General features: G+C 35.3%; 5 protein-coding genes and 1 long non-coding RNA gene across 8 annotated transcripts; 1 reads left to right on the top strand and 5 right to left on the bottom strand.

The window, feature by feature from the left end:
• Positions 1–19,998: 19,998 nt before the first annotated feature.
• Positions 19,999–153,087, bottom strand: LOC145678416 (uncharacterized). 3 transcript variants are annotated; one of them, XM_081748540.1, is made up of 3 exons: positions 152,907–153,087; positions 94,690–94,803; positions 19,999–23,091 (listed from the first exon to the last, which is right to left on the bottom strand). In XM_081748540.1, the coding sequence occupies exon 3, from the start codon at positions 22,976–22,978 to the stop codon at positions 21,038–21,040; it is 1,941 nt and encodes a 646-aa protein (XP_081604666.1). In that variant the 5' UTR covers positions 22,979–23,091; positions 94,690–94,803; positions 152,907–153,087; the 3' UTR covers positions 19,999–21,037. The 3 variants fall into 3 exon arrangements, with proteins under 3 accessions (XP_081604666.1, XP_081604665.1, XP_081604667.1); XM_081748539.1 differs by lacking the exon at positions 94,690–94,803; XM_081748541.1 differs by lacking the exons at positions 94,690–94,803; positions 152,907–153,087 and adding an exon at positions 38,213–38,468.
• LOC145678419 (uncharacterized) lies at positions 34,498–38,156 on the bottom strand. The gene is made up of 2 exons (XR_014130385.1): positions 35,446–38,156; positions 34,498–34,693 (listed from the first exon to the last, which is right to left on the bottom strand). It is a non-coding gene; the product is annotated as an uncharacterized LOC145678419 (long non-coding RNA).
• Positions 44,631–46,124, top strand: LOC145679381 (uncharacterized). Its single transcript, XM_081749964.1, has 4 exons — positions 44,631–44,704; positions 44,874–45,250; positions 45,482–45,632; positions 46,034–46,124. Exons 1-4 carry the CDS (start codon positions 44,631–44,633, stop codon positions 46,122–46,124), a joined length of 693 nt encoding a protein of 230 aa, XP_081606090.1.
• Positions 87,004–87,612, bottom strand: LOC145679380 (uncharacterized). Its single transcript, XM_081749963.1, has one exon. The coding sequence runs from the start codon at positions 87,610–87,612 to the stop codon at positions 87,004–87,006; it is 609 nt and encodes a 202-aa protein (XP_081606089.1).
• On the bottom strand, positions 87,674–96,209 carry LOC145679379 (zinc finger MYM-type protein 1-like). The gene is made up of 3 exons (XM_081749962.1): positions 96,003–96,209; positions 94,690–94,803; positions 87,674–88,714 (listed from the first exon to the last, which is right to left on the bottom strand). The coding sequence occupies exons 1-3, from the start codon at positions 96,207–96,209 to the stop codon at positions 87,674–87,676; spliced, it is 1,362 nt and encodes a 453-aa protein (XP_081606088.1).
• Positions 153,088–157,411: 4,324 nt separating the features above from the next.
• Positions 157,412–158,332, bottom strand: LOC145679378 (uncharacterized). Its single transcript, XM_081749961.1, has one exon. The coding sequence runs from the start codon at positions 158,330–158,332 to the stop codon at positions 157,412–157,414; it is 921 nt and encodes a 306-aa protein (XP_081606087.1).
• Between the last annotated feature and the right edge of the window lie 65,685 nt (positions 158,333–224,017).

Genomic DNA, 224,017 nt, shown 5'->3' with positions numbered 1-224,017 from the left:
CTGTTGAGTATTATGTAGTATGTTAACAATAAGCTACCTTTGATGTACCGACAACTAGTATTTAATGAAATATGGGAGGGAGGTATAAATTGCCTAGGCAATAATTACCCCCCTGTTGAGTATTATGTAGTATGTTAACAACAAACTACTTTTGATGTACCCACAACTAGTATTTTATGAAATATGGTAGGGGGTATAAATTGCCTAGGCAATAGTTACCCCCCTGTAGAGTATTATGTAGTATGTTAACAATAAGCTACCTTTGATGTACCGACTAATAGTATTTAATGAAATAGGGGGTATAAATTGCCAGGCAATAATTACCCCCCTGTTGAGTATTATGCAGTATATAACAATAAGCTACCTTTGATGTACCGACAACTAGTATTTAATGAAATATGGGAGGGGGTATAAATTGCCTAGGCAATAATTACCCCCCTGTTGAGTATTATGTCCTATGTTAACAATAAGCTACATTTGATGTACCGACAACTAGTATTTAATGAAATATGGGATGGAGCTATAAATTGCCTAGGCAATAATAACCCCCTGTTGAGTATTATGTAGTATGTTAACAATAAGCTACCTTTGATGTGCCGACTATGTATATTTAATGAAATATGGGAGGGGGGTATAAATTGCTTAGGCAATAATTATCCCCCTGTTGAGTATTATGTAGTATGTTAACATAAGCTACCTTTGATGTACCGACAATGTGTATTTAATGAAATATGGGAGGGGGTATAAATTGCCTAGGCAATAATTACCCCCCTGTTCAGTATTATGTAGTATGTTCACAATAAGCTACCTTTGATGTACCGACAACTAGTATTTAATGAAATATGGGAGGGGGGTGTAAATTGCCTAGGCAATAATTACCCCCCGGTTGAGTATTATGTAGTATGTTAACAATAAGCTACCTTTGATGTACCGACATCTAGTATTTAATGAAATATGGGAGGAGGGTATAAATCGCGTAGGCAATAATTATCCCCCTGTTGAGTATTATGTAGTATGTTAACATAAGCTACCTTTGATATACCAACAATGTGTATTTAATGAAATATGGGAGGGGGTATAAATTGCTTAGGCAATAATTACCCCCCTGTTGAGTATTATGTAGTATGTTAACAGTAAGATACCTTTGATGTACCGACAACTAATATTTAATGAAATATGGTAGGGAGGTATAAATTGCCTAGGCAATAATTACCCCCCAGTTGAGTATTATGTAGTATGTTAACAATAAGCTACCTTTGATGTACCGACAACTAGTATTGATTAAATATGGGAGAGGGGTATAAATTGCCTAGGCAATAAATTACCCCCTGTGAGTATTATGTCGTATGTTAACAATAAATACTTTGATCTGTACGCAAATAGTATTTACATGCTACATAATACTCAGGAGGGGGTAATTATTGCCTAGGCAATTTATACCCCCTCCTTGATATTATAATATGTTACACATAAGCTACCTTTGATGTACCGACTAGTATTTAATGAAATAAGGAGGTGGTATAAATTGCCTAGGCAATAATTACCCCCCAGTTGAGTATTATGTAGTATGTTAACAATAAGCTACCTTTGATGTACCGACAACTAGTATTTAATGAAATATGGGAGGGGGGTATAAATTGCCTAGGCAATAATTACCCCCTGTTGAGTATTATGTAGTACGTTAACAATAAGGTACCTGTGATGTGCCGACAATGTGTATTTAATGAAATATGGGAGGGGAGTATAAATTGCCTAGGCAATAATTACCCCTCTGTTGAGTATTATGTAGCATGTTAACAATAAGCTACCTTTGATGTACCGACAACTAGTATTTATTGAAATATGGTAGGGAAGTATAAATTGCCTAGGCAATAATTACCCTCTGTTGAGTATTATGTAGTATGCTAACAATAAGCTACCTTTGAAGTACCGACAATGTGTATTTAATGAAATATAAAAGGGGGGTATAAATTGCCTAGGCAATAATTACCCACCTGTTGAGTATTATGTAGTATGTTAACAATAAGCTACCTTTGATGTACCGACAACTAGCATTTAATGAAATATGGGAGGGGGGTATAAATTGCCTAGGCAATATTAACCCCCCTCTTAAGTATTATGTAGTTTGTTAAGAATAAGCTACCTTTGATGTACCGACAACTAGTATTTAATGAAATATGGGAGGGGGGTATAAATTGCCTAGGCAATAATTACCCCCCTGTTGAGTATTATGTAGTATGTTAAAAATAAGCTACCTTTGATGTGCCGACAATGTGTATTTAATGAAATATGGGTGGGGGGTATAATTTGCCTAGGCAATAATTACCCCCCTGTAGATTATTATGTAGTATGTTAACAATAAGCTACCTTTGATGTACCGATAACTAGTATTTAATGAAATATAGGAGGGGGTATAAATTGCCAGGCAATAGTTACCCCCCTGTTGAGTATTATGCAGTATATAACAATAAGCTACCTTTGATGTACCGACAACTAGTATTTAATGAAATATGGGAGGGGGTATAAATTGCTTAGGCAATAATTACCCCCCTGTTGAGTATTATGTAGTATGTTAACAATAAGCTACATTTGATGTACCGACAACTAGTATTTAATGAAATATGAGAGGGAGGTATAAATTGCCTAGGTAATAATTACCCCCCTGTTGAGTATTATGTCCTATGTTAACAATAAGCTACATTTGATGTACCGACAACTAGTATTTAATGAAATATGGGAGGGAGGTATAAATTGCCTAGGCAATAATTACACCCTGTTAAGAATTATGTTGTATGTTAAAAATAAGCTACCTTTGATGTGCCGAATATGTATATTTAATGAAATATGGGAGGGGGGTATAAATTGCCTAGGCAATAATTATCCCCCTGTTGAGTATTATGTAGTATCTTAACATAAACTACCTTTGATGTACCGACAACTAGTATTTAATGAAATATGGGAGGGGGTATAAATTGCTTAGGCAATAATTACCCCCCTGTTGAGTATTATGTAGTATGTTAACAATAAGCTACCTTTGATGTACCGACAACTAGTATTTAATGAAATATGGGACGGGGGTATAAATTGCCTAGGCAATAATTACCCCCCTGTTGAGTATTATGTAGTATGTTAACAATAAGCTACCTTTGATGTACCGACAACTAGTATTTGATGAAATATGGGACGGGGGTATAAATTGCTTAGGCAATAATTACCCCCCTGTTGAGTATTATGTCGTATGTTAACAATAAGCTACATTTGATGTACCGACAACTAGTATTTAATGAAATACGGGAGGGGGGTATAAATTGCCTAGGCAATAATTACCCCCCTGTTGAGTATTATGTAGTATGTTAACAATAAGCTACCTTTGATGTACCGACAACTAGTATTTAACGAAATAAGGAGGTGGTATAAATTGCCTAGGCAATAATTACCCCCCAGTTGACTATTATGTAGTATGTTAACAATTAGCTACCTTTGATGTGCCGACAATGTGTATTTAATGAAATATGGGAGGGGGGTATAAATTGCTTTGGCAATAATTACCCCCTCTTGAGTTTTATGTAGTATTTTAACAATAAGCTACCTGTGATGTACCGACAACTAGTATTTAAAGAAATATGAGAGTGGGGTGTAAATTGCCTAGGCAATAATTACCCCCTTGTGGAGTATTATGTAGTATGTTAACAATAAGCTACCTTTGATGTGCCGACAACTAGTATTTAATGAAATATGGGACGGGGGTATAAATTGCCTAGGCAATAATTACCCCCCTGTTGAGTATTATGTAGTCTGTTAACAATAAGCTACCTTTGATGTACCGACAATGTGTATTTAATGAAATATGGGACGGGGGTAAAAATTGCCTAGGCAATAATTACCCCCCTGTTGAGTATTATATAGTATGTTAACAATAAGCTATTTTTGATGTGCCGACAATGTGTATTTAATGAAATATGGAGGGGGTATAAATTGCCTAGGCAATAATTACCCTCCTGTTGAGTATTATGTAGTTCGTTTACAATACACTACCTTTGATGTGCCGACAATGTGTATTTAAAGAAATTTGGGAGGGGGGTATAAATTGCCTAGGCAATAATTACCCCCCTGTTGAGTATTATGTAGTATGTTAACAATAAGCTACCTTTGATGTACCGACAACTAGTATTTAATGAAATATGGTAGGGAGGTAGAAATTGCCTAGGCAATAATTACCCCCTGTTGAGTATTATGTAGTATGTTAACAATAAGGTACCTTTGATGTGCCGACAATGAGTATTTAATGAAATATGGGAGGGGGATATAAATTGCCTAGGCAATAATTAGCCCCCTGTTGACTATTATGTAATATGTTAACAATAAGCTACGTTTGATGTGCCGACAATGTGTATGTAATGAAATATGGGAGGGGGGTATAATTTGCCTAGGCAATAATTACCCCCCTGTTGAGTATTATGTAGTATGTTAACAATAAGCTACCTTTGATGTACCGACAACTAGTATTTAATGAAATATGTGAGGAGGTATAAATTGCCTAGGCAATTATTACCCCCCTGTTGAGTATTATGTAGTATGTTAACAATAAGGTACCTTTGATGTGCCGAATATGTGTATTTAATGAAATATGGGAGGGGGTATAAATTGCCTAGGCAATAATTACCCCCTGTTGAGTATTATGTAGTATGTTAACAATAAGCTACCTTTGATGTGCCGACAATGTGTATTTAATGAAATATGGGAGGGGGTATAAATTGCCTAGGCAATAATTCCCCGCCTGTTGAGTATTTTGTAGTGTGTTTACAATAAGCTACTCTGATGTGCCGACAACCAGTACTTAATGAAATATGGGAGAGGGGTATAAATTGCCTAGGCAATAATTATCCCCCTGTTGAGTATTATGTAGTATGTTAACAATAAGCTACCTTTGATGTGCCGACAATCTGTATTTAATGAAACATGGGAGGGGTATAAATAGCCTAGGCAATAATTACCCCCCTGTTGAGTGTTATGTGGTATGTTAACAATAAACTACCTTTGATGTACCGAGAACTAGTATTTAATGACATATGGGAGGGGGTATAAATTGCGTAGGCAATAATTACCCAACTGTTGAGTATTATGTAGTATGTTAACAATAACCTACCTTTGATGTACCGACAACTAGTATTTAATGAAATATGGTAGGGAGGTATAAATTGCCTAGGCAATAATTACCCCCTGTTGAGTATTATGTAGTATGTTAACAATATGCTATCATTGATGTGCCCACAATGTGTATTTAATGAAATATGGGAGGGGGATATAAATTGCATAGGCAATAATTACCCCCTGTTGAGTATTATGTAATATGTTAACAATAAGCTACCTTTGATGTGCCGACAACTAGTATTTAATGAAATATGGGAGGGAGGTATAAATTGCCTAGGCAATAATTACCCACCTGTTGAGTATTATGTAGTATGTTAACAATAAGCTACCTTTGATGTACCGACAACTAGTATTTATTGAAATATGGTAGGGAAGTATAAATTGCCTAGGCAATAATTACCCTCTGTTGAGTATTTAGTAGTATGTTAACAATAAGCTACCTCTGAAGTACCGACAATGTGTATTTAATGAAATATAAGAGGGGGGTATAAATTGCCTAGGCAATAATTACCGACCTGTTGAGTATTATGTAGTATGTTAACAATCAGCTACTTTGATGTACCGACAACTAGTATTTAATGAAATATGGGAGGGAGGTATAAATTGCCTAGGCAATAATTACCCCCCTGTTGAGTATTATGTAGTATGTTAACAATAAGCTACCTTTGATGTACCCACAACTAGTATTTTATGAAATATGGTAGGGGGGTATAAATTGCCTAGGCAATAGTTACCCCCGTGTTGATTATTATGTATTATGTTAACAATAAGCTACCTTTGATGTACCGACAACTAGTATTTAATGAAATATGGGTGGGGGGTATAATTTGCCTAGGCAATAATTACCCCCCTGTAGAGTATTATGTAGTATGTTAACAATAAGCTACCTTTGATGTACCGACAAATAGTATTTAATGAAATAGGGGGTATAAATTGCCAGGCAATAATTACCCCCCTGTTGAGTATTATGCAGTATATTAACAATAAGCTACGTTTGATGTACCGACAACTAGTATTTAATGAAATATGGGAGGGGGTATAAATTGCCTAGGCAATAATTACCCCCCTGTTGAGTATTATGTCCTATGTTAACAATAAGCTACATTTGATGTACCGACAACTAGTATTTAATGAAATATGGGAGGGAGCTATAAATTGCCTAGGCAATAATTACCCTCTGTTGAGTATTATGTAGTATGTTAACAATAAGCTACCTTTGATGTGCCGACTATGTATATTTAATGAAATATGGGAGGGGGGTATAAATTGCTTAGGCAATAATTATCCCCCTGTTGAGTATTATGTAGTATCTTAACATAAGCTACCTTTGATGTACCGACAATGTGTATTTAATGAAATATGAGAGGGGGTATAAATTGCCTAGGCAATAATTATCCCCCTGTTGTGTATTATGTAGTATGTTAACAATAAGCTACCTTTGATGTACCGACAACTAGTATTTAATGAAATATGGGAGGGGGGTGTAAATTGCCTAGGCAATAATTACCCCCCTGTTGAGTACTATATAGTATGTTAACAATAAGCTACGTTTGATGTACCGACATCTAGTATTTAATGAAATATGGGAGGAGGGTATAAATCGCCTAGGCAATAATTATCCCCCTGTTGAGTATTATGTAGTATGTTAACATAAGCTACCTTTGATATACCAACAATGTGTATTTAATGAAATATGGGAGGGGGTATAAATTGCTTAGGCAATAATTACCCCCCTGTTGAGTATTATGTAGTATGTTAACAATAAGATACCTTTGATGTACCGACAACTAATATTTAATGAAATATGGTAGGGAGGTATAAATTGCCTAGGCAATAATTACCCCCCAGTTGAGTATTATGTAGTATGTTAACAATAAGCTACCTTTGATGTACCGACAACTAGTATTTGATGAAATATGGGAGAGGGGTATAAATTGCCTAGGCAATAATTACCCCCCTCTTGAGTATTATGTCGTATGTTAACAATAAGCTACCTTTGATGTACCGACAACTAGTATTTAATGAAATACGGGAGGGGGTATAAATTGCCTAGGCAATAATTACCCCCCTGTTGAGTATTATGTAGTATGTTAACAATAAGCTACCTTTGATGTACCGACAACTAGTATTTAATGAAATAAGGAGGTGGTATAAATTGCCTAGGCAATAATTACCCCCCAGTTGAGTATTATGTAGTATGTTAACAATTAGCTACCTTTGATGTGCCGACAATGTGTATTTAATGAAGTATGGTAGGGGGTATAAATTGCCTAGGCAATAATTACCCCCCTGTTGAGTATTATGTAGTATGTTAACAGTAAGCTACCTTTGATGTACCGACAACTAGTATTTAATGAAATATGTGAGGGGGGTATAAATTGCCTAGCCAATAATTACCCCCTGTTGAGTATTATGTAGTACGTTAACAATAAGGTACCTGTGATGTGCCGACAATGTGTATTTAATGAAATATGGGAGGAGGGTATAAATTGCCTAGGCAATAATTACCCCCCTGTTGAGTATTGTGTAGTATGTTAACATAAGCTACCTTTGATGTACCGACAACTAGTATTTAATGAAATATGGGAGGGGGTATAAATTGCTTAGGCAATAATTACCCCCCTGTTGAGTATTATGTAGTATGTTAACAATAAGCTACCTTTGATGTACCGACAACTAGTATTTGATGAAATATGGGAGGGGGGTATAAATTGCTTAGGCAATAATTACCCCCCTGTTGAGTATTATGTCGTATGTTAACAATAAGCTACATTTGATGTACCGACAACTAGTATTTAATGAAATACGGGAGGGGGGTATAAATTGCCTAGGCAATAATTACCCCCCTGTTGAGTATTATGTAGTATGTTAACAATAAGCTACCTTTGAAGTACCGACAACTAGTATTTAATGAAATAAGGAGGTGGTATAAATTGCCTAGGCAATAATTACCCCCCAGTTGAGTATTATGTAGTATGTTAACAATTAGCTACCTTTGATGTGCCGACAATGTGTATTTAATGAAATATGGGAGGGGGGTATAAATTGCTTACGCAATAATTACCCCCTCTTGAGTTTTATGTAGTATTTTAACAATAAGCTACCTTTGATGTACCGACAACTAGTATTTAAAGAAATATGAGAGTGGGGTGTAAATTGCCTAGGAAATAATTACCCCCCTGTGGAGTATTATGTAGTATGTTAACAATAAGCTACCTTTTATGTGCCGACAATGTGTATTTAATGAAGAATGGGAGAGGGGTATAAATTGCCTAGGCAATAATTACCTCCCTGTTGAGTATTTTGTATTGTGTTAACAATAAGCTACTCTGATGTGTGGACAACTAGTATTTAATGAAATATGGCAGGGGGTATAAATTGCCTAGGCAATAATTACGCCCCTGTTGAGTATTATGTGGTCCGTTAATAATAAGCTACCTTTGATGTGCCGACAATGTGTATTTAATGAAATATGGGTGGGGGGTATAATTTGCCTAGGCAATAATTACCCCCCTGTAGAGTATTATGTAGTATGTTAACAATAAGCTACCTTTGATGTACCGATAACTAGTATTTAATGAAATATAAAAGGGGGTATAAATTGCCAGGCAATAATTACCCCCTGTTGAGTATTATGCAGTATATAACAATAAGCTACCTTTGATGTACCGACAACTAGTATTTAATGAAATATTGGAGGGGGTGTAAATTGCCTAGGCAATAATTACCCCCCTGTTGAGTATTATGTAGTATGTTAACAATAAGCTACATTTGATGTACCGACAACTAGTATTTAATGAAATATGGGAGGGAGGTATAAATTGCCTAGGCAATAATTACCCCCTGTTGAGTATTATGTAGTATGTTAACAATAAGCTACCTTTGATGTGCCGAATATGTATATTTAATGAAATATGGGAGGGGGGTATAAATTGCCTAGGCAATAATTATCCCCCTGTTGAGTATTATGTAGTATGTTAACATAAGCTACCTTTGATGTACCGACAACTAGTATTTAATAAAATATGGGAGGGGGTATAATTTGCTTAGGCAATAATTACCCCCCTGTTGAGTATTATGTAGTATGTTAACAATAAGCTACCTTTGATGTACCGACAACTAGTATTTAATGAAATAGGGGACGGGGGTATAAATTGCCTAGGCAATAATTACCCCCCTGTTGAGTATTATGTAGTATGTTAACAATAAGCTACCTTTGATGTACCGACAACTAGTATTTGATGAAATATGGGAGGGGGGTATAAATTGCCTAGGCAATAATTATCCCCCTGTTGAGTATTATGTAGTATGTTAACATAAGCTACCTTTGATGTACCGACAACTATTATTTAATGAAATATGGGAGGGGGTATAAATTGCTTATCAATAATTACCCCCCTGTTGAGTATTATGTAGTATGTTAACAATAAGCTACCTTTGATGTACCGACAACTAGTATTTAATGAAATATGGGAGGGAGGTATAAATTGCCTAGGCAATAATTACCCCCTGTTGAGTATTATGTAGTATGTTAACAATAAGCTACCTTTGATGTGCCGAATATGTATATTTAATGAAATATGGGAGGGGGGTATAAATTGCCTAGGCAATAATTATCCCCCTGTTGAGTATTATGTAGTATGTTAACATATGCTACCTTTGATGTACCGACAACTAGTATTTAATGAAATATGGGAGGGGGTATAAATTGCTTAGGCAATAATTACCCCCCTGTTGAGTATTATGTAGTATGTTAACAATAAGCTACCTTTGATGTACCGACAACTAGTATTTAATGAAATAGGGGACGGGGGTATAAATTGCCTAGGCAATAATTACCCCCCTGTTGAGTATTATGTAGTATGTTAACAATAAGCTACCTTTGATGTACCGACAACTAGTATTTGATGAAATATGGGAGGGGGGTATAAATTGCTTAGGCAATAATTACCCCCCTGTTGAGTATTATGTCGTATGTTAACAATAAGCTACATTTGATGTACCGACAACTAGTATTTAATGAAATACGGGAGGGGGGTATAAATTGCTTAGGCAATAATTACCCCCCTGTTGAGTGTTATGTAGTATGTTAACAATAAGCTACCTTTGATGTACCGACAACTAGTATTTAATGAAATATTGGAGGGGGTATAAATTGCCTAGGCAATAATTACCCCCCTGTTGTGTATCATGTAGTATGTTAACAATAAGCTACCTTTGATGTACCGACAACTAGTATGTAATGAAATATGGGAGGGGGTATAAATTGCCTAGGCAATAATTACCCCCCTGTTGAGTATTATGTAGTCCGTTAACAATAAGCTACCTTTGATATACCGACAACTAGTATTTAATGAAATATGGGACGGGGGTATAAATTGCCTAGGCAATAATTACCCCCCTGTTGAGTATTATATAGTATGTTAACAATAAGCTATTTTTGATGTGCCGACAATGTGTATTTAATGAAATATGGAGGGGGGTATAAATTGCCTAGGCAATAATTACCCTCCTGTTGAGTATTATGTAGTTCGTTTACAATACGCTACCTTTGATGTGCCGACAATGTGTATTTAATGAAATTTGGGAGGGGGTATAAATTTCCTAGGCAATAATTACCCCCCTGTTGAGTATTATGTAGTATGTTAACAATAAGCTACCTTTGATGTACCGACAACTAGTATTTAATGAAATATGGTAGGGAGGTAGAAATTGCCTAGGCAATAATTACCCCCTGTTGAGTATTATGTAGTATGTTAACAATAAGGTACCTTTGATGTGCCGACAATGTGTATATAATGAAATATGGGAGGGGGATATAAATTGCCTAGGCAATAATTAGCCCCCTGTTGAGTATTATGTAATATGTTAACAATAAGCTACGTTTGATGTGCCGACAATGTGTATGTAATGAAATATGGGAGGGGGGTATAAATTGCCTAGGCAATAATTACCCCCCTGTTGAGTATTATGTAGTATGTTAACAATAAGCTACCTTTGATGTACCGACAACTAGTATTTAATGAAATATTGGAGGGGGTATCATTTGCCTAGGCAATAATTACCCCCCTGTTGAGTATTATGTAGTATGTTAACAATAAGCTACCTTTGATGTGCCGACAATGTGTATTTAATGAAATATGGGAGGGGGGTATAAATTGCCTAGGCAATAATTACCCCCCTGTTGAGTATTATGTAATATGTTAACAATAAGCTACGTTTGATGTGCCGACAATGTGTATGTAATGAAATATGGGAGGGGGTATAAATTGCCTAGGCAATAATTACCCCCCTGTTGAGTATTATGTAGTATGTTAACAATAAGCTACCTTTGATGTACCGACAACTAATATTTAATGAAATATTGGAGGGGGTATAATTTGCCTAGGCAATAATTACCCCCCTGTTGAGTATTATGTAGTATGTTAACAATAAGCTACCTTTGATGTGCCGACAACTAGTATTTCATAAAATATGGGAGGGGGGTATAAATTGCCTAGGCAATAATTACGCCCCTGTGGAGTATTATATAGTGTGTTAAAATTAGCCACCTTTGATGTACCGACAATGTATATTTGTTTTGATATGGATTGGAGATATGAATTCCTTGGATGAGTATTATATTGTTTATCAAAAGAGAGCGTCTTTTATTGGTAGGTACTTTTTGCCTAGGCATATTATACCGGGGGGTATTTATTTGCGGAGGTACTTTTTGCCGTTTACACCGGCGAGAGTAGTGTAGCTCGAGTTCCACGTAAGTTGTAGAACCGTGTCTTATATAGACTCGCAGCTGAAAGGGATGCTACACTCTACAGTACTGGCACAATTATTATGGATTTTTGATAAAAACAAAACTTTTGTGCAAAAATGTCTTGCAAACAATTTTCTTAACTAATACTTTATTTACTTTACCACACCAGTACCAAACAAATATTTATTAGTTATTTTAAGTGGGTTTTATAGTCTTATATGGGAGTGTCTGGCAATACAGAGAGAAAACGTCAGATAACCCTGACACAATCATTGCATTGTCTGGACAGAGCTCAGTAATAGTCTGGTATTTGCGTGGAGAAATGTGTTTATTGCATTGTCTGCCTGTCATTTGCATGTGATCACTTTAGTTCTGTGTATTTGTGCATTTAAGTTTAATGCCAACTTTTTTTGTTCAGATTTTCTAATGTGAGGAGACATGGGCAAAGTTCGTGATTTGAGTCCTCGCAAGGTTAGACAGATTAGTGTTTTATTGTAAGAAACCACCTTAAAACACACAGAAATAGCGAAGAAATTTAAAGTTTCAACTCAAACCGTCAGTAATACAAGAAGAAATTGGAATACGGCCACAGTTTGGCATCAAATAGGGTTGGAAAATGTGGTAGACCTAAGAAAACAACACCGAGAATGGACAGAAAAATAATTAAAATGGCAATTAACAACAGAAAAGCATCTTGCAGAATGATTTCCAACCAACTTGAAGCAGAGGGCATTACCATTGCTCGCAGAACAGTAAATAAGAGACTATTGGAAGGTGGACTAAAAGCATATCGTCCCAGAAGAAAGCCTCGCCTTACTGACAAGATGAAACAGGCTCGTAAGGCCTGGGAAGAGGCTCACGTTGACTGGACATCTGAGCAATGGGAGAAGGTAAGAGTTTAAAATATTCATGTAAAAACGTTAATAACACAAATGATTAAAATTATGCAAAATATTAAGCTTTGCTTTCAATTTTAAGCCTTGCAGACTTTCATGTCATTAAGTCTATTCGTTATTCAATTGCTTCCATCACTTTCTTCAGCTGTTCGACGCCTTATTTTGTGTTCTCTGACAAGTCTACCATTGCAGTGCTTGACGACCGTGTGCAGACTGTAAGAAGGCGATCAGGTGAGCAATTTACATCGGAATGTTTAAAGACTGTAAAATTCCCTCAGAAGGTCATGGTCTGGAGAGCCATTTCTGTGCATGGAACAAGTCGTTTGGAGATTGTTAATGGCACCATGGACCAGTATAAGTACAAAGACGTTTGCTATCTCAAATAAGGGACTGGTTTGCGGATAGACCTTGGATTTTTCAACAGGACTATGTCCCGTGTCACACGGCAAGGTCAGTTAAAACCTGGTTTAAAGAAAATGGTGTAGAAGTGCTCTCATGGCCTGAAAATTCCCCGGAGATGAATCCGATTGAGAGTTTATGGTCTATTGAAAGATGAAATACATAAAGTTCCCATAACGACCAAAACAGAACTCATACAACGTCTTATCAAAGTATGGGTTCATTCAGGTAGAATCAGGGAATTGTGCAGAAAGTTGATCACTGGAATGGCCAGACGTGTTAAAGCATTTGTTAATGCAAAGGGTGGACAAACTAAATATGAAAATAGTTGTTTACTATTGACGTACTCATTATTTGTGAATAAAATTGATTTGCATTATTTTTGTTTGCTTAAGTGCCGTTTTTGTAGAAAAAATGTTTTTTTTTTTAAACAAAAATCCATAATAATTGTGCCAGTACTGTATATCACCTCACCTCGTGAGATATTCTACTTTTCTATAGTTTCTAAACCACTTTTCTCTCTTTGAACCCCTCCACCCCCTTAGGATACGCACAGGTTCAAACCGAAACTTACTTCAGGGTTATAGGATGCAAGGCTACTGCACCATACGCGTAAACGCCTACGGAACTATGGTAGTTAATTGCGGAATTTCAGCAGCACGCACTGATAAGCTACGCTTATATTTATTAAATCTCGTATTAGGACTTACTGCGCAAGACAAACTTTTAACAAATATGACTTTTAAAATTTTCTTCTTCTTCTTCTTATTATTATTATTATAGCAATAGCTATATGAAGCAATTATGTCGGCCAATTTCGTTAATACACCCCATTGATCAACCGGTAGTTGTAGAAATAAGTCTTTTGCAACAGCAGTTGTTAGCTCAATACTAGAATATAAGTATACTAGAATATAAGAAAGATAAATAACGTGATACCTTCTGCAATTTTTATCTACATTTTCACCTATTTAGGACGTTTCTGGAAGTTCAGACTTCTATATCTCCTTTACGCTCTCTTACGTGTACTTGAACTACGTAATTCCTACACTTCATAAATCACATATACATATATTACAAATGTACTATTTCTCTTCTCTCTACATGATGTCTGGAGATAAATGTATTGACAACACGTTACAGACACGATTTTCTAAAAAAATAATACGATCTACGATATCAAGGATACATGTTGTGGCGTTTACTTAACATATAAAACAATAAATAAAAAAGCTGAGAATCCGAATCTTTTCAGAGATGACAGTGTACTGACGCTTCAAATCTGTGTCTTTACTACCTATACGTATGTAATTCCCTAGTAAAAAAAAAAACTCTTCATAATTTCGTTGGAATTCTTCATGCCCTTTACACACATCTGACACACTGTTACTAGCACTTTTGACTTTTCGTGATCAGAGATTTGGAGGGTTCGATTTCTCACTCACCCGTTTTCTGAAGGAAAATGACAACGTATCCTTAGTTTACGTCTTCATTATCTGTGCACAATTTCATTCACTTCGGTTAACTTCTTCCTGTCTTTCGGGCGTCAACGTTCAAAATTTTGGGTTGGGATTTTGCCCCTAAAACCGTTTTCCCGTCCAACATTAAAAATACGGACGTATTCCTGTATTATTTGCGTCTTGTCCATACAAAAAGTTATGTTGCAATTCTTCATGTCCTGTACACACATCTGACATCCTGTTACTAGCACTTTTAATATTTCGTGATGAAAGATTTGGAGGGGTCAGTACCCCAAACAACCCTTTATTTCATGAAAATACGAAACCGGTAATCGCGCATTTTATGTCCACAATATCTGTGAACAATTTTACTCACTTCGATTCAATTCTTCTTGCCTGGCGTCAACGTCAAAATTTTGAGTGGGGTTTTTGAAACCTAAATCCGTTTTTACGCAAACAGAAAAAAAAAACCGTATTCGTTTATTTCTTGGGTAATGTTCATACACAAATTTATGTTGCAATTCTTCATCTCCTTTAGACACATCTGACATACTGTTACTAGCGCTTTTGATATTTCGTGATCAAATGTTTGGAGGGGTGCGTGCCAATCCCAAACTTTTTCTTTCAGGAAAATACGAAAGCTGTATACCCTAAGTTTTTGTCTGCAATATCTGTGCACAAATTCATTCACTTCGCTTCACTTCTTCCTCTTGCCTGGAGTCAACTTCAAAATTTTGGATGGGGGCTTTTTCCCTTAAAACCGCTTTTCCTCAGAACATAAAATACCCGTATTGGTTTATTTTTGGCGTATTGTCCATACACAGTTTTGTTGCAATTCTTTATGTCCATTACACACATCTGACACCGTTACAAGCACTTTCGATGTATCTTAATCAGTTTGGAGGGGACGGTGCCCCACCCAACCCTTTTTTCCAGGAATATACGAATCCGTATTCCCTCATTTGATGTCTACAATATCTGTGCACAATTTCATTCACTTCGGTTCACTTCTTTTTCCCTTTCGCGTGTCAAATTTCAAAATTTTAAATGGGGGGGTTTTGCCCCTTAAAACCCTTTTTCCGCAGTAAATAAAAGGAACGGTATTCGTTTATTCTTTGCGCCCCACCCAACGGTTTTCTGAAGGAAAACTCGAAACGATGTATCCTCAGTTTACGTCTGCAATATCTGTGCACAATTTAATTCACTTCGGTTCACTTCTTCCTGCCTTTCTTGCGTCAACTTTCAAAATTCTCGGTAGGGACTTTTGCCCCTAAAACCGTTTTTCTGCAGAAAATCAAAATCTAGTATTTATTTTTTTTTTGCGTATTGTCCATACAGAAAGTTATCTTGCAATTTTTCATGTCCTTACACACAAAGAAAAATACTGATACTGGCACTTTTGTATTTCGTGATCAAATGTTTCGAGTGGCCTGTGCCCTACCTAACCGTTTTTTTCTTTTCAGGAAAATACGAAACCCGTATAATTATTTCACGTCTACGATATCTGTGCAGTATTATATTCAGTTTGGTTCACTTCTTAGCATTCAGCGTCAACTTTCAAAATTTTGGAGTGAGTTCTTTTGCATCCCAAAAAATCTTTCCGCAGAAAATAAAAAAAAAACTTATTCGTTTATTTTTGGCGTTTTGTCCGTACAAAAATTTTCTCTGCAGTTCTTCATGTCCTTTACACACACCTGACTTACTGGTACTAGCACTTTTGATTTTTCGTCATTAAAGGTTTAGAGGGGTCGGAGCCCCGCCCAACCGTTTTCTCCTGGAAAATTAGAAAAACCGTATCCTCATTTTACGTCTGCAATATCTGTTCAAAATTTCATTCACTTCTTCTTGCCATTGGGACGTCAATTTTCAAAATTTTGGGTGGAGGATTTAGCCCTTAAAAATGTTTTTCCTCAAAACATAAAAAAACCCGTGTTCGTTTGTTTTTCCGTGTTGTCCATACACAAAGTTATGTTGCAATTCTTCATGTCCTTTCCACACATCTGACATACTGCTATTAGCTTTTTTGATATTCCGTGATCAAATGTTTGATGAGTCTGTGCCCCACCTAACGATTTTTTACAAGAAAATACGAAACCCGTATTCCTTCATTGCATGTCTACAATATCTGCCCAAAATTTCATTCAATGCAGTTCACTTTTTGCCTTTCGGGCGTCAGCTGTCAAAATTTTCGGGTGGGTTCTTTTGAATCTAAAACCATTTTTCCGCAGAAAATAAAAACTCGTATTCCTTTATTTTTTGCGTATTGTAAATACAAAATGTTTCGTTGCAATTCTTTACGTCCTTTACACATATCTGACATACCTTTGATATTTCGTGATCAAATGTTTGGAGGGGGCCGTGCCCTACCAAGCGGTTTATTCCAGGAAAATACGAAACCCGTATCCTCATCTTACGTCTGCAATATCTGTGCATAATTTCATTCACTTCGGTTCACTTCTTCTTCACTTCCGGGAGTCACTTTCAAATTTTTGGATTGGGACTTTTGTACCTTAAAACCTTTTATCTGGAGAACATAAAAACCAGTATTCTTTCTTCTTTCTGCGTATTGTCCATACACAAAGTTATGTTGCAATTCTTCATGTCCTTTAAACACATCTGACCTACTGTTACTAGCACTTTTGATTATTCGTGATCAAAGGTTTGGAGGGATCTGCGCCCCACCCACCCTTTTTTCCACGAATATACTAAACTCGTATTCGCTCATTTGATGTCTACAATATCTGTGCACAACTTCATTCAATTTGGTTCACTACTTTTTGCCTTTCGGGTGTCAAGTTTCAAAATTTTGGCTGGGAATTTGGGCCCGTAAAACCGTTTTTCCGCAGAAAATAAAAGGAACAGTATTCGTTTATTTTTTGCGTATTGTTCATACACAAAGCTATGTTGCAATTCTTCATGTCCTTAACACACATTTGACATACTGTTATTAGCACTTTTGATTTTTCGTGATCAAATGTTTGGAGGGTTCGGTGCCCCACCCAACCGTTTTCTGATGGAAAATACGAAAAACCGTATCCTCAGTTTGTCTGCAATATCTATGCACAATTTTGTTTACTTTGGTTCACTTCTTTTTGCTTTTCAGGTTTCAACTTTCAAAATTTTGGGTGGGAGTTTTGGCCCCCTAAAACCGTTTTTTCCGCGAAAATAAACAGTATTCGTTTATATTTTGCGTATTGCACATTCACAAAGTTATGTTGCTATTCTCTATTCCTTTACACATATCTGACATACTATTTCTAGCACTTTTGATATTTTGTGATCAAAGGTTTGCACGGGTTCCTGCCCCACCCAACCGTTTTTTCCAGGAAAATACGAAACCCGTTTTTTTTTTATTTTACGTCTACAATATCTGTGCACAATATCATTTACTTCGGTTCATTTCTTTTTGCCTTTTCGGAGTCAACTTTCAAACTTTTGGGTTGTGGCTTTTGCCCCCTAAAATCGAGTTTCCGCAGAAAATAAAAAAAAGTATTCGTTTGTTTTTCGCGTATTCTCTATACGTAAAATTTCGCTGCAATTCTTCATTTTCTTTACACACATCTGATATACTGTTCGCAGCACTTTTGATGTGTCGTAATCAAATGTTTGGAGGGGCACGTGCCCCACCCAACAGTTTTTTCCATTAAAATACGAAACCCGTATTCACTCATTTTACGTCTGCAATATCTGTGCACAATTTCACTCACTTCGGTTTAGTTGTTCTTGCCTTTCGGGTGTCAACTTTTAAAATTTTGGGTGGGGCTTTTATATTAAACCTTTACATCATATTACTTTTTATTTTTTATGAGATTATTTTTTGGGGGTGAAGGAGAGAAATTGTTTCATCTGATATCTCTTTTTTGCCATTCATTTTGTTTGAACTGCTTAAGTAAGATCATTTTGTAACTTCAACGATAATAAAATTGTCATTATTAGCAATTTGTTCTATTCTCTTATTTGCAGTTTGCCACACTGATATATTTGTTACAAAAATGGGGTTTGGTCCAAAGCCTTTCGAATTCCCAACCAACCCAACCGCCGAGCTTTTTGGGTTGCCTGCTATTGCAGGAAAGGGAGAACTGCAGGTGGTAATGCACTTTTGGAGTCGTGTATAGATTGGATTTCTCTTCCAGTGTACGATGAGTATCTTGATTAAAACAACTGAACATTACTGAATAGCCCATTGTGAGTATAAGTATTCACGACATATTGTTCTGCTACTTTTGTCCCTCTAGAATTGCGAAATTGGCCACTGTGCGCCTCTGAAAATTACAAATTCTGACCATACAGTGACATGAATGTTAGAACGAAGCACGTATTTAGGTAAGTGCTATTCTGTGCTCCAGCACTGGGCGGCAGAATTTAGGGGGTGGCATTTTTTTTTCGTAAGATTCACAACAAAGTTGTATTTAAAACTAGCAACCCACAGTCCCGCGCAAGCGCGAGAAAATATGTTAATGTGCTTAATTCGCTCTAATTACAGTAGTTACTAATTAGCTCCCTTATCTAGTTATTTTTAAAAGGTCATCCTGTCCCACCCCAAGGGGTGAGGAGGAACTTGAACATCATGAAAACTGATATCGTTAAACTCTGCGACCTCGAAAACAATGAATTCAACACTAATGTATGTCGTTGTCGATTACTTTTAAAATTTCGCCCCCTCCCTGGGGAGTGGACTACGACCGTGAAGTTGAATTGGATTAAAACTGTTACCATTCATCTCAGCGACCCAAACAACGGTGAAATACTCTTAATATTGATCGTTTTCGGAGGGAGAGGACGGCAAATTATTTCGAGCACAGAGGCGCACAATATATAAATACGGGTCTGGTTAGAACCAACAAAAAATACTACAAAAATAAAATATGAAGTACTAGCTGAAATACCCTTCTTCGCACAGCAAATAGGTTTGTAGATAGTATTTGAACTCCGCCATCCCCCTAGGATACGCAGGTTAATGAAAGTGTAATGACAAAATCCACAATGTCACCCCTCCTCATCTACTATGTCGATGGGGCTGAACTTGCACTTAGAGGGCATCGTAAGTGGCATTATTCATCCGACGCAAAAACTATGGAATGGACACTAATATTGGTAATTTATGATTATTTTTTTTACGTGTCACTCTCTTCTCACCCCCATGCAGATGGGGAATGAATTTAGATTCAAAAGCATCAGGAGGGTACTATTCATCTCAGCGACCCCGGATTGGCCCGTCATCCTTTCCCCCTCCTCTCTCGGAAGGCGAAGATTGTAAATGTAATATTACAAGATCCTTCGGAGTTTTAAGGTTGATGCATGCCAAGTATAATTTTAATTGGTACCTAGTTATTGCATGGTAAGGTAGTACACAAACTCACATTCGCTTTTCTATATACAGATTTTATAGTTGTCTTAACATATACAATAATTTAATTATATATATATATATGTACATATGTTCTAACGTGTCATACTTATTAACTGTAATGTATTTTAAAAGTATCCTACATTTGTACACATATGTACTTCTCATTCCTTACAAAGAATTTTTCGTAGTGAAGACCCCATTGTAAAAAGAACATGTACAGAAAGCTACGGAATCTTATTGACTAAATCATAAGAACAACGATTTGAAATCTTTGTTACCTTCTCTGTTCCTATATTGATTTCGAGCTTCTATACACTTGGATCATCTACACTCATCTTCATTTTTCTGTCACTTCATATGACTGTTCTCTACAAATTATACGAATATTTGTTCTGCAGCAACACCAAGATGGTCTATTCCCTTAAATCCTACACATTTTATATTACGTGACAAAACAATGGGGAGAAAAGAATTTCGCGTGTGTAGATCTGTGGCAATTGAAAAGGATAGACTTCATTTTTTTTTTAGAGAAACCTTTAAATCGTCTGTATTTCTATGGCCAGGAGAGTGCAAAAATTACGAGAAGTACGCTACACTCAATTCAGTACTAAATGAATATGAATTATTGATATTTACATTCTATATCATGGTTGCAGAATGGAAACAGCACATGTACAAGTTCTTCTATGAGTACTGACTGGTAACAAACACATTTAATACGTTTTTTTCATTTATTATAATAAAAATAACAGGACAATAAATTCCAATATATAATTATAGTCCAGTAATATGCGTAACAGACAAAAACGACTAGATATATTCAGAGTTTCTATATGGAAGTTACACAAGAAATAAACTATAACAAGTTAAAAAGAAAATATTTGCAAAATAACAATATAATTCATGAGATGATTTACAGTTCAGAGTTCGTTCTGAGTACTTTGAAATTCAAAATCCGTAAGTACATAAAGACAAAATTCAAATGGAATTGGCATCTAATAGGTAAAGAGTGAACGTAAAGTTACGTATACTATTCGGTTATGAAAAGATCACTACAGTAACAATATAGCTTTAATATTCTATCCTCTATACAGTGTGATTGATTACCATATTTATTAATACGACTGATATCACCAATTACTTGATACTGTGAACTCCAAGCATTCTTTTCTAAAAAGCTTTCTATGAGTCCTCCCCCAGGTGTAACTTCCACTATAACACGAAGTCTTACCTTAAAATCTTCTGGCGTTGTTACTTGGCTATTCGGTAACATCAGCTGAGCGTCTACAACTCGAACTAATGTTAACGGCACACAGTAAGCCCTTACTGTAGTTAGGAGATCATTCACATGAGAAACCAGATCGTGTGATGCTGCTTGCGCATGTTCGTTTTCTGGTGGTATAGGAATTTCTTCTGTACACACACAATATTCATCAGAAATCCCAATTTCGTGGCATGTTCGATTCTTAGTAATAGGTCTAAATGGGGACATGCCAATCCAACCCCACCTAACCACCTCCGACTCTTCACCGAAGTTAAACATTGCAATATCCATTAACAATTCGTATAAATCATACCAACTAAGAAGAACTTTTTCATTACTTCTAAGACCAGCTATTAAATGCGGGTATTCTTTTCTCATCCACTGAGGTAGAGAAATACTGAAAAAAGGCATTCTTTCCTCCACACGACCTATGACAGTCCTTCTAATGTCATCAAAACGATTTCCATGATCTCCCATTACTATAACAATAGTGTTTTCTAGGCTACCACTATCATACATACGCTTAAACAAACGTTCTATATCACTATCAATTACCTTGATAGAATTGATTCTATCATGACTAGGGTCTGAAAGAAAAGCATAAGCAAAGTATTTGTGTTTTTTCATCTTCAATATAAATTCTTGTACATAATTTAGAAAATATATGTGTTTCGGTACATTACCATAGCATCGCCAATCAGTGGACTTGAAATGTTTGATTTTTTCCATAGCGAGCCAGAAAGGTCGCATATAGTAGTCTGTGGGCTGAACTCGAAAACCTTTCGCTAAGTAATTGAAAGTTGCAAATTGTGGATCATCTTCACAGAGCATAGTGATGTAGCCTTCATTACTAAAATTTTTCCAAGCAGTTGGAAGTGAATCAAAATAGCCTCTTGCTGACTGTTTATTTCCCCAAGCAGCTCCCGGAAGATTGTTCTTTTTATACGCATGCATACCCGTTAAAAACGCAACCATATTAGGGTATGTATTATCTCCCACTTTTGTTAGACCTTTAAATATCGTAGCATTTAATACGTTTGTAAGAAAATAATAACTCTTTGGAAGTTGGCGTGCGAAGTTTAACCTTGACATAGAATCAAATCCAAGAATTAAAACACTAGGCCGACCCGCTTTAACTTTTTCGTTTTTCCGTAACAGTTGCTTAGAAAGTGAGTGAATATGAGCGTGTCCTGATTCATAAATAAGTTTATTTGATTTAGAAAAACATTTAACTATCACAAAATCTGAAGACAGTTTCTCTGGAACTGAAAATATTTGAGGAACAGAGTAATTTACAAAATTATCATCTTCATTAGGTCTGATAATCTCTTCGTACACACAATCAATTGCTGACAAATCATATCCACGCTGCTTAGCACCAGTTTCATTTATATGAATGTAACCTTCATTATCTACGTATGTCAGGTACGGTTGCGGAGTGCCGCATTTTACTACACCCCAATCCTTAATATACTTCAAAATACTGCTATCAAAGGGATCGTAGTCAGGTATTTTGCAGTAACTTACATGTGGTTTATTTTTAAGAAAGTTCTCCAAATGAAGGTTATAGAATTGTAATTCAACCGACGTAACATATGTTTCGTGGATGAAAAACAATAGAGCAGCTACACAAACAACACCAAGTATGAGTAATGTTCTTCTGGAAGCAAGAATAATCCTTAGTACACCTCGAACACTCTCCCACATAATCGTCTTTAAATGTTAATTCTACTATTAGGAAATATGCAAAAATTCTTGATTTACTTCTACTTTAGAGACACTTCCCCTGTAACGTCATTCTTCTCGAACATATAATGAATCTGAAAAACAGAGAACGAAACAATTACATAATTCAAAATTTTGTTGGATTTGCAAGTAGTTTTATACATTAACTATGTGTTTAAAATACTTTAAGAAATCTGTTACATTTCAAGAACTTGTTTGAAACCGAATGGAAAACAGAGGCATTTATTTTGAAAATTGACACAAACTCAAATTATTTTATTAAAATGACTTTTCCTTTACCTCTTTGACCTCATTTGTACTATATATAAGCTATAAAACAACTCTATATAAAGTATTTCTTTAAGTATTATCGCAACAAAATTGGTTACATAAAATCATTGAAATGCAATGTCAAATACCGAATAGTAAAATAAGATTCATTTATGATCATAATTTTTGTTTGAATTGAAAGATCACAATAATTCATTACTTCTACCTCTATTGTGAGTAAATAAATTAATAGCCACGATTTAATATTTAAAAAATGATCTGTAATTTACAGTTTAATCCGACCGAATAAGAACATGTGATATACATATACACAGGGTACAACTCACTTTCCTAACTTCATAGCATTTTACTTTCAAAAAGCACCTACCTATCATCTCATGGTGTCCCGGGAGAAAGGGGCAATACTTCGGAAAATGCAGTATGGGTGATTCTACGCAAAAAGTTCCTATGAACATAGGTCGTAATCTCAACGGTTTGAGAGCTATAGCTTGTGAATCATTTTTGACTTCATGTTGCTTATTACTCATCCTGTACTTATTCTAAAGAGGTGAGACATAGCGGATTTGAAAAGTGATGGAATTGCCTTTCCAGCGGTATGTAATATGTGACAGTGCTGTCTTTGGAAGCAAAATCATTGAGGAAACTTTGGGAATCAGTGTTGCCATGCAATTCCCTTACATCCCAAGTCTCAGTGATGCAATTTTACCCACTTGATACTGCTACCGTGTATTTTGTGCAAATTTCAGATTTCACTCGCGACCTTCCTGAGATATTTGATAGTGAAAATACATGATTTTAGAAAATTTGCAATGTTCAAAAAATTCCAAACAATCAAGTATATGGTTCTCAGATCTGAAACTTGCTTGGGACGTTGTCTATTATATAGTTTCTATGTAGACAAAAAAAATTAAGTTGAGTCTCATTTATTTCGTTTCAAAATATATATTCCAAAACGGACATTTTTAGGTTTCTAACATCAATATTCAGAGCCTTTTTCTCCAACGTTCTAAAGTACGTCTCAATGTCCACAGAATACAGAATGTTGTCCATTCCATTACCTTAAAGTTACAGCGTTTAACGGAATCCTCTGAAAAGTTTAAAATACGCTCAGGCGCCTATACAAAATGGTCGCTACGACAACCTGTGCGGCTAGAAAATAAATGAATACCCGTTTTCAACTCTCAGAATATCGTACAAACTTAGGTAAAAAATTAATCGAAAACTAAATTTTGTCAGCAACCATCATTGGTCGATTTCATTTGGATTGACCCGCTGGTTCAAACCAAGGTGGTTTAAACCAGTTGTTTTTTAACTGCTTTAAACAAAAAGAAATGTCCGTAAAAGCGTGAAGTATTCGTAAAATTTTGATGACACACATTTGTGGGCTATCACGTTTCACTCCCGTATATTATTCGTATTGTATTCAGACCTAAATTCCCCAACCATTATTCAAAGAGATTATATTAAAAAGCAGCTTTTTTTATGTTTATGGATGTTTGTTTTGTGAATTTTTTATAGTTTGTTATTATTGTTATGCAATTGCAATCAAAGAAAAAATCTAAATTTTGTTTCGTTTTAATAATGTTTAGTATTGATAAAATACATCGAAATGCAGTACTTTTTAGGGGGGGGGTCATACAAACCCCACAAGAGGCATTTATTGAAATCGGAAGTATCTTTGGTATCTATTTTAGTATGAATGGATCAGAGCCAAAGTGGACTCAAATAATTCGTATCTTTAATCACTTTTTTTTAACTGATATGAAAATTACGTCTTGTATTCCTTTAACTTGGACTAATAAAAGTCGTAGTGGACTAAATTAGTTCTGTACTCTGCAGTGCTTTGAAATTGTTCATATGTAATTCAGTACAATGGTTTCTCTTGTGCAATTGTTTATCTTTTTGTCCTTCTGAAATGACTCTTGATAATTATATTAACAAGTATGTAAAGATCAGTACAACGTATTTTTAACAGGAGTCCTTCATGAGTGAATCGGCAGACATATCGAATTTGTGGCCAATTAGTCCCGGTTTCGAGTTCAAATGGAGGACAATTTCTCTCGGATGTAAGCCGAGAAGCGTTTTGGATTCCGTTTTAAGCTTATGTGACCCCTTCCAGCATAACCGGGTTGTTGTATAATAACACCAAGGCTAAACAAACTTATTTCTGTCCATGTGTGATATAAATTCATAGAGCAAATATTTAAACCAGAAAACCTCGTGTAAACAAACAAACAAAAAAAAAACTTTTTTTCAATAAAAACCATGGTTTCTGCCAACCCTGTTAACAGACCTCAGTAATTAATGTTTCGAAACTGCATCATCTAGTACGCAAACTTCACACCTTTATGGAGTCGCTCTTTATTTTCCGATATTTCGGTAACGATAAGGTATACCGGGTTGCAGTTTACAGTAAACACTTATCAGTAATGTTCTTTACGACATTTTACACATATATCTCAAAATATGTAAAAATGCATAAATTAGGTGCCCCATGTCCCAATCCCAATGGGGTGCCCACCTACTATTTCGTAGTAATACATTTTGAGTCGTCGTTAAGCCTCAAAAAATATTTTTTTTCGAAATTCATCGTTCGGCAAGTTTTTACTTTGACTCGAACAGAGACTGGAATCGATTCATCTGACCAGGTACCCGGAGCACTTTATGAATCATTTCCCAAGAACGATTCAACTCATCAGAGCAGTCTAAGAACCAGTTGCTCGAAACAGACAACTTATTATAAGGAAGTCACTCCCAGACTATTTCGAAGAATAAAATCATCTTTGGCAAATGTTTACTAAACTGGTCCGGGAATCGGTTCGAACGAATCAGTTCTTAACAACCGTAATTCATTACTTCCGCAAAATGTGCATTAGAAACCAACCACAGATAAAACTAACACTTTAAATGAAGTGAAAAACAGCTTCTAATCGAACCAAACCTAATCCAGTATAAATATTCTAAACTATCCATAATTTTCAAATATGATACCTAATTTTCAACTAAAAATTTAAAAGAAATGGATCACTAGTAAAATATGGAAAGCTTATTTTCAAAACTACATAGAAGTACCATCCCCCAAACTCCCCGTAAAAATGAAAACTGCTAGACAAAATAAACGGTATTACAACACACTTTTAATTTTAAAGATAATGAAAAAGAAAGGCAAGCACAATTCCTGTTATAACAAATAAGAATAATACTAATAAACGTTTACTCTTAACACTCATAGGAAATAGCTTCAGCCTTCAACCACAACCATCACCAGTTTTCTCTAACTTAATTAAATCACACAATACCGTAAAGTGATAATAATGCCCGAATATAATACAAACTTATTTATGAAAGACGAATTCAAACTTATAGCATCAAATCCATTAAATGCTTTGTCAATCTCATTTAGGAATTCTACAGTTCCAATTAAACACAAATTGAAGTACACGCTTCCACGAATATGACAACCAGCCACAAAAAAAAAAAAAAAAAAAAAAAAAACTACAGCCAACTTATCTCACAAAAGACACAGCACCAAAGGCACAAACAGTTCCAGCAAGTCACTGAACCCACATGATAAAGAACGGTTCCGGTCACTGTAAAGTCCTACCAATCGTTTTTCTACCCGAAACTTAAAGTCCATACCCGACCAAATGAAGCAACAAAGTGAATAGTTTTTGAGTGTGTTCGATTGTCACTAAGAAAGAGTGAAGTGCTCTACATGAGAGTGACCATGTAAGTGTTGCAAAGCTGTGCCACACGCAAGGCATATGTGTTTGTATGCCATCGGAACTTCTTCTGCACTATCCTTATGCGTATACCCTCCGTCGCTGACACGACTATGGTTTGGACAACAAGAGTTGAGTAGAGCGCGTTGTGAAACAGACACAGCAGCTCTGGCGACAAACTAGGATCTTTAACAATTCATAATTTTATAATCGTAAAAATATAACAGGAACGTATGATTTCCAAAAAAAAAAAAAAAAAAAAAATTAAATGAAATTTTGAGTTTTACGTCCCACGTTATGCCGGTTAGGCTAAAGGAGACGGTGATAATGAGTAATGAATGAAATGGTGGAATGAAGAAAGTGGGAGGGAACGGGAGAACCCCGAGAAAAGCCACGCACACGGTGTTTGTCCACCACAAAGTTCACTTGGCGGGAGCAGGGTTTGAACCCGAGACCCCTAGCACCAGAGGTGAACGCTCTACCACTGAGCCACCGCGGCCCCGTATGATTTTCAAATAACAATAATAATAGTAATTGGAAATTGACATTCTACAAGAAAAGTAAAGAATATGTTAATAGACTGTTTTTATCTATAGTTTACATCAACTTCGAAACTTAAGCAGCTTCAATATTTTTATTCACCTAATGAAGAGACTTTGCGATCTTTTAATACTGAATCGAATACCAAATAGTATTTTTCATCTAAATTCTACAAATTTTTGCTAATTACTCAATGGCTTTACCAAACGTAGTAAGTTACTGTTTTCATATACCTCGAATACAAATTCTTGTGCTAACAGGCAACTAAAAGACATTCTTTTTCTATAGAGTAATTGGAAGACAGGCATCAGAACAGAAAATTATCAACAGCAAATGATTTACTGGGTTTGGTTTCTTGTTATACTTTCAAAAATTTAATTAGCTGTTTTATTTAATCATTTTCGTTAGAGTTTACCTTTCGTGCACAGGCCTATAGCTAACCAAAATCTTGAATTTTTAAGGAGAATAGTGTTGCCGACGAGACGAGAAATAAACCGTCATTCCAAATGAAATCAACCAAATCCAAATCTCATGGTGTCAGATTTCGATGAAACTTGGGGTACATGTAGGCCCCTATGAGAGATGATCATGCACCAGATTGTAGCTCTGTACCCCCTATAGTTTCAGAGAACAGGGTGGTAAAAAAAAAGGCCAAATTTGATGCTTTTTGTAGAACCTTCTTAGCTTTAATTGGTCATATCTCCCGTAAATATTGAGCTAGAGAGAAAAACAATTTAGCATTTTGAAGAGGAAACAATAGGCTGCGAGATATGTGAGGAACATTTATTTGAAAACTAAATACTTTCCGGGATATCCAGGGAAAATTTTGGATTAGTGATATTTCAGAAAGCGCCCATTTGATTTCCTTGAAATTGGGTACCAAGGTAGGCACATATGTCCGGCATGTGTGTGCCAAATGTCAACTTGGGCCAAGAATGAGCCTGGAGTCTACAATGATTTTCTTGTCATAATGTTGGGAGAGAGACCTGGGTTGCCAATGTGACAACTTGCCAATTTGTCAATACTGGTAAAGTAATGTGTTAGAAATATTTACCTATTACTGACATGCTGGAAGTGATCAATTGTCAATGGTGTCTGTGCTGAAGCAGTCGACTGGCTTCTTCCATATCTTTCTTGTTGAGTGTGTAAGTACGGCCAGTTGCAGTTATGGAGTCAACAAGAGAGATGGATATACGAAGGAATGTACTGGTCCATGAGGTCTCAGAAAACACAACTTTGCTGTTTCACGTGTCTCGTCGACTTGCAATACACAAGCAAGCCACCAGAAGCCACCATAGATGCAAGTAACAAAGTCCCTAAACTCTTCATTAAAGTCTAGTTTACAAGAATATGGCCTCAAGAATATTGTCTTTCAGGACTTGCACCATTTTTTTCTGGAACAGTTGAACTGGCGCAAATCCCGGGGAGACGATGGGGACATGTTCTTTCAACTTTGGAACTGAGGGGACTGTCCTCCCAATAATCCGATTTGAAATGTTTTTTTCTGGGCAGAAATGTGATTATTTGTGTCTGATTGCTACAAAGGAAAGTGAGCTGAAATTGATGACCCCCTTCCCCCACAATAAGCCTCAAATCTACCCGCCTCCCATGTTGAAGACAATTCTTCTCCCCTGATCCTCCACAGCATTGTTTTTTAACTTCATAAATAGTCTGAAAATCACTTAAAAAATTATGGACCCGTCCCCCCAAAGTTGAAGACAGATTTGCGCCGCTGACTGCAACAGTGTTATGGCTGAGGCATTCAGATATGGTCAACACGCTTATGTGCTGCAATACACCCTCCTCACGATAGTAGGCTACAAATGGGTGCACAGTTGCTTGGGCATTATTCCAGTGGTATCCCTGTGCCTCATCCTGTAGCACAAAGAAGTAGTTCTCAGAGAAGACATACACCACAACAAACTCTCCTGGTTTAAAGTTCTCTTTCTGTCGAGTAAGGTATGCCAATTACTGCTTTGCAATAAATGAATGCTTCTGAAGTACCTCCAGTTTGTTGCAGAATTCACCTACCAACTTATCAGCATATTTACTCATTGCCTCCAGCATGGTTCGATTAACTAAAACCCATTGTTTGTAGGTTACTTCTTCGATCATGTGTCTGTTCATCAGGTCGATAAGTGTCTACTTGATGTGCGCTTTCCCTGGGCATTCAGAGAACTCATTTAGCTTACTTATCTGTTGCATTGTCACACACCATGTAGTCCTTGTATTTATGGAGAGGCCTCTTTCATTCCCTAATCAGCTTGTCTATCTTTGCTCTAGTAAGCATGAAGACAAAACTTTGATGAATGGTGCAGTAACACACTTTTACTTTCTCTCTCTCTTTCTCTGTGTGTGTGTGTATTCCATTTGCATATGCCAAGATGGTTTTGCGGCCTAAGTTTACAAAATTTGGAAAATCCAATTTTGCCATCAGAATCCTTGAAAACCAAGTATGCTTCCTTTAGGTTCGTCAGGATCAGTTGTTTTTGCATGTGGACTCTCCCTCCTTGTTGATACAATGTCTTTTTTCCCCAGGCATCTAACGACTATCATCATCACTGTTGTAGAAAGCATGAATTTCTTTGATCATTTTTTCAGACAATGAGCGTCCTGGCCTAGAGTTTGGAGTTGATAGGATGCCTCTTTCTTAACAAATTTCTTTGCAGTACGAGCCATGTAATTTGTCACACCAAATTCGTTCTCAATTTTCTTAACTGGCCAGCTCTTGGGCAGAAGTGTAAGAATGAATATCTGATCTGATCTTTCGTACATGTGCTGAACTTCTGTTTCAGTTGGGTAATAATTTCTGACTCCGCACTTTTCTTTTCCTCGTCATTTTCCACTTTCAGAGTGTGTAATATGAGCGACACTGTGGAAGTGTTAACTGAAGGATTTGCTTATAGATTTCAGCTTCTTTTTCTGAATTGGTGACGCACCAAGTACCAGAAGGTTCTGGATCAATACGTCAATTGTTGCGTCAGGTGATGTAAAAGGCAGATGAGGATTTGCACTAAGAGACTGCCCATCAAACGATTCTTGGTCGTCACTTGCCTGTACGTCAGCTGCTCTGGAACAGCACCTACTTAGTTCTTTCCTGCACTTATTACACACCTTGCTCATACTCGGAGCTTTGAATTGTGTAGCGAATTCTGCCATCCACGTTTGCACCGGGCGAAGTCCAACCCTCACTTTACTGCAATGACTGCCAAATGGATTGGCACGGTAGAGGCGTGGCAATGCTGCTTTTGAATGCACTCAGTTGCGGGTAATGTTGGAGCTGGATCACGGACTATCCACTACTGATACTCCGAAATCTGCTGTATAGTCACTGTGATCTCACTAGTTAGCTATGCTTGAACACTATATAGACACTTGCAGCTAGACTTCTTGTCCAGTTTAGAGTTAAGAGCTTACTGGCATGCAGTGTCTATGCCCTCTGATCTCATACAGGTAACGAACCTTAAAGAAAGTTCCAGACGGTTCTAGAACTTTCTAAAATGTTCGAGAACCTTGCAGAATGTTCCAGACAATTCTAGAATGTTCGAGAACCTTCCAAACGGTTCTAAAACTTTCTAGTGTTCGAGATGATTCTAGAACTTTCTAGAATGTTCCCGATAATTCGAGAACCTTAAAGGATGTACACATATTTAGATAAATGCAATGTACTAGAATTGATAATGGAAAGTTTCAAAGATCCCTACAGGATTACTGAATTACAGATTGCACCAGAAAAACATCACTACTAGGTCAGTTACTTTACTGTACTGACAAACTGGCAAGTTGCCACATTGGCATCCCAGGTGTCTCTCTCCTGACATGGCTACACGAAAATCATTGTAGACTCCAGGCCCATTCTTGGCCCAAGTTGAGTTCCTCACATATATTGAAGCTCATTCTTTCCTCTTCAAAATGGTATACTATTTTTCTCTCTAGCTCAATATTTACGGGAGATATGACAAATTGGAGCTAAGATGATTCTACAAAAAGGATAAAATTTGTCCATTTTTTCTTACCACCCTCTACTCTGAAACTACAGGAGGTACAGGGCTACAATTTGGTGCATGATCATCTCTCATACGGGCCTACATGTACAACTATGAGCAAAATAAATGACGCGTCTCTTTATTCTAAATTTTTTTTAAATATCTCCGTTTTCTTTGTATGTTCGAATTTTGGGAAGGTTTCCCCAGCAGGAAAAGTTAATAATAAACCCGTTTTTAATATTTGTGTTAGATATTAGCTTAAAATAAATAAATTAAAAGCAAAAAACATTAAATCGACCGAAATTACGAGAATTACCAACTCTGCTTAAGTGGGGAATTTTTAAGAACGGGAGGGAATTCTGCAGTTCAGCATAAAGCAGCGACATCTATGTCATTGACAGAAATATGGATTAAATCTACAAATGGAAATTTCAATGAAACATTTCTAATACGCCTTATAACGTGCATTATCTACAAACTCCAAATATATGAATCTATGCCAAGTATTAACGTATAGATAGAGCAAATAGTGGACATTACCTATGGAAAAAGACGAATTGCTGGCACGATCGTAATGAAAAATTATCTTTACCGTATAACAGGTTTAGTGCAAGTAAGAAAACAAATAGCTCAGAGTACTGAATAATTCACTTTATCAGCGCAGGAAAATTTCCAAAAATTTTCCCACGGGAACGTTCCCTGGGCGTTGGTTGCTTAGTTGCTAAGCTGGTATACGTATGCTCATACCCTTGGACAGCTACCAGCTATAGAAACAAGATGAAACATGCTTTTTCCTCTTCTTCGTCTTGTATTGGCTAATTATTTGAACCCCGCCCCTCCTGCAAAGAGCATAAGCGGAACGTATGTCTTTGAGTAGATCAATCCGTTAGCAGCTGTTGCAAAAGAAGAAACGTCAATTAAAGATGGCATCGTCAATGAATTTATTAGATAAGCTTAATATACCATCAATGGTAACCTTTACAAAAATGCAAGATTTGGAGATTGGCGTACCATTTTGTATTATAAACTGTGAGAATTACAACGATATATGGTAGGAAGGCATGTGTAACATTTGAAGAAGGCGAAAATGTGATTTTACCAGGACGCTGTACTGGAAAATTGGAAGCAGATAATGGTGCATTATTAACGTATTTACAAAGTGGAAATGTATGCTTAACATATAAAGGAATGAAGATTAATGTATCTGAACGTAACATGCACGATCTTGAAATTACTGACTTGATATATTCATCGTACGTGTATGGTGGCATGTAGAAAAAAGATGAAACATGAATTTTCCTCTTCGCCCCTCCTCTTCATGCATGCGCAGTCATCTGTATGCATAGTACCGTTAATCTGTGTTGATCAGTTACTGGAGTAACATGTCTTTGCTTGTGCATCAACTATGAATACCAAGAAAGACTACCTGTTAAATGTGAAATATGGACTTAATTCAATGAAAACCAAATTAATTTGTATTGGACTGGATAGTGATACATTTGAGCCAGTGATTCGTGTTGGAAAAGGACTTGTGTTTGGAGTTAAATTTGGCAGTGGGAGAAACTTGTACATTTGACCCCATTTGTTACGGACTATTTAAATTCTCAAGTGGAAATTACATTTATAAAATCTCTTGGTCGAAAAAACGAACTGGTGGTGCGGAAACTAATGGGTGAAAATTTAGTGATGTTAGAGAAGAAAGGAACACTTCATGCTCCTCGAAACACTGTGTACTTAACTTCAAGTGATTGGCTTTATTTCTTGGAAATATTACCGTGTATTGAACATGCTGTGAAAAACAGTAAAGTTTGCAGTGTTGTGCTACGTGAATATTTTGACTTGTGTACAGATACTATTCGCAATCATGTACAATCGCAGTGTCTTACATGCAGAGGACTTGCCGGAATCCATACATGTGTAGATGAACAGAGCATTATTAACGGTATGAACATCAGTTTTCCAAGTGTATCTCTTAATAAGAACAGTGATGTGATCATTGGTGGGCAACGATTAAAATTGGAAATGAAAGTATTTTGCAAACAAAAACTCATAGATTCAATTATGGTTGATTTATTTGATAGTGTACAGACACAGCCATAGTGGGGGGGAAACCGACACTCAACAAAAACTCATAGATTCAATTATGTTTGATATATTTGATAGTGTACAGACAGAGCCATGGTGGGGGAAAACCGATACTCAACCTTCGGAGGGTATCAAGGAAGCGGACGTCTGTTCATAAAAAAGAAAATTGATTTATAGTGAACAGTGTAGTTATAAATTCAGAAATAAAAAACAAATATAGTGAAATGTTTTATTTGTGTTTTTTGCTCGTTTAATAAACTTCAATATGATAGATTTTTACTCGCGTACTAATTGTTTTATGATAAAATCCTAACATATTTTTCCCTCTATACTATAAGTGTTATGTATAATAATAATTCAAATATTTGAAATGTTTGGTAAATAAAAGCTAGTATTTGAAATCATTATTATTATTATTAAACAACTTTGATAGGCCTTGTTTATTTTAAAAAAAGAAACTTGACAATAATTATTATTAAATTTGAAAACAAAGTCCTATCATCATAATAATAATATTGAATTCACATACTTGTTTTAATTAACGAAAGAATATCTGATCAAGTATTTGAATGCATAATTATTATTATTTAGTTATATGATCACATCAATGAATTTTAAAAATCAGTTCTAGATTCTTTTCAAAACAGTATGAAATTCTTTAATTCAATGAGTTTTAAAATGTTTTATATTTATTTAATTACATAATTGATTATAAAACATTTATTTATTAGGAAATAGAAAATAAGAAATAAAACATTTGTTTTCAAAGAGAAAAAAGAATACAAAGTATTTATTTATGATAATATTTACACAAGGAAAACAGGTAAGTATAGTACATTTTTTTAAAAAAAAAGAGATTTCATCAGTTCTTTGTTCATATTCACTGTGAAAATGATTTTAAGTCACTTTTTTACACAACACACACACACAGTTCTTTAATTGTCTTCTTATATGGCCTTGATGAGGACTCTACATATGACATGACAATGATGCAGCTGGTGATGATGGAACGTAGATAGAAGTGATACTGTACAATGATGCTGCCCATACACACGCTGACGATCTTTCATTCTCTGAAATGAAAAAAATTGAAAAAACTTAAAATTTATTTCATCTATCATGAACAAATAAAAAAATATGTATACAAAAACACGTTATAATAAAGGAGAAATGACTACCTGCAGTAATAGAATTTAAGAATTATTTTATCTATAACAAAAAGTATCTAAAACACGAAGAAGAAAAAATATCAATAATAATAATGAAGGCATGATAATATGTATACAGGAGAAATGATTACCTGTATTAATAAATACATCAATCGACGATCATTTTTTCCGAAGTTGAGAATGTTTAATGAAAATCATTTAAGGACTTTCCTTCAGCTTTAAAGCAAAGGAATATATATGAATAATGTCCACATAGGGACGATTTCACACTTTGAATTTGTTTATTATTAAATGTATAAGAAAGTGAATTTCTAAGTAGAAATTGAATGTTGTATTACATATGGAGGAAATTCAAATGTATCGAAGCAGTGGACACGTCCATTAGTATTAATATATATGGAAATCCAATGGGTGTCGAGTTTATTAGCGGGATCTGTATTTATGATAGCTGCAGGTAGTGGAACATGCATTGGTAACTCATATTAGTCCCTGCATATACGCCAATGAAGTGATTGTGAAATAAAGAATTTGTTTGAAAGCATTCAATAAATCTAGTGTAGAAGACATCATGTATAAAACTAGACATGTACATATGTTACGGTATTTAAATAATAATAATAATAATAATAATAATAATAATAATAATAATAACGTACCTTTAAAAATCCATGATGATGCTCCTCTGATGATCCACTTCTAAAGATTGGAACTCGTGATATGTGATGCATGAGACAGGTGCTGGTAGAGGATTCTTAAAATGAACTACCAGACGAACACAGCCGTGATGTTTAAGATTACAATGCTGGCTTCTCCATCTTGGGTAATGTCGAAAACAAAGATAGTGTATCCTTGAGGAAAGTCAAGGCAAGGAATATTGTTACCCTGATTGGAAAAGTGAATACCTGATCCACAGAATAAGGTATATGAAGAAACAGATATTATTTTCGAAATTTGGTTGTAAAAGTTTTGAAGGTACAGGTTTTCCATCAATGTATGAGAAGAAATTGATGTCAAAATGTTTGAAATGAAATGGATTTGAAGTTATCGCTTCCGTATAGGCATCATTTTGAGTAAACGTTACAATCGCTCGAGTTGGTAATACTCCCATAAATAAATCATCGATTGTTTTTGATTGAAGATCCTTTGGAATGACGAGTGACTTCATCTGCACTCTTGTGAGAGGATATTTGGCTGTTGTTGATCGTAGAAGCTTGTTATGTGCTAGTTTTATTGTAGGACTAACATCAATCTTTTTAATATGTAAAGCAGCGTCTAAAATATTCACTTTAGCCTCAACAGACGGATCACTAGCGATGAGACAAAAGTCTGGCTTTGCAAATTGATAAGCAATTGTACTCCTTGGATTAAAAATTTATCCTGATTAAAAATATCACAATGAAGATGTCCAGGCATGTCGAATTATGCAGTTTTTTGTCAATTCATAACATTGAAATCCTCCATTACTATTAGATGTTGCATCTATATGTCCAGCACTATCTTGAAACCAGAATGCACATTGAAGATATTTTCAGCAGAATCATAATAATTTAAGTTTTTCGATGTATGATCGATATGGATGATTATGAGATGGAAATGAAATCAGTTTGTTATTTAAATACACTTCCACTTCACTGAACATAGAATTTAAAGTCATTAATAGGAGCAACAGCTTTATCACTTTCACCAAATGCTGACCCATCGGGTTTAACGATTTGAGTTTCAATCTAAAGAAGCGTAGATCTATGTATTCTTCACTTGTTCCTGGGATAACAAATTCTATATGTGCATTATCAGCTAGTGAGCTGATCGGTTTATATGTAACATGATTATTTAATATACTGGCTTGCGTTGGTTTTGTGGAAAAAATATCTAGTTTACTTTCTATACACTCGCGGGATTGATGATGTAAGAAATCCATGATGATTTAGTCAAAGATATCGTGTGATAATTTCCTCTTATAAGACTGAGTTTTCTTTGTTTTCTGTGTACGTTTCCTTTGCTCTTCTTCCTGCGCTTGATGATGTGTAATGATGCAGGGTTAAAGATGGAATGACGTGTAATTCTTTTCCTTCGTTCATATCCAAATCCTAGCATAGATTTCAGTTTATTTTTAGCTTTTTCTTGCAAGATGGACTTCGTTTCACCCATTCGTTGATGAAAGGAATCGTTAATAGATTGTTTATCAACGATGACGTCAATTATAACGTTTGCTCCGGATTTTAATAATTCCTTTCCTATTGTTTTAGCTCCTTCTGTTACTAATGGCATGACAAAATGAAATGATTCTCCAAGGAAACTTTCAATACCATGTCCAACTTGATAAGGTGATCCAACATAAACGTTTCCAGTTCCAGAAAGCTTGTTTTTGGTAATATTGTAAATATGGATTGCTCATATTTGTTGATGTTGGCGACTGGTCGAAAATGTAGTTTAATGCATACAGTTCCAAAAGTAAATGCCAGTGGAGAGCCTGTACCATCTCATATCTATTTTGATATGTTTAAAATACATCTTCTCTATAGGCACATAATGTGGAGGATTAAAAATTTCTATAACACTACTTCCAAATGTATGATTCACAGGATCCATATTTATGATACGTAATAATGGTGCTACTGTATCTCCAACAAATACGGATTGAATTATATCACAGTATACATACATTGTAGATGGAAGTTCTAAACGCAAATTTGGAATTCTTTGGACTTTTTGCATATCCTTTAAATCAGTTTCGCTCAAATCCCAACATTGCACTAACACTTGGTGATAATGCAATGTCTACATCTGTCTTTATGAAGACGTTGTATAAGACAGGTATTACTCTCAAGAGTGTACGAAATATGTAAATTTGTGAATCTGTTGTGCGTATTAATTATCTTTATCAATTCTGAAGTATTAGTGTAATAACGCACAGGAATAGTCACAAATTTCCATTCATCACTTTTTGCAGGTTTGTAAGAAATTTTATTATTTTCTTCATTAATATTTAATATTGAATGAGGATAATGAATCTCAACAATAGCCACTTCCCACTTTTCACGAAATTCCATTCTTTGATGAAGTTTACTAGTGTATGATGTTAAGGTGTTTTCAGGAAAATATTCCATATAACTATTACTGGGAAGCATAATGTAAAAATCTCCATCAGGTTTCATTGTACTTCTGGATTTTCTCTACGGATGATGCAGGAATCCAGGAATCAGGGTGGCCACTCATTTGGAATTTTAAAATTCCCTGACTTTTCCAGAAATTTTCCCGGTTTTCCAGAAAATTTCTAGAGAAATCTAAAATTAGTATATCATTGTTTTTCAAAGCTTAAACGGAAGCTACAAGTGAAATGCAATGTGGACTAGAGGATCATTATTAAAAAAAGAATCACAAAAAACACTAGCGAAGATAAATAGTCTAATTTTAATCACTTACTTGCCTAATTTTCAATTCTCCTGTGTGTTTCCACTCCACTGTAACCAACTGCTGCACAGAACGAGAAGAGGAATGTCTATCCCTATCGCTTTCTAACCTTAAGCTTAATACTAGTCACAAAAGTACACAAACAGTCCACTACTAAAACACAAATTACTGGAACGAACGCTACTTTACTGAAATGTTTTAAAACCTCAAAATCACAGACTTGCAGTTCACTAAAATCAAACTGAAGTTAAGACCACATCCACTTAAATGTTTTAAGACCTCAAACCAATAATCTCGTCATCAATTGCAGACAGTTTCTCCCTGACATCATTCAACTTCATTTCTTCGCCTCGAGTTCAATAACTTTATCCTTAATGGCATTTCTCTTCTTCTATTTCTTCTCTTCCTCGTCTTGATTCCTCAGAGACTCAACATATACTCCATGAGCATTGCGGGCAGCATGGACAACCCTCTTTGTAATTCGAAACGTATCAATACCACCCATAGCTGAAATTTTATCATGTACCTGCCTGAGTGCAATTAGACTCAACTCCCTTTGATTTTCGATTAAACATTCTTTTTTGATTGGAAATCCCCTCTCCACAATAGCATTTCCATGAGATAGAATGAGGAGAAATTTCACAAAATCAGTCATATGTACTGAGCATGCGCCTAAATGCATCATCTCCATCCAATGGTCATCTAATCTCTTACTTTTCCTGCCATAAGTCTTCATTGCTTCCAATACAAGAGGATTTTTAGCAAAAAGTTTGAATTCACCTTGGATTTCATCAGGTAATGTTCCTTAAATCCAATTCTTGGATACTACAATTTCTAGGCAATTGGACAATCTCTTTGCAACTACAGTGTCATCCATAACAAACATATTTGGATCCAGGAAAGAAATTGCTCTTGTCAGGTTGAATTTTAGAGGTGACCTGTCCATTATTTTCAGTATGAATTTCTGACATCCTGCGCGACAGTCTTGTCGAAATTCAAGAGTCTGTCTATCCGATACGGTATTGGCTTTTCGTATAGCATCTTTTGATGTGTACCCAATGTTTACAATCTTGGCTGGCTTTGTCTTCGCTATTATTGAAATCAATTTTAACCAATGGCCGGCCTTCCAAAACACAATCTTTCACAAAACGACCTGCAACAGATAATACTATGGCCTGGAGCGAGTTGTAAAGGAAAGGAGCTAATGGAGATTTTCCCTGAAATTCACGCAGGAAAGGTTCAACAGTTTTTGCTAATGTGAAAAAGCCAAATTTCGCACCAAGCAGGTTATCATTTGTGAAATGTCTTACAGTATCAAAGCTTTTGCACTGTGGTAAAGCCCACTGTACGTATTTCTTTACGTTCGGTAATATTTCCATCGCCCGAGAAGCAACGTCTGAATTTTCTGTCCATCTAATGCTGCAAAATTTTTTCGGAAACACAGAAGACCCTGTGCATCTTATGTAATCTGCACGACGAGCTGGAACGTCTTTGAATAAATTATAAGACGCCCTTAGGAATTCTTCTAATTTCCAACCTGTTGCTTGCATGGCAGCTTTAAAAGCACAATTCATAGTATGCAGCCCATAACTTCGAATATCAAGAAGAATTGGATATGAAGGTGAACTTGCAAGATCTTTCTGGAGATCACTTAAAAATTTGAAGTTAACATGTGGGCCATCCTTCGAAACTTGAACAATTTTCTTGAGATCCAAACCTAAGATAACTAACTTAAATGTCTGCTGACGTTGAATGTCCGAGGAACACTGAATTTAAATATCTTGATGACACTTGGTTTCTTTCATTGTCCCAAAACCGAATCGTAAGGTCCATTTGCTGCTTTTGCGAGACTTTGTTAAGGCTTTCATCAAACCCAATAACATAATGCTTGCAAGCTTCTATTTCTTTCATAGATCACTTTCAAAAAGTCGTCCAAGACCATGAACGATAGTATAAGCTAACTTGGTACGTTGTAATTGCATCTTACTACAAATTTTGCTATCAGGGAACATGAGCTTGAAATTTGTTGCCAGTCGGGAAGTAGATCGGAATGACAAGTGTTCCATTACTGCCTGCAAACACCACAGAACTTCAGCTTTAGTTACTGACTCAGACACTAGAAACGACTTCATAACATTAGCATGTTTATTTTTAATAGATTCTTCGGAAGCCACCAGCATCTCTTTACTTACAACCAGTTCTTCAGCGGAACAAGAAGGACCTGGATTCTGACCACTACATTCCACTGCATTCTTTTGCTGACAAAAAGTTGTTATCGGCCGAGTTACTAGACAGTTCTTCACAGCTGCAATGTGTTTTTTGCCTTACATGTGGCTAATAATAGCCCGTTTTCCCATGTTGCTGAGGCTAAAAGTATTTCTGCAAATCTTACAGAATGCAGCATTCCTGTTGTCCTTCACAGCAGAAAGCCACAATGAGAAATTTGGGTTGGACAGCCAGTCGTTCCAAAAAGTAGCTTTTTTAGACATGATTGAGACGCAAACTGAAATGAAAAATAATAATAATATGAATATGAGTGTACACATCAGAAATTAATATATATAACAACATCAATAAAATAAGTACACTGTCTATTGTTTCTCATTGCTCAACGTTGTTACTGAATTTAGTATACCGAAAAAGTTAATTAGATTAATAAGATGTGTTTAAGCGAATCCCAAAGCAAAGTCCGCGTGGGAAAATACTTGTCCGCAAGCTTTCACGTTGAGAATTGCCTGAAGCAAGGAGACTCCCGCTAATCGACGTCCATGAATCAGCCATCCGTTATTCTCTTTACATATTTAGAAGCGAATAATTTATATAGGACGAATCAACATTTACGCAATGTTACAATCAATATGCAAGCTTATTTCTTCAGACCAAAACAAATCTGCACTAGAATTTAGGATCGGAAAATCAAATGTACCGGAAACTCAAATACGAATACGAACAATGTGCGAAAAGGGCGATAAACGGCTCAAAATTACAGAAAATAAATCCAACCCATCGCAGAAATGTCGTTTTACATAATATTTACAAATCATTGACATTGGAAAAATTCATAAAAATTGCCTGTGTATATTTTATCACTCCTACGGGTGGTTACGCACATTAACGAAAACTGGCACGTTAATCATACATAAGTAGACTTCGGATCGATATGCACTAAAAAACGGCAAAATATGCCTGCAAATATGCTATAAAAATCACGAAAATATATGCACTGAAAATATGCAGATATGCACTAAAGATTGTAAATATGCACCAATCAAAAGCTAAAATTAAATGAGGAATTTTATTATCTTTAGAGAAAAAAGTTGTATTACTTGAACCACATATACTTGGTGTATAACTATAATGCATTCATGCTACAATACACAACTGTGTAGTTTCCGGTGTTTTCTTGCAAAAACCTGCATTTGTCGGTTAAAACATCACTGTACATCGAAAAGTTCCTTCCGTGTCACGGGTCGTTAAGGGACAGTATTTCAAGAAAGCAATGTTACTTGCCAATAAATCTGAAATTCGTGCGTCGTTGTTCCCAGGAACACTTTATTTACATTAAACAAGAATTTCATGCCTGGATTTTTCGCGTCCATTGAATGTGAGTTTCGAAGGAATGCTTGTCCGATTGGTCTTGGTGGCGTCTGTTTCGTTATTGAATCAAATATCTCAAATGTACTGCAAAGTCCTAATTATCGCTCTTCTAATCTTATGATCTTTGAAATTGAACTGAAATGAGTATTGATAAACGTAAGGTTACTTTTAATGTTTTCAGTTCCCTAAGCGTCCAAGGCTTCTTGAATACATTTCGTTTCTTCGAGTTCAAACAGCTCACAGTCAGTATGTGAAATTAAAATGCATCTTTTATATATATATATATATATATATATATATATATATATATATATATATATATATATATATATATATATATATATATATATATACAAATAAAAGAATGCGCCAAGTATCTGTGAATCTAATCTAATTTAAATAAAATAGAGTTTGTTTGTGTGTTTGTCTGTCTGTCTGTCTATGTGCGGCCTGGAGACCAGACGTGTGGTCCGAAAGTTACCAAATTTTGGTTAGGGGTACCTTGTCCCAGGCCCCAGATCAAGACGAAGCCCTTTTTTCAAATTTCAAACCGGGGGGCCTCAGGGGGCGTTTACCGGAACCGGCTTGGAAACCAGACAAATTGACCGAGAGTTACCAAATTTAGTCACGTATACCTTGGTCCCAGGCTCCAGACCAGAGTTAAACGTTTTTGCCAAAATTCGAACCAGGGGGGTCTCATGGGGGTGTTTACCGGGACATGTAAAAGTAGTAGAAAATGACCGATATTAGTCTCGAATTCATAGTTTTCGCGGTTGCGGAAATCAATGGTGAAACTCCGATCGCATTAACTTCCAAATTCACGCTATTCGGCTCCGTGCCGAAGTCAGCGGGGGGTGGGGTGGGTGAGATACTGAGACATATAAAAGTAATCCAAAATTTCCGATATTGGTGTCAAATCCATAGTTTTCGCGGTCGCTGAAATCAATGGTGACACTTCCATTAGGCAAATTTAGTTACAATTGCATGCGGGCCGGGAGTCAGCGGGGGGGCAGGGCATACCGAGACATGTAAAAAATAGCCCAAAATGACCGATATTAGTATCAAATTCATAGTTTTCGCGGTCGCTGAGATCAATGGTGATACTCCCACAGGCGCTGACTACCAAATACAGCCCCCGTGCGAAGCATGGGTATATTCAACTAGTAAAGCATAAATATACTCAGAGAAAGAAATAAACATTTCTGGCTTAAAAGCATATAATAAAACCTGCCTAGCAAAACTGAACGGGACTCGCAAAAATTTTCGTTAAATGTTCTTGAGTTAGCGAAGATAGATCTATGCTTAAAAAATAAGAAAGGCACATACATACAATGAACATCTGAGATAAAATGTTGTACCTAGTCCTACCGTATTCAATTACAGCATTTATTTGCTACGAATTAATACACATAAAACTTACAGTGAAAGAATGCCTACATACGGTTTCGGGTGCAATGCTTTTGCGCACACTTTCTTCCAGCTTATCATTCCATGCAGATAAGAAGCAAAACAAATAATCATTTTAATGCTTTTGCGCACAAAAGGGTATGCAACGTTGCCAATTCATTCTTTGATCTTAATATACAATATATTTTGTAGGTTTTTTTTTTTTTTTTTTTGCAAAACAAGACAGGACTCATTTGATTAAATAAAATAAACTAATTTATTAAATTACCTAAGTAACTCCAACTACCTTACTTTCTTGGCTTCTTCAAACACACTAATTCACTTATCTAACAGAATACATAGCGAGACAGCAAGTGGTTCCTGATTGGTTACCGCCAGCTGGCGGCAGCCAATCCCGTGACAGCTTCCAAAAGAGAACTACAAAAATGAACTTTTAATTAACGACTTTCACTGGCAGTAGCTCGTTAATTAAAAGTTTGTTTTTGTAGTTCTCTTTGGGTAGCTGTCACGGGATTGGCTGGCGGTAACCAATCAGGAACCACTTGCTGTGTCTCTGGAACTTGTTAACTACCAGATATGAATATATATACTGGAGGATACTGAGAATAATTGTAATCTGTTTGAAAGTGAGACGACAGTATGGATTTCGAGATATCAACTACGAAGAAAGGCGCACCATGCGTAATAATGGGAGGTTATAAATATCGTCGTTTCCGTGAAGGAAGAGAAGGATCAATATGGAGGTAAGTTAAAATAGACTTACTAAATTGGTGAGAGCAGAAACTTTTGTTCATCTCAGGTTGCTTTGTGAACAATTTTAATTTCTACAGACTATGTTGACGTTTATAATCCTTGAGTTTAAACGTAGCTTACTGTGCCTCTCGACTGGCTAAAGTAAGGTAATGAAGCAGTGGATGTAAACTAACTTGATACTCTAAGATTTTCGAACATTTTCGGTTTTGAATACATTTTCATACAAAAGTAGCAGAATTAATCTATAGACCTTTTAGTGAGGCACCTACTCACTATTGCTCCATCTACTAATGATTGATTACTTACACCAAACCATTAATTTTGCAGGTGTACCTTGAAAACATGCTCGGCTACAATTGAAGTTGATTGTACTGAAAGCAGGGTATTACAGAAGGGAGTGGAGCATAATCATCAGGGGAGTATTGAAAATGTTAACAGGCATTTGTTGAGGGAAAACTGTAAACGTCGTGCTGTAGAATGCCTTGACGAACGGCAAAATAAAGTTATAAGAAAGGAGATTTCAAAAATGACAAGCTTGAACAAGCTTGATCATAAGGTTATGAAAACATGCAGAGAAGCAATGTATCGATCTCCGAAGAAGAAAATGCCCAGTTAACCAAAAGATATCACCGAAGCTATTCAACAATTAAAAGAAAGAACGAACGATATAACTATGGCTGGAGAAAGGTTTCTGTACGTCAATGAAGCAGCGCAGATAGTCCTTCTTACATGCAATGAAAACATCAGGTATGTGTTCCTTTTTAGCTGTTGTTGATTTTGATGTTGTTGTTTGATGATTTTGATGTTGTTTTTATATAGTTGTTTCTATATAGGCCTAGTGAAGAAAATGTTTCGCTTCTATGTGTTCTTTATTCTTATTCGGTATTATTATTCCTTTATTCTTTTTTCATTTCAGGTTCTGGTATGATTTCCAGGACATGGAATTGTTTGCTGACGGGACATTTGCATATTCTTCACGACATTTTGCCCAGCTATATACCATTCAGGGTTATAAGAATGGATATTATGTTCCCCTATGCTTCGCGTTATTGCCAAAAAAAGATAAACAGACTTACAAAGATATGTGGAAGACGGTTATCAGTTTAGACGCAAGAGTGACACTCAGATATATTTACACAGACTTTGAAAATTCTCCCATAGAAGCTATCAGAGTGATGTTCCCAGACTGTGATATTCGTTGTTGCGGGTTCCACCTAGGTCAAGCATGGTGTCGAAAGATACAAAGTGATAGCGATCTCCGTAGTGCCTATTTAGATTCAAAGTCACAGTTAGGTATGTACCATTATGATTTGTGCCTTAGTTACTTTTCTTTTCGGTTTTATAGTTACTTCTTTAAGCTGTGGACTTTTGAAATAACTCTACTATCATGACATTAGATTATGTCTTCTAAATATGAATTTGTGGCTACTACTCTAGGCAAGACTACTATAGGAAATTTAAGTTGTCAACTATCCATAAAAAAGTCAACAATGTTGAACTCAATTTAATTTCTATGCTTTTTAGGTTCTTGGCTAAAGACACTTTTTGGACTCCCGTATTTATCTCCAAAGCAAGTACCAGATGCCTTTGCTGATCTGATTTCGGTGGCACCTGACACCAAAGGATTTAGATTTTCATATTATGTGCTGAACAACTACATCGAAGATAATTACAGGTAATATTGCAAATCAGAAATAACATTCTGGTTTGATAAATGTAAAAGATATAATGAAGTTTGGGGGCAATAACAACCCTGTGGCTTACACCCGTCCCGATCTGGGAAAAAACACTTAGTTTTAACTATTAAAGAATGATAAATATCAAAATTAAAGAGGTAGAGGGTCTCCAGCCAAAGTAATTAAAAACTGTATAGTATATAGGCTAGAAGCATTCTCGTTTGAGAAATTAAAGGCATGAATATAGAAATAGCGCACAGAAATAGTAAAGTATTATATGAAATGAGATCCGAAAATTAGTTTCTACTTTATAGCAGTTCTGGAAATCAAAATATTATTTCAAAATAAAAAAATTAAACGGTGATAGGATATGATATTCATGATTACCTTTTCTTTTCAGGTATCCTCCAGTGATGTGGGCTTGTGAACCATCTCCAGCACCTAGGACAACAAATGGACCAGAATCTTTCCATCGTCACTACAACAGCTAGTTCTATTCTAGTGAAATCATGAAATCATACAGGTACTTTCAAAACTCCACACACAGCGAAGTTTCGAGAATGAAATATCTTAAAGTTGTAGGACACAAATTTCAAACACTAAAGTTGTAAAAAATGTACCATACAGCAGAATTGAATATAATAAATATTGGGCAGCAGAATTGAATATAATAAACATTGGGCAGCAGAATTGAATATTTCTTTCGTATCTTTCATATTTACCCTTATTCTCTACAGTATTGAAACTGTGCGCAACTGCATGATTTGCTTAAGCATGATTATATTGAGATTTGGCAACGTCGCATTTAAAAACTGTGCGCCAAACCACGATTTTATACTTTTCGATCAGCTGTCAATCAACTACAGATTATCGTAGATCTTTGGGAGAAAACTGTGCGCAAACGAGGTGCACCCTACGGTTTCAAACGCCAAGACAAAAAGTAGATGTTATGCCCTTTTCAGCGCTCCTCCCTCTACTTTTGGCTTTCTTTTGATCTATTGTGTATATCATGTTAATTGTTCCATGTCTCTAGACCAGCTAGAGAACGAGTTATTGGTATTTGAAAATAAGTATGTAAATTGCACTTTGTTCAAAAACTCGCACGATATTTAGCGCCTTATATGGCGGTAGACTAAAAGTAACAAGTAAACGAAGACTTTTACAGACACACGTTCCGCCTAATCAAGAGAATTTAACACGTTTTTTAACCTTTAAATTCATGGGACTGTGAAATATTTCGTTTAAAATAAATTTCCGTTTAATAAGGAGCCTATTGAAGGCAGTTGTTATTGTATTAAAAGCATGTATTTAAAAAATCTTATATTCTTGTTTAAAAGAAAATATATTCACTTGAAATTACTTCTTGTATCCAATTATATGTAAATCCTAGAATATTTTATTCTAGCGTAACATTGTCCGTTTCAAACGGCAATAATTTAGAGTGTATAATATTGATACTTTAAATGGAATAAAGTGATTTGAGCGAGACACGGAGCATGAATGGGAAGAAGGTAAAGTTATCAAAAACATAACAAAGACTTAGAAGGAAAGTTACCTTTCAAGAAATCGAGGTACGTATCAAAGCAGCACAAGCTTATACTTAAAACTCTCATAAACTCCTTAAAGAAAAACTTAAGAACTTATCTCCTTATCTCAGAAAGTAACTGCTGTGACAAGTTTTAAATTCTGTAAAGCAAACATTTTAATCAATTTAGAGCTAATTTTAAAAAAAGGTTGTTCATTTCTCCCGAAATACATTTTTCAACGGTTTCTTTGGAATGAACTCTGTCGAATATGAAAAAAAAAAAAAAAAACAATCTGGGTATTTCGTAGTTGTATAAACTTCTTACCAGACTTGAAACAGCTATGAAAATATAAGAAGAACAAAACATAGAGTGCTGCTGAAGTCTGAGCATTTGCTGTCGAACAAAATAGAAATGTCCTCTTCTGAAAACGAGCTTCCTTTCTTTGAAAATATTTGTTTAGCATACACTTTGCAAACTATATTTTCTTCTTGAATTGTTAACATCTCTCAACTTCAATCCATTGTTTCAAAAGATAACTTCTAGATTTTTCTGACCCATTTAGTTGCAGTGCGATATCTTTTTCCAATTTTTGTCCACCCAAGAAAAAAATTTGTACTATTAAAATCACCAAAACAGGGTCATTTCAAAATTTCGGCCACTTCGATCACCTAGTGTGACACCTTCAAATTTGAATTTTAACTAGCTCTGAATTTTGACCAATTTACGTCCATTTTTGTCCACCCAAGAAAAAAATTTCTTCCATTCTAATGAACGAAGGAGGGTCATTTCAAAATTTGTCCACTTCGATCACATGTAATGCGACATCTTCAAATTCGAATTTTAACAAGCTTAAAATTTTGTTAGATTTTTGCGCATTCATGTACCACAAACAAAACGTTTTGTAGCATTAAAATAAATGAGGGAGGGTCATTTCAAAAATTAGCCACTTTGATTACCTATTGAGTGACATCTTCAAATTCGAATTTTAATTAGCTCAGAATTTTGTCCAATTTCCGTACATTTTTGTACCATCATAAAAAATTGTACTCTCTGAGACTCAAATTAAGAAAGGAGGGCCATTTAAAAATTTTGGCCACTTCGATCACCAGCAGTGTGACATCTTTAAATTTAAATTCTAACTAACTTAGAATTTTCCCTATCTTTTGTAGATTTTTGTACCACCAACATAGTTGAAACTCAAATTTGAAAATGTGTCACTACAGATGATCCAAGTGGCCAAATTTTTAAATGACCGTCCCTGGTTTATTTCAATGGTACATAATTTATTCTTGGTGGTACAAAAATGTTCAAAAATTCGACACAATTCTGAGCTAATTAAAATTTGAATTTAAAGATCTCGCACTACAGGTGATCAAAGTAGCCGAAATTTGAAATTGCCCTCCTCAGTTTATTAGAATGGTGCAAAACTTTTTTCTTGGGGTGGACAAAAATGGACAAAATTCTGAGCTAGTTAACATTCGAGGATGTCGCACTACAAGTGATCGATGTCACCGAAATTTTGAATTGGTCCTCCTCGTTTATTTTAATGGTACATTTGTTTTCTTGGGTGAACTAAAATGGGACAAAATTCTGAAGTAGTTAAAATTCAAATTTGAAGATGTCACGCTACAACTAAATCGAAATATTTTTCTTTTGGTATTCTTATACTGTCACAGGACCACACAATTTACGAAGAGTGGGTGACGTGGAAATTTTATTGTAGGCAATTTGACACCGTTATTTATATCTTCTTCCAAAAAGATGACAGTCATGCATCATACCGAAAGGATAAATCACTCACCCCTTTCTTATTCTAATTTCACATGACCTTGGAAGATATTCCAAACAAACAACAATGAACCATTTCAAGATCTTGAGTCTATATTAGAAACTTGAAATTCCATTTATGAGGATTGTTGTTGGACGTTAAAAATTTTCAATTTGGTTGTTTCTTTAAATATGCATTTATATGCATTAACGACATAAACATGCACTAACCTCCAAAATATGCACATATATGCACTATAAAACTCTGCTATTTTACTCCAAAACACCTGAAACGAATTTCTGTTTCAAGAGCATATCAATATCGCATCAGGAAAAAAACATGCAAATATGCAAAAATCCGAAGTCTATACATAAGGTATACACAATAAATTCACACACCACGACAGGAATCTTGGGCAACTCAGGAACACGAACTCCTAAATCCCAGTAAAATTATTGTTTTTAATTATTCTTTTGTGACTCGAGGCCCCCGGGCATTTGTCCCCTATTCCCCCTCCCTGTCGCCGGCCCTGCAAACTCGTAAACCATTATTAAACATAAATCATGTGAGTTATACGGCAAAGAAATCCATGTGTTAAGAAAAAGAATTACTCGAAAACATGGTATTTTGATCCAAGCCCATAGCTAGGAAATGGCCAACGCAGTGGAGCCCGCACCCTGCGACAATCCTCAGCTCCTTTGACTGAAATTCTGATTTCTTTTTTAAACAAATATATGTTTCAAAAAATTAGTAGTCAATAATTCTTAAAGTTATTTTCTTGGAAAAACACCATTACAGAATTTACATAAAATCGGTTTAAAATTGCAAAATTCATATCAAGAAACTGTTCTACTCATTATCTGTTTATTATTGGTTAATTTGCAATCAAATATTTCTCCGGATTTAACAACAAATATACAATACCTTCACCAGCTGTGCTTATTAGCAACCTCTGTCATATTGCACTACAAGGTTATGCTATCGTTCTTTGACGTAACAAATGAATGTCACGAAAATACAGCAAAGAACTCGTTTCTGATTGGTTATTAATTTCGGCATTTCTTTGATCTAACAACATATATTGTTGGCAAGCAATAATTCCATTGTTGAAAACAGTAAATTGAAACTTTTAGTTAAATATTATTTTATAATGTAAAATGAATTAAAATATAACCATATTGAATTAGAAATGAGTAGTTATGTGCAGATATACTGAATTTAGACCGAAATCGTTTAAAATAAAGATATTTTATATCTGAAATTAGGCCTATTATACTAACGTACAGGCCTTTACAAATTGTTAGTACTTTTATTTCATAGTGTTGTTTTAAAACTCTTATATAGCTCACACACGAGCGATAAGCTGGTTTTTCTTATTGTTCATTTACAGAATGAGCAAAGATCATCCCACATGCAGTGTTGAATTCAGGGGTGCCCCGGGGGACATTTCCCCCGGAGATAAAAAATCCCTCCCCCCGAAGACACATAAGAAAATTCACAAGATATTAATACCGGTATGATTTTCTCCAACATATCCATCCAGCATTACCCCCCCCCCCCTCCGGAGAAAAGTTTCTAAATTCAACACTGCTCACACGGATTTTTCGCAGACCGTCAACTTGGCGGCGCAAAACTGGGGGAGGGGGGCGCGGAAGCGTAAAATCACATTTTTTTCTTTAGGAAATTTTCACGAATTTTTTGCGACCTTAGTTTTCAAGGTATCATATTGAAATTTTGCATACGTATTCTGTGGACCTTTGACTATTTTTCATGGAAATATGAAATTTCCATGCTACGAACCCGTCATCACTAACTCAGCATATATTTCACTATATTGTAATTGAACAGTACTATACATCAGTCACGAACAAAGGCGTCCACAGAAAATTTCGCAGGGAAGGTGAAGAATACAAGCTTCCTTAATAAGTATAAACTTTTAATTTGAAAGCATAACTTCCTATTATAGAAATTATTATTAACCTATGCAATTTTCCAGAGTAGTCGACTGACCCTTCGAACCCGTCTGTGGACGCCCATGGTCATAAATATCGTGAGGAATTATGTATTTTATTAATACCCAACCCCCTTGCACGTAACTAAAAGATACAGTCTTTAATGGTCACACAGGCCTACATGAAAGAATAGTTAGGCCTATCTACATACTTATTGCAAACAGTGTATCACAAAAATTCAGTAGGCACACCTTTATGGCTCTACAAAGTTACGTGTTTTCATTACTAACAATTCAAAGTACTCACAAAGCTGAACACAAACAGAAAAATAAATAAAAAATAAATACATAAATAAAAGATAAATAAAAATAGACAAATTTATAATTTCGCTGTTGTCACAAGCTAAAATTACAAGCCACACGACGTGTGATCCCCCTCTCACACGCAAACCTAAAACAGCACAATCCTGATTCGTATGTATTCTAAAATAACTCTTAATGCTTCATATATTTTTTAATAACTGCATATGCATAATCTATCTTTACTTACCTCCTTAATCCTCAACCTCTTAAATGCAGCTGCCGGATCACAAGGTCCAAAATACACGCGTAGCACGTTTAAATACCACACAATTTCACACAAGCACACATCAATGCGGCGTAGCTAACGTACATATTATAGCACATGTGCTCCATAGAACGTATATGGTTAGCGCGTGTGCGTACGATGCACGTAGTCCAGGGTTCGATTTCCTGTGGACACTCAAAAGTTTTGGTGTTGGCCCAGATAGTATGGAGAGGACAATTATGGAGCTAAATGTATTAAGAAGTAGCGGACTTCGGTCTAGAAAGCCGGCATTAACAACTTTAGGTAGGCCCGGGTCCCAAAGGTTTTGTCGTGCCAGCAGTGGCGTGCGGTGGTTATGCAACCAGGGAACAGGTCGACGAAGATAGGAAATATTGTGTAACAAAACAACGGAACTGAAGTAAATGAGCACTAATAAAATTTTGCTTTTAAGAAATCAGAAAATTTTGTTTGTAGCTGATTTTTTTTTAAAGAACAGTAGTACATGCAGTAGCGGAATTTGGTGTGAAAACTAGGGAGAGGGGAATGCCATTACTTCAAATTGGTAGTCAAAAGATCAAATATCTATAAAAAGCATAGGCAATTAATCGTGTGTCGAAAAAGGACTGCCTCCACTGAGTACAAATGCATGTGGAATCCACACAGTTTTTTGATTCCACATAGAAATACACGCATTAACTAAAATTCCACACATTTTGTGGAATTCAACACACATTCGGAACTCTTCTAGCAAAAATACTCAACTACCGTTCAGCCTTTATATTAATCACGTGACTATCAAAACGGGATGCAGGGGCGCAGCCCCGAGCGAATTCTCGAAATCGAGCAGCCGTCGAACAAAACAAGTGTGTTAATTAGAAAATGGTCCCGATTTCGCTCCAGCTCAATTCATGGGCAGCACTAAATGACAAAAGAATATGAAGAAAGTATGCGCAGCCCAAACCAGAAAGCTAGATAAACGAAACCTGGAAGAAAGGAGAGATCTGGGGGCGAAGTCTCCAGCGGCCAAAGCTATTTTGTATATAAATAAACCGGCTAAATGGCTAGGAATACAGCAGAACGTAAATTTTCCCCCGAGTACAAATTCCCGGTTTTTCATCAAAATTCCGACTTTTACAGAATTAAAGATTTCCCTGAATTTTCCCGGTTTTCCAGGTGAGTGGCCACCCTGGGAATCGAAAGGATATCCTTTTCAATGGACAAGATATTCTTTTCTTCTACCTTTTCTTCTTGTACGTATGATTTTATCTATGTAAAACGTCTTTGATAGCGAAACAGGTTGTAATTCCTCTCTATAAAATCCCACAGAGCACATCACAGCCAGTGGACGTACATATTAGATCCAGAACGTCCAGTTTTAGTACATTGACTTATGCGTAACATCCATTGGTGGTCCATATTACGTTCGGCAATGGATATCCACATTCTGAACTTGAGTGGACGGTCCATTGGATGTCCATATTACGTTCAGAAGTGAATATCCATTTTCTGGACTTCAGTGGATGGTCCATTGGATGTCAATATTTAATCCACGAATGAAACGTCCATGGACCTACATGATCTGGATAAAAAAGGGACGTACGGAAAACAACATTCAATTGTTAATGACGGCACATGCGCAGATCCTTGCACAGTGCAGTCTCAGCCGGTTTGAATTGAGTGGTTGATTAGAAGCGTAGAAATTTCAGTAATATTAATACTTTTAGTTCTATGTTGGAGTGAAGAAGCAATCTTTTCTTTTTGCAGATAGGAATTGAGTTTTTGTACTAAAAACGGGAATTAGGTTGCAGAGAACGTCATTCGCATCGCGTTGACAAATTTTCTTTCGTCCGTTTACCACATGAAACTCTTCTTTTTTTTTTTTCGATTATTACCAGAATATGAGATTAAAAAAACCTAAATGGTTCTTTTTATACAGAAAACTAACAATACTAATATTTCTTACATATCAGTATTATATGATTTTTTTTAAATGAAAAACGGACAGAATGAATTTTGACTTTTCTATTTGTCCCTATCCTTCTGAGTAGAGAGAATGCTGTGGCGCAACTAAAGGGCCTGCAGGGCCCGCAACATTGAGAGGCCCACAACAGACAGAGGCCCATTTCAGTTTCAAAGTTAAACTTTATAATGTTAAGATGTTAAAAATTATGTGATGTTCCAACTATATATCATTTTTACCTATAAAGACGGTAACACCTGAGCGATTATTTAGTAAATTAAATGCCAACAAAACTTTTGCTGACCAGCGAAAACATTATGACCACTCACTACTTTTTGAACGAAATCATCGGGCTGAGATAAGAGCTACAAGGCATAACACAACCGCGCGCCAAACACAAGAATCTCACTCGATTAGTCAGTGTGGTGCTTGTACCTTGAATGGGGAAGACGACGATATATCAGGGTGACTAAATGGCTGGGAGCTTCATTTCGCAAACAGCGCGACTTGTCGAGTTTTCGCGATCTGCCGTGCTTATGTATTTCAAAGATGGGAAAGGACAGTGAAACCAGCATCGAACCAAACAACAAAAAGTGGGACGACCACACCTCATTAAAAATGTCGGATGTCGTAGACTCTCGAAGTTGGTACAGCAGAATAGACGAAAACTATAGCACAATAATAATAATAATAATAATAATAATAATAATAATAATGAGCATTTTTTTGCATATGAGCAAGTTGTGACTCACTAGATAGAACAGAAAGTCAAAAATGTTCTCTGTAAATTTTACGTGACTCATGAATGTTGAAAGAGGGGTCCGTTTAACATTTTTGCGGGGAGGCCCATTCGTCCTTACTTATGCTACTGAGAGAATGTAAAGTAAAATAAATATATACGCAGATGTAAATATGTTTATATAAACTCCTGGCGCAACAGTCCCTTGTGATCTGAGTCTGCAGCGGGCTTATGTTAGTGATAAGCACAACTACACCCAACGTCGCTGGCTGTCTAGATTTAAGTCCGCTATCTTTTAGTTTCCCAACTTTTCTCTCGATATTTGGTCAATACAGAAATGTTTGAGTGCTACACCGGGAATTAAACCCTGGACGATGCACACCGTATCACTTTCGCTAATCATTTGGTAAAATTCACGTTAGGGTGGTACTGAATTATTTTTGGAATATGCCATTTCTCATAAGGTAAAGTTCAAAAGTATTGTGACAATTAAAAAGCTCACTATCAACCACGTATTCTTATCTAAAAGTTTTCGAGATATGTGTCAAAAATGGTTGAAACACTTGAAGTTAGTTTAGTAACTTGAAGAAGATAGTGGACTTATACATACATGATTAGAATTGCTCCAATTTTTATTTTTATTCTTCTTTCTCGTAATGAAATACAAAATCATAATTTCAACCATTTTAGTACATTTTTCATAATTTGAAGCGCGAACAGCCGGTTTCTTTCCTTACGTTTTGAACTTGGGATTTATATTCTCCTTGTCACTTATCGTGAAAGTCATATAATGACATGGGTCCCAAAGCTAGAATATATTATGCGACAGAGGTAAATTTTTTTACTTCATCTCTCAAGATCTGTTAAATTTGACATTTATTGAATGATATCGGTTTTATAATACGAATAAATTTTTCGCAATAAGGTGCGTATAGTGGTCGTGAGAAATGACAAAAGCTACCACTGACCTTTATAGTTTGACTCATGCTTTTTCGATCATGGTATTCCTCTTAAATTTTGTAAAGGACAGTATCATTTTAATTATCTTAACCTAATTTCCTAAAGCATCTCATTCGTTCGCTAAAAGAAAGATTTCTATTTTTTATGTATAAGAATTCAGGGAATGCAAATTTATTCAAAATTCCTTTACAATTAAAGTCGCCTAAACAGATATTCCTTCGAGATTTCTGTATTTTGAAAACAAATTCACGACTTCAGTTCTTTGTATTTACTTGTTTGCATGTTTTTTATATCAATTCTGTATGATCAGTTCCCAGAATTATTTTAGTTCCCCGGTAAATCCATTTATAACAAGCTCCAAATACTGCTACAATTTTAATGTGGTTTCAGGAGAATCTGCATATCTCATCCTTTTGTTACTCTTTATATATTCATCTACTACGTAAACAAACATCAATGAAAGAAAGAGGTTGAGAGCTAACGTGTGCTCCGTGAGGAACGTTGTCATTCCTTTCACTGATATATCTAGAGAGTCTAGTGTTGCCACGAGACGAAACGAGACAAGACGAGACTTCTGGCTGTGTCGTCTCGTTTAGAAAAGATGTGCCCGTCTCGCCTCGTATCGAATGGTTCTATCTCGTCTCGTGGGAACACCAGAAAGACTGAGACCCACAAAAAGAGCTGTTATACCAAGTGGTTAAAATTACAACTTTTAACCAAGTTTGGTTAACAGAGCACAACACGCAACACGACTGCAATCTTCCAGCAACGACTGCTTAGTTTCGACTAAACCCGTAATTACTTCGATAGGAACATTTGTCAATACCGTTAGTACAGTCGAAAGGCAAGATTTCCCCATTTATTCTGATATCCTTTTTTCAGAACCCCTGGCGCCACTTTAACAAATAAGGAGGCCTATGTAATTTTCCCATTTAAAAAATTGTTTATCTTCGAATAACGTCGTAAAAGGATAAAAAAGATAAATTTTATTGTCAAATCAGAATCTTTTCAAAACTCAGTATCAAGAAAGGCTGACACGTCTTGGTTCGAAACGAGAAAGACCATGAAACAATAGTTAGTTACTGATAAAATTGCCACTTCTACGCGTACTTGTACTTCTATAACAGGATTTTTATATGTAGATATCTCCACCAGCCCCCGGAATAAAATCTTCTGAAACACTGATCTCAATGAACGCTTTACATTGTGTTTGAATCTGAAGCACTATCCCAAAATAATTAAACTTGAATCGATTGAAAAATGGAAGTGAAAGCTGTTTGTAAGAATCATTTTAAAAAATGCTTTAGGTATTCCCTGGTCTTTGTAGGATTTGAAACATTGGATCATTTGGATCATTTGAAATAATAAAAGATGGTATACACTTCGAAGGCAAATAATTTATTTCGAGTTAATAAATTTTTAAACAAATTCAGAAACTGTGTTTGTATTTTTCGAGACAGGAGACGAGACATTTCACGAAACGCGTATTGTATCGTGTCTCGCTTCAAAGAGTCCTGTCTCGTCTCGTTGCAACACTAAGAGAGTCTTACGCATTCTCTTTCCAAGAAAATGAGCTAGAAACTTGAAAAGCACATTCAGTCAATTATCATAGAATATACTATGGGCATAGCCACTGATGTGTAGAAGGTGACACAGGCGGAATTTGTTTTTGGCGAGTTGGAGCCGTGGGGCTCCATTATTTGGATTGGAAACAGCGGTTCAAAAATATTTTACATTTAGCATACATACATATACACATATATATATATACGTACACACACACACGTACATGTGTGTTACATATACTTTAATTAATGTGTGGACCTAAGGACAAGGTCCGGTTCGCTCGCCCAAAAACCGCCTCTGGGAGGTGGATTGGAAGCGCACCACTGAAACATATAATAATCTAATCGTAATCTATTTCGTTTGTTTAAAATGGAATAGACCTAAATACAACTTTTTTTAAATGTTCTTCTGGATATTCGATAGCGTGATCGCTCATATCAAAAAATGAGAGAATTAGTGCTCTGACAATCTGGTAGAAATACAACATGCCATATATACATTACTGTGATTACATTGCTATTTATTCAATGATTATTTTGCTTAGAGCTTTCTTACTCTCCAGGGTACTCTTCAAGGGTATACAATTACTCTTCACTTATGTCGCGAAAAAATATTCAGCTTGCAAATTTATTTCGAGAACTTCTCATTCCCTAATACATGTTTATTCTCTCAATTTGTACGTACAACCGACAAACTTACACAGAATCTCAACAGAGTTCAAATGTGAGGTGTCTGTTGTGAAACACAGGTCAGTTATATGGGAGGGGCTTTTAGAGTGCAATTCTAGGAACACTGTGGGCTTTTAGAGTGTAATTCTAGGAACGCTGTAGGGGCCCATCCCGCTCCACCTGACAAAAAAAAAAAGAAAAGAAAAAAGAAATCTGGCGGCACACAACTAATTCACACTGGTTACAAAGCAGGAACAACAAAGTTCTGAATGAAATATGTTTATTTTTTGCACTATTCCATTTTCCGAACAATAACATTTACCCATGACTTGTTAGCCCTTCCACCACAGCCACCATGAAAACAAATTCAATCGGAATTTGGACAGCTCGTTTTATCTCCAATAATTATCGTTTGACCCCAACGCATAATGACGTATTACACACAATTTGGCTAGGGCTTGTTAGCCCTTGATAATCGACATGTACCATTCCATAGATATCTCAATCGTAAATGAGTGTGCCAAGTTTGATTAGTTCGTGGTAGAAAATATGGCAGATAAAGTTGACTGTATATTTAATAATGGAGAAATCCAACGATTGTTTATTTAACAATAGTGGCCTTCAACAATGAAACTAACAACAATATGTGGAATCCACACGTACCATTCCCTAGATATTTCAATCTTAAATGTGTGTGCAAGGTTTGGCCAGTTTCTGGTAGGAAGTATGGCAGATAAAGTTGATTGTTCATTTAACAATGGCAGCCTCTAACAAGGAAAGTAACAACAATAGGTGAAATCGACACGTACCATTCCATAGATATCTCAATCGTAAATGAGTGTGCCAAGCTTGGTTAGTTTGTGGTAGAAAGTGTGGAAGATAAAGTTGATTGTTTATTTAACAACTAGCAGCGTTCACCCCGCTTCGCTGGGGTCACCCCGGAACGCAATAAACTTTGTTACTTAGATAATTTTTACTTTTTCGCTTTCAAGTGATATGATAAAAACCATAGAAGATTGCAGTAAATGTTAACATTATATCGCCTGTCATTTATGTTAACCGCCGAGTGACACGGTCATGTGGGTTGCATATAAATACGGTTAGATTTAGCTATGATGAGCTAACAAAGGATTTCTACGTTATGGACACTTGAATGGTCAATTATCTCAAGACACTGGTAATTGAAAATTAAAGTGATATGATAAAAACCATCTAGGGTCCAAATCTTAATAACCCCCCAAAAATGAAAGAAATTGGTTCAGCCGTATTAGCGTGATGAGCTAACAAAGGATTTGTACGTTCTCTTTTATATATATAGATGGTGGCCTTTAACAATGAATCTAACAACAATATGTGAAATCCACACGTCCCATTCCCTAGATATTTCAATCTTAAATGAGTGTGCAAAGTTTGGTCTGTTTCTGGTAGAAAGTACGGCAGATAAAGTTGATTGTTTATTTAACAATGGTAGCCTCTAACAATGAAACTTATAACAATATGTGAAATCGACACGTACCATTCCCTAGATTTTGTAACGTCCATTAACCAGATTATATGCTTTTTTGCTTAATTTTTGAATTGTTTATTTTATTTTTGATTGTTTTAATTTTATTAGTTGTGTATGTTAACATTGGTGACGGTAGCGCCATCTATCGTTTTAGACACAAACTATTTGGACGTTATGAATAACCTTAAACAGAAAAATCATGAAAATGAAAAAAGCCAAAATTTCCAAAATTCTCGTTTTTTTCCCAAAAAAAAGCCGGCTTTTTATGTGCAAAAATCCATCGATTCAAAAAAGCCGGCTTTTTTTCATCTCTACTAGAAATTGATGCTGTTACCCATTTCGAACATTTTTTTTAAAATCACATAGTTTCTAACGTATTAAAATTTAATTTCTTATATGTAGTACGAAACGTAAAGAGTTGTAAATTTTTATAACTGTTCTCAAAGTGGATTTGTGTACAGCAAAGGCAGTTTTGTAAGTTTAACAAAAAGTCCAAAATAAGCCTCTTAAAAACAGCTTTTATTTGTAAAAGAATAGAGAATGATCACTTTCGGTTGTTGCAATAGTCTGCAAGCAGCATGATAAAATTTCAACGTACCAAGCATCAACAATTGTTTCTCTTATTTGTAAATAAATAAATAAATAAAGGAAGCTTGATAAGGTGAGTGTAGGAGCGCCGAATTATACTTCGCCCCTGGCGCCGAAATTTCTTGCTACAGCTCTGTTTTTCATCCACCTTCTAAATATTTGTATTGTTTACTAAGACTGATATTCCTCATTATTGTAATATATATATGTAGTGTAAAACATATTTCACTTTTAATATTCCCCTTTACCGGACGCAAATTCTTATTAACTAATACACTGAGAAAAGTCCGTTATCCGGACAGCGGTATATTGTACAATTATACGGAATCATTATGTTTACTACAGAAATCTGCACGCAACATACGTTATCCATATGCTTCAGACTTTCCCCGCTTAGATGTTACATCATGCCGTTGCAGGATGTATGACATCTAACAGTCTTCCATATATCACATACGTATACGTATGTTACATACGCCAGTTGTATGTTACATGCGTATATCTATATGTGAGATCCTGACCACCTATATACAGTTCTTTCGTTCGTAAAGTACGTTTATTCGAAACATGTATGCGGAAAGTATGTATAAAATGTACTTTTTTCAATTATACATTTGCTGTACGTTAAGTCCTAAAACTACATGAGTTACACATGTAACCTTCGTTTTTACGTACGCCACATATATTTTTTCTTAGTATATGATTTCAAATACACCCTATGTCCGCCTCTTATGTTAGTGTATAAAATATAAGAAATTTACAGCATTCAATGTAAAGCCTACTGGAAAGCTTTTGACAGTAAGCAGACACTTTTGATCGATGTAAACCAACTTTTAAATTAACAAATGATTGATTCAAATGACTGGACCAAACCACATGTTCAAATTAAATATAACAATTTTTTTTGAAAAAAATAATTTAGTTAATTGTAAACAAATTAATTTAAGTTTTTGGCCAATGTAATGACTGTTAGTGGATATTCTACGTTTGAACGCATCGTTGGATGATTAACAGTTAATGAAAATATAATGAAACTAATTGTAAATCTGAAGTGAAATGATTCAAATAAAAGCGTATAGATCTAATTAAATATTACTAAAATTATTCCTCAACAATTTCTTAAAATTTCCTTAAATTGGGAATATTATTAACAAGTGTGCTGTCCATCGGCGATTAAGGGCGTGGAGGTAATTGCTGCCCCCACTTTTTTGGCTCTACACTATAACCTAATTACATGCCCCCTTACTATTAGTAGTGTTTTGTCCCCCTTTTTAGTGTTCATACCCAATTGCCGTCACTGGTACTTTCCATTGCAAGCGAATAGATCTGTTTTTTTTTTTTTTTTTTTTTGCGCAACTACAATTGATTACGGAAAGTAAGATAAATTTAACGCTTTATTAAAATTATTATAGTTATTTAGTATACTAAATATTAAATTTGTCTAAAAAAAAAGGTTTGCACGTGTATGTTACATGGGAACATAAGAAACTGCAAATAATAAAATGTGGGGTTGTTACAAATGATTGTAGCTGTTTCATGAATTTGACGTAGCTATGATATTTGGTATATTATCACGAAGCTTTACCATAATATAGACCTTAATTTATTTAATTTCGAACTTATAGTAGTCAAATTCGGTCCAAACATTAGATATTCACAACTCTCTGTTCTCCAATTCAACTCAGATTAGGTTATTTTCAAAGTTAAACTATTCTGAACGACTGGTTTGTTTAAATTTCACTACATGTGGGTACAAACATCCAACTGCTTATTAAAATTAACTGAGTTCAGATTTCTACTCAGCTACCCAATCTTAATTCAGATTTCTTTTTCAAATGAAGTTTAAACTGTTAACTCATTAAAGACACTTTGAACCAAATCCATTCGTTCGTTTAAAATTATTATTGTTATTATTATTATTATTATATTATTATTATTATTATTATTATTATTACATTTGTTTCACAAATTATGAACCAATGATTTGAAGCAATCTATGTCGGAAGAGATTCCATTTACTGGTTCAGAAAATAATCAGATTTGTTTGATTTTAAATTTTCATTTTTCTCAGTGTAAAGATCCGTCGAATTGTATGTTTTTAATATTCATAGTTCTTGTATTCATTGAATAAGACATATTTCACTGTAAAAAATCGTAGTTATAAGGAATAAAGCAGAAAGTAAAAAGAAAAATGTAAACAAACTTGTACGTTATAAGAAACTGAAAACAGTTAAATATCAATTAATTTCGAAGCTCTAGTAGTAAAAATGACACTAAAATAACACTATTAAGTAAGAAGTTGTGTCAATTATTATATAAATTCTTCTGACAGTGATGGACATGCTACTTATAAACATAATAAAACGATTAAGTTGAATTGATTTTGAATTTAACGTCCCTTTCAGTAGCGGGGCTATATGAGACGAGACCTACTGATTAACGTGGCATCCAAACCACATGAGCTCCCACCGGGAAGCGAACCCGGATCTCCCACGCCAAAGACACGTATGCTAACCGTTTAGCCACAGAGGAGCTCAGTAAAATGAGTGCGTTGTTCGTGAAAGAAATTACTTAAGTGTCAGATATTCATTATTATGTAATATTTTGTGGTAATAGACCTTAAGTTAACTAGGGATGCGCACGAGTCGAGACAAGTCTCGAATCTCGACTCGAATTCGAGTCGAGACACACTCTGTAAAATTCGAGACGAGTCGAGACAGACGTATTTCTCGACTCGAATTTTCGAGTCGAGACACGAGTCGAGTCGAGACTGCTCGTAAAAGTCTCGACTCGACTCGAATGTCTCGAAAATCTTTGTATAATTTTTAATATTTTTTTGAAGAAACTACTTACTCAGAAACAGTCTTGAAACTAATTCAAGTGAGCAGCCATTCATAGACGTAACTTAGAGGGGACAAGGGAGGCAACTGCCCCCACATTTCTGAAGTTTATTAGGATAGTCATCCAGTGTTATCTATGAACTGAGCTGAAGCGAACACAACACAATTTTGCTTAATTTTATGTTTTTGTTTCACAGTATTAAGGTCTTTAGGCGACTAACGAGGCCAAGAGAAAGGTGGGGCAAGGAAGTGAAAAAAACAGCGACCCTGCTCTGACAAAAGATACTAGGTTAAACCTTAGTCACTCAGTCAGGATGGGCGATCGGAACAGAGTTCGTGGCCATGCTCCACCTTTAAAATGCTGCTTGTTAGGCATACACACTGCCCAGGGCTTAAAGTGGCTTCAGTGAATAGCCACCTCACCAGAATGCTTATCCACAGTGATTTGCGAGAATACAGTCAACAATGGAAGTAAATAATCCCTGATCCATGTTCCAGATCTGGTTTGATAGATCATACTAATAGCCGTTTCATAGACGGAACCAAAATATTAATTAAAAATTAATGCACAATGTTTGTAAAGTAACAATTGTTGTACACGAACTAAATTCTAACAACAGGCTGATTTGCCAGGACTTTGTGCCGAGAGTTCCGGCTCACTTTAAGCCTTGACACTGCCTCTCTACTACTAGCTGGGTAATTGTCACTCATTTTCGATGCATGTGTTCTGAATTGATTCACACCTCACTTTATTGCTTTTTTCGTTTTTAGACATTACATGTTCCTTTACGATGGTAATAATAATTTATAAACTGTATTGTCATGATTTCTTTTATTATTCTGTTACATCAGAAATGCTTGTAATTTGAATAAATATAGGACTTATTCAGAACATTTTTTGGGGGATGGGGGTGGTGGATCACAGAGGCAGTGTAAAATTCTGATTGAATATATTTCTTTTAAAAAAATGCTCATATTCAGAGATGTTCATATACCTTCTCCCTCACTGATTCTGGCTGTTTCTTAGGCAATGGACAGTTATCAGTGGCGTATTTACGATTTTGTTTCGGGAGGCGCTTTGCTAACTTTCCGGGGTACTTTGCCTGGAAATGTGAAAATTCTGAAAGATATTTCATTTACTTTACTATACTAAGTAAGATTTCGGGGGGGCTTAAGCCCGGAAACCACTCCCCTAAGTACGCCACTGACAGTTATTAAAAATTTTGTCTTACGGTATCTATGCTGATATTATCATAAAATGTTCGACTGTAAACTGTCTTTAAGTCTGAAAAAAGTTCTAGAATAACAACGGGAATGGAACTCTGATTTTTAACCATATCTGGTAATGTCTTGCAATAAATGTTTTGCCACATCCATCTTAATAAAGGTCAGTGAACTTTGAGCGTGCTGGAGAAAGAGGATGTGGTGTTCGTTGATGGTCAAAGGAAGAACAGGTCGGTCTGTTGTCTGGGATACAGGAAGTGTTTTATAAGGATAAGCAGAGACATTCAGAACTCGACTCTTTGTCGGAAATCTTGTGGTCCTAAATACAAAAGATATTTTATTGCTTTCCCTGTAAGTCACAAAAATAGCAACATCTGGTATTGTTATAAAGTGGAAAGGGAGAATTGTAAGGTTAAAACAACGAGTATTTTTTACTAATAGCAACCCTGGCACCCAAACCAAATATAATACACTTGATTTATTCTGAAGTTTGTGTTTGCAGTGAGCAAGGGCGCCGATTTTTGGGGGCCAGGGGACCGGGCCCCCAAAGCTCATATGGGCCCCCATGTATTTTTCTAAATATGTATTTTGTATTGTTATATGTATTTTTTATGAATATACAAACCCACGTCTGAATGCCCCCCCAAAGTTACAAAGAAATCGGCGCCCTTGGCAGTGAGCAGTTCGTTTGAAGGTTTTTTCTGTATATATAGTCTTCACGTGTATCGGTGTATAGTGGTTTCATTTTTTATATTTTATCTGGGGTATTTGAACATTTCTCAAGTTTCACAGGAAGTTGTTGTGACTAATAGGCAGTGCTCAAAAAAAAAAAAAAAAAAACTTTGTTCGAATATTTTAGTAAGAAGTCGAAACTTAGCAATATTGACAGTGCCAGAGGAGATAATGAAATAGTGACTACACAATATACTTCTTGCGTTTCAGAAGATAAGAATTCAAGTGCTAGTGTGAAAACAGTGTCAGAAGATGAAGTCTCAGAAAATAAGAATTCAAATGCCCGTATTACTTTGGAAACAGTGTCACAAGATGAAGTTTCAGAAGATAGTGATCCAGTCAACGGTTGTGAAAAGGCAAAGACATTTCTGCCAGTAGGTCTAGGTCCCTTCCAACCGCAATTGAAAACGTACCCCAATAAAAATGGCCGCCAGTTCCGATCTGAGTGGTATAGGCCAGTGTTCGAAGTGGAAAAAAAGCAGAGGCGGTATGTTTTATTATGATTTTGACACAACATACCGGCTATTTAAACATTGTCTTGATCACTGAAAAACCACAGACGGTATTTCCTCATTACTGAAAAACCAGAGGCAGTATGGCATACCACCACATACCGTCTCACTTCGACCACTGGTATAGGCAATTTAGTTGGTTAGAATATAACATTTCTCGAGATAGTGCTTTTTGCTTTTATTGTCGCGCATTCTCCGAAAATATTCCGAAATCTGAAGACACTTTTACTCAGGAGGGTTTCCGTAACTGGAAGAAGGTCGTGGATAAATTCGGTACTCATGAGGCAAGTAACGCTTATAAGACTTGTAGTTCTAAGGCTGCGGAATTCCGAAACGCACACTATTGCACGGATCACTTGCGCGTAAATTATATTTGCAGACGAACCAAATAGTTAACGGCAATAGAATATATTTGGAAGCACTTCTAAATAGTATTTTGTATTGTGCTGGCCAATGTGTTCCTCTTAGAGACCATAAGGAAATTAACGAAAGTGAAAATAAAGGAAATTTACTAGAAATCTTATCGCTAAGATCCAAAGACAATGACGTGATTTTCCGGTATTATGTTAACAAAGAGAAAACATTTAGATACGTTAGTCCCGAATACCAAAATCAATTTCTAGATTTAATATGCGAGTATGTGCTGAGAAAAATAATCGATCGTGTGAAGACTGCAGGTATATATGGTGTCATCATGGATGAAACCCAAAGTTTGAAGCGAGTGTTTTGCGATACTATGATGAAACATTAAACGTTCACGAAAGTTTTATCGGGTTTTACAATACAGAAAAATCACGGCGGAAGTTTGTCCAAACTGTGTGTTAATATCACGGCGAAAGTGTGTTAATATCACTGGGTCTGAGCGTAGATAACATCCGAGGACAATATTACGATGGTGCAGCAGCTATGCGTGGTCAGAATCAAGAGAATCACGGGTGTGCAGAAAACTGTCTACGATTCAAAACATGTTTGGTGTTCTGAGCAGTTGCATTCCTTCATAGAAGCGCCGTCAAAAAAGCACGCTATTTTTGAAAATGTTCAACGTCAAGGAGAAAACTTAAAGCATTTGGTAACATTACAATCTTTGAGCGAAACTAGATGGAACTGTAAATCGGAAGCTATTCGTGCAGTTTTAGAAAATTTTGGACCTGTAGTTGAAACTTTAGAGGAAATAGCACTATCAAATTTACGGTCCAGATGCGCATTCCCTGTTAAGAAATGTTCATTATTTTTTATTTTTGTTTCGTCTTAAACTGATGAGACGTGTTCTTGAATACACGAATCAACTGTCCATGCACTTACAGAATACACGTACCAATTTTTCTACTGTGAAAAATTTGTCGCAAGCCAATATCTGCAGCCTTCAGTCCTTACGGAGAAAAGTTTCAAAACGCTGTGGACAGAAACAGAAGAAATTACAGAAACCATGGGATGCAGTGCACCGAACGTTCCGCGAAGACGAATCCCACGAGCATTGGATGGTGGTGATACTTCTTCGAGTGTGAGACAGCAGCTGAATATTACAGACGCGAAGTGTATTATTCCGTTATTGACATCCTTGTGGCAGATATTAGCAATAAAAGTTCAAAGAAAATGATATGCAGGTTCTTCATTCCATCCACGACGTGTTGAATTAACACAAGCCATCAACAGTAAGTATCACAATTGTCAGCAAAACCTACAAAATCCCCAAAGTTGAGCTGACATCAGAGTTAACAGTCTTCTCCAATTTGTGTGCAGAGAGAGAGACTGAAAATGATTTTTCATCGCTTCTAAATTTGTTTTAAAAATTGAACCTTTACGCATGCTTCCCAAACTTGAACAAAGTTTATAAGACTTTTCTAACCGTGCCTGTCAGTTCCGCAACCAGTGAACGTTCCTTTTCGTGCCTGAGACGGCTAAAAACATACGTTCGTAGCACTATGGGTCAAGAAAAATTTCGTAGTTTAGCTGTGTTGTGCATAGAAAGGTCTTACGACATGAACGTTTCTCAGATTATCGACAAATTTGATTCAGAAGCAACACTTCGAGGAAGGCGGCTGCAGCTCCATTAACAGTTCAAGTCCAGTTTCCGTATCATTACATTTAGTAGAAAGTGAAATATTAACTTATTAAATCAAAATTATAAATGTGATATTTACTGGCTAATATTTGGGTTTCCTAATATTGTGATTTCCTTGTATTATTGATCAGCAGTATTTCTTTCAGAGTGTGAGCCGGGACTTTCCCCTGTATACACACACAGTCAAGTGCAAAATACGCTTCAGGCAAATTTTAAGGGAAAATCAGGATATCAAGAAATATTTGTTTAACTATAATTCCCCTCTTTACTTTTAAAATACCCTCTTTGGAGATTTTTTCTGAAAGAAACACTATTAATGAGCTGGAGTAAATGAATATGTGGATGTTGTGCTGATAGGTTGTTCCAGGTAATTCCTTAACAACATTTAAGGCTCAGGTCAATATGAGGGATTGGGCAAAGATCAGGGAAAGATTGGCTAAGCGTGTTTAAAATGGGCCGAAACGCACCAGTTCTGCATTTCAGTAAGTCAGTGTGTTGTCTGAATTCAGTTCCTGTGCTGTACGTGTCTCGCTCCAAATTTGTATATTTTAAGTTTACTATTGTCATATTTTAATCAGATTAATACCCTATTAAAGCACGATACAGAACTAATCTAGAACTTGTCGATCTGCGTCATTTTGTTCCACGAAATTATTCTAGGGAAAAGCGTTCCGGCTATTGACTAAAACAATTTTTAGCATAGAGGCAAAGGCTTAATTTTAGGTCTCATCCTCAAAAACTGACGTAAAGTTAGGCTGGATATCTACCTGAGTAGTATTTATATCGTTCACACACTCCAACTACACAATGGTGATCCAAAATCAGAGAGGGTTTCTCGAAACTACGGTACTAAATATTTGGTTAAAACATTAGAAGCAAATGTATGGTTGGTTTCAAAAAGTGACAATTTAAGGTCGAAGACTGCCTGCCCAAGTGAAAATTTGTGAATATATTTTTGTCGAAACAAAGAAAAGTTTAACGTGCACAAGTGAGTAATGTATATTATATACTTCTAATTACAGCTTGTGAATCTTAAAGTCAATAAATAAAACTTGTTGCTTCTTAATAATGAAAGGAAAGAAGAATCGTAGTTCACACTCATACCATGTAGCTGCCACCGCAAATTCAAACTTTATAATCGATTTTTATACCAAAGGCAATAATGTGAAATATGTTGCTGCTTCCAATCTAAAGTAGGAATTAAAATCTGCGCTTGGTTGAATTCACAACTTTCAGTGATCAGTTGTTAATGTATAATGCTTTTTATTCCAAAGGGAGAGAGCATATACAACTCAAAGAAGCATAGAGAGATGTATGCTTGGAATAATCCGGAGAGATAGAAAAATAAATACATGGATAAAGAAGATGACAGGAGTGACCGATATCATCGCGAAAATAAAAGGACTCATGTGTCAGTGAGCTGGTCAAATTGCAAGAAGAACTTACGATAGGTGGACAAAAGCAATCCTTGACTGGATCCTAAGAGAACGAAAACGATCCAGAAAACGCTGTAATACAATGTGGTGTGACGAAATTAGGAAGCAGTGTGGAGTAACGTGGAAACGAACTGACAAAAACAGATACGTGTGAAAAAGAATTGGAGAAATCTTCATCCAGAAGTGGATCGGCAAAGGTTGAGAATTATATATACGTGTGTGTGTGTGTGTGTGCACGAATGTTCCCCCCACCCCAACCATATGGGCCAAGGTTATGCTTATGCATCCATGTGTCTAGTGGAGCTCGAGTAAAGCACCATGACGGCCGAGGCGTATCGCACACTGCTTGCAGACTAAGTACACGCCTTCATGACGACCATGTTTCCCAACGGTAGTGGCATTTTTCGACAAGATAATGCACCATGTCACAAGGCCAGGAGTGTGATAGAGTGGTTCGAGGAACACAGGGAGGCGTTCCAAATGATGTGTTGGCCCCCCAACTCGCCGGATCTGAACCCAATCGAACACATCTGGGATGTGATTGAACGTGACTTCAGAGCGCATCGCCCCCCTGCCCGGAATTTACGGGAATTAGTTGACCTGTGTGTGCACATGTGGTGCCAACTCCCTCCAGCGACCTACAAAGGATCATTACGTCCATGCCAAGAACATTCGCCCTTGTTATCCGTTCCAAAGATCGACATACTGATAATTAGGTAGGTAGTCATAATGTTCTGCCTGATGTGTGCGTATATTTTAACTCGTATATTTTGTCTCGACTCGAATTTCGAGACGTCTCGACTCGAATTCGAGTCGAGTCGAGACAGAAACTGTCTAGTCGAGACACGAGTCGAGACATATTTTCGAGTCGAGACAACATTTTCTCGAGTCGAGTCGAGACAGGCTTAAATCTCGACTCGACTCGACTCGTGCGCATCCCTAAAGTTAACGTTTATCTGGGAAGAATTGATAGTAATCACACCACAAAAAGTTGAGAAATTCTTTAAGTTGGCATACTACAAGTTAACATGAACTATTATGAGTGTAATCGTGTTTCCTGCAAATGGGTGTCATTTCAATTCTGGTGTTAGGTATGTTCTGTTTTGAGTCTACTTAAGCTTTTCAAATAATTGTTGGTACAGTCCCCATCATGACGAGATATAATAAAATGTTGAAAAACATTCAACATAGCTGGTACCCTGGATTGAACTAGAACTTTTAGGCTGAAAAGCAAGCACACTAAAGCGATCAGTACAATGATTGTGCTATTTAGACTTAGTATGTGAGCATTAATGGTGAAATAGGATTATTAGGTCTATTAAATTTAAATATATGTACAATCTGAGGTTTGAAATAATTCACAAAGAAAGAAACATTAGGCCATGTATTGCGGGTTCTCACAATTTCTTTTTCACGAGTAATGTTAAGATCACGTGAAAAAATAGTGACTTTCTGAACCTATTTTGTTACAAGTTCTTGTAAAATTGGGAAGGTACTTAAAATAACAAGCAGCAGGTGTTCGAAATAGCAAAAAATTTTCACCGAATTTCAATAGTCAAACGCAATTTTTTGCTGTTATATCGGCAAATATCGAGATAATATCTTGTTGAAGGTCAGGATTATTACTTTTTATTCTTAAATATATATCTAGTAGGTACCTGTAGCCTCTATGCTGGTAATGATTTCTTCTAAAAATATTGTACGGGTAGCGTGGGACAAAACAAAATATCAGAAAGCCGAATTTGAACATTATTTGGTGAAGGAGTGTTCTTCATAAGAGTGAAATGTAATTTATCTTTGCTACGGAGAGAACCAAGTGAACGAAAGTATGTCTGGAAGTAATATTTTATGTTGGTTGCCAGAGATGTACGCAGGGGGTGGGTCCTGGGGGTTCAGATTCCCCCCCCCCCGAAATTTTGACTTTTGTGTAAATTTAGCCTAATTTTAGGAATTCTAATATATAATACCCTCATATTGAGTTTGGACCCCTCCCGAAATAAATTCCTGCGTACGCTACTGTTGGTTGCCCTAACCTTCTTTCCCTTCTCTTGCTTTCTCTCTCTTTTCGAAATAGCGTGACATTTTTAGTTTGGCGGGAATTGGTCACATGCTATTAAAAGTCATGTTATACTTCTTTTTTTAATATAGAACATGAGCAACTATAAAGGTGTGACTTCAATTTTATAACCATCTTGACCTCTCTGTGTGGGGGGGAGGGGACTAATTGTCAAATATTAAATTTAATGTTAAATTCGTAGTCGAAAGACATCATGTTCCATTGGATTGGTTTGAATTTGGCGACCTCTTAGGCAGCGAGGTTATATGAGAAGTGAGATCCAAACTGCGTGACCTTCTGCCGAGAATCGAACAGGATGTCCTGCGCCGGAGAAGATTACGCTGACCATATAGCCACGGAGAAGCTCTCATCATCTGCGAATTCTAATTAGAAAGTATTGGATTTAAATACCTTTTCCTCTATGTACTGAAAATTAATTATGTATTTTTATTAGGAAATAATATCTCGTTTTGTGCAATAGAAAATATTAATTTAGCCGAAATCGTGTATTGTATAGAAAGACTGAAACTATAGTACTCGCGCCGAGTCGTGAAGCTTGACATAGATCTACCGATTTCACCACCCAATAGAACGCGAGGGTGTGTTCCGGTCGTCAACCCCCACCCATCAAATTTTGTCAGTGTCTTCTCTCGCGCTAGACGGAAAACATCTCCCGAGAGTACAGCGATATCGGATTGGCGTCAATTTCCGTTTTGTTAGTTCTTTTTGTTGCGTTATATTTTCGTTGTTACTATTTGTGCTATTGTTAACATTTTAGAATAGCTGTTACAGTAGTTATTGTTGTGCAGTGTTATTATTCGCAATTTTTAAATGTCTTTTTTATATACTCGTTTACTATGTCTTCAAAGTTTGGCAACATTGTTGGTGAATTGCAGCTGTTCGACGTTTCCCCAAGTGTGCGCTCGGGAAGCAGCTCCACGAATTGAACCGAAGTTTTCCGATGTGTTGGAGCTCAAGCAAAATGTTTCTATGATTGGTTTAGAGCCCAAGCTTCACGACTCGGCACGAGTACTATAGACTGGAATGAAGATTTCTGGTGAGTCTACCAGCAAACCTCAGCAACGATTCGCGAGGACAACTCAAGAACAGGTTCTCTCTTCTGAAAACAATAGACAACACCAGGGAGAAGGGTGTGGAAAGGGCAAGAAACCACCTGCTGCTCGAAAACCCTTTCATTTGAGCCGTTTTTATGCGCCGTATTTACGCTCGAAGTTAAAAGCAGCCAGACTTTTCCAGCGTATAAAAATTCGGTGCGTAAACTTACGCCAGGTCCCATACACTAACGTATTGACAGCTGCTAACAAGACTAGCGCATGAAATTTTATGGCTACGTCGGAAAAATACGCCAGTGTATGGCCCACTTTAAATACATGCAAAATAGAAAAAGACGAGTACTGTTATTTGCAGTAATGAACGTTCAGCTGTAACACTTCGCTGTAAAAAAAACGCAGAAAGTTTTTTTCTCTTTGGGGGAGGGGCGGGACTTACTTCGGATTGTACTTTATGCGCAGAAACATTATTCTCTGAGTGTCTTTCAAAGTAGCAGAAGTGAAAACGTGTTGTGTGGTGATATACTGTTTGATTTATATATATTTGCTAGTATTTATTATTTCTTTTCCATAATTTTCATCAGCTATGTTCTGCTGGAATTTTTGGTAGGTATACACTCGACTGTTTTCAAAACTATAGCTTATATCCATTCTTATACCTCCATTACATCTCTCAAAGTAAATATATGCTGAACTATATATACATAAAAAGGTGGATATATTCCGTATATTCTCGTATAGCCTTCTCGATACGTTTGGAGTGTTAGGTTTTCCTAGAATACTTTCTGAATACTAGTGAACCTGTTTGATACGGAGGCATTTTTCAGAAGATTTGTTGTACGAAAAATTTTACCATTACCCTATTTTGCAGAGGATTCTGTTGAGTGATTGCAAACTACTGTATATCTTTTAGTGCGCTGACGAATTGTGAAAATTTAGAAAGAAGTTACAACATAATCGAACAAAGTTAACCATTATCTAGAGGTGAAAACTATACTGTGTCGAAATTTCAAAGTTAATTTAAATTAATAAATGGCTGATAGATTATGGACTGAAAATATGATTGTTTTGCTTTTCTCGCGTCTTATATGAAGGGAATTAGCAGTGGACCTGAATTGTATAATATAATATGTTGGCGACATCTCATTGAAAAAGTCAAGAGAGTTTCTTCGTGGCTAAGCCATTAGCGTAAGCGCCTTTGCCGTGGGAGGCCCGGGTTCGAATCCCGGCGGGAGCTCAGGTGGTTCAGATCCCACGTTAATCAGTAGATCCCGTCTCATTTAAGCCTCGCTGCTGAAAATGACGTTAAACTCAAAAAGTGAAGAAGTATGAGAAGTAATAAAAACATTATAATTATGCTGAATTTCACTAGTGTGAGTACCAGGGGCGCACCCAGACCGAGAATCTACAGGATTCGGATCCCCCGTCAATACTTCTTAACTCGATATACGTTTGTATATACATTATCATAATTGATTAGCAGAGAAATGACTGATGTAGCCTAAAGATCTGATGTTACACCTCATCTGCACTGTTTCTTTTCTTTAAAAAAAAAATCTATTTTTTTTTCTTCTTTTTTGGAATATAGATGACGGAAATTAACAATTAGATATCGTTTTTCAGCTGTATAATTACATCAGATCAATCGTACATAGATGTAGGTCTTATAGTATTGGACCCTCTCCTAAACTTTGGATTCATCCAACAAATTTTTCTGGATGCGTGCCTGGTGAATACGTCAAATATTCTAACAAGATTCTTTCGCATGGTCATTTCTATTAAGACATAATTATATTGTAGAAAAAGAAGTCACATTTGCTCACTTTTGATTGATTGTATCAGATTTTGAAGTGTTTGAATATACTGTATGTCTCCATTCTAAGCTCTGGTGTTTCCCGTGGTTGAGTTGATTTCATGAAGTGTCCTATTCTCCTCATTTCTATACTGATTAGTATATAACTTTGGTGGACAGGCACCGGGGTCAGTTCCAGGTGGGAGAGCATCAAATACATTACAGTAATCTTTTTAAACTGTACATCTCGTCTTATGTAGCTTAACCCCTCGAACAGAGAAAATAAATACAAAATAAACAGTCATGAAGTGTCTGGAAACAACAATGCAAAGGTACTTGAATAAAACTTTCGTAATTAAAGTTGTCTCTATAATTTGATACATTGTATGTTTCGTGTATACGTATTGTTAACAGTTCACAAAACAGCATACCTGGCAATTCAAATATACAAAACAGCAGACGGCAGTCTACTGAAGATTCCATTTAGTATATTGTCATAAAATTGGTGGTTAGTCCGTAGAAAGAGAATGGCATACAACAAAATTACTGAAAATCATAGTAAATAATCCGATATTGAGTTCAGAAAGAAAGTTGTTTTTAACATATTAAAGAATATAAAAGCACTTAAAGAAGTGCCAAAGTTCAAAACAGTTTCAGTGAATTAGCTGTACTATCAACAGAGAAAAAATGTAAAAACTAAACTTCGGAAGAGTTATTGACAAGTTGATTGCCCAGAAGAACATCAGAAGTAATTTCATATACGAATGAAATGAACCATTTGTTTATGAATGGGTACTTCTTATTACATGTGAATATATATATGTATTGGTTATTTTCATTGATTTTTTTTTTTTTTTTTTAGTTTTTCTTATTTAGAATGCTGAAAGAATTCTAGAATTAGAATTTTCTAACGGCTGTGAACTCTCAAATCTTGTGTCACGAGACGCTACTGGTCACAACTCGAATGCCAAAAAGTAGGAAAAAAATAATACAACTGTTCAATAAAATTTCCATTATAATAACACATGTGTTGCTTACCTCACTAATATAGGTACAGTAGAGCGTCGATTATCCGAAGTAATTGGGGGACATGGGTGTTCGGAAAACTGGTTTGTTCGGATAATCGAACTGTACATGTTTATTTGCCATGCGCGGAGCGGCACGCCTCAACTCTAAGCTGGCGCAGCTGTTGCTGTGAACAGCTTTGATACTGCCGCTACTTCTACACCCAGTGCCAAACCGACAGAAGTGTGCTGATTGTTGAAACACAGCGACTGGCGGCTTGGCCGGTCAGCAGCGCCTTATGAAGGCCCTTATTAGTAGCAATGTTCCGCCAGCGGAGGCTCAGTGCGGCGACTACTGTGGGAAACTTGGTTTGGGAGTGAGCGGGATGATGGACGGTAGGGTGGGAGAGTAACAGGTGCGAGCGAGTACACAGTTCGGTTAAGCGGTCGTTCGGTTGACCGACGTTCGGATAATCGACGCTCTACTGTAAATGTAATTAAGTATTTTAAAATACGTAATGTTATTATGAAAGTTGTAATTTATTATTTAGACATATTTAGAAACACTCTATATCTCCGTGTGCGAGGACTGATGGGGAAGACGAAACACCAACATTCATCTCTACTTGAGCGTGGTGGGGGCAAACTTTTTCTTTTTTCTATCAGGTTATGTGAAACAGATTTAAATCTTGTGCGTGCGGTTATTATTATATATTATTTTTTTCCTGACGATTTATTTGTAAAGTGAGCTCCGGGGGTCAAGAGTAACTCCTGCGTGTACATCATGAAGTGGAAAATCTTGAGATGATCGCGTATAATTGTCTGAATTTGGATGGCAACTGTTCCGGAATATGGAAGAACTATGAAATAAAGTAAATAGATGCGCGTAATTTTATTATAAAATTAGGAAATTAAACCAGAGATAAGACTGATCGTTAGCAAGAAAACTCGTAACGTGAGTGATGCACCAACCTATATCTACTTGCACATCCTCAAGCTATTTAGATCGTAAACCATACAAAAAAGGAATGGGAAAAGCCGTGTAAAAAGCATATTTTACTGTCTTTAATTAAACTAGTTTAAAAAGCTGGGTGTAAATTTAATTTGTTAGATGTATGTATTTTGATGGATAAGTTTTGGTTAGTGAGGCATGGTAATTTTTAGCATGCATTTCGGGCACCTTCTTCATCCCCTTGAAGCCCGGTTTGTGGTTGTCTAGGTCGGTTTCTTCTTCCCCCTCCTTCTTGGTTTCTGTCCAATATGTTCCGGGTTTGGAACGTATGTATGTCCATTTGAACTTGTGATTGGTCGCAGGTGTGCCTGTTGTGAGGTTTCTTTGATGGTTAACTTTAGTAATTTTCTATATTCTTGGTGTGTTGTGCAGGTGAGGATACTTGACACCCACATCATGATGTTGTCTTTTGCTTCCTTGATAGTTGGATGTATGTATTGCTTGTTGTGGAATTGTACTTCTTGTGCTGGTTTCTTCTGTAGTTTCTGCTGTTGGTTCCTGTTGTTTTTGTAGTATTGGCTTGTAACGTAATAGTTCCAATAAATGTTTTCTGTATTTATTTTGTATAAGAAATATATTGTAAGAGCGCAGTGATTAAAACTCAGCACAGATAATCTAATACAGGGTGCGGCACGTAAAACCGGCCCGTCGTAATATTCTGGTATATTGTGTTTTTGGCAACACTTAAATAATCTACCTTCCTACCAAGAGATGGCGTGTCGAGGTCGGGTCGACTTACGTGACCTGCAGCAGTCACGTGCAGCCGCAGCCAGTGAAACTTGTCGAAACCAGTTGAGAAAAAGGCCTCGTTGTGTTAAGCCGGGTGAGTGTCAGTGTGTGATAATGCCGTATTCGATACCCGAGCGTGTTGCCATTGTTGAAGGGTTCATTCTCACTGGATCTTTTGTGAAAACAAAGAATTTGTTTCGGGAGAAATTTCCAGGACGTTCTGTGCCAGCAAAAAGCACCATTCAGGAATTGATTGAAAAATGGCGGCGTACAGGATCAGTTCAAAATGCTCCCAGGAACAGACGACCATCTGTCTGCACACCTGAATTAAAGATGCAGGTGGAGGAGATAATGACAAGAAGTCCTCGAAAGTCAACCAGGAGATTGAGTCAACAGGTTCATGCGAGTGAGAGAAGTTGCAGACGTGTCTTAAGGGGACTGAAGTTAAAACCGTACCAGATAAGTGTTGTGCAAGAACTGAAGGAGCCTGACCTGCAGAAGAGGGTGCATTTCTGTTCATGGCTGTTAAGCAATGTTGGCAGTGGTTTCTTGGATCCACTAATGCTCATCATGAGTGACGAGGCGTGGTTCCACCTGTCTGGGTACGTAAATTCCCAAAACAACCGGTATTGGTCGACAGAAAATCCACACGCAATCCACCAGGTACCCTTGCATGATGAGAAGATTGGTGTGCCATTTCCGCCACACGCGTTATTGGGCCCATATTCTTTGAGACGACAGTGAACAGTGACGTGTATATGGGAATCCTGGAGGAGTTTTATACACACTTGACCGAAGAGGAGCGTCAATTATGTTACTTTCAGCAGGACGGTGCAACCTGCCACACATCAGCTGCATCATTGTCCCTTGTGCATGAGATGTTTACACCAGAGAGGACAATCAGCAAAGGCTTGTGGCCTCCTCGGTCACCAGACTTATCCACGTGTGACTTTTACTTATGGGGACTGTTAAAGGGAAGAGTATACGAAACAAATCCACACACAATTGAAGAACTCAAGACCAGGATGTCACCAATAGCATTACAACACAAGAACTGACAAGGGTATATATGAATCTCCTCAATCGTGCTCACATGTGTGTTGAAGTGGGCGGAGGACACTTTCAGCACCTGCTGTGAAGATGAGTAATCATATTCAATACATTACACTTCATTTATGTGTTGTAGTTAATCATATTCAATACATTACATTTCATTTTATGTATTCACTTTACGGGCCGGTTTTACGTGCCGCACCCTGTATATGCTGCCTTGTGTCTGAAGTGTGCTGCCATTTGGTGGGCAATTACAGTACTAGAGCCGGAGCTAAGCCGTGCCGTACCGATTAGCACTCACTTTGGATTTAGCAGGTAAGACGTAGGGTTATGAAATTACTTACGTCCAATATAAGGTCGTAATCTATTATGTAATAACACTTCTTTTTATAATATGTAAATGGGAAAGGAAGTTCCATGGTACCATTCCGGCATAGAAAGGCCTCATTTAAATATATATATTTAGTATTATTAACCTTCCAAACAGGGGCGTCATTTAGGGGGGCAGGGAGGGGCAATTGCCCCCCCCCCTGAGTTTGATATTTATATAGATTTTATCAATAAAATAGTAGTAAATCAGTGAAATGCGCGAAATTTTACTTATATCAAGGGGTTTTGCCCCCCAAGCAAAATCTGAAATGACGCTCCTGCTTCCAAATTGTTAACCTGTCACTCGGCCATTTGCATATGAATCATTTGTGCGCACCTTCTTATTTCATTTCAAATATTATTTCTAGTATTAAGTATAAAGGAAATTTATGGTTAAGAATTATTTGAAGGATACGTTATCTAAACTACTATTTCGGAACTTCATTAATATATTACTTGTTGTTGATAGGCACGAACTGACCATTTGTTATTCAACGTGTAAGAAAAAAATCATTCTTTTACTTGTTAATAAATTTGTTGATTTTTCAATCTCGTATTATACTTCACACGATATATACTATATGACCTGTGCTGGCTTCCGTCAAATTTACTAGAAGCCATGCATGTTACAGGCTCTATCCTCTTAGGTTGTTCTTAATGGCTAGTCTTCCCGTTGCGCTTGTGTTGGTAAATAATTCTTATATGCTGTAGCATTTCTGTGTGATGGGGTTTTTTTAGGGAAATCCTCAGTGGCAGTCCTATGTCCTTCTATGGTACAGGTTGCACAGATGGTCTTGTTAACAGGTTTATTGCATGACTTTTCATGCGTTTGTGCACATCTGAAACATACTCTTTGCTGGCGCAGATGACCATACCGGTAACAGTTCCAGTGCTTCCGGCCTCACCTGTACTTTTGACTCTTCCACTATGTAATGTGCACCTTTGATGCTTACTCCATGACTTATTAAGAAGTGAGCTCTAAGCAGAGCCAATTTCTTCTTTCTCTTCTTCTTCGGAGCTCTCGATTTCTTCTTCGTTGTCAAATGCCGTGTGTGAAGCAAATTCGTCCTCCTCGAAGATATGTAGAAATATTTCTCAAGCTTTTTGAGTCGGGGGGTTATCATGTAATTTCTTTTTCTGAGATGTATTACTTCCATCTGTGAAGCGCCCTTCTTCTTCTTTATGTGCCTCATGATATCCTCGTCCGACCTAAATCTAGAGCCGACGTAGTACATCCCTACATTTAACGGCTACAGTTCTCTCTGTTCGGTTTCTGGGTCAGCTGCAAGGCATTCATCTGGTTCTGGATATATGGAATGTATTCTTGGGACATTTAATTGATTACAGAAAACTGAATCTCGCTATCTGTGACCGCTTTTAATCTGTAGCGATCAATACTAAAACCTGAAGTGGTTGATTTTTGTCACCTTCGGTTTAATTAGAGGTTTAAGAGAGAATGTGGCACTTACTCCTACAACGCCAAATCAATTCCCACAAACAGCTCCTCGCAATCTCTTACAGTTTATGCTCTATTAGATTAAATTGAAACAGGAAGTTGTAGTAAGTCTTCCACTTCTGGCTTTGGTAGAGCGTTATGGATGAAGATAAAAGTTATTCCTGAAATGCTTAATCAATTGCCGAAAATCGCTTTAAGTTATCGTTTTTACCGTATATCTATTACCGTTTTTGATTTATAGTTTTCGTTAAAACCGAAAATGACTCATTTCTACCAATTCCGGTGGACGGATCACCTTCATTAAAGAACTGCTACGAGATAATCACTGTATGTATCGATTTGCAAAACAGAATTACGAATTTATATCCATTCAAAAGTTATCGTGCGGACTAAGGGACGGAGAGACGGAACTAACATTACAATAGAGGAAGTTCGGGTATTATGGAATAGTCGGATAATATAGAACACCTCATTATCTCACCTGTGATGTGTTGCTTCCAAGCGGAGAGGAAAGAAAATACTACCTCACATTCCCACGATACTCTACAGTCAGTCTCCTTGTAATTGTGACATTCCCCTAACAGCACTATCACAAAGCAGGCATATGCCTATCATGTTCCCTCAGGTACATGGGAATGTGTCCAGTACGTGCCTTACGCATCTTTGAGAGAGAAATCACATGGATGGCAAATGATAGTCACAGTCTATGTCCTCCCCTAGGCACATGTCTGACATACCGGGGAACGTGCCTAGTATGTTCCCCATGCCGTAAGCGTCAATGAACCACAAAATTACTCCCCCAAAATATGTTAAATCGCCTATATGCGTAATGCGTTTACATTAAGGTGAGTCTAAACACGACTTTAAACAAGTAAAAAAAATGTACTCCAGGGTGGGCGAGAACCACCAATCTTTGGATTACTAGCCGCGTGCTCTACCGACTTGGTCACGGAGGCGATGGAGACAATGTCGCTTGTAGAGGGATAAATTGTTGAAGTCTTTTGAATTTTGCTAATCATAGTGCTCCTTTAACCGCGTATATTCGACGATAACCGTTTGGAATCAGATAAAATCTACTCGCCATGTAATTTTATAACAAAGTGACGAGTGTCTGTTTACTTTATTTCATGGTTCTTCCATATTCACTTTCAAATGATCGACAACAGTTGCCATCTAATAAAATTGATGCGTTTGTTTGCTTCTAGTACACAATTTCTTAGAAAAAGAAGCAACAAATGCTGCTAGAGTATCTGAAACAGTATGTACCTAAAGAACGTACCTAGAACATGACAGATATATGTCCCAAGTGACGACATAAAAACAAAGAGTGCGAAACTGAGCCAGGTACATAAATGCTATATTTATGGTACAGTTCGCAGCAAGAAACCTGCAACATGAGCATGTAAGTTTATAGTGAAACTACGCCTAACAGCGGAATGAATCAACATAACGTCTAAGTGGCACAATCACGCCAGGGGAGACCTAGGCGTCCTCCCCTGCACATTTATTTTCGAACAAAAGACTTCGTCGTTTTTGCAATAAACTTACATGCTCATGTTGCAGTTTTTTTTTTTTTTTTTTGCTGCGGACTGTAAATATTTGCAAATATCAATTAAGTGTAACAAGTACCTAAAACTATAGGTAAGCTGAATTATATACTTAGCACATGAATATCATATGTGCCAAGTGTCGGGTACCCAAAAAGTAGCTGGGACACCTAAATGTCAAATGCCTAGCACACCCTGTACTGTTAAGGTCGTTGTGTTGGTAGACGTGAAAATCTAATTTCCTATTCCTGAAAACTTTTACAAGTAAGTGTTTTACAACCTGTATTTTCCTATTGAAATGTAATAGAACAACAATTCTTTGTTTACTATGACGTTGGATATACAGAGTGGTAGTTTGATAAGCGCCATTATCCTATACGCCTTTGAATGGGTTTAACAGCTCTTTCGTTTCCAAGTTGGCGTGGAGAGCAATATAGAATACCCGCAAGAAAAGCTTGGTATTCCGTATGGTATTCCGATTACAAAAATATCTATCGGTATCAGTAGCGTAGCTAGAGTTTTCTTCAGGGCGGGCCAATGAAGGGCCCAAGAGGATTTTGAGGGGGCCATCTCCAATATATATATATATATATATATATATATATATATATATATATATATATATATATATATATATGTGTGTGTGTGTGTGTGTCTGTGTATTCAAGGTGAATGTTTCCATCTTTGTTGTTCATGATTTTACTCTTTGGAAAACAGTGAAAATATAAGAATTTAGTACCTCAAACAACTAGGATTCATTAATGCAATTGATTTCTAATATAAGTAAATAGTTATTTAATCATGGCGTTTAAAATATGTGTGGCTGGTTGACTTAAGTGGAAGCAAACACACTTTTACAGGTAAAGAAAATAACTTATAGGTTCATGCCTCTAATTGAAGAGGATCTTTCTATTCGTGTGGGCAGCAGCAAACATATCCACAACTTGTTAAAGATCTAACGATTTAGCAATTTTCTTTTCAATATAAAGTAACACTAAGTTTTTTAACCTACCATGAGTCATTGAATTGCGCATACAAGTCGTTAATCCATTCAAAGAAGAGAATGACCTTTCACGTGTAGCACTAGAAACTGATAGATGATACCTAGCATGTAGGTTTCTAGGAATGCGTTTTTGTAGACACAAAGAAGATCAACGAAATGCTTTGAATCAGATTTGGTTTTCTTCTCGTCTTCATACAACTTAATTGTTAGGCAACCCACATTATGCTTTATTTTTTGTTTAATTATGCTTTTTTTTTTCAAATTATGCTTTATTGTTAATTTCAATGATTATTTTACATTAATCGTGTATAATGTATAATATTTATTATACATTAAATATTCTAAATATCTTGATCTATTTATTGATATTTTTTGCAACTAGTTTCTTTCATATTTAATGAACTTTCTACTTAATTCATTGTAAAGAGATGTGCTTTGCTCGAATAATTTTTTTCTATCATTTGTTTGCGCCTTACCGGTACATATATACAGAAAGAGAAAGTAAAAGATGCCACCAAAAAGTACAGAAAGTGCTTAAGTTCAAAAAGTCAACATAATATAGTATGGAGTTCTTGCATACTATTCATTGTTGGCGGAAAAACTTCTTCTTTTACGTTTTTCTTTTCTCCACATCAGAGGATTACACCAAAAAGTTTACAGAAATAAAAATAAGCTTTTCATTGTTGCATTGTTATGTTCGCAATGATTTTGCATTGTAAATATTGGTTTTAAAAAATATTAACACAGTATGTTAAACTTTCAGTTAAAGAGAATTTTCCAAGAATTGTGCTATATATTTTAAATTATGCTTTATTGTCTGAAATTATGCTTTTAAAACTAGTTTCTTCTTGACCCCTAGACAATCACAATCATGTTTAAAGTACCAATCATATGTGTAAATTGCTGTTATGCTTTATATGCTTTTTATGCTTTTGGGTTGCTCTATTAATTGTGTTTGGGAGGATTTTGAGTTCTCACTTTAATGTTTGCAGATCACTCCATAATGCTGGGTTATAGGCTCGACAATGTTGTAATTTTAAAAAGTTTTTACTTTTTGGTTGTAGAGTGGTGATTGATCTGATGATTTTGCAACATGATACAAAGCTGTTTTCCATATCAGTGATTGTCTATCAATAGTAGGGAGAAAGATGTCTCTTGATAGATATATTATCTTTAGAAGATTCGTTTTCTGCATCCAATAAAAGAAAAGATTCATCCCAAATGAATTTGTGATATTCTGATGGCGGATGTCTAGTTCGTTTCCACGAGGAACCCCTTTATTCTATTTGTTTCCGGCTCTAGAATTCGAGACCACTTTCTTTGCAGATCTCCAAACATTCTTGATAAATTTGTTCGAATATTGTTCGTTGAGAGACATATTAACCAGACCTCATCTTGGACAGCGTTTGAACTAGTGTATCTAAAACAATCAAACCTTCTGACATATCTGCATCTACTTGAGATAAGGCGAAACTCAAAGTTATAGCATGGCACCAGTAATCTTAATTTTAGCAGCCCGAAAACATTCCCTCGTGTACAGATCACACTAATTTTCCGGATGGAATGATGGAGGTAAATATCAGAAGTTCCAGATTTGTTTTAATACCGCGTGATAATATAATGTGTTGAAAACAGATTTTATGAAAAAAAAAAAGGATTAAATGGATATGATAATTTGTAAAACAAACAGTGATACTGCTTAAGTGAATTATAAGAAAAAGCCTTGAAAAGTAATCAAGAGGAACCATTAATATGTTTTTCCTTTGTTATAATAACTTGTCCTAAGGGACAACGGTGGTAGAAACTAATGAGACTTTATAATTGAAAAAAAATCATTATATTACCAAAAGATGGATAACATTTGGTAATATAATGGGGATTCAGGCTGGCAGAGGGGGAGAGTGAAAACGGAGGCAACAGAGACATTCTTTTTTTTTTTTTTTTAGCCATGTGCAAAGTGATTAACCTTGGACTTCGGGTGAGAGGTTACCATATACTCATGTGAGTTTCAATTGCTACCACTTGTAAAAGTTAGCTAAGAAAGACAGTCTGAGCATAGTTTTAGTTTCCTAGCGTAATTAGTTTTTGTGACAAGTAACTCGTATATGCAAATAGCATCGTTAATATGATCTTGTATGTTAGAATTGTCTTTGTGCAAATAAAATTGTAATTAAGCATTTCAAGGTAAAACAGGTTCTTTTACTTAACTTCTACAATGAAAAAATTAGAACTTACCTCTTACGCACAGATACGACAGCGTGGGATACTGTCGGTCAGTAAGTAATATAATCTGAAGTCATCTACCATACGTAACTAAATATAATTGATTATTCATTTTTATTAATCAATAAATAGTTGTTTGGTAGATAAACTCATTATAATAATAATAATAATAATAATAATAATACCAAATTGTTTAATGGGTGCTATGCATTTGTTCTATGTCGCCATAATCAATGGAAATCAATTACTTAGTGTACGAAGACTTTTTTCTTCCAACACAAATGTAATGTTTTACTGCAGTGCATATTATTTGCAAGTATGCATATCATATTTTAGTATGACTTTGAACATTGAAGCGACTGTGAATGCCGACTGATTTTCTATTTTTCTGGTTGTTTGTCAAAAACAAAGGAGATAACTAGATAATAGACAGAGGTTAAAATGAATGTCCAGGTGGCGAGGTCAATGCAAGCATCCCACAGATTTCCGTGAATTAGATCTTCCCGTACTACAAACTAAAACGAGTGAAGCTATTTTATTCGGAACGCAACGGTATTCTGCAGTTCGTAACTTTGTTTCGAGAGATGTTTCGGAAGTAGTTTCACTTGTAGCCACTGGCAACTCACCGTTTGTCGACCTATAATAGCATCATTTGTGTGGGGGGGCACTAGGGGGGCCAAGAATTTGAGCAAGGGAGCCTGGCCCCCCTTGGCTCCGCCACTGATCGGTATTGGACAATTAAACATATACATTTATGGTGACAACAATACTAAGCGTATTTTTTATTACAGCAAATTTTCTGATGATACAAGGGATGAGTTTGGGTCCAGCGTTCATCATGTTTAATGTGAGCACACAATGGCTGTGCCGATCCAGAAGTAGAGATTATATTTGTGATTTTTGCTAGTAATCACATTCAGTTATGGCTTGGTATTAGTGATGAGCGAAAGGGTCTTGGTCTTACAGTTTTTGCAAGAGTATTGCATGCAAGACCAAGACAAAGACCAGGAATACAGATGCAAGACCAAGACCAAGACCAAGGGGTGCAAGACCAAGACCAAGACTACACCTGCAAGACCAAGACTCTTGCGCAAGAGTCTTGCACAAGTACTGGTACTACTTGAACTTTTTTATAGAATGTGAAAAAAGAAGAAAAATCATTACATCTTTTACTTGAATTTTTTGGCTTCAGTAAAAATGCCACTGGAGTGAATGTTTTCCCAATAGTTTTATGCAATCCGTGTGAGTCGATCTGCCCCTGTAGCATATAGCTACAGTATATCGTTTCCTGAATTGGTTGTTCGCGTTTTCTGTAGATATTGCTCGTTTTCAAGACACACGTGTGTCATGTTGCGCAATGTAAGCTATTTTGGTGGACAAACATTGTGTGCGTGGGTTTTCTCAGGTTTTTTCCGTTTCCTCAAACTTTCTTCATTCCACCTTTTCAGTAATTTTTCATCATCACCGTCTCCCTTAGCCTTGGTGCATAACTGTGGGACGTTAAACTAGATACTTCGTTTCATTTCAAAGCATATTAGTGGTGGTGTTCTTCCAAAACTGAAGAGAAATGTAGTATTGAACATCGGTAATTCTGTACACCATAGGTGCCGACTACATGGGATGACCTTGGCTCCGAGACTCAAACATCACTTGGAAATTTTTAATATGTGCTAATAAAATTAATATCGAAATAACATTTTCATGACATTAACATTAACTTAGTGCATCTGACTGCAAGTTTGATTTCATGGGCGGTTGCTTATACGTTGAATAATTGTTTATCAATATAACTTTTAGCCTTCTTAGGTATATGGCACATCGAGGATTGAGCGATATAACATTATACTACAACAGTAAATCTATATTATAAAATTGAAAGTGACTATATTTTTTACTCTTAATCTCTTGAACCACCCGCTTGAAATGGATCAAATTTTCAATAGTGATCAGGTTTGGGCCTGGAATGTTATTTGTTAGTTCACTTTGAAGGAGCAACATATGGGAGGAGGAGGAGGGGAAGGTATACAAAAATCCAAATCAATAAAAATAAAAGTGACTAAGTTTGCAACTTAATAATTCTTGAACCACCAGACCGATCTTAATCAAATTTTTAACATGTATGAGGTTCGGAACTGAAAAGTTTTTATAGTTTCACTTTGATGGTAGAACCTCCGGGAGGAGGAGCAGAGGGGGAGGCATATATATATATATATATATATATATATATATATAAAACTTAACTCTTGAAACACCCGAACAATCTTTTTATCAAATTTTCAACATAGGTGGAGCTCAGACCTGGCACTATTTTTATCATTATACTTTGACGGTGCAACATCGGGGATGGAGAGGAGGGAGATATATGTAAAAAATAAAAGTATAAGCAGGGCCGGCGGAAGGGGAAAATATCACCCGGGCAAAGAATCCATATGGCGCCCCCTACAACCCATTTGTATTACTGAGTTTAAATTTGCTATGCTACCTTACAGATAGCTAAAGGATAACTCCTTGAACTCTATAACTATAAGAATCAATTATCAAACTGAGTAAGATCTTAAATTTTGTCAGTTAAATACACAGAGTAAGTTTTGGTTAACGATATACGAAACAATTATTTACACATGAGCATGCAAAATATTCTACGTCACTGATTAGAAATTTACAGAACGATTCAAGAAACAACGATTTATATAAAATTAAGATTGATGATGCGATACAGCATTTATTTACACATATATACATAAACAACCTTGTTAACTGCGAAAGAGAACACATATATGAACAAAAGAACATACAAATATATTTTGTAACAGCATTGTACAAAGATTTCGTAATACAAATAATACAACCAGTAATATAATTTTATATCTTTATACAGTTTTAATGCAAATTGTCCTTTGACTTGTTTACAATGCTAAGTAAAATTAACTTTTCGTGCCTTTTTCACTGCAAAGTCTTTAATTAAAGTATCAGTGTCAAGCTCACACAGAACATCACATTCAATAGACATCATAGAAAGGCTTACAAGACGCTCTTGCGTCATCGTTGATCGTAGGTAGTTCTTTACAAGTTTCAACTTGGAGAAACTTCTTTCTGCTGAAGCTACACACAGGAATAATTAGTAAGATTCTTAGAGCAATAGTTGCATTTGGAAATAACCCAATAAGGGAGTTCTTGTAAATATATGTAAGTACTTGCAACAGTTTGCTCCCATTTTCAGAACTAAGAAATGAAGGTAAAAGTAAGAGCTCTTGATATAACTGAAATCCGTCAATATCACAGTGATCTTTGTCTGTTAAAGATAGTTGTAAGTCCTTGCAACACTTTAGTAAATACTCTTTGTCCGTTATTGAATGGATGTCATACAAAAACCCTAATATTTCGCTGTGCTGCTTCAGTTGTTGAAATCTTTCATTCAGGGAACAGATAATTGTTTCTAATGTGCAAAATTAGAAGTTACATTTAAACGCACTGTATGGATCACTAATCGGTTCGTCTTCAGATTCATACAATTGTCGTTTGACTTTCCTAGGTCGGAGTTTTGGTTCATTCTCAAAGTGTGGTTGAATGTCGAGCTCTTCAGCAATTACTTTGGCATCAGCCAAAATATTCTGGAAACCTTCATCACTTCGCATGTTCTCAAGGCGACACTTGGTTTTCTTAAGCAGATCAACTGTTTGCTGAATGTCCACTGATTCTTGTTGGAAAACATGGCTAACCACATTAACACAAGAAAGAACTTCATACCAAAACACCACAACACAAACGAACTTAAAATTCTGGAGCTTCCTAGCCAGGGAACAAGCCTTATTTTTGCCCATAACGTCTATCTTTGAGTCCTTTGATGCTTCGAAAAGAGCATCGTAAATTTCTCCTAACTGGTAACGAAACGATTTGACAGCATCAATACAACTCTCCCATCTAGTATCACTAAGAGGTTTCAAAGTGAAATTGGATATATGTTTTTGCAGAACAGACCAACAATATGTGGAACTAAAAAAATAATTGTATACTTCTTGCAATAAAGCAAAAAAATTTACAGCCTCACTACAGCACATTGCAGAATCATTTACAACCAAATTCAATGAATGGGAGCTACAAGGGACAAAAAATGCTCGACTATTTAGATCTAATATTCTTTTTTGAACGCCTGAGTGCTTTCTTTTCTTTCATATTGGCACCGTTATCATACCCTTGGCCACGCATGTTTGAGAGAGAAATTTTCAGTTTTTCTAATTCTTCCAAAATAGTGGTAGTTAGTCCTTCTCCTGAAGAATCATTTATGCACAAAAATCTCAAAAAATGTTCTTCAATGGATGGTTCCTTACCCAGTTCTACCTTCACGAAACGAACAATTAGTGTCATTTGCTCTGTATGACTTACGTATGGTGTACAATCTAATATTACGGAATAATATGTCGCTTTCATTAGATCAGTCAAAATTTTATCCTTTATTTTTGAACCAAGGAGTTCAATTATTTCATTTTGAATGTCCTTGCTCAAATAATGTACATGGGTCTCTTTACATGTTATTCGTCGCAAATGCTCAGCCATAGTAACATCAAACTGTGCAATACACTCAACTAGTTTGAGAAAATTGCCGTTGTTTCTTGAGTAAATAGTGTCATTTTGACCACGAAATGCCAAGTTCTGGGAAGCAAGAAACTGAATTATACACAGCAGTCGTTTGAGAACCTCTTTCCAACGCTCAGTTTCATTGCGAATAATTGCTTGGTTTTCAGCGTCAACTGTTTTACCTGACTGTAATCGGTTTGCAAGTTCAAACCACGATTGGAAAGCCTTCATGTGAGTCAAAGATCTATCATGGTCTGATAACAGTCCGGACATATGCTTCCAATCCGAAAAACCTTCACGAGAAGAGAGTGACATTGTAGTACCACCGAAAAGACGGCAACAGAAACAAAATATTGCATCCTTAGTCACTGAATAAATAAGCCAACTACGAGCAACTTCTTCTCCATTGTGCAGACGTCTTTTGTAGTTACTTGTAGTAAATCGCCGACCCTCGCTGTTTACTGGGAACTCTCGTTTGGAGACTTGAACTGGACCTCGTCTAACAAGTATCTGACGCATTCTGTCCGTAATATGTTCTGGCCAATTTCCTGGATTATCAAGATCGATTGATTGAAATTCCAACACCTGCAAAAAAAAAAAAAAAAAAAAAAAAAAAAGTCAGTAGAAAATAATGTTAAATTTATTTTAAACATTGTTTTTAACAAAGAATAAGTGACTAAAACTTTAATGTAATTTTTCAAATTGTGTTCATAATTTTTAAAGATGGTAGGCTTGCACCGAAGATGGGTGGGGTGGCGGTGGGGGATATTCAAGCAGCTAGATCATCCGGGGATAAACACAAAACTTAGAATGGCGCATGACCAATAAGCCTCCGATAGATGAGAGATATAAATAAATAAAGAGGGGGAGAGGAAAAGTTTAATAATAACTGAAGTAAATAAATAAATAAATAAATAAATAAATAAATAAATAAATACAGGTTTCGTGCGAATATAAGACGTCCACGTCATATTCTTTTGTATACATAGAAGAATCTGCCCAGGATTTCTGAAGCCCTACACAGAATTCTCGGTTTTAGCATTGAAGTGCTGTAATGTGGTTAAATGCCTTACCCTGATTGGCTCCACAAATGCCTCTTACGAAGTTGAATCAGTAATGAACGACCAGATCAACCGGGATACAAACATGTTCGTGGCTGACTCAACCTAAGAAATATGCAACTTTGAAAACAACATTTCTTTGAACATTATTTTTAGCAAGTTTGTATTTCTTACTATCTGTATTTTCTTTAAAATATGCACATTATTATACACTAATTAAAACTAAACTCTGTTTTTTAAGCTGCGAAACACCACTGACTGTCCTTTTTTTCTTTCTCTTTAAATGTGGTGGGTTGGTATGTGATAAGTTAGTTGACTTGCATCGTAATGTTTTGGCGCTTTCTGGATTAGAGTTTGGTACTTTATATTACTTGAAAAGTTTTCCGATTTCCTTGCGATGCTCAATATAAAAAGCCTTGGGAGATAGAATCCGCTAACTCTTGCATCAAATGTGAGTCTGCTAGTCATTCAACCACTAAGGCAATAAATATTACATATTATTATTTTTTAAAAAAATGTTATCCCATATGTCTTCCGTCAAAGCAACTTGAACGGAATACAGTGATATTATGCACCTAGACACAAGAAAGGAATTCCAAAAATTGAGTAAGTGTGACCCTAAAGATGTTTTTGATTGATTGTTTATATATTTGGCATGTTATAATTTAATTGGTGTCTCCGCAGAACGACTGGTTAAGCTCATCGCCTTATAACTAAGGGAGCTCGGGTTCGATTCTCGGTGAGGACACAAGTGGTTCGGATCCCGCCCTTAGAACGTCATCATCATCCCATGGAAAGCAATGCAAAGCCACCATGGTTTCACCTTGCTGAGAGACCTTCGGGGTCAAACACATGCCTCCGGGAAGAACACCAATCATCATCATAAATTAATTACTTATAGCAGGCAAATTATTAGCTTTCTTATATTACAGTACAAAAGCATATACAGTTTGAACCTCAGTATTTTAATTTTTCCAACAGATTAAAAACAATAATTACAGTAAAATGTATGTGGCCAAACTATAGTCTGTTAAAAGATTTTTTTTTTTTAATGTCAGTTAGTGAAAATCTCTAATCAGTTCTACTGCTTGCTTATTTGTTACAAAAATAATAATTCGATTTATATCCCGAGTTCAGGTCGAAATTCATCTACAACACCCGCCAAATTAAACCAAAGAAAATCAATAATATTGTATATGCTTCATGGAAAGTAAGTGAAACATAGTTAATTTAATCCCACTAGCTAACTAAATATATATATATATATATATATATATATATATATATGGTGCCTTCCATTTCAACTCAGGCAAAAAAATATAAAATTGTACCATCACCATTTCAGATATTGTTGAAACTTTTTTTATAGCAACTAGACATGTTTTTAAGAGACCCATATTTTTTTGTTTTGTCGAAAAAAAATTTCCCGCCAAGTAATGGGCCATCAAAGACGGAGAGTACAATTTATGAATTGTAGAAGACATGGAAAATGGTCAACTTCGGAGCCTCACCATTCGGCTATGGAGACAGGTAGAGTTATAATTCTTGTTGTGGTATGTACATAGGGATATAAATAAACTATATTTTATTATAGTTTGGTTTGCGCGTGCGTATCTTTTTGTACATAAATTAACAAATGAACGTCAATTTATCTGAAAAGTCGAAGTTTGCGAATTTTTTTCGAGCACTTCTAGTTCGAATTTTAAAATTCTGTTTTCACGGTTGGTAAGACCTGGTTACCCGCTTTCCGAAAAAAAAAATTTGTATTGCTTCTGTGTGCAACCGTTTTGTCGCAAAAAATTCGAGAAATTGTAAAATTTTCAAAAATCGCCATGTTTGGGCGCCATTTTCTCGAAAACACCATCTTTTAAAATTCTGAAATTTTGTCAGATGGTTCAACTTTACATGAATAATAAACACACCAAACACCATTCTCGACCAATCCTTCATGAATTAACTGCAGCCTTTTAAAATTAGCGAAGTTTCCTTAACTTTGATGTCACAGTTAGCAACACTGGGAACAATAAAAGTGCAATGATTAGATGATGTTTGTGGTTCACATTCATTAAATGAAGAATAAAAGGTTTTCTTGACTGTTTTTTATTATTATTTTGATCAAGAAGGCTTTCTGAAATAGTAAAATGACCCTCCCCCTACTCCTCCGTTTTCTTAAACCGAAATAATCTGAGGTGGAAATTACGATTACGAAACGCAGAAATTTCAAGTTGACTTACTTAAAATGGTCTTCGGAAACTAAATTTCACATTATTATTATTATTATTATTATTATTATTTACATGGACCAATCATTTGCTTGGTTGGTGTCTTCTTCGCTAATAGCATGTAACCATCCAGGTGCTCCAATAGGTGTTGGCTCACTCACAACTCGTCCAGGAGTGGATCTAGGGGGAAGAAATTTTATTTTATATATAAATAAAACCGATCTCAGAGTTTGGAGCTCTTAAAAGTAGCTCTAAGTAGCAGTATTACCCCCTCCCCCTTCCAGAAGTCCGTCCTGGATCCGCCCCTGCGTAGCACATTGGCGATAGTCACAAATGCTGAAGGTCCATGTGGAAGCATAAACAGCACTTCAACTTCACGTAATTCATGATTTATTCATAATATTTCTGCTACTCACCACTGGTTATCATACATATAGGCCTATGTATGTAACAAAAGTTCCTTTTTGCAGATTTCTTAAATCTTCACTTTGAATTGCAGAAGTTCGATTTTGGGGGAAGCATGAAGTTAGTTCATGGTGACCCGTTACTGCCATAAAAACTTCGCCATTTTCCGAAAGCCAAAGATGATTTCGTTGAATACCAGTTACCGGTCGCATACTTTCCCTTTTTTTCTTCCGGAAGTCGTCGAATTGAGTTCCAGGCAACAAAACGAGAGTAATACCCGGAGTTTGTACTTGCACTATACTCACGAATTCTTCTGCGGTTTTAGTGGGGGCGCGGTGGCTGAGTGGTAGAGCGTTCACCTCCGGTGCTTGGGGTCCCTGGTTCGATCCCAGCTCGCGCCGTGTAGGTTTTGTGGTGGACAAACACCGTGCTCGTGGGTTTTCTCGAGGTTATCCCGTTTCCCCCCACTTTCTACATTCCACCATTTCATTCATTTCTCATAATCACCGTCTTCTTTAGCCTAACCGGCATAAGCGTGGGACGTAAAACTTAAAGATTTCATTTCATTTTTTTCTTCTGCGTTCTAATACTGTGTATCTGTTTTTGCTTAAGGTTATGCCGCGTTGCCACATTCTTTACACCCCCCCCCCCTCAATACCGTCGCAGAGACCCTTACATGGCCGATTTCACTGCAAAACCACTGCTTTATCGGACCTGTCTGCATCTCGAACATCTGACAGCGATTTTTAAAGTGGGATGCAGCACCACCAGAAATCACTGACACGGTTTGGGAAATTGTAGACACTTTTTTTCTCGTATTCAAACCTTTTTCTATAAAATATATTTTTGCTTTTCTTCGAGTATTTTTAGAATCTTGTCTATGGCTATGAGTAAATGAGCCGAATCGTGTGTTTTATCGTCGTTTATTACAACAAAACTGTCAGTTGTTTCATATCCCGGTGATAACTCTGAATTTCACTTTGCAGAATAACAGTCCAGTTTTCAGCAAAGTCCACATGAAGTAAAATATAATTTGTATCTTGAAATTTCTCTTTGGATTATCTTGATGTAGTCATGAATTAGAATTCTTACAGTTAATTCAGCAATGTACGATACGAAAACAGGAAGTGTCAGTTTTTTTAACGAGATTATTGTTTTCCCATATGGCATACATAACACTCATTTTCATCAGGATCAATGATTAAAGACTCCACACTTATTCGTTCCACTCCAGGACATTCACCACATTCTTGAAGAAGACAGTTGTCATTTTCTACGGATCATACTACTAAAGGAAATAGGTCACTCACGACAGCTTCAATAGAGGCTGAACCTTTGATTTGTAGCAACGCAGTAGCAGCTAACCTAGAATTTGCAGAATACACATACACACATACACACTTCCCTCGCAGGTTGCGAACTGACCCACTTTAGTCGAATACTGTAAAATTCCGAGTGACCCATTCTTATGTTGGGATTGTTTTGTTTAAAAAGTCAGTAAATTTCTTTGGTACGCGTAAGAAAACGTTTCGATTTTTTTTAACTTTTTGCCCTTTTTCGATCACTGTAATGACATCGCACTTAATTGAGACTTTGACTGGAGCATTCCAAATCATCACTGAGGCAATAATTCAGACTTTTTGTAGATCATCAGAATTAATTGGATAGCCATTTCAAGTAAACTTAAAATTTGTGTGTTTCGTAATCGTAATTTCCACCTCAGATTATTTCGGTTTAAGAAAACGGAGGAGTAGGGGGAGGGTCATTTTACTATTTCAGAAAGCCTTCTTGATCAAAATAATAATAAAAAACAGTCAAGAAAACCTTTTATTCTTCATTTAATGAATGTGAACCACAAACATCATCTAATCATTGCACTTTTATTGTTCCCAGTGTTGCTAACTGTGACATCAAAGTTAAGGAAACTTCGCTAATTTTAAAAGGCTGCAGTTAATTCATGAAGGATTGGTCGAGAATGGTGTTTGGTGTGTTTATTATTCATGTAAAGTTGAACCATCTGACAAAATTTCAGAATTTTAAAAGATGGTGTTTTCGAGAAAATGGCGCCCAAACATGGCGATTTTTGAAAATTTTACAATTTCTCGAATTTTTTGCGACAAAACGGTTGCACACAGAAGCAATACAAATTTTTTTTTTCGGAAAGCGGGTAACCAGGTCTTACCAACCGTGAAAACAGAATTTTAAAATTCGAACTAGAAGTGCTCGAAAAAAATTCGCAAACTTCGACTTTTCAGATAAATTGACGTTCATTTGTTAATTTATGTACAAAAAGATACGCACGCGCAAACCAAACTATAATAAAATATAGTTTATTTATATCCCTATGTACATACCACAACAAGAATTATAACTCTGTCTCCATAGCCGAATGGTGAAGCTCCGAAGTTGACCATTTTCCATGTCTTCTACAATTCATAAATTGTACTCTCCGTCTTTGATGGCCCATTACTTGGCGGGAAATTTTTTTTCGACAAAACAAAAAAATATGGGTCTCTTAAAAACATGTCTAGTTGCTATAAAAAAAGTTTCAACAATATCTGAGATGGTGATGGTACATGCTCTGCCTGAATTGAAATGGAAGGCACCATATATATATATATATATATATATATATATATATATATATATAGAAGCTAGGCCGTCATGAACATATTGGTAGAAGATATTTAGAAACAATTGTTGGTCTGTCGAATTTATAATTTATGCCTGTCGAATTGCAATGTACTCTAATAATAAAAGTAATTATGTTTCACTGCATTTCCTCTTATATTTTACACAATGCTGTAATTGCGTGATATTCAACCAACATGCAATTCAGAATTTTATTCAAATAGCAAAATGTTTAACTTACGTCTATTACAATTTCCTGTGGAAATGCTGATCCATCTTCGTTTCGTATATCAATTGCTCCAGATTTCAATTGTTCTTCTTCCTCCTGCGAAATGCTCGTAATCGATCGATCCACCTGTGGAAAGGAAAAGAACCAATACGTTACAAATAAAGTTTCTTTTCTTAAAAGAAAAAAATATATTTAATTTGTATTCTAAAGGTGAAGAAAATGCATAAATGATAAAATAACTGCGTATATTGAATCTACATGTTCCATGTTCATTGTGAAAATGTACAGTTAGGAAAACAAAAAAATGGGTCGATTCTTACAGAATCTAGGTAAGAATGGCCTCATTTTTTCTTTTGCTAACTGTACATAAAAATTAAATTCTCTCCGTATTCATTAACAACTTTGTGTTGTGAAAATCATCAAGAATCAGCGCATTCATAAAAGAGATGCGAATACATTGAAATTAGCTGCCGAAGCCTGAACACTTTTTTTTAAGTCACGTTAATCGTATTGCTTAGAAACATAATCTATATAGTCTTACACTGGTACATGTTACTTATTTACGATCCGTTTATGAAATAATGGGTCTATTGTACAATTTTTGATAGCGAAACTCCACGGGGATCTGTTAACGGTAACAATCATACATTTTAACTCTTCAGAATTCTAGTTAGTAGACGATACTACTACTACTACTACTACAATACTACTATTACTAATAATAACAATAATAATAATAGTAATAATAATAACCACTGGCACGGCAGACCAATAGATCCTGGGCCTGCTCCAACGCCATCTGATAGCGAGTGGTAAAAATTCATCCACCTGGGTAACAGAACGCGGGTCAGCCGGTCGTGTCACTACCCGCCAACAGGCGTATTAGGAGCTTTGCAGGCCAAGTGACCGTCATATCTTTATTTATGTGACTCCCCAGTTTTCCTGCCGTTGAAATGCGGAAAGTCCGGGGATTGAACCCAGGAGCACGTAGACATGAGCCCAACGCTTTAACCTCTAGACTAGACTATGGAGGCCCTCTACTTAATTAATAGATGAATGCTTGAAATACAGCTAAAGTTGGTTAATACACATCTAACGAGTAAAAGTCTTATCGCTTTGGTACACGTATCAAGCATCAGTGTTTGTATAGAATGTAATTATTGGTACTTATATCAATGGAGAAAGAGCTTTCTTTGAGCCTGAAGTTCGCCGCAAATCTGAGAGGCCGCCACCCTACCCACCCCAGCCTGCTAAGACGTGTAAACACCTTTTCTCTATTAAACGTAATAAAACGAAAATACGTTACGTAATGTAGGCCTACTTACCTGTACTGTGATGTTATCTTCTGGAATATTTGTTGATTTCTTGCTGGTTTCCTCATTCTCTGGTTCTACGTTTTCATTTCCATTATTGTCTGTTTCAGGAGTACGAAAGAATTTCTTTAATGCTGCTGCCTGTTTCTCATTTTCAGCCGCTAACTGTGCTCTTCTTTTTCTGTATACATTTCTAGAAGGCTTCTTTTTTTCCGACATGTTGATAAAGAACACATTAACGCAACGATTCTTCTACTAAGAGTCGAAATTCAGGAGACAAAAGAAGAACACGCACACCATGAAGCCTGCACTACATGTACATGACTTCTGATTTATAATTTTCTTTCACGAGACATTTGACAGTACAAACAGGACTAATTTCTTTTTGGTTGCCGATAACTAAATATTGTTTGTGTGTATTGTTAGAGCGGCCGACATAGCTTTGTCGCAAGGAGTGCAAATGTCGGCACCGCGGCGGTTGTAAGTGTCAGAGCGTTATTGTTGCTCAAAACTCCCAACTCTCAACAATAGCCTTTAGCTTTGTCAGCGGAGATTTTTTATAGACAAATAAGGTGAAGGGATGAAGGGATTTCCTTTATAGGAGATTCAAGAATAAACCGGGGTTGTTATAAAGAGTGAGGCCTATGGCATGAGGTAGTAACCAATGTTGCTACACAATTTATGAAAAAGTTAATTTTTAGTTCACCGTTTACAATAATATAAATTTAGCAAGGATTTTGGCGCTCCCCAAACTCCCCTAAAATTTGGCGCCCCGGGCGGTCGCCCGGTCCTTCCGCCGGTACTGAGTATAAGTGACTGTCTTTGTGACTTCATTACTCCTGAACCAGCCAATCAATCTTAATGAAATTTTCAACATAGATGAGGTTCGTACCTGAGATGGTTTCTGTCATATCATTTTCACGGTGGAGCTTAGGGAATGGGGAGAGATATTTAAAAATGATCGAAAATGACCGATATTAGAGTGGAGTCTATTGTTTTTGAGGTCGCTGAGATAAACAGCGACATTTCCGATGCTGTTTAAATCCAAATTCGGCTCCGTAACTTGGCGGTGGGAGGGGAGATATCTAAAAATGATCGAAAATTAATATTAGTGTCGAATTCGAAGTATTTGGGATCGCTAAATTGAACAGTGATACTTCCGATCTCGTTTAAATGCAAATTCAGCAACGTAACTTGGGAAGGGGGAAGAAGGAGATATATAAAAATTTATCGAAAATGACCATTATTATCAATGTGAAATTCATGGTTTTCGAGGTCATTGAGACGAACAACGACACTTACGATGCTGTGTCTTGCAACATGGGGGAGGACACATATAAATTTATTGAAAATGACCGATATTAGTACCGAATCCATAGTTTTCGGTGTCTCTAAGATGAACAGTGACGCTTCTGATGCCGTTTAAACCCAAATTCAGTCCCGCAACTTGGGGAGAATGAGGGGAGAGAAATATAAAAATAATCGAAAATGACCGATATCAGAAAGCACTTTAGTAACAATAAAAAGTGATTGATTAACGAAACATATTTTTTTTAAATTTAAACCAATGAAGTGGGTAATTGATGCTAGTAATCCATATTCACTGGTTTTGTACAGTTATTTTAAATAATTTGTAGTTTGATGTCGTTATTTTGTATTTCTAATATAGGTCAAAAGTATTTATACAAATTGAGTTTATAGAAAAGACATAGACAGTTGAGTCGTTTTTAATTTTCACTCAAATTATTCTAAAATATTAAGTTTCGATTATAATCATTATTTTAATTTCTTTCCCTATTTTTTGGTCGATATGCTAAACATATCATCATAATCATCATCAAAGCCTTCTGCCATTTTTGACAGGTTGCTTGCTGCAACCGAGAAACCTCGATGTACGGTGGTCCTCAGCTGGTCTCTTCGTCTTAATGTAGCAATTTTTTTTTTTAATACCTTCCTTCAACTACAATCTTCTTTGCTCTCTCTCTCTCTATCCTTTCACCGTACCCTCTAGCACGTCCTCCACAGCCAATATCCCAACCAGTTCCTCTTTCTCCTCTTATCAGTATCTAAAATTATTCTTTATTCTCCTACTGCTAATATTTCTAACACCTTCTCATTCGTTTTCCGTTCAACACAGCTAAATCTCTCCTTTTTTCTCCATGTCTAGGTTTCAAAAGTCTGCATTTTTTCCATTGCTTTTGCGTAATGTCCATGTTTATGCCCCATTGGAATCAGTAAAACAAAATCTCAATATATAATTATAAGTTTGTTTAATACAAAGATTAGCTAATCGTGGTTGAAAATAAAAAATTGACGCCTTTAGAGTGAAAATAATTTTGCAGTTCCTGGTATTTCAATAATCTGTACTGTTTTGATTTTCTTTCATTCGTCTCAAGGGTAGTCTCCCCAGTTTGGGAACCAGTGGTCTTGGATCTGTTAAAAAATATAAAAAGATTACGAAACGTAGTGATTTATGTTATAAGTAGCGAAGCGTGGGCACCCAATAAAAAAATAAAGGACATCACTCATTTTGTACACTATTATTATACTTACACGAAGATAAACTATGTTACATTTAGAAATATACAATGTATTTCTTTTACTATTGGGACATTGTAGAATTTATTATTCCTTATATCTAGGGTAAAATTTACCTATGAAAAGCAAGACTTCTTAAATGCAAGACTTGCAAGACTCTTGCAAGCAAGACCAAGACCAAGACCAAGACTGGTGTGCAAGACCAAGATCAAGACCACCCCGGTCTTGGTCTTGGTCTTGCATTTGCTCATCACTACTTGGTATTAAGAATTTTCATATACTGTCACTGTATTCATTGTATGTTCAACAGAAAACTCATTTCTTTTCTATTTAGCATTTGTATTCCATATTACCCTCCAAAGTAGTTTCTTTACAAATTATGTTTTGCCCACCCCTGTATCGAAACTTTTTTTTTTATCAAGATACGCATAAATAAAACCAAATATTTAAGGCGTATATTTGTTTCCCTTTTGTTTTAATATGCAATTCTTAACTGAGTTACAAGCGAAACAAAAATGGTATTCCATAATACCCCGAACTTCCTCTATTGTAAGTCCACTTCGTGATAATAATAATAATAATAATAATAATAATAATAATAATAATAATAATAATAATAATAGTAATTCTGTAGTATTACTTTGGAGAACTTAATATATATAGCTATATCTTTTCCTTCTCAGGGTGTGAGGCCAGCGACACTAAAGATGTTTCAGCAGTCCAAATGCGCAAATATCTATTGGACTGGCATCTGGGCTTTTCACAGGAATGCCTTCGAAAATAATAACATGAATTTTTCAGTTCCTCCGCCACGTCCTGATAAAACCGTAGTGATGTTCTGGCGATATTTCTCGAAGTCTTGTCCATATGAATCATCACCTAGTTCGTGTCCATTCCATACAACTGTGGACTAGCATTCACCTTCACGCCTTGTTCACCTTGCGTATCATCAACTTATCCTCATATCTGAATTACGTAACAACCATAATGCCAAGAGCAAAACTTTACCTGCACTAACGAATAAAGTTGCTGTGCCTCTTACCGTCAATGTCACGGTATGTGATCGCCGCAATGTGACCATCAGCAGTGAGATAGACTTATGGTTGTAGTGACAACTTTCTTTCATTTGGAATCCGCCAGGTACTTGAAACTTGAATACATACGAAAACTTAGCATGGAAAAAGGCCATTATGTAACCTCCCCATACTCGTTGATTTTCGGCACCATTTGATAACACTCACGCACCTATAAGGTCACACAGAACACCACTCCCGCCAGCAGACCCATAGTTCCAGCATGATACGATAGTGCAGCACCGAATCGAATATGGTCGGATATAAGTGAACGACCTACTGTATACTTTTTTTTTTTATTTCATGGGCGATGAGCTACTTTTTCACCAAATTTAGTTGAGATCCGACCAGTAGTTACTGAGAAATAAAAAAACCACATACAGACACACATACACCTGGTAGGAACCTATAAGCTCCGGTATACTTACACCTGCATCTAATAATACCCATACATGCAATCATTATTGTATGCATTTTTATGCCGTTGTATATACATGAAAAGCTACTTTTTACTATATTTTATCGTTCTAGCTCTCAATATTTTACTATGTGCAATAATAACGATATTACAAAATACAGTGAAACCTGTCATCAGCAGAATCGAGCGGGACTCGCAAAAATTTCCGTTAAAGTCAGGTTTCCGCTTAACAGAGATAGATTTTTACTTAAAAAAATACGATTCAATTTCATGTCCTTCGATTATGGAAGGTAGTTTAGAAACCCATTCATTAAATATTTCACCATTTGCATCATATGATCATCACAAAATTCGTAAAAAAACAGCTACCTCATGTCTTTTGCGTAAACTTTTTAACTATACATTGTATGTAGGGATGCGCACGAGACAAGATTTGTGGCTGTCTCGTCTCGAAAATGTGCAGTAAAAGTGATGTCTCGATTCGAAAAATGTATATTTTTCTATTGGAAGAGCCGTGTCTCGACTCGAATTCTGTCAGGAAAATCCTGTCTCGACTCGTCTCGTGCGCATCCCTAATTGTATGCTTTGAATTCAGTTTTACCCAGGTTTTCAGCTCCCGTTTTAGCGTATTCCTGTAATATAGGGCCCGATATGCGGTGATTTTACGGTTTGACACTAACAAACCACACCCATACTATTCACTTCATATCTTAGTTTTCAGTTTTCTTAACTTCTACTTTTATTTTCCCCTTACTGCAGTTTTATTTTTCCATTACTGCAGTTTTCTCACCCCTTCAAAATTTCCATTTTTTCTTTAGAATCTCGTACACCTGAGTTTTACCGACGTTGAACATCTTCATGATTTGCTTTACTTTCAATTATCTCGTTCTCTAGCATGAATACTTTTATCCTGGTGTTAAGATCAAACACAACCCTTGTTTTACAAGCCATAATGACTGCTGTCGAACCGATGTAAAAATGTAAATTTGGAGCTGTATTGGTAAAAGTTTTATTGCAAGGTGATTGATCAGGCGTAAAACCGAGAGTTGAGAAGGTCAAGGACAACAATAAACAGGAAATTACTGAATATTTCTGAGTATTGATGGGTCAAGGAACATTTTGTTTCTTAAATCTGGTATGTCAATGTTTATGAGATTTCAGAACCATACCTGTGAGAGCAAGGAAGAGAGGGTATCAGAAAGCGCAAATGAGAAAGAATGACATAATTCTCTTAAATATTCTGCATATGAATTTTTGCTTCAAGCTGTGATGCATTTCGTCTAAACCTTGCGCGATATACTTTAGGAAAGAGTTTTCTTTGGAATTCCGAAAGTCCTCTGAATCCTTCACTGCTTATCTTCACGACATGTGATAGAGATTATGACTTGCTTTGTTGCTTCAATTCCTTTTCGCCAGAATCTTGTTTTGTCAGTTTTCTCCTCATATTTGCCGGCTGTCAGTAGTTGCTATACATCGGAACAGTAGTACACCTACAAAGAAGGCTGACAGCTAACATGCCAGAAAGATGGGAAGAAGAAGAACATGCCGTCTAGCCGAAAATTGTGGGAGTGAATATGAATAGTGGCTGGGGAAGGTCAACACTGTCCAGAATGATTTAACAGAAGAACTAATTTATCGCAGACATTGTAATGTATATGTTTGCCCTCTCACAGGATCCCTAAAAAATTTTCTAAACGCTGTAGTCCGGAACTCAGAATTTTCCGTTAAACGTTTGTTTTGCTTTCCGTTGTCCGCATAACATAGGCCTAGTTTCTGCTTAATGAAGGGACTCTTACATGCTTTTACTCCAAACTTCATGGGAACGTGAAATATTTCACTTTTTAGTAGTAACAGAAACCATTTTGTTCCGGTAATTAATTAATATATAGTTATGATAGCGTTAAGTTAGAAAGTCCTGGGAATAACCTGTACAATAATAAAGTTAACGTTATTGATACATACTATATTTCAGTCAATCTTTTCTTAACGTTATTTAGTGGAAACAGAACATATTTCGTTCTTCTAATTCGTCACTATATAGTTATCCAAAAAATATAGTAACATTATTGTTTCATAACAAATGTAAAAGTAATGAATGGTACATAACGAAAAAATTAACAAATATATTGCTATACTTGGCTGAATTTCCATCTTTTTCGTTATTTTAACATTAAGTTAAATTAGTAAGCCTTCGGAATAATCTATAAAATAATAACGTTATTATAATTACTATATACCTATCAATCTTTTCATAAGGTTATTTAGTGATAACAGAAAGTAGATTGATCCTGCAATTCGTTACTCTATAGTTATCTGATAAGTATAGTAACATAATTGTTTTGTAGCAAATGTATGAAGTTACAATTGGTACATAACTAATAAATTAACAAATATATTGCTATACTTGGCTGTACTTCCATCTTTTTCGTTATTTTAACGTTAAGTTAAATCAGCAAGCCTTGGGAATAACCTATAAAGTAATAACGTTATTGCAATATACTATATACCTATCAATCTCTTCAAAAGGTTATTTAGTGATAACAAAAATAGTTTGCTCCTTTAAGACGTTACCATTATAGTTATCTGATAAGTATAGTAACATTAGTGTTTCGTAACAAATATATGAAGTTACAATTGGTACATAACGTATTGTGTTAACAAATATATTACGTTACTTCCGTCTATTTCGTTATGTTACAGTTATGTTAAGTTAGCAAGCCCTGATAGTGGTACACCAAGTTACATCAAATTCTGAGACGCGTTTTTTTTTCTTTCTTTTTTTTCTGATTTGGCTGATTTTACATAGAATGGCTCTAAAGTTTACTCGTTTCGTTTCGCAAATATCTGTTCTCTGTTGCCTTACGTGATCTAAACAGAAGAAGACGGTTCGGAATGAAGCCCCCACATGTGCCTGCATGCAACAGAGTCAATCTCCCTCCTTTACCAACTGGGACAGGCATTATACTTTTAGGTGTCTCGGCAGTCCAACTTTTGCTATTTGAGTGGCTAGTTAAAAAAAAAAGTTCAGCGACTTGATCACATCCCCCTTCACACAACCCTCTTGCTGTGTGGTACAGTTTACAGACCAACAATCTCCGTAGCCCCACAGGCTCTCTTCCTCTTACGAGAGTTGTGGTCCGAAAAATATGTTACAACTATATATGATGCATCCCGGCGATACAGCCCTCTTGCTGCACCGTGTCACTCTCCAGCCGCCTCTTCGGCCAAGAAATTAATAAGAATTCCAGAAAAAACATTCCATCCCCTCTTGGACAGATCCCTAACCATCTACCTCTTTAGACGGTCGAGCTCAGTGATGCCAATTCCTTCAGAGCCGTTTTCCCTTCACAAGCTTCAGAATTTCCCTTTTCCGGACAAAATTTCCCTTTTAATTGTTTTCGCTTCCACCCCCTCACCCAATCTTATAACCACATACAAGCAGATACCTGACAACCTTCCTTTGAGCTTACGCAGAATTTGAACTTGATTTGTTGTTTAGGTATCTAAGGCGTCGCGATAGAGGAGGGGAAAGGTGTAGGCCAGGACCTATGTTAAAGGTGCAATCTGTGCATTTGCCCGGTGTGACTGAGGAAAAACCGTATAAATACCTCTGTCATGACGGACAACCTAAAGAAATCATAAAAAATGTAAAATAAATATTATGTAAATTTAATTTTTATCCTAGACTTCATGATAGATTTTAATATTAATGTAACCTAAGGTACAAAGAAAATATTAAGTATATATTTGGTATGTACTTACTTAAGAACAGCACTCCCATATTTACTGAAACGAATACGAACAGTTACAAAGAAAACTCTAGTTGTTACTGTCTTTGGCTGTACACGAGGAATGTTCGTAAGCACAATACAAAGTTTAGAGATGCGGAATTCTTAAGAATTAATAATTCTGTGCGCACAGTCACCAGAAAATTTATAAAGTTACACAAACGCACATTCATCAATGACCCAGTATTCGCCCATATATACATATTTACATTCACGACACGCAGATTTTCTTCTCTTACATCGATTAATCCCCTTCACAATCAATTTTCTGGTTGGGAAAAACATCTTCTGATTGGGAAAACCAAACTTACAATAGTTGGAGTGGTAATTTAATTGAGAAATATTTCATCTTATTGCATTGCATTTAATTCAACAATGGGAGGATTAGTTTTGATAAAAGATTTTAAATAAGCATTGTTGTAATGTTTCGAATTTAACTGAATATGTTGATCAATGTGTAATGTTGATAAATATTAACGAATGCAAAGCAAGATAACTTGTGAGAATTTATGTGAAATATGTGCAACAGATTATGTTTGGAACAAATAAGATGTTGAATTTATACTGAATTTTAATGAGATTAATCAGATACGTAAATATGTTCAATCCATAAATGATTGAAGAGAGGTTCAAATTTCCCTGCAATATTGAGAGATTACAAGCAATTTCCCTTTTTCCCTTTTCTCCAAAATTTACTCAAAATTTCCCTGCGCCAAGGGAAATTTCCCTTCAATTGGCATCACTGGTCGAGCTGAAATCCTCCCCCACCTTTGATTCTCCTGCTCTTATATAGGAGTTACAGCCAACGGTCACCAGCCAGACGCTTGGTTTAAAATATTTTAAAATTAACGAAAAAATAATTTTTAAAAAGCAAGATTAGCGTTCGTTTCTAGCTCTCCCCTAAGTGAGCTGTTAAAGAAAAAAGTCCTGTTTCGAAAAGAAGGAAACTGCTGTTAGTTAAAAAGCTACAGAAAACAAAATTATATAAAGACAAGAATAAAAATATAGATTATATGAACTGTACTAATAATTTACCCGGCCGGGATTTCTTTCTAAATCTATATTAACTAAGAATACAATATACAAGAATAATAAACAAGATAATAATTACAAATACTAATAGCAGCTCCCTAAGAGGGGACTGCAAGCCCTTCATAAATAGTGTAATTCTTTACCTGACGAAGTGCTCTTTTGTCAACATGAATCTAAATATTGGTCACACTACTGATGATTGTGAGTTTCTATTGTTTAAAAAAAAACTGCGTTTAGTACGGGTTGGGTTTAGTTTCGTGCATGGTATACTTTGAAATGACAAAAATCGGTGAAATTTAGTGTTATATCAAGCATAGTTTGGGGGAGGAAGCGAGCATACCCGGTGGGAATACTTGAGTTGATTTCTTTTGGGGGGAACAAAATGTGATTCAGGAGGAGAATCCAGCTCATCCCCCCGGTAATTCGCACCCTGAATGTAAGCACAATTATGTAATCCACCATAAAAAGCAATTATACGCAACATAAACTCCCTGACGTGTAGATTGACAAACTGTCGGCACAGAGAAAGCTGTAAAAATATATGATTTTTAGAAAAGAAAAAAGTCTTTTAGAATAATGTTAATTCTATTGAGGCATTTACACTTCTAATGTCTACTGTTTGTAATGAGAGTGCACAATATTATTTCTAAGTATACATTACAAAAGAAAGAAAAGGCTAGCCTTTAGAAATATTCAATCCAGACCAACAGTGAATATAGGTAACATCTTTTGTTATATTCTCTATCAACTTCTTAAAAAAAAAAAAAAAAAAAAAAGACGAAGAAGAAGAAGAAGCATTTAGATAACGTACAATAATTATACATCCAATTATGAATGGTTCAGTATATATTTTGAACAACTGTTACTCAATAATCCTGTTCAAATTTGCAATAGTGTATCACACTCATATTATTGAATCAAAAATTTTCCGGAATTATTTAAAGTTAATATCTGATTATGAACAGGGTGAGTACACTTTAAGGTTTAATTTAACCTGAAAAATTAGAAATTCTCAAAATATACGATATCAGAGGGAAAATTTCACAAGACATGTGAACTCACTGATTTCAGTTTCAATGCTTGTCATGCACGTAACATTATATAGCATATTTCTCTTCTAATTACCTTTTCTGCCCCTTTTTTTCAGTTTCAATCATTAGAAATTTTTTTTTTTTAAAAATATGTATTTGTTCCACTCTAATGTTTGCAGTTCCGAAATATTTCATCACTGTTTTCGTTTTGCACATAGGTTCTTTAGGTATTTAGGCTACTTGTTTAGAAAACAAAATGGCGATCACCATGGCAACGAGAAGGATATGACGTCACACTATTTCAGTCTATATGACCATTTCTTTAAACGTGTAGAAGATCCATGGACTGAAATGTTTGTTATTTCGACATTATTTCACCAAAAATATAGAGTTTTAGATACAAAAAGGAAATATTCCTTATATTTGCACCTAAATTATATAACATACTAGCAGCGTTCACCCCGCTTCGCTGCGGTCACCCCGGAACGCAATAAACTTTGTTACTTAGATAATTTTTACTTTTTCGCTTTCAAATTGCATTAAATGTTAACATTATAGCGCCTGTCATTTATGTTAACCCGCCGAGTGATAGCAGCGTTCACCCCGCTTCGCTGCGGTCACCCCGGAACGCAATAAACTTTGTTACTTAGATAATTTTTACTTTTTCGCTTTCAAATTGCAGTAAATGTTAACATTATAGCGCCTGTCATTTATGTTAACCCGCCGAGTGACACGGTCATGCGGGTTGCATATAAATACGTTTATTTTTACCTATGATGAACTAATAACAAAGGATTTGTACGTATGGACACTTGAATGGTCAATTATCTCAAGACACTGGTAATTAAAAATTAAAGTGATATGATAAAAACCATCTAGGGTCCAAATCCTAATAACCCCCCAAAAATAAAAGAAATTGATTCAGCCGTATTAGCGTGATGAGCTAACAAAGGATTTGTGCGTTCTCTTTTATAATATAGATTATACGATTGACATAAACACACTCGTGGGCAATATGCTTTGATTTGGCAATTTACTATTTGCTCACATTCTTGCGCGTGAAGAGCAAAGTGTAATTATACAATTCACAACTTAAGAATAATAAAAATTAAAGAAAATTTATTGCTTCTCAAAATTATTTCAAAGTTATGGAGGATTCGTTATTACAACATTGATGACGCAAGGACGCTTTAATACATAAAATTATCTCATCACAAGTTCTCGATATGAATACATTATCGGAGATATTAAACATATTATTACGACTTACGTGCATCGGTAACCTGTTCAGGTCGTTTCATATCATCTTGCATGATGCAATACGTGGGCTCATTTCAGGGTTTTGATGGGAATACTCTGTGCTGGAGCAAGCGGAGGCTCATTACAGTTGATTCCAATTCCACTTCTGTGCATGCATCACAAAAACCAAGACACTGGGTGATATCAATAAAACGGAGAAGTTACTCATTACACCCATTTTGAAGTAGTTACTCGCATTGGTAGCAATAAAAAGAGAACTGAGCACTAGTCGTCTCGGCTGACCTCGGAGAAGCCCCGCCCTTTTGAAGTAACCACACCTTTATTCTCGAGCCGAGTAACTACTCAGCGTTTGATATCAATAAAAATCAAAGGCTCTTCTGTGATGCTAGTAACTTCTCCAAATCTGTGGAGCAAGCTAAATAGGTGACTCCGTGCGAAATTTGGCAGAGTATATGATTGTTTTGCTATGTAGCAAAACATAAATTGCATAGAAATGTTGCAAATGGAGATTACAAAAAACATAGGTTCATGAAAGAAAATGTAGAGTAGTTAGCACAACATTTTTTAGGAGAATCAACGGAAATTTGGGATGGTGCACTACGTAATGACGAAAAGATGCGAGTTTTCTTGCTTTACGTGAGTAATCCGGGATTCCAGGTCTGAATGTCAGAGGATTCTGTTGCGGTTCAAAGTACCGTGTCTATGACTACTACAAGTATAATGGATGCGATTATTATGAAATCTGAAAATTGACTGTTTCCGGAGGTGTGTGTAATATTCAAACAGCAAAGGCAGAGTGGCAAGAACAATATACATTTCCGGGTGCTATCGGAGCACTTGACTATAAACACGTGGCAATAAAGAAACCTAGTATTTTGGAGACGAATACGCTAATAGGAAGAGCTCCTTCGTGGCTAAGCGGATAGCGTACATGCCTTTGGCATGAGAGATCCGCGTTCGACTCCCGGAGGAAACTCATATGGTTCGGATTCCAAGTTAATCAGTGGGTCCCGTCTTATACAGCCTCGCTACTGAAAAGGACATTAAAGTCAAAATCAACTCAACTCAACACTGATAAGAAGGGTGTATACATGAGAATGTATATTTTTTTATGCCAAGTGAAAGGGGACACGTATAGTGTGCAAAACGCAATCAGATTGACGTGACTGGCTGGACTATTTAAAAAAGGAAACAAGTGTCTGATTTCGTTCTTAAAGCCAAACAATCTTGGACAAGACCTTGGACAACACGTGATATGCACTTGTCGTACTAACCTTGATATTGCTGGATTCCAATCAACATCCATCAGTTCCAAGAGGTTCGTTCCCGTGGTTTCAGTATTACTTTCTTGTTTCTTTTTTTTTTTTTTTTTTTTTTAATGCTCGCTCGGATATTAAAGATTTTCTTTTAGATTTGTGTCTAATTTGTAGAGGTATTTGATATTTCGTTGCATTTCACTGTAATTGAATTCAAAGCTTCGGCTTTCCTTCATTTACTTTCTGGTAACTGTGACTGTGAAAAGGGAAAAAGAAAAGGGAAAGAAAAGAAAGAGAAGAATAAATAAATAAAGGAACAAACAATACTCGCTCTGTAGCAAATGAGATGCATGGAATAAGTCGTGAGTGGGAACCCTTCACCCCTGATGGGGATATTCATGAAGCTATCGGCTTATGTCTAATTACCGTAAATACGCGCGTAATTTTCGCCCTCGCATAATTTTCGCATCCCAATTTTGAAGGGCATTTTCTGTATATTTTATTTTCCTCGCGTAATTTGCGCACGCGGAAACTTTTTGTGAAACAGCATTTTTCCAGGAGTCAATTACGGTAGCTAATGTACAAGTGGCAACGCAGCAAAGCCATTGTTGTAAGGTAAGAAACCACACGACTTCTTAATCAATTTTTTAATCTTATTTTTCTGAAATTTAGAATTAGTTGTTTGTTTTCAATTCTTGCTACAAAGAAAATGTGTACCGGTATTTTCGTGTTATTTTGGCTGGGGAAAGAATTAGATGTTCACTGATGTGGCTAATTTTTTCCCCCGCATAATTTACGCACCCTTGTTTCAAAACAACTTTTTTCGTCTAAAAAAGTGCGAAAATTACGCGAGTAAATACGGTATATAGAAATATATTATCCATTTCTTAATTTCGAACATACTAGGATCGATCGAAATGAGAAAACTTTTATATCGGACTTCTGAAGAAAATAAAATAAATACATGACCGTGTTCATTATATATAGAATTCCCAGTCGCGACCCCCTTTTCAGTTTTATTCACAATAGGAAAAGAAGAAGATGAAAGGAAAAGGAAAATAGGATAGGAGAGAGAAAGAGGGAGAGTAAAAAGGTGAGAAAAGAGGGAAACTGTTACTGGGCATTTTGAGAAATATGGTAAAGGAAAGTGAATAATTATTAAATTGGGATCATTTCCAATAGCTATTGGGTGAGTATTTGGTATTAAGGTGATCAAAGGTAGACACATGTTAACCCATACCTCCCCGACCTAGATCCATTTAACTCCAACTACCGAATTATCCCAATCTAGCTCTGAGATAGATGAGAAAGTTTAATTTAAGAGTTTATTCAATATTTCCGAAAGTTCTTGACTAGTATCCAGCACTTGAAGTACAAATGATGAAGTTGATGGCATGTTATAATTGACCACAGAGAAGAACAAAAAAAATCAAAGCAACACACATATTTGTCGAAGATTTTGACTTTCAAAGCTCTCCCATGATGATCCTTCGTTCAGGCTATTTCTGTCCCTTCTGCTTCCTTTATAGAGCCAACTTAAATTGAGTTCGTATTGACTTTTCAAGACTTTAATTGTCAACTACCATTAATTACAGTAAGTCACACATATATGTCAAAAGAATTGGTGCACTTAATACTAAACCTACATTTCACTCACACTCACATTCATACAGGACAATGTATACTTCAGGTTGCATTTAGTTGAATTAAACTAACCTAACTACATTTCTATAGACATTTATTACATTCCAAGAAAACTTAATTTGGCAGAACAGGGAAAAATTTCGATACATAAAAAGAAAATAATAATAGTAATAATATGGTTTATAGACGTGCATAGAAATATGTTACTTTTCAACAATATCGAATAACACATTTATTTTTACAGATACATTAAGAGTTGGACTACGTTACAAAACAAAAAAATCGACAGAACGAAAGACGAAGAAAAAAAATCAAAGGTCAACATTGAACATATTTAAGATTCAGTACGAACTAATACATATCAATGTGAAAGAGGAAAGAAAAAATATAATTGGTTAATCATTTTTTAAAAAAACTTTGGTAGCATTTTTATTGAGTCTCTATCCCACGAGGGGAAATTTCGACGATTTTATGAGTCCTTTTCTCACGTCGATAATAACTCCTTTATCAACTCTCTTTATGCACTATGATTGGCGTCCATGAGAGTAGTTAGTCGTTTGTCTTAACTACACACAAAGATAGTTGCTTCACATTATATACCTATTTTCCATTTAGTAACTTAACGCACTTGGTATGGAATTTCCAAATTCCTTGAGATTTAAAATAGTGAATCCAGTCCCAAACATTGGGACATATTACCATTATACGATATTTTAATGAAGCTAGGTCTCTGGACCTATCCTAGGTCCTGTATTTACATGACGAAATTATTAACCACATTCAGTTCAATTTAAGATCACTGAATTTTATTTCTGGTTTATATCGTGGAGTCAAGAGATTCTAGTCACTGAACTGACGAATGACAAATAGTTATGTTTCCGGTCGTAGGGGAAAAATTTGGGGCACACTGTTTCATAATTCACTAATTTCGTTGTAGTTTCACAAAATAACTTTAGATTCGGATTAGGGTTATTTTTACGACCTGTTACTTGTTCTATTTACATGCAACATTTAACATAGTATTAAAATTTTAATAGTTACGAACATTAATAACAAATCCGTAAGGTGTTATTTATTACAAGTTACGCGGTAATACTCTACAAGCACAAATAGTTGGTCAGTATCGGGTGTCAAAAATCTATGGCAACCTAAAACAACCAGGGTAAATACCGAGCCCTTTAAGTAGATATCGAACCTCACTTCTGGGCCAAAACTCCAAGCTAACACATTTCGTATATATTTTTAGTCAACACAGAAGGACCCAAGAAACTATACTAAGTTGCATAGCCCAAAGTGAGATTGCATAGGCTTTTATGACATTTAAAATCATAAAAACTTACATCTAAAATATTACAATGGAATCCTACACAAAATATATTTATTGCATCTTAATCTCCAGTTTATAAGCTTTCATTTGACACTTGAATCATGAAAATCCATTAGTAATTAGCTTTAAAAACTCAATGAGAAGGAATACATACAACTCCGGAACAGGTGATCTGTCACTGATTCATTTTGAACGATTCCAGTACCACAACACGAGATCATAAGAAATAGGTTAAATAAATATGTTTAAAAAATCAGAGTTTATTTTAGCAAAACTGCCGTCGCAGAAATCCTAGGATCCATCTGAGAGGTCAGCGCTGATGTTGTTGTTTCCCCCCCCCCAGATAGATCCTAGGATTTTTTGTTCAATTTCTATGTGCCTTTTTTCTTTCCTTCCTTCCTTCCTTTGAGGTCTGTAAGCGAACTTATGGCTTTCCACCCAGCCTCGGTATAGCTACCTATCTGAATACGAGTCACAACATTCACCCACACAGCTCACAATCTTATTGTATCCATCCCGTCCCATTCCTGGCGCTAGGTTCCCCTCCCTTCCCTTTTTTTTTTTTTTTTTTTTTTGCTGTCCCAAGTAACAGAGACGCCCAGCCATATCCCACACATGAGTCAGAGGTGAGGACACTGTAGCCATCTGTGATGAAAGACAGCCGTATAGCTCAGTTCACTTTACAGTTCCTTGAAAAATTACAAATTTATACCCCGGCCGTAGATATAAATTCGCAATTCCTAGGCAAGGATTTGAACCTACATTCTCAGTATAAAATCACAAGCTTTATGGAACCGCGCGCTAACCAACTGAGCTACTGGCTAACGCTAAATATACAAGAGAAAATCGGTCCTTATATATGAACAAATACTTCTACAAGTAACGCCATCTATTAGCAAAGTGATAAACTACACGATATGCAGCACTATCTACTGAGTAAGTGAGTAACTTAAAATGCTTACCTAGCTAGCAAATTTAGCTGAAACATCAATGTTCAAAAAAGAAAAGAATGTCAGTGTTGCCAACCCACTTACCAAATATTATGTTTACCCAAAATATTTTAAGAGGATAGTTTTACCCCTCCATAGTTATAATGTGCTAACTCATCAAATAAAAAAGTTGGCAAATTTCAGAAAAAAATTATGAGTTGGCATACACTGCAAAAAATAAAAATTCAGATATTTGAAAAATAAGAAATACTACCATAATCTACATAAAATTCTAAAACTTTTTTAAAGAATAACATTTTTCCGAAAACTCAAAAATAAACCCGTAAAAAATCCCGAAATTTTGAATTTGTTATAACTTCGTCAAATATTAACCGATTTTCAAAATTCAAACGGCATTCAATAGAGAAATAAATTTACTATCTATTGAATGTCTTATAAATTGCATAACTCTAAGGATATAATTATAAAAACTCAAATAAATCCCTTATTTATACATGTATCTTTAAAATTCAATTGACATTAAGTTCTGTATATCCAAAGGTCTTAGTTTTTATAATCTTGAAACTATAAAAACACATACACTTAAAACATACTTAAAATTACAAGTTCGGATATTGATAATGAAATCATAAAAACACTTATACACTTAAAACATACTTAAAATTAAAAGTTCGGATATTGATAACGTAATCTTCTGCTAACTTCGTTCTCTATAGGAAACAATGACTTCTTAAACTCTGTCCACTGATCGTAATTCAAGCTGAATAGACAGCCGTTAATATCAACATGTTCTATATAGATAGACCCCTTGTTCTATATAGATAATTTTATCTTCTTCATCAACATGTGTTCTAATTTTTTTCTGTAATTTTGTATTCGTTCTTCCTTGTTTCTAATAGTCTCGAATTTCATTAAGTATATCATTGATTCTATTAACAATAACCTTTACATTTTCATCTGTTAATTCGCCATTCATTAACTTAATTACATTAAGCTCATCTTTAAACAATTCAATTTGACTCACCATATTTTTATAATATTCTTTCTTTGAAGCTATATTAAATCGTTTTGAGAGACCAGTGATAACAGCTGAAGTAGAGGCAAATGCAGTTGTAATAATTGAATACAATGTAACAGGAATAAATATATTAATAAACCCTGTAGAAGCTGATAGTAGAACTGATAACGTAATAAGAGTAACACAAATACATTTTAATCTTTTAAATTTTCTCTTATTTTTTGTTAATTTCTCAAGGTTTAATATAGTATCCTCAATTAACGCGATTAGATTCTCTCGTGGAATGTTATCTGGAATGTTCATTTTATTAAATAAGTTTTTATGATATAAAAACAAACTAAACAAATAAACTAATCGTTTTAAATTTTCTCAATCATTTTTTCTTTCTGTACATCGTATTCAAAGTTCTTACCAATCACAACATAACAAATTGTTTTATCTGGAACATCGTTTTCAAAATTAAGTCAATTTCAAATTAGTTCTATCACTTAGTTACTGATTTATGTTTGGTTGTAATAATTACAAACATCGGTCTATTTTTTAAAAACTCTTTAGGATAGTAATACATCTCAGTGTTTCCAATTGTAGCTCTCTTATATATCGTATACATTTCGTAAGCTTTGAGATATTTGTTTTTCAAAATCTAAGTTCAAAGACTCTAAAGGAAAAGATTCATTTCTAGAATTACGAAAATGTATATTCTGAACTTTACAATGATCAAAATAACTTGAATCTCTTTCTTGATTATCATTCCTATCAGTTTGAAAAAAGGCAATCACAAAATTTGGCACATCAAATTCACGAGTTAAATTCTGTGGTTAAATCAAACTCTAAATATTTGCCACTAACTGATTTCTGTAAACATTGATATGTGTTGAAGGAAATAGGAATCTTACCTTCTTTTAACATATTAGATTTTAGCAAGGTAGCATAGTTAGGTTCATAATTACCAACAGGCATTCTTAACTCCATATTTGTAATCTTAACTTTACCTGGATGTGGTTAATCATTCTCATATGTTCCATCTTCCTTTTTTGTTTTCCAAATAGCAAATGCATTATCATCAGAACCACTTCTTTTAAATATATATTTTAATCCACCTTTCCACATAATATCTATATAATCAGAACAAAAGCCTGGTAAAAGTCTTAATAAAAATACTATTTCTTCATCTGTTCTTCGCCATGTAATTCCTTCCCATCCACATTCATCATAATGATTTGCTTCTGGTTTTGAAATCGTGCATGTGTTTATAGCTGTCGAAGTTAAACCGGGATAATCTATTATATCCAATATTTGTGCATGTTTACTAACTTGTATTTGAGAAAACAAATGTGGGAAGAAGTTATTAATAAGTCTAATATTTTGACCAGTAGTATATTCACCATTAGCATCTCTACCTCTAATTTCAAAAGTTAAATAAATATCAGCATAATAAGGATGAACAAACCCATCTCCAACATCTATATCAAACTCAATAGATCTATTCGGTTTATTTATTTTTTCGGTTGTTTTTTGATTAGGTTTAAAGGATTGTAATTTATATGACTATTTTATCCATTTATTATAAAGAAAAAATATATTTATCGTTTTATGAAGTAGACTCATAAAACTATTTAAATGTAATTTTTCCAAATATCTGTATTTCTATTTAGCTCGTTAATGATTTCTAAAAAACTATATCCAACTGAAAACATTTTTAATACTGTAATACATACGTGTCCACAAATTACTTCGCTAAAATGTTGTATACGATTGCTACTGTATTTTATATTATTATAACCAAAATATCTTATGAGAGCTTTTGGTGGATTACCTCCGAACGAATCAAACACATATTTTCTATTTCCTTCTTTCCAATAACATCCAATGTGTACCTATATTTTTAGATGTATCAAAATTGATAATACCGCACTCATTCATCCTTGGCTGTTTAGGCAATTCATCACTCATAAATACGCCTCTAAAGTTTCTTATCTTAAGCTGTTTAAGAAGAAGCATTAGATCCAAATCACTTAAAGGTTTAATTTCTTTTTTACTGTTTTGTGCTTTGTTTTTTGAAAGCTTACCACCTTGTTTTTCTTCCATTGCTAAGTTATGTCTCTTTTGTTCTTCTAATTCTTCTTTATTCTTTTTCACATCTACCGTTTTGACTACAGTAGCTGATCCAAGAGCGCCTATTAAAGCTAAAATTGTTGGAATTGTAAATATAAAACCTCCATAGTGAACTTTTTTATCATTCGTCTTCATTTCTTTGTTAATTTTTTTAACTTGTGGTATAGAAAGAGATAAAGACAAACACTTTTCTTTATTTAGTTTCTCTTCTTTTTGTTTGAGTTGTTTCTTAGAATGTGATCAATATTTAACTCTTTACGTTCCTCGTGAAGAATACTGAATGTAAAACTTTTCAACTTCATATTTATTATATAATTAATTTTTTTTATGAAAAAATTTCCATAAAAAGCACATATAAACCTAAATCTAAAAATACTTATAAACCTAAATCTAAAAATACTTATAAACCTAAACCAAATCTTACTTTTGTGTTCATAGCTAAAGCAGTTCCTAAAGCTGGTAAACGTTCTGTTATCAAGTTTGCATCTTTCGAGAAAACTCTTTCCCATGCTTTATTTTCTAATTCTTTGCAATATGTCTAGAAGATGTATCTTTATTATCTCTGTAGTAAATATCATGTTCTTCATCTAGTGGGTTAATTCCATTGTCTCCTCTTTCTAATCTTTCTTGTAGCTTCGTAAAAGGTCCGCAAAATTCATAGCCTTGAATTCATAGCCAGGTATCCCCTTCATGTTTAAAATTTTATTCATTAATTCTTTTCCATACTTTTCATTATTCCAAAATTTTGGTGGTAACGTATTCAATATCTTTGTCAAGTAACCTATACCCTTTGGATCATTAGGAATAAATTGTGAGAGCTTAGAATTAATCATATCCATAATACCTACTTTCTCATTGTAAAAATTATTATTCCCAGATTTTTCTTCTCCATCAATCACAATTAATCGATCAATTAGTTTCCTCACATCATCCATCCATATATATTCTTTAGGTAATTCATTATATATTTTTATTCCTTCTCCTGTTTTCTTTCTTGTTGGTGTTGGAGCTAAAGTTGGTTTTATATATCTATCCCAAATAGGTTTAATAATTTCTTTATATTTTTCGCTTCTACTAGATCGTTGTTTTCTTGTATTCGGATCATTGTTATGAAATCCTACATTAGAATCAATAATTATTTGTTTATATTTTTGTAGGTCATCATCATTATAGTTTTTTGGATTATGTTTTGTTAGTAATTCCCATAAATCTTCTGTTCCCGTGTAATGTCGATTATTAATAATTAAATCATCACCATAAATTTTAACTTCTGTATCGCCTATCATATGAATGATTTTTCCATCTTCATCATATGGCTGTATTCCAAAACTTTTATCATCTCTAGTTGCATAATATCTTGAGACAATCTTACCAAAATGAGTACTTTCTAAAGACTCTATTCCTTCTACTTTATCTTTAATTTGTTTTTTCATGTTTTATTTCTTCCGTTATAGGCGTATCACTTTCACTTATTGAACTCTCATACATAGGAGGCGTTACTAATAAGCTTGAATCTATTTTCGCACTTTTATGAACAACTGGAACCAACTCGAATTAGATTTTTATTTTCTTCTGTTACTTTTGATATATCTTGTCCTAAATCTTTAATTGCATCGAGAACAGGTTGATCTTGTTCTTTATATTTCTCATATTTACTTCGATTCGTCTGTTTAATTTCTTTAAATCTTTTAGCAAGCTCTTCTTTTAATTTTATATATTTCTTAGCTTTATTAACATCCATTTATTATATAAAGAAAAATAAAAACACAAGACAACGTAAACAAACACAACCCAACGTAATAAAACATACACGTTCAAGTACGTTCATCTACGTTTAAGTACGTTCAATCATGTTCAGGTATGTTTGCGTTTAAGGTTGACTTCATCTAGGTTAGTTTTTAATTCACTATACATTTAAAAAGTCTTTAATTTTATTTCTATATTTACCATTATTCATTTTCCTAGTCATATCTATTGTTAAGAAACCATGGTCTTCTTCCCAACACTTATTGCATAAAGATTGTAATTTTTCAAACGACATATCAGATCCAACAAACTCATCATATATGTGCTTTAGATTCACATTGTCCTGTCTAAAGATACAAAGAAAGTTTAAGTTATCTCTAATTAATTGTTTTGGCACTTTAGAATAGGTTTGTCCGAGATAGAAACAGTTTAAACCTTTATGACGACCTCGAGTAAAATATTCTCTTACATGGTTTTGTTCTTCTAAAATGAAATCATCAAACACTACCACAGAATCGTTCTCACATTGATCTAATGGAATTATATCCTCACTATTTCCTTTTACTATTGCTATTGTATCTTTAATATTAGATTCTATATCTCGAAAAAGTTGTGTAAGTTGTTGGTATTTAGGTTGTTTAACACTTTTAGAATAGATATACACATTTGCATATTTTAACCATTCAGGTGCTAACAAGAAATTATCAATCATTAGTGTTGTTTTACCACAACCACTAGGTCCTACAATTAAACATCTTATATAATCAGGTAACAACTTCCCATTCTTCTTTTTTATAATTTGATGTGGTAACCTTACTTGAATATCCCAATTATCCATTTTAATTATTTATTATATAATAAATGAATGTATTTAATTTAAATGATTACACTAGTTAACAAATTTAAACTTTTTGTTTGTTACATGAGAAAAATCACCTGATCTTAAAGGAAATTTTTGCGCTGAATTCGAATATGCACTCGGTTTCTCTCCATCACGTACAGTTTTCCCGTAACAGAGGAATTTTCGGGAAATTCCCTCAAAAATTTCCCTTTTTCAGATATTTTATTCCCCTAGCTCCTGTCCCCTTACATATAGTAACATAGAAATTATACCTAAGTATACCTTGATTTATATTTAATAAACCCTAAAAGTTTCGTAAAAATCGCTTTGTTCTTTCTAGAGAAATAAATATATTTGTATGTATACTGTGTGCACTGTTTATTGCACCTGATAGTAATGCTTTCAGATCTCCTGAGTTGGGGTAAAAACGATTTGCTTTATTACTACAAACACAGACATAAAAATGAATATTTACAATAGTCAACAACACACTTGTATTGCTCTCTGTAAATTAGAAACGTGTATAAAAATAGAATGTACTTCCAACGTATATATTTTTTAAACGTACAGTATATCTTAATACATATATATTTAATTCTCCAAGTTTTTTCGTTTTGTTCATGAAATTCTTATCAATATTTGTTATCAAATGTAACAGAATGCAAAAGAAAGAAAGAATGGAATACAGACTCATTGTTGACAACAATGAACTAATGCAGTCTGAATTTTCCACTACGGTATCGTTTCCCCCCTCCCCCGCGGATTTCTTTCTTTCTTGTGTTCTTGACACCTGGTGAGGGAGTTTTGTACATTTTTATATTGACGTGTGGTTTAACACTACTTCACTTTCAAAGTTGTCTTTGCTGCTAAGAGTGCTTTCATGTTTGATCTTAACGGCATTATACCCAACTAAGACCAGAAGTTTAGTTTGTGATCAGTACAATGGCGTCAAGAGGACGGCGTTCGTGTGTTAACTCACCAAATAGTTTTTGTTATGTGTGTGGCCAGTTTGTAGTTAAAGGACAGTGTAGATCCATTACGCCATCGGTGAAACTAGCATATTATATATATTTCGGATGTCGTGTGGGAGATCAGGACAAAACTTGGGCACCCAACATAATTTGTGCGTCGTGCTACGTCACTTTACTTGCATGGGCCAAAGGGAAACGGAGGTTCATGAAATTTGCTGTACCAATGGTGTGGAGAGAACCCACCAACCATCTGGATGATTGTTATTTTTGTCTCACAGTAGTTAAGGGACATTCTAAAAAAAGCAAATACACAATAAGTTATCCCAACGTTAAATCCGCAATTAGACCTATTCCGCACGGGGATGAACTTCCATTTCCCGAGCCCCCTACCAACTGGGAAGAGATATGGCCAAAAGATTCTGATGATAATCATGACCTTGATGAACCATCGACATCAACATGTACATCCAAGGATCCAACGTTCATCCCTGACTGTGTTCGCGAGCCACATTTCATCCGGCAATGTGAACTTAATGACCTAGTCCGTGATTTGCACCTGACAAAACAAGAGGCGGAACTTCTGGGATCAAGGCTCCAGCAGTGGAACTTATTGGATGCAGAAACGAACATATCAGTGTACAGGAAAAGGCATGTTCAATTTTCAAGCTATTTCTCAATGCAAGATAATGAGTGCGTATGTACGGATATAAATGGGTTGATGGCGGAGCTAGGAATTCCTTACGTTCCAGAAGAATGGAGGTTATTTATCGACGCGTCAAAGGTCAGCCTTAAAGCTGTCCTTTTACATAATGGAAATAAAAAACCTTCTATACCACTTGCGCACTCAGTGAAGATTAAGGAATCCTATGACACCATGTCAACTTTGCTAAATCTTATAAATTACAAGGACCATTGTTGGCAAATATGTTGTGATCTCAAGGTAGTTGGTATTTTATTAGGACTGCAGTGCGGTTACACGAAGTACCAATGTTTTTTATGTTTATGGGATAGCCGAGCTGATGAAAAACATTATGAAGTGAAGGAATGGGAACCTAGAGTGAATTACGTACCTGGAGAATGCAACGTCAAATACGCTCCTTTGGTAGATCCTAATAAGATATTACTACCGCCACTTCATATCAAGTTAGGACTTATGAAAAACTTTGTCAAAGCCATGGACACATCTGGTGAAGGTTTCAAGTATTTGCGAGATAAGTTCCCTAACCTGAGTGATACTAAGATTTCAGCGGGAGTGTTTATTGGTCCCCAAATTAGGAAATTAATGCTTGATGATAGCTTTGACAGCAAGTTAAACAGTGCTGAGCTAGCTGCCTGGACAGCATTTAAGTGTCTTGTGCGCAACTTTCTGGGCAATAACAAAGCTGAGAGTTACACAGAAATCGTACAGGACATGATACAGAAATACAAAGAGTTGGGTTGTAGGATGTCTTTAAAAATCCACTTTTTGATCTCCCACCTCAGCTTCTTTCCTGCTAACCTAGGTGCTCTCAGCGACGAACAGGGGGAAAGATTCCACCAAGATATAATGGCAATGGAGAAAAGGTACCAGGGACGATGGGATCCTTCAATGATGGGGGACTATTGTTGGGGTCTTGTTAGAGAATGCAATATTTCTTACAAAAGAAGGAAGTAGTGTATGTTTTTGTAACCCAATGGAAGTTTCATATATTGTGATAGTTTTGATTGTCTTTTCATGACCTTTTGGTACATTTGTATTATTGTTTATTGTAAATTGTCACACTTGTAAACTATATTGTATTATATTTTATTTATGTGTTTGTGGTAATAAAGCAAAACGTTTTACCTCAACTTAAGAGATCTGAAAGCAATACTATAAGGTGCAATGAACAGTACACACAGTATACATACAAACATATTTATTTCTCCAGAAAGAATAAAGCGATTATTACGAAACTTGGAGGGTTTTGTTAAATATGAATCAAAGTATACTTAGGTATAATTTCTATGTTAGTATATGCAAGGGGACAAGATCTTGGGGTGTAAAATAAATGAAAAGGGAAAATTTTGAGGGATTTTCGGGAAAATCGTACGTGATGGAGAAAAACCGAGTGCATATTCGAATTCAGCGCAAAAAGTTCCTTTAAGAACAGGTATTTCCTTTTATGTAACAAAACCTTTGTTAACTAGTGTTATTCGTCTGTATTAAACTTCTTTGCATTATCCATTTGATAACGATTTAGATGTAGCTCTTGCAGGGTTTTATACAACATACTTAACTCCAAACATTACAGAAAAAAATAATAAGCAAACATTTTGTAACTTTCCTGGCTATTCTAATGTTGCAAAACAACTTATAGTTCAACCTGGTCAATATAATTTAAAAGAGTTAGAAGAATATATTAAATCAAATCTTCCATACTCTACCGATGTTTTAAAAGATATTAAATTTACTGAGGATAGAAAGAAAAACAGAGTTAAAATATTTAGCAGATTGTTTGATATAACCTTAGATACCATTAACACTGTATTAGGTTTTAGCGAAAGAAACTATCAGAAGCATAGAACATGTAGGAGATAAGGTGCCAAGGTTTCATCCGTTTGATACTATAAATATTCACTGTGATTTAGCAGAAGGTATGATTTTAAAACATAATGATATGTTAACACACAACGAAACAGATTTAATAGCAACATTTAGAACAAATGCAGAGTTTAGAGAACCAATTATATATGAGACTAAAGAGAAGATATTTTTTCCAATACATCAAAACAAATTTAATAATATAAAAGTTTCAATTCGAGATGAGAATGGTGATTTGATTGATTTTGGTGGAGCTAGAATAACTGTTCTTTTCGCTGTTAAATAGATATAAATTTTGTATATAACAAATATGGATATTTTTGGTAATGTTAAAAGTAGAAAAAACGATATTAGTGAGGATAAATTAAATAACGTTGTTAATGTAAGTCAGCTTAGATCATTAGAAGCTAGTATTAGCAGTCAATTAGAGAACGATAGCAAACGATTTGAAGATGTGTTAGAAACGTTACAAGACACATACATAAAGAAAGAAGATTTTCAAAAGATTAGGATGGATACTACTAAATTGATTATGCAGAAAGAAACTATTCACCTATTATATCGATTGAGAGCTAAAAACGTTAAGAATCCTATCTTTAGAATGTTTAATCTTTCTAATGGTTATAAATTTCTTTATAATGGTAAAATAATGCATATGAATTTAAGTTTGGATAAATACTTTCCAGACATATATTTAGGTGATACTGTGATTGAAAATTTACCTTTTAACTTTAATAAGAACGATATAATTACGATTAAACCAAATAAAAATTCAGCTATGGAGGAAGGACAATTATTGTTTGTTGTAATGTATATAGAAAGAGATCTTTCATAAAAACATTTGCTATACAATTAATATGGATATCTTTGGTAATGTTAAAAGTATAGTATTAGGTAGAGATAAATTTTAATTATTTTCTTGATTTTCTATACAATAAATAATGATAATGTATTGTGTTAAATGTAAGAAATCAACAGATACAAAGAAAGATGCCATTAGGATAGAACAAACAAAAAATGGAAGATATATTAAGAAAGGTATTTGTTCTGTATGTGGTGTTACTAAGTCTCAATTCGTTAAAAAGCCCGATTGACTTGAAGGTAAAGGTATTAGAGAAGACATTATAGAAGAAATTCATAAACCAGCAAGGAAAAACTATCCTAGACTAAGTGTTGTGATTAAATGTATTGATGATCTTTGGCAAGCTGATCTTGTAGAAATGGATAGTGGAGTACTTAAAGGTATTTCCAAAATCAATAAAGGGTATAAGTATCTACTAACAATAATAGACGTGTTCTCGAAATATGCATTTGCTGTTCTTGTTAAAGATAAGAGTGGGAAGAATGTTACTGAAGCATTTGAATCAGTGTTAAAAGTAAGAAAACCTAATAACTTACAAACAGATCAAGGTAAAGAGTTTTACAATAAAGTATTTAAGAAGTTGATGGAGGTAAATAAGATTAATCATTACTCAACCTATAGTGGTAAGAAAGCTTCTGTTGAAAGATTTAATAGAACACTTAAACAGAACATCTGGAAGAAGTTTACAACACAAGGAAATTATAAATGGATAGAGATATTACCAACACTAGTTAAAGAGTATAATAATCAAATTCATAGAACAATTGGTTTAAAGCCTATAGAAGTTAATAACAAGAATGAGCGAACAATAATGGAGAAAGTGTATAAGAAAGAATATAAGCGTGTTAAACCCAAATACAAGTTAGGTGATCATGTTCGTATAAGTAAATCGAAAGGGTTATTTGAGAAAGGATATACACCTAATTGGTCAACAGAAGTATTTGTTATTAGTGAAGTTATTCCATCTAATCCACCTACATATAGAATTAAAGATTTAAAAGAAGAGGATGTACAAGGTAGATTTTACGAACCAGAACTATTAAAGACGAAACACAAAGATGAATACTCGGTGGAGAAAGTGTTGAGAAAGAAAGGTAACAAAGTATCCGTTAAATGGTTAGGATTTGATGATTCACATAATAGTTGGATAGATAAAAGTAATGTTGTACTGTAAATATATAATGTCTTTTATGGTTATTATTACATAAAAGGTTAGTATGAATAGCGAATCATTCTACTTGTGTTTAAACTAAGATGAATGTTGATTGTTTTAGTTGTAAGGGAGTACCCAAACTCAATCACCCTTCTAAATAAAGTAAAAGAAAAGTATGATTGTCATGTGGATGGAGAAGATGATGAGTTTTTAAATATGAGATAACTAGATATTTATAAAGGTAAGGGTTATGTAAATATAACTTTTATGATTATTGATCATAAAAGCTTAATATTAATCTACACTAACCTAATTCTTCATAAAAAACGTGCTATCAATATCTAGAATAAACCGGGTTATCAAAATCATTATTGTCAATTGTTATTATTATTATGTATAACCGTTCTACACAAAGGACAAGTGTTATTATTTCCTAACCAGCTAACCATACACTCAACACAGAACACATGTTCGCATGCTGTTTTACACAATTCAGTTTTTGTTTCTTTGCATATTGGACATTCTTCTGAGTTTTCTATTAAGCGTAAACCTGATGAAAGTAACATTAGTTTGTTTCTAAAGCGATCGCTAACATGTCTATTCATTCTTAAGAATTGAACTATATTGATCTTGTCTTTGATTCTCATTATAAAGCTTTCAGAAAAACTCCTATTCCAACAAGCATATACTATCTGACTTAAATTTAAACCTTTGCTTTCAAACTCGAGAATGAATTTTTCGCTTTTATCATCTAAGCTAACATTTGGCCAACCAACTCTATTTTGGTATTTTCTTACATGTGCCTCGTCTAGTTGTGGTGTATAGCTCGCCAATTGATAAGAGAATTAAATTTGCTCAAGAAGATTGTTAGTTCTTTTATTTCAATATGACACTTTTTAGAAACTGCATCCCAACAGTTTATCTTTAAAGGTTCTTAGGAACTCAAGTGTGAGCAAATTTGTAAGATAAGAGATTATTTCTCATTGTAAGTATTCTCTGAATTGTGTACAAAAATTAATAGCTTGTTTCTCTGTATACTTTCTCCAGTTATTTTTTCAGTGAATGCAGGCCAATCAATCTCTTCTTTAAACTCATTAAGAAAATCTTCTGTCATTTGTCGAGCATATTCATCAGTGTAGTAATGCCATTTTATATGTTGTCTTACATGTTCTTTATGTTTTAATACGAATTCTAGTTTTAAATGAGGATAAGACCTTAATCCATACTTTCGCTCACACAATTTATCCCAGAAAAGCATATCGCCATACTTATTAATAATGCTTTCGTGTTGAGTCAGATCTTTTCTTCTTGACAATCTGACCCAATCAATGTTCTTTGTGATTTTCAATAAAAGAAAGTGATAGATTATGCGTTGATGTAACTGAATACCAATTTATCTTGTTTTTGAAAGTATGTAGAAAGTTACCGGATAAATCCTTTATTTCTGAAATTTGTCTCCATTCTGCGACATTTCTATTATTAAGTACATCTATAACTATATTTTTACAAAGTGGATTTTCAAAGTAGTTTACGATATGTTCAGGATTTAATTTTTGAGCCATGTCTTTTATAAGTTCAGTTAGTTGTTGTGAACTTGTGGTAGGTGTTCTGTGTTCGTTGATTAAGGTTCTGCTTTTGTAAGCTTTGAATAACCTCGTATTCCCTTTTCTTTACATAAGTTTTTTAATTCAGCAACAGTATGTTTAATTAAACTCATAATTACTCTATCGTTTTATATATAAATTTTAAAAAATAATAATCATTTTTGCTAATTTTCTATATAATAAATATGAAGACACATTTTGATTTATTACATGATAGACTTAAACTAATTCATCATTATCTTAAACTCATAACAGCACTACTAGAGAAGCAAATACTGTTAAAGGAAAAAGAATTATTAATAATACAACAAAAAACATCTGATTTGGATAGTGATGATGAATATAAATATGGTAGTGATGATTATGACGATGATGAATAAGTTTACAAAAATGATTTAATTTTAATATGTGTATATGTAACTTTGATGGGTTATTCCTATAAAAGTCGTGTTCTAATACAACGCTTAATATGTAGACAATGGCAGGAGTGTACAATGTTAAGTGTTGTATTAGGATATATGGAAGTAAAAATAGTACAAAAATGACTAGAAATAATCCGGTGAAGATAAAAAATTGAGTAATAGTAAGATTTTCTATATAAAACGATAGAGTAATTATGAGTTTAATTAAACATACTGTTGTTGAATTAAAAAAACTTATGTAAAGAAAAGGGAATCAAAAGACATTCCCGATTAAGAAAAGCAGAACTAATAAACCTTCTTAAACAATATGATGATGAACAAAGTAGAAGACAGATTAGAAATATGTTCCCATTTAAACAAGAAGTAATTGAAGAACCAAGAATCAAAGTTGAATCAATACCAATCGATGTAAAACGTCAGAACATTGCATTAAAATCAAGATTAGAAACATGGAGATTTACAACAGATTATAAGTCACAAGATCCACTTGAACAATATATTACTACAACATCTAAAGCCATATTAAACAGATTACAAATTAGCTTAAGTAAACATAGTTCATTGAAAGCTAATCTTTATATAAGTTGTACATATAAAAAAGGTGAAGAAACTCAAAACTTCTATTTTAACACTGAAAACCAAGAAATATATCAATCAAGTAATTTAAAAGAAGAAATAACTAAGATGAAACAAAGATTAAGAACAAGAATGGATGAGTTCCAAGCTAGAGGTTCTGGCTGGGCTCTTATAAACATTAACTTTTTACAACTAGTAATCGTCAAATATACACCATATAGAGGATCAACATACATAGAATTACCTAAACAAATTCAAAACGAAAAGGCAGTAATTAATGTAAAGAATGAAGATGAAAAATGTTTCTTATATTCATTATACAGAGCCTTATATCCTACAAATTCACATCCTGAGCGAGTACCAAAAAATAATGAACTTTTGTTAAACTTAGAATCGAAATTAAAAAATATTCATTTTCCTGTAAAACTAAGCGATATTCCAAAAACTGAAAAATTACTTGATATTTCTATAAATGTTTATGCATATGATAAAGACTATTCAATCTATATACTACATCACACACAAAAGAAGCAAGAAAATCATGTCAATTTATTATATATAAAAGAACAAAATGAAGATCAAGTTAAAATACACTATTGTTGGATTAAGGATTTAAGCAGACTAGTATGTGCACAGTTAACTAAATGGTGAGCTCGAAAATATTTATGACAGATGTTTGTTATACTTTTAATCTCAAAACGCTTTAAATAAACATGACCAAGATTGTTCGTTAAATGAGCCAGTAAAAATAATAATGCCCGAAGAAGGTAAATGCGTTGAATATAAAAACTACCAATACACAATGAAAATGTCATTTGTGATTTATGCTGATTTTGAATGTTTGTTACATAAAGTTATGGGTTGTGAAGAATGTTATCCAGATAATGAATCATATACAAAAAAATAACAACAACATAAGCCATCTGGATTTTGTTATTATGTAGTAAAGAGCGATGGAAGTAACACTAATCCTGTTTTGTATAGAGGTAAAAACGCTGCTAAGATATTTATAAGACTGTTAACAAAACAAGCTAAACACATATCAAACATATACAAACAAAATAACGAATTACCATTAACAAAAAGTCAGAGAAAAGAATTCAATGAATCTGAATGTTGTTATTACTGTAAGCAGGAGTATACTAAAGAAAATTATAAAGTTAAGCATCATGATCATATAACAGGAAAATTTGTGGCACCTCTATCTAATAACTGCAATTTAAAAGTTAAAGTACCAAAGTTTGTACCAGTGATTATACATAACTTGACAGGATATGACTCACACTTGTTTATAAAAGAGCTTGGATGTAATAAAGAAGAAATAGATCTAATACCCAATAATGAAGAAAGATACATATCATTCAGTAAAATGGTTGGAACTATTAAATTGAAATTTGTAGATTCATTTAGATTTATGGCTTCTAGTTTAGATAAATTGTCATCGAACTTGAAACCTGAGCAAATGATACATACCCAACACTTTTATCCTAATCAAGAACAGTTTCAACTTGTAATAAGAAAAGGTGTTTACCCATATGATTATGTTAACAATTGGGATAGGTTTAGAGAAAAAAAAAATACCGCTAAAGGAAGCATTCTTCAACAAGCTTATGAACACACATATAAGTGATGAAGATTATGAACATGCAAAGAAAGTATGGGAAACATTTCACATTAAGAATCTCGGACAATACCATGATTTATATTTGAAAACAGATGTATTATTGTTAGCAGATGTGTTTGAGAACTTTAGAGAAACATGTCTTAAAGCTTATGATCTTGATCCTGCTTGGTATATGACGGCACCAGGTTTAGCTTGGGATGCAATGTTAAAGATAACAAATATAAAATTAGAATTGTTGTGGGATTATGATATGGTATTAATGGTAGAGAAAGGTATGAGGTGGGATTAGTCAATGTTCAAAAAGATATGTAAAAGCAAACAATAAGTATATGGAAGATTACGATAAGAATAAAGAAGATTCTTACTTAATGTATCTAGATGCCAATAACTTGTATGGGTGGGCAATGAGTCAATATTTACCGTATAAGGGATTTAGATGGTTAAGCGAAGATGAGATAAGAGGAATAGGTTTTACAAGTATAACTGATAATTCTGATACTGGTTACATATTAAAAGTTGATCTTGAATATCCTAAAGAATTACATGACTATCACAAAGACTACCCACTAGCTCCTCAAAACATATGTCCGCCTGGTTCAAAACAACCAAAGCTATTAACAACTTTATACGATAACGAAAAATATGTAATTCACTATCGAAACCTAAAACAATGTCTTTCACTTAGATTAAAACTTAACAAGATACATCGAGTAATAGAGTTCGAACAATCAGATTGGTTAAATAAATATATTGATTTAAACACACAGATGAGAACGAAAGCAACAAATGATTTTGAAAAAGTCTTTTATAAGCTCATGAATAATTCAGTATTTGGGAAAACTATGGAAAATATTAGAAAGAGAGATAATATTAAACTTGTAAGTGATCAGAAAAAATACGAGAAGCTTGTAGCAAAACCAAATTATAAGAGTACTACAGTTTTTACGGAAAATTTAGTAGCAGTTCACATGAACAAGGTTAAAGTGCAATTTAACAAACCGATTTATGTTGGTATGTCAATTCTAGATTTGTCAAAATATTTAATGTACGATTTCCATTATAATGTGATGAAACCAAAATATCAAGACAAAATAGAAGTATGTTATACAGATACTGATAGTTATATATACCATATCCAAACAGAAGATGTGTACGAGGACATGAAAAATTATATTGATTACTTCGATACGAGCGATTACTCTAAAGATAACAGATATAAGATACCACAGGTTAATAAGAAAATACTTGGTAAGATGAAGGATGAGATTAAAGGTACAATCATAGAAGAGTTTGTGGGTTTAAGAAGTAAGATGTACAGTATAAAAGCACCTCAAATAGATTTAAGAGATAAAGACTTTAAAGGTAAGATCGATAAAGAAAAGTGTTGTAAAAAAGCTAAAGGTGTTAAGAAGAGTGTTGTGTATAAAGAACTTACATTTAACGAATATAAGGACTGTTTGATTAGCCAAAGAGAATATTATAAAAAGATGAATTTAATTAGAAGTTATAAACATGATTTGTACAGTATAGAAGTGAATAAGTTAGCTTTAAGTTGTGTAGATGATAAAAGATGTGTTTTAAAGAATGGGATAGATACTCTACCATGGGGGCATTATAAGATAAAAGAAAAATAAAATATATACAATCCATTTATATAATAAATGCCTAAACAAAACATAATAAAATTAGACTACTTTCGATATTATTGCACAACATGTAAATCAATTGCAACGCAAACTAAAAAAGAATGCACAAGTGACTTCTGTAGCTTTGGAAGATGTAGTAGATGTGAAGATTATGGATATGATTATATTTGTAAATGCGTAGAATAATTTAGTTGTAGTTTTAGATGTAAGTTTTTATGATTTTAAATGTCATAAAAGCCTATCCAATCTCACTTTGGGCTATGTAACTTAGTATAGTTTCTTGTGTCCTTCTGTGTTGACTAAAAATATATACGAAATGTGTTAGCTTGGAGTTTTGGCCCAGAAGTGAGGTTCGATATCTACTCCTTTACATACAAATTTACTCATATATATATTCATATTACTCAATATAATAAATTTTATTCTAATATGAATCTTAGTATTTCGTCGACACAATTTTCTACATAACCTTTTCATATTTAATAAGTATTCACATTTTCTTGGCTCAAAAAAAACAAAAAACCCTGACCAACAAAATTCTTTTTCTTTTAATAAGGTTGCAAAATTGAAATATATATATATATATATATATATATATATATATATATATATATATATATATATATATATATATATATATATAAACCCGATAATCGACAAAGATTCAATTTACTAAGATCCGCGTATAGAGAAAAGGTTGATATTATTTACTAAGTTGACACCAGAAGTGGAAATACAACAAATAGAACAGGCACGTAACTTTTCAAACGATGTAAGCATACATATATAAATGTATATACAGAGAAAGAAAAAAATCAAGATTATTTGAAATTAGTGAGCCCAAACTACTAATACATACACACCATATAACCAATCAATAGAAAGAAAACCAGAAGTCAGTAATCAATGGGTATAGTTTGTACGATCGATGAACAATAATCAAGCTTCTGGGTATCTGAAATCGTAGTGTACCCTCTCGTCAGTCCCTCCCATGGTGGGTTGAGTATCGTGGAAAACGGTCCTGAGTTGTTCTGAAATACCGGGAAATACCTCCACGAATTGTATCCCTCGATGTCTCAGTTAGTACATACGATCGAAAAAGATACGAACATTGTATGTTTTCATGAGTTTCAGAGCCGGGGGGGAAGGTTCAAAAAAACTTGAAGTAAGAAGGAAGAAATAGACAAGATAGAGAAAGCGGCAAAAACGAAAGAAGGAAGATTGAGGTAGTACTCACTACACGGACGAGTGATCGAATTTAAATATATAACAACTCACAGCCAAAAATATTCACATATGCCGAAAGAAGGCGATTTACTTAAATACGTAAACTCGGGGGCGTCCTGCTGCCAAGGATGCAAGTCTGTGTCCATCAGATCCCAATCCCACAAGAGTTTGCTTGTAAGATTGAAATCTGAGCCCCGTATCCGGCCCAGACCAGCAGGATAAAAGGAGAGGGGAAAGGGACCAGGTAACTGTGTCCCCAATTTTGAAATCTCTAAGTAAAAAAAATATTCGACCCCTCAGAAAAACTAAGAAGGTCCTGAATAGTAATGAAACTAGAGTAATAGCAAAGATATCCCTAACGAGTAATTTGCCAAAATAAAAAAAAATTAAATAAACTGAATTTTGGATCGGTGATTTCAGTGTCCAAACATCACCGATGGCTACCCTGCGCAGACATGCCAAAGTCTGGGACGTTGTTAATTTCCATCATCTAATTAAACTAAGAAAAGAAACGAAAATACTTAAGAGGGTCAGGGGTCGACGTCCGGGTACGCAATGGACCTAGATATTAATTTAGTAGGGGTTGATTTAATTGAATAGCCCTATCCGATACATTAGCTATATGAACACTGTACAGTAAATAAGGTAAGCAACGAAGAAAAAAATCTCGGAGAGTCAATGAATGTTAAAGGTATAAATGACCAAACCCGTACTTTTTGATGACCACAGGATATAGCAGTTATTTTTTCTTAATTATCATTTTTGTAAACCTTCAAAGGTAATTCCTACATGATGCTACCCTATCTGATGAAATTGTTAAGAACCGGAGCTGTTAATATGAGGTACTTAAATGTGAAGTAACGTATAATTCCCAATTACACATTATTACCCAATAGCAAACTCGGTTAAATGAATGCATCAGTGTAGAAGTCAAAACGCGAGAGATTTTCTGTAAACATATTGAGATTCTCAATATATAATATACACTGGGCCTATTCATTTAGGTACAGGTGTCCTATCATCTCATTGAATTTATATCATAATCGTATTATTATTATATCATTACATTTATTCATTATTTACTCATTTTCACGCGAAGTAATATTTTACGGACACCCTACTACATACATTTACACGCAGGTCATACACATATTACATTATGCACTAATAAATCTATAATTATCACAACCCGTCACGCTTAAACTACCACACAATAACATTCATCGAACCACGGACTCTTTGTTCCGAAACACCAAATTATATTCGCAGTTTTGTAAAAAAAAAAAATCATAAGTGCATTCACTGAAAGTTAAAGTGTCAACGACGATTTTATTTCTGATTTGCTGATAAAACTAAAGCAACAATGAAATCTCTCTACAGCAACGGGAAAAGAGAATTTAATATTGCATTTCGAAACAAACCGTAACATCATGTAGGCTTACTTCTATTAAGAAAATATGCATTCTTGATTTCCGCGGATATTTAGGTTTTTAATTGAGGTAGCAAGCTGTAATTTTCAAAACTACGAGATCTAATGTCATTTCATTGAAATGTACACTCATATGAACCGAAAACCATGTCCACGGGATGTAATTTAAGAATAAGGGGCCAAAATCAAACAATCTAGATCGCTAACTCATGCAATGACGTAATGTCAACAAACAATTGATTACCGAAAACGAACACGATGGCGCTGCAGTAGAGAAATAATTTTACTGTGTACTAAATTATACCCTTACACTTATTAATCAGAACTATAATATTTACTCTGGTTTGGTGTACTTCGAGTTAAACAAATGGTGTTAAATTAACGCATGGTACACACTGTCCTCGCAGTAAAAATCACGCATTCACACAGAACTACTTACTACATACACCACTATAAATACTACACATAAATACTACTAACTAAACAAGCACCATTCATTATAGGCATGTTAAAGACAAGTACCTTCGAACACATTACTCCTTGTCGGTATATAAAGTTGGCTCTATTGAACTTTAGGGGGACAAAATGAGAAGAGTAACCCTAAGTCCAATTGACCTGGCCAATTATTTAAAACATGTTTACTGGAGTTTGAAGCCGTGGGGGCACCTTAACAAAGTTTATTGAGGGACCTTTCCTCTGAGAGGGGAAAAGGCCCTAAAACAAATAATAACTAACCCATCCCCCCGGTAGAACTGATTCAATTCGGAAAATGAATACGAGCCCTTTTAGTTAGCTTAAGCTGCCATTATGATAATTAATGTTACAGTTATGAAACCTACCATGTACATGAACTTACTAAATAATAATAATAAAAAAAAAACACATCTAACAGATACACTAACAAAATGCACAAAACAGGTCGTATTTTCCCTAACCCCTAATTGAACTCGTTGGTTTGAAAGAAAAGGAAAGTAAAATCACGCTTTCATTCCGTCTATTCTAACTCGGCAGCAACATGACGTCCTGTAAACAGGAATCTGATATTTCTCCTTGGTTTTACAGTTCTTTCAACAAAAGTATAGGTTTTCTGGCTCCTAAATGATCATATGGCGTTTATCAATGAAATTAAACTGGATATTACCTTGAGATCGTTAGAATTTCCGTCCTTTTCCAGCAGATAGATGGTAATCAATTTTACATGTTGTACTCACATGCGCTTCCACGGTAGGAATGATAACATTGCGCTGAAAACGACAGAGATAGGAGGATTCCTCCAATCAAGGCGATATCTTTCAGCCGCGGAAATTACAAAGCAAATAGAAATTGGTGAAATCCAGATATAACCGGATCTGAAAGTGACTATGGACTAGTGAGAGGGGGTGAGGGAAGGTTTAGTTACCTGGCCAAATTCTACATTGGTCTGAAATTAAGAAATTTTATATCCAATGGCGGAACTATATTTCGGTATGACGTCAGAATGGTAAACCTTGTAACTATTCAACTTGTATATGCGAAAATGGGATTTACAATTGAATGGGTGAGTTGAAAAAGGGACATATTCCAAAAACCTCAACTTTCAAACATGGGTGGAAATATGAACACATTCCAGAAATATCTTCGATTTTTCACACATACGTTCCCGCAGACTTCAGTAAAGAGGACGTAAAATTAATGAATGCCTTCCTTGTTCTTCTCAAGCGGTGTAGGTACATATAAAATGAATATAACCATCCCGGTTTAGCTTGCCTATTTTCTGGAATATGTACCTTTTTCAACTCACTCGTTCAATTAATCAAAATATAAATAAATGTGTTATTCAGTGAAAATATGATTCCTAATGAGACCTTTCGATTCATTACATTAATTTGAAGTAAAGAGAATAAATACATCGTGTAATTAAACCGAAATCGAATTTTAAAAAATTTCACTAGGTACAGGGTAAGAAAAAAAGTTGCCATTGCTCTCAACTGTAATGGTACATTACAACTGGAACTTTTATAATATCCACAAATGCACTTTAATTGAAACTGTCGTTACTACTTGTCCCTTCCATGGCGTTTAGGATACTGCGCCACAAGTTACCCACGACGAAATGACAGTCCAACAGATGGGAGAAATGAGTAACTACTTCTTTTATTGATACGACTCAGTGCTACGTGCAGAGGAAACGCGAGTAAACGTTCATAAATCTGGAGCAGACTAGACCTGAGTAGTGGCTTGTTTTACTGATACGAAATTGAGGGAGGAGATTACTCCAGGTGTAGTTACTCCGATTCTCGAGCAGGACTTCTCAGGAGTAGTTACTTATTTTTATTGATATCACCCACTGAATCGATCAACACAAATTTTAATATGGTGCAAGCTTATGGCCGTAGATTGTTGTAGCTTATGACGTTTCAAATGTCGCCATTAATCCGATATGGGTGACTAGCGTTTAGTTCCGTTGGTGAATGCCAGAAAAGTATGGCTACATGTTGGGTACAAGATGGGGCCAGGGGGTGAAAGTCCCAACGAGGTCTGGGGGCAAAATTCCCAGAATCGAGTTATATTCAACTTTGTCAGTGAGTGCATGAGGATCACATGTCTCATAACCTAACATTTGCTCTCACATTCATCCAAGCTGAACTCAAAAGCAGCACTACATCCAGAATGCGTTTTTTCCTAATATATTTTCATGCGCTATAATTCCCAAAAGCGCAAATATATGCTGGTTTTAAAAAATCACCAAGGTTGAGAAAAACCATGTTTTTTTTTAAAAAAAAAACGTTTTTTCGTTTAAATCAGTTTTTTTCTTTTTCGTTTAAATAATTTGATCTGTGTATTTATATTACATATGAACAGAAGTAAGTTTATTTCGCCTTGGAGTTATTATGCAACAACGGGGTTATGCTAGAACGGATTATATAGTCACATCTTTAAAATAACTAAGCATCAACGAAAAAGTGCGTTTTTTTTTCTTTACACGAATTACGTTTCTTTATCACATATGGCATATTCTATTAAAAAGAAATATTCTTTTAAAACAAAACTGCACAGTACGGAGACCGGACACTCGCGATCCGAATAGTAGAGAGTGCTGCAATGCCTTCCCATTTCTTTTCAACTGGTAGAGGCAAGTCGTGCATGGTGTGCAGAAACTTTGCTGATGTTACTTTTAGTTTTTAAAACATTTCTGGAAGCTTTCCGAAATTTCCAGTGCCTATTTTCATATTTTAGTGCCTAAACAACTGGACACTAGTTATGAAATACACTATAATATATGCAGGTAGGTAAACTTATTTGGATAAAAGGTCTTGCACCCAAACGGCCACGGCCAAACGTCTGCGCCGAAATGTCATGGACGTTGCTAGATGAGATCACATAAGCTTCAAGCAGAATCCAAACTGCTTCTCGGTTTCCATCCGAGAGAAACTGTCCTCCTTTCGGACTTGGAACACCAGAATGGAAGTTCCATCCACTTCACTCCAATACCAATAGTATATTTACTTATTCGGAAATCAAGACTGTTTCATTTCATGATAAATTTGGGTGGTCCGTTCAGTAAATTTCTTAAATCGGAAAACTCTCGCCTTAGCCACCGGGAAAATCCTGTTATTACTTTAAATGCAAAGCCACAAGGGGAAAATCCCGTTATTGCTTTGCATGTAAAATTTTATAGTCAACGTATCATAATCAGTACGCTAAAACTGAGCTATTAAATTACAAATTTAGTATGTACATATCATTTAATAAAATTAAAACAAAGTTCAATCCAAGCTAACGTTGGAAGCTACGTAGGCAGTAGCTAAATTCTGCCAATTCCTATCAATATATTTAAGCAATCTAGGTTTCTTTATAAAACAACAGGCATTCATTTAAGCAGAAATATATAATTTGGTTCCATTTTGTATGTTTAGGCTTAATATCCTTATGTAATACCAAGGTTATCAAGAAGACGACTTTCGCTTAAAGTGATATCCAAACCGCTACTTGGTTTACACTTGAAAGAAGAGTTGTTGTTCGACAGAGAATTGAACATTGGACGCCTTGATTAAAAGGTGAAAAAAGATAAAACTAATGCAGATGGTTTTGCTATGTGGAAACGTAACTATGATGTTCACACGATTTAAGACATTCTTTTTCTTTATGGTTTGCTTTAAACCAGTAGGTATATATATATATATAAAAAAAAAAAACATTGGTTTAAACCACCCAACTCTGAAAATCACAGATATGATACGCCATATCTTCTACTAAAATGCCATTCTATCGTTTGACCGTAGTTTATATGCTTTCAGTACACCACAGTATTTATCAAATATGATATTAAGTAGTACTACTACACATCACACCAACATTCTAAATATACAAAAAGAGACATACATGGAATCGTGTCAGTATATTTGCCAGCCCCTGAATATATATACGCAAATCTAGGGATAGTCGCATTCAAAGTCAACTTCCTATCTTCTGTCACTAAGCAGCGTCTCTCCTGCTTCGGCAGATAACCAAGTTTACACGTGTCATGAGCTCGTTGTAAGCTGCTATCACTTCCTCTCCTGCACACTAGTAAGGTTTCATTATAACATATTATATTAAGTCAATCTTTTACTTCATTTTTCGAGTTTCAGCCAAGAATTGCCTGGTTTGGACCCGCTGTACGGCGGTGTACTTCTGCACAGTGTACAGAAGCCGTCTTGTATGTGAAGCGCTACCAGTATGAAACCATGACAAGTACTACTGAAACTCTCATTGCCAAAACCCACTAGTTTTTAGCACCCTCGTTTACGCGTATGCCCACCTTTGCTGACGCACCTGCTCCCTTTGGACGCACTCCCTCGTTAACTCTCGGGCCCCTCAGCTTTGCCCTGCTCTGACTTGATTAATGCTATTTAGTGGCCACCTAGCACAGGTTGTTTCGTGTTTTTGCACGATAGGTTTTATGCATACATCTAGATGCCGTATTTATTCACAAATCGTAAAAGAAATTGTAATTTTTCAACAACTGCCTCTGATGCCCCCCTTTATGTATGCCATGTAAGATATTTTCATGTTGCCCACAGCAAATCATTTAGGAAACAATAAGAAGAAAATTAGTGAAAGAATTTTAATATTTCAACAATTATTTCGAGTGGTGCGCCAAAAGTAAACCTGCACGATTTCTTATATCAAAAATCTATCTAAAGTACTTTCCGAGGAGTTGACACTCGTAACGATTCCCTGTTCCAAAAACGTATCCTATCTTTCCATAACGAATCAAGGAGAAAATTTAAAGTAGGATAACAGGGGTGCTTTATTCTTTTTCTCGTCGTGGAAATAGCACCAAGTGTTATAGCTATATCATTTAACGTGACTGATTTTTGTATGTTGAACCACTTTTGTTTTTCATTGTTACTCTAGAATTTCATCCGTCATATTTATCTTGTAAATACAGCACACACTAAAACCACTCACAACCATCGCTTAACGTATTATTAACTCGGAAAGAACACTTAGTAATACAGCACACACTACTACACACTAAAACAACTATTTCACAAAAGATTCAACCCTCAACTACCGGCAACAGCGTGAAAGAATACTGCAGTGATTGGCTAACAATCCTTCGTCTCGTGTTATTTACTAGATTACTACATATGCTGCTATAAGATGGCGCCTAATAGAGAAGTCGCGTCCTTAAAAGATCTCCTAAGAAGAATCAAGTGATCTGTGATTATAAGTGTACAAAGTGTGGTAAAACAGTGAGAAATGGAATTCTGTGTGATTTATGTGATAAGTGGAATCATTTTAAATGTGTTAGAATAAAGGAAGATAACCTTCCAGATGAAAATACGGAATGGTGGTGTCCCAGTTGTGTCAGTAATGATGTCAATAGGGTGAAGGATCAAGACTATGAAGATGAAACAAATGACTGTAAACATTGCGATAGAAAATCCCTGCTGGAGATTATAACACTTTTACAACAGGACCTGCAAAAATTACAAGTTGAAAATGACAAACTTAAAGAACATAGTAGTGCAAGGCCTATTGATAATTATACACAGAATGGATATACGGACGCAAATAATGGGCATAGAAGGTGGGAGACTGCCTCTAAAAAGAACACATGCAAAACCCAGCAATATAATTGCATTTCTCCTTTCCCGATTCAAAATAGGTTTAAGTTACTACAAGAAGGAGTAGACGTGGATAATATAGTTACAGTTCCGAAACAAAACGAGGTTAGTAGGGAGCAGGGCGGACTTAGTAGAAACAATTATGAAATGTGTGGAGGTGTAGTAAGTAATAACTGTCAAAAGAAACCTAAAATACAACTGTTCGCTGATAGCCAAGGTAGAAATATTGCTACGGAATTGACAAGAGGATTCAATGCTACCGATGTTGTAAAATCGGGGGCAAAATTTATGGCGGTAACTGCAAATTGCAAGAGAATGTGTTCAAACATGGGTGCAAATGATGTCGTGGTCTTGATGGCGGGAACAAATGGTGTGGCGAAAAACGAAACGAATAAATTGAGGTTGTATCTTAAGCGCAGATTGATAGAACTTCGGAATACAAATGTGGTGGTTCTTTCTGTTCCGCATCGTTATGATTTACCAAGTTGGTCATGTGTTAATAGTGAGGTTGACAGTGAGAATCAAGAACTCTCCATCCTTTGCAAACACTATACTAATGTGAAGTTTGTAGATATAAGTAAAATTGGTAGTCATTTTCATACAACTCATGGTCTGCATTTAAATAGCTTGGGCAAATCCTATGTATATGATAAAATAGTAGAAATAATCCTAAACCAAGATTTTTGTAAAAGTACATTAGGTAGGGTTATACCGGTACTTCCAAAAAACGGGTAGTAGTAACTGAGGTAGATCGAGCAAGAATGGTACACCCTATTGTGAATAGTAAATCTAATGTGTCCAAGAGTATACTAGGTTTAAGAGATAACTACAATTATAGTATAGGATATATTAATATACAAGGTCTTGATATGAAAACTTTGGCCCTAAATGAAGTGGCCAATGAGAATGATATCGATGTTATCTGTTTCTCTGAACATTGGTGTCACGAAGATAATATTAAATTTAACAAACTGGATAATTATCACTTAGTAAATAGTTACTGTAGAAAGCGTTACATACGAGGAGGGGTAGCTATATATCTAAGTACCGAAATTAGAAGATATTGTAATTCGTTAAATCTTGAGCACCTTTCTGACGAACTAAACTTTGAATTTTCAGGAATCGTCATTGGTGATATAAAACTAATTATAGTATCTCTGTATAGATCCCCTAATGGAGACCCCCTTAAATTCTTAGACAAACTTGAAAATTTATTGAATTATCTTAGCAAGCCTAATTTTAATAACTATAAGATTATTATTGGGGGAGACCTTAATGTAGAGTTTGATGTAACAACTAATAAATAGACAGTCACTGAATTCAAAAATATTTTAAGACAATTTAACTTTTACTACGTAAATAGTAAGTCCACAAGAGGTACTGCATGCTTAGATAACATAATAACAAATATTAATAGAGCTTATGCTACTAGTACAGTTATAGACTTTGCCTTTTCCGATCATAATTTGGTTTTACTTAAGATAGATAAGAAGAATTTCGAAACTCTCATATTACAGATGTAAGATATGTTACCACTAGCCATTAACTGAAGATAAACTGTTAAATTTTAAAACTGCCTTATCTTATGTAAATTGGGTCGATTACCTAGGCGGCTCCAGCAATGTTTATGGAAACACACTATCAGCCAATGAGGTTTTCAAACGTTTTCTTGATGTATTCCTTCAAATTTTCAACTCACAAATTCCAAAAAGGAAATGTAAAGTTATTACTAAAAACAATAGAAAGGGAAACAGAAACAACAAAATGAAATGGTATACTCCAAAATTAGCTAATATGAAATGTAAACTAATGATACTGTATAATCGATATAATAATGTAAAGTCTAAAACAAATAAAAATGCATATATCAAGGAATACAAGCTTGCTATAATTACAGCTAAGAAAACACACATCATAAACAACATTGAAGCATCAAGTAATAAATGTAAAGCCGCATGGAAGGTAATAAATTCTGTTGCAAACGAGAATAAGAAAGAAACAATTCCTATAACATCCGATGAATTAAATATTTTTTTTATTAAATCTGTTGACAGAATACGTAGCAATGTAGCATGCTCAACTACACCAGGGTCAAACACCACTATACCAAACCGTGTACAGCATACCAACTATAGATTTAGTTTTGTAAGTGTTACTCCTAATGAAATATATGATATAGTCAACAAAATGAAGTATTCTGAAAGTACTGACATATATGATTTGTCAAATAATATAATTAAAAAAGTAATAGATCATATATTATTTCCACTCACTTTTTGTATCAATAAATGCTTAATTGAGGGATATTTTCCAAGTGTGCTCAAAGTAAGTAAAGTAGTTTCAATCCATAAGAAAGGTGATAAGAGTGATCCAAGTAGTTACCGACCAATTTCTCTAGTCCCTATTTTCTCAAAAATAATAGAGACAGCTATGTATTCTCAGCTGAGTAAGTTTTTTAATGAGTATAACTTAATAAGTAAGTCTCAATTTGGTTTTAGGGCAGGCCTATCAACAGTTAACGCCATTGACGTGCTGGTGAGAGAGGTTACACAAGCTTTTGAAAATAGGTTCTTTGCTCATGCTACATTTTGTGACCTGAGCAAAGCTTTTGACTGCGTAGACCACAGTCTACTCTTGAATAAATTAACTAGTTACGGTATAAATGGCACTGGACTGACCTTAATTCAAACATATTTGGAAGAACGAAAGCAAGTTGTCTTTACAAACGGTATACAGTCTCAAATGAAAAGTCTAAAGTGTGGCGTTTCTCAAGAGTCGGTGCTTGGTCCATTGTTATTTACCATAATGATCAATGATCTACCAAGTTTTGTACAAGCTCAATCAATATTGTATGCTGATGACTCCACTTTTGTGAACATAAACCACGGTGTAGATAACCTTGTACACTTGGCAAATAGCGTTTTAACTGAAGCAAGTAAGTGGTTTTAAGCTAATTGTTTTCATCTCAATAGAAGTAAAACACAACACATGTTATTCGACTTGAGAGAAGTTCCAAATATTGACATCACAAATAGTGTAAAATTTCTGGGTATTTATGTCGATAGTAGGTTATCATGGGAACCACATATTCAGTATATAGCTAGTAAATTATCTAGAGTTGTCTACCTTCTGAAAAGACTGAAACATTATGTGTCGGATGGTTACGTAAGAACTGCATATTTTGCATTCTTTCAAAGTATTGTCTCATACGGTATACTCTTTTGGGGAAATGCTTCACGTATCAATGATATCCTATTAATACAGAAAAAAGTAATTAGAATTATGACAAATTCACATCAAACAGCGCATTGTAAACCTTTATTTAGAAATTTGAGAATATTAACTGTGATAAATTTGTATATATATATATATATACAGCTATTTTGTTTGTGAAAAACAGACTACCTGAATTACAGTGCAGATACAACTTGCATTCGTACAATACAAGGTACAAAGTCGAAGAACAACTATGATGTACTAGGAATAAAATTGTATAATGGGTTGCCAAGTGAATTATCTTCAAGTCCCATGAATGTGTTTAAACATAAATTATACAACTGGCTAATAGAAAGACCGTTTTATTCATTAGATGAATACTTTACGCAAATTAAATGTGAAAGTTAACATATTGTAATTTTGATGTATATTTTGACGTTGTCTATTGCCATAATTGATTCAAGGACAATAAAATTATTATTATTATTATTATTATTATTATTATTATTATTATCTATCAGACGCCAGCTTTCGTTGCACAGACAATACGTCCTATGGAATCCCCGGTTTTAATGAAAGACTTAATTGTCCCGAAAAAGGCTTTCGGGACGCCTGCTTGTCCCGGTTTTCGTTCTTCAGATTGAAAAAAAAATTCAAAATGCAAGAACTAGTATTTCACCTAAAACCGAAGGTTTTGGGAAGATTTGTGTAGCCAATTATCACCGACCCGAAGCTCATTTTTTCGAATTAAAAAGACATTGGGAAAGACAGACTTAATTTCGAACTTTATTAACCTACCCTCGTATATAGAAGGAACAATCTTGAAGCTTTCTTCATCAGTTTGGTATTTTGTACATTTGTGTTGGTAGGCCTCACTTCGACTTTTACGGCCATATATGGTCGAGGAACAAGGGCTGTTCACGTGATAATAACATGCTCAGTGAATGTTCCTTTGAGCCTGATTTTCGGGACAATCACTTTCCACCTACGTACTTTTATAACCAAAAGCTCATTGGACGATAATCCTGGTCCCGACGTTAGGAGTGAAAATCGAGATTTTCCCGGTTGACCATATACAGGGTGCGACACGTAAAACCGGCCCGTCGTAATATTCTGGTATATTGTGTTTTTGGCAACACTTCAGTAATCTACCTTCCTACCAAGAGATGGCGTGTCGAGGTCGGGTCGACTTACGTGACCTGCAGCAGTCACGTGCAGCCGCAGCCAGTGTAACTTGTCGAAACCAGTTGAGAAAAGGCCTCGTTGTGTTAAGCCGGGTGTGTCAGTGTGTGATAATGCCGTATTCGATACCCGAGCGTGTTGCCATTGTTGAAGGGTTCATTCTCACTGGATCTTTTGTGAAAACAAAGAATTTGTTTCGGGAGAAATTTCCAGGACATTCTGTGCCAGCAAAAAGCACCATTCAGGAATTGATTGAAAAATGGCGGCGTACAGGATCGGTTCAAAATGCTCCCAGGAACAGACGACCATCTGTCTGCACACCTGAATTAAAGATGCAGGTGGAGGAAATAATGACAAGAAGTCCTCGAAAGTCAACCAGGAGATTCAATACATTACATTTCAATTTATGTGTTCACTTTACGGGCCGGTTTTACGTGCCGCACCCTGTACAAGCCTTGGTTTGCTAAATATAACGCTCAGTGTGTGTTTGGTACGCGTGCCTATTTGTCACTTCGAAAAGCACCCACCAAGGCGAGTGGGGTGCATTGTTTTAAAGGCAGCAGGTAAGCGCTCCCCTTGTATGGGTTGAGCTTCACACGCTGAATCGCCGTTGGCATATGTGAAAGTTAATTATCAGAGTTTATCGACAGTGATATTTACGCAGCCGTGCAAACATAATGATTCTAACAGTGTGTAAAAGTCTCATGTAAAGTGACTCGTAATACGTGTTAGCACTTTAACATTCGTTTGTGGCCTCAGCTTGGATGGTCGTTTTATTCCTGCCACTAGGGAATTACATTGAACCTTCAAGACTAGTTGACGCAGCTCCAAGCTTATTTCGGCTCTAGTACAGGAACTTTTGTGGATCTTGTTTACATCCAGCGGATTCGACGCCAGGACCCGAGTGGTATCAACAGTGGAACAACTGACCGGTCGAAGATTTATCGTGAGTAAGTGAAACATGAATTATTCGAACCACCTAGCCACTTTTTTTTTTATTGAAAGAAAGCAAATAGAAATGAAATGGAAGGTTGAAAAATTAAAGAATATCGAACAAAAGTAACTTAACCGCTTAATATTTGTGCTAAAATTAATCATTTACACATACCGTAAATACGCGCGTAATTTTCGCCCTCGCATAATTTTCGCATCACAATTTTGACGGGCATTTTCTGTGTATTTTATTTTCCTCGCGTAATTTGCGCACCCGAGGATTTGACAGTGATTTCTAAGGTAAGAAACTTCTTAATCAATTTTTTAATGTTTTTCTACAAATTTAGAATTAGTTGTTTGTTGTCAATTCTTGCTACAAAGAAAATGTGTACCGGTATTTTCGTGCTATTTTGACTGGGAAAAAAAATTAGATGATCTTCACTGATGTGGCTAATTTTTTTTCCGCATAATTTACGCAACCTTGTTTCAAAACAATTTTTTTCGTTTAAAAAAGTGCGAAAATTACGCGAGTAAATACGGTATTTCTATTTTACGGTACTTATGTTTTATCAACCGTATGTGGCCAGCTTCGGTTTTTCGATAAGATATAAGTGCGGATGTAATTGTGATTTGCCGTAGTAAAGCTGGGATGAATGCAAATGAATACTTGGGTTTATAGAATTTTAACAACGGCAAAACACACGATTACACAATTAATTTTACTAAATACACAACATGGAGTTGGAAAATCACATCCCCTCTTCCTATGGGTTGTTTAGTTTCCAGAGGGTAAAAAGTAAAGAATTTTAAAAAAATACATTCAAGAGAGACGTATGTTATGGCAATAATTTCTTGAATATGACTTTCAATTGAAAAAAACGTGTTTTACCCGGTGACGGGCTTAATCACTAGTTATTTTATACTTCAATCGCAGCGCAAATTGCATTATTGTTGGAACTCAAAAATGGCGATACTGCTCTCAGTCAATGCATGTTAACTGCATTCAAACTGTCTATTTCGTTCTGTCTGCCGTCTTCTAAGGCACAATTTTATAATCAAGCGTTTTATCCAGTCTACTGGGTATACTTTACATATTTTTGCAAGTGAAGTAAAGTGAATTGAATTCCCTGGTCGGTGTAGAGTGAAGTCAACATTCTTGTTCCACATTGTTGGTCTCTGATGTATAAAATGTTTCCATCATGCCCAAGCGCAAGTGTTCTTTTCAGGAGAAATATGCAATGGAATGGCAATTTATAAAACGACAAAGAAATGACCATGAAGTGGGGTGTAAAATGTGTAAGTGTTACATTAATATAGCGCATGGGGGAAGAGCGATTATCAAAAACCACATAGCATGCGAAAAGCATAATGTAGTCAGCTAGTATTTCAAATCTTCCAAACAGGAAAAATTTGTACAAGCGGCTGAATTAACGATGTGCTTCCAAGCATATATAATTCAAATATATGGACTGCACTAGTAGGTTAAACTCTTAAAATTTTTAGTAATTCCAAAACAGCAATGAACATAGCTTTAGGGAGAACTAATGGAACAGCGATAATAAAATCCATTTTGACTAATGACACTACGAAATAAATATGTGATGATATAGAAAATGTCTACTATTTTGCGGTATTGCTACAAACGTCAGCAGAGAGTCTTCCCATTGATTGTTCAATACTTTACACCAAAAATGGCATCACCGTAACCAGATTCGTTAAAAAATGAAACAGCCTGTAAAACCAGCATTTACTGCGTTAATATATTAGAAGAAAATAACATTGATACGAGTAAATGCATTGCGTTTTGTGGTGATAATGCAAATGCAAACTTTGGTGGTATTCGACATACAGGTACAAACAATGTGTTCGCAAAATTGAAGAGTGAATTGAATCCAAATTTTTGGATGTCGGATGCCCAGCTCATATACTTCATAATATGGTGAGGACAGAAGCTGATCTTTTAACTGTTGATGTGAAGACAGTTATAATTCAACTTTTCAATTACTTTTCTATATGTACTTATTGCACGCATGGAGCGTCTTTACAAGTTTTGCGAGTTTATGGATGTAGAATACCGCATATTGTTGTCACATGCAAAATCTAGATGGTTATCTTTGTTTATTGCAGCAGAGAGAATATTGACATTTTCCTCTTAGAAGAAAAGGCAACAAAAATTTTAAGAACCCACTTTGAAATTCCGATAAGTGAACCATATCTTTGGATTGTACAAAGCCAGATGAGTGTGTTCAACAGACAAACACTTAAAACAGAAAAAGAATATATTAGTTTAATAGCAGTGTTGGATAAGTTACTTGTAAAAGTGTAACGCGTTACAAGTTACTTTACTTTTCCTTAAAATGTAACGCGTTACTTGCCCCCAAAAAGTAACTGTTACCCTACTCCGAAAGTAACGCGTTACCAACGCTTTACTTTTAGCTCCGAAAATTTGAATACGTAAAAAAATCTTATTGCTTCAATTTTCCGTACTACTACTACTACTCAGGGTTTGCCCAAGCGGGCCCAGCCCGAAAAAACCCGGTGGGTTTTTTCGGGTTGGACCCACCTGAAAAAAAAAACATTTTAACACCCACCTGGGTTTTTGACCTATTTGTTAGTATATTATTGGTACAACTAAGGTGATCACATTGTAAGTGATTTTTATCAGATTTTAGACTTTCCTTGGGCGAATTATACGTTAAGGTATAAAACAACATTCAACATTAAGACCTTTATAAAGTTCTGAATGCACTAAATGAATTAAAAAAAAAACTTACCTTAGCTTGAGATAGTTATAGAACAATTTAATGTATGGATTATGTTTATAGCCTTTTGAAGTAAAATAAGCAATTTTGTACTTTAGAAAATATTTTCCGTGAATCGTGTGCTCATCGACACCGAGGGACGTTATAACTCATACGTTTGACGGCTTTAAGGTCATAGGTGCCGGTATTAATAGTACATATGTAAATACATTAATAAAACTATTAATATTATTTCTTACATTTGCTGTAAAACACAAGTTTTTTCAACTAAAATCTGGTTGAACAGTAACAGTTTAGTTCAGTCATTTGTTGCTACTATTCAAATAAGCAGTCTGTAGAATCAACACCAGCAATAGCGTAAAAATTCTTGTCAAATTTAAGAAGCTTAAAGCTCGGGGTTCCGAAGACTATGAAACGCTTACTATTTCAAGTGCTGTGTTCAAATTTCCGTACTAGTGGAAGTTTTTATGTACACGCCGTGAAAGAAGTGCTCGGGAAATTCCCAAATTAAACGCAGAAGGATCGGAAATGAATACTTCAACAATAAAACTATTTATTACGCTTAAGCCTACCATACGTCCCGTAAAAAACGGAAAAGTCCCGTTTTTGGGCCCCGAGTGTCCCGCGTCCCCGTAAATTTAGTCGGGACAGGGAAATGTCCGTATTTTAACTCCGCTACATTTCTACTATCAATATCAGCTTATTCGAAAAGTGAAAAACAAAAAATTCTGACATTGGCTGGGAATCCTGTAATTAGTGAATGAACAGTACGCTGTTGCATGTAGCAGTTTCGAGGAAGTTATTACACCACCCTGTTCGACTTGATAGCGAGTGAAATTTGCAATGCCACTTTTTCCATTGAACTTGATGGAAACTCGGATACTCTCCGGAACCTTAAATAAAAAAATAAATAAATAAACAAATAAAAATAATAAAAAAAAAGACTTTGAGTGTTTCTACATTTACAAACAGGGAAGATGGCTGACCTGTTCTCCAGCAACACATTAGATAAGTTAACAAGAATTATAATCTTTTTCAGAGGCTAGGGCACAGAATTGTGGTTTGGTCCAGGTCTTAGAAAAATGTAAATCTGGTCCTGACAACTACACACGACACAGGGAGAAAAATCAGCTTTTCATCAGATTAAACTGACGAACGTAGTTTTGACAAATACAGCCATGTAAATAAATATTGCTAAACGCGCGAAGAATATTGAAGGTAGATTATACCACTGATTTAAATAACTTGCATATTGTTTTCCTTTAAAGCATTTTTATAGCACATCTTAAGTTTTTAGGCATCTTCAGTCTATACAATTAATTGCAGGGTACGAAGAGAGAAAAGCAGCTGCTACTTAGCGAACTTTCGCCAATTATATTCTTGAAAAAAAAAATTAAAATTAAATATAATGAAATCTTTTACTTTTAGTCTCACGGTTATGCCAGCTATGCTCAAGGTGACGGTGATGATGAGAAATGAATGAAATGACGGAATGAAGAAAGTGGGAGGAAACGTGACAATCCCGAGAAAATCCATGCACAAGGTGTTTGTCCACTACAAAGCTCACTTGGCGCGATCTGGGATCGAACTAGGGACCCCATGCACTAGGGACGCTCTACCGCTGAGCCAACGCGGCCTATTACACTTTTGTTCATAACCATACTATAGTTCAATTCATTGTGTTGGAAAGTTGGGGGGGGGGGGGAATCTGAGGTGTCCCGTATTCTCATGGAGAAAATATGGCAGGTTTATTTACGTTGGAAGATGTTAATTTCGTGCAAGACATTTTGAAACATTTATTTATTTCATACAACATGAATTGTATATTTATTTTAAATTTAATAGACCCCTTTTGGTATTCATATTTGGCGAACGTCAGTCAGGCTTCTGGATGACTTGATCTACATTTATTCATTTGTCTGCCGAGGTCCTTCACGACTAAGCGGTTAGTGTACGCGTCTTCAGCGTGAGTGACCTGGGTTTGCTTCCCGGAGGGAGCTCATGTGGTTCGGATTCCAGTTTAATCATTAGGTCCCGTCTCATATAGCCTCGCTGCTGAAAGGGACGTTAAACTCAAAATCAACTCAATTCGTTTGTCTGCCTCTATCACACACACTGCAGGGTACAACTTTCGGCCTTTTAAGTTAAAATTTTCAGAGTACACGCACGAGATACTCTAAATTTCCTGTATAGATTTTGGCGGCATACCAACGCAAAACGTCAAAATGGCGGCCATTTTTTCAAACCAGCAAGTATCTACGCTACGAAGCGCAATTTTCAGTCTTTTAAGTTGAAATTTTGACGGTGGAAGCACAAGATATGCTAAATTTGCTGTATAGATTTTCTCGGCGATCGATTGTAAAATTTCAAAATGGCGGCCCTTTTTTCAAAACGGCAGTGAGTAGAAAATTGTTGCAAGTTGTGACAATAACAATCTTGAAATATAAATTACATTTTAACACTTTTACCCCAAAGACATTGAAATATTTCGAAAAAACCCGATTAAACCCGTAAAAAACCAATTAAACCCGAAAATACCCGAAAAAACCCATATGGGCCCAGGTGGGTTGGGCTTTTTCAAAAAAGCCCGGGTTTTTTCAAACCCTGCTACTACTACTATATTATTATTATTATTATTATTATTATTATTATTATTATTATTATTATTATTAATCATTGATTTCCTTCAATTATTGTAAATGTTTAGAACTATAGGTTAATAATAGTTGCCTAGGTGTTGCTAAATCCTTTTATTTTGAAAGTTACTTTATTGGAAATGTGATGTGCTTCGCTGACTTTATAAACGCAATATTGCACGTTCTGAATCGCTTTATGTAGATGCAAGAACAAATTCTTACTTGACAGCTATATGAACAGTTTCATATAATATAACACTGACTAAAATGTCATACTTCGTAAGAAAAAATGACTGCTTATTATTAATTCTGCTAAATTATTTATATAATAATAACACTGTTATGTAAAAATTAAAAATACAGAATATAGAGCAGCATTGCACTATAACTAATAAAAATAACACATGAACTGGGGGTGAATCGAAACTTGCCAGTAACTCTAAAATCGATACATGCTTTTTAGAGCTAGTTGTTCTAAACTTTATAATCAACGGAACACTAGGATAAGCAAACTGATCTGAAAGAACTCCAATATTACATACCATCAACAAACTATTTTCTAATAAGGTAGACCTGCTCATGAGAACACAGTTTATTCATATTAACCCCTTACTGTATATCGTTAATTATGGCACCCTAGTTGTTGACACATATTCCCCGCGGGGCACCTCAGAAACTTTACTTTTAAATCTGTCCACCGTTATCCTCAGCTTTTAAGAAAAAGTATTCTTTAAAAAGTTCGAGCTTTAAAATATTTTTGTTCTAGATCTTTATAAAAACAACACCAATCAAAGTAAAATAGACCACCATTGCACTTGTAGTTTACTTGCTGAATGTATTGTACGGATAGAATGCAAAATCTATGACAAAATCTTACAGGTGCTTGCATTCAGTACACGTGATTTCTCTGAGGTTGTAATCATCTTCCAAAAACACCAAGTGCCACTAACATCTTATCTGTTTCTCTGTATGTCGGTCACTGACATAGTTCATGCTCCATTTCTTCATTCTGAGAAATTCACTTACAAGAAAGAAAAATTTGTTTCCGAAAAAAAAAAATATAATATATATATATATATATATATATATATATATATATATATATATATATATATATAGTGTAATTATTCATTCGAAATGTAACGCAAGCCAGGTGCGCTACTTAAAAATTTGTAACGCGTTACCGTTAGAGTTACTTTGAGGAAAATGCAATGCGTTACTAGGAAACGTTACTTAAAAAGTAACGCGTTGCTTGCGTTACGTTACGTTCCAAGACTGTTTAATAGAAGTTGTAATTTTAGAGGACACACTTACATTGATAAACTAAACGAAAGAAAGGTTTCTACCTCTGAAAGTGAAATATTTGGTGAAGAAAGCAGAAGATGAAGTATTAGTTGTAGAAGGGGAGAGTTCTATGAAATATGTTCTGCTTATTTAAAGATTGCATAATACCACTCAAGGACTTTTCTTCAAATGGACGCTGCTACGTTCCGCACCAGCGTGGATTGAAGTGCAAGAGACGGTTAATTTCTACAAATGGTCAATCAATGAAGATTCAATATTGTTCGATCACTTCTCATACTTGAAACAACAAATAGAAACAATACTTATCAAGGACAAAGACATTTGAAGTAGCAAGTCATGTCAGGAGAAGTGGACTTATTGTTTTGGACAAATAATTAATTGATTATGATGAAATGAGTAGGAACTCTGACCTCACGTAGCGTAAGATTGATGTCCCGGTTTTTCGTTTATAAAATTTGGCAACCTTACCTTAGGACTAGGGATACCAACTGGCCGATTTTACACCGGCCTGGCCGCAAAAATTGCAATTATTTTGATTAAAGCCGGTGACCGGTACAAACTTCTTACCAGCCCCTTTATGACCGATTTTTTTATTTATTATTTTATTTATTTTTATTTTATTTTATTTTTTTAAAATTTGTATCTATTTCGAAGCAATTTCATCTAGTTCAAAGTATAGATTTAAAAAGTAAATTCCTTCATTCTGTAAATCCAAAACTATCACCTTTCACCATCTATCAACGATTAATATATTTTGTTCATCAGTTTAAATACCAGTAATTTTAAAAAGATGACAGGGACTGTATCAGGGAAAATTTGGCATTACTCGAGCAGACGGCTCTACCAAATTTTCATACAGTTATTGTATATTCCGGTTTCTCTTTGCAGAATATGCACTAAATGAGGAGCTAATGCATAAACCACGAACCAACTTGTGCTAGGTGGCCAGTAAAAAAGCACGAATGCCATCCAACCGAGTCAGGGCAGGAGTGCAGCAGGGTGCGTCAGTAGGTAGCAGGCGCGTCAGTAATGGGGGGCATACGCATAAACGAGGATAGTGGAAAAATATATAAAATATCCGCAATTTTTACATTCAAAACACTTAAATAATCCTAATAATTCTTAACCTTCAAAATGGCTTCACTGCTTTCCCGGGTACAAATGGCCCACTGCGAGGAGAAATTCATGTCTTCTGAACTTTTACTTCTTTTCCACACTTCGCAACTTGATTTTACGTTTGAACATAACATGACGCTGCAAAAACTTTCTAATATGACGCTCTTTAGCACACAATTCTTTTTAATAAAACCGTATGTTTTCATTACATCCATCGCAAACGTCCATTGCTAACACGAACAGAACATTCCTACCGTTTATTTGCACCTTCTTCGCATTCTTGTATTCTTCCGCTTCAGTAAATAATTACACTTAGAATATGTTCACTACCATTCAAAATATATTTCAAAATGATATCAACTGACTGAAATTACTTATATTCACACGAATATAAGTAATTTACCCTTACTGAAATTACTTATAGGTAATAGTTAAGAACAGCTACTTCTCATCTCCCGTGCACGAGGATACATCTTACTGTTGCACTACCTACAGAAATGATTCTATATCATGTATAAGTGGTAATAGAACACACATTAAACCCAGATCATGTTGTATTCACACTTCAACATGGAGTGAGAATACAGCGTGATCTCCGTTTCTTCTGTGTTCTATTACTACTTGTACACCAAACTGAATCGTTTTTCTACGTAGTGCAACAGTAAGAAGTATCCACGTGCACGGGACATGCGATATGTGTTTTCAAACTCTCCCCCCCCCCCCAATAGTCATACACTAAGTACAAGGGCACATTATTATTCCCATACGATATAAGAAAACAGATATTCCTAGAAAAACATCCGAAGTGCAAGGGCAAAAACTCAGTCTATTACCTACTTTGTAACATCCTAGATAGTCAATGAATAATTCCTGAAAGTATGGCGTTTCTCGTCCTTCCCTAAATGGGAAGTACGGCTCCTTAACTATAACCAAGGCGGGTATCTTAAAGCACTTTTCTGTAGTTGAAGTTCAAAGAATAAATTTCATTTTCCAAATCCAGAATCGTCACGTAAATATTATATACTTTTGATCATCTGATTCGATAGTTTTAAAGAAGTGGCAGTTACTGGTAAATACAATAAAAATTATCAATACCGATTTTAGTTTCTCACTCATTGTACAATGTATCTATTAAGCTTATGAGTGAATGCAGAGTTGGCAACCCTACTTAGGACCCCTGATGCGCTTAGACAGTCATTCGCACTTTTTAATGGTAATCTAGTAGAATTCGGTTGGTGTTTTAACCCTCTTAAAGTTAATCTGTACCAATACAACATCTACTTTTTAAGAAATGAAAACAGTAAGAATGCGCTTTGTACTAAGATATTTCATTAATGCAAATACCATAGTACTGTTCACGAAACATAACCCAACTTAGCCTCTCAACCACTAGCTATCATTTGTAATTTTCTTATAATTTATTTGATTTATATTTTAATGCAATGCCTTTGGCAAGCGATTCGTATTTTTTGATCAGTTACTTATGTTCATTAGCCGGCGGGGCTTAACACAAGAAATGTTATATAGAAGGAATTAATTTTATCATCTTCAACTTACCTATAATAATCAAAAATATATACAATTGGTTTCTGCATCTAATGGGTCTTTCTTCGAGTGAAACCACCGTCCAAGTTCCTTGTTTCACTCTGCTTGGATAAATGAATATTAAATAGTAAATAATTTTAAATAGAACATGCACTGTTTACCACAGTTTACTGAGAAACAACTTTACTTATCATTATAAAAAAAAAATCGATTACGGACGCTGCACTCGAGCTATGTCGACCGCATCACTGAAATTGTTTTACGTACAAATTGGTTATAAAACGAGATTGATTAAAAATATCCAGTAAAGCTTCGAAAGTAAGAAAAAGTTGGTGGCCAATGACCATCCGAAATTTCCTGATTCCGAATAATTTAATACAATTATTAAATATTGATTAAATACGTTCGTGAGGAGCAGTGGTGCAACAATTTTTTTTTTTTTTCGGAGGAGCGTAGGCTAAGTAGCACAGTATGCTAATTATTGCTGCACCATCAGATATGGACAAAATTGAAAGTTTGAAATCTCCCCATCACAAGAAATTTAGTTATCCCTACTATTAATTTGCTAAAATGGCTTAAAATAGAAATTCAGATTCAGACGATATTTCGCACGTGATGTCTCATGCCTCAATATTTACTACAGATTAAGAGCACTCTTCACACACGGTGCATGTATGTGTGTAAGCAATGGCGGCAATAAGGTCCCCGCAGAGCTCGTGGTGCGGGGTGCCCCGGATCTGAGATTAGGCCTTTACAAAGTACGCTCAGCAAGGCACTTTTTACATGTCATTTGTAATTTTAATGCATTTTGAAAGCGTTTCTCCACTGCCTGTAGCTAATTCTAGCAGATTAATAATAATGAAGTAATAATTAAATATATGAAGTAATTATTAAAATTAAATAATGAGGTATGACTGTGAACATGAATGTCAGGTCGCTCTTTGCGATTTTCCAAAGACTTTATTTTCCAGTGTAACAGACTTTATATATTATTATGTTAGTCTATTATGACGTACTTTCGTTATCATGTATCTTACATTACAATTACCGCGTAATACAATAAATTATCGTGTCGTTAGCAATTGTAATTGCTAACCCTTCACGCAATCGTCAAGCTATCTCTATCTTTCTCAGTTACAATTACTGTTGTCACCAGCAAAAAGGAGTAAATTGCCCTCCTCTATATTTAAGGATAAATCATAAAGATATAGAAGAGAGTATTGGTTCTAACACTGACCCTTGTGTAACACTTTTTCTATTCATTCGTTCATTTCAGTTTATTTTCCTCAGACTTTTAGTTGTTTCGTCCATATGAAGAATTAGTACTATTTTTACGATTGTACAAGTATGATTTGAACCACTCCAAAGCAATACCCCTAATGCCATATTTTTCTAATTTACCAAAAATTATACCATAGTCCACACAATCAAACGCTTTTGAGAGATCACAATATACGCCTACAGTATTGGCGTTCTAATCAACAAACGTTATAGCTACATTGATATGTTCATGTATGGCAGTAATTGTGGATTTGCCTTTTATAAATCCGTGTTGCGTTTTCGTGATTAAGTTTTGTTCAGTAACGAAACTTAGTAGTCGCTTACATACTAGTTTTTCAACAAGTTTTGAAAAAACAGAAGAAAGTGATATGGGACGGTAGTTTTCTATTTCGTTTCTGCATCCTTTTTTGAACAAGGATTTAACGACTGAGAGTTTTAGTCAATGTTCGAAGTGGAAGAAAACAGAGGCGGTATGTTTTATTTCGATTTTGACTCGACATACCGGCTATCTAAATGTTGAAATACAGTGAGGGTATGTTGCCTAAAAGATTGCATTTCTGTTTACATAATGACTAAAAGCAATTCTTTATAGTTACGGGAAGGAGGGACATAGAGAGACAGCTCTATGAAAAAATAAAAAAAATATCCCCATATGTTGCATTGTAGAGAGCTATTCCTCTCAGTGCTCAAAAGCCGAGTTTGTATATTAACCATTTCCTGCGGGAAAACGCCGGATCCCCGACTCAACTGGGGGTATTTAAAAACCCCGAAAGATATGCCCGTGCTCAAAACACAACATTAAAACAAGAAGACACACACACAAAATAAGAAATAAACAATTCAATATGGCACATTAAACTAAGATTCCTTGGGAAAATGACTCATTAATGATGTCTTCTAATGCAGGTGCGATAATGTGGATACATTTCTTCAAAAGAAACTGTGGAATTTCATCCATTCCTACAGACTCTTTATTATGAAATTTACTTACTGTTTGCACGATCTCATATGGGGAAGTTGGGGTAAGGAAGAATGACCTACTGATGTACTTAAGCGGCTGTAGTGTACTTGTGTCACTTGATGTATGTATATCACGTATAGTTTTCTCTGCAACGGTACAAAAGTAATTATTTAAGTACTCACAAATCAAATTTGGGTCATTTGTAGTTAAGTTCCCTGACAGCACAATTACATAGCAGGCATATGCTTATCATGTTCCCTCAGGTACATGGGAATGTGTCCAGTATGTGTCTTATGTACCTCTGAGAGAGAAACCACATGGATGGCAAGTGGTAGTCACAGTCTATATCCGCCCTAGGCAAATGCCTGATATGTACCTGGGGAACTTGCCGAATATGTTCTAGGTATGTTCCCCATGCCGTAAGCGTTAATGAACCACAAAATTACTTCCCCAAAATATACTAAATCGCCTATATGTGTAATGTGTTTACATTAAGGTGAGTCTAAACACGACTTTAAACAAGTAAAAAAAACGTACCCCAAGGTGGGCGCGAACCACCAACCTTTGAATTACTAGTCGCGTGTTCTTTCTACTTGGCCAAGGAAGCCGTGAAGAGAACGTCGCTTGTAAAGGAATAGTGTTGGGGTCTTTTGAATTTGGCTAATCAGTGCTCCTTTAACCGCGTATATTCGACGATAACCGTTTGGGATCAGATAAAATCTGCTCGCCATGTAATTTTGTAACAAAATGATGATTGTCTATTTACTTTATTTCATGGTTCTTCCATATTCACTTTCAAATGATTGGCGACAGTTCCCATCTAATAAAGTTTATGCGTTTGTTGCTTCTAGTACACAATCGCTTAGGAAAAAAAAGCTACAAATGAATCAAATGTGGGAGATGAATTTAGAATACCTAAATGGCGCATGTCTAGCACATGTTGTGTTGTTAGGGTATCTGAAACAGTATGTCCCTAAAAGATGTACCTAGGATATGACAGATATATGTCCCAAGTGACGACATAAAAACAAATGACTGTTATAGTGCGAAACTGAGCCAGGTATATAAATGCTATATTTGAGGTACATAGTTGCAAATATCAATTAGGTGTAACAAGTACCTAAAACTGTAGGTAGCAGAAATACATACTTAGCACACGAATATCGTATGTGGCAAGGGTCGGGTACCTGAAAAGTAGATGGGACACCTAAACGGCACATGCCTAGCACATCTTGTGCTGTTAGGGTTACTGCCTTTTATACGTAACTATATTTTTGTTTTTCATTTTTCTTTCCTAGCACACACTTTATTATTTTCCACGATTCTTTGCTTTTATTATGTGCATATATTTTATTACTATAATAGTCCCTTTTGGCTTTATTAATAACTTTTTGTATAGGGATTTATATTTTTTATAATAATCAAGAATTTCTAAATCATTTGCTTGTTTCCTAAGATTGAACAGCTCTTTTAGGTTCATACTAGAAACCCTAATGCCAGTGTTATCCACGGTTTGTTACGTGTGTTGTTTAGTTTTCCATTAGATAAAGGAAAGCGCTTTCAAATAATAGTTTAAATTTATAAATAAAATATCTGTACGTGTCATTAACGTTAGGATTGACAGTTTCATCATTTACAAAATTTTCGCTTTCAAGCAGAGAGAGAAAGTTTTCTATTTTATGTTCGTTATAGTATATTTTCCCTATATGTGAAATACAACGCTTGTCCTACATGGTTATTCAATGTTATGTAACTAATTATTCAATGTTAAGAGTTGGGAACTTTAACAATTTAGATGAAGATTTGTAAATATATTGTCAATTGAACTGCAGGAAGATCTCGTAAAATGAGTTGGTTCAAATATTGTCATATGCCGGGGTAAAAGTGGATCTGAAAAGTAGGAGGACGGTAGGTAGCAGCATGATATCACGCCGTCCCCTTTGCCTATCTTTGCCCATTGTATTTTTTTAGAAACTGGGGAACGCCTTGTATATTTTATGGAGGTTGGGGAACGGCATCCTCCCGCGTTCCGTCGCACTTTTACCCCCTGGTCATATATAAATTAAAACTTGATAAAATATTGAGGAATGTATCACGCATTGTGCTTGATTGTTTTGTATCTACACTCTACAAAAAATACCGGAATTTTTCCGGTGAAATATATGGCAATCGGGGACGCCACATTTCCACCCTAAAAGTTTGCAGTAATTTCACCGGAATTTTCCAGGAACTTCACCTGAACCTTAGATATTTCACCGGAAACTTTTTAGTGATTTCATCGGACTATTTGCGCGAAGTAAGGTCCAAAGACATCCAAAATGTAACCTGTCGTCGTGACCAACATCATAGGCTTCATCAAAGGTCTTCCTTTGTGTAACAAGAATGATCGTCGCTGAAAGGAATAGTGGGAACTCTTCTGGATATAAATGTACGTGCCATCAGCAACAAGTACTACAGGATCATTGTCGTCGTCGGGAATGAATAATCGTCGTGCTAAAGGCCTCGTATGGTTTTCAATAACCTGTGTTCTGGTGATGTGTTCCGTTCCAAGATATAGTGGAACAAAGTTCTGCATCAAAGCCTCATGTGCAGAGTGCACAGAAGATGATATTCTTCGTTTTCTGACATTGAATAATGTAGATAGAACACCATTCGAGAGACGCGTTCGAAGCTTTACAAGTAGCACTGCCAAACAAGTACGAGAGGATCTCTGTGTTGAGGAACGCATTTTGGACTTTACTAGGTCATAAATACAGTTAAAATCAGACATTGATATACCCATAAAAGTATAATACTTGGAGTCGGAAAGTCGTCCCGGTGAGTCGAAATCGATACCTTTCTTCTGTGCTATCTTTCTGATATCGTTTATCAGACTTTCAATATCTTTCGCAGGCATTGTTGTCTTCTCACTTACAGGCCGTACAGCTTGCAGAGCCTCCTCACGAAATACCGACCCCGTAAGATGCGTTTTACAGTAGCGTTTTCCCGACGAAATATAGATTCCCGTTTCTGTAAAGGCCTGCGTTCGAGCTGTTTTTGGTACAGCTACTAAGTATTTCTTACGCTTACATATTATACAACAGCTATTAGAGTTGTGACAACGAGGTATTGCTAAATCTATTTTAGGACTCTTACAGGTGGTGTCGACGGCAGTACTCGTAGACGCACGATCTCTTTGTACAACAGACGAAGGCATAGGAGTGCTTCGAGAACGAAGCACATGACATGCATATGATCTGCATTTCGAGCACAACTTCGCACCACTCTGTATATCGCAATTTTAGAACTTCTCAGGATCGATATAATTTTTTTATTAGAACAGGTACGAAAAGCCATAGATTTTCTTTGCCAGGTTTTACAATCACACTGGCCGTTCGGCATTATGTCTTATTCAGTTCGTTAATATATGTTTGCACAAACAGTTGCAAACTCACGATTGATATCTGCACTTCTTAACTATGGTTTGATTGCGGCACAACACGACTGAACACTCCGATCGCAGCGCAGCAAATAGGGCAATGGAAATGTGCAATTCCAACAGTTGCTGCCCGTGGCGCTTATCTAGGTGCACAGGACGCAGACTCCACACTCCTACACCTTGACACACACACACACGAGCTCGCCTATATCTGTCTTTGCTCTCTCTCTCGTTTTGTATATATATATATATATATATATATATATATATATATATATATATATATGGGGGTGAGGTGGGGTGTTTGTGGGTATGGGTATGTATTAGCTTGGATCGGATACATCAGGTAGCTATTGTTGGTCGTTGTTTTTCATCTTTCCCTCAGTATTGCAATATAACGTATCAATGAATCCCCATTCATTGACGCGTGGTATGTATGATTCTTCGATATATATATATATTGCAGAATTTCATGCCATTCTGAAACTGGTTTTCCTGCTCGCACTTTTACTCATACCACTTTCAGAAATGACATGCCTTCTCAATACTCCATAACGTGCTGTCTCTATTTTTGCTGCCCCACACACACATCCGCGCAAACAATACATTTTCTTTATATATTTTATTGAGATGCTGAGCATGTATTTCCAGTCACAATCGGTAAATAACATCAGAGCTGGAGTCTCCAGTTGAACTCGTACATTACAGCGTATAAACGGTAGTCATCGCTCTATACTCTCGCGCAATACATTTTGTTCTCTAATAGGTAGAAAGACACACCGAACCAAAATCAATTAGTACTCATATCAAAGGTTACATAGCGTTATATTGTGACGAGTCAGATTTATTTTTGGTTCATCGACTCCTCCTTCCTATAAGCCTTCATCAAAGACAGCAAACATTACCAAAATGTCGCAAAACGCTGAAACGAACTCCTTTTGGGCACTCATTTCTATGACTTACTATTTTCTTTATTACGTATCTATTATTTTTACATATGCAACATATCTTCTAGTATACAAATACATTGCAAACTTGTCGGAATCGGACACTTCATCTTTCCGTTGTCTGATGGGCGAAAAATGGCCCTTATCCGCCCACCTCCTTTGCAGTAATTTCACCGGGATAATTCCATGAATTTTACCTGACCTTTAGATATTTTACTGAAACATTTACAGTAATTTCACCGGAATAATTCCATGAATTTCACCTGAAATTTAAATATTTCACCGGAAATTTTGTAGTAGTTTTACCGGAATAATTGCATATACTTAAACTAAAGTTCCAGATATTTCACCGAAAAATTTACAGGCATTTGAACGGACATGTTGCATGAATTTTATTTGACAATTTACAGAAACTTCTCCAGAAATGCTCCGTAAATTCACCGAAGCGCTGGAAATCTCCTTTCCACAGTCATTTGAAATTGCCTCACAGATTGAGGTGGAAATCATTATGGTTAATAGTTCTAATGATAATGAACATATACATATAACCGGAATCCTTTATTTGGTCATACTGGTAGGCGTAATTAAACCTATAGAAAGATACAACAAAAGTATATTTTAGCCCATTTTCAGCCAGATAACTTCCCTTCTACTTTAACAGATCCTCCTGTGGAAAGTCATCAATGGCTCTGCTGTAAAATTGACTTCTTCCTGAATATTTTCGAACATCTTAAAACTCCATTTTCAGAAACTAATTACTCTCATGAAACTAATAACCAATTTGATAAGTATCATACTACTACTCCAATGTAGATTTTCGCTACTTTAGTATTGTTTAGGTAGAAGATTCGTGTAATTCTTAAGCATTAGATTCCTAAGGTGGCAGTTAATACGCTGCGAAATATCCCACATAAAACTCATATTAGCTGGTTGCTATTAACTACGTGTCATACACATGGCAACATGCTCGAAATTAAGGACCTGAATATAAGTCAAGTAGTTAGAAGGCCATTGAAACATTGACAAAAATTATCATCTACATGCCCTGTAGATACTTACTGTCGATCACTTTTCAACTGAAACGTGAACTGTAGCATACCAAATAACTAGATATCTTTATATGATTTCGTGTGGAGAGCAACCAATAAGCATGACAGCAATAGTGACGATTTATTTATTTGCGGTACTCTTTAATAACCTTTGAAATTATTTCCTTGTACGTTCGGTTACTAAAGAATATTTTTATCGATACTGCGTACAAAGTCAACTAAACCGATGGCCTTCCGGTCGGTGCGGACACATTCTCCCGCATCAAGTTTGCATAACTGCTAGCGAAGAAAAACAATGATTTAAAAACCAAACAGGTAAATACTCCATCGGAGTAGTTCAATACGATGCAATATGATTTAATCACATAAATTCTTGTTGACTTCAGTTGAGATTATTTAAAATCAAATTCAGGAAAGTACCGGAAGAAATCAATTTTACAATGGATAGGCTTCGACACGTTCCATAACCTGTAAAGTCAAGCAGAATCAACTCTTATTCCTTGGCCCAAAATATGAAAAGCCGACTTTTTTCATATATCTCTAAGTTGCTCTGATTTTTTTTTATGAAGATGGCCGAATAAATAAATATTGCTTATCTACCTACTTATATATGTATGCTCAGTATCATTAGAACCTTTTATTAATTTGACAAATTATACCTCAGTCAGTGCGGAATTTCGAATGAGCCATGAAAAAAAATTTAAAAGTGTTACTATTTTTCTAGATTTTGTAGATAACTACTTTTCACTGAAAATAAAAGAATACTAGAAAAGTACTAAAATTCAACAGAAAATAAGTCAATTTCACTGGAAAACAGTGCTGGCAAAAACCATGTTTTTTATTGAAATAAACCAAAAAAGCCTTTTTTTGTTTAAACCCGTTTTTTTGGTTTAAATAATTTACTCTCTGTATTTATATTAGATATGGACAGAAATTAGTTTGTATCACCTTGGTGTTATTAATGCAACAACAAAGTTATGCTGGAAGGGGTCACATAAGCTTAAAGCGGAATCCAAACCGCTTCTCGGCTTACATCCAAGAGAAATTGTCCATTTCGACACGAAACCGGGACTAATTGGTCACAAATACGATTGCCAACACACCCACGAAGGATTCCTGATAAAAAAAAATATGTTGTACTGATCTTTATATAGACCTAGTTGTTAATATAATTGTCAAGAGTCATTTCAGAAGAACAAAAGATAAACAGTTACACAAGTAAAAACATTATACAGAATTACATATAAATCGGGAAACTCCCGTCTTAGCTATTGGGAAAATCCTGTTATTACTTTAAATGTATTTGTATGTAAAATTTTAAGGTCAATGTATCATAATCACTACGCTAAAACTGAAGTATTAAATTACAAATTTGGTATGTAGGTATCATTCAATAAAATCAAAACAAAGTCCAATCCAAGGTGATATTGGAAGCTACGTAGGCAGTTGATAAATTTTGCTAATTTCTATCAATATATTTAAGCAACCTTGGCTTTTCTACAAAACAACAGGCTTGCAGGCAAGTGGAAATATATAATTTGGTTTCGTTTTGTATGTTTAGGCTTAACATCCTTATGAAATACCAAGGTTATCACGGAGAAGACTTTCGCTTAAAGGGACACCTCGAATCGCTACTTGGTTTACACTTGAAAGATGGATTGTGGTTCGACCGAGAATTGAACACAGACCTCTTGATTAAAAGGTGAAAAGTAGATAAACGTAACGGAGATTGTTTGATATGTGGAGACATCACCATGAAGTTCACACGATTTAAAGCATTTTTCTTCCTTTTTTTTTTTTTTTTTGGTCTAAACCAGTTGGTTTTATGAAAAAACCAGCTGGTTTAAACCAGCCAACCCTGCTGGAAAACAATGTCATTTTAACTAATTTTAAATAAAAAATAAATATTAGCATTAAACTGAAATGCCTGTGTAATTTTCACTAAAAATATAGAAAATTTCGTCGAAAAGAGAGAACCACCAGAGATCTTTTGTCTTTATTTCCTATGACTTCCAATTTGATGAGGTCCGTAAAGCACATTTTCAAGTTTCATTTTTATTTTTGTCCATTAATTTACGTATATTTTAAATTTAGGAAATACAAATTTCGTCTTAAGGTAAAAAAAAAAAAAATCCACTCTTTACCTTTCATTTCATTATTGTTCTATTAGGTTGTCTAGAATGGAGTCTTTTGCACACGAGATGGCTCGACTTTTAAGTGGTATATGACCTGATTCAAAAGCATTTACTCGATCTAATTTATATCTACAAATCTCTACTGAAACGTAACCAACTCGTGCAATTCTTAAAGCAATTAATCACGAATGATGAAAAGTGAATAACCCACGACAAGAATGTGTAAAGTTCGAGGTCAAAGTGAGTAGAAGTCCCACAGTCTGTGACAAAACCCATAATGGCGTCGAGGAAGGTTATGCTGTGCGTTCGGTAGGATTGGAAGGACATTATGCAGGGGTGTCGACAATTAAGAGCGAGTATACTTAGCAATGTAAAAGAAATGGCCGGAACTAGTCAACAGAATGAGTGTCGTATACCACGCTGAAAAATACCAATCGCGTAAACCTGCCAAAGATTGAAATAACTTGGCTGGGAGGTTGTAATGCATCATCGTATAGCACAAACTAACACCGTCACACTATCACTTGTTTCGGTTGTTGCAGAACTAGCTGAATGGTGTTAAGTTAGTCGAAGTATTTGAAAACCACAAGTCAATAATTTCTATAACAACGGGATTACGACATTGTCGAGAAAATAGCAGAAGGACATCGAAAGAAATAGTAACAACAAATGTACACTCAATTTCGATCTCCATTACTCTCTGGACAACCTGATCTAAATACAAGAATTAACATAATATGATCTAATGACAAATGGAACATATAGACGTTATAAATTATATTTACATGATGCTATAAGGGATATTTTCTAACCAGAAAGTTTTTTTCTCCCAGATCAGGCCCTACTACTAACAACTTGATTTTCTTTCTGGATAATACAACGCAATGAGCAATGCGTTTACGCTCTTTCTTTTTCGACAGCTGTATTTTTACAAGACAACAAACCAATATACACTTCTTGTAGACAACTCTACTGCTAATGGCTTCGATATTGAAGTACAAGATTCAACTTGTGCAAGGAGGAAAAGAAAAAAGGTGTAATGTTAACAAACAATCAATTATTGTGACTATGATTGATAGGGTTATAAGTAAGAATATTTTCAAGTGTCTTTTTTCACAAGTGTGCTAGAATTACTTTAAAGTTAATTTCCTCCTGCAAAGTCTCTCTCAATTACTATACATTTCTAAATCTAAGACGACTCACTATATTTTTAACAAAGGATAACAAAAATACATCTATAATGCATACTGTGTATATTTTCAGACCTACATTAAAAGTCAGATCAAATACAGACCTTACTTACGCTTTCTTCATTGGGTCACTAGCGTCATTTCAGGTTTTGGCAAAGGGGAAGGGGGGTTGAACAAGATTGTCCACTGGCGTAAGAGTTTCAATTTTTTATTAAAATATTAGTACACAACTTATTAAAAAGTTTGTATTTCTCAAACTAAGGGAACGCAATTGCCCCCTGCCTCCCCTAATAATGCCACAGCAGTGAATACAAACGTTCACGGCTAAAGCGGTAGGTAAGGAAGTGGACCAAGTTAGCATTTAATGGAATCTCGTGATTCTATTCAGTGAAGAAAACTCTACATCATATGTCGCAAAAGCAAGACGACTCCATATTTTTGGGCACGAAATTGCAGCAAAAAGCCGAGTCTTGAATTCAGAAATATACGGTAGTTTGTATATTGTGTATGTATTCACGACACTTTTTCTTTTTAACAACAATAAAACCAGTTGGAAGAGCAAGAAAGACAATGTCCGCCTTGGTTTCAAAATCACATGTTTTTAAGAAATTGTATATTAAAATACTAATACAAAACTTAAAACTCGTAATTCGATGGATAGTCTTGTCCCTGCCCCTGACAAAAACTGAAATGATGCTACTGGAAAGAAATACTGAAAAATTTAAATATAAATCAACAGGATCAAGTAAAAAAGTGAAAACATTTTTGACGTTTCTCATCATATTTAATTTTGAAATAATAGCACATGAAGCAAAAAAGAAATCATATGTATGAGTGTAATCTTCGTACTGAGTTGTTTCATGAAGGTGAAGATCTAGTATTCTATCAGCTGATAATCCTCCATGGAAGAAAAAGATTGCTAATCCTTGGATGCATCATGTTCTTGTATCTCCTCTCGCTTTGGATTCAATTTATGGATTAATTCCAAGAAAACACCTGAAATCAGAAACAAATGTATTTCGAAGCTGGAGAAAAAAAGAAAACCTATTTTTGTTTATTTCAAGCTGTAAATTGAGTTGTATATAACTCGGCGCAATATCAAGCTCTTATCATAAGTATCATTACATTTTCCTTTTCTGTTTCATTCTTTTAGACAAACTCTTCTCAGTTTCATAAAAATACTATGAGTTATTCAGATACATTTGCATTGACTATTTTATACATTTACTTGAGCTTTGTTTTTTTAACACTAACCATTTGCATTTTGCACTATTTCACTTGTATAAGAACTGTGGATTAAGATAATAATTAACATATAAATGTAGTCTCCAAAACAGACTTGGATATGTGGAAAGCAATTAATAATTTCGCAACGTAAAAGGTAATAAGAAATAGTGCATTATCATTATTACTAGAGATTTCACCTAGTAGTGGTATCAAATTCAAGAAGTGTGGTTTTCAGTTACAAAGTGATCCATCTACGCCTAGAATACATTGGTACAACAGCGTCAATAATCATACCGAATGGGCGAGAGAGACCACGAACGTCCAATGTCATAAACTTGTTGGATGCCAAAGATGTGTAACTGGTTCAGGAGACTTAACCTATTATTAAAAGCAGACTCAGTTACGTCGGTTGTTGCAGTGTAGTAGAACTGTGACGGAACGTTCCCGACCACAAAAGCAGCCAGGCTGACCTCATATTTTGGCCTCCGTAAATCGCCGACAGTTTAAGTGGATTGATCTTAGAAATTGCATTCATCCATCGCTACGCTCACAATGTATCAGGGTCTATTCACCATAAATGTTCGGCACAAGATGTGGAAACTTAGTTCTTATGGCCAAGTAGCTAATGCTACAAGAGAGAAACGTTACCAACTTGGATTAATCTTGGTATACGTCAGTCATATAGTAGTTGCCGAAATTTTCAATAGGAACTCCCATCTTCATTAAAACACCACGTAACATGGTATCCATTGTTGAAGTACAGAAATATCAATTTAAAAACTTCCTTCTAGTAACAGAAATAAGTATGAATAACTTGATATTATCAGTAATAAAAGCTGCACTCTTTAAATCCCTTTCTTCTTTCCTTTAAATAAAACACATTCAAAGAGCCATCCTCTTCTGAATAACGCGATGAATTCAATGTATTTCCTATTGCTGATTGCCTTGCTATAAGTCTCCAAAAACTAATACTTCATTCTTCTATATTTCTCATACTAATCCTGTTTTCTTTTTCATTCTTTTAATAGTTGTTTTACCAAAGCACTAACTAAAGTTCCAATAGAACAATTTATCTATATGCTACCTGCAATTCTATAAAATAACGGAATTTTAAACTAAGTTATTTACTGGTAAAATAACAAAATAAATAAATAAAAATAAATTAACTAATTACACTCTCTTTGGCATGTAGGTTAATTTTCAGTAAGTTGTTGCAAATTTAGTTTTGGTACGTTTTTGCAAGTATACCAAAATTATAAATGTGTGGAAATAAAATTGTGTGAAAATAAACCTGTAATGTAGCATTCAACCTTAGAACTTTAAAGTTTGTGCTGCAAAAGACAGTTGATTATTGTGTCTCATCTTTTGTTCTAGTTCCCTTGTCAACATCATTTTAGGATTGTTCATGCTTATAGAAAATTATTCATAAACATTCCTCATAATTAATGAATTCGTTCTGTGTAGAACTTTTAATATCATTGACCTGTGTTTTCGTGACAAGCCTGAAAGTGTCTAATTGTTCTCTTTATCGTTTCTGGAATACCCTTTGACCTTACTGGCTATATTCCTTCCTGAATTGAGTTCAGTTGATTTTGAGTTTAACGTCCCTTTTTAGCAGCGAGGCTATATGAGACGTGGACCTACTGATTAATGTGGAATCCGAACCACATGAGCTCTCGCCGGGAATTGAACCCGGGTCTCAAATATATTCCTTTCTGTCATACCTATGAAGAATTCTTTGTTAATACATGTACATTTTGAATAACTGTCATCCGGAACATCAACTATGAAGTCTATGTGTTAAATGGTACAATACACGTTTATTTTCACTTAACTTTATTTCCAGGCACATTCATAACTAGCAGAATACCCGTTTTTCGCATGAGGAGAATATGTTTTATTTTGGATATAAAGGGCTGAATTTGGATTTAAACGGCATCGGAGTGCTTGTTCATCTCAACGACCCAAAAACTATGAACTCGACACTAATATCGGTAATTTTCTATCATTTTTGAAAATATATTCCCTCCCCTCCCCACCACATAGCGGGCCTGAATTTGGATTTAAACGGCATCAGAAATGTCACTGTTTATCTTAACGACCCCAAAACTATGGATTGGACATTAAAATCAGTCATTATCGATCATTTTCAAATATCTCCTCTTCCTCCTCCTCCTAAGTTGGACCGTCAAAGTGAAATGATAAAAAATACCCCTCGTCCGAACCTTATTTAAGTGGCAAATTTGATCGAGACCGGTCGGGTGGTTCAAGTTATATATATATATATATATATATATATATATATATATATATATATATATATATATATACCCCTCCCCCTACCCTATGTTGTACAGTCAAAGTGAAATGTTAAAAACACTCTCAGGCCTGAACCTCATCCATGTTAAAAATTTGATTGAGATCAGTCGGGTGATTCAAGAGGTACGAAGTCACAAATATAGTGACTTTCATTCTTATATATAGATTTCGATGCAGTAACTTACCAAAATAAACTGCAAGAACTTATAAAATTTAACCTACATGTTAAGTAGCTTTTATTTCTTTTACTTTTATTTATTTAATTATTTACTTTCTTTTTCATTTACCAATAAACGACCTTTATTTAATAAAAGTATAGGCAGAAGTATGGAGAAATTATTGCATAGGAATTCCGCAGAAGGAAAGCTGCTAATTATTCTGGTAAGTGGAAGGTCTTTGTTTGATATTAAAATTTATTATGCGCATATATACATTTATTATGTAGCCAAAATCCACTGGTGAAATCCTCACTCCTTAAAAAAAAAAAAAAAAAAAAAAAAACATATAAACATGACGAAAAACGCGTTGTTTTCAAAGTTACGAGATGCGGAAATCGAGAAAATTGTAACTTTGAGACTGCCTAGCTTGAAAACTATGAGAGCTATCAAAGGCGGTTAAAGAAATAGAGCAACTAGTACACTAAGTAAATAACTATGTTTCAAAGTTGGGACGTATCGGCGCAAAGGATTTTAGAGAGGGGGCTGTGGTATAGGTTCCGCTCTTCCACTCCTTGAGGCTGGGCAGCCTCAAAATTACAATTTTCTCGATTTCGGCATGTCATAACTTTGAAAAAACTCGTTTCTCGCCATATATTCATATTGACTTTTTTTTTATTTTGTTTTGTTTAGGTGAGAGGATTTCACCAGTGGATTTTGGCTACATAATAAATGAACGCCCTACATCTCGTAACTTTCTGCAATATTTATCCCTTCTAATCATAAAATTTCAAAATGAAATGAAATCTCTGAGTTTTACGTCCCACGGTTATGCCGGTTAGGCTAAAGGAGACGGTGATGATGAGAGATGAGTGAAATGGTGGAATGAAGAAAGTGGGAGGAAACGGGAGAACCCCGAGAAAACCCACGAGCACGGTGTTTGTCCACCACAAAGTTCACTTGGCGGGGGCTGGGATCGAACCCGGGACCCCAAGCACCAGAGGTGAACGCTCTACCACTGAGCCACCGCGCCCCCCCATAAAATTTCAAGTGAAATCTACTAACGTTATGACATCCTTCTTATAAAATCGAATCATGTCATTGAGTCAGGGTCAGTTATTCAAATATACTAAGCAGCGCTATAGAATCAAGATATATAGTTAAAATAGTGGACTTTGATGCTAGTCTCATCTAATATTTCATCACATATTAGCTCTATCTTCAGTAAAAAAGTTTTTTTATAATAAAACATTTGAATAAGTGCAGTGTTCGAAGTGGAAAAAAGCAGAGGTGGTATGTTTTGTTACGATTTTGACTCGACATACCGACTATCTAAATATTGAAATACTGTGAAGGTATGTTGAATAAAATATTGCATTTCTATTTACATAGTGACTCGAAACCATGGGATAACTTTCCCTAGTTACGGGTGGGATATGGAGAGGCTTTGCCCACCCCTGCAACTTTTTGCGAATAATAATAAAACAATATATATTCTCATATGTTGTATTATATATAGAGAATTATACACAAAAATGTTCTAAAACGGATTTTTTTAAAAACAATTTCCCGCGGGTAAACTCCCGGACTCCCCACTCGACTGACGTATTCCAGACCCCGGAAGATTATTATCCAATTATTGAAAATACGCAAAAATACGTTTTAATGAAAGTACATAGGCTCCATCAATTTAATATTCTTGACACACCAAACAGTAATAAGCAAAATAAAAGATTTTTTTTTATTCCATAAACTATATTTTTTCTCGTAAATACCGAACTCAGTTATGTATTTCTTTACCATAGACGAAAGAAGTCCCGGTGAACTCATAACAATACTTTCCGATTTCAGTTTAAACGAGTCGAAAAACATACTGCCTTTTGTTTGGATTCGGCCCATGATTGACTCCTTTATGTCATGTGACCCTTATCTGTAACCAACACTACCAACGCGAGTTCAGGCGTAGGAGCAAGGTTTGAACATCTCAGTAGACACCTCAATTTAAAAACAGATGATAGGGAAAATGTAATGAAAATGTTGATGTTGCCAATTTAGGAATTATTTTTACGTAAGAAATAAAATCTTTGATGTGTAAAGTAATTTGTCAGTCACTGTGTATAAAAATTGATTTATTAAAGGTATATTAGCACCCATGTCTTGATCATTGAAAAACCAGAGGTGGTATGGCATATCACCGCATACCATCTCACTTCGACCGCTGAATAAGTGCATAAATAAGTAAATCATTAAAATATGGCATGTAGTGTCTGATGTTTTGTGTTCAAAATTTAAAAAAAAAAAATGTAAAAAGATGTCACTACAGCTCTCAATTAGGAATGATTTCAACTTACATCGTACAGACCGTAATGAAGACGAGTGGATCATAATGTAGCAATTAGTAAACCCAAGTTTTATATCGACATAGAGTAATTAAATGGTAACAACTGTCAATGAGCCACGCCGTGCCACTGTTTTGTAATAAGGAAAGAAACAAAGTTATCAAAGATGCAATTCAGTTCATTATGAGCTGTAAATATTTCAAATAATGTATTCAATTTTATAGACGAATTGCCAAATTTTCCATATTATAGCTATGAGATTTTTCAGTATTTCACGATTTAAAAAAAAAAAAATATTAATTATAAATCCAAAGATACGGATATTTTTTTAAAAAAAAAAAGCCTTTTATTTTACAAAAAAAATATTTGTTAAAGCTCAAGAGTTATATTTAGAATCAACATTGAATCACTGAAACTTACATTAAGATTAAGAATAAGGATTGAGGAGTAATACACATATTGATAAATTGTGCCATGCTCGGATTTACGTAAGAAAGTTAGGATTTCCACTTTTTGAGGTAAATTTTAGACTCAGTCAAACAGCTACTGCTTCCTTACTATTTATCGTAGGATCATGGTTCATACCTTTTATATATATACCGTTGGAAAAGATGCTCTGTATCTATCTATCTATCTATCTATCTATCTATCTATCTATCTATCTATCTATCTATATATATATATATATATATATATATATATATATATATATATATATATATATATATATGTATATATATATATATATATATATGTATATATATATATCTATATCTATATATATATATATATAGATATATATCATCTTTTCCAACGGTATCACTCGCTTATCCGTATTATAAACCAGAAACGGGAAAATCAGGAAAGACAGGGAGTTTTTTTGAAATATTTTTCTTTCAAAATGTTAGCGCCTTTATGGCCCGGGCTGAGTTCAGATAGGGATATGAAAATATTTGAAAAATACGCAGTTACGTACACAATGCGTGTGCAAACTTTCAATCTTGTATCTTGAAAACTAAGGGTGGGAAGAAATTTTGGAAGTCTGAAGGTAACCCATTTATATATATATATATATAGGCCTATAGGGTGGCCCAGTTAAGTTTTTCCACTGAAATATCTAGAAGACGATTGAACATAAATGAACTGAACAAAAGCTTCAATAGGAAACGCCATGGGGTACATCAAATGGTCGTGTTGCGGTGCCACCCCGGGCCGCCCTTCATTGGATTCAGGGCCAAATCTCGTTCGATAGATCTTGTACAAACTAAAAAGCTTTGTGACGAAAGATTTTTCATATCGGTCACAGTATTCAAAATGGCCGCCAAGACATGGTGCCTGTACTAGATAAAACATCAAGTACCACTAATATGAAAATGGTTGAACACAAATGCACCAAACAAAAACTCAAATAGGAAATGTCAAGAGGAACATCGAATGGTATTGTTGCGGCGAAACCAGAGCCACCCTCCATGGGAGACCAGAGCCTAACTTCAAAATTTTAAATGGAAACATAGGTCGATTGATACCTCGTTCGATAGAACTTTAGAAACTAAAGAGTGCTGTGGCAACATATTTTTCGGATGAGTCACCGTTTTCAAAATGACCACCAAGACATGGTACCCGTATCAGATAAAACGTCCAGTGTCCATAGGATGAAAACTAGTGATGTGAGGTGGAAAATTTTCCCCCAAATTTTTCCAGAAAATTTTCTGTTCTAGATAAATATCAGTGATCAAGTATCAATTTCTCATTAACCATAAAATTGAGTGACTTTATGCATAGAAACGTCAAAAAGTGGAAGATCGTCTAAAGAATCTGAAAATTTTCATGGCTCATAAAATTTCCGGTACTATGTAGAACAAGTGAAAGAACTTTTCATGAATTGAAAAAAAATCTGTCGTGTATGGAAAAATTGAGCAACTTTCTATAAGTAGGAAAATTTTCATTATTTAGAAGCAAGAAGTAAAACAACGTACAAATAAGTGAAAAGAATTTTCATGGATCGGAAAATTTTCATTATGATGTAGAAACAAGTGGGAAAACTTTCCATAACTCGGGAATTTTGAATATTATGTATAGTGATGTTAGGTGGAAAATTTTCCACTATATTTAACCGCACGTTGAGCTATAAAATTGAATTCCTGTAGAGGAAAGTTAGACAGCAAAAAAATTATAATTTTCCAGTTAACTTTCCGGAACCAGAAGAGTTTCTAATATTTCTAGTTGCCAAGTAAAATCTTAAATAGTGTCTCTGTGTGTGTGTATATATATATATGAGTAAAGTGCAGGGAACATAAATCGAGCTCGTAGAGTACAAATATCCCATTCCATAGTTTAAAATGTAACAAGAAAGCGAAAATAAACATTTGTGAATTTATCAGTTATTTCAAAAACTGAAAGTTCCACTATTACTTCACATATACGCCTGCCTTTGTAATGAAAGAACTACACAAAATTCCAGTTCCTTATGAAGATTATTTTTGTAATAGAAAATAAGAAGAAATGCTTTGATTTTGTGTTTAAAGCTATGAGAAGACATCGTCTTACGCGTATTAATTTAACGAAATATGATTTTGTGAGATCAAAGGGGAATTTTGAGGGAAGAATACATTAACGTTTGTGAAATATTTTTGCAGAAACGAAGAATGGTTAGCTGTTCACTTCATGAAACTTTTTTCAGACAATATTTATTACAAATAAATTTTACGGCTACACAACGATGTAGGAATAAATGGAGTATGTTTTTATGAATCGGAAAATTTTCCAGAAAATTTACACCACTGATGAAAACAGTTAACGATAAATGAACAGAACAAAATTTCGAATAGGAAATCACAGAGGGTATTTATCATTCCACGTCTCAAGAATGTTGCAACAGAGGAAAAGATGATTAAAACGTATTAAATGATGATGAAAGTACGTTTTAATGATTAGTTGTTTTATTTGGTAACTCTACTGCTATATTCAAAATGTCTATGCTTTCTATTTTACCAATTACTCTGGGGACTGAAGGGTTAAGTGTGTTTTTAATTAATATGCAAATACCCCTACACTTCATTGTATTTCTACAATAACTAGAAACTATAAATATTGGTTTTCTTCAAATAAATTAAAACTAAATGCAGATGAAACAAAGTGTGTTTTCTACCATTTATCTCACAGAATATCGCACCAACTGCAACAGATATCATTGAATAATGAATTATGTACATTTACTAATACTGTAAAATGTTTAGGTATGTAAATGGATGATAATTCGTCATGGCAAGAACACGTAGAGAAACTAAGCAAAAAAAAACGCCCAGGCTATGTATGATCTGTCAGGAAAGTAAATGTACATCTATTTTTCGAGTCTGGCATTCCTGCGCTCCATCCGTGGAGAGTATGAGAATTAAATCAATCAAATGTTTACTGAGGGGCAAAAAGAAAAGCTTAATCTGAATAAGACATTGCAGAGGGGCACAAGCTGTGAATACGAATAGTGCATTGTGTAAATAAAGGACGACACCGAAAGAGAAAGCCAGAAACAGCTGTTAAACTTACAAAAAAAGAGTAAAAATTGTCGAAGTGGGAACATAAAACACAAATACAACAAATACGCCGACAACTAAACGATCACCATGCCATGATCTTGGTGTAGTGGTTAAGGTGCTGGCTTACAAATTCAAAGGACGCAAGTTCCAATCCTCGGCAAGGACATTTTTAAAAATTTTTGTTAATACATACAACTCATGAGAGATGGTAAAAGAGGTCGTATTTAGTTTTTCGTAGCAATTATTATTGGTAATGTTTAGTACTGATAATACTTTTTGTCTTTGCGTATTGCTTTTGTTCTTGTCTTCATTTCGAAAGAGAAGAATATCCGAACAAATGCCACCAAAATTCCTCATATTTTGAATGTAAACGCCATTTGCAATTAGTAAAGAATAAAAATTGAACGTATAATAATAATAATAATATGAAATATTAGTAGCTAACTCGTGTGTGTATTTCGACAATATAATTTTATGTTATTATGTGGAAATAAGTAAGGCTGGCTTTCGCCCCCCCCCCTATTTTTTTCGATGCGCTTTATGGGTCCACGGTGTCCAAAGTTGGTCCCATCCCAGTATCACCTCTCGATATAAGTTATTGACACTTTGCCTAAAGAGGGCTCTGCCGTGGCCCCATGAGTACCCATGACAATGACTCTTCGTTCATTTTGCATTGAAATCGCTTACTTTTCTGAGTACTATGAGTGCATACTGTCCAACGTTGCTCCCATCGCTCTACAGTTTCTCGTTCTCTCGATATAAATTGCTAATATTTTGTTTGTAAGGGAGATATGGCGTTACAATCATTACGTTTGAAGAAGAATTGATTAAGATATTACCTTGCCACAAACAACACCTATTATTATTATTATTATTATTATTATTATTATTATTATTATTATTATTATTATTATTATTATTATTATTATTATAATTATTATTTTACTTACCACGAATGTTGCTTACCTTTATTTGAAATGCAATGTGTTACTAAGAAGCAAATCAAATAACACTCCTCGCCATTCAGGCTCCCGAACTCGAAATACATGAGTTCTCTGTGTTAGAGGAATGCACATTTATTATATTATTCTTTCAAATAACACGTTACACAAGTTACTTCACTTTCAATGTGTAATTTCATATCATCACTAACAATCATCTTGTTCCGATAGGAAACCTGCCCCCCCTCCTGCAAAAAAAAAAGCCTGACCGTATCTTTAGGCGATTAATCGGGTCCAATATTTCAATAAGTTTCTGCACACAAATATTTCAGTAAAAGAGGAAAATTTATTCAAACTTTCTGAATACCTATTTATGGGCGAAATTTGGTTCCCTTGGAACTTTTTAAGAGTTTGAAGGGCCACCATTTTGAACATTTTCATCTGATTATTCTGGTTAACGAACTCATCAAGATATTTCAACAATTAATGTTTGTGCCAAGTTTCGTCTCAATCCGCTGAAAATTAGGGTGGTTATGGCATTCACAAATAGCGTTATATATATACAAATAGATAGATAAATAGACACACAGAGGGAGAGAGAAAAAGTGTTTTTCTCCCTTCTCACACCTGTGGTGCGTCAGAGCTAAACCGGGCCCCTTTGCAAAACGTATTGACCAACCTAACCTAAACACAAACCTCTTATTTGCTAACGTAGAAACGTGGCCGGGAAGTGTAAGGCATGTAGAAATTGTATTTTTAATAACCATGAGTATGGTCCACTTCCATGTTTTTCTCTTTACTTTTTGCAGCTACATCGGAACGTTCAATTTTTATTCTTCACTAATTGCAAATGGCGTTTACATTCAAAATATGAGGAATTTTGGTGGCATTTGTTCGGATATTCTTCTCTTTCGAAATGAAGACAAGAACAAAAGCAATATGCAAAGACAATAAGTATTATCAGTACTAAACATTACCAATAATAATTGCTACGAAAAACTAAATACGACCTCTTTTACCATCTCTCATGAGTTGTATGTATTATTAACAAAAATTTTTAAAAATGTCCTTTCCGAGGATTCGAACTTGCGTCCTTTGCATTTGTAAGCCAGCACCTTAACCACTACACCAAGATCATGGCATGGTGATCGTTTAGTTGTCGGCGTATTTGTTGTATTTGTGTTTTATGTTCCCACTTCGACAATTTTTACTCTTTTTTTGTAAGTTTAACAGCTGTTTCTGGCTTTCTCTTTCGGTGTCGTCCTTTATTTACACAATGCACTATTCGTATTCACAGCTTGTGCCCCTCTGCAATGTCTTATTCAGATTAAGCTTTTCTTTTTGCCCCTCAGTAAACTTTTGATTGATTTAATTCTCATACTCTCCACGGATGGAGCGCAGGAATGCCAGACTCGAAAAATAGGTGTACATTTACTTTCCTGACAGATCATACATAATAGGAACTCTAGTCCCAATACTTAATTGCAATCAATTTTGTCCCTGTACTATGCCATAATCAATTCTCATATTAAATACGGAATTGGGGACGACCTGGGCAATGGGCACCAGTTGTCGACAGGGACGAGATGTGTATCATTCGATTCGTATTAACAAGTAGATCAATAATTCGTATTACATTTTTCCGAAAATTCAACTTTTACTCAGGAAAAGTATAAAAATTCAGGAATTAGGGCAATGGGGACCAGTTGTCCACAGAGACGAGATAGGTATCATTCGATTCGTATAAACAAGTAGATCAATAATTCGTATGCTCTTTTCTCGAAAATTCAATTTTTACCCGGGAAAATAATAAAAATTCGGGATTTTGAGCAATGGGGACCAGTTGTCGAACGGGACGAGATGTGTATCATTCGATTCGAAGTAACAAGTAGATCAATAAATCGCATGCCATTTTCCCGAAAATTCAATTTTTACCCGGGAAAATAAAAATTCGGGAATTTGGGCAATGTGGACCAGTTGTCGACCGGGACGAGATTGATATCATTCGATTCGTATTAACAAGTAGATGAATAATTCGTATGTCATTTTTCCGAAAATTCAATTTTTACTCAGGAAAAGTATAAAAATTCGGGAATTCGGGCAATGAGGACCAGTAGTCGACAGAGACGGCATGGGTATCATTCCATTCGTATTAACAAGTACATCAATAATTCGTATGCCATTTTCCCGAAAATTTAATTTTTACCCGCGAAAATAAAAATTTGGGAATTTGGGCAATGGGGAATAATTGTCAACAGGGACGAGATGGGTATCATTCGATTTGCATTATCAAGTAGATCAATAATTCGTATGCACTTTTCTCGAAAATTCAATATTTAACCGGGAAAATAATAAAAATTCGGGACTTTGAGCAATGAGGACAAGTTGCCGGACGGGACGAGATGTGTATCATTCGATTCGAAGTAACAAGTAGATCAATAAATCCTATGCCATTTTCACGAAAATTCAATTTTTACTCGGGAAAATAAAAATTCGGGAATTTGGGCAATGGGGACCAGTTGTCGACAAAGACGAGATGAGTATCATTCGATTCGTATTAACAAATAGATCAATAATTCGTATGCCATTTTCCCGAAAATTCAATTTTTAACCCGGAAAATAAAAATTCGGGAATTTGGGCAATAGGGACCAGTTGTCGACCGGGACGAGATTGATATCATTCAATTCGTATTAACAAGTAGATCAATAATTCGTATGTCATTTTTCCGAAAATTCAATTTTCACTCAGGAAAAGTATAAAAATTCGGGAATTAGGGCAATGGGGACCCGTTGTCGACAGGGACGAGATAGGTATCGTTCGATTCATATTAACAAGTAGATCAATAATTCGTATGCCATTTTCCCGACAATTCAATATTTAGCCGGGAAAATAATAAAAATTCGGGAATTACGGGAATGGAACCAGTTGTCGACAGGGACAAGATGGGTATCACTCGATTCGTATTAACAAGTAGATCAATAATTCGAATGCCATTTTCCAGAAAATTCAATTTTTACCCGGGAAAATAAAAATTCGGGAATTTGGGCAATGGGGACCAGTTGTCGACAAAGACGAGATGAGTATCATTCGGTTCGTATTAACAAATAGATCAATAATTCGTATACCATTTTCCCGAAAATTCAATTTTTACACGGGAAAATAATAAAAATTCGGGATTTCGAGCAATAGTGACCAGTTGTCGCCAAAGACGAGATGGATATCATTCGATTCACATTAATAAGTAGATCAATAATTCGTATGCCATTTTCCGGAAAATTCAATTTTTACCCGAAAAAATAATAAAAATTCGTGATTTCGAGCAATGGGGAGCAGTTGTCGACAGGGACCATATGAAAATCTTTCGATTCGTATTAACAAGTAGATCAATAATTCGTATGCCATTTTCCCGAAAATTCAATTTTTAACCGGGAAAATAAAAATATGGGAATTTGGACAATGGGGACCAGTTGTCGACAAAGACGAAATGGGTATCATTCGATTCGTATTAACAAGTAGATCAATAATTCGTATGCCATTTTCCGGAAAATTCAATTTTTACCCGAAAAAATAAAAAAATCGGGATTTCGAGCAATGGTGACCAGTTGTCGACAGGGACGAGATGGATATCATTCGATTCGTATTAAAAAGTAGATCAATAATTCGTATGCAATTTTCCGGAAAATTCAATTTTTACCCGAAGAAATAATAAAAATTCGTGATTTCGAGCAAGGGGGACCAGTTGTCGACAGGGACCATATGAAAAAATATCGATTCGTATTAACAAGTAGATCAATAATTCGTATGTCATTTTTCAGAAAATTCAATTTTTACTCAGGAAAAGTATAAAAATTCGGGAATTAGGGCAATGGGGACCAGTTGTCGACAGGGACGAGATAGGTGCCATTCGATTCGTATTAACAAGTAGATCAATAAATCGTATGCCATTTTCTCGAAAATTCAACATTTAGCCGGGAAAATAATAAAAATTCGGGAATTTGAAGAATAAGGACCAGTTGTCGACACGGACAAAATGGGTAACATTCGATTCGTATTAACAAGTAGATCAATAATTCGTATGCCATTTTCCGGAAAGTTCAATTTTTACCCGGGAAAATAATAAAAATTCGGGATTTCGAGAAATGGGGACAACTTGTCGACAGGGACGAGATGGGTATCATTCGATTCCTATTAACAAGATGATCAATAGTTCGTATGCCATTTTCACAAAAATTGAACTTCTAATCGGGTAAATAATAAAAATTCGGGAGTTTGAGCAATGGAGACCAGTTGTCCACAAAGACGAGATGAGTATCATTCGATTCGTCTTAACGAGTAGATCAATGCCATTTACCCGAAATTTCAATTTTTATCCGGGAAAATAATAAAAATTCGGGATTTTGAGCAATGGGGACCAGTTGTCGACAGGGGCGAGACGGGCATCATTCGATTCGTATTAACAAGTATATCAATAAATAATATGACATTTTCCCGAAAATTCAATTTTTACTCGGGAAAATCATAAAAATTCGGGAATTAGGGCAATGGGGACCAGTTTTCGACCGCTACGAGATGTGTATCATTCGATTCGTATTAACAAGTAGATCAATAATTCGTATGCCATTTTCCCGAAAATTCAATATTTACCCGGAAAAATAAAAAATTCGGGAATTTGGGGAATAAGGACCAGTTGTCGACAGGGAGGAGATGGGTAACATTCGATTCGTACTAAAAAGTAGATCGATAATTCGTATGCCATTTTCGCGAAAATTTAATTTCTACACGAGAAAATAAAAATTCGGGATTTTGAGCAATGGGGACAAGTTGTCAACAAGGACGAGATGGATATCATTCGATTTGTATTAACAAGTAGATCAATAATTCGTATGCCATTTTCCGGAAAATTCAATTTTTACCCGAAAAAATAAAAAAATTCGGGATCTCGAGCATGGGGACCAGTTGTCGACAGGGACCAGATGGAAATCATTCGATTCGTATTAACAAGTAGATCAATAATTCGTATGCCATTTTCACGAAAATTCAATTTTTACCCGGGAAAAAAATAAAAATTCGGGAAATTGGGCAATGAGTTCCCGACAAAAGACGAGATGGGTATCATTCCATTCGTATTAACAAGTAGATCAATAATTCGTACGCCATTTTCCCGAAAATTCAATTTTTACCCGGGAAAATAAAAATTCGGGAATTTGGGCAATGGGGACCAGTTGTCGACAAAGACGAGATGGGTATCATTCGGTTCGTATTAACAAACAGATCAATAATTCGTATACCATTTTCCCGAAAATTCAATTTTTACACGGGAAAATAATAAAAATTCGGGATTTCGAGCAATAGTGACCAGTTGTCGCCAGGGACGAGATGGATATCATTCGATTCACATTAACAAGTAGATCAATAATTCGTATGCCATTTTCCGGAAAATTCAATTTTTACCCGAAAAAATAATAAAAATTCGTGATTTCGAGCAATGGGGACCAGTTGTCGACAGGGACCATATGAAAATCTTTCGATTCGTATTAACAAGTAGATCAATAATTCGTATGCCATTTTCCCGAAAATTCAATTTTTAACCGGGAAAATAAAAATATGGGAATTTGGACAATGGGGACCAGTTGTCGACAAAGACGAAATGGGTATCATTCGATTCGTATTAACAAGTAGATCAATAATTCGAATGCCATTTTCCCGAAAATTTAATTTTTTCGCGGGAAAATAATAAAAATCGGGATTTCGAGCAATGGTGACCAGTTGTCGACAGGGACGAGATGGATATCATTCGATTCGTATTAAAAAGTAGATCAATAATTGGTATGCAATTTTCCGGAAAATTCAATTTTTACCCGAAGAAATAATAAAAATTCGTGATTTCGAGCAAGGGGGACCAGTTGTCGACAGGGACCATATGAAAATCTATCGATTCGTATTAACAAGTAGATCAATAATTCGTATGTCATTTTTCAGAAAATTCAATTTTTTCTCAGGAAAAGTATAAAAATTCGGGAATTAGGGCAATGGGGACCAGTTGTCGACAGGGACGAGATAGGTGCCATTCGATTCGTATTAACAAGTAGATCAATAAATCGTATGCCATTTTCTCGAAAATTCAACATTTAGCCGGGAAAATAATAAAAATTCGGGAATTTGAAGAATAAGGACCAGTTGTCGACACGGACAAAATGGGTAACATTCGATTCGTATTAACAAGTAGATCAATAATTCGTATGCCATTTTCCGGAAAATTCAATTTTTACCCGGGAAAATAATAAAAATTCGGGATTTCGAGAAATGGGGACAACTTGTCGAAAGGAACGAGATGGGTATCATTCGATTCCTATTAACAAGAAGATCAATCGTTCGTATGCCATTTTCCCGAAAATTGAACTTTTAATCGGGTAAATAATAAAAATTCGGGAGTTTGAGCAATGGAGACCAGTTGTCCACAAAGACGAGATGAGTATCATTCGATTCGTCTTAACGAGTAGATCAATGCCATTTACCCGAAATTTCAATTTTTATCCGGGAAAATAATAAAAATTCGGGATTTTGAGCAATGGGGACCAGTTGTCGACAGGGGCGAGACGGGCATCATTCGATTCGTATTAACAAGTATATCAATAAATAATATGACATTTTCCCGAAAATTCAATTTTTACTCGGGAAAATCATAAAAATTCGGGAATTAGGGCAATGGGGACCAGTTTTCGACCGCTACGAGATGTGTATCATTCGATTCGTATTAACAAGTAGATCAATAATTCGTATGCCATTTTCCCGAAAATTCAATATTTACCCGGAAAAATAAAAAAAATCGGGAATTTGGGGAATAAGGACCAGTTGTCGACAGGGAGGAGATGGGTAACATTCGATTCGTATTAAAAAGTAGATCGATAATTCGTATGCCATTTTCGCGAAAATTTAATTTCTACACGAGAAAATAAAAATTCGGGATTTTGAGCAATGGGGACAAGTTGTCAACAAGGACGAGATGGATATCATTCGATTTGTATTAACAAGTAGATCAATAATTCGTATGCCATTTTCCGGAAAATTCAATTTTTACCCGAAAAAATAAAAAAATTCGGGATCTCGAGCATGGGGACCAGTTGTCGACAGGGACCAGATGGAAATCATTCGATTCGTATTAACAAGTAGATCAATAATTCGTATGCCATTTTCACGAAAATTCAATTTTTACCCGGGAAAAAAATAAAAATTCGGGAAATTGGGCAATGAGGACCAGTTCTCGACAAAAGACGAGATGGGTATCATTCCATTCGTATTAACAAGTAGATCAATAATTCGTACGCCATTTTCCCGAAAATTCAATTTTTACCCAAGAAAATAATAAAAATTCGGGAATTTGGGCAAAGAGTACCAGTTGTCGACTGGGGCGAAATGGGTAACATTCGATTCGTATTAACAAGTAGATCAATAAATCGCATGACATTTTCCCGAAAATTCAATATTTACACGGGAAAATAATAAAAATTCGTGATTTCGATCAATGGGGACCAGTTGTCGACAGGGACAATATGAAAATCTTTCGATTCGTATTAACAAGTAGATCAATAATTCGTATGCCATTTTCCGGAAAATTCAATTTTAACCCGAAAAAATAATAAAAATTCGTGATTTCGAGCAATGGGGACCAGTTGTCGACAGGGACCATATGAAAATCTTTCGATTCGTATTAACAAGTAGATCAATAATTCGTATATCATTTTTCAGAAAATTCAATTTTTACTCAGGAAAAGTATAAAAATTCGGGAATTAGGGCAGTGGGGACCAGTTTTCGAGCGCTACGAGATGTGTATCATTCGATTCGTATTAACAAGTAGATCAACAATTCGTATGCCATTGTCCCGAAAATTCAATATTTACCCGGAAAAATAAAAAAAATCGGGAATTGGGGGAATAAGGACCAGTTGTCGACAAGGACCATATGAAAATCTTTCGATTCGTATTAACAAGTAGATCAATAATTCGTATGGCATTTTCCCGAAAATTAAATTTTTAACCGGGAAAATAAAAATTCGGGAATTTGGGCAAGGGGGACCAGTTGTAGACAGGGAAGAGATAGGTGCCATTCGATTCGTATTAACAAGTAGATCAATAATTCTTATGCCATTTTCCCCAAAAGTCAACATTTACCCGCGAAAATAATAAAAATTCGGGAATTTGGGCAATGGGGGCCAGTTGTAGACAGGGACGAGATAGGTGCCATTCGATTCGTATTAACAAGTAGATCAATAATTCGTATGCCATTTTGCCGAAAATTCAATATTTACCCGGGAAAATAATAAAAATTCGGGAATTTGGGAAATAAGGACCAGTTGTCGACAGGGGCGAAATGGGTAACATTCGATTCGTATTAACAAGTAGATCAATAAACCGCATGACATTTTTCGGAAAATTCAATATTTACCCGGGAAAATAATAAAAATTCGTGATTTCGAGCAATGGGGACCAGTTGTCGACAGGGACCATATGAAAATCTTTCGATTCGTATTAACAAGTAGATCAATAATTCGTATGCCATTTTCCGGAAAATTCAATTTTAACCCGAAAAAATAATAAAAATTCGTGATTTCTAGCAATGGGGACCAGTTGTCGACAGGGACCATATGAAAATCTTTCGATTCGTATTAACAAGTAGATCAATGATTCGTATGCCATTTTCCCGAAAATTCAATTTTTAACCGGGAAAATAAAAAATTGGGAATTTGGACAATGGGGACCAGTTGTCGACAAAAACGAGATGGGTATCATTCGATTCGTATTAACAAGTAGATCAATAATTCGTATGCCATTTTCCCGAAAATTTAATTTTTACACGGGAAAATAATAAAAATCGGGATTTCGAGCAATGGTGACCAGTTGTCGAGAGGGACGAGATGAATATCATTCGATTCGTATTAACAAGTAGATCAATAATTCGTATGCAATTTTCCGGAGAATTCAATTTTTACCCGAAGAGATAATAAAAATTCGTGATTGCGAGCAAGGGGGACCAGTTGTCGACAGGGACCATATGAAAATCTTTCGATTCGTATTAACAAGTAGATCAATAATTCGTATGTCATTTTTCAGAAAATTCAATTTTTACTCAGGAAAATTATAAAAATTCGGGAATTATGGCAATGGGGACCAGTTTTCGACCGCTACGAGATGTGTATCATTCGATTCGTATTAACAAGTAGATCAATAATTCGTATGCCATTTTCCCGAAAATTCAATATTTACCTGGAAAAATAAAAAAATTCGGGAGTTTGAGCAATGGGGACCAGTTGTCCACAAATTCGAGATGGGTATTATTCGATTCGTATTAACGAGTAAATCAATAATTGGTATGCCATTAACCCGAAAATTCAATTTTTATCCGGGAAAATAATAAAAATTCGGCATTTTGAGCAATGGGGACCAGTTGTCGACAGGGACGAGATGGGTATCATTCGAATCGTATTAACAAGTATATCAATAAATCGTATGACATTTTCCCGAAAATTCACCATTTACCCGGGAAAATAATAAAAATTCGTGAATTTGGGGAATAAGTACCAGTTGTCGAAAGGCACGAGATGGGTAACATTCGATTCGTATTAACAAGTAGATCAATAATTCGTATGCCATTTTCCCGAAAATTCAATTTTTACCCGGGAAAATAAAAATTCGGGAATTTGGAAAATGGGGACCAGTTGTTGAAAGGGACCAGATGGAAATCATCCGATTCGTATTAACAAGTAGATCATTAATCGTATGCCATTTTCCCGAAAATTCAATTTTTACACGGGAAAATAATAAAAATTCGGGATTTCGAGCAATAGTGACCAGTTGTCGACAGGGACGAGATGGATATCATTCGATTCGCATTAACAAGTAGATCAATAATTCCTATGCCATTTGCCAGAAAATTCATTTTTTACCCGAAAAAATAATAAAAATTCGTGATTTCGAGCAATGGGGACCAGTTGTCGACAGGGACCATATGAAAATCTTTCGATTCGTATTAACAAGTAAGTCAATGATTCGTATGCCATTTTCCCGAAAATTAAATTTTTAACCGGGAAAATAATAATTCGGTAATTTGGCAAGGGGGACCAGTTGTAGACAGGGACGAGATAGGTGCCATTCGATTCGTATTAACAAGTATATCAATAATTCGTATGCCATTTTCCCGAAAAGTCAATATTTACCCGCGAAAATAATAAAAATTCGGGAATTTGGGCAATGGGGACCAGTTGTAGACAGGGACGAGGTAGGTCCCATTCGATTCGTATTAACAAGTAGATCAATAATTCGTATTGCGATTTTCCCGAAAATTCAATATTTACCCGGGAAAATAATAAAAATTCGGGAATTTGGGAAATAAGGACCAGTTGTCGACAAGGGCGAAATGGGTGACATTCGATTCGTATTAACAAATAGATCAATAAATCGCATGACATTTTCCCGAAAATTCAATATTTACCCGGGAAAATAATAAAAATTCGGGAATTTGGGGAATAAGGACCAGTTGTCGACAGGGATGAGATGGGTATCATTCGATTCGTATTAACAAGTAGATCAATAATTCGTATGCAATTTTCCGAAAATTCAATTTTTACCCAGGAAAATAATAAAAATTCGGGATTTCGAGCAAAAGTGACCAGTTGTCGACAAGGACGAGATGGGTATCATTCGATTCGCATTAACAAGTAGATCAATAATTCGTATGCCATTTTCCGGAAAAATTAAATTTTTACCCGAAAAAATAATAAAAATTCGTGATTTCGAGCAATGGGGACCAGTTGTCGACAGGGAACATATGAAAATCTTTCGATTCGTATTATCAAGTAGATCAATAATTCATATGCCATTTTCCCGAAAATTCAATTTTTAACCGGGAAAATAAAAATTTGGGAATTTGGACAATGGGGACCAGTTGTCGACAAAGACGAGATGGGTATCGTTCGATACGTATTACAAGTAGATCAATAATTCGTATGATATTTTCCCGAAAATTTAATTTTTTCACGGGAAAATAATAGAAATCGGGATTTCGAGCAATGGTGACCAGTTGTCGACAGGGACGAGATGGATATCATTCGATTCGTATTAACAAGTAGATCAATAATTCGTATGCAATTTTCCGGAGAATTCAATTTTTACCCGAAGAAATAATAAAAATTCGTGATTGCGAGCAAGGGGGACCAGTTGTCGACAGGGACCATATAAAAATCTTTCGATTCGTATTAACAACTAGATCAATAATTCGTATGCCATTTTCCGGAAAATTCAATTTTTACCCGAGAAAATAATAAAAATTCGGGATTTCGAGCAATGGGGACCAGTTGTCGACAGGGGCGAGATGGGTATCATTCGATTCGTATTAACAAGTATATCAATAAATCGTATGACATTTTGGGGAAAATTCAATTTTTACTCGGGAAAATAATAAAAATTCGGGAATTAGGGCAATGGGGACCAGTTTTCGACCGCTACGAGATGTGTATCATTCGATTCGTATTAACAAGTAGATCAATAATTCCTATGCCATTTTCCGGAAAATTGAATTTTTACCCGAAAAAATAAAAAAATTCGGGTTTTCGAGAATGGGGACCAGTTGTTGAAAGGGACCAGATGGAAATCATCCGATTCGTATTAACAAGTAGATCATTAATCGTATGCCATTTTCCCGAAAATTCAATTTTTAACCGGGAGAATAAAAATTCGGTAATTTTGGCAATGGGGACCCGTTTTCGACAAAGACGAGATGAGCATCATTCGATTCGTATTAACAAGTAGATCAATAATTCGTATGCCATTTTCCCGAAAATTCAATTTTTACCCGGGAAAATAATAAAAATTCGGGAAGTTGGGCAATGAGGACCAGTTCTCGACAAAAGACGAGATGGGTATCATTCGATTCGTATTAACAAGTAGATCAATAATTCGTATGTCACTTTTCCGAAAATTCAATTTTTACCCAGGAAAAGAATAAAAATTCGGGAATTTGTGCAATGGGGACCAGTTGTCGACAGGGACGAGATGGGCATCATTCGATTCGTATTAACAAGTAGATCAATAATTCGTATGTTATTTCCAGAAAATTAAATTTTTACCCGAGAAAATAATAAAAATTCGGTAATTTGGGCAATGGGGACCAGTGGTCGACAAAGACGACATGGGTTTCGTTCATTCGTATTAAAGAGTAGATCAATAATTCGTATGCCAACTTTCCAAAAATTCAATTTTTAATCACGAAAAGAATAAAAATTCGGGAATTTGGCCAATAAGCACCTGTTGTCGACAAGGATGAGATGGGGACCATTCGATTCGTATTAACGAGTAGATATATAATTGATATGACATTTACCCGAAAATTCAATTTTTAAACGGGAAAATAAAAATTCGGGATTTTGAGCAATGGGGACCAGTTGTCGACCGGGACGAGTGGTGTATCATTCGATTCGTATTAACATGTAGATCAATAAATCGTATGCCACTTTACCGAAAATTCAATTTTTACCCGCGAAAATAAAAATTCGGGAATTTGGGCAATGGGGACCAGTTGTCGACAAAGACGAGATGGGTATCATTGGAATCGTATTAACAAGTAGATAAATAATTCTTATGCCATTTTCTCGAAAATTCATTTTCTAACGTGTAAATAATAAAAATTCGGGATTTTGTGCAATGGGGACCAGTTCTCGACAAAAGACGTGATGGGTATCATTTGATCAGGCACGTAGCCAGGATTTCGTAATAGGGGAAGGTCCGAGACCTGAAATACTGTGGTTATCACACCAGAGTTCGATTATTCTAAGCTAATTTACTAGTAACATATATTGGTTCGTTTAGTCAGGATTTCGTGATGGGGGGGGGGAGTATGATATGAAATATTGTGGTTATCACACCAGGAGCCTGATGAATTTAAATATTTTACTATCAACATATATTGGTATGTTAAGACTTTAAAATTATGACATATTAGTAAGGGCGCCGATTTCTCCGTAAATTTGGGGGGGGGCATTCAGATGCAGAAGGCATATATGAGGATTTTAAGACAAATTGCATTCAAATTATGTCAATATATTATATATTCATAAATACAACAAGGGAACCCACATGACCTTTGGGAGGACGGGCCTCCTCGGCTCTCCAGGATCGGTGCCCATGCATGTTAGTAAGTATTTTACCAACAAACTATGAAGAAATCTCGAATAAAAGAATATTTTAAAAACTATGTTTTTAAAAATTACAATATCTACGTTCCCTCTTTTGTTCATCCAAATATAACAATTTTCCTTTCATTATGCTCTCAACTATTTAAAAAAGTACGTATCCAATAATGTCTTGTAAAATATTTTATAATATCTGCGTTCCTTTCTCTGTTGAATCAAATGTTAACAGGACTTGCTTTCCACATAGCTTTTTTGTTTTATTATTCCGTCAATTACTGTCTGTTCCAAATGACAAGTTAAAGGAGCAGTAGAAAACCTTTTCTGAAATAACATGTTTGATACTGCAAGGATGCGATGACGAAAAATTATTTTTATTTTTAGCTTTTTTTTTTATCTTGATATTTTATCTTTATATTAAATGCTGATTCTTCCTATTTCTTGTTTCTTTTTGTTTCGTTCTTCCTTAATTTTTTATTTCTGGTCTCGAAGGGGGGGGGTCCGGACCCCCCGGACCCACCCCTTGGCTACGTGCCTGATTCGATTCGTATTAACAAGTAGATCAATAATTCGTATGTCACTTTTCCGAAAATTCAATTTTTACCCAGGAAAAGAATAAAAATTCGGCAATTTGGGCAATGGAAACCAGTTGTCGACAGGGTCGAGATGGGTATCATTCGATTCGTATTAACAAGTAGATCAATAATTCGTATGCCACTTTTCCGGAAAATTCAATTTTTAACCGGAAAAATAATAAAAATTCAGGATTTCGAGCAATGGGGACAAGTTGTAGACAGGGACGAGATGGGAGTCATTTGATTCGCATTAAGAAATAGATCAATAATTCGTATGCCATTTTCCTGAAAATTTAATTTTTAACCGTGAAAGTAATAAAATTCGGGAATTTGGGCAATGGGGACCAGTTTTCGACCGGGACGAGTTGGATATCATTCGAAGCTTATTAACAAGTAGATCAATAATTCATATGTCATTTTTCTGAAAATTCAATTTTTACTCAGGAAAAGTATTAAAATTCGGGAATTAGAGCAACGGGGACCAGTTTTCGACCGGGACGACATGTGTATCATTCGATTCGTATTAACAAGTAGATCAATAATTCGTATGCCATTTTCCCGAAAATTCAATATTTTCCCGGAAAAATAAAAAAATTCGGGAATTTGGGGAATAAGGAGCAGTTGTCGACAGGGACGAGATGGGTAACATTTGATTCGTATTAACAAATAGATCGATAATTCGTATGAAATTTTCCCGAAAATTTAATTTTTACACGGGAAAATAAAAATTCGGGATTTTGAGCAATGGGGACCAGTTGTCCACAGGGACGAGATGGGTGTCATACGAATCGTATTAACGAGTAGATCAATAATTGATATGCCATTTTTCCGAAAATTCAGTTTTTATTCGGGAAAATAATAAAATTTCGGGATTTTGAACAATGGGGACCAGTTGTCGACCGGGACGGGATGGGTATCATTCGATTCGTATTAAAGAGATTAATAATTCTTATGCCATTTTCCCGAAAATTCAAATTTAACCCGGGAAAATAATTAAAATTCGAGAGTTTGAGCAATGGGGACCAGTTGTCCAGAAATTCGAGATGGGTATCATTCGATTCGTATAAACGAGTAAATCAATAATTGATATGCCATTAACTCGAAAATTCAATTTTTATCCGGGAAAATAATAAAAATTCGGCATTTTGAGCAATGGGGACCAGTTGTCGACAGGGACGAGATGGGTATCATTCGAATCGTATTAACAAGTATATCAATAAATCGTATGACATTTTCCCGAAAATTCAACATTTACCCGGGAAAATAATAAAAATTCGTGAATTTGGAGAATAAGTACCAGTTGTCGACAGGCACGAGATGGGTAACATTCGATTCGTATTAACAAGTAGATCAATAATTCGTATGCCATTTTTTAGAAAATTCAATTTTTACCCAGGAAAATTATAAAAATTTGGGAATTAAGGCAATGGGGACCAGTTGTCGACAGGGACGAGATAGGTGCCATTCGAATCGTATTAACAAGTAGATCAATAATTCGTATCCCATTTTCCCGAAAATTCAATATTCACCCGGGAAAATTGTAAAAATTCGGGAATTTGGAGAATGGGGACCAGTTGTCGACAGGGCGAGATGGGTAACACTCGATTCGTATTAACACGTAGATCAATAATTCGTATGCAATCTTCCAGAAAATTATTTTTCCCGGGGAAATAATAATTCGGGAATTTGGGCAATGGGGACAAGTTGTCAACAAACACGAGATGGGTATCATTCGATTCGTATTAACAAGTAGATCAATAATTCGTATGCCATTTTTCCAAAAATTCAATTTTTACCCACGAAAAGAATAAAAATTCGGGAATTTGGCCAATAAGCACCTGTTGTCGAGAAGGACGAGATGGGTAACATTCGATTCGTATTAACGAGTAGATCAATAATTGATATGCCATTTACCCGAAAATTTAATTTTTACACGGGAAAAAATTAAAAATTCGGGATTTTGAGAAATGGGGACCAGTTGTCGACCGGGACGAGTGGTGTATCATTGGATTCGTATTAAGATGTAGATCAATAAATCGTATGCCTTTTTCCCGAAAATTCAATTTTTACCCGCGAAAATAAAAATTCGGGAATTTGGGTAATGGGGACCAGTTGTCGACAAAGACGAGATGGATATCATTCGATTCGTATTAACAAGTAGATAAATAATTCGTATGCCATTTTCCCGAAAATTCAATTTTTAACGTGAAAATAATAAAAAATCGGGAATTTGGGAAATGGGGACCATTTCTCGAGAAAAGACGTGATGGGTATCATTCGCTTCGTATTAACAAGTAGATCAATAATTCGTATGTCACTTTTCCGAAAATTCAATTTTTACCCAGGAAAAGAATAAAAATTCGGGAATTTGGGCAATGGAGACCAGTTGTCGACAGGGACGAGATGGGCATCATTCGATTCGTATTAAAGAGTAGTTCAATAATTCGTATGACATTACCAGAAAATTCAATTTTTAACCGGGAAAATAATAAAAATTGGGGAATTTGGGAAATGGGGACCAGTTCTCGACAAAAGACGTGATGGGTATCATTCGATTCGTATTAACAAGTAGATAAGTAATTCGTATTTCACTTTTCCAAAAATTCAATTTTTACCAAGGAAAAGAATAAAAATTCGGGAATTTGGGCAATGGAAACCAGTTGTCGACAGGGACAAGATGGGTATCATTCGATTCGTACTAACAAGTAGATCAATAATTCGTATGCCACTTTTCCGGAAAACTCAATTTTTAACCGGAAAAATAATAAAAATTCGGGATTTCGAGCAATGGGGACAAGATGTCGACAGGGACGAGATGGGAATCATTTGATTCATATTAAGAAGTAGATCAATAATTCGTATGCCATTTTCCCGAAAATTCAATTTTTACCCGGGTAAATAATAAAAATTCGGGATTTCGAGTAATGGGTCCTGTTGTCGACAGGGATGAGATGGGTATCATTCGATTCGCATTAACAAGTAAATCAATAGTTCGTATGCCATTTTCCCGAAAATTCAACTTTTAATCGGTTAAATAATTAAAATTCGGGAGTTTGAGCAATGGGGACCAGTTGTCCAAAAGTTCGAGATGGGTATCATTCGATTCGTATTAACGATTAAATCAATAATTGATATGCCATTAACCCGAAAATTCAATTTTTATTCGGGAAAATAATAAAAATTCGGGATTTTGAGAAATGGGGACCAGTTGTCGACTAGGACGAGATGGGTATCATTCGAATCGTATTAACAAGCATATCAATAAATCGTATGACATTTTCCCGAAAATTCAATATTTACCCGGGAAAATAATAAAAATTCGTGAATTTGGGGAGTAAGTACCAGTTGTCGACAGGCACGAGATGGGTATCATTCGATTCGTATTAACAAGTAGATAAATAATTCGTATGCCATTTTCCCGAAAATTCAATTTTTACCCGGGAAAATAAAAATTCGGGAATTTGGACAATGGGGACCAGTTGTCGACAAAGACGAGATGGGAATCATTCGATTCGTATTAACAGGTAGATCAATAATTCGTATGCCATTTTCCCGAAAATTCGATATTTAACCGAGAAAATAAAAATTCGGGAATTTGGGCAATGGGGACCAGTTGTCGACAGGGACGAGATTGGTATCATTCGATTCGTATTAAAGAGAAGATCAATAATTCGTATGCCATTTTTTTAGAAAATTCAATTTTTACTCAGGAAAAGTATAAAAATTTGGAAATTAGGGCAATGGGGACCAGTTGTCGACAGGGACGAGATAGGTGCCATTCGAATCGTATTAACAAGTAGATCAATAATTCGTATGCCATTTTCCCGAAAATTCAATATTTACACGGAAAAATTGTAAAAATTCGGAAATTTGGGGAATGGGGATCAGTTGTCGACAGGGACAAGATGGGTAACATTCGATTCATATTAACACGTAGATCAATAATTCGTATGCAATTTTCCAGAAAATTATTTTTCCCGAGGAAATAATAATTCGGGAATTTGGGTAATGGGGACAAGTTGTCAACAAAGACGAGATGGGTATCATTCGATTCGTATTAACAAGTAGATCAAAAATTCGTATGCCATTTTTCCACAAATTCAATTTTTACCGAAGAAAAGAATAAAAATTCGGGAATTTTGCCAATAAGCACCACTTGTCGACTGGAACGAGGTGGGTATCATTCGATTCGTATTAAGAAGTAGATTAATAACTGGTCCCCATTGCTCTAAATCCCGAATTTTTACCCGGGAAATAATAAAAATTCGGGATTTTGAGCAATGGGGACCAGTTGTCGACAGGGACGAGATGGATATCATTCGATTCGCATTAACAAGTAGATCAATAATTCCTATGCCATTTGCCAGAAAATTCATTTTTTACCCGAAAAAATAATAAAAATTCGTGATTTCGAGCAATGGGGACCAGTTGTCGACAGGGACCATATGAAAATCTTTCGATTCGTATTAACAAGTAGGTCAATGATTCGTATGCCATTTTCCCGAAAATTCAATTTTTAACCGGGAAAATAATAATTCGGTAATTTGGGCAAGGGGGACCAGTTGTAGACAGGGACGAGATAGGTGCCATTCGATTCGTATTAACAAGTATATCAATAATTCGTATGCCATTTTCCCGAAATGTCAATATTTACCCGCGAAAATAATAAAAATTCGGGAATTTGGGCAATGGGGACCAGTTGTAGACAGATCGAGGTAGGTCCCATTCGATTCGTATTAACAAGTAGATCAATAATTCGTATTGCGATTTTCCCGAAAATTCAATATTTACCCGGGAAAATAATACAAATTCGGGAATTTGGGAAATAAGGACCAGTTGTCGACAAGGGCGAAATGGGTGACATTCGATTCGTATGAACAAGTAGATCAATAAATCGCATGACATTTTCCCGAAAATTCAATATTTACCCGGGAAAATAATAAAAATTCGGGAATTTGGGGAATCAGGACCAGTTGTCGACAGGGATGAGATGGGTATCATTCGATTCGTATTAACAAGTAGATCAATAATTCGTATGCAATTTTCCGAAAATTCAATTTTTACCCAGGAAAATAATAAAAATTCGGGATTTCGAGCAATAGTGACCAGTTGTCGACAAGGACGAGATGGGTATCATTCGATTCACATTAACAAGTAGATCAATAATTCGTATGCCATTTTCCGGAAAAATTAAATTTTTACCCGAAAAAATAATAAAAATTCGTGATTTCGAGCAATGGTGACCAGTTGTCGACAGGGAACATATGAAAATATTTCGAATCGTATTAACAAGTAGATCAATAATTCGTATGCCATTTTCCCGAAAATTCAATTTTTACCCGCGAAAATAAAAATTCGGGAATTTGGGTAATGGGGACCAGTTGTCGACAAAGACGAGATGAGTATCATTGGAATCGTATTAACAAGTAGATAAATAATTCGTATGCCATTTTCCCGAAAATTCAACTTTTACCCGTGAAAATAATAAAAATTCGGGAAATTGGGCAATGGGGACCAGTTGTCGACCGGAACGAGATGGATATCATTCGATTCGTATTAACAAGTAGATAAATAATTCGTATGCCATTTTCCCGAAAATTCAATTTTTAACGTGAAAATAATAAAAAATCGGGAATTTGGGAAATGGGGACCATTTCTCGAGAAAAGACGTGATGGGTATCATTCGATTCGTATTAACAAGTAGATCAATAATTCGTATGTCACTTTTCCGAAAATTCAATTTTTACCCAGGAAAAGAATAAAAATTCGGGAATTTGGGCAATGGAGACCAGTTGTCGACAGGGACGAGATGGGCATCATTCGATTCGTATTAAAGAGTAGTTCAATAATTCGTATGACATTACCAGAAAATTCAATTTTTAACCGGGAAAATAATAAAAATTGGGGAATTTGGGAAATGGGGACCAGTTCTCGACAAAAGACGTGATGGGTATCATTCGATTCGTATTAACAAGTAGATAAGTAATTCGTATTTCACTTTTCCAAAAATTCAATTTTTACCAAGGAAAAGAATAAAAATTCGGGAATTTGGGCAATGGAAACCAGTTGTCGACAGGGACAAGATGGGTATCATTCGATTCGTACTAACAAGTAGATCAATAATTCGTATGCCACTTTTCCGGAAAACTCAATTTTTAACCGGAAAAATAATAAAAATTCGGGATTTCGAGCAATGGGGACAAGATGGCGACAGGGACGAGATGGGAATCATTTGATTCATATTAAGAAGTAGATCAATAATTCGTATGCCATTTTCCCGAAAATTCAATTTTTACCCGGGTAAATAATAAAAATTCGGGATTTCGAGTAATGGGTCCTGTTGTCGACAGGTATGAGATGGGTATCATTCGATTCGCATTAACAAGTAGATCAATAGTTCGTATGCCATTTTCCCGAAAATTCAACTTTTAATCGGTTAAATAATTAAAATTCGGGAGTTTGAGCAATGGGGACCAGTTGTCCAAAAGTTCGAGATGGGTATCATTCGATTCGTATTAACGAGTAAATCAATAATTGATATGCCATTAACCCGAAAATTCAATTTTTATTCGGGAAAATAATAAAAATTCGGGATTTTGAGAAATGGGGACCAGTTGTCGACAAGGACGAGATGGGTATCATTCGAATCGCATTAACAAGTATATCAATAAATCGTATGACATTTTCCCGAAAATTCAATATTTACCCGGGAAAATAATAAAAATTCGTGAATTTGGGGAGTAAGTACCAGTTGTCGACAGGCACGAGATGAGTATCATTCGATTCGTATTAACAAGTAGATAAATAATTCGTATGCCATTTTCCCGAAAATTCAATTTTTATCCGGGAAAATAAAAATTCGGGAATTTGGACAATGGGGACCAGTTGTCGACAAAGACGAGATGGGAATCATTCGATTCGTATTAACAGGTAGATCAATAATTCGTATGCCATTTTCCCGAAAATTCGATATTTAACCGAGAAAATAAAAATTCGGGAATTTGGGCAATGGGGACCAGTTGTCGACAGGGACGAGATTGGTATCATTCGATTCGTATTAAAGAGAAGATCAATAATTCGTATGCCATTTTTTTAGAAAATTCAATTTTTACTCAGGAAAAGTATAAAAATTTGGAAATTAGGGCAATGGGGACCAGTTGTCGACAGGGACGAGATAGGTGCCATTCGAATCGTATTAACAAGTAGATCAATAATTCGTATGCCATTTTCCCGAAAATTCAATATTTACACGGAAAAATTGTAAAAATTCGGAAATTTGGGGAATGGGGATCAGTTGTCGACAGGGACAAGATGGGTAACATTCGATTCATATTAACACGTAGATCAATAATTCGTATGCAATTTTCCAGAAAATTATTTTTCCCGAGGAAATAATAATTCGGGAATTTGGGTAATGGGGACAAGTTGTCAACAAAGACGAGATGGGTATCATTCGATTCGTATTAACAAGTAGATCAAAAATTCGTATGCCATTTTTCCACAAATTCAAATTTTACCGAAGAAAAGAATAAAAATTCGGGAATTTTGCCAATAAGCACCACTTGTCGACTGGAACGAGGTGGGTATCATTCGATTCGTATTAAGAAGTAGATTAATAACTGGTCCCCATTGCTCTAAATCCCGAATTTTTACCCGGGAAATAATAAAAATTCGGGATTTTGAGCAATGGGGACCAGTTGTCGACAGGGACGAGATGGATATCATTCGATACGCATTAACAAGTAGATCAATAATTCCTATGCCATTTTCCCGAAAATTCAATTTTTAACCGGGAAAATAATAATTCGGTAATTTGGGCAAGGGGGACCAGTTGTAGACAGGGACGAGATAGGTGCCATTCGATTCGTATTAACAAGTATATCAATAATTCGTATGCCATTTTCCCGAAATGTCAATATTTACCCGCGAAAATAATAAAAATTCGGGAATTTGGGCAATGGGGACCAGTTGTAGACAGATCGAGGTAGGTCCCATTCGATTCGTATTAACAAGTAGATCAATAATTCGTATTGCGATTTTCCCGAAAATTCAATATTTACCCGGGAAAATAATACAAATTCGGGAATTTGGGAAATAAGGACCAGTTGTCGACAAGGGCGAAATGGGTGACATTCGATTCGTATGAACAAGTAGATCAATAAATCGCATGACATTTTCCCGAAAATTCAATATTTACCCGGGAAAATAATAAAAATTCGGGAATTTGGGGAATCAGGACCAGTTGTCGACAGGGATGAGATGGGTATCATTCGATTCGTATTAACAAGTAGATCAATAATTCGTATGCAATTTTCCGAAAATTCAATTTTTACCCAGGAAAATAATAAAAATTCGGGATTTCGAGCAATAGTGACCAGTTGTCGACAAGGACGAGATGGGTATCATTCGATTCGCATTAACAAGTAGATCAATAATTCGTATGCCATTTTCCGGAAAAATTAAATTTTTACCCGAAAAAATAATAAAAATTCGTGATTTCGAGCAATGGGGACCAGTTGTCGACAGGGAACATATGAAAATCTTTCGATTCGTATTAACAAGTAGATCAATAATTCGTATGCCATTTTCCCGAAAATTCAATTTTTAACCGGGAAAATAAAAATTTGGGAATTTGGACAATGGGGACCAGTTGTCGACAAAGACGAGATGGGTATCGTTCGATTCGTATTACAAGTAGATCAATAATTCGTATGATATTTTCCCGAAAATTTAATTTTTTCACGGGAAAAGAATAGAAATCGGGATTTCGAGCAATGGTGACCAGTTGTCGACAGGGACGAGATGGATATCATTCGATTCGTATTAACAAGTAGATCAATAATTCGTATGCAATTTTCCGGAGAATTCAATTTTTACCCGAAGAAATAATAAAAATTCGTGATTGCGAGCAAGGTGGACCAGTTGTCGACAGGGACCATATGAAAATCTTTCGATTCGTATTAACAAGTAAATCAATAATTCGTATGCCATTTTCCGGAAAACTCAATTTTTAACCGGAAAAATAATAAAAATTCGGGATTTCGAGCAATGGGGACAAGATGTCGACAGGGACGAGATGGGAATCATTTGATTCGTATTAAGAAGTAGATCAATAATTCGTATGCCATTTTCCCGAAAATTCAATTTTTACCAGGGAAAATAATAAAAATTCGGGATTTCGAGTAATGGGTCCTGTTGTCGACAGGGATAAAATGGGTATCATTCGATTCGTATTAACAAGTAGATCAATAGTTCGTATGCCATTTTCCCGAAAATTCAACTTTTAATCGGTTAAATAATTAAAATTCGGGAGTTTGAGAAATGGGGACCAGTTGTCGACAGGGACGAGATGGGTACCATTCGAACCGTATTAACAAGTATATCAATAAATCGTATGACATTTTCCCGAAAATTCCATATTTAGCCGGGAAAAAAATAAAAATTCGTGAATTTGGAGAGTAAGTACCAGTTGTCGACAGGCACGAGATGGGTAACATTCGATTCGTATTAACAAGTAGATAAATAATTCGTATGCCATTTTTCCGAAAATTCGATTTTTAACCCAGAAAATAAAAATTCGGGAATTTGGGCAATGGGGACCAGTTGTCGACCGGGACGAGATTGGTATCATTCGTTTCGTATTAAAGAGAAGATCAATAATTCGTATGCCATTTTTTTAGAAAATTCAATTTTTACTCAGGAAAAGTATAAAAATTTGGGAATTAGGGCAATGGGGACCAATTGTCGACAGGGACGAGATAGGTGCCATTCGAATCGTATTAACAAGTAGATCAAAAATTCGTATGCCATTTTCCCGAAAATTCAATATTTACACGGAAAAATTGTAAAAATTCGGGAAAATGGGGAATGGAAACCAGTTGTCGACAGGGACGAGATGGGTAACATTCGATTCATATTAACACGTAGATCAATAATTCGTATGCAATTTTCAACAAAATTATTTTTCTCGAGGAAATAATAATTCGGGTATTTGGGTAATGGGGACAAGTTGTCAACAAAGACGAGATGGGTATCATTCGATTCGTATTAACAAGTAGATCAAAAATTCGTATGCCATTTTTCCACAAATTCAATTTTTACCCAGGAAAAGAATAAAAATTCGGGAAATTTGCCAATAAGCACCACTTGTCGACAGGAACGAGGTGGGTATCATTCGATTCGTATTAACAAGTAGATTAATAACTGGTCCCCTATGCTCTAAATCCCGAATTTTTACCCGGGAAATAATAAAAATTCGGGATTTTGAGCAATGGGGACCAGTTGTCGACAGAGACGACATGGGTAACATTCGATTCGTATTAACACGTAGATCAATAATTCGTATGCAATTTTCCAGAAAATTATTTTTCCCGGGGAAATAATAATTCGGGAATTTGGGCAATGGGGACAAGTTGTCAACAAAGACGAGATGGGTATCATTCGATTCGTATTAACAAGTAGATCAATAATTCGTGTGCCATTTTCCCGAAAATTCAATTTTTACCCGTGAAAATAAAAATTCGGGAATTTGGACAATGGGGACCAGTTGTCGACAAAGACGAGATGGGAATCATTCGATTCGTATTAACAAGTAGATCAATAATTCGTATGCCATTTTCTCGAAAATTCGATTTTTAACCGAGAAAATAAAAATTCGGAAATTTGGGCAATGGGGACCAGTTGTCGACCGGGACGAGATTAGTATCATTCGATTCGTATTGAAGAGAAGATCAATAATTCGTATGCCATTTTCCGGAAAAATTAAATTTTTACTCAGGAAAAGTATAAAAATTTGGGAGTTAGGGCAATGGGGACCAGTTGTCAACAGGGAGGAGTTAGGTGCCATTCGAATCGTATCAACAAGTAGATCAATAATTCGTATGCCATTTTCCCGAAAATTCAATATTTACCCGGGAAAATTGAAAAAATTCGGGAATTTGGGGAATGGGGACCAGTTGTCGACAGGGCGAGATGGGTAACATTCGATTCGTATTAACACGTAGATCAATAATTTGTATGCAATTTTCCTGAAAATTATTTTTCCCGGGGAAATAATAATTCGGGAATTTGGACAATGGGGACAAGTTGTCAACAAAGACGAGATGGGTATCATTCGATTCGCATTTACAAGTAGATCAATAATTCGTATGCCATTTTTCCAAAAATTCAATTTTTACCCATGAAAAGAATAAAAATTCGGGAATTTGGCCAATAAGCACCTGTTGTCGAGAAGGACGAGATGGGTAACATTCGATTCATATTAACGAGTAGATCAATAATTGATATGCCATTTACCCGAAAATTCAATTTTTACACGGGAAAATAATAAAAATTCGGGTAATTGGGCAATGGGGACCAGTTGTCGACCGGAACGAGGTGAATATTATTCGATTCGTATTAACAAGTAGATCAATAATTCGTATATCATTTTTCCGAAAATTCAATTTTTACTCAGAAAATTAATAAAAATTGGGGAATTTGGGAAATGGGGACCAATTCTCGACAAAAGACGTGATGGGTATCATTCGATTCGTATTAACAAGTAGATCAATAATTCGTAAGTCATTTTTCCGAATATTCAATTTTTACTCAGAAAAATAATAAAAATTCGGGATTTTGAGAAATGGGGACCAGTTGTCGACCGGGACGAGTGGTGTATCATTGGATTCGTATTAAGATGCTGATCAATAAATCGTATGCCTTTTTCCCGAAAATTCAATTTTTACCCGCGAAAATAAAATTTCGGGAATTTGGGTAATGGGTACCAGTTGTCGACAAAGACGAGATGAGTATCATTGGAATCGTATTAACAAGTAGATAAATAATTCGTATGCCATTTTCCCGAAAATTCAATTTTTACCCGTGAAAATAATAAAAATTCGGGAAATTGGGCAATGGGGACCAGTTGTCGACCGGAACGAGGTGAATATCATTCGATCCGTATTAACAAGTAGATCAATAATTCGTATGTCATTTTTCCGAAAATTCAATTTTTACTCAGAAAAATAATAAAAATTGGGGAATTTGGGAAATGGGGACCAGTTCTCGACAAAAGACGTGATGGGTATCATTCGATTCGTATTAACAAGTAGATCAATAATTCGTATTTCACTTTTCCGAAAATTCAATTTTTACCAAGGAAAAGAATAAAAATTCGGGAATTTGGGCAATGGAAACCAGTTGTCGACAGGGACGAGATGGGTATCATTCGATTCGTACTAACAAGTAGATCAATAATTCGTATGCCACTTTTCCGGAAAACTCAATTTTTAACCGGAAAAACAATAAAAATTCGGGATTTCGAGCAATGGGGACAAGTAGTCGACAGGGACGAGATGGCATTCATTTGATTCGTATTAAGAAGTAGATCAATAATTCGTATGCCATTTTCCCGAAAATTTAGTTTTTAACCGTTTAAGTAATAAAATTCGGGAATTTGGGCATTGAAAACCAGTTTTCGACCGGGACGAGATGGATATCATTCGATTCTTATTAACAAGTAGTTCAATAATTCGTATGCCATTTTCACGAAAATTCAATTTTTACCCGGGAAAATAATAAAAAATCGGGAATTTGAGCAAAGAGGACCAGTTGTCGACAGGGGCGAGATGGGTATCATTCGATTCGTATTAACAAGTAGATCAATAGTTCGTATGACATTTTCCCGAAATTTCAATTTTTACTCGGGAAAATAAAAAATCGCCAATTTGGGAAATGGGGACCAGATGTCGACAGGGACGAGATGGTATCATACGAATCATATTAACGAGTAGATCAATAATTGATATGCCATTTTCCCGAAAATTCAGTTTTTATCCGGGAAAATAATAAAAATTCGGGATTTTGAACAATGGGGACCAGTTGTCGACCGGGACGAGATGGGTATCATTCGATTGGTATTAAAGAGATCAAAAATTCGTATGTCACTTTTCCGAAAATTCAATTTTTACCCAGGAAAAGAATAAAAATTCGGGAATTTGTGCAATGGGGACCAGTTGTCGACAGGGACGAGATGGGCATCATTCGATTCGTCTTAACAAGTAGATTAATAATTCGTATGTCACTTTTCCGAAAATTCAATTTTTACCCGAGAAAATAATAAAAATTCGGGAATTTGGGCAATGGGGACCAGTGGTCGACAAAGACGACGTGGGTTTCGTTCGCTTCGTATTTAAGAGTAGATCAATAATTCGTATTCCAACTTTCCAAAAATTCAATTTTTAATCACAAAAAGAATAAAAATTCGGGAATTTGGCCAATAAGCACCTGTTGTCGACAAGGACGAGATGGGTAACATTCGATTCGTATTAAAGAGTAGATCAATAATTGATATGACATTTACCCGAAAATTCAATTTTTAAACGGGAAAATAAAAATTCGGGATTTTGAGCAATGGGGACCAGTTGTCGACCGGGACGAGTGGTGTATCATTCGATTCGTATAAACATGTAGATAAATAATTCGTATGCCATTTTCCCGAAAATTCAATTTTTAACGTGAAAATAATAAAAAATCGGGAATTTGGGAAATGGGGACCATTTCTCGACAAAAGACGTGATGGGTATCATTCGATTCGTATTAACAAGTAGATCAATAATTCGTATGTCACTTTTCCGAAAATTCAAATTTTACCCAGGAAAAGAATAAAAATTCGGGAATTTGGGCAATGGAGACCAGTTGTCGACAGGGACGAGATGGGCATCATTCGATTCGTATTAAAGAGTAGTTCAATAATTCGTATGCCATTTCCAGAAAATTCAATTTTTAACCGGGAAAATAATAAAAATAAGGGAATTTGGGCAATGGGGATTAGTTGTCGACACGGACGAGATGGGTTTCGTTCGATTCGTATTAAAGAGTAGATCAATAATTCGTATGCCATTTTTCCAAAAATTCAATTTTAACCCACGAAAAGAAAATTTCGTGAATTTGGCCAATATGCACCTGTGGTCTACAGGGACGAGATGGGTATCATTCGATTCGTATTAACAAGTAGATCAATAATTCGTATGCCATTTTCCGGAAAATTCAATTTTTACAAAAAAAATAATAAAAATTCGGGACTTTGAGCAATGGGGACAAGTTGTCGACAGGGACGAGATGGGAATCATACGATTGGTATTAACAAGTAGATCAATAATTCGTATGCCATTTTCCCGAAAATTCAATTTTTGACCGGGAAAATAAAAAAAATTCGGGAATTTGGGCAATGGGGTCCAGTTGTCGACCGCGACGAGATGGATATCATTCGATTCGTATTAACAAGTAGATCAATAATTCATATGTCATTTTTCCGAAAATTCATTTTTTACCCGGAAAAATAATAAAAATTCGGGATTTCGAGCAATGGGGACCAGTTGTCGACAGGGACGAGATTGGTATCATTCGATTTGTATTAACAAGTAGATCAATAGTTCGTATGCCATTTTCCCGAAAATTCAACTTTTAATCGGTTAAATAATTAATATTCGGGAGTTTCAACAATGGGGACCAGTTGTCCACAAGTTCGAGATGGGTATCATTCGATTCGTATGAACGAGTAAATCAATAATTGATACGACATTAACCCGAAAATTCAATTTTTATCCGGGAAAATAATAAAAATTCGGGATTTTGAGCAATGGGGAGAAGTAGTCGACAAAGAGGAGATGGGTATCATTCGAATCTTATTAACAAGTATATCAATAAATCGCATGACATTTTCCCGAAAATTCAATATTTACCCGGGAAAATAATAAAAATTCGTGAATTTGGGGAATAAGGACCAATTGTCGACAGGGATGAGATCGGTAACATTTGATTCGTATTAATAAGTAGATCAATAATTCGTATGCCATTTTCACGAAAATTCAATTTTTACCCGGGAAAATAAAAATTCGGGAATTTGGACAATGGGGACCAGTTGTCGACAAAGACGAGATGGGTTGCATTTGATTCGTATTAATAAGTAGATCAATAATTTGTATGCCATTTGCCGGAAAATTCAATTTTTACCCGAAAAAATAATAAAAATTCGTGATTTCGAGCAATGGGGACCAGTTGTCGACAGGGACCATATGAAAATCTTTCGATTCGTATTAACAAGTAGATCAATAATTCGTATGACATTTTCCCGAAAATTCAATTTTTAACCGGGAAAAAAAATTCGGGAATTTGGGCAAGGGGGACCAGTTGTAGAGAGGGACGAGATAGGTGCCATTCGATTCGTATTAACAAGTATATCAATAATTCGTATGCCATTTTCCCGAAAAGTCAATATTTACCCGCGAAAATAATAAAAATTCGGGAATTTGGGCAATGGGGACCAGTTGTAGACAGGGACGAGATAGGTGCCATTCGATTCGTATTAACAAATAGATCAATAATTCGTATTGCGATTTTCCCGAAAATTCAATATTTACCCGGGAAAATAATAAAAAATCGGGAATTTGGGAAATAAGGACCAGTTGTCGACAGGGGCGAAATGGGTGACATTCGATTCGTATTAACAAGTAGATCAATAACCCGCATGACATTTTCCCGAAAATTCAATATTTACCCGGGAGAATAATAAAAATTCGTGAATTTGGGGAATAAGGACCTGTTGTCCACAGGGATGAGATGGGTAACATTCGATTCGTATTAATAAGTAGATCAATAATTCGTATGCCATTTTCTCGAAAATTCAATTTTTACTCGGGAAAAAATCGGGAATTTGGACAATGGGGACCAGTTGTCGACAAAGACGAGATGGGTATCGTTCGATTCATATTAACAAGTAGATCAATAATTCGTATGCCATTTTCCCGAAAATTTAATTTTTTCACGGGAAAATATTAGAAATCGGGATTTCGAGCAATGGTGACCAGTTGTCGACAGGGACGAGATGGATATCATTCGATTCGTATTAACAAGTAGATCAATAATTCGTATGCAATTTTCGGGAAAATTCAATTTCTACACGAAGAAATAATAAAAATTCGTGATTGCGAGCAAGGGGGACCAGTTGTCGACAGGGACCATATGAAAATCTTTTGATTCGTATTAACAAGTAGATCAATAATTCGTATGTCATTTTTCAGAAAATTCAATTTTTACTCAGGAAAAGTATAAAAATTCGGGAATTAGGGCAATGGGGACCAGTTGTCGACATGGACGAGATATGTGCCTTTCGATTCGTATTAACAAGTAGATCAATAAATCGTATGCCATTTTCTTGAAAATTCAATATTTAACCGGGAAAATAATAAAAATTCGGGAATTTGGGGAAAAACGACCAGTTGTCGACAGGGACGAGATGGGTAACATTCCATTCATATTAACAAGTTGATCAATAATTCGTATGCCATTTTCCGGAAAATTCAATTTTTACCCGGGAAAATAATAAAAATTCGGGATTTCGAGCAATGGGGACCAGTTGTCGACAGGGACGAGATGGGTATCATTCGATTCGTATTAACAAATAGATCAATAGTTCGTATGCCATTTTCCCGAAAATTGAATTTTTAAACGGGTAAATAATAAAAAATTCGGGAAATTGAGCAACATAGACCAGTTGTCCACAGGGACGAGATGAGTATCATTCGATTCGTCTTAACGAGTAGATCAATAATTGATATGCCATTTACCCGAAATTTCAATTTTTATCCAGGAAAATAATAAAAATTCGGTATTATCAGCAATGGGGACCAGTTGTCGACAGGGGCGAGATGGATATCATTCGATTCGTATTAATAAGTATATCAATAAATCGTATGACATTTTCCCGAAAATTCAATTTTTACTCGGGAAAATAATAAAAATTCGGGAATTAGGGCAATGGGGACCAGTTTTCGACCGCTACGAGATGTGTATCATTCGATTCGTATTAACAAGTAGATCAATAATTCGTATGCCATTTTCTCGAAAATTCGATTTTTAACCGAGAAAATAAAAATTCGGAAATTTGGGCAATGGGGACCAGTTGTCGACCGGGACGAGATTAGTATCATTCGATTCGTATTGAAGAGAAGATCAATAATTCGTATGCCATTTTCCGGAAAAATTAAATTTTTACTCAGGAAAAGTATAAAAATTTGGGAGTTAGGGCAATGGGGACCAGTTGTCAACAGGGAGGAGTTAGGTGCCATTCGAATCGTATCAACAAGTAGATCAATAATTCGTATGCCATTTTCCCGAAAATTCAATATTTACCCGGGAAAATTGAAAAAATTCGGGAATTTGGGGAATGGGGACCAGTTGTCGACAGGGCGAGATGGGTAACATTCGATTCGTATTAACACGTAGATCAATAATTTGTATGCAATTTTCCAGAAAATTATTTTTCCCGGGGAAATAATAATTCGGGAATTTGGACAATGGGGACAAGTTGTCAACAAAGACGAGATGGGTATCATTCGATTCGCATTTACAAGTAGATCAATAATTCGTATGCCATTTTTCCAAAAATTCAATTTTTACCCATGAAAAGAATAAAAATTCGGGAATTTGGCCAATAAGCACCTGTTGTCGAGAAGGACGAGATGGGTAACATTCGATTCATATTAACGAGTAGATCAATAATTGATATGCCATTTACCCGAAAATTCAATTTTTACACGGGAAAATAATAAAAATTCGGGTAATTGGGCAATGGGGACCAGTTGTCGACCGGAACGAGGTGAATATTATTCGATTCGTATTAACAAGTAGATCAATAATTCGTATATCATTTTTCCGAAAATTCAATTTTTACTCAGAAAATTAATAAAAATTGGGGAATTTGGGAAATGGGGACCAGTTCTCGACAAAAGACGTGATGGGTATCATTCGATTCGTATTAACAAGTAGATCAATAATTCGTAAGTCATTTTTCCGAATATTCAATTTTTACTCAGAAAAATAATAAAAATTCGGGATTTTGAGAAATGGGGACCAGTTGTCGACCGGGACGAGTGGTGTATCATTGGATTCGTATTAAGATGCTGATCAATAAATCGTATGCCTTTTTCCCGAAAATTCAATTTTTACCCGCGAAAATAAAATTTCGGGAATTTGTGTAATGGGTACCAGTTGTCGACAAAGACGAGATGAGTATCATTGGAATCGTATTAACAAGTAGATAAATAATTCGTATGCCATTTTCCCGAAAATTCAATTTTTACCCGTGAAAATAATAAAAATTCGGGAAATTGGGCAATGGGGACCAGTTGTCGACCGGAACGAGGTGAATATCATTCGATCCGTATTAACAAGTAGATCAATAATTCGTATGTCATTTTTCCGAAAATTCAATTTTTACTCAGAAAAATAATAAAAATTGGGGAATTTGGGAAATGGGGACCAGTTCTCGACAAAAGACGTGATGGGTATCATTCGATTCGTATTAACAAGTAGATCAATAATTCGTATTTCACTTTTCCGAAAATTCAATTTTTACCAAGGAAAAGAATAAAAATTCGGGAATTTGGGCAATGGAAACCAGTTGTCGACAGGGACGAGATGGGTATCATTCGATTCGTACTAACAAGTAGATCAATAATTCGTATGCCACTTTTCCGGAAAACTCAATTTTTAACCGGAAAAACAATAAAAATTCGGGATTTCGAGCAATGGGGACAAGTAGTCGACAGGGACGAGATGGCATTCATTTGATTCGTATTAAGAAGTAGATCAATAATTCGTATGCCATTTTCCCGAAAATTTAGTTTTTAACCGTTTAAGTAATAAAATTCGGGAATTTGGGCATTGAAAACCAGTTTTCGACCGGGACGAGATGGATATCATTCGATTCTTATTAACAAGTAGTTCAATAATTCGTATGCCATTTTCACGAAAATTCAATTTTTACCCGGGAAAATAATAAAAAATCGGGAATTTGAGCAAAGAGGACCAGTTGTCGACAGGGGCGAGATGGGTATCATTCGATTCGTATTAACAAGTAGATCAATAGTTCGTATGACATTTTCCCGAAATTTCAATTTTTACTCGGGAAAATAAAAAATCGCCAATTTGGGAAATGGGGACCAGATGTCGACAGGGACGAGATGGTATCATACGAATCGTATTAACGAGTAGATCAATAATTGATATGCCATTTTCCCGAAAATTCAGTTTTTATCCGGGAAAATAATAAAAATTCGGGATTTTGAACAATGGGGACCAGTTGTCGACCGGGACGAGATGGGTATCATTCGATTGGTATTAAAGAGATCAAAAATTCGTATGTCACTTTTCCGAAAATTCAATTTTTACCCAGGAAAAGAATAAAAATTCGGGAATTTGTGCAATGGGGACCAGTTGTCGACAGGGACGAGATGGGCATCATTCGATTCGTCTTAACAAGTAGATTAATAATTCGTATGTCACTTTTCCGAAAATTCAATTTTTACCCGAGAAAATAATAAAAATTCGGGAATTTGGGCAATGGGGACCAGTGGTCGACAAAGACGACGTGGGTTTCGTTCGCTTCGTATTTAAGAGTAGATCAATAATTCGTATTCCAACTTTCCAAAAATTCAATTTTTAATCACAAAAAGAATAAAAATTCGGGAATTTGGCCAATAAGCACCTGTTGTCGACAAGGACGAGATGGGTAACATTCGATTCGTATTAAAGAGTAGATCAATAATTGATATGACATTTACCCGAAAATTCAATTTTTAAACGGGAAAATAAAAATTCGGGATTTTGAGCAATGGGGACCAGTTGTCGACCGGGACGAGTGGTGTATCATTCGATTCGTATAAACATGTAGATAAATAATTCGTATGCCATTTCCAGAAAATTCAATTTTTAACCGGGAAAATAATAAAAATAAGGGAATTTGGGCAATGGGGATTAGTTGTCGACACGGACGAGATGGGTTTCGTTCGATTCGTATTAAAGAGTAGATCAATAATTCGTATGCCATTTTTCCAAAAATTCAATTTTAACCCACGAAAAGAAAATTTCGTGAATTTGGCCAATATGCACCTGTGGTCTACAGGGACGAGATGGGTATCATTCGATTCGTATTAACAAGTAGATCAATAATTCGTATGCCATTTTCCGGAAAATTCAATTTTTACAAAAAAAATAATAAAAATTCGGGACTTTGAGCAATGGGGACAAGTTGTCGACAGGGACGAGATGGGAATCATACGATTGGTATTAACAAGTAGATCAATAATTCGTATGCCATTTTCCCGAAAATTCAATTTTTGACCGGGAAAATAAAAAAAATCGGGAATTTGGGCAATGGGGTCCAGTTGTCGACCGCGACGAGATGGATATCATTCGATTCGTATTAACAAGTAGATCAATAATTCATATGTCATTTTTCCGAAAATTCATTTTTTACCCGGAAAAATAATAAAAATTCGGAATTTCGAGCAATGGGGACCAGTTGTCGACAGGGACGAGATTGGTATCATTCGATTTGTATTAACAAGTAGATCAATAGTTCGTATGCCATTTTCCCGAAAATTCAACTTTTAATCGGTTAAATAATTAATATTCGGGAGTTTCAACAATGGGGACCAGTTGTCCACAAGTTCGAGATGGGTATCATTCGATTCGTATGAACGAGTAAATCAATAATTGATACGACATTAACCCGAAAATTCAATTTTTATCCGGGAAAATAATAAAAATTCGGGATTTTGAGCAATGGGGAGAAGTAGTCGACAAAGAGGAGATGGGTATCATTCGAATCTTATTAACAAGTATATCAATAAATCGCATGACATTTTCCCGAAAATTCAATATTTACCCGGGAAAATAATAAAAATTCGTGAATTTGGGGAATAAGGACCAATTGTCGACAGGGATGAGATCGGTAACATTTGATTCGTATTAATAAGTAGATCAATAATTCGTATGCCATTTTCACGAAAATTCAATTTTTACCCGGGAAAATAAAAATTCGGGAATTTGGACAATGGGGACCAGTTGTCGACAAAGACGAGATGGGTTGCATTTGATTCGTATTAATAAGTAGATCAATAATTTGTATGCCATTTGCCGGAAAATTCAATTTTTACCCGAAAAAATAATAAAAATTCGTGATTTCGAGCAATGGGGACCAGTTGTCGACAGGGACCATATGAAAATCTTTCGATTCGTATTAACAAGTAGATCAATAATTCGTATGACATTTTCCCGAAAATTCAATTTTTAACCGGGAAAAAAAATTCGGGAATTTGGGCAAGGGGGACCAGTTGTAGAGAGGGACGAGATAGGTGCCATTCGATTCGTATTAACAAGTATATCAATAATTCGTATGCCATTTTCCCGAAAAGTCAATATTTACCCGCGAAAATAATAAAAATTCGGGAATTTGGGCAATGGGGACCAGTTGTAGACAGGGACGAGATAGGTGCCATTCGATTCGTATTAACAAATAGATCAATAATTCGTATTGCGATTTTCCCGAAAATTCAATATTTACCCGGGAAAATAATAAAAAATCGGGAATTTGGGAAATAAGGACCAGTTGTCGACAGGGGCGAAATGGGTGACATTCGATTCGTATTAACAAGTAGATCAATAACCCGCATGACATTTTCCCGAAAATTCAATATTTACCCGGGAGAATAATAAAAATTCGTGAATTTGGGGAATAAGGACCTGTTGTCCACAGGGATGAGATGGGTAACATTCGATTCGTATTAATAAGTAGATCAATAATTCGTATGCCATTTTCTCGAAAATTCAATTTTTACTCGGGAAAAAATCGGGAATTTGGACAATGGGGACCAGTTGTCGACAAAGACGAGATGGGTATCGTTCGATTCATATTAACAAGTAGATCAATAATTCGTATGCCATTTTCCCGAAAATTTAATTTTTTCACGGGAAAATATTAGAAATCGGGATTTCGAGCAATGGTGACCAGTTGTCGACAGGGACGAGATGGATATCATTCGATTCGTATTAACAAGTAGATCAATAATTCGTATGCAATTTTCGGGAAAATTCAATTTCTACACGAAGAAATAATAAAAATTCGTGATTGCGAGCAAGGGGGACCAGTTGTCGACAGGGACCATATGAAAATCTTTTGATTCGTATTAACAAGTAGATCAATAATTCGTATGTCATTTTTCAGAAAATTCAATTTTTACTCAGGAAAAGTATAAAAATTCGGGAATTAGGGCAATGGGGACCAGTTGTCGACATGGACGAGATATGTGCCTTTCGATTCGTATTAACAAGTAGATCAATAAATCGTATGCCATTTTCTTGAAAATTCAATATTTAACCGGGAAAATAATAAAAATTCGGGAATTTGGGGAAAAACGACCAGTTGTCGACAGGGACGAGATGGGTAACATTCCATTCATATTAACAAGTTGATCAATAATTCGTATGCCATTTTCCGGAAAATTCAATTTTTACCCGGGAAAATAATAAAAATTCGGGATTTCGAGCAATGGGGACCAGTTGTCGACAGGGACGAGATGGGTATCATTCGATTCGTATTAACAAATAGATCAATAGTTCGTATGCCATTTTCCCGAAAATTGAATTTTTAAACGGGTAAATAATAAAAAATTCGGGAAATTGAGCAACATAGACCAGTTGTCCACAGGGACGAGATGAGTATCATTCGATTCGTCTTAACGAGTAGATCAATAATTGATATGCCATTTACCCGAAATTTCAATTTTTATCCAGGAAAATAATAAATATTCGGTATTATCAGCAATGGGGACCAGTTGTCGACAGGGGCGAGATGGATATCATTCGATTCGTATTAATAAGTATATCAATAAATCGTATGACATTTTCCCGAAAATTCAATTTTTACTCGGGAAAATAATAAAAATTCGGGAATTAGGGCAATGGGGACCAGTTTTCGACCGCTACGAGATGTGTATCATTCGATTCGTATTAACAAGTAGATCAATAATTCGTATGCCATTTTCCGGAAAATTCAATTTTTACCCGAAAAAATAAACAAAATTCGGGATTTCGAGTATGGGGACCAGTTGTTGAAAGGGACCAGATGGAAATCATCCAATTCAAATTAACAAGTACATCATTAATCGTATGGCATTTTCCCGAAAATTCAATTTTTAACCGGGAAAATAAAAATTCGGGTATTTGGGCAATGGGGACCCGTTTTCGACAAAGACGAGATGAGTATCATTCGATTCGTATTAACAAGTAGATCAATAATTCGTATGCCATTTTCCCGAAAATTCAATTTTTACCCGAAAAAATAAAAAAATTCGGGAAATTGGGCAATGAGGACCAGTTCTCGACAAAAGACGCGATGGGTATCATTCGATTCGTATTAACAAGTAGATCAATAATTCGTATGTCACTTTTCCGAAAATTCAATTTTTACCCAGGAAAAGAATAAAAATTCAGGAATTTGTGCAATGGGGACCAGTTGTCGACAGGGACGAGATGGGCATCATTCGATTCGTATTAACAAGTAGATCAATAATTCGTATGCCATTCCCAGAAAATTCAATTTTTACCCGAGAAAATAATAAAAATTCGGGAATTTGGGCAATGGGGACCAGTTGTCGACAGGGACGAGATTAGTATCATTCGATTTGTATTAACAAGTAGATCAATAGTTCGTATGCCAACTTTCCAAAAATTAAATTTTTAATCACGAAAAGAATAAAAATTCGGGAATTTGGCCAATAAGCACCTGTTGTCGACAGGGATGAGATGGGTACCATTCGATTCGTATTAACGAGTAGATCAATAATTGATATGACATTTACCCGAAAATTCAATTTTTAAGCAGGAAAATAAAAATTCGGGATTTTGAGCAATGGGACCAGTTGTCGACCGGGACGAGTGGTGCATCATTCGATTCGTATTAACATGTAGATCAATAAATCGAATGCCATTTTACCGAAAATTCAATTTTTACACGCGAAAATAAAAATTCGAGAATTTGTGCAATGGGGACCAGTTGTCGACAGGGTCGAGATGGTTATCATTCGATTCGTATTAACAAGTAGATCAATAATTCGTATGCCACTTTTCCAGAAAATTCAATTTTTAACCGGAAAAATAAAAAAAAAATTAGGATTTCGAGCAATGGGGACAAGTTGTCGACAGGGACGAGATGGGAATCATTTGATTCGTATTAAGAAGTAGATCAAAAATTCGTATGCCATTTTCCTGAAAATTTAATTTTTAACAGTGAAAGTAATAAAATTCGGGAATTTGGGCAATGGGGACCAGTTATCGACCGGGACGAGATGGATATCATTCGAATCTTATTAACAAGTAGATCAATAATTCATATTTTTCTGAAAATTGAATATTTACTCAGGAAAAGTATAAAAATTCGGGGATTAGGGCAATGGGGACCAGTTTTCCACCGGGACGAGATGTGTATCATTCGATTCGTATTAACAAGTAGATTCGTATGCCATTTTCCCGAAAATTCAATATTTACCCGGAAAAATAAAAAAAATCGGGAATTTGGGGAATAAGGACCAGTTGTCGACAGGGACGAGATGGGTAACATTTGATTCGTATTGACAAGTAGATCGATAATTCGTATGCCATTTTCCCGAAAATTTAATTTTTACACGGGAAAATAAAAATTCGGGATTTTGAGCAATGGGGACCAGTTGTCCACAGGGACGAGATGGGTATCATACGAATCGTATTAACGAGTAGATCAATAATTGATATGCCATTTTCCCGAAAATTCAGTTTTTATTCGGGAAAATAATAAAATTTCGGGATTTTGAACAATGGGGACCAGTTGTCGACCGGGACGAGATGGGTATCATTCGATTCGTATTAAAGAGATTAATAATTCGTATGCCATTTTCCCGAAAATTCAATTTTTCCCCGGAAAAATAATGAAAATTCGGGATTTCGAGTAATGGGTCCTGTTGTCGACATGGATGAGATGGGTATCATTCGATTCGTATTAACAAGTAGATCAATAGTTCGTATGCCATTTTCCCGAAAGTTCAACTTTTAATCGGTTAAATAATTGAAATTCGGGAGTTTGAGCAACGGGGACCAGTTGTCCACAAATTCGAGATGGGTATTATTCGATTCGTATTAACGAGTAAATCAATAATTGGTATGCCATTAACCCGAAAATTCAATTTTTATCCGGGAAAATAATAAAAATTCGGCATTTTGAGCAATGGGGACCAGTTCTCGACAGGGACGAGATGGGTATCATTCGAATCGTATTAACAAGTAGATCAATAAATCGTATGACATTTTCCCGAAAATTCAACATTTACCCGGGAAACTAATAAAAATTCGTGAATTTGGGGAATAAGTACCAGTTGTCGACAGGCACGAGATGGGTAACATTCGATTCGTATTAACAAGTAGATCAAAAATTCGTATGCCATTTTCCCGAAAATTCAATTTTTACCCGGGAAAATAAAAATTCGGGAATTTGGAAAATGGGGACCTGTTGTCGACAAAGACGAGATGGGAATCATTCGATTCGTATTAACAAGTAGATCAATAATTCGTATGCCATTTTCCCGAAAATTCAATTTTTAACCGGGAAAAGAAAAATTCGTGAATTTGGGCATTGCGGACCAGTTGTCGACAGGGACGAGATGGGCATCATTCGATTCGTCTTAACAAGTAGATCAGTAATTCGTACGCCATTTCCAGAAAATTCAATTTTTACTCCTGAAAATAATAAAAATTCTGGAATTTGGGCAATGCGGACCAGTTGACGACAAAGACGACGTGGGTTTCGTTCGATTCGTATTTATTTATTTATTTATTTATTTATAATAGTCCTCTACAGAGCCAAACTCCATTTACAGAGGAACATATGTATACATACATAATTACATATGAAATACATATATATCTATATACTGAAAGAAAAAAAAATTAAAAAAATACATGTAAACAAGGAAAAATACAAGTTAAATAATAAAAACAAATAAAAATGTTAATAGTATAAATTTAAAAGAAAATGAAAAATATGAAAAAAATGAAAAATATAAAAAAAATGAATATAAAAAAAATGAATAATATGAAAAATAAAAAAGTCTCCAGCATAGGTTCAACTCATAAAGATAAGTCATAGAGATAACACTTCTTAATTATTTAATTAATCCATACATAATGTCTTTTCAAAATATTATTTTTGAGTATACGCAAATATACAGCGGTAGGATAAAAGATCCAAATCTGATGAAATCAGCTGATTGAAATTCTTACAAGCTCTAACTATGAATGAGTCCTGGTGAATTGTAATATGAGATCTCGTTATGTTAAATATTAAATTCTTACGCAATGGTCGTTTTGGTATATTGAAATTAATATATTGGAGTAAATTACAATTATCTGTTACTGAGTTTATTGTCTTGTACAAATATGTTTGCTTAATAAGGAAACGTCTACTGTAAAGAGAATGCATATCAAATTTAATTAAAAGAGAAGAATACGAGATCTTATTTTTAGATGCTGATATATGATACAATTTGAAATAAAGATGTTTCAAAAATTTAAATTGGACTCGTTCTATGTTATTTGCTTGTAATTTGTGAATAGGATCCCAAAGAGCACAACAGTATTCCAACTTACTTCTAATCATCGCTATAAAGAGGTGTTTTAAAGCTTGGATATTATATAGGTCTCTTGTACTCCTTATTAAAAACCCTAGTGCCCTGTACGACTCTGCAATAATTTTATTTATGTGACATTTAAGTGTAAACTTATGATCTAGTAATACACCTAAGTCATTAACAGAATATACTCTTTTTAACTTTTCACTATTAATCTTATACTCAAAAGATGGACAATTAATTTTATTTGAAAACGTTATAACATTACATTTTTTTATGTTAAAATATAATTTGTTTCTGATACACCATTGCAGACAACTATTAATATCTCTTTGTAGTTCATGTCGATCATTATTCACTTTTATAGCTTTAAATATTTTCATGTCGTCGGCATATAATAAACAATTACTATATTTTACAACATTTGGTAAATCATTAATGAATAAGGAAAATAGCAATGGGCCCAAAATTTGATCCTTGTGGTATACCTGAATTAGCTACGTAAATAAAAGATTTTACAAAATTATAATTGACAAAATATGTTCTACCTCGCAAATAAGAGATCATAATATTTATCAAAGAGGTTGAAAACCCCATAGCCAGAAGCTTATTTATTAAAACCGTGTGATTTAATTTATCAAATGCTTTTTGAAAATCCGTATAAATTACATCAACGTAATATCCATCATTTATAGAACTTGCAATAAATTGAGAAAAAGAAGATAAGTTGGTCAAAGTTGAGCGTCCTGGGTAAAAACCATGCTGAAAAGGTGAAATATAGGATTTGACATGCGAGAAAATTCTGTTAAATAAAATTTGTTCGAAAATTTTTGAAGGAACTGAAATTAGGGCAATAGGTCTATAATTTTCAATATTATTAGAGTTTCCCGTTTTTAATATCGGTGTTATTTTACTCAGCTTCCATTTATCCGGAAAGGATTGAGTTTTCAAAATTAAATTGAATATCAAACATAGTGGAACTAATAATGGTTCAGCACAACCTTTAAATAAATATGTGGGAAGTTCATCTGGGCCACTACTTCTGCTAGGTTTTAATTGCTTTATTGATTGGTGAATTTCATTTTTAGAAATATGTGTTATTGCTAAACTATAGCTTATAACTGATTCATAATTTTCATTCAGAGTATATGTAGGTGGACTAGCATCATAAACACTGCCAAAATACTTAGCAAAGCCATTTGCAATTTCTTGAGGTGAATTTAATGAATCATCCCTGTATTGCATTACAGAAATATTAGATTTTCTTTTTCTTTTACTATTCAATAAATTCCAAATTTTTTAGGGTCGTGTTTGATTATTTCTTCATAAGTATTAAAGAGTAGATCAATAATTCGTATGCCAACTGTCCAAAAATTCAATTTTTACCCACGAAAAGAATAAAAATTCGGGAATTTGGCCAATAAGCACCTGTTGTCGAGAAGGACGAGATGGGTAACATTCGATTCGTATTAACGAGTAGGTCAATAATTGATATGACATTTACCCGAAAATTCAATTTTTACACGGGAAAATAATAAAAATTCGGGATTTTGAGAAATGGGGACCAGTTGTCGACCGGGACAAGTGGTGCATCATTCGATTCGTATTAACATGTAGATCAATAAATCGTATGCCATTTTCCCGAAAATTCAATTTTTTCCCGCGAAAATAAAAATTCGGAATTTGGCAATGGAGACCAGTTGTCGACCGGAACGAGATGGATATCATTCGATTCGTATTAACAAGTAGATCAAAAATTCGAATGTCATTTTTCCGAAAATTCAATTTTTACTCAGGAAAATAACAAAAATTCGGGAATTTGGGAAATGGGGACCAGTTCTCGACAAAAGACGTGATGGGTATCATTCGATTCGTATTAACAAGTAGATCAATAATTCGTATGTCGCTTTTCCGAAAATTACATTTTTACCCAGGAAAAGAATAAAAATTCGGGAATTTGGGCAATGGAAACCAGTTGTCGCCAGGGACGACATGGGTTTCATACGAATCGTATGAACGAGTAGATCAATAATTGATATGCCATTTTCCCGAAAATTCAGTTTTTATCCGGGAAAATAATGAAAATTCGGGATTTTGAACAATGGGGACCAGTTGTCGACAGGGACGAGATGGGTATCATTCGATTCGTATTAAAGAGATCAATAATTCGTATGCCATTTTCCCGAAAATTCAATTTTTACCCGGGAAAATAATAAAAATTCGGGATTTCGAGTAATGGGTCCTGTTGTCGACAGGGATGAGATGGGTATCATTCGATTCATATTAACAAGTAGATCAATAGTTCGTATGCCATTTTCCCGAAAATTCAACTTTTAATCGGTTAAATAATTAAAATTCGGGAGTTTGAGCAATGGGGACCAGTTGTCCAAAGTTCGAGATGGGTATCATTCGATTCGTATTAACGAGTAAATCAATAATTCATATGCCATTAACCCGAAAATTCAATTTTTATTCGGGAAAATAATAAAAATTCGGGATTTTGAGAAATGGGGACGAGTTGTCGACAGGGACGAGATGGGTATCATTCGAATCGTATTAACAAGTATATCAATAAATCGTATGACATTTTTCCGAAAATTCAATATTTACCCGGGAAAATAATAAAAATTCGTGAATTTGGGGAATAAGAACCAGTTGTCGACTGGCATGAGATGGGTAACATTCAATTCGTATTAACAAGTAGATCAATAATTCGTATGGCATTTTCCCGAAAATTCAATTTTTACCCGGGAAAATAAAAATTCGGGAATTTGGACAATGGGGACCAGTTGTCGACAAAGACGAGATGGGAATCATTCGATTCGTATTAACAAGTAAATCGATAAAAACGTATGCCATTTTCTCGAAAGTTCGATTTTTAACCGAGAAAATAAAAATTCGGGAATTTGGGCAATGGGGACCAGTTGTCGACCGGGACGAGATTGGTATCATTCGATTCGTATTAAAGAGAAGATCAATAATTCGTATGCCATTTTTTAGAAAATTCAATTTTTACTCAGGAAAAGTATAAAAATTTGGGAATTAGGGCAATGGGGACCAATTGTCGACAGGGACGAGATAGGAGCCATTCGAATCGTATTAACAAGTAGATCAATAATTCGTATGCCATTTTCCCGAAAATTCAATATTTACCCGGGAAAATTGTAAAAATTCGGGAATATGGGGAATGGGGACCAGTTGTCGACAGGGACGAGATGGGTAACATTCGATTCGTATTAAGAAGTAGATCAATAATTCGTATGCAATTTTCCAGAAAATTATTTTTCCCGGGGAAATAATAATTCGTTAATCTGGGCCATGGGGACAAGTTGTGAACAAAGACGAGATGGGTATCATTCGATTCGTATTAACAAGTAGATCAATAATTCGTATGCCATTTTTCCACAAATTCAATTTTTACCCAGGAAAAGAATAAAAATTCGGGAATTTTGCCAATAAGCACCACTTGTCGACAGCAACGAGGTGGATATCATTCGATTCGTATTAAAAAGTAGATTAATAACTGGTCCCCATTGCTCTAAATCCCGAATTTTTACCCGGGAAATAATAAAAATTCGGGATTTTGAGCAATGGGGAGCAGTTGTCGACAGTTACGAGATGGGTATAATTCGATTCGTATTAACAAGTAGATCAATAATTCGTATGCTATTTTCGCGAAAATTCAATTTTTACCCGGGAAAATAATAAAAATTCGGGATTTTGAGGAATGGGGACCAGTTGTCGACAGCGACGAGATGGGCATCATTCGAGTTGTATTAACAAGTAGATCAATAATTCGTATGCCATTCCCAGAAAATTCAATTTTTACCAGAGAAAATAATAAAAATTCGGGAATTTGGGCAATGGGGACCAGTGGTCGACAACGACGATGTGGGTTTCGTTCGATTTGTACTAAAGAGTAGATCAATAATTCGTATGCCAACTTTCCAAAAATTCAATTTTTAATCACGAAAAGAATAAAAATTCGGGGATTTGGCCAATAAGCACCTGTTGTCGACAAGGATGAGATGGGTACCATTCGATTCGTATTAACGAGTAGATCAATAATTGATATGACATTTACCCAAAAATTCAATTTTTAAACGGGAAAATAAAAATTCGGGATTTTGAGCAATGGGACCAGTTGTCGACCGGGACGAGTGGTGCATCATTCGATTGGTATTAACATGTAGATCAATAAATCGTATGCCATTTTACCGAAAATTCAATTTTTACACGCGAAAATAAAAATTCGGGAATTTGGGCAAAGGGGACAAGTTGTCGACAAAGACGAGAAGGGTATCATTGGAATCGTATTAACAAGTAGATAAATAATTCGTATGCCATTTTCCCGAAAATTCAATTTTTAACGAGAAAATAATCAAAATTCGGGAATTTGGGAAATGGGGACCAGTTCTCGACAAAAGACGTGATGGGTATCATTCGATTCGTATTAACAAGTAGATCAATAATTCGTATGCCATTTTCCCGAAAATTTAATTTTTACACGGGAAAATAAAAATTCGGGATTTTGAGCAATGGGGACCAGTTGCCCACAGGGACGAGATGGGTATCATACGAATCGTATTAACGAGTAGATCAATAATTGATATGCCATTTTCCCGAAAATTCAGTTTTTATTCGGGAAAATAATAAAATTTCGGGATTTTGAACAATGGGGACCAGTTGTCGACCGGGACGAGATGGATATCATTCGATTCGTATTAAAGAGATTAATAATTCGTATGCCATTTTCCCGAAAATTCAATTTTTCCCCGGGAAAATAATAAAAATACGGGATTTCGAGTAATGGGTCCTGTTGTCGACATGGATGAGATGGGTATCATTCGATTCGTATTAACAAGTAGATCAATAGTTCGTATGCCATTTTCCCGAAAATTCAACTTTTAATCGGTTAAATAATTAAAATTCGGGAGTTTGAGCAATGGGGACCAGTTGTCCACAAATTCGAGATGGGTATTATTCGATTCGTATTAACGAGTAAATCAATAATTGGTATGCCACTAACCCGAAAATTCAATTTTTATCCGGGAAAATAATAAAAATTCGGCATTTTGAGCAATGGGGACCAGTTGTCGACAGGGACGAGATGAGTATCATTCGAATCGTATTAACAAGTATATCAATAAATCGTATGACATTTTCCCGAAAATTCATCATTTACCCGGGAAAATAATAAAAATTCGTGAATTTGGGGAATAAGTACCAGTTGTCGAAAGGCACGAGATGGGTAACATTCGATTCGTATTAAGAAGTAGATCAATAATTCGTATGCCATTTTCCCGAAAATTCAATTTTTACCCGGGAAAATACAAATTCGGGAATTTGGAAAATGGGGACCAGTTGTCGACAAAGACGAGATGGGAATCATTCGATTCGTATTAACAAGTAGATCAATAATTCGTATGCCATTTTCCCGAAAATTCAATTTTTAACGGGGAAAATAAAAATTCGTGAATTTGGGCATTGCGGACCAGTTGTCGACTGGGACGAGATGGGCATCATTCGATTCGTCTTAACAAGTAGATCAATAATTCGTACGCCATTTCCAGAAAATTCAATTTTTACTCGAGAAAATAATAAAAATTTTGGAATTTGGGCAATGCGGACCAGTTGTCGACAAAGACGACGTGGGTTTCGTTCGATTCGTATTAAAGAGTAGATCAATAATTCGTATGCCAACTGTCCAAAAATTCAATTTTTACCCACGAAAAGAATAAAAATTCGGGAATTTGGCCAATAAGCACCTGTTGTCGAGAAGGACGACATGGGTAACATTCGATTCGTATTAACGAGTAGATCAATAATTGATATGCCATTTACCCGAAAATTTAACTTTTACCCGGGAAAATAAAGAAAATTCGGGATTTTGAGAAATGAGGACCAGTTGTCGACCGGGACGAGTGGTGTATCATTGGATTCGTATTAAGAGTAGATCAATAAATCGTATGCCTTTTTCCCGAAAATTCAATTTTTACCCGCGAAAATAAAAATTCGGGAATTTGGGTAATGGGGACCAGTTGTCGACAAAGACGAGATGAGTATCATTCGAATCGTATTAACAAGTAGATAAATAATTCGTATGCCATTTTCCCGAAAATTCCATTTTTACCCGTGAAAATAATAAAAATTCGGGAAATTGGGCAATGGGGACCAGTTGTCGACCGGAACGAGATGGATATCATTCGATTCGTATTAACAAGTAGATCAATAATTCGTATGCCATTTTTCCGAAAATTCAATTTTTACTCAGGAAAATAATAAAAATTGGGGAATTTGTGAAATGGGGACCAGTTCTTGACGAAAGACGTTATGGGTATCATTCGATTCGTACTAACGAGTAGATCAATAATTCGTATGCCACTTTTTCGGAAAACTCAATTTTTAACCGGAAAAATAATAAAAATTCGGGATTTCGAGCAATGGGGACATGTTGTCAACAGGGACGAGATGGGAATCATTTGATTCGTATTAAGAAGTAGATCAATAATTCGTATGACATTTTCCCGAAAATTTAATTTTTAACCGTTTAAGTAATAAAATTCGGAAATTTGGGCAATGAAGACCAGTTGTCGACAGGGGCGAGATGGGTATCATTCGATTCGTATTAAAGAGAAAATCAATAAATCGTATGCCTTTTTCCCGAAAATTCAATTTTTACCCGCGAAAATAAAAATTCGGGAATTTGGGTAATGGGGACCAGTTGTCGACAAAGACGAGATGAGTATCATTCGAATCGTATTAACAAGTAGATAAATAATTCGTATGCCATTTTCTCGAAAATTCAATATTTACCCGTGAAAATAATAAAAATTCGGGAAATTGGGCAATGGGGACCAGTTGTCGACCGGAACGAGATGGATATCATTCGATTGGTATTAAAGAGATCAATAATTCGTATGCCATTTCCCCGAAAATTCAATTTTTACTCAGGAAAATAATAAAAATTCGGGATTTCGAGTAATGGGTCCTGTTGTCGACAGGGATGAGATGGGTATCATTCGATTCGTATTAACAAGTAGATCAATAGTTCGTATGCCATTTTCCCGAAAATTCAACTTTTAATCGGTTAAATAATTAAAATTCAGGAGTTTGAGCAACGGGGACCAGTTGTCCAAAAGTTCGAGATTGATATCATTCGATTCGTATTAACGAGTAAATCAATAATTGATATGCCATTAACCCGAAAATTCAATTTTTATTCGGGAAAATAATAAAAATTCGGGATTTTGAGAAATGGGGACCTGTTGTCGACAGGGACGAGATGGGTATCATTCGAATCGTATTAACAAGTATATCAATAAATCGTATGACATTTTCCCGAAAATTCAATATTTACCCGGGAAAATAATTAAATTTCGTGAATTTGGGGAGTAAGTACGAGTTGTCGACAGGCACGAGATGGGTAACATTCGATTCGTATTAACAAGTATATCAATAAATCGTATGACATTTTCCCGAAAATTCAATATTTACCCGGGAAAATAATTAAATTTCGTGAATTTGGGGAGTAAGTACCAGTTGTCGACAGGCACGAAATGGGTAACATTCGATTCGTATTAACAAGTAGATAAATAATTCGTATGCCATTTTCCCGAAAATTCAATTTTTACCCGGGAAAATAAAAATTCGGGAATTTGGGCAATGGGGACCAGTTGTCGACCGGGACGAGATTGGTATCATTCGATTCGTATTAAAGAGAAGATCAATAATTCGTATGCCATTTTTTAGAAAATTCAATATTTACTCAGGAAAAGTATAAAAATTTGGGAATTAGGGCAATGGGGACCAGTTGTCGACTGGGACGAGATAGGTGCCATTCGAATCGTATTAACAAGTAGATCAATAATTCGTATGCCATTTTCCCGAAAATTCAATATTAACAAGGGAAAATGGTAAAAATTCGGGAACTTGGGGAATGGGGCCAGTTGTCGACAGGGACGAGATGGGTAACATTCGATGCGTATTAACACGTAGATCAATAATTCGTATGCAATTTTCCAGAAAATTATTTTTCCCGAGGAAATAATAATTCGGGAATTTTGGCAATGGGGACATTTTTTCAACAAAGACGAGATGGGTATCATTCGATTCGTATTAACAAGTAGATCAATAATTCGTATGCCATTTTTCCACAAATTCAATTTTTACCCAGGAAAAGAATAAAAATTCGGGAATTTTGAAAATAAGCGCCACTTGACAGGAACGAGGTGGGTATCATTCGATTCGTATTAACAAGTAGATTAATAACTGGTCCCCACTGCTCTAAATCCTGAATTTTTACCCGGGAAATAATAAAAATTCGAGATTTTGAGCAATGTGGACCAGTTGTCGACAGGGACGAGATGGGTAACATTCGATTCGTATTAACACGTAGATCAATAATTCGTATGCAATTTTCCAGAAAATTATTTTTCCCGGGGAAATAATAATTCGGGAATTTGGGCAATGGGGACAAGTTGTCAACAAAGACGAGATGGGTATCATACGATTCGTATTAACAAGTAGATCAATAATTCGTATGCCATTTTCCCGAAAATTCAATTTTTACCCGTGAAAATAAAAATTCGGGAATTTGGACAATGGGGACCAGTTGTCGACAAAGATTATATGGGAATCATTCGATTCGTATTAACAAGTAGATGAATAATTCGTATGCCATTTTCTCGAAAATCGATTTTTAACCGAGAAAATAAAAATTCGGAAATTTGGGCAATGGGGACCAGTTGTCGACGGGGACGAGATTGGTATCATTCAATTCGTATTAAAGAGAAGATCAATAATTCGTCTGCCATTTTTTAGAAAATTCAATTTTTACTCAGGAAAAGTATAATAATTTGGGAATTAGGGCAATGGGGACCAGTTGTCGAAAGGGACGAGATAGGTGCCATTCGAATCGTATTAACAAGTAGATCAATAATCCGTATGCCATTTTCCCGAAAATTCAATATTTACCCGGGATAATTGTAAAAATTCGGGAATATGGAGAATGGGGACCAGTTGTCGACAGGGACGAGATGGGTAACATTCGATTCGTATTAACACGTAGATCAATAATTCGTATGTCATTTTTCCGAAAATTCAATTTTTACTCAGGAAAATAATAAAAATTGGGGAATTTGGGAAATGGGGACCAGTTCTCGACAAAAGACGTGACGGGTATCATTCGATTCGTATTAACAAGTAGATCAATAATTCGTATTTCACTTTTCCGAAAATTGAATTTTTACCAAGGAAAAGAATAAAAATTTGGGAATTTGGGCAATAAGCACCAGTTGTCAACAGGGACGAGATAGGTATCATTCCATTCGTATTAACAAGTAGATCAATAATTCGTATGCCATTTTCCCGAAAATTCAATTTTTACCCGGGA

This window comes from Thermobia domestica, chromosome 2, assembly GCF_964235325.1.
Source record: "Thermobia domestica chromosome 2, izTheDome1.hap1.1, whole genome shotgun sequence".
Classification (NCBI taxonomy): domain Eukaryota; kingdom Metazoa; phylum Arthropoda; class Insecta; order Zygentoma; family Lepismatidae; genus Thermobia; species Thermobia domestica.
This window is presented reverse-complemented; position numbering and strand designations above follow the sequence as displayed.

Coding starts and splice junctions, on each gene's coding strand:
- LOC145679380 (XM_081749963.1), bottom strand. CDS start 87,612: ATGTGCTGTAGTGAGGCTGTAAATTTTTTTGCTTTATTGCAAGAAGTA.
- LOC145679378 (XM_081749961.1), bottom strand. CDS start 158,332: ATGCCTTCGTCTGTTGTACAAAGAGATCGTGCGTCTACGAGTACTGCC.
- LOC145678416 (XM_081748540.1), bottom strand. CDS start 22,978: ATGTGGGAGAGTGTTCGAGGTGTACTAAGGATTATTCTTGCTTCCAGA.
- LOC145679379 (XM_081749962.1), bottom strand. CDS start 96,209: ATGTCGGAAAAAAAGAAGCCTTCTAGAAATGTATACAGAAAAAGAAGA. Junction 94,804..96,002: donor AAGATAACATCACAGTACAG/GTAAGTAGGCCT, acceptor TCCTTTCCACAG/GTGGATCGATCGATTACGAG. Junction 88,715..94,689: donor CACAGGAAATTGTAATAGAC/GTAAGTTAAACA, acceptor TTTTTTTTGCAG/GTGTTGGAATTTCAATCAAT.
- LOC145679381 (XM_081749964.1), top strand. CDS start 44,631: ATGGCTGGAGAAAGGTTTCTGTACGTCAATGAAGCAGCGCAGATAGTC. Junction 44,705..44,873: donor ACATGCAATGAAAACATCAG/GTATGTGTTCCT, acceptor TTTTCATTTCAG/GTTCTGGTATGATTTCCAGG. Junction 45,251..45,481: donor AGATTCAAAGTCACAGTTAG/GTATGTACCATT, acceptor TATGCTTTTTAG/GTTCTTGGCTAAAGACACTT.